General features: G+C 42.4%; 2 protein-coding genes across 5 annotated transcripts; both read right to left on the reverse strand.

Moving 5' to 3' along the window:
* Positions 1 to 16,279: 16,279 nt before the first annotated feature.
* On the reverse strand, positions 16,280 to 24,471 carry ZNF660 (zinc finger protein 660). Its single transcript, XM_044252853.1, has 4 exons — positions 24,417 to 24,471; positions 23,269 to 23,371; positions 21,721 to 21,815; positions 16,280 to 17,740 (listed from the first exon to the last, which is right to left on the reverse strand). The coding sequence occupies exon 4, from the start codon at positions 17,568 to 17,570 to the stop codon at positions 16,575 to 16,577; it is 996 nt and encodes a 331-aa protein (XP_044108788.1). The 5' UTR covers positions 17,571 to 17,740; positions 21,721 to 21,815; positions 23,269 to 23,371; positions 24,417 to 24,471; the 3' UTR covers positions 16,280 to 16,574.
* A 23,266-nt stretch (positions 24,472 to 47,737) lies between these two features.
* Positions 47,738 to 198,360, reverse strand: SLC41A3 (solute carrier family 41 member 3). Of its 4 annotated transcripts, none has more exons than XM_044252856.1 (12): positions 198,265 to 198,360; positions 197,634 to 197,693; positions 184,968 to 185,185; positions 161,977 to 162,084; positions 112,455 to 112,526; positions 79,872 to 80,016; positions 76,768 to 76,914; positions 66,747 to 66,891; positions 65,625 to 65,704; positions 62,463 to 62,597; positions 49,862 to 50,010; positions 47,738 to 48,624 (listed from the first exon to the last, which is right to left on the reverse strand). In XM_044252856.1, exons 3-12 carry the CDS (start codon positions 185,151 to 185,153, stop codon positions 48,415 to 48,417), a joined length of 1,377 nt encoding a protein of 458 aa, XP_044108791.1. In that variant the 5' UTR covers positions 185,154 to 185,185; positions 197,634 to 197,693; positions 198,265 to 198,360; the 3' UTR covers positions 47,738 to 48,414. The 4 variants fall into 4 exon arrangements, with proteins under 4 accessions (XP_044108791.1, XP_044108789.1, XP_044108792.1 ...); XM_044252854.1 differs by having other exon boundaries at positions 184,899 to 185,185; XM_044252857.1 differs by lacking the exon at positions 197,634 to 197,693 and having other exon boundaries at positions 184,899 to 185,185.
* Positions 198,361 to 235,768: the final 37,408 nt, after the last annotated feature.

The following is a 235,768-nucleotide window of genomic DNA, read 5'->3' on the forward strand; positions in this document are numbered from 1 at the left end:
GTTTCTTTATTGATTTTCTGCTTAGATGATCTCTCTATACTGAGAGTGGCCTGTTAAGATCTCTTACTATTAATATATTCGTATCAATATGAGTCTTTATTTTGATTAACAACTGTCTTAGGTAGTTGGCTGCTTCCATATTGGGGACATAAATATTTAAATTTGTTAGAACTTCATGGTGGATAGCCCCATTAAGAATGATGTAGTGCACATAGATAAACTCCAAATGGATAAAAGATCTCAGTGTGAGACAGGAATCCATCAGAATCCTAGAGGAGAACATAGGCAGTAATCTCTTCGATATCAGCCACAGCAACTTCTTTCAAGATATGTCTCCAAAGGCAAAGGAAACAAACGTGAAAATGAACTTTTGGGACTTAATCAAAATCAAAAGCTTCTGCACAGCAAAGGAAACAGTCAAGAAAACAAAGAGGCAACCCATGGAATGGGAGAAGATATTTGCAAATGACAGTACAGACAAAAGGCTGATATCCAGAATCTATCAAGAACTCATCAAACTCAACACACACAAAACAGAAAATCATATCAAAAAATAGGCAGAAGATATGAACAGACACCTCTCCAATGAAGACATACAAATGGCTATCAGACACATGAAAAAATGTTCATCATCACTAGCCATCAGGGAGATTCAAATTAAAACTACATTGAGATCCACATTACACCAGTTAGAATGGCCAAAATTAACTAGACAGGAAACAACATGTGTTGGAGGGAATGTGGAGAAAGGGGAACCCTCTTCCACTGTTGGTGGGAATGCAAGTTGGTGCAGCCTCTTTGGAGAATAGTGTGGAGATTTCTCAAGAAATTAAAAATAGAACTTCCCTATGACCCTGCAATTGCACTCCTGGGTATTTACCCCAAAGATACAGATGTCGTGAAAAGAAGGGCCATCTCTACCCCAATGTTTATAGCAGCAATGGCCATGGTCACCAAACTGTGGAAAGAACCAAGATGCCCTTCAACGGACAAATGGATAAGGAAGATGTGTTCCATATACACCATGGGGTATTATGCCTCCATCAGAAAGGATGAATACCCAACTTTTGTAGCAACATGGACGGGACTGGAAGAGATTATGCTGAGTGAAATGAGTCAAGCAGAGAGAGTCAATTATCATATGGTTTCACTTATTTGTGGAGCATACCAAATAGCATGGAGGACATGGGGAGATAGAGAGAAGGGAGTTGAGGGAAATTGGAAGGGGAGGTGAACCATGAGAGACTATGGACTCTGAAAAACAATCTGAGGGTTTTGAAGGGGCAGGGGGTGGGAGGTTGGGGTACCAAGTGGTGGGTAATGTAGAGGGCACGGATTGCATGGAGCACTGGGTGTGGTGCAAAAATAATGAATACTGTTATGCTGAAAATAAATAAAAAATAAATTTAAAAAAGAAGTATAAATTACTATAATCTTTTTAGAGAGTGATTTTGCAATATTATCAACATTTAAAGGATGTTAATTGCAGTGTTGTTTGTAACAGTGAAAAAGTGGAAATGATCTAAATGCCATCAACAGAGGGCTGGTTAAATAAGTAATAGTACTTCTGTACTATGGAGTAATATATTTCATCAGAAATGATGAAGTAAACATGTGCAGATATGAAAAAGTTACCACATTAAATCATGTGGAAAAAACACGCTTCAGAAGAATGAATCAGTAATATCCTGTGGTGAAAAAAAAGAATTTCATGCATTGAATATGTATGTTTGAGTAATGCATGGAACATATCTGAAAGGACACCAACCAAGTGAACAGTGGCTAATTCCAGATAAAGGGCCTGATGGGAGATGGGAGGGAGAGAAAAGGGAAGAGGTTTCTCACTTTATACTTAAAAGATTTCTGTACTATTTGATTATATTGTTCTGTTTTGCAAGTATTTATGACATGCTATTTTTAAAACGCTGTAAAAAAGAAATTCAAAATGAAACTAAAGTTTGTTAAAAAAAAAAAGAATGATGTAGTGTCCTTCTGTATCTCTGACTACAGTGCTTAGTTTAAAATCTAATTATTCTGACAAAAGAATAATTGCCCCAGATTTCTTTTGAGGTGCAATGGCATGAAAGATTCTTCTCCATCCCTTCACTTTCAGTCTGGATGTAGCCTTTGGTTCCAAATGGGTCTCTTTTAGACAACATATGGATGGGTCCTGTCATTTTATCCAATCTGCAACCCTGTGACATTTTATGGGAGCATATAGGCTGTTCACATTGAGAGTGATTATTAAAAGATACATTTTTATTGACATTGTGTTTTCTGTGGAGTTCCTGTTTGTATAGATTGTCCCTGTAATTTTCTATTCTATGTCACTCTTGGGTTCTTTCTTCTTTTATAGAACCCCTCTTAATATTCCTTGTAGTGCTGGCTTGGTGGTCACATACTCTTTTAAACCTTGCCAATCTTGGAAGCTCTTTATTTCTCCATCCATTTTGAATGTCAGTCTTGCTGGATAAAGTATTCTTGGCTACCTGTTATTCTCATTTAGTGCCCTGAATATGTCTTGTCAGCCCTTTCTGGCTTTCCAGGTTTCTGTGGACATTTATGACATTATTCTGATATGCTTTCCTCTGTACCTAAGGAATCTCTTCCCCCTAGCTGCTCTCAAAAGCTTTTGTTTAAAATTATGATTTGCCAGACTCACAATCAAGTGCCTCAAGGTCTTTTCCAGATTCATTGATATTGGGGGTTGTTCTTTATACCTCTAGGACACAAATGCTTGTTCCATTCCCTAGATTGGGAAAATTTTCATGTACAATTTGTTCAACTATATCCTCTAGTCTTCTTTCTCCACCCCCTCTGGGATCCCAATAATTCTGACATTGAAACTTTATTGGAGTCATTTATTTCCTTAATTCTGTTTTCATGGCTTCTAATGTTCCAGGCCTCTTCCTGATTCTTTTCCTATATCAGTTTTTCCTCTGGATCACTAATTCTATCTTCTGCCTCAGTTGCCCTACCTGTTAGGGTATTTAGATTAGATTAGATATCATTGATAGCATTTTTACCTTCTTCATGGGTGGCTTTCACTTCTGCCCTTAGAGATTCCATGTCATCACTAATGGTTTTCTCCAACCTAGCCATTGCCTGGATAATTTGTTTCCAATTTGTTAATTGAATTCCCTTTCCGACTTACTATTTACATCCATATCCAATAGCTCTGATGGAGAGTGCCCAGTCTCAATTTTTCCTCTGTTGGTTGTTCCTCCTCCTAGTCATTTTGGTAAGAGCTGGTTTAAGTGATGTACACCTGAATATACCAACCATGATCCAGGCAAGGTCCATCTTGGAACACTTCTGAGCAATCAGAAGTCACCACCAAAATGAAAGAAAGAAGAAAAAAAGAGATAAAGAGAGAGAGAGACGGGAAAAAAGAGAAGACCCAGCGAGAATAAGCCCCAAAGGTGAGATTTATATGGTATACAAACAGAAGCGGATAAACAAAAAGACAAACAAAAGTAAATGACAAGGGGGAAAAAAAAAGAACCCAGCCAAAACAAACCCCATGGATAAGATTTATATAATACCAGAACAAAATAAATACACAGAAATCCTGATAGAGGAAAAAGATGAGAGGGTGGTTTTAAGTCCTCGATGTGGGCAAGGAAGGTTATTTGATTCTTCCTCGGTGTATCTTGATTATCTTTGTTAAAGGACTCAACTTTACAGAGATGAAAGGAGATAAAAATTGACTCATATATAGGGGTAGTATTGATTAGGGAAAGAGGATTACCTTAAAGCTCATATCTATATGTGTATTAAAAAAAAAAGAAAAACACAGGTATATGTATGAAAAAAGTTCAAGTTAAAAGGTTATTATAGAATATATTGTATTAAACCTCTAGCTGTAATAGTAAGTAGGTTAAAAAATTAAAAAAAAAGAGTAGTGAGAACAAATTAGAAATAAATGTTGTACCTATGAAATATACAGGTTTTAGGGCAATACCGTGAGCTTAATATGTTGTTTTCCCTTGTTTTACAGTTATATGGGGATCCTGTAGTGGTGGTTCTCTCCTTCTTTTCACTGTCTTTCTGGAGGAGGAGACTGCTCCTTGTTTATCAATTATTCTTGCTTGGATTGAGTCCTCTTGCTGCTTCTCAAGTGGGGAGGGTGGTGCTGTGGAAACTGGTTTTTCAGGCTTTTGTTCTCTGGAGGTTTTTTCCCTTTGGTGGCTTCTGGTGGAAAGTGGAAAGCAAACTGCATCCAAACCTTTGTCTCAGAAAGAAGCCTCAGTCAGCTCCCCTCTGGGTGGCCCAGGACACACAAACTCCCTCTCTGCAAACTCCCGCTGAGCTGTGCAACCTCGCACAGGCAGAGCACATCCCCAGCCACTGTCTCAGGGGTAGCCTGAAGTGCCCACTTGTCTCTGCACCTCCGTGCCACTAAAACCACAAGCAATATTGGTCCAGGGAGCCTGCTTCTGGTGGCTGCCTTTGCCAGGACCACTGTTTGGGATACAGACCTCAGGTTGGCACCATGAATCATGGCTTGGCTGGTCCTAGAGACCATCGGCTAGCGCCCACACAGAGTTTTCTCAGGCGTGGGCATGGAGTGGGTCAGACCCCAGTCACACAGTGTGTGAAAGTTCTAGGGAGCCCAAGCTGGTGCCGTCACCAGAATCCCTCATGCGGGAGCAGGAGTGTGCCCAGCCAAGCCATGGCACAAGCTGCACAACCCCAGGGGCTCCACTGCACTCTCTCTGGCATGCTCTCTCTCACCAGCAGTGACCATCCTGAGAGTGTGGGCTTAGACCTGTGCCCATGAATGCCTGTTTCCACCAGTTGCCCCTTAAGATCGTTTGCTCTTTTTGAGTTTTTAACCAGACTCCAAAGTTAATGCTGGTCCCCAGTTGCAGGGCACTCTCTTATTGGGGTATTACTTTCCAAGGGGTGGCTTCTGGTGACTCCTTCCTCCTTCTGTTTATACTCCAATAACAGTCCAAACATTCCCACTCCACTTTACCTCTCCACTGGTGTCTTCTGACCCTGTATAGATCCAGAAGTGTATAATCCTCTATCTCAGGCAGATTTCATGGTTGTTCAGAGTGCTCTGGTAGTAATTAGCTCACTTTAAGGGACTGGTTGAAACAGGGTCTCCTACTTCTCCACCATCTTTCCCCTCCTTCTCTCGATGTCATTATGGTGGTTTCTAGGTATTTTGCCAAAGGATACAAAAATAGTGATTTGAAGGGGTACATGCAGCATAATGTTTGTATCAGCAGTGTCCACAATAACCAAAATATGGGAAGAGCCCAGATGCCCTTCAACAGATGAACAGATAAAGAAGAAGTGGTGTGCATGTGTGTGTATGTACGTATACATATACAGTGGAACTTAGTCATCAAAAAGAATGAAATATTGCCATTTGCAACAATATGGATTGAACTAAAGGGTATTATGCTAAGCAAAAGTAGTCAGTCAGAGAATGATAAATACCATATTGTTGCATTCATATGTGGAATTTAAGAAACAAAACAGATGAACACAGGGGAAGGGAAAGAAAAATAAAATAAGATGAAAACAGAGAGGGAGGCAAACCACAGAGGTTCTTACCTGTAGGAAACAAACTCAGGATTGCTGGAGGGGTGGTGGGTTGGGGGATGGGGTAATTGGCTGTTGAGCACTAAGGAGAGTATTTGATTTATTGGGTTTTATATGCAACTGATGGATCCCTATATTCTACCCTTGAAACTAATAATATAGTATATGTTAACCAAATTGAATTTAAACTAAAAAATGTTTAATGTCTCAACACACACAAAACAGACAATCATATCAAAAAATGGACAGAAGATATGAACAGGCACTTCTCCAATGAAGACATACAAATGGCTATCAGACACATGAAAAATGTGTTACTAGCCATCAGGGAGATTCAAATTAAAACCACATTGAGATACCACCTTACACCAGTTAGAATGTCCAAAATTAGCAAGACAGGAAACAACATATGCTGGAGAGGATGTGGAGAAAGGGGAACCCTCTTCCACTGTTGGTGGGAATGCAAGTTGGTGCAGCCACTTTGGAGAACAGTATGGAGATTCCTCAAGAAATTAAAAATAGAGCTTCCCTATGACCCTGCAATTGCACTACTGGGTATTTACCCCAAAGATACAGATGTAGTGAAAAGAAGGGCCACCTGTACCCCATTGATGTTTATAGCAGCAATGGCCACGGTCGTCAAACTGTGGAAAGAACCAAGATGCCCTTCAGTGGACGAATGGATAAGGAAGATGTGGTCCATATACACTATGGAGTATTATGCCTCCATCAGAAAGGATGAATACCCAACTTTTGTAGCAACATGGATGGGACTGGAAGAGATTATGCTGAGTGAAATAATTCAAGGATAGAGAGTCAATTATCATATGGTTTCACTTATTTGTGGAGCATAACTAATAGCATGGAGGACAAGGGGAGATGGAGAGAAGGGAGTTGAGGGAAATTGGAAGTGGAGGTGAACCATGAGAGACTATGGACTCTGAAAAACAATCTGAGGGTTTTGAAGGGGCTGGGGGTGGGAGGTTGGGGGAACCAGGTAGTGGGTATCAGAGATGGCATGGATTGCATGGAGCACTGGGTGTGGTGCAAACACAATGAATACCGTTACGCTGAAAAGAAATAAAAAAAGTTTAATGTCATTATTGGTATAGTTTGATTTATATTTGCCATTTTCCCTTTTATTTTTCATACATCTGTCTTGTTTTCTTGTCTTCCTTTACTTCTTTCATTTGCATTGAGTCACTATTCTAACATGTTAATTCCCTTAGCAATTTTTTGGTTGCATTTTTTACATTATTACTTAGTGGTTGTTCTTAATACTTATCTTGTTATGAGATTGTACTTCAGATTTATAGTAATTTCCAGTGAGATACAAACTCCTGTGTAGCTACTGCCTGCACAGTTTTATTCCCTTTCCCTGTTTTTTGTGGTATTATTAGAATTATTACTCTATGTGATTTTATGTCTTTTAAAGAACCCGAAAGACAATAAGTATGTCTTATCGACATACCCAAGGTGGGTGAGTACACTTTAAATGACAAATCCACTCTAAACACTGCAATCTCTCTAAGCCTTTAAATTATTTTCTATTAACTGAAGGAAAAAAAGGAGGTTGAACATTTCCGTTTCATTCATGGGGTTTAGGGGGTGTATCTTTTGGTTTGTTTCAGCCAGTCAACCAAATTGTTAGAACCCTTCCTAACTCCCAGAGTTTACCAATTCAAATGCTATTCTGGAAATAACCTGACACACCCAGAAGTATCATTATCTAGTACCTCTTAGCTCAGTCAAGTTCAATATAAAGTTAACCATCACAATAATTTATGTCTTTAATTGGCGTAAGATCTCTTCTAATTGATATCTCTTTCATTTTCGATATTGGTACTTTGTGTGTTCTCTTAATTAATCTTGCTGGAAGTTTATCAGTTTTATTTTCTCTAAAATTTTGGAAGTTAAAAAAAAAAGTACAGTGAGTTCCTGTGTATCTTTCATCCAGTTTCCCCCAAAGGTCACATCTTGCATAACTAGAGCACAATATCAATTCAACCAGGAGAGTGAATTGTACAATCTACAGAGCTTATTGAGATTTCACCAATTTTGTATATGCTAATTTGTGAATGTATAACTCTACACAATTTTATCTTTTTGTTATTAGCAATAACTTTGTTTTATTTTAATGATTGCTTTGCAATTTATAGTATGTATCTCTATTACTTTCAGGTGACATTATATCACTTTCTGTATACCAGTGCTTTTCTGGTATACAGTGGTATACCAGTGGTATACCAGGTATATGCTTAGTAGTAGTTCTAACCTGGCGGCAACACCTAGAGATACTTTTGAAACACCAGTGTCCAGTGGATAGAAGCCATGGGTGCTACTAAATGTCCTATAATGCAGAGGACAGCCAACACAACAGCCCAAATTTTAAGACAGGGGCATCTGGCTGGCTCAAAAGTATGCAGCTCTTCATTTCAGGGTGGTGAGTTTGAGCCCCACCTGGAAATTAGTTAAATAAACTTTTAAAAACATGCAAGACAAACGATGGGAAAAAATAATTTCTGCCTCACTTCATTTTTCTTCTTACTGAAGGACTTACTTTAACATTTTTTGTAGTGAAGGTTGGCTACTGATGAATTCTTTTAGCTTTTTTTTTTTTTTAAGATTTTATTTATTTATTTGAGACAGAGAGAGAGAGAGAAAGAGAGAGAGAGAGAGAGAAACACAAGTGGGGTGAGGGGCAAAGGGAGAAACACTCCCCACTGAGCAGGGAGCTAGATGCAGGGCTTGGTCCCAGGTCTCCAGGATCATGACCTGAACCCAAGGCAGACTCTTAACTGACTGAACCATGCAGGTGCCCCTCTTTTAGCTTTTTAATGCCTGAAGATGTGTCTTGGTTTGTGCTTGAATGACATATTGACTGCTCTAGAATTCCAGGATGGCAGGTTCTTCTTTCAGTGCTTTAATGATGCTGTTTCATTGTCTTCATGCTGGTACAGAGTACAAAGAGAAATCTGTTGCTATGCCTATCTTCTTTCTCTATGCATGTTTTTTCCTCTGGCTGTTTTTATAATTCTCTCTTCTTGACTGGTTTTGAGCAATTTGTGATGTACCTTAGAGCAGTTTTCTCCAGATTTATTCTAGGCTTACTGTTCTCCACTACTAAGGTAAGCCCCTTCTGAGTACTTTACCCAATGCACAAAGGAATTACATTTTTTTCAGTCTTGACCTGACTTGTGGGAAGATGATATTCCTGGACTTGCTTTTGTGCCTGGAGCTGTTCACTCAAATCCTTTGGAACGTTTTTCTCAACCGGCCTTACATGTTTCCTCATGTAATGTGCCCATCAGTACTCTGCTGAATATCCTGGGGGAGGAGGGGACCATTCACAGATACCCAGAAATTTCTGTGTAGTTCTCTCTCCTCCAGTTCTACCTTGTGAACACTTCCTGCCCCAGTCTCCTTGGATTCTCAGCGCTCTCTCTTCAACTTAAGAATTTCACCAGACTCCACTTGGTTCCTCCTCCCTATGCTACTGCCAGGAGGCTTTCTCAAGGCAATAAACTGGGACACATAAGGGCTCACTTCATTTATTTCTATCAGATCCTTGTTTTTTTGTTGCTGGTATCAATGTGTTAAAAATCCTTGTTTCATATATTTTGTCTGGGACTTTTGTTTGAGGCAGGGATCTAATTCTGGTCCCTCTAATTCTAATATGGCCAGAACAGGAAGTCTCTCCTTCAGTTTTATTCATGTCTAAGTATTTTCTCATCTTCATTAAGTTTTCTTCAACCCATGAATTATTTAGAAAAGTTGTGTTTAATTTCCAAATGTATGTGGTTTTTTTAGTTGATTCCTATTCTAACTGCATTATGATCAGTGTAGAGGACATTTTGTTGCACTGTCTGGATTTCCCTGGATTGTTCCCTTGCCTTCCACCCCCTAGAGGGGCAGGCTGAAAGCCCTCAACTGTCAGTCCTCTCCAGAAACTATCCTCAGCTGAAGAAGTCGACCTAATCCAAGATTGTGGTTCCCTTGAAGGTAGTGTGATGAAGCTTGTACTCAGTGATTGGCTGAGGAAGGGGTATAAGGGCCCAGACCTCACCTCTGGTCTACAGAATTCTGAAAGGCAGACTGGTCTGACCGAGTTTGAAGCAACTCAGATGACTTCTCCTGCTACTAATCTGGTGTTCTCCCTGCTCTATAGGTGGTTATCCCAAGAACACTCTCCAATAAATTTGCTGCATGTTATCCTTTGCCTATGCATACTTCCTAAAAAGCTCAACCTAAAAACAATTAGATAATTCAGTATTTTAAAAATTTGTTGAAGTTTTAAATAACTATTCCATGAATACTTGCAAGTGCACATATCTAATTTTGTATTACATTATTGGTTTAGTGTTTCTCAAATTTAAACCCGAAATTACCATGAGGATTGACTCATGACTACTAATTATTAGCAAGACTTTTATTTTCCACTTAAAGCCCATGACAAATCTCACAAGCTTCCTTGATGTGCTCCTTTGCTCCTGGTTGACTTTTTTCTAAAGCATGCTTTCACTGAGGATATAGCTTATAACATCTGGGCTTCTTACAGAAATCTCACTTCAAATTCTCCACCTTTACAAGCTCACAGATTCAAATCCTGCCCTTGCAGCAAATAAAATCTATGTTCCTTGGTGAGCAATATCACCAAACTACCTCACAGCACCCAAGATATCACCAATGACTTATCTTGCTGGCTTCCACCTCCTCTTTATTTTAGGCTCTGTGCATTTATTTTATCTTCTCAAAAGTCCTTTAAAAGGATGTTTAAATTTTACCCAGAATTTCTAGGTTATTTTGTAGCCAAAGGGCTTTAATTATCTAGTTTGCCATACTGTTTTATTATACCTTTTAAAGGCACGAATCTCTGCTCAGTTTTGTGATAAAACAAACACTGCAAATGTGACAGCATTTTATTTCATACTCTGTAAACTGGTTGCTGATTTGTCATGATTATACAAACTTCAGTATATATCTCAGTAATTTTGTAATTTATAGGTTCTTCTGAGGGAAAAATGGACAATTATCACAGTAGTCATGTAAAGAATCAAGGATCCCAATGAAAAATTTTCTTCAATTCCCACTGCAAAAGCATTGTTTTATATAGATTCCCAGACCCTGGTCCAGATTTGGTGGCCCTCAGAAGTTGATCTGTATGTGTGCTGTTACCTCTTGTGGTTCCCAGATTTGGAGTCCACTGGTCTTAGTTTCAGAGACACATTACAGCTTTTGCATGTCTACACAATCCCTGTGGTCAAAATGTGCCATGTGCATTTAAATGGTCAGTGGGAAGAGTGGGAACTAGTCAGGTCATTGTCTGCGTTGCCCAGAAAGGAGTCTGCTGTCTCCTTTATACCACTTACAAACCCACTTTCTGGAGCAGAAACAGACATCAGGGAACATGGCTGGTTTTATATAGCCATCTAAGGTCTACATAATAGTAAAGATTTGAAACACAGATGGGGCCAAAAAAAGGAGCCGGGACAATAACAGCCTGTACAAGTCCTTTAAGGAAATTACAAGACACTTTCTATTGGCTAGACAGCTCCTGTTTATGTAGTAGAAGTATGAAAATTACAAGCTGCATGTTGTGTTTAAATCAGAAATAAGCCAAATCAGTTCATTCCAAAAAACAGCTGCCTAAAGAAAAGCAAACTGAAGTGTTTCTTTCCACTATGAACAAAGGAAGCAACAAGAAAAAAAATTCAGTGGTATTTCTAACAATAATAACAGATTTATTGGAGATACTATAACTATGCCCTGCAAAAACAGCTTTATAACATCAGGTGATTAAAGACAGTCTAGTTTCTGAAAACAATCTAACAATGCAAGCATACTATTTTATTCACTTATATTAAATGGAATTATTTATATTTAATGGAAAAATTTAAAAAAGGAAGTCTGTCACTGAGGTTACAGAACTGAAATCAAATTTAGTCTTATGGAATTTAAAGCCCTTTTTGGTTTTGATTTTCTTCTCAGTTCCAAGTAAGAACTAATACAGTACATACCATCAATAAAAAGTATCTCTAAACCTAGGAAGACATTCTTCTTTCTATGCTTAATTCTTTGTCTTTCATATTTCTCTTTAATCAAGCTATATAAAATGAGATTTTATTTCACATTATCTCAACTAAAAGGAGGACATATATATCTCTATTCTACACAAGAGCAATTCTACATAACCAGGATGTCTATGGCTAAAAATATCACCTTTTTATATTCCTCCAGAATATTCAGGGTACTAAAGACATAAATGAGTTAAGTGTGAGTGCACAGGAATCCAGCAGATAACAAAAACAGTCCTGGGTAATACACAGTAATCCAGCAATGTATATTTCAAAAGAGCTGGGTTTTTGATGAGCTGGGTTGATGGAGAATAAAGAAAAAATAGCAGTAAAGACAGGAAAATGGGTTGAGGGAGACAAAAACTAACAAATGAGGTGCTGCAAAAGAAGCACTGCTATTAAGGAACAGCCAGGTTTCCATTAACACAGGATGCTGGAAAAAACACAAAGAGACCCTGAGTCCAGTGTGCATCTTGAAAGGCCTAAAAGTATGGTAAGAACTGCATAATTAAACTCTGACTGAAGTTAACAGCTGGTGGTTTTGAAAGACCCCTAGAGGAAGGTGGATAATCAGTTCAAATTATAGTGCAGAATATTCGTCTGAAAGGGCATGAGGACCACTTATCAGCATTTACTCTTGCAGCTCAAGACAGGTATCAGCCTAGAAAATGCGTGAGGGTTTATTATCTTACCTTGCCTGAGGCAAGATATGTGAAGATCTGTATTCAGATCGCTGGGTTTGAGATGACACAGTCTCCTTCCAAAAGTATTTACTCTTGAAGATCACAAAAATCTTCAAGATGAAAAAGAAAGCCTATTTGAAAGAATCTCAGATGCTATGAGACAGTGATAGGAAAGTATCACAGAATACCTGCTTGGCAACATAGCAAATATCAACTCTGCTTGGTGATAATAAATGTTCAAAAAATAAACTCTGATAGTTATATAAGAAGCCAACTGCCTGTTTTCTTAGTTTTGGCCACCAGTAGACATTAGTCATGGGGAGTTTCCACAGAGGTAATCAGCGGGTGAGGATGGCTGGCGAGACAAAATGCATGGGATACTAATTACAAACACCTCCCTTAATTTTAAAAGGACACAAGACAAGGGAAAAATGGTGGAAGGACACTTAGTACTACAGTAATGTAACCCACTGCCACATGTGGGTTATCCTACCCTCATGTTCACCCACTCTTGGGGAAGTGCCTACCAAACAGTTCTATCCCTGAATGCAGCAAACCTTGTTTTGAGTAACTATACAAAGAGGGACTAACCTCTAGACCTTGTTTTGAATAACCATGCAAAGAGGGATTATAACATCCCAAAACTGAATATAAGCCACTATCCTATCAAAATACGACAAAACCAAACCCTTTTCACACAATACCCTTTACAACCTTCTGCTTCTTTGTCTCCAATAACAGCAAGGAAGAAATATATAATTCTTAAAACTAAATTACAAGGTGCAGAGATAAGCCATAAATTGAACTCAGAGAAGACAGATAGCATCTTCCTTATGAAACCATGATCAAATGATTATCCAGATACAATTACCTTTCATTGAGGCGTCTACTCAGGAGAGTCCCAACTGATTTCCCACTCACATAGAGAACTGCTATGGTGGGCTGAGGCACTTTGGTATCATGAAGGAAGCATGGACTTAAAACTCAGATCTGAGTTCAAATCCTGGCTCCAAGCACTAACTACTGAGTCACCTAACCTCAATGAGACTCAATTTTCTTGTACAAATGTTAAAAGAATTGAATGGGATAAGAATAATCACCATGTGCATAAGACAAATGGCATTAGGCTTAAGAATTCACTGTATGTCTGTATAATGGTGCTGGGAAAACTGGACAGCTATATGTAGAAGAATGAAACTCGACCATTCTCTTACACCGTACACAAAGATCAACTCAAAATGGATAAAAGACCTCAACGTGAGACAGGAATCCATCAGAATCTTAGAGGAGAACATAGGCAGTAATCTCTTTGATATCAGCCACAGCAACTTCTTTCAAGACACATCTCCAAAGGCAAAGGAAACAAAAGTGAAAATAAACTTCTGGGACTTCATCAAAATCAAAAGCTTCTGCACAGCAAAGGAAACAGTCAAAAAAACAAAGAGGCAACCCACGGAATGGGAGAAGATATTTGCAAATGACAGTACAGACAAAAGGTTGATATCCAGGATCTATAATGAACTCCTCAAACTCAACACACACGAAACAGACAAACACATCAAAAAATGGGCAGAAGATATGAACAGACACTTCTCCAATCAAGACATACAAATGGCTATCAGACACATGAAAAAATGCTCATCATCATTAGCCCTCAGGGAGATTCAAATTAAAACCACATTGAGATATCACCTTACACCAGTTAGAATGGCCAAAATTAACAAGACAGGAAACAACATGTGTTGGAGAGGATGTGGAGAAAGGGGAACCCTCTTCCACTGTTGGTGGGAATGCAAGTTGGTGCAGCCTCTTTGGAGAACAGTGTGGAGATTCCTCAAGAAATTAAAAATAGAGCTTCCCTATGACCCTGCAATTGCACTCCTGGGTATTTACCCCAAAGATACAGATGTCGTGAAAAGAAGGGCCATCTGTACCCCAATGTTTATAGCAGCAATGGCCACAGTCGCCAAACTATGGAAAGAACCAAGATGCCCTTCAACGGATGAATGGATAAGGAAGATGTGGTCCATATACACTATGGAGTATTATGCCTCCATCAGAAAGGATGAATACCCAACTTTTGTAGCAACATGGATGGGACTGGAAGAGATTATGCTGAGTGAAATAAGTCAAGCAGAGAGAGTCAATTATCATACGGTTTCACTTATTTGTGGAGCATAACAAATAACATGGAGGACAAGGGGCGTTAGAGAGGAGTAGGGAATTTGGGTAAATTGGAAGGGGAGATGAACCATGAGAGACTATGGACTCTGAAAAACAGTCTGAGGGGTTTGAAGTGGCGGGGGGGTGGGCGGTTGGGGTACCAGGTGGTGGGTATGATAGAGGGCACGGCTTGCATGGAGCACTGGGTGTGGTGAAAAAATAATGAATACTGTTTTTCTGAAAATAAATAAATTGGAAAAAAAAAAGAGGTCAAGAAACACCATGGTAGGATAACAGTAAAAAAAAAAAAAAAGAATTCACTGTATATGAAGAAAGAAAGGTGACTGCATTTAAGAATGGGGAGATTCTAAGTGTTCCCCGTGGGATCTTGAGCTAAGGACTCAGAAGTTTAAAACGCTGAAAATCGGTTAAGGCCTTCTCAAAGGCCCAGACATAAAGGCAGAGGAAGCTAGTGAGCGCCTGTAGCACTGACTGCACAGCATCCCTCCCATCTCCCAAGAAACATTTCCTCAATGATAAAAGAGAGAAGGCAAATAGATCAGAAAGCCTTAGCTCCTTTCCTCACTTCCTGACTCTGAAAGAGTTGTGAAGAGTAGAGTTCCCAGTTATGGCCAACATCTTACAACCGGGAGACTGCAAAAAATGAAATCCAATATGCTGAAAATTATGCAATGAAGACTTAAGTTTGATGAATTGCTCAGTTGTCAAACCAAATTTGGGAATGCTTACCTCCAGACTTCCCCATACGTAAGCAATCAATGTTCTTAAGGTTTTAGCTACTAGTTCTTGATATTTTGCTCATTACACCTGAAAATGTCCTAAATGCTACCTTAGGTAAAACTTTTCCTGAATCACTCAGAGTTTAGAAACACTGCTCTGATGTCCCACAGTTGAGCTATTTTCATTTATTATGTGCCAGCCTTGTCACATAATACATGAATTATCTCATTAAATCCTCACAACCCTGTGGAGAAGGTAGTTATTCTCTTTTGCAGATAAGTCTAAGGCTCAGTGCAGTTAAGTGACTTGTCCATAATTGACAAGCTAGTGCGTGGCAGATCTGGGATCAGAACACATACTCTGATCCCAAAGTCCATAATTTAAGATACCAAATTATACATGAGAAGTCAGAGTCTTCCCCTCATTTTAGATTATGCTGAGTGCATCTTTACAGGCTATGTACCTGCAATTGTTTCAATTTCATAAGGGGTTATTTTTTCTGGTTTTGTAAATATATATCGAAAATATGAAGTCTCTATTACCTGCAGATCTCACAACCGTGGGAGAGGAGAATGTGGTAAATTTTTGTTGTTCTTTTAGTCTAAGAGTTTAAAAATGTCAGTTTATTTTAAAACAGCAAAAGACCAACAACTGATGTTTATTATTTAACAAACAGGAAACAGGCTCTTAAAGGAAGTGACTTGCTCATGCTTCCACCACTACCAAGTGCCACTATTAGGGTGGAATCCCATGAGTTTAGGGTCCATGTTCTACATGCCTTTCATAACACTGATGAGTGAAAATGAACATGTACTTATTGTATTTAAAAAATACTGTACTTCTTTCCTGAATATAAAAGTAGTATATTCTTGTAGAAAATCTAAAAAGCATAGAAAAGTATAAAGAAAATAGAAATCGCCCATAATCCTACCACCCAACAATAATCACTGTTAACGTTTTGGTTTGGTATTATTTCATTCATATTTTTCTCCTATAGGTACATGTTTTTTAAAAATTTGGATCAAAAAAAATTTGGATCAAATTTGTTTTCTCTTTATCTTCCATTTTATACAAATAATTTTCCTCATGGCATTATTCTTTAAAAATGTTTATAACGGCTATAAAACCATCATGTAGATAGACCACCATTCATTTAAACCCTATGCTACTGAAAATCTAGTTCTCTTCCTTCAGTTATATATGATGCCAGCATGAATATCCCTCTGATCATCTTTGTCTGCTTCTGGTTACTTTCCCTGTATGGAGTCACAGAAATTTAATTAAAGTCAAGAATAATGAAAAATTGTTTTTCCAAAAAGTAGCAATTAGGCCTACTACCAACAATATATGTTATTTATGATGTTTCTTTCTCCTCATTATGTTTTCTCTGGTGTTGAAGAAGCTGTGAGCTGTAACGATAGGCTTTCCCACACTCACTACATTTAAAGGGCTTTTCCTTAGTGTGCGTTCTCAAATGTAGAATAACTTGAGAAGTCTGCCTGAAGGTTTTTCCACATTCGTTACATTTATAAGGTTTCTCTCCAGTGTGAACTCTCTGATGATCAACAAGGTTTCGATTAGAAGTAAAAGCTTTCCCACATTCATTACATTTGTAAGGTTTCTCTCTACGGTGAAGTCTCTGATGTTCACTAAGGGTCTTCCTTAAAATGAAAGCTTTTCCACACTCATCACACTCATAAGGCTTCTCCCCTGTGTGAATTCTCTGATGGTCCATAATCTTTGTATTAGAAACACATGTTTTCCCACACTCCTTACATTTGTAAACTTTTTTTCCTTTGTGCATTCTTTGATGCTGAGTAAGGTTTGAACTACGGCTAAAGGCTTTCCCACACTCGATACAAGTGTAGGGCTTCTCCCCAGTGTGAACTCTATGATGTGAAATAAGACCTGAACTCCGACTAAAGGCTTTCCCACACTCCTTACATTCATAAGTTTTCTCCCCACTATGGATTCCCTGATGCCGAATGAGGTGAGACTTACCACTGAAAGATTTCCCACATTCACTGCATGTGTAGGGCTTCAGTCCAGTGTGGATTCTCCGATGAACAACAAGGTTGGAGCTATGACTGAAGGCTTTTCCACACTCCTTACATTTATAGGGTTTCTCTCCTGTGTGGATTCTCTCATGTACTGTAAGATTTGCACTCTGACTAAAGGCTTTCCCACACTCAGTACATACATACTGTTTCTTTTCAGCCTGAATTCTCATATTTGTTGCAGGATCCAAGCACTCATTACCATCTTTTTCATATTCATGCTCACTCACTTCTGTAAGTGTTTTATTGTCTTTAACTATCTTATGCCTGAAGCTTCTTGTCTTTCTCCTCATTTTCTCTTGCTTGAAGCATCACAATGGCCTGTTGAATCTTCTCTTCCTCTTCAGAAGAGCTTTCTAAATTTTTACTTCCCTGGAAACACCTCTGTGGAGTTCTCTTCAAAGTGTAAGATTCTCACATTTTAGGAGTGATTTTGGGATCAACACCTCCTCAGTTCCACCATCTAACAGAAGAAACAGAAATTGCACATGTCACCTATTCTCTATCCAAAGATCACAAGATGTGGTATACAGCAGAATTTCACACCACAGGGTCTCACTTATTCTCTATCCAAAGACCACAAGATGTAATACATCACAGGGTCTCACAAACAAGAGGAAATGTTCAAAGACAGGGGGAACTGATCAAAAATAAGATGAAAAAAAAAATGAGGGTAGAGCCAGATGCCGAAGTAAATAAAGGCTTATGGAAAGACAAGAGGGGAACCCAAAAAGTCCAGCATTAGGGTAAGCAATGAGTAATATAAAATCCACCCTGTTTCCTCCTGTCTCACATCTACTCCCAGGATTAGAGCCATCAAACTCCTCATCTGGTCCCTAGAAAAAATTAACTTAAAGATCCTTAGCTCAGTAGCTCTCCAAAACAGTTTGGCTTTTAGTTCTTGCTGACCTATTCCCCTAATACCAATGATATAATGGCTGGCACAAAATAGATGCTCAAGAATTGTTTCATAAACCAGCAACTGCAATTGTCTTAGGGTATGACTAAGATTTCACCTTTTGCTCCATATCCAGGTATGAGGCCCCTGTTTACATCTCTGTTCTTAAGCCCTGTCATAGTAAGGGGTAACATTGTTCTTCAAGTAACAGAGCCTACTGGAGCCTAATCATACAATAACCTACTTTCTAGGGACTACTCTGTAACTGGATCCAGCTACATATGCTCATTCATTCTGTCTGCTTCTCACCAAGCTATCCCTCTGATGAACTATCACCCAATCTACTATGCAAACGAGAAACGCTGAGTTGGGGAACAGGTCTAGCTAAAGCATGGCAGGGTGAGGTCATGCTCTGATAAGACTTTGCGTGATACAAAGTATCTAACTTTGACAAAAGGGTGAAAGTAGACAGAACAACCAAAAGGTGCTAATACACAAAACCGATGTCAGGAATGAGCAGGAACTTCTCAGTGAGTTTGACATAAAATATATAGGTAATATAGGTATGTAATATATGTCATATATATATATATAGCAAAATGAGAGTCCTCTATAACAGTAAATATATAAACTTACCCACTTGTTCATCCATCTATTCATTCATACCACAATTAATTATTTCTACTTTGGGGATATATAGGTAACTCTAGCATACCTCAAATCTTGAGGGGATTGGGGTCATAAAAGAAAACAGAAAAATGACTCCATGATACTAACACATAATTAATGTTCCTTTTACTATATTCCTCTTCAAACTTGTCCATACTTAGATTATATATGGTTGCAAGTATACAGTAGATATAATTTTGCTTCCTACCATATGTAATTTTCCACATTGCTATTTAATCATAAGACCATTTTATGACTATATAATACACTACCAATTGAAGTCATTATAATTTACCCACAATTTTGCTAGCATTTAACATTTTTGTTGCTCCCTGCTACTTAACCACTTCAATAATCCTATCATGATCACTTTACACAAAGTTTTCTTCCTACTGAAATATATTATTAGGATAAAAGTTCCACAAAAGAGTAACTGGGCCAGAGGGAATGAAATTGTTTTGCAGTGATGCCTACTGCTTTTCAAAAAAGTTTGACCAGTTTCCACTGTCTCACAGCTTTTCCAATAAGCTGAGTCACAATTTCTGGAGGACGAGCATATCTAAGGGTGAGTGCTCAAGACCAGCAAGAAAGGAAGAGAACTTCCAACTGAGGTTACAGTTCATATTTCAGGAATATAGGTGCCACTGATGCTATACAGGGACACAAATGTAAGAATCTGTGCTCAAAATATGAACAAGAGGCAAAGAAAACAGTGGGGAGGGGTGGATTCTTGCTAGATCCTGAAGTATACTCACAACTCATACTACCTCTCCTAATCAAAGAGGTGGAAACTCAGTGAGAAGACAGGGGCCCACAGAGCAGAGTGGAACAGTAAGTTAAGCCATTTCCAGAGTTTTCTGAGACAGTTGATGGTTCTTTCTTTTCCATTTGTAATCTTCTCTGAAACTCTTTTCTTTATACATGTCTTAAAGCAGTAATTATTGGGCATTCTACTCTGTACACATTTCTTGTTTGGATTTAGCAGAGAAAATAATAAAAATAATAAAAAGTATTATTACAGAAAAGTAGAAAATAATTATTTGTGGTATGAATGAACAGATGGATGAACAGGTGGGTAAGTTATGTATTTACTGTTACAGAGGTCTCTCATGTTGCTAGCAAATTATCTTCTGCTAACTTGTATTATATTTTAATGGTATTTCTTATAAAAAGTTGGGATATGACTTTAGAGGATCCACATAATTACTAGAACAAAATATTTTAGAGATTCAGAATGAGACAATGCCTTGAAGCCAGCCCCAGCATGTCTCATTTCTAGACATGACTGATCTAAATCTTCTCAGCTAACTACTATAGTAACTATTCTGTTGTTAAAAGCTGGTATAGAAAAGATAAGTCTCATGGCTTTCAGGAAAAAGGTGTTTATGGAAACTGTTAATAGCCAGGTATTTACATGGCTCTGTCACAAAGCAATAAAGACCATTAGTGAATGTAAAAAAATAAATAAATAAAATAAAGCATGGTTACATACTGAATGTTTCCCCTTTCCCCCACCAAAACACACATTGAAGCTCTAACCCCCAATGTGACTATATTTAAAGATGTGACCTTTAAGGATGTAATTAAGGTTAAATGAGATCATAAGGGCTTGGTCTGATAAATTAGTGTGTCCTTATAAAAAGACCTGAGAGACCTCACTTTTGCTTCCACTCCTGCCTCCTTTCCCCTAAACAAACTAAGGAAGGCCATATGAGCAAAGAACAAGAAGGTGGCCATCTATTAGCCAGGAAGAGTTCTTGCCAGAAACTGAATTAGGTGGTCACCTTGATCTTGGACTTACAGGCTCCAGAACTGTGAGAAAATGAATTTCCGTTGTTTACACTGCCAAGTCTGTGGAAGTTTGTTATAGCAAACTGAGCATACCAATACAAGCATGAAGTATCAAACCTACATTTAAGGAGCTTATAGTGAGGTTAATCATGAAAAATGAGGAGACCAAATTAAGATTTACAAAGTACCCAATCAAAAGGTAAATGGTATTAGGGAAGGGGGCAATTACTGGGGCCCAGAATACTTGGGGAAAGGTGTTTTAAGAAGGCAAACCTTTGGCTGAGTTCCAGATCATGAAGGAATGGTTTCCTCAAAAACAATCTTGTGAGGGAGGGGAAGGTTAAAAAAAAAGAAAAAAGGAAAAAAAAAAAAAAAAAAAAAAGGAAGCTTGCACACGGCCAGCGTACTCAGAAATAAGTGGGTGATTACACTATCACGTAGCTCCATGATGGTGGGAATTTTGTCCATTTTGTTTACCTTTGTCTTCCCAGCATCTAGCACAGTTCCAAGTACACAGTAGGCACCAAAAGAAAATTTTTTGAATGAACAGATGAAAGAATTAAGTTGCATGAAGCGATTGAGCCAGAACACTGAAATTATGGGGCACAGATGGGTATAATTCAATGGTCAATGGGTAACAAGTATTAACCATCCTCATTATCTTTCCCCACTCTATATTCTTTTTTCTACTCTGCTGTTCTCCGCTCTCACTTTCACTTGTCAAGAATACAGTTACCAGCATCATTCCAGCATCATTATTAATAGTGGTCCCCTTAACTCCTGAAAATATTCCAATCTGGACAATAGATTTCATATCATTATACCTAAAAGTGGAATTAGGAAAAGAACGCTTTAGGGTATCCTATTGTATATCGACTATACTTCAATTAAACTTGTCTTCTTTAAAAAAAAAAAAAAGATTTAGGAAGATTAGCCCAGATAGATTAGAGGTGAAAAAAAAAAAAATGGAGGAAGGGAAATTAGTTAAGAAGAAAACTTTAGGAATGCAGGATGGGGGACCATCAGAGGGTCTGCCACTCTCCAGGTGTCCGAAAACCTTGGGAGGTTGTATTCCTTCAACTCACCAGCATCACCTGCCTGTTTGGGTGTCTGTGAGCAGCAGTCACATGGCCCTTGGTTACTGATTAGCTGCAATACAGTGACGAATAAGAGGGAATACCTGAAAAATTCCAGACAGACAGATGAATGAAATATAAAAACTGAAATGAGAAAAAAAAGATTTAAAAAGAACTGGGAGAAAATTATCAGGGGACTCTTTGATCTCAGGTACATAAAACAAAGCCTGACATCATAATAAAAGCAGATGATCTTCTGATAAGTCTTGCTTCCCTCTTAGTTCCCCCAGAATCACCTTGGGCTTCCTTATGGCACATCCTTGTGCATTTTTCTTTTTCTCTTCCTGCTCTTCTAACCAAAATCTCTGTCTCAGTGAGCTAACAGATTTGCATAACTTCCTTTGTACCCTCTGTCTTATTCTCAAATTTGCATTCCTGACATATTCTTCTTCTTCTCATCTAAAGTGTTTTCCTACATCTTCATCTTTCTTAGTGACATTACCATTGTTGATATTCAGAATTGGATCTGATAACCTTGAATTTCTTTCTTTCAATCATCCTCTGTATCCACTCTAATACAAGTTTATGCTTTCCTGGAAATTTCTGGATTTCATCATTCCTTTTCCTATCATTTGTTCATTCATTTCCCATTCGTTTGTTCATTCATTCAGCAAACACTTATTGGACACCTAAAGAGTGGCAGACCCTCTAATGGTCACCCATCCTGCATTCCTAAAGTTGTCTCCCAACTCATTTCCCTTCTTCCATTCTTTTTTTTTTTTCACCTCTAATTCATCTGACCATAGAGAAATTTCTGTACTTAAAAAGAACACAGTAACAAATCTGTAATATAAACTAGGGCTGCCTTATACTAGAATTGGATATATGTCTCTGTCACTTCTCCTCACAAGTACACATTAAGCTCTAAGCCCCTGAGAGCAAGGCCCATGGTGTTCATGGATGGAATTCCATAAAGTACCTAGTGCAAAGAAGGTTCAGTAAATGTTGTGTGATTTGAAATCTTAAACAAGTTCAAGGTTCTAATTTTATCTGGGTGTAGGGGCGATAAGAACTGCACCCTTCACACATGACTACCACCATCCCTTCTCCACTTGTTCATCCCTTTCGTACTTCATATTATCTGAACACCATGACAGTATATATACAGTCCTGGCAATGCTGTCTCAACAGGGCCATCCAGGGGCTCCAATACTCAGCTGATTTAGTCTAAATACTCAGAGATTCTCAGAATGTCAGAGCTGGAAAGAATCACCCAGATCTCCCTGTCTTCTATCAAAATGTGATGGGGAAACAAACTTAGAAGAAAACTGCAACTCAAATTCAAGTCTCCTAACACCCAGATTTGAGTTCAACTATATTACCTTTCCTCCCATCCCTAAACTGTACTCCTCAAGGTCCAGAAGGCTCACTCCCACTCCTCTGGCTCTCTCGTCCTCAATAAATAGCCATGCAGAAATGCTCCCTTTCAGCCATGGTTCTTCTTCTAGTCAGCAGATTCCTGTCAAATTATAACTAATTTCACAGTATAGGTCTCACCTGGCCAGCAGAGCCTCAGTCCGAAGAATCTTCCCAGCACAAAAATCTTGCCTGATCTGTTCCTCGGGTTTGGTGAGGAAGTTCCTAAGGGGGTGTCCTATCGCTGTAAACAGAAGAGAGAAGATTGCGTTCTCTGAGATCAACTCCAAGCAGACACTCAGGGCAGTATCCCACCCCTGGGTAACTTCCTTTCCTATAGAACTATGAAAAGCTAGGATGATCATTCCCATTCTGAAGATAGGGAAATGCAGCTCCCAGAGATTGAATGACATGCCAAAGGTAGTATGGCTGGTAAGAGACAAATCTTCTGTATCTAAAGGTAATCCTCATTCCATCAAACTACAGCTGCTCCTTCTCACCTGTTCTGTTTGACATCTAAGTCTCCATATCCTTCTCTAACTGCAAAATGCATTCCACCTGCAATCCTGCTTTCCAGCCAAAGTTTGCAGCAGAGAGATGAGAAGGGAACTTTGAGTCAAGTGTCTTTAGAGAGGAAAAACTAAGTCTTTAAAGGAAGAATGAAAAGTGAATGTTTTCTTGTTTCTTTGTTTATTTTTAATGATTATCTAGTTCTTAGGATTACTAGCCCTCAAAATCTGTTTTGTGTTTTCAACCTCTCCAGATTTCCAGACCCGGCTTCTAGCCCTTCAAGCTTGTTCCATTTCTTGCCTACCAGAAAACACCTTTGTTTTGTACACACTGTCACCCCCAGGACCTAGCAGTCACTGGTAGGTGCTCAGTAAGTACTGAATGAATAAATGAGTAATCTCCTGCAAAACTCTGCTGCTCACTGGGAACACAACGGGGACTGGACTGGTATTCGATTCAAATTGGGGTTGTGCAGTCCGTGCAGCCTGGCTGGGCTCTAGACCGCTATTACCAGGGCGGCCTGCTGGCTAGGGGCGGGGACGGCAAATTGAATAACCACTGTCAGCCCTATCAGAGCGAGCTGCTACGCGGTGTGGGAGATGAGACCCCAGACAACGGGACAGAGCCGAACGAGGGGAGGGAGAGGCCCTCGACTACCCCTAGAGAGACCTCCTCCCCGTCGCCGCCGGGGCTGCGCTGAAGGAGGCTTGGGTCCCGGCCGGTGTCACCCACCCTCTCCCAGAACACTGGCCGAACCCGGACGCCAGAATACCACATACCTCTCGTCGAAAGCGCCAGACTAACATCTCGGAACACAGCGGAGACGGAACTGCGTCACTGACTCTCCACGTTAGTGACCCCCGGGCCCTTCTAGGCATCTGGAGGTTTCGGAATCTCTGTGCCCTGGAGGGGGGGAGCATCCCATCCCTCAGGAGTCTCTCAGCAACGCGGGAACCCTGGCCCCGCCTCCCGCAGAGTTTTTGCCCTATCATTGGCTGGGAGGATGAAAGGGCTCAGAGAGTTCAGCCAATTGACTCCAGAGGGCTCTCGAAGTGGTGGAGTGTGAGGAGGAGACCTGGTTAGGCCGGAAAGAGCAATCAATCAGCTTGGGGGACAGGCTGTCTTTCTCCATCTGAGAGGCTCCCTGAAGTCACATTCCTTGCTCTAGCAAAGTCGTCTTTCCTTCCACGTATGCCACGCCTTTCAGCCGCAAAGCCAGAATCAGTTCCTATTTACCGGTAGTATATAAAATGGCACTGTGGGGTGCCTAGTACGCCACTCGTTCAGGCACTGCTGATGAGGTAGTGAAGAAAATGAACTCGTAAGGCGAACTTTCAGGTCAGGGGATGCAATGATAAATAAATACATCTGGAGGAAGAGTGTTCCTAATAGAGGGAACATCAGGAGCAAAGTCCTTGAATCAGGAGGGAGGTGGAGGGCACATTTCACACCTTAAAGACCATAAGGGCTTTGGATGTGTCAGTAATAACACTGGAGGGTTATGGAACCGAAGAGTGACATGATGTTACTTTTTTCTTTTCTTGACACATATCTAAAGTTTATTAGCTATTCAACACAAAACTAGCCAAGAAACTTGTTCTACAAATTCTATGGATTTCTTGCTCATAGTCCCTGCTCATTCAGAAAAAAAAAAAAGCAAACTAAAACAAAACAAAAAAAAACGAAACAAAACAATTCTCACACACAGATGTTTCAATCGGTGACACAACATTTTAAAAATTTGCTCTGGCTGCTCTGTTGAGAACAGTCTGAAGGTGGGTGAGAGTAGAAGCAGGGAGATTAAGAGGTCATTGCAGTATTTCAGATGAGAAATGATGGTGGCTTGGATAGCTTAGAAATAATGGACATGATGAGAAACAGTTCTGCATATGCATTTGTTCCTAGAATAATGACATTATTAGATTAGGGACAGTGACCCTGACAGTAAAAGGAAAATACACATATCCACATTTCGACTCCCTCAAAACTTAACTATTGTTAAGTCTGTTGGCCAGAAGTCTTATAGGATAACATTGTCAATTCACACTTTTGTATGTTACATGTATAATGGCTCTCCAGCCAGGCTCTGACACTGAGGTCAACTCCATAAATAACACTGTGTTTGGAGACACTACTGCCTCTCAAGTCTCATGCCCATGGGCTGGCCATGTCAGCATCCACTGTCTTAAGCTGAGGGCCCAGCACCATGGCCTACCTCTAAGGGGGTGTTTTCCTGGGTCTCTACTCCTAGCAGTCCTACCGCTGTGGTGGACATAACAAGAAACAGCCTCACCAGTAGGATCCCTCATCTCTATCCCGGGCTTGTTAGACCAAAAACATCTGGGCCATTGACCATATTTTCCTTCATGGTTGGATCTGGTTCTTTGGGACCTAAGAGGCAAGTGCTCATCCTCAGCGAATAGCTCCCTTGAAATTGGTCAATGTCCATCTTCCTCTCAGGCTGGACCATGTGTGGGCCTTGTTTAGATAAGAAATGAAGACCTAGCCCTGACCTTTGTAATCCTGGAGCCAACTGAGTAACCACAGTAACTGCATTAACAGTAACAGCATTCCATCCCCATTTCCTCTCCTGCAATTTTTCCCAAAGGTGGGTGGTTTAAGGCTGTGGTTCAATCCCTGTGGTCACAGTCTTCAAAGGACAGTTGATGGAAATGCTCATGTCCCATTTGCCTCCAGACTTGGATGTGGCAGGACGCCTTCTGACTAAGTTTGTCCCCTCCCCTCTCCCTATTTTCTACCGAGAACCCATTTGTCTTCTCTAGAACTTATAATAAAAACTTGTACCTGTTCCCCGCATAATTCTCATGTGCCTATGCTCTGTAAACCAAGTGTGGAAAAGCACTGATTTGGATAATGGGTGACATGGGGGCTGGAGCTGTTTCATATTTCCTATGGACCAGTTAACAGGGTAGAGAGAGCATCAAAGCTTGATGGCTAGAAGGACTGACAACTGCATATGACAATGTTTGTGGGGTTTAAGGATACAGCCCAGGATAACAGAAGTCCCAGGGGAGGTATACACAGGAAGATTCATCCGTGCCTATTGGAACTGTTGCTGCTCAAATACCTTTCTGACTGGAGCAAACTGGACATTCCTACTGCACTCCATGCATTTCATCTTGTCTAACATAGTTATTTCTGTTTTAACTTTTTCTTTTATCATGTGAAGCAAATCGTGTACATATGTATCTTACACAAGGAACATGGGCTGGCTTTATAACTACTGATAACAAATCAGGATTTCATTCTATGATCTGACAAATCCCTGAGCAACTCCTGACAACCTATTTTTAAAAATCAGTGGAAGTAGCTCATTATATCTCCTCATTTTTCCAACAATAGGGTATGAAAGGGAGCTATTTGCAGAGGGAACAAGTTAAGGTTACTTGTTATTAGAAAGATTAACAGTCTTCCAGTTTGTGGTCTGATATATATAAAGCTTAGACATCATCACTTCTGTCATTGTAATAAGAGAAATGCTGAACAAGCTGAAAATAAACAATTCTTCAAAAATCAATCAAAGAACTGAGATCTCAAGGCAAACTGCCACCACAAAAACTGGAGAGACAGATGAATATAGAACACTCACAGCCTCAGAAGTATAAGAATCTGCACGAGCCAGGATCTGGGCTGCAAATGTTACCCAAGACTGAAAAATCTCTGGAGTTTCTGTGAGCATGGCTGGAAGGTGAAAGTCTCCAGGAGAGGGATAATTCTGGTGGGGGTTTCCACACATCAATGATTTACCTTCAGTAGCCCCACCACATTGTCACGATGAAGGTCAAGGAAAAGTCGTTCAACATCTGTGTGGAAGATTAGAGAAGCAACCATCTGGAACACACCCAGTACCCTCTGTTCTCCTGAACAGATCCTTCCCTCAAGGGAAACTATGTTAGCAGAGCAAGCACTTTGGGTTTGACCACAGCATAGCTGACCCGGGGAAAGGAAAATACCCAAATCTAGACCCCTTCAGGTTTCTATGCAGAGGAAGGGACCCAACACTAGATTCCTCTATTCTCTTAGCTAATGGGAACAAGAGTCTAAGAAGCACTTGTAAAGACCAAGTCTCAGGGACACACTTTCACTAAAACCCTAAGATCTAACCATACAACTACACAACACTTCCCCTACATTTCCACTATATTAATGTGGATCTGATATCAAAACATGATTTCAACTGAAAGAAGGTCAACTCTCAGCTTTTACTAGAAAACTTATTTTTTACTTTACTAGAAAAAGTATCCAGGGAAACCCAAACAGTAGAGACAAGCAACAAAAACCTCCCACAAAATACAAAGCACCTCAGAGGAATTTATGGCTTCAAATATTATGGCTCACCAAAAACACTGAGCATGGAGTAACTCCCAGAACATTAAAAAAACACACACAACTCACATTAAAGGAAGATTTACTTCAGTAGTTTTTGCTCAATGCATCATGTCCGGATTTCCATCAAACATTACAAAGCATGTTAAATGGCAAAAACAACACAGTTCAAAGAAACAGAGCCCACAGCAGAACCAGACTGGGATATGACTGAGATTGGGAAATTATAAAACTGGGAATTTTAAACAAACACACTTAATGTGCTAAAGCCTCCAACAGAAAAAGTGGACAGCATGCAAGATGTGATGGGCACTGTAAGCAGAGAGGTAGACTTGTGGGGAAGGATCAAAAGGTAATTGTAGAAGTAAAAATCATTGTAAACAGAATTGGGGAATGCTTTTATTGAGCTCCTGTGTGAAGTAAGTTCAGCGAGCTTGCAGACACAGCACCAGAACCTTCTCATACTAAATGATAACAGAAAAAATACTGTTGAAAATAGAATAGGCAGGAACTGTAGGACAATGACAAAAGGTGAAAGTACTAAGAGAAGAAAACACAAGGCAGAGAATTAGAAGAAATATTTGAAATACTACATACATTAATCTCAGCTACAAACATCTCAGAAAACACCAAGCAGGATGCATATCAAGTTATCAACCCCGTTGTTCTGACGAATGTCAGAACATTAAGACAATAAGAAAAACTTGAAGGCATGTTGGGGGGTTGGGAAAACTGCCCTGTGGTAAAACCGCTGTTAGAATAACATTTTTTTTCCTCTTCAGCCAGAGCAAAGAGAAGCAAAAACAGAGAAAAATGACATATTTCAAGCATTGAAAGAAAAACACTGTCAATTTGGAATTTTGTTTCCCTGAAAATCTCCTTCAAAAGTGAATTGTACATCAAAATCCTAGAGGAGAACACAGGCAGCAACCTCTTCTACTTGGCTGCAGCAACTTCTTGCTAGATACAGCTCCAAAAGCAAGGGGAACATAAGCAAAAATGAACTATTGGGACTTCATCAAGATAAAGTCAATTATCATATGGTTTCACTTATTTGTGGAGCATAACAAATAGCATGGAGGACAAGGGGCGTTAGAGAGGAGTAGGGAATTTGGGTAAATTGGAAGGGGAGATGAACCATGAGAGACTATGGACTCTGAAAAAGAATCTGAGGGGTTTGAAGTGGCGGGGGGGTGGGAGGTTGGGGTACCAGGTGGTGGGTATTATAGAGGGCACGGCTTGCATGGAGCACTGGGTGTGGTGAAAAAATAATAATACTGTTTTTCTGAAAATAAATAAATTGGAAAAAAAAAAGCTTTTGCACAGCAGAGGAAACAGTCAACAAAACTGAAAGTCAATCCATGGAATGGAAGAAGATACTTGCAAATGACAGCACAGATAAAGGGCTAGTATCCAGTATCCATAAGAACTGATCAGACTCAACACCCCAAAAAACCCCCCAAATAATACAGTCAATAAATGGGCAGACAGACACTTCCCCAAAGAAGACATACAAATTGCCACTAGACATGTGAGAAAATGCTCCATATCATTCAGCATTACAGAAATACAGATCAAAACCACAATGAGAGACCACCTCACACAGTCAGGATGGCTAAAATGAACAAGTCAGGAAAAAAACAGATGTTGTTGAGGATGTGGAGAAAGGGGGAGCCTTTTATACTGTTGGTGGGAATGCTACAACTCTAGACAACAGTATGGATGTTCCTCAAGAAATTAAAGGTAGAGCAACCCTATGACCCAGCAATTGAACTAGTAGATATTTACTCTAAAGTTACAAAGTGATTCACAAAGGCATCTGCACCCCAATGTTTATAGTAACAATGTCCACAATAGCCAAATTGTGGAAAGAGCTGAAATGTCTGTTGACAGAGGTATTGATACAAAAGATGTGGTATACAATGGAATATTACTCAGGCATCAGAAAGGATGAAATCTTGCCATTTACACTGGCATGGATGGAACTGGAGGGTATTATGCTGAGCAAAATAAGTCAATCAGAGAAAGATATTTTATCATATGGTTTCACTCATATGGAATGAATATAAGAAACAGCACAGAGGATCATAGGGGGAGGGAAAATGGAATGGGAAGAAATCAGAGAAGGAGACAAACGATTAGAGACTCTTAATTATGAGAGAGAAACAGGGTTCTGGAGGGGAGGTAGGTGGGGGATAGGATAACTGGGTGATGGGCATTAAGGAGGGCAAATGATGTAATGAACACTGGGTGTAATATGCAAGAGATGAATTATTGAACTATACATCTGAAACTAATGATGTACTATATGTTGGGTAATTAAATTCAAATTTTTAAAAAGTGAAGATTAGATAATTTTTAAGAAAAATAAAGACTCTTTTTGTTTCCTGTGGGCCTGCCTTCAAGACATGTTTAAATAACTTATTTTGACAAGGACAGAAACTTGGGTCTATTAAAAAAAAAAAGAACTTTAGAGAAGGAATAAATGAAGGTTAAACAAAATGTTTTTACATGTTTTTCTCTTAATTTTTGTATAGTTTCAGAGTTAGACCCATGTCATTGCAAATGGGAAGATTTCATTCTTTTTGATAGCTGAGTAATATTCATTCAATATTCAATACACACACACACACACACACACACACACACTCCTCACATCTTTTTTTTTAATTTATTTGTTTTTCTCAGCATAACAGTATTCATTGTTTTTGCACCACACCTGGTGCTCCATGCAATCTGTGCCCTCTCTAATACACACCACCTGGTACCCCAACCTCCTACCCCCGCCCCTTCAAAACCCTCAGATTGTTTTTCAGAGTCCATAGTCTCTCATGGTTCACCTCCCCTTCCAATTTCCCTCAGCTCCCTTCTCCTCTCCATCTCCCCTTGTCCTCCATGCATTTGTTATGTCCCACAAATAAGTGAAACCATATGATAATTGACTCTCTCTGCTTGATTTATTTCACTCAGCATAATCTCTTCCAGTCTCATCCATGTTGCTACAAAGGTTGGGTATTTATCCTTTCTGGTGGATGCATAATACTCCATAGTGATTATGGACCACATCTTCCTTATCCATTCATCCGTTGAAGGGCATTTTGGTTCTCTCCACAGTTTGTCGACTGTGGCGATTGCTGCTATAAACATTGGGGTACAGATGGCCCTTCTTTTCACGACATCTGTATCTTTGGGGTAAATACCCAGGATGCAATTGCAGGGTCATAGGGAAGTTCTATTTTTAACTTCTTGAGGAATCTCCACACTGTTCTCCAAAGAGGCTGCACCAACTTGCATTCCCACCAACAGTGGAAGAGGGCTCCCCTTTCTCCACATCCTCTCCAACACATGTTGTTTCCTGTCTTGCTAATTTTGACCATTCTAACTGGTGTAAGGTGGTATCTCAATGTGGTTTTAATTTGAATCTCCGTGATGGCTAGTGATGATGAACATTTTTTCATGTGTCTGGTAGCCATTTGTATGTCTTGATTGGAGAAGTGTCTGTTCATATCTTCTGGCCATTTTTAATATGATTGTTTTGTGTGTGTTGAGTTTCAGGAGTTCTTAATAGATCCTGGATATCAACCTTTTGTCTGTACTGTCATTTGCAAATATCTTCTCCCATTCCATGGGTTGCCTTTTGTTTTCTTGACTGTTTCCTTTGCTGTGCAGAAGCTTTTGATCTTGATGAAGTCCCAGAAGTTCATCTTCATTTTTGTTTCCTTTGTCTTTGGAGACATATCTTGAAAGAAGTTGCTGTGGCTGATATTGAAGAGGTTACTGCCTATATTCTCCTCTAGGGTTCTGATGGATTCCTTTCTCATGTTGAGGTCTTTTATCCATTTTGAGTTTATCTTTGCATACGCCATATCTTTATCCACTCATCTATTGATGGATATCTGGGCTCTTTCCATATTTTGGCTTTGTGGAAACATTTGGATATTTTGGACACTGCTGCCATAAACACTGGCGTGCATGTGTCCCTTTGAATCACTATGTTTGTGTCCTTTGGAAAAATACCTAATAACACTATTACTGAGTGATAGGACACCCCTTTTTTTAACTTTTTGAGGAATCTCCATACTTTTTTTCAGAGTGACTACACCAGTTTGCATCTTTTCTTATTTTTCATTGATGAAATATATTACTTTTGTTCAAAATAATAATTGCAAAAATCCAATGGTGACTATTAAGTCATGGGAAAGTGAAATGTATTCCATTATGGATGGAAGGCAAGAAATGGGGATCCTTTGTTTTAAGGTATCTGTATTAAATGTGGACAAATACAGTGTTACTTGAGAGTTAACTCGGTTACCTCTAAATTTACATACAAAACTTGAAGGAAGTCAATTAAAACAAGGTAATGTGGGAAAGCAGTAACCAGTATTCCTCAAAAGGAGAAAAAAGATGGAATTACATTGCATGCTTAATTAAAAGCAAAGAAGGCAAAAATAATTTTAAGAGTGAACGATAAGAAAGGAAAGAACAAGGATAATGGGTCATACGTGTAAAGTTTTGCAGGCGAGGTAAACACAACACCACGCGAGGTAGGCACAAGGCAAGATTTATTAAAGGCATCTCCAATGAAGTTTCAGGGCTCAGGAGAAGGGGAGCCAGGAAAGTCGTGCTGGGAGAAGGTGGGCACCCTCGGGCGAGGTTCCCTGACTCTGGAAAGCAGAGTCGGGGACCTTGCACTGGGAGGGAGTCAGCGGGGGTCTTTTATCCGGCCAAGGAAGGGCATGGGCTCACATCCATATATGGTAAGGTATTTGGTGATCGGAGGGTATGGGGTGGGGGCTCCAGATATTCCTGTTTCCTGCATAGGGATCAGGTTACCTATGGAGACAATACCTAGGCATACATTCTTTTGGCCAGGAGAGTCAAGGGTTAAGGAAGGGGGGAGGAGGGGGCTGGAAGATGGCCGCCCCAGCGGTCATTTCTGTTGTTCCTCCTGCATTCCCAATGCCGCCGACCCAACAATACGTAATTACAAATATGTTAGTCATCATGCCAAATACATCAATAATCACTTTATTTATTTAGTTTAAAGAGAGAGTGTGTGTGTGTACATAGGTGCATCTGAGAGAGGAGAGGGCCAGAGGAAGAGAATGTTCAAACAGACACCCCACTGAGCACTGCCACTGACTTGTGGCTGAATCTCATGACCCATGAGATCATTATCTGATCCGAAATCAAAAATAGTGTGCTCAAAACCCTGAGCCACCCAGGCACCCCAGTAATCATTTGAAATATGAACAATCTTTTTTTAGTCTCATTACAGCAATTAAAAGATGACCAGAATGAATTTTAAATACCTAAGAACCAGCTCTATGTTTTCTATTAAAATTATCAAAATACAATTAAGTTAAGAGGGGAGAAGACAAGATGGCAGAGAAGTAGGAGGCGCTGTTTCAACCCGTCCCCTAAAGTGAGCTGACTACCTACCAAAGAACTCTGATCACCCATGAAATCAGCCTGAGATTAGAATTTTACACTTCTGGATCTCTACAGGGGTAGACACACCAGTGGACAGGTAAAGTGGAGTGGAAACATCGGACTGATATTGGAAGATAAACAAAAGGGGGAGGGAGCCACCAGAGTGACCCATTGGAAAGTAATACCCAATACAAGAGTGCCCTGTGATTGGGGACCAGCATTAACTTGGAGTGTGCTTGAAAGCACTCAAAAAGAACAAAAGATCTTCAGGGGAAATTGGTGAAATTGGGTGGTTATGGACAGGGGCTTAATCCCACGGACCCAAGATGGCCACCTCCAGCAGGGAGCCAGAGAGTGAAGAGAAGCAGCCAGGTCTTCGTCCCTGAGCCACCAGCATGCCTGAGAGCATCTGGGTGGCAGTGCTCATGAGGGTGAGGGAGACTTCTGTGGACACCAGCTGGCAGAAACACAGCCTTCTGCACTCTGAATGTGCCCTGCAAGACTGAGACTGGGCTCTGAGACGCGCCCCACACACTCCCCTGAGAAAGGTCCATGCAGGCGCCAGCCAGAACTCTCTAGGACCTGGAGAGTCTGAGCACTCTCAGCCTGGGCCAGTGTGAAAATCCCAGTGTGCTATCTCTGCTAGGGACCTCTCTGGTGGTCTGGAGCTGCCCAGACAGATGCAGCTTGTATTTCTATAATTTCTCGTGGTTTGGGGTACAAGTGAGAGTTCCTGTGACCCTAGAGGCTATGACTGGGGATGTGGCAGAGGGGGAATTTAAATGCTCTGGAGCACCCAGAGGGGAAACAGACTAAGGCTTCTCTTTGAGATGGAGGTCTGGGTGCAGTTTGCTTTCCTCTAAATCTCCAAAGAACCACAAAAAGACACCAAGGCAAGAAAAAACAAACAAATAAACAAAAAAACCTCCAGAGAACAAAAGCCTGAAAAACCGATTTCCTCAGCCCAACCATTTAATGAGGCAGGAGGACTCAACTCTAGCAAGACTGCCTGGAAATATCTTCTCCCATTCCGTGGGTTGCCTCTTTGTTTTGTTGACTGTTTCCTTTGCTGTGCAGAAGCTTTTGATTTTGATGAAGTCCCAAAAGTTTATTTTCGATTTTGTTTCCTTTGCCTTTGGAGACATATCTTGAAAGAAGTTGCTGTGTGCTGTGGCAACTTCTTTCAAGATACCAAAAGAAGTTGCTGTGTGCTGTGGCAACTTCTTTCAAGATACCAAAAGAAGTTGCTGTGTGCTGTGGCAACTTCTTTCAAGATACGTCTCCAAAGGCAAAGGAAACAAAAGCGAAAATAAACTTCTGGGACTTCATCAAAATCAAAAGCTTCTGCACAGCAAAGGAAACAGTCAACAAAACAAAGAGGCAACCCACGGAATGGGAGAAGATATTTGCAAATGACAGTACAGACAAAAGGTTGATATCCAGGATCTATAATGAACTCCTCAAACTCAACACACACGAAACAGACAAACACATCAAAAAATGGGCAGAAGATATGAACAGACACTTCTCCAATCAAGACATACAAATGGCTATCAGACACATGAAAAAATGCTCATCATCATTAGCCCTCAGGGAGATTCAAATTAAAACCACATTGAGATATCACCTTACACCAGTTAGAATGGCCAAAATTAACAAGACAGGAAACAACATGTGTTGGAGAGGATGTGGAGAAAGGGGAACCCTCTTCCACTGTTGGTGGGAATGCAAGTTGGTGCAGCCTCTTTGGAGAACAGTGTGGAGATTCCTCAAGAAATTAAAAATAGAGCTTCCCTATGACCCTGCAATTGCACTCCTGGGTATTTACCCCAAAGACACAGATGTCGTGAAAAGAAGGGCCATCTGTACCCCAATGTTTATAGCAGCAATGGCCACAGTCGCCAAACTATGGAAAGAACCAAGATGTCCTTCAACGGATGAATGGATAAGGAAGATGTGGTCCATATACACTATGGAGTATTACGCCTCCATCAGAAAGGATGAATACCCAACTTTTGTAGCAACATGGACGGGACTGGAAGAGATTATGCTGAGTGAAATCAGTCAAGCAGAGAGAGTCAATTATCATATGGTTTCACTTATTTGTGGAGCATAACAAATAGCATGGAGGACAAGGGGCGTTAGAGAGGAGTAGGGAATTTGGGTAAATTGGAAGGGGAGGTGAACCATGAGAGACTATGGACTCTGAAAAACAGTCTGAGGGGTCTGAAGTGGCGGGAGGGTGGGAGGTTGGGGTACCAGGTGGTGGGTATTATAGAGGGCACGGCTTGCATGGAGCACTGGGTGTGGTGAAAAAATAATGAATACTGTTTTTCTGAAAATAAATAAATTGGGGAAAAAAAAAGACTGCCTGTAATACTACATGGCAGGTACCTCCCCCAGAGAGCCAGGCAAACAAACAAACAAACAAACATACATACACCAAGAGGACTACCACCACTACTTCATTGATACAACTTTTATTTTTTTTAATTAATTCTTACTATTCTGGTACTTTCATTTTTTTAATATACCTTTTAACCTATTTACCATCACAATGAGATGTTCAGTACATCAAATCCATAATAACCTTTTAACCTGAACTTTTTTGATACATATACCTGGGTTTTTTTTTTTTTGCCCTTCTATTTTTTAATTTTTCTTATTTTATTTTTTAAAATATTCATATAGAGATAAGCTTCAATGTAATGCCTTTCCCCAATTGCATGGAGCATTGGGTATGGTGAACAATAATGAATACTATTTTTCTGAAAATAAATAAATCAATTTAATTAAAAAAAAATAAGGACGAATACCCAACTTTTGTAGCAACATGGATGGGACTGGAAGAGATTATGCTGAGTGAAATAAGTCAGCAGAGAGAGTCATTTATCATATGGTTTCACTTATTTGTGGAGGATAACAAATAGCATGGAGGATATGGGGAGTTAGAGAGGAGAAGGGAGTTGGGGGAAATTGGAAGGGGAGGTGAACCATGATAGACTATGACTCTGAAAAACAATCTGAGGGTTTTGAAGGGGCGGGGGGTGGGAGGTTGGGGTACCAGGTGGTGGGTATTATAGAGGGCACGGATTGCATGGAGCACGGGTTGTGGTGCAAAAATAATGAATACTGCTATGTTGAAAATAAAGAAGAAATTTTAAAAAACCTTATGCTGAAAAGAAATAAAAACAACATCAACAAAAAAAGTCAATACTGCATAGATCAATCTACACTTTTAATGCCATTCCGATCAAAATTCCACTGGTATTCTTCAAAGAGCTTGAGCAAATAATCCTAAAATTTGTATGGAATCAGAAGAGACCCCGAATTGCTAAGGAAATGTTGAAAAACAAAAATAAAACTGGGGGCATCACGTTACCTGATTTCAAGCTTTACTACAAAGCTGTGATCACCAAGACAGCATGGTACTGGCATAAAAACAGACACATAGACCAGTGGAACAGAGTAGAGAGCCCAGATATGGACCCTCAACTCTATGGTCAAATAATCTTTGATAAAACAGGAAAAAATACACAGTGGGAAAAAGACAGTCTCTTCAATAAATGGTGCTGGGAAAACTGGACAGCTATATGTAGAAGAATGTAACTCGACCATTCTCTTACACTGTACACAAAGATCAACTCAAAATGGATCAAAGACCTCAGTGTGAGACAGGAATCCATCAGAATCTTAGAGGAGAACATAGGCAGTAATCTCTTTGATATCAGCCACAGCAACTTCTTTCATGATATGTCTCCAAAGGCAAAGGAAACAAAAACGAAAATAAACTTCTGGGACTTCATCAAAATCAAAAGCTTCTGCACAGCAAAGGAAACAGTCAAGAAAGCAAAGAGGCACCCACGGAATGGGAGAAGATATTTGCAAATGACAGTACAGACCAAAGGTTGATATCCAGGATCTATAATGAACTCCTCAAACTCAACACACACAAAACAGACAAGCATATCAAAAAATGGGCAGAAGATATGGACATACACTTCTCCAATAAAGATATACAAATGGCTATCAGGCACATGAAAATATGTTCATCATCACTAGCCCTCAGGGAGATTCAAATTAAAACCACATTGAGTATCACCTTACACCAATTAGAAAGGCCAAAATTAACAAGACAGGAAACAACATGTGTTGGAGGGGATGTGGAGAAACGGGAACCCTCTTCCACTGTTGGTGGGAATGCAAGTTGGTGCAGCCTCTTTGGAGAGCAGTGTGGAGATTCCTCAAGAAATTAAAAATAAAACATCCAGGCGCCTGGGTGGCTCAGTGGGTTAAGCCGCTGCCTTCGGCTCAGGTCATGATCTCAGGGTCCTGGGATCGAGTCTCACATTGGGCTCTCTGCTCAGCAGGGAGCCTGCATCCTCCTCTCTCACTCTGCCTGCCTCTCTGCCTACTTGTGATCTCTCTCTGTCAAATAAATAAATAAAATCTTAAAAAAAAATAGAACTTCCCTATGACACTGCAATTGCACTCCTGGGTATTTACCCCAAAGATACAGATGACGTGAAAAGAAGGGCCATCTGTAACCCAATGTTTATAGCAGCAATGGCCACAGTCGCCAAACTATGGAAAGAACCAAGATGTCCTTCAACGGATGAATGGATAAGGAAGATGTGGTTCATATACACTATGGAGTATTATGCCTCCATCAGAAAGGATGAATACCCAACTTTTGTAGCAACATGGACCTGACTGGAAGAGATTCTGCTGAGTGAAATCAGTCAAGCAGAGAGAGCCAATTATCATATGGTTTTACTTATTTGTGGAGCATAACAAAAAGCATGGAGAACATGGGGAGTTAGAGAGAAGGTGGTTGGGGTAAATTGGAAGGGGAGGTGAACCATGAGAGACTATGGACTCTGAAAAACAATCTGAGGGTTTGAAGTGGCGGGGGGGGGGTGGGAGGTCGGGGTACCAGGTGGTGGGTATTATAGAGGGCACAGATTGCATGGAGCACTGGGTGTGGTGAAAAAATAATGATACTGTTATGCTGAAAATAAATAAATGAAAAAAAATTTCAAAAGCTTCTGCACAGCAAAGGAAACAGTCAAGAAAACAAAGAGGCAACACACGGAATGTGAGAAGATATATGCAAATATACAGACAAAATTACAGAGAAAAGGTTGATATCCAGGATCTATAAAAATTCCTCAAACTTAACACACACAAAGCAGACAAGCATATAAAAAAATAGGCAGAAGATAAGAACAGAGATATCTCCAATGAAGACATACAAATGGCTATCAGACACATGAAAAATATTCATCATCACTAGTCATCAGGGAGATTCAAATTAGAACCACATTGAGATATCACCTTACACCAGTTAGAAAGGCCAAAATTAACAAGACAGGAACAACATGTTTGGAAGGGATGTGGAGAAAGGGGAACCCTCTTCCACTGTTGGTGGGAATGCAAGTTGGTGCAGCCACTTTGAGAACAGTGTGGAGATTCCTCAAGAAATCAAAACTTCCCTATGACCCTGCAATTGCATCCTGGGTATTTACCCCAAAGATACAGATGTCGTGAAAAGAAGGGACATCTGTACCCCAATGTTTATAGCAGCAATGGCCAGGGTCGCCAAAATACGTAAAGAACCAAGATGCCCTTCAACGGACGAATGGATAAGGAAGATGTGGTTCATATACACTATGGAGTATTACGCCTCCATCAGAAAGGATGAATACCCAACTTCTGTAGCAATATGGACGGGACTGGAAGAGATTATGCTGAGTGAAATATGTCAGGCAGAGAGAGTCAATTATCATATGGTTTCACTTATTTGTGGAACATAACAAATAGCATGGAGGACATGAGGAGTTAGAGAGGAGAAGGGAGTTGGGGGAAATTGGAAGGGGAGGTGAAGCATGATAGACAATGGACTCTGAAAAACAATCTGAGGGGTTTGGATTGGCGGGTGGTGGGAGGTTGGGGTACAAGGTGGTGGGTATTATAGAGGGCACGGCTTGCATGGAGCACTGGGTGTGGTGAAAAAATATTGAATACTGTTATGCTGAAAATAAATAAAAAATAAATTTAAAAAAGAGAAGAATATCTAACAATTATAAATATTTATACCCCCCAAATGATAGCAGCCAACTGCACAAGACAACTATTAATCAAGATAAAGAGTCATATTGAAATGAATACATTAATAGTAGGGATCTTTTTTTTTCCAATTTATTTATTTTCAGAAAAACAGTATTCATTATTTTTTCACCAAACCCAGTGCTCCATGCAAGCCGTGCCCTCTATAATACCCACCACCTGGTACCCCAAACTCCCACCCCCCCGCCACTTCAAACCCCTCAGACTGTTTTTCAGAGTCCATAGTCTCTCATGGTTCACCTCCCCTTCCAATTTACCCAAATTCCCTACTCTTCTCTAACGCCCCTTGTCCTCCATGCTATTTGTTATGCTCCACAAATAAGTGAAACCATATGATAATTGACTCTCTCTGCTTGACTGATTTCACTCAGCATAATCTCTTCCAGTCCCGTCCATGTTGCTACAAAAGTTGGGTATTCATCCTTTCTGATGGAGGCGTAATACTCCATAGTGTATATGGACCACATCTTCCTTATCCATTCATCCGTTGAAGGACATCTTGGTTCTTTCCATAGTTTGGCGACTGTGGCCATTGCTGCTATAAACATTGGGGTACAGATGGCCCTTCTTTTCACGACATCTGTATCTTTGGGGTAAATACCCAGGAGTGCAATTGCAGGGTCATAGGGAAGCTCTATTTTTAATTTCTTGAGAAATCTCCACACTGTTCTCCAAAGAGGCTGCACCAACTTGCATTCCCACCAACAGTGGAAGAGGGTTCCCCTTTCTCCACATCCCCTCCAACACATGTTGTTTCCTGTCTTGTTAATTTTGGCCATTCTAACTGGTGTAAGGTGATATCTTAAAGTGGTTTTAATTTGAATCTCCCTGAGGGCTAATGATGATGAGCATTTTTTCATGTGTCTGATAGCCATTTGTATGTCTTGATTGGAGAAGTGTCTGTTCATATCTTCAGCCCATTTTTTGATGTGTTTGTCTGTTTCGTGTGGGTTGAGTTTGAGGAGTTCATTATAGATCCTGGATATCAACCTTTTGTCTGTACTGTCATTTGCAAATATCTTCTCCCATTCCGTGGGTTGCCTCTTTGTTTTTTTGACTGTTTCCTTTGCTGTGCAGAAGCTTTTGATTTTGATGAAGTCCCAGAAGTTTATTTTCGCTTTTGTTTCCTTTGCCTTTGGAGACGTATCTTGAAAGAAATTGCTGTGGCTGATATCAAAGAGATTATGGCCTATGTTCTCCTCTAAGATTCTGATGGATTCCTGTCTCACGTTGAGGTCTTTTATCCATTTTGAGTTGATCTTTGTGTACGGTGTAAGAGAATGGTCGAGTTTCATTCTTCTACACATAGCTGTCCAGTTTTCCCAGCACCATTTATTGAAGAGACTGTCTTTTTTCCACTGTATATTTTTTCCTGTTTTGTCGAAGATTAACTGACCATAGAGTTGAGGGTCCATATCTGGGCACTGTACTCTGTTCCACTGGTCTATGTGTCTGTTTTTATGCCAGTACCATGCTGTCTTGGTGATCACAGCTCTGTAATAAAGCTTGAAATCAGGTAAGGTGATGCCGCCAGCTTTATTTTTGTTTTTCAACATTTCCTTAGTGATTCGGGGTCTCTTCTGATTCCATACAAATTTTAGGTTTATTTGCTCCAGCTCTTTGAAGAATACCAGTGGAATTTTGATCGGAATGGCATTAAAAATATAGATTGCTCTAGGCAGTATAGACATTTTAACAATGTTTATTCTTCCGATCCAAGAGCATGGAATGGTCTTCCATCTATTTGTGTCTTCTTCAATTTCTTTCATGAGTGTTCTGTAGTTCCTCAAGTACAGATCCTTTACCTCTTTGGTTAGGTTTATTCCCAGGTATCTTATGGTTCTTGGTGCTATAGTAAATGGAATCGATTCTCTAATTTCCCTTTCTGTATTTTCATTGTTAGTGTATAAGAAAGCCACTGATTTCTGCACATTGACTTTGTATCCTGCCACGTTGCTGAATTGCTGTATGAGTTCTAGTAGTTTGGGGGTGGAGTCTTTTGGGTTTTCCATATAAAGAATCATGTCTTCATTACCAATTTGGATACCTTTTATTTCTCTCTGTTGTCTGATTGCTGTTGCTAGGACTTCTAATACTATGTTGAACAAGAGTGGTGAAAGTGGGCATCCTTGTCTTGTTCCTGATCTCAATGGGAAGGCTGCAAGCTTTTTCCCATTGAGGATGATATTTGCTGTGGGTCTTTCATAGATAGATTTGATGAGGTTCAGGAATGTTCCCTCTATCCCTATACTTTGAAGCGTTTTAATCAGGAACGGATGCTGGATTTTGTCAAATGCTTTTTCTGCATCAATTGAGAGGACCATGTGGTTCTTCTCTCTTCTCATATGAATTTGTTGTATCACATTGATTGATTTGTGAATGTTGAACCATCCTTGTAGCCCAGGGATGAATCCCACCTGATCATGGTGCACAATCTTTTTAATGTGCTGTTGGATCCTGTTGGCTAGGATCTTGTTGAGAATCTTAGCATCCATATTCATCAGTGATATTGGTCTGAAATTCTCCTTTTTGGTAGGGTCCTTGCCTGGTTTGGGGATCAGGGTAATGCTGGCTTCATAGAAAGAGTTTGGAAGTTTTCCTTCTGCTCCAATTTTTTGAAACAGCTTCAGGAGAATAGGTGTTATTTCTTCTTGGAAGGTTTGGTAGAATTCCCCAGGGAATCCGTCAGGTCCTGGGCTCTTGTTTTTTGGGAGGTTTTTGATCACTGCTTCAATCTCGTTATTAGATATCGGTCTATTCAGGTTGTCGATTTCTTCCTGGTTCAATTTTGGTAGTTTATATTTTTCCAGGAATGCATCCATTTCATCTAGGTTGCTAAGCTTATTGGCATATAACTGTTCGTAATAACTTCTGATGATTGTTTCTACTTCCTTGGCGTTAGTTGTGATCTCTCCCTTTTCATTCATAATTTTATGAATTCGGGCTTTCTGTCTTTCGGATTAGTGTAGCCAGTGGCTTATCGATCTTATTGATTCTTTCAAAAAACCAGCTTCTAGTTTCATTGATACGTTCTACTGTATCTCTGGTTTCTCCCTCATTGATCTCAGCTCTAATCTTGATGATTTCCCTTCTTATGTGTGGAGTTGGTTTGATTTGTTGTTGATCCTCCAGTTCTTTAAGGTGTAGAGACAGCTGGCGTGTTCTGGATTTTTCAATTTTTTTGAGCAAGTCTTGGATGGCTATATATTTTCCCCTTAGGACCGCCTTTGCTGTATCCCATAGGTTTTGGACCGAAGTGTCTTCATTCTCATTGGTTTCCATGAATTGTTTCAGTTCTTCTTTGATCTCCTGGTTGATCTAGGCATTCTTAAGCAAGGAGGTCTTTAGCTTCCAGATGTTTGAGTTCCTTCGGAACTTTTCCTTGTGATTGAGCTCCAGTTTCAAAGCATTGTGATCTGAGAATATGCAGGGAATAATCTCAGTCTTTTGGTATCGGCTGAGTCCTGATTTGTGACCCAGTATGTGGTCTATTCTGGAGAAGGTTCCATGTGCACTTGAGAAGAATGAGTATTCTGCTGTTTTAGGGTGGAATGTTCTGTATATATCTATGAGGTCCATCTGGTCCAATGTGTCATTCAATGCTCTTGTTTCTTTATTGATTTTCTGCTTCGATGATCTGTCTAATTCTGAAAGAGGCGTGTTAAGATCACCTACGATTAGTGTATTCATATCAATATGACTCTTTATCTTGATTAACAGTTTTCTTAAGTAATTGGCTGCTCCCATATTGGGAGCATAGATATTTACAATTGTTAGATCATCTTGGTGGATAGTCCCTTTAAGGATTATGTAGTGTCCTTCTGTATCTCTGACTACAGTCTTTAGTTTGAAGTCTAATTTATCTGATATGAGAATCACTACCCCAGCCTTCTTTTGAGACCCATTGGCATGAAAGATACTTCTCCACCCCTTCACTTTCAGTCTGCGTGTATCTTTAGGTTCAAAATGGGTCTCATGTAGACAGCATATGGATGGGTCCTGTTGTTTTATCCAATCTGCAACCCTGTGCCATTTTATGGGTGCATTTAGGCCATTCACATTGAGAGTGATTATTGATAGATACGTTTTTATTGACATCGAGTTACCTTTGAAGTCTTTCTTTCTGTAGACTGTCTCTGTATTTCTGTTCAATGCTATTCTTGGGATTTTTCCTCTTTTATAGAACCCCCCTTAATATTTCCTGCAGTATCGGCTTGGTGGTTGTATAGTCTTTTAAGCCTTGCCGGTCTTGGAAACTCTTTATCTCTCCATCCATTTTGAGTGTCATTCTTGCTGGATAAAGTATTCTTGGCTGCATGTTCTTCTAATTTAGTGCCCTGAATATATCTTGCCAGCCTCTTCTGGCTTGCCAGGTCTCTGTGGACAGGTCTGACGTTATTCTGATGGGCTTCCCTCTGTAAGTAAGGAGCCTCTTTGCCCTGGCAGCTTTCAAGAGATTATACCTACAATTATAATTTCTCAATTTGACTATCAGGTGTCGTGATGTTTTTTTGGAGTGTATAATCTTGGGTGGAGACCGTTCAGCCTCTAGTACATGAACGCTGGTTTCATTCGCGAGATTCGGAAAGGTTTCATGAAGGACTTGTTCCACGACATCTTCTAGACTTCTTTCTTTCTCCTCCCCTTCAGGAATTCCAATAATTCTGACATTGGAACGCTTCATAGCATCATTTATTTCCCTAATTCTGCTTTCGTGGGATCTAAGCTGTTTGTTCCAGGCTTCCTCCTGATCCTTTCTATCTGTTTGTCTTCCAGATCACTAATTCTATCTTCTGTCTCAGTTACCCTAGCTTTGAGAGAGTTTAGATTGGATTGGAACTCATTGAGAGCATTGTGGACCTCCTCCCTGGTAGCTTTAAGCTCCGCCCTAACATTGTGAACATCCTGTCTGGTCGCTTTCAGTTCAGCCCTAATCAATTCTGTTTGGTCATCCATGGCTTTCTCCAACCTAGCTATTGCCTGGATAATTGTTAGCCTGAATTCTCTTTCCGACATATTGTCTATGTTGATAGCCGTTAGCTCTGTTGCAGAAGGTCCATCCTCTGTATTTTTCTTCTGTTGGGCATTCCTCCTCCTAGTCATTTTGGTGGGAGAAGACTGAACAGATGTAGCTGGATGTATCAACTCTGGTGCAGTCAAGGTGCACCCTGGAACACTTCCTGATCTCCGTCTCAGAGAGAAGCCTCAGTCTGGGTGCAGAAGCTGAATAAATTCCCCCTTGGACGCTGGCAGTGCATGTTCCAAGTTAAAGATCCTGGGGGCGCAGCATCTTTTGCTTGTTCCCAAAGCTAAGGCAGTGGCGGCTGTCTGGGAGCTCCTGACCGCCAGAGAGGTTCCAAGCAGCGATCGAACACTGAGATTTTGCCGCTGGCCCGGGCTGGGAGTGCCCGGCTTGCGCGCACCTCTTTTCAGAGGCGGCTGTGGGTCGGGCGCGCGTCTGGGGCACTGAGAACGGGGTGCTGGTCCGTAAGCCGCAGGCTGGGCTTTTGCGCGCCTCTGTCCGGGGAAGATTTTAGCGGGCGCGCGGCTTAGACTTTGAAACAATGGAGCAGGTCAAGAAGCGCCCCCGGGCCTTAGAAACCCAGGAGAGCTGGAGCAACGTGCGCGCGCATCTCAAGCTTTGTGGTAGGGCTAGCGCGCATTCTGCAGACCGGCACAGCTCCCATCCCCTCACAGGAGCCGGAACCCCTGCGCTCTGGGGCACGCTGGCGGCTTAGGGACCAGAAGCCGGTTTCTCCGCCGCACTCTCTCTGCCTCCGCGCCGGGGAGGCCGTCTGGGACCGGGGACTTAAGCCCCTGTCCCTAGCCGCCCCGATTCCCACAATTTCCCCCCGCAATCCTTTGCTCTTTTGGAGTGCTTTCAACCAGTCTCCAAGTTAATGCTGGTCCCCAGACGCAGGGCACTCTCGCTCGTATCGGGGTATTACTTTTGCACCGGTCGCCTCTGGTGGCTCCCTCCCCCTTTTGTTTATCTTCGGATATCAGTCTGCTGTTCCCATTCCGCTTTACCTGCTCACTGGCGTCTTCTGCCCCTGTAGAGATCCAGACGTGTATAATTCTGATCTCAGGCTGATTTCATGGGTGATCAGAGTTCTTTGGTAGGTAATCAGCTCACTTTGGGGTACCAGCTGAAAAGATGCCTCTTCCTAGTACCCCGCCATCTTGTCCCCCCCATGTTGCCTGATTTTAAGCTTTACTACAAAGTTGTGATCACCAAGACAGCATGGTACTGGCATAAGAACAGGCAGATAGACCAGTGGAACAGAGTAGAGAGCCCAGATATGGACCCTCAACTCTATGGTCAAATCATCTGTGACAAAGCAGGAAAAAATACAGAGTGGAAAAAAGACAGTCTCTTCAATAAATGGTGCTGGGAACCCACGGAATGGGAGAAGATATTCACAAACGACAGTACAGACAAAAGGCTGATATCCAGGATCTATAAAGAACTCCTCAAACTCAACACACACAAAACAGATAATCATGTCAAAAAATGGGCAGACGACATGAACAGACACTTCTCCAACGAAGACTTACAAATGGCTAACAGACACACGAAAAAATGTTCACCATCACTGGCAATCAGGGAGATTCAAATAAAAACCACATTGAGATACCACCTTACACCAGTTAGAATGGCAAAGATAGACAAGACAAGAATCAAATGTTCGAGAGGATGTGGAGAAAGGGTACCCTTTGGTCGGAATGCAAGTTTGTACAGCCACTTTGGAAAACAGTGTGGAGATTCCTTAAGAAATTGAAAACAGAGCTTCCATATGATCCAGCAATTGTACTACTGGACATTTACCCCAAAGATATAGATGTAGTGAAATGAAGGGCCATATGCACCCCAATGTTCATAGGAGCAATTATTGTCCATATTAAGCCAAACTGTGGAATAAGCCAAGATGTCCTTCAGTAAGACAAATGGATAAAGAAGATGTCATTAATATATACAATGGAATATTAGTCAGCCATCTGCAAGGATGAATACCCAACATTTGCATCACATGGATGGACTTGGAGGAGGTTATTATAAGTGAAACAAGTGAAACAGAGTAAGACAATTATCATATGGTTTCACTTACCTGTGGAACATAAAGAATAGCATGGAGGAACTTAGGAGAAAGAGGGGGAAATGAGGGTGGGGGAAATCAGAGGGGAAGATAAACCATTAGAGACTATGGATTCTGGGAACCAAACTGAGGGTTTTGGAGAGAAGGGAGTTGGAGGATGTGTGAGCCTGGATGATGGGTATTAAGGAGGGCACATATTGCATGGAGCAAAGGGTTTTATACACAAGCAATGAATCATGGAACACTACATCAAAAACTAATGATGTACTCTATGGTGACTAACATAACATAATAAAAAATTATAAAAAATTAAGTTGTTATAATGGGTTAATAAGAAACAAGACATAAAGGTGACTGGGAAGTTCAGTCAGTTTAGCATCTGACTCTTGATTTTGGCTCCCGTCATGATCTTGGGGTCATGGGATTGAGCCCTGTGTTAGGCTTCATGCTCAGCATGGTGTCTGCTTAAGATTCCTTCTTCCACTCCCCACACTTGTGTGTGTTCCCTAAATAAATAAATAAAATAAATTTCAAAGAGAAAAAAAAGAAACAGGAAGGAACATTTATTCTAAAAAGTGAGGGCATGGGGTCCCTGGGTGGCTCCATTGTTAAGCATCTGCCTTCAGCTCAGGTCATGGTCCCAAGGCCCCGAGATTGAGCCTGCAATGAGCTCCCTGCTCAGCGGGAAGCCTACTTCTCCCTTTCACACTTTCCCTGCTTGTGTTCCCTCTCTCACTGTGTCTCTGTCAATTAAATAAATAAAAAAATTTTTAAAAAAGTGACAGCATTATGGAGCAGTGGTTCTCAAACAGGAGAGTGTATCAGAACAATACATGGCTTATGAAACGTACACTGCTGAGTTCTACCCCAAGGCTGATTTGGCAGACCTAAGGGAAGGTGGGTTAACAACATGCATTTCTAACAAGTGGGTTAACAACGTGCATTTCTAACAAGTTTTGCTGTGATGTTGATGCTTCTGTGCTGGAGAGCAGAGTTTAAGAAACAGAAACTAGAGAAATACCAAAGGTCTTGTTACTTATAGACCCCAAGCTCACGGTGGTATGAACTATCTTTAAGGACACACAGGCCAAGTATAATATACTGTATGTTTTATTTCATACTTCCCTAATCATTAAACTCTAAACAGAAGTTTCACATAAACATAAAAAGAAGAAGAAGAGAAAAAAATACCAACAGGATTAAATACTGGTTGCAGATGAAGGATGTACAAGAAAGCACTGTCCTGGGAAGGACTGCATTTGCAGGCACACCAGCAGAATGGCCCACAACGCTTGGACATGGTGAAGACTGAACTTAAGCCACAGCTCAGTCCTGGGGCTTGGGCAGAGCAGGCATCTGCATGGGCACAGAACAGTGCCAGCATATCTCCCATGTGTACTGGACATGTCTCTTCTTTCAGCATCTTCAGGCCAGAGTCCCCTGCTCTCTACACACATCTGCACTCATTTGCACTCATCATGCACATGGGTGCACGCTTATGTCCAGGAACATGTAGTCATATTCATACACTAACAATGCTTCTGATTTCACTCCTCCCTCACCTTTATAGACTCAGGTTCCAACTCCAGAGTAAAGATGTGTGTTAGTGTCCTTTGCAGACTGACAAAGGGCCACAGCAGTGTCAGAGTGTCAACTATCTTCCAGAAGGTGTCAACTGTCTTCCAGAAGACCCAGGCAGGGAGAAACTGTATGCTGTACCCTGCTTGTGTGAAGGAAAGTTCTACTGAGCAACTGAGGCTGCCTGGGCTCATTACGGAGGTCCAGATGCTGGTTCTGAGAAACCATCCAGCCCTGCTTCACTTCTCAAAAACCAGTTGATAAGAAAGCAGAGTGTCAGAAGGCCAGTCCCTAGGAGGTCCCCCAACCCTGTGAGATAGGGGATGCAGTGGTTGTCTGGATCCAGGGCCTGGTGCCATGTCAGCCGAACCATCACTTCTGCTAGGTACAGCAGAATTGTCACCTGGCATAAGAGCAAGCAGACACAAAAAATTACAACTAAGTCAGAAAGCCAAGTCTCACTAAGAAACACCAGCAAATTTCAAAGGCAGATACCAAGGTGGACATGTCCACTCCAAGGAGTCCCCGTTCCCCAGCTTTTCTTGGGATCAATGCCCAGCTCTGAGCTCATGCAAAGGCAGGAAGTCTACCCTTACCCATACTTGCCTAGCCTCCTTCTCTGTGGTCAGGCCCTGCTCATGGCAAACTGAGGTGCTGGAAAGACCATCTTTGCTACAGCAGCTTGTTGTACTGTCTTTGGAAACTCAAGATATAAGTCTTATTGGGGCTTCAATTTGGATTTGCTGAAGGTCCTTGTATAGGCAGCTTTGGACAATAAGCCTTTCCTGAAAGTGCCACAGGGTAGTGAGCTCAGTCCTGGCCTTATTTCAGGGCTCCTCAGTCCCCGTCCCAGGCACACTCCAGCCCCTTCCTTGCTCCTGCTCAAAACAGGGTCTCAGAGTGTCCCAGCCCACATTCAGGGTCAGAGATATGCTACAATTGCAAATGCCCTAACTCAGGGAGATTTGAACACATCAGTACCTCGTTGTAGCACAGCCCTCCTAGAACTGCCCTTCAGTGCCCACAGTTCTCTCTGCCAACAACCTGGGCCCACAAGGGACATCAGCCAGCTATTCTGGGAAGACAGTCTGATGAGTACCACCCAGAGGCAGGCAACAGCTTAATCTCTTTCATCATGTCCTTATCATCATTCAGCCCTGACTGAAGTCCATGTGTGCCTTTTAGCAACACTCTAGCAGGGGGCTGGTCTCTGCCCACCCTTTCCGTGATAGATGGTGTGCATGGCCCAGTTCCCCAGCTGGACCCACTCATCAACCTGCTTCACAGAAACTTGCTGCCACTTCAGGACCATCCTCTGATCCTCTGCTGAGGAGTGTGCAGTGTTCTATACGTGGTATGGAGTGTGTCCTGTGGGGGGTGTACCCTATGAAGTGTGCAGTGTAGCATGTGCTGTGTGGAATGTGCAGGGGAAAGTGTGCAGTACAGATTGAGGAGTGGCCTCTCTGTCTGGATCCTGCCTTTGTGCTTGAACAAGTTGACTCTTGGAAGATGAGGGCTGTACCCAGCCATGTCCAGGAAACCCCAACCTTATCTCCCCCAGCATCATTCCCAGGACAGGGAGACAAATCTTGCTGGCTAACCAGTGAGTGCTGTTTTGATACTGCTATAATCATCCTTACCTGGATCAGGCTTGCTAGCAGATAGAACACCACAAAGATCTTACTGTTTGGAACCAAATGGCCTTCCACCAAGTAGATGATGTAGAAGAAAATCAGATGACCTGGAACCACCAGAAAGAGCAGGACTCGGGCTGATATGGAATTAACTTCTGGAAAAAAATAAAATCAAGGAGATTCTGTGACCTGATGGGTAGCAGAGGCCACCTTGGCATGTGGCAGTCTCCAGTGAGGCATCCACATTATTTATTTATTAGATGGGTGTTTGCTGAGCACCTACTATGTGGCAGGCATGTTCTTGTATATAGGGATATACTCCTGTCCCTTCCCTCATGGAACTGACATTTTAGGGAAGAGAAAAAAATAAACAAAACCAGAATTGAGTAGCAGAAACAAGAAAAGTAATTTCAAACTGACCAATGCTAGGATGAAAATAAGCCAGGATAATGTGGTAGAGAACAAAGTGTATATTAGTAGGATGAATACTAGAGACTTAGAAGTCCTCCAGAGAAGATGACATCTTGGCTGACATATGAATCCAGAGGAGAGGACTCTGGGCAGAGGCAGAGGAAAGAGAACATGCAAGGGGCTGAAAGTAGAAGAGAGCTCTGGAATGTGCATGAATGAAGGCTCAGCATGTGGAATTAGTAATCCAGGAGAGGCGGCACACTCATGGGGGGCCTCAGGCAGCCCCTTCTTCACGCTTTGCCTCAGGGATGCATTCAGCACATTCTTTTTTTTTTTTTTTGCATATATAGATATAATAGTTTATTTATTTTTTAAATTCATTTCTTTTTTTTCAATTTATTTATTTTCAGAAAAATATTATTAATTATTTTTTCACCACACCCAGTGCTCCATGCAGCACATTCTCATTTTGCTTCAGTACTCTAAAAATTTGAGATTCTGCAAAAAGTGTGACTTCCGTGTCCCAACCACTCACACTTTAAGAAACCGTACATGTGAATGCAACTGACTTTTCAAACAGAAACAGAGTTTCAATTAAAAGTTTCCATTCACCTCTGAGTTAATATAGTTCATAAACTAAGAAGAGGAGGAACAACCATACAGTTTAGAAGCTAAAAACGCTACCATAAAATAAGAGGTAGAGAGAGGGTGAGAGCACTCAAGAGCTCCAAAATCTATTATTCATGATGAAAAATTAAACATGGTATGAAAAGATTCTTTGAAAAAAAAAGTAGAAACAAAACAAATAATTGCTATTGGCAGCTGGCACTAAAATTCAAGAAAATCTGTAGAAACACTACATAATAACAATTCAGTGAAATATTCAGATGCCACTGCAGCTTCTAGGTGCCCTCCACCACCCAGATCCATATGTTGTAAGTCTAACCCTCAATGTGATGGCATTTGGAGATGACTAAGTCAGGAGGGTACAGCACTCATAAATGCCATTAACACTTATAATCTTATTAAAAATACCTCAAACAGAGATTATGCTGAGTGAAATAAGTCAAGCAGAGAGAGTCAATTATCATATGGTTTCACTTATTTGTGGAGCATAACAAATAGCATGGAGGACAAGGGGTGTTAGATAGGAGAAGGGAGTTGGGGGAAATTGGAAGGGGAGGTGAACCACGAGAGACTATGGACTCTGAAAAACAATCTGAGGGGTTTGAAGTGGCGGGGGGGAGGGAGGTTGGGGTACCAGGTGGTGGGTATTATAGAGGGCACGGATTGCATGGAGCACTGGGTGTGGTGAAAAAATAATGAATACTGTCTTTCTGAAAATAAATAAATTGAAAAAAAAAAAAAAACCTCAAACACTTCACCCCTTCTACTATGTGAAGACACAGTGAGAAGACAGCTGTCTATGATCTAGGACATAGGCCATCACCAGACAAATTTGCTAGTGCCTTGACCTTGGTTCCACAAACAACAACTATAAAAAATTAGTTTCTTGTGTTTATGACCCACCCATTCTATACTTCTTTTATAGAAGCCTGAACCAAGATAGGTATAGAAATAATAGAGAAATAGAAATAGATTTTCTATACTTCAATGACAAATCAGAAAATACAATGGGAATTTACCCTTCAAGACAAGATAGCTAGACATATTTCTTCCTATTCTTCTCACTACATACAACTAAAAAGGACCCTGGACATTACATATAAAACAAACATAAAATTTGAAAAGGTGGAGAGAAAATGTGGGCTGGCCAGGGAACTGGGCAACACAAAAGTCAGTTCCCTGAGTTATTGTTTTGGTGTTTTGTGAGAGTTTTGTCTCATATATACCAGACCAAATGCTGGAGAAGTCAGCAACCCAGATATGTCAATGGGTACAGACAAAAAAAAAAAAAAAAAAGACTCAACAAAAGCTTTCTCTGTCTAGCCAAAGGTCCAAAAGAGGGACAGCCTAGCAAAACACAGGACAACAACTTTTCTATTCCAGCCGAACATCACAGGAAAAACTACAGCCCAACTTCCATCAGCAAAGACCAAGTGGGGAGCCTGAACTTCTGACCAAATCTAGGTGGAATTTGGCACTCACCATTTCTGGTTGAGGTGGGATAGAGAAGGCTGAGCGGAGAGTAAGTGGTACTCTGCCCGTTGGTAATGAGCTCTCCACCCAACCATGTCTGTGAAGGTCATGTGGGCAGCAAAAATAAAGTATCCCTCTCTCTCAGCCAGGGATGTGTCAAAGGAATGTGGACTCCTCCCCAGCCCATCAACAAAGAAGTACTCCTCTTCCCCCAGAGTCTGAACAAAGATGATGGTGATGGTGGGGATGGGGGAGAAACCCGGGCTTCTAACCTCACCTGACAGTTAGGAAGTGATGTGTTCCCTTTCCTTCAGTAATGCAGTGTCAGAAAAGGTAGCTGAAAAAGACTTAAATGAGACCCAGAATTTCACAATATACACCCCGAATGCCTGGGATTCGATCAGAAATCTCTTCTTACAAAAGAAAAAAAGGGAAGGAGTTGGAGAAATAGGAGAAGCTGTTTCAACCTATCCCCTAAAGTGAGCTATCTACCAGAATACTCTGAACACCCAAGAAATCAGCCTGAGATGTAGGATTATACATTTCTAGATCTCTATAGGTGCAGAAGACACCAATGGATGGGTAAAATGGAGTGGAAAAAATTGGACTGATATTGGAAGATAAACAGAAGGGGGAGGGAGCCACCAGAAGTGACCCACAGGAAAGTAATACCCCAATACAAGAGTGCCCTGTGATTGGGGACCAGCATTAACCTGGAGTCTGGTTAAAAGCACTCAAAATGAGCAAGAGATCTTAAGGGGCAACTGGTGGAATTGGGTGGTCATGGGCACAAGCTTAAGCCCACAGACCCAGGAGGGCCAATACCTGTGACCTCCCATGCCAAAGAGAGAGCAGCAAAGCCTCCAGGTCATGGTTCCTGAGCCTCTGGCAAGCGTGAGAGTCTGGGTGGATGCCAGGCGGTGCTCTCTAGACTTTTGCACATTGCATGTGCATTGCACAACTGGGCCTGAGCCATGCTCTACATCCTCCCCTGAGAGAGGTCCCTGCAGGTGCTAGCTGGTGATCTCTAGGACCTGAGAGAGTCTGAACGCTCCCAGCTCTGGTGGGCATGAAAATATCAGAGTCCATCTCTGGTTGGGATCTCTCTGGCGGTCTGGGCCTGCCCAGACAGCAGCCCCCACAAAGGCAGTCACTGGAAGTGGGCTACATGGACTAATATCGCTCACTGTTTTAAGAGCACCAGGGCACGGACAAACAGGAGCTCCTGCGGCCCCTGAGATGGTGGCTGGGGGCATAATCTGCCCATGGGAGGTGGCAGAGGGGGAGTCTGTGTGTTCTGGACCTCCCAGAGGGGAACAGATTGAGGCTTCTCTCTGAGACAGAGGTCTGGGTGCAGCCTGCTTTCCTCTAAACCTCCCAAGACCTACCAAAAGCCACCAAGGAAAAACAAACAAACAAACAAAAACCAAAAAACCTCCAGAGAACAAAAGCCTGAAAAAACAGTTTCCTCAAAAACCAGCCTCTTCATAGTGGGCAGGAGGATTCAACCCAAGCAAGACTGCCTGAAAAAACCATGCAGCAGGCCCCTCCCCAGAAAGCCAGCCAAAAAGATGAGAGGACAGCCACCACAGTGTCCCCATAAAACTGTAAGGGGAGGTGAACCACGAGAGACTCTGGACTCTGAAAAACAGTCTGAGGGGTTTGAAGTGGCGGGGGGTGGGGTGGGAGGTTGGGGTACCAGGTGGTAGGTATTATGGAGGGCACGGCTTGCATGGAGCACTGGGTGTGGTGAAAAAATAATGAATACTGTTTTTCTGAAAATAAATAAATTAGAAAAAAAACTGTAAAACCCTAATATCAGGAACAAAGAAGATACTAAGCTCCCGGTATTTCCCTAAAAACCTGTATATTTCATAGATACTACTTTTATTTTTAATTCGTCCCCACTACTCTCATTCCTTTAATTTTTTTAATTGTTTTAACCCATTTGCCATCATGAGAGGCTCAATACAACAAATTCCATAATACCTTTTTTCCATTTAAAATGATTTTATTGTAAAATTAAATACTAAATTTTCTATCATGTATATCCAAGTAAAAACTTATACTCATTAATTTGAGTAGGATCATGTTTTGCTAAAAATCCTCTCATGCTGTCAGAAGGATGTGATGGCCATTTTAGGGGATCATAATCCAAGAAACAGTAGCACTCCAGAGATTTTTGTCTTTTTCCTTCAATTTGCTTATTTTATAAATGTAGTTTTCATCACCTTTTAATGTGGAGACCAGAGTGGTATTTGTTTCTTCTAGGATGTGAATATGATGTTAACAATTCTTTTTTTGTTTTCATTTTCATTGTTTTGGTCTGATATTCACATTTTTGGTTATTAAAGACACGAGGTAGTTGGGATTTCATCTGACCTGTTTAAATTGTTGATTTGACAGGAAAAAATTTCTTGCTCATTTTTAATGCTTTGTTGAGTAAGTCTCAGTTAAGTAAAAACTATGTAATGCCTCATCACAAATTATATGCAAAGCATGCCCAAGAAGAGTCAGTTCACTTCCATTCTTTCTAGTTTTTTTTTAAAGCAGATAATTCCTGTGAAGATTTTTCATTTTCATTTTCTTTTTCTGATCTGTGCTTTTATGTTATCTCTTCCTATCACATTAATGGCTTGTTGCATCCTAAAGAATTAAAAATAAATACCTTTTAACTTGAACTTTTTTGATACATACACCTGTGTTTTCTTTTCTATTTTTAAAAATATTCATATAGAGATAAGTTTCAAGGTCATCCCCTTTCCCCAATCAATGCTACCCCTAAATATAAACCAGCTTTAATCCCCCTTTATTTCAGTAAAATTGAATCCTTTAACTAATATATCAGGATACAGCTAGGAAGAATCAAAATAACCTTCCACCCCACACTGAGGATTTATAACCACCCTCCCATCTTTTTCTTCTGGCAGTGTTTCTGTGTATTTGTTTTTTACAAATTGTATACTTGGGGTTCATTTTGCATTCTATTTTTCTTGTCATTTACTTTTGTCAGTCTTTTTGTCTGTTTTTGTTTCTGCACCTTATAAATCTTATAATTTACACACCCATTCTGGCTGTGTCTTCTCTTTTTTTTCCCCTGCCTCTCTCTTTGTCTCTCTTTTTTTCTTTTTTCTCTCTTTTGGTGGGTACTCTCAATTGCTCAGAAGTATTCTAGGGTACACCTTGCCTGGATCATGATTGATACAGTCAGATACAAATCCTCTCACCCACCTCTCACCAAAAATCACTAGGAGGAGGAATGCCCAGCAGAGGAAAAATTCAGAGACAGTGCCCTCTCCATCAGAGCTATTGGATATGGACATAAACAGTATGCCAGAAAGGGAATTCAGGCTAACAATTATCCAGGCAATGGTTAGTTTGGAGAAAACCATTAATGACAAAATGGAATCAATTAGGGCAGAAGTGAAAGCCAGCAGGGAAGATGTTAACAATGCTATCAATGAGTTCCAGTCTAATCTAAATCCTCTAGCAGCTAATGTAACTGAGGCAGAAGATAGAATTAGTAATCTAGAGGACAAACTGATAAAGAAAAAGGATCAGGAGAAGGCCTGAACAAACAGCTTAAAAGCTATGAAAAAAAACTTAGGGAAATAAATAAGCCATGAAACATTCCAACGTCACAATTACTGGAATCCTTGAGGTGGAAGAAAAATAAAGAAGACTAGATGATATAGTTAAAAAAAAATTCTCCATGAAAATTTTCCCACTCTGGGGAATAGAACCAGCATTCATATCCTAGAGGTGGAAAGGTTTCCCCCCAAGATCACAGAATCTAGAAATACCTCGATACACCTGATTGTGAAAATGATGAATCATAATTTTAGACAGGAACTCTTGAGAGCAGCTAGGGGGAAGAGATTCCTTATGTAAAGAGGAAGGCCAATTAAAATAACATCAGACCTGTTCACAGAAACCTGGCAAGCCAAAAAGGGCTGTCAAGACATATTCAGGGCACTAAATGAAAACAACAACAACAACAACAAAACACAGGCAGCCAGGAACTTTATCCAGCAAGGCTGACATTCACAATGGATGGAGAGATAAAGAGCTTCCAAGACCAGCAAGGTTTAAAAGAGTATGTGACCACCAAGCCAGCACTACAAGAAATATTGAGGGGATTCTATAAAAGAAGAAAGAACCCAAGAGTGTCACAGAATAGAAATTGGTAGAGACAATCTATAGAAACAAGGACTTCACAGGCAACACGATGTTAATAAAAACGTATCTCTCAATAATCACACTCAGTGTGAGCACCCTAAATGATCCCATAAAACTGCACAGGATTGCAGATTGGATATGCTGACAGAACCCGTCCCTATGTTGTCTACAGGAGACCCATTTTGAACCTAAGGATACATCCAGACTGCAAATGAAGGGATGGAGAAGCATCTTTTATGCCAATAGGCCTCTTAAGAAGGCTGGGGTAGTGATTCTCATATCAGATAAATTAGATTTTAAACTAAAGGCTGTAGTCAGAGATAAAGAAGGACACTACATCATTCTTAAAGGATCTATCCATCAAGAAGATCTAACAATGGCAAATATTCATGCCCCCAATATGGTAGCAGCCAACTACATAAGACAACTGTTAAGATAAAGACTCATATTGATATGAACACATTAATAATAGGGGATTTTAACACACCACTCTGAGTAATATACAGATCATCAAAGCAGAAAACCAATAAAGAAACAAGAGCATGAATGACACATTGGACCAGATGGGCCTCATAAATATGTACAGAAAATTACACCCTAAAACAAGAGAATACTCATTCTTCTAGAGTACACATGGAACTATCTCCAGAAGAGACCACATACTGGGTCACAAATGAGGAATCAACCAACACCGAAAGACTGAGAGTATTCCCTGCATATTCTCAGATCACAATGCTTTGGAACTGGAACTCAACCACAAGAAAATGTTTGAAAGGAATTCAAATGCCTGGAAGCTAAAGAACACCTTGCTTAAGATTTCTTTGGATCAACAAGGAAATCAAAAAAGAACTTAAAAATTCATGGAAACCCATGAGAATGAAGACACTTCAGTCCAAAACCTAGGGGATACAGAAAAGGCAGTCCTAAGGGGGAAATACATAGACATCCAGGCCTCCCTCAAAAAAACTGAAAAATCAAGAATTACACCAGCTCTCTTTACACCTTAGAGAACTGGAGAATCAACAACAAATTAAGCCAACCCCACACACAAGAAGGGAAATAAGATTACAGTGGAGATCAATAAGATAGGAATTACAGATACAGTAGAACACATCAATGAAACCAGAAGGTGCTTTGTTGAAAGAATCAATAAGATCGATAAACCATTTGACAAACTAATCCAAAAGAAAAGAGAGAGGACCCAAATTAATAAAATTATGAATGAAAAGGGAGAGATCACAATTAACACCAAGGAAATAGAAATAATTATCAGAAATTATCATCAACAGTTATATGTCAATATGTTAACCAACCCAAGGGAAATGGATACATTCCTGGAAACATATAAACTTCCAAAAGTGACTCAGGAAGAAATTGACAACCTGAATAGACCAATATCTAGCAATAAGATTGAAGTAGTGATCAAGAACCTCCCAAAAAACAAGAGCCCAAGACCTGACGGATTCCCTGGGGAATTCTACCAAACTTTCAAAGAAGAAATAATACACACTCTCCTGAAACTGTTTCAAAAAATTGAAGCAGAAGAAAAACTTCCAGACTCTTTTTATGAAGCCAGCATTACCCTAATCACCAAACCAGGCAAAGACCCCACCAAAAAGGAAAATTTCAGACCAATATACCCGATGAACATGGATGCCAAGATTCTCAACCAGATCCTACCTAATAGGATCCAACAGTACATTAAAAAGATTACCCACTGTGACCAGGTGGAATTTATCCACGGGATGCACGGCTGGTTCAACATTCACAAATAAATGTGATAGAACAAATCAATAAAGGAAGAGAGAAGAACCACATGGTCCTCTCAATTGATGCAGAAAAAGCATTTGACAAAATCCAGCATCCATTCCTGATTAAAACGCTTCAAAGTCTAGGGATAGAGGGGACATTCTTCAACTTCATAAAAATCTATGTATGAAAAATCCACAGCAAATATTATCCTCAATGGGAAAAGCTGACAGCCTTCCTGTTGAGATCAGGAACAGGACAAGGTTGTCCAATCTCACCACTCTTGTTCAATATAGTATTAGCAGTCCTAGCAACGACAATCAGACAACAAAGAGAAATAAAAGGTATTCAAATTGGCAATGAAGAAGTCAAATTTTCTCTCTTCACAGATGACATGATACTTTATATGGAAAACCCAAAAGACTCCACCCCCAAAACTACTAGAACTCATATAGCAATTCAGTAATGTGGCAGGATACAAAATCAATGTACAGAAATCAGTTGCTTTCTAGTACACTAACAATTAAAATATAGAAAGGCAAATGAGAGAATTAATTCCACTTATTATAAAATCAAGAGCAATAAATACCTGGGAATCAACCTAACCAAAGTGGTAAAGGATCTGTACTCGAGGAACTACGGAATACTCATGAAAGAAATTGAAGAAGACACAAAAAGATGGAAGACCATTCCATGCTCTTGGATTGGAAGAATAAACATTGTTAAAATGTCTATACTGCCTAGAGCAATCTATACTTTTAATGCCATTCCGATCAAAATTCCATTGGTATTTTTCAAAGAGTTGGAACAAATAATCCTAAAACTTGCACAGAATCAGAAGAGACCCCGAATTCCTAAGGAAATGTTGAAAAAGAAAACTGGGGGCATCACATTACCTGATTTCAAGCTTTACTACAAAGTTGTGATCACCAAGACAGCATGGTACTGGCATAAAAACAGACACATAGACCAGCGGAACAGACTAGAGAGCCCATATATGTATACTCAACTCCATGGTCAAATCATCTTCAACAAAACAGGAAAAAATGTACAGGGGAAAAAAGACAGTCTCTTTAATAAATGGTGCTGGGAAAATTAGACAGCTATATGAAGAATGAAACTCAACCATTCTCTTACACCATACACAAAGATAAACTCAAAATGGACAAAAGACCTAATTGTGAGGCAGGAATCCATCAGAATCATGGAGGAGAACATAGGCAGTAACCTCCTCAACATCAGCCACATCAACTTCTTTCAAGATATGTCTCTACAGGTAAAGGAAACAAAAGCAAAATTGAACTTCTGGGACTCCATCAAGATCAAAACCTTGTTCACAGCAAAGGAAAGTCAACAAAACAAGGAAACAATCAATGGTATGGGAGAAGGTTTTCCCAAATGACAGTACAAAGGGCTGACATCCAAGATCTATAAAGAACTTCTCAAACTCAACATACACAAAACAGATCATCATGTCAAAAATGGGCAGAAGACATGAACAGACACTTCTCCAATGAAGACATATAAATGGCTAACAGACCCATGAAAAAATGTTCATTATTACTGGCCATCAGGGAGAGCAAATCAAAACCACATTGAGATACCAAATGACACCAGTTATAATGGCCAAAATTAACAAGACAGTAAACAACATGTGTTGGAGAGGATGAGGAGAAAGGGAAACCTTCTTACACTGTGCGTGGGAATACAGGTTGGTGCAGCTACTTTGGAAAACAGTGTGAAGATTCCTCAAGAAATTAAAAGTAGAGCTTCCTGGGGCACCTGGGTGGCTCAGTCAGTTAAAGCCTCTGCCTTCGGCTCAGGTCATGATCCCAGGGTCCTGGGATTGAGCCCCACGTCGGGCTCTCTGCTCTGCAGGGAGCCTGCTTCCTCCTCTCTCTCTCTGCCTGCCTCTCTGCCTACTTGTGATCTCTGTCTGTCAAATAAATAAATAAAATCTTAAAAAAAAATAGAGCTTCCCTATGACCCGAAATTGCACTCCTGGGTATTTACCCCAATGATACAGATGTCATGGAAAGTCGGGCCATCTGTACCCCAATGTTTATAGCAGCAATGGCCATAGTCCCCAAAGTGTGGAAAGAACCAATATGCCCCTCAACAGATGAATGGATAAAGAAGATATGGTCCCCATATACTATGGAGTATTATGCCTCCATCAGAAAGGATGAATACCCAACTTTTGTATCAACATGGACGGGACTGGAAGAGATTATGCTGAGTGAAATAAGTCAAGCAGAGAGAGTCAATTTTCAAATGGTTTCACTTACTTGTAGAGCATAAAGAAAAACAGGGAAGACATGGGGAGACAGACAAGGAGTGAGTTGGGGGACATGAGAGACTGTGGACTCTGGGAAACAAACAGGGTTTTGAAGTGGAGGAGAGTGGAGGTTTTGGTGAGCCTGGTGGTGGGTATTTTGGAAGGCACGTATTGCATGGAGCACTGGGTGTGGTACATAAACAATGAATTCTGGAACAATGAAAAGAAATTTTTAAAAAATAATTAATTAACTAATTTTAAAAATTCAACTTGATAAGACAACCAACAGACCCTACAAATGAGATGACACAGATGGTAGAACTATCTGAAAGCAATTTTAATGAATCCATTATAGAAATGCTTAAACTAGCAATTACAAATGTATTTGAAACAAATGAGAAAAATAGAAATTTCTTGTAAAAAAAGTCTCATAAAAGAAACAGAATATATAAAGAAGACCCATGTAGAAATTTAGAAATGAAAAAATACAATAACCAAAATCCCTGAAGAACTTAATGAATGGGATGAATAGCAGAGTGGAGAGGTCAGAGGAATGAATCTGTGAACTTGAAAAAAAAAGAAAAACCTATGGAAATTAGTGAATCTGAATAAGAGAGAATAAACTAGGCTTGGGGAAAAATTGAACAGAACCCCCAGGAGTGGGGGTTTGGGACTGTAACAGAAGATCTACCATTCATGTCATCAGAATAATCAGAAGGAAAGGTAGAAGACAGTGGGGCTGATGGTGTATTTGAAGAAATCATGGCTTAAAATTTCCCAAAATTGGCAAAAGATAAATCCATATACTCAAGGAGATGAGTAAACCCCAAACATGGAAAACCCAAAGAAATCCACACCCATGTGCATCACCACTCAAGAACTAAAAAGTGAAGAAAAAGTCTTGAAACAAACAGACAAATGTCACCTTATGTATATGATAAAAATAATTCAAATGACAGTAATATCTCATCAGAAACCAGGGAATTCAGAAGAAAGCAGCACCTTTTTCAAGTACTGAAAAGAAATATCAACCCTGAATTTTATATCTGGCAAAAATATCCTTCAGAAATGTGCCAAGAAACCTACCCTAAAAGAATGGGTGAAGGTAGTTCTTGAAACAGGAAGGAGATGATGAAAAGAAAATGCAGTGGCAGAAAAAATGCAAGTTTTAAAGGTAACAAAAAGATAAAAAGACATCCAATGGTTTCCAGTGGTTGTTGGAATAGAATCTAGTTTCCCTTCCTCAAGCTTCAAGGCCTTAGAGTGATCAACCCCTCTCTCTGGTCTCAGCTTCCTCCATCCTCTCACCTGCTCATTATGCTCAGGCCTCCCTGGCCTTTCAGTTCTTCAGACTTACCAAGCTCCTTCATGCTTCTGAGCCTTTGTTCATGCTGTCCCCCTGCCTCAAACAACTCTCTTGCTCCAGCTCAGCTCCTCCCCACCCACCCTCCCTTGCTCCCCTCATCATCCTCAGAGAGGAACTTTCCAAACCCAAATCTCAGTATCTCCTGAAATTCTTTCCACTGAACCCTGTGCTTTTTTATTTTAAAACATTCCACAATTTGTAGTTAAATTCTTTTTGGTGTGTTTATCTGCTCTTCTGGATTGTGTAAATCCATGTGGGCAAGAATCAGCTTTCTCTGACTCATCACTGCAACCTGACACCTAGTACCTGGAAAACCTTCAATAAATATCTGAATTAATGGATGGATCAACTAGTGGCAGGGGTAGGGAGTCAGGTCTCAGGGAGGAGGAGCTGGGAATGATGATGGTCTGGGCTGAGGTCAGCAGTGGTCTCAACATCTGTTGCTATAGAGCAGATTCCAATGATGGCAGTTTTTACTTGTGTAAAGAAATGGTCACATGGCCTCTTGAAGACATTAGACCCACCTGAGGTGCAGAAAGTGGAGCATGGGTTAGGCCAGGACTGTTTCATCCACAGGGGGAGGACACCAGGCGTGCTCCACATGTGCAGGTAGGTGGAGAGCCGGCTGGTCTGAATGGCCACCAAATTGCCACCAACACCTGGGAGGAGAAAAAGAACACCGGTCTCTAAGTTCTATCTCTTGTTTAAGTCTATGTCCTCCGGGAACTCTTCCTTGACTGATTCAGCACTGGATCTATCTTCTTCCCCTCCCACTTCACCACAGATCTTGTTCGGCCCCAAGCATGGGTAAATTGGACCCTGTGAGTGAGGTATCACCTTAGCAGCTATCTCTTATGGTGAAGGAAGTGTGACTGGCAAAGTAGGTTTTTAATACGTATTTGTTGGGTAGAGGGAGGGAATGTCAAAAAGGGAGGGAGGGAGGAAGGAAGGGTAGTGACAGAAAAGTCTATGAGAGGGTATCTTGATAAGCCATTTAAGGTCGTAGGATGTGACAGGAATCAGATTACAGACTGGAACATCTGAGAAAATGAAAGGGTTTTTTTCTCCTAAGGTGGGAAGGAGACAGAAGAGAAAGTGGGGGACAGCAACAAGGGAAAAGGAGCTATTATATGCAACAGGCCTGGGGCTTGCTGATTGAGACCCCAGTTTGCACAGGAAATGAACTGTGCCCAGCCCTGCCAGGACCATAGGGCCCAGGCAACAAAGGACATGCTGAGCTCCCTCTGCAGGGCCAGGATATGGGGCTGGCAGAGGATGGGGTCTACCCATGGCCACTTCCTTTGGAGGCTGGGCGGGCTGCCCCCATTCTATTTCCTCAGCCCCCTGGGGATTAACCCGTCACTGGGCTGGATGTGCCCAGTGATCTCCAGAGGGAAAAACTAACTACCCTGTATACAAAGAATGGTCTGTGGGCAGAAGACAGCTGAGATCTATTCTGCTAGACCCACACAATTGATTGATTGACTGATTGATTTTATTATGTTCAGGTAGCCCCCACATAGTACATCATTAGTTTTTCATGTAGTGCTTAATTATTCAATAGTTGTGTAGCACTGGGTGTTATGCACATGATTTTTTAAAAAAAGGAAAAAACTTAAAAAAAATCTAACTCAAATTAATTGCCAGCTTCTCCTAAGAAGTCTGTTGAGGCAACGCCAGACCTCCAGTCTTGCCAGCAACTGGCTGGTGCTGAGCAGGCCCTGCTCACTCCACATCAGGAACATGCTCTGTAGTGAGACTGTTCCATCCCACTCCTTACTACCCAGTTACTGTCACACCTGCTGAACTCATTCAAACTGCATTCATGGCCCCAGAGGCATCTGAGTTGGTGACATCCAAGGAAATATTTCCAAGTGTTAAACATTAGGACCTGACTTTACCACTGTAGTCCTCTAGGTGGCTGGCCCCTCATGAGAGAGGCCAGCCCTGCCCCAGTTGAGAGCAGACCTGCAGGGTGGCCCACTGACATGTAAGAACAATCACCTGGGTTCCCATGAAAGTAGGGGGAGGGGGCTCCCAAGGGCCTCTGAAGCCCCTTCCTTCCTTCCTTCCTTCCTTCCTTCCTTCCTTCCTTCCTTCCTTCCTTCCTCCTTCCTCTTAAAGATTTTATTTATGTATTTGACAGAGAGAGAGGGAGAGAGATTGACAGCATAATCTGGGGGAGTGGCAGGTAGAGGGAGAAGCAGGCTCCTTACTAGGCAGGGAGCCTGATGTGGACTCAATCCTGGAACTCCAGGTTCATTACCTGAGCTGAAGGCAGCTGCTTAACTGACTGAGCCATCCAGGTGCCCCTGAAGCCTGTTTCTACAGGCCCAGAACACCAGAGCCTGGGACCAAGTGAAGTGTGCAGTATGTTATCACATTTGGATCCTCTCCTGACTGGTCAGTCTCATTTACAGATCCTTATCAGAAGATGTACACAAACCAAACTTTGGTTAATAGAGGGGTCCTTTTATGCCCACAGGGTCTAAGCCTAAAAGGTTAATCAGTGAAGGGTCTGGTGAAAGACAATGGGGAGTGGAGGGGGTTCAGGCCAATGGAATAGCATAAGTCCTATCTCAGTGGCAGCTGATTCTCACCTCACCCAGAATGTAAATTCAATACTGTCACAGCCTTGCTTTTTAAGAAGACATAAATCCAGATTTTTATGTACAAATGTCTGAGTTTCAAATGTCATCAATGAATCTAAGTTTTTTTAAAATTAAATATATTTATTTTCAGCATAACAGTTTTCATTATTTTTTCACCACACCCAGTGCTCCATGAAATCCATGCCCTCTAGAATACCCACTACCTGGTACCCCAACCTCCCACCCCCTTGTCACTTCAAACCCCTCAGATTGTTTTTCAGAGTCCATAGTCTCTCATAATTTACCTCCCCTTCCAATTTCCCCCAACTCCCTTCTCCTATCTAACACCCCTTGTCCTCCATGCTATTTGGTATGCTCCACAAATAAGTGAAACCATATGATAAGTGACTCTCTCTGCTTGACTTATTTCACTCAGCATAATCTCTTCCAGTCTCGTTCATGTTGCTACAAAAGTTGGGTATTCATCCTTTCTGATGGAGGCATAATACTCCATAGTGTATATGGACCACATTTTCCTTATCCATTCATCCGTTGAAGGGCATCTTGGTTCTTTCCATAGTTTGGCGACCGTGGCCATTGCTGCTATAAACATTGGGGTACAGATGGCCCTTCTTTTCACTACATCTGTATCTTTGGGGTAAATACCCAGGAGTGCAATTGCAAGGTCATAGGGAAGTTCTAATTGAATCTAAGTTTTTAAAAAAACCAAACCATGAGAAGCCAACACCCCATTTCTAAAGGCCACATTTCATCTGCATGTTCCAATGAATCCTGGTTTAGACACTGTGTGCCTTCAACAGGTGGGATTTAGCTCTGGGGGAAGGCTCAAGACTCCGTGGTGACTGTGAGGAAAAGGGTGTGAGCTGGTGGAGCAGTGGACAGGACTTTCTCCCCAAGGGTCTCCTTCCACCTGAAACAAACCAGCCCAGAAGCCGCTGCCCAGTAGAAGAATGGCCAAGGCTGTGAGGGCCTGGAGCCAGATCTCTGAAGTCACTGTTGTCTAGATCCCACTGACCCAGCCCTGGGGGCCAGTGCAGCCCAGAGGCCCCGGGTTATGGTGCTGCCCATACCTACCACATATGATAGGAGTAAATATGGCCATGCCTTGGTACTGCTGTTTAGAAACAGTTTTGTTCAAGATGAGCCCTCCGAAACTGGGGAGAAAGTAGAGGCCAAATGGTTAGTTTAACTTTGCAGGTGACACCCGTGCCCCTGTGTACAGGTAGGTGTAGTTACCTGGCACACCTCTATACAAAATATCTCATCACCCGGCCCTCCCACTTTCCAGAAGACCCATCAGATAATGTCATCCTACTAAAAACAAATGTCAAACTCCTTTTCAAAGCCACTTAGCTGGCTGGGCTCTGCCATGTGGATTGCTCCTGAACTGTAACTGTAATGCTATTTTCCCAAGCAGAAAATGGAACTTGCATGAGTATCATCCCATGCTGCTTGTTCTTGGAGATTCCACAATAATACTTCACTCCCACCAGCCCCAATAGTTTAGCAAAGGCTGTCCTGCCCCCTTACAGCCCTGGAAAAGTTTGATCAGTTTGTTTAAGGAGACCAGGAGCTTCCTGGAAGCAAAGACACCTAGACCATAATGGCTTCTCCCTGAGATTCAAAGTTAGGAAAGCACCTCAGAAAAGACTGGGGTGGTCCCTGTCCAGGCCTGCTAACAGAAAGGGCTCTGGAGGATCTGGTTTCCAGAGTGGAAGACCTGAGACGAGCTAAGGGGCTTGGGGCCACTAGTCTCTCAGCCTTCCAGGTCCCACCAGCAGCTATGCTGTAGAAATGGTGTTCACAGAGCCAGGTACAGGGCTCCCTGCAGCATAAGGAGGGGTCCAGGCCAGTGAGAGCTCTGGCAGTATAGGAGGGGGAGACCCAGTGTCCTGCAATGCCATGAGGAGGCAGGGAACTGAGGCACTCCTGCACTCATTTTATGTTCCCAAGTTTGGCTCTTCCTGGCTCTCTGGTGCTCCTGCAATTGTAAATAGGGCTGCCTCTCAGAATAAGTAAGCCCTAAGGTTCCTGGTAAGAGGGAAAGAGATGAAGAAGAAAGGCATGACTCAACCAGCACCAGGACTTAGTAGGGGAGCCCACAGAAACCATGAGTGCCCCCTCACTCCAGAGGCACTGTGGGTCTTAGGTACTCTCCCTGTCTCAGAGGCCGGGGCAGCCCTCGCTCATGCTCACCTGCTAATGACCATCGCTAGGATGATTGGGAACCAACCGAACTTCAGGATCTTCATGATGGGTGGGCTCTGCCTGGCAACGAGGACCCACACGGGGATCAGGGCCATGAAGCCAATACACACCAGTGGTGTCAGATATCGATTGTCTGCGGGGAGAGAGACAGGATGCATGCCAAGGCACATGAGCATGGCCTCCTGGACCATGGCCTGGGTCCCAAAGATGAAAGGTGGGCTGAGCACTAAGGGCACTAGAAGACAATTCTGTCCCCAGCAGCTTAGGGTGGACCAACCTAAGATACCTCTCAGTAATTTGTACATCTAATGACGCAACTGGAAAAGCTCCTCTTTGTCCTCAATTCCTGACAGAGTCCCCTTCACTTCTCTTTTTCACTATTTTCCTGACATAAGAACGAACCCTCTTCCAGTTCCTCCCATCCCAACCTAATTATTAGTATTAATGGTGGCATTTACAGGATTGTGACCATGGGCCAGCACTGGCTCTCAGCACTTCCCAAGCACAAACTCACTTCATGTTCTCAATTATCCCTCAGATGGCATAGGAGAGACTACAGTGTGAAGAGACAGCCCACCAGGACTCAAGCCAGTATGCAGAAATCAGGGCTAAAGCCAGAGTTAATTAATGATGCCCATCCTGCTCCTGGCTGAGGCCAGTCCAAGGTGACCTCCTCAGCATCCATGCGTCTCCGGGCCCAGAACATGGTCAGCTTTGCAGCCACTCATGCCCCTGTGTCATTTTTTGTAAAGATTTTATTTATTTATTTGACAGGCAGAGATCACAAGTTGGCAGAGAGGCAAGCAGAGAGAGAGAGATGGGGCAGCAGGCTACCTGCTGAGCAGAGAGCCTGATGAAGGGCTCAATCCCAGGACCCTGAGATCATGACCTGAACCGAAAGCAGAGGCTCAACCCACTGAGCCCCCTAGGCACCCCAGTGTGTCATTTTCTTGAGCTGGTATGAGCCATGAATAGAGACCTGGGTCTGGGACACCTGACTGTACCTGGGACCAGTACAGGACTCAACACATATCATTGCCATTCCCACACACTCTCTTTCTTTTTATTTATTTATTTATTTATTTATTTATTTATTTTCCCAATTTATTAATTTTCAGAAAAACAGTATTCATTATTTTTTCACCACACCCAGTGCTCCATGCAAGCTGTGCCCTCTACAATACCCACCACCTGGTACCCCAACCTCCCACCCCCCCGCCACTTCAAACCCCTCAGACTGTTTTTCAGAGTCCATAGTCTCTCATGGTTCACCTCCCCTTCCTATTTACCCAAATTCCCTACTCCTCTCTAACGCCCCTTGTCCTCCATGCTATTGGTTATGCTCCACAAATGAGTGAAACCATATGATAAGTGACTCTCTCTGCTTGACTGATTTCACTCAGCATAATCTCTTCCAGTCCCGTCCATGTTGCTACAAAAGTTGGATATTCGTCCTTTCTGATGGAGGGATAATACTCCATAGTGTATATGGACCACATCTTCCTTATCCATTCATCCGTTGAAGGGCATCTTGGTTCTTTCCATAGTTTGGCGACTGTGGCCATTGCTGCTATAAACATTGGGGTACAGATGGCCCTTCTTTTCACGACATCTGTATCTTTGGGGTAAATACCCAGGAGTGCACACACGCTCTTTCTACTTATAGTCTGAATGTCACCTTCCAAATGCACACAGAATAAGACACAAGCTTTCTCTATAACAGTCAAATCTCAAAGGCTCTGGGAGGCAGCAGTCCACAGGAACATTACTTGCAGGATACTTTTGCATTCCAATTTTTCTAGAATGACTTGGAACCTGGCAGAGGTTCACCTCATATTTTCCCAACACCATGATGAATACATCCCTCTGCATATGGCTTGTCTTCCCAACTACACTGACAGGTGACACTGTCAACAGCTCACTCCTTATCAGTGAAGATTTGTCTGATATATCGCAGGCCCAGTGAAACCCCCCCCACCAGGCACACCCAAGGTATCTTCACAGTCTAATTCAAGAGATGTACAGCCTAACACTATTCAACAGCTTAGCAGGTAATGTGTTGAAACATGCACTATTTCAGTAGGGGTACAGCAGGGTGGAGAGGAAGGGTCTAGGGATACCTGTGACTTGCATTTGTTTTATAATTAAAACTCAATTAATCAACCCATACACAAATCTTGTTTTTTTTTCTTTTTCCAATTTATTTATTTTCAGTAAAACAGTATTCATTATTTTTTCACCACACCCAGTGCTCCATGCAAGCCGTGCCCTCTATAATACCCACCACCTGGTACCCCAACCTCCCACCCACCCCCGCCACTTCAAACCCCTCAGATTGTTTTTCAGAGTCCATAGTATCTCATGGTTCACTTCCCCTTCCAATTTACCCAAAAGCACATACCCTCCCCAATGTCCATAACCCTACCCCCTTCTCCCAACCCCCTCCCCCAGCAACCCACAGTTTGTTTCGTGAGATTAAGAGTCACTTATGGTTTGTCTCCCTCCCTATCCCATCTTGTTTCATGGATTCTTCTCCTACCCACTTAAGCCCCCATGTTGCATCACCACTTCCTCATATCAGGGAGATCATATGATAGTTGTCTTTCTCCGCTTGACTTATTTCGCTTAAGCATGATACGTTCTAGATCCATCCATGTTGTCGCAAATGGCAAGATTTCGTTTCTTTTGATGGCTGCATAGTATTCCATTGTGTATATATACCACCTCTTCTTTATCCATTCATCTGTTGATGGACATCTAGGTTCTTTCCATAGTTTGGCTATTGTGGACATTGCTGCTATAAACATTTGGGTGCACGTGCCCCTTTGGATAACTACGTTTGTATCTTTAGGGTAAATGCCCAGTAGTGCAATTGCTGGGTCATAGGGAAGTTCTATTTTCAACATTTTGAGGAACCTCCATGCTGTTTTCCAGAGTGGTTGCACCAGCTTGCATTCCCACCAACAGTGTAGGAGGGTTCCCCTTTCTCCGCATCCTCGCCAGCATCTGTCATTTCCTGACTTGTTGATTTTAGCCATTCTGACTGGTATGAGGTGATATCTCATTGTGGTTTTGATTTGTATTTCCCTGATGCCGAGTGATATGGAGCACTTTTTCATGTGTCTGTTGGCCATCTGGATGTCTTCTTTGCAGAAATATCTGTTCATGTCCTCTGCCCATTTCTTAATTGGATTATTTGTTCTTTGGGTGTTGAGTTTGTTAAGTTCTTTATAGATTTTGGACACTAGTCCTTTATCTGATATGTCGCTTGCAAATATCTTCTCCCATTCTGTCAGTTGTCTTTTGGTTTTGTTAACTGTTTCCTTTGCTGTGCAAAAGCTTTTGATCTTGATGAAATCCCAATAGTTCATTTTTGCCTTTGCTTCCCTTGCCTTTGGCGATGTTCCTAGGAAGATGTTGCTGCGGCTGAGGTCGAAGAGGTTGCTGCCTGTGTTCTCCTTAAGGATTTTGATGGATTCCTTTCTCACATTGATGTCCGTCATCCATTTTGAGTCTATTTTTGTGTGTGGTGTAAGGAAATGGTCCAATTTCATTTTTCTGCACGTGGCTGTCCAATTTTCCCAACACCATTTATTAAAGAGGCTGTCTTTTTTCCATTGGACATTCTTTCCTGCTTTGTCAAAGATTACTTGACCATAGAGTTGAGGGTCTATTTCTGGGCTCTCTATTCTGTTCCATTGATCTATGTGTCTGTTTTTGTGCCAGTATCATGCTGTCTTGATGATGACAGCTTTGTAATAGAGCTTGAAGTCTGGAATTGTGATGCCACCAACTTTGGCTTTGTTTTTCAATATCCCCTTGGCTATTCAAAGTCTTTTCTGGTTCCATATAAATTTTAGGATTATTTGTTCCATTTCTTTGAAAAAGATGGATGGTACTTTGATAGGAATTGCATTAAATGTGTAGATTGTTTTGGTAGCATAGACATTTTCACAATATTTATTCTTCCAATCCAGAAGCATGGAACATTTTTCCATTTCTTTGTGTCTTCCTCAATTTCTTTCATGAGTACTTTATAGTTTTCTGAGTATAGATTCTTAGCCTCTTTGGTTAGGTTTATTCCTAGGTATCTTATGGTTTGGGGTGCAATTGTAAATGGGATTGACTCTTTAATTTCTCTTTCTTCTGTCTTGTTGTTGGTGTAGAGAAATGCAACTGATTTCTGTGCATTGATCTTATATCCTGACACTTTACTGAATTCCTGTACAAGTTCTAGCAGTTTTGGAGTGGATTCTTTTGGGTTTTCCAGATAGAGTATCATATCATCTGTGAAGAGAGATAATTTGACTTCTTCTTTGCCGTATTGGATGCCTTTAATTTCCTTTTGTTGTCTGATTGCTGAGGCTAGGACTTCTAGTACTATGTTGAATAGCAGTGGTGATAATGGACATCCCTGCCGTGTTCCTAACCTTAGTGGAAAAGCTTTCAGTTTTTCTCCATTGAGAATGATATTTGTGGTGGGATTTTCATAAATGGCTTTGATGTTATTGAGGTATGTGCCCTCTATCCCTACACTTTGAAGAGTTTTGATCAGTAAGGGATGCTGTACTTTGTCAAATGCTTTTTCAGCATCTATTGAGAGTATCATATGGTTCTTGTTCTTTCTTTTATTGATGTGTTGTATCACATTGACTGATTTGCGGATGTTGAACCAACCTTGTAGCCCTGGGATAAATCCCACTTGGTCGTGGTGAATAATCCTTTTAATGTACGGTTGAATCCTATTGGCTAGTATTTTGGTGAGAATTTTCGCAACTGTGTTCATCAAGGATATTGGTCTGTAGTTCTCTTTTTTGATGGGATCCTTGTCTGGTTTTGGGATCAAGGTGATGCTGGCCTCATAAAATGAGTTTGGAAGTTTTCCTTCCATTTCTATTTTGTGGAACACTTTCAGGAGAATAGGAATTAGTTCTTCTTTCAGTGTTTGGTAGAATTCCCCCGGGAAGCCGTCTGGCCCTGGGCTTTTGTTTGTTTGGAGATTTTTAATGACTGTTTCAATCTCCTTACTGGTTATGGGTCTGTTCAGGCTTTCTATTTCTTCCTGGTTCAATTGTGGTAGTTTATATGTTTCTAGGCATACATCCATTTCTTCCAGATTGTCAGATTTGTTGGTATAGAGTTGCTCATAGTATGTTCTTATAATAGTTTTGTATTTCTTTGCTATTAATTATGATCTTTCCTCTTTCATTCATGATTTTATTTATTTGGGTCCCTTCTCTTTTCTTTTTATAAGTCTGGCCAGGGGTTTATCAATTTTATTAATTCTTTCAAAGAACCAGCTCCTAGTTTCATTGATTTGTTCTATTGTTTTTTTGGTTTCTATTTCATTGATATCTGCTCTGATCTTTATGATTTCTCTTTTCCTGCTGAGCTTAGGGTTTCTTTCTTGCTCTTTCTCCAGCTCCTTTAGGTGTAGGGTTAGGTTGTGTACCTGAGACCTTTCTTGTTTCTTGAGAAAAGCTTGTACCGCTATATATTTTCCTCTCAGGACTGCCTTTGTTGTGTCCCACAGATTTTGAACCGTTGTATTTTCATTATCATTTGTTTCCATGATTTTTTTCAATTCTTCTTTAATTTCCCGGTTGACCCATTCATTCTTTAGAAGGATGCTGTTTAGTCTCCATGTATTTGGGTTCTTTTCAAACTTCCTCTTGTGGTCGAGTTCTAGCTTCAGAACATTGTGGTCTGAAAATATGCAGGGAATGATCCCAATCTTTTGATACCGGTTGAGTCCTGATTTAGGACCGAGGATGTGAACTATTATGGAGAATGTTCCATGTGCACTAGAGAAGAATATGTATTCTGTTGCTTTGGGATGAAATGTTCTGAATATATCTGTGATGTCCATCTCATCCAGTGTATCATTTAAGGCCTTTATTTCCCTGTTGATCTTTTGCTTGGATCATCTGTCCATTTCAGTGAGGGGAGTGTTAAAGTCCCCTACTATTATTGTATTATTGTTGAAGTGTTTCTTTGATTTTGTTATTAATTGGCTTATATAGTTGGCTGCTCCCACGTTGGGGGCATAGATATTTAAAATTGTTAGATCTTGTTGTTGGACAGACCCTTTGAGTATGATATAGTGTCCTTCCTCATCTCTTATTATAGTCTTTGGCTTAAAATCTAATTGATCTGATATAAGGATTGCCACTCCTGCTTTTTTCTGATGTCCATTAGCATGGTAAATTCTTTTTCACCCCCTCACTTTAAATCTGGAGGTGTCTTCGGGCTTAAATGAGTTTGTTGGAGGCAACATATTGATGGGTTTTGTTTTTTTATCCATTCTGATACCCTGTGTCTTTTGATTGGGGCATTTAGCCCATTAACATTCAGGGTAACTATTGAGAGATATGATTTTAGTGCCATTGTATTGCCTGTAAGGTGACTGTTACTGTATATTGTCTCTGTTCCTTTCTGATCTACCACTTGTAGGCTCTCTCTTTGCTTAGAGGACCCCTTTCAGTATTTCCTGTAGAGCTGGTTTGGTGTTTGCAAATTCTTTCAGTTTTTGTTTGTCCTGGAAGCTTTTAATCTCTCCTTCTATTTTCAATGATAGCCTAGCTGGATATAGTATTCTTGGCTGCATGTTCTTCTTGTTTAGTGCTCTGAAAAGATCATGCCAGCTCTTTCTGGCCTGCCAGGTCTCTGTGGATAAGTCAGCTGCCAATCTAATACTTTTACCATTGTATGTTACAGACTCCTTTTCCCGGGCTGCTTTCAGGATTTTCTCTTTGTCACTAAAGCTTGTAAATTTTACTATTAGGTGACGGGGTGTGGGCCTATTCTTATTGATTTTGAGGGGCGTTCTCTGAACCTCCTGAATTTTGATGCTCGTTCCCTTTGCCATATTGGGGAAATTCTCCCCAGTAATTCTCTCCAGTATACCTTCTGCTCCCCTCTCTCTTTCTTCTTCTTCTGGAATCCCAATTACTCTAATGTTGTTTCGTCTTATGGTGTCACTTATCTCTCGAATTCTCCCCTCACAGTCCAGTAGCTATTTGTCTCTCTTTTGCTCAGCTTCTTTATTCTCTGTCATTTGGTCTTCTATATCGCTAATTCTTTCTTCTGCCTCATATATCCGAGCAGTGAGAGCCTCCATTTTTGATTGCACCTCATTAATAGCTTTTTTGATTTCAACTTGGTTAGATTTTAGTTCTTTTATTTCTCCAGAATGGGCTTTTATATCTCGGGAGAGGGTTTCTCTACTATCTTCCATGCCTTTTTCAAGCCTGGCTAGAACCTTGAGAATTGTCATTTTGAACTCTAGATCTGAAATATTACCAGTGTCTGTATTGATTAGGTCTCTAGCCTTCGGTACTGCCTCTTGTTCTTTTTTTTGTTGTGAATTTTTCCGCCTTGTCATTTTGTCCAGCTAAGAGTATATGAAGGAGCAAGTAAAATACTAAAAGGGTGGAAACAATCCCAGGAAAATATGCTTTAACCAAATCAGAAGCGATTCCAAATCGTGAGGGGGGATTTCTCCCCCCTCACGATTGGGTGAGGGATCTCCTCTGATTGGGATCTCCTCTGATTGGGATCTCCCAATCTCTTCTGATTGGGATCTCTTCTGATTTGGGGATAAAAAGAGGTTCAAAAAGAAAGAAAGAAAAAAAAGAATTAAAAAAGAGATTGAATTAAAAATTCAATCAAGAATTAAAAAAAGAGATTGAAGAGATTCGGTCTCTTCTGATTTGGGGATAAAAAGAGGTTCAAAAATAAAGAAAGAAAAAAAGAAAAAAAAGAATTAAAAAAGAAAACGAACAAAGAAAAGTATAAAAAAGAAAAAATATATATATTAGATAAACTAGTTTAAAAATGTTAAAAAAGAAAAGGGTAAAAGTTAAAAAAAATTTTAGCAGAAGAGAAAAAAAATTAAAAGAAAAAAATTAAATTAACTGCAAGACTAAAAAATCACAGGGAGAAAGCCATGAGTTCCGTGATTTGTTTTCTCCTCCTCTGGAATTCTGCTGCTCTCTCCTTGGTATTGAAACTGCACTCCTTGGTAGGTGAACTTGGTCTTGCCTGGATTTCTTGTTGATCTTCTGGGGGAGGGGCCTGTTGTAGTGATTCTCAAGTGTCTTTGCCCCAGGCGGAATTACACCGCCCTTACCAGGGGCCGGGTGAGTGATCTGCTCGGCTTTGCTTTCAGGAGCTTTTGTTCCCTGAGTGCTTTCCGTAGAGTTCCGGAGGACGGGAATACAAATGGCGGCCTCCTGGTCTCCGGCCAGGAGGAGCCAAGATCCGGGGCCCCGCTCCCCAGTGCGCCTCCAGCGAACAGCTCCTAGTAACTCCCATCTGCCTAACCTCCAGCCGTGCTCTGAGCTCACCGAGCCTGCGACCGGGTCAAGGCAACACCGAGCTGTGAGATTATTGTTGGCTCTGTCTCTGTAGCCGGCTTTCCCGTTCCAATTCCCGCAAGCTCTGCAACACTCAGACACCCCCGATCCTTCTGTGACCCTGCGGGACCTGAGGCCACGCTGACCCCGCGTGGGCTTCGCCCCGGTTTAGCCTCTGGAGCGATGTCCCTCAGCGGAACAGACTTTTAAGAGTCCTGATTTTGTGCTCCATTGCTCCGCCACTTGCCGGGAGCCGCCCCCCCCCCCCCCGGGGTCTATCTTCCCATCGATTTGGATTCACTTCTCCACCAGTCCTACCTTTCAGAAAGTGGTTGTTTTTCTGTTTCTAGAATTGCTGTTCTTCTTCTCTTCAATCTGCCGATGGATTTGCAGGTGTTTGCAATCTTTAGATAAGCTCTCTAGCTGATCTCCTGCTAGCTGAAGTAGTCTCAGCCTGCTACTTCTCCGCCATCTTGACTCCTCCCCCACAAATCTTGTTTTAAATTCAGTTTTGTTTAAAAGAAAATTAGGTCATCTTATTATTAGATCTTGATTGCCACTTATAATAAGGAACCTTGAAAATCTCCCAACCATTAAATATCAGTGGCAAGCATATCCCAGGGTGGCAAGGACCCAGGCCCAGAGCTGATAGGGAACGGTTCCCAGTGCCTGAACACTGTACATGGCAGGTACCTGGTCAGTATGCTTAAGATGCTGGCATGAAGAGGCTGAATGATCTCTCATGGGTTTGGGTTCATGTTCCCACAGGGCAATGCTAAGCTGGGGCTTCACTGCAGCTATGCTTTCCTCCAACTGAGTGACACTACATACCTCACTGCTCCCCACTGTCCTCTTCACCATCTGCTCCACTCACTGATGCCCCTCTGCCCCCCAGCACTCAGGGTAGTGACCATGCTCAGAATCCACACTTATAGATCCAAACAATTGTGGGTGGTCAGCTGAGGGGGAAAGTAACAACTGTAAGGCTTGGAGGGGAGTGGCCAGCTGTGGAAAGCTGGAAGGTGAGAACCATCTGGCAAGGGGGATGCTGCCCATCAACATGGCCCAGGACATGAAGAAACCTTGCTGCTCCCAGAGAAGACCTGGGGAGACCCCTGGTGGAGGGAGGTCCTCTGGCCATGAAGGCCTGTAATACAGGATATGTAAATGCCTCCCCTGGCGGTTGGCCAGGATACTGGGCCACCCTCTGAGGAGCCTGGGGCTTCTCCTGCCTCACACCAATAGAGAGAGCCTATGCTGTGTCTACTTCACTGCCCACAGTTATGGCATTCCTCTTTGGGAGTTGCTTCCCAGGTGGTCTGAATGTGTCCGTTGTGAACTGCCTTTCCATGGAGCTGTGTTAGCCTCCAGCCCTCCCTGGTCTCCTTGTGCACCCCTGTCCTAAGGGGGAGACTGACAATGTATCTATTGACCTGAGTAGTTGGGAGAGCTTCAGGTACCTGCTGGAGAACACCACAAAGTTGCTGAATGACCTCAGGCTTTGCCTCTGGAAAAGTAGGATTTCTCACCCCATGACAGACCCCATGGGTTCCCTTCTGTGTGAAGGGTGCCTGATCTGAATGGTGCAAGCTGGGTGTGAATGTCAGACCCAGCCTTGCTTGTGGGCCCCTCCTCCCTGGGGCACCCCTTACCTTTGTGTTTATAGAAGAAGCTGCTGACAAAAGCCAGAATGGACAATGTGATGAGATCTCCTAGGCTGGCAGCAATAGGCGTGGCAATGTTGTCTGGGTTGAGCCCGAGTTTCCGAGCACCAATCACTATACAGACCATCAGCATTCCTGTGGAGAGGAGACAGAGGACACTCAAAGCACAGGATGAGAAGGTTGCAGGGAGGCTGCTCAGTAACTCAGTTCTATTCACACAGACCTAGCCTGAAGCCAGGCTGCCCTGACACTCAGTTTCACTGCTGTGCTGGAGCCTGAGAAGGCTACAGATTTAGGGTGGGGGGTAGAACCTGTGACATGCAAGTGTGATATCAAGGAGCAGTCTGAAAGCTTTGCTGATACACTCAAATCCATAGGGAGAAAACATGGAGATGATTCCTGGGCTCCCAAACCACCTGGAGCTACAGACATGAAGCCCACAGCCCCTCACTTCAGGGAAGATGATTCCAAAACCACTCTGAACGATGGAGCCCCAGGGGCAGAGCACATCCTCTTGTGTCCATTGCAGTCCCTGGGGAAACAGGTGCTTTAGTGCAACTGGTCACGTGAGGGGTTTGTTAGTGGCAAAGCCTGGGAGGGGGAGTTGGGGAGATGGGGGTGCCAGGAGAGCCACAGGATGCAGTTAGGGTCACCCAGGGTGGGAGAAGGGGAGGGAGAGAAAGGGAAGCAGGTACAGACTGCACTATAGTACTGTCAGTGGGGCCACATCTCTGGGGAACAGGCCCGTCTCAGGAGCCCAGCAGGGCCACCACTGGGTGCAGGCAGCAGGTGGCCTCTGCCAGTGGGGCTGGGGGTGGAGTTTCAGGTGCTGCACTGGTGACCTCCCCCAGGCCTCCTCTCCATCCTGACCCCATATTCTGAGGCGACGGTCATAGGTCATCTTCTAGTCTTCAGCCACTGCCTAGGACTTAATCCAACAGCCTTGCATGTGGGTCTTTAAGAAGACACTTTATATCTTGGCTATTGGTGTTTTAACATTACACCCAGTATTCTGTAACTCTAAATAAAATTATTCTTATCACCTCCATGCCATACTAGCATAGCCATAACTGGCCATAGTTTGTGCCATTTCATGACCAGGTCACACCTACTTTCTCTCCTTTGAAGGTCACTTCTAAGTGAAGCTGAGTCTGCATAGCTGGCGGTATGGCAGCAATCCCCCAGGGACCACACAAGACACCACCGGTTTGAGAGCACTTACTAAAATCTACCACCATTACCCCCTGGCTCTACAGCCGAGTCATATGATGAGCCACCAGCAATGTTTCTGAACTTCTACACCTCTCTGGACAACCCAGCTATATCCATGCTGCTGAGCTCCACACCCTCTCTGAGTCTGTTTCCTTATCTATAAAATGGGGAGCTAGGAATGGCATTCTCTATATGGCCTCACAGAACAGAACTGGCCTTCTGGATCATCTGATTGTGTTGTTTTCAGAGGAGACTTCATGTCAAGGATCTCCAGGGCTCTAACTCTCCAGAGGGTGTGACATACTCATTCTGCTCTTCCCTTGGCCAGACTGGAACAGGTACCTGGACAGGAGCACACATCCTACCCAGGGAAGCACAGTTTGTGAATCTGCTCCTGGGTTTCTGCACTCTTACCCTCCCTCCTGATTATATGCACTAGCACAGGAAGGAAGGAAAACCAACAAATAGCCTTCCAGGTCATCTTACAGAATGCTGAGACCAAAGGGGTTTTCTGAGCAGTCAGATGGGGGACAGAAGTGTAAATGCAAATCCAATTCATAGTTTTCACTTATTCCTTCTATACTTGCAAATGGTTTGCAAGAGATACTCAGACATGCAGTCCAGAAGAGAGCCAGAATAAAGCCCATTCATTCAGCAAACATTTAGGAGCTGGTAATATGCCTATTTTAGGTAATGAAAATAACCATCAGGCTCTGTACTCACACAGTAAATGCTTGTCAGGCGGAGGACTGGACAATGCACAAACAAGTGAAGCAGCATGTGAAGTAAATAAACAGGACATGAAAAGAAAGCATGATTACAAACAGGGGGCAGGCCTAGAGAGCTGATCAGAGAGGGCTCACAAAAGAGACACCTGTCACTTTGCTGAAATTCTACCTGCTCATGGATGGGTGTCTCACTCTGCACCAGAACACCAACATCACAAAACAGCACAGTAACTCACCAGGGCATCCCAGCACGGCAACAGTGCCCAGAGCACAACAGATGCCCAGTGAGTAACAAATCATGAGTGAACAGGTGACATTCCACAGTAACAGCTGCTACTGACATGCATGAGCTCCCTGAAGACAGGGTATATCTAGCAGTGCTCATGTCTTCCTGCCTTCTACAGGCACGTAGGAAGCACCTGGTGTGTGGCAGGCAGTGTGGTGATAGGAATAGAATTGGAGAAGCGGGGTCCCTCTCTAAGGAGATGACATTTTAGCTAGGAGGTGAGACAGAAAATGAATGAAGAAAGTGGCTAATTACAGATTTTCACAAGTGCTCTATAAGGAAAACAGGTGCATGGTGCAGAGGAGCGTGGTGGCAGCTGGGGAGAAGGCGGGAGGGCAGAACCTGAGCAAAGGCCATCTGAAAAGACCTCTCTTCAGAGATTAATTGAAGTTAAAACCTGAGCCTTGCTCCCCACCATGATTGAAGAGCCCACCACAAGTCCAAATGTAAGCTGTGCTCAAGAAATGTTTAAAGACCGACTGAATGAGTAAGTGAATGAAGGGATGAAGGAATGAAGAGATGAGGGGATGGATGGATGGATGGATGGCTGGATGGAGAGATGAATGTGTCTACTGAGCAAAGGCCAGTTATTTAAACAGAGGGAAGAGAAGTGGAGTCAGAAGCTTGCTCTGGCACACACACCCTGCCTGGAAGAGGACGCATCCTCCCTGCCCATCTTCAAGGTGCATCGGTAACCCAACAGGCTGTCCCCCAGCCCCTGGAAGGTATGTGAGGCTCCATCATTAGTGCTTTCATTTTTCATATCTCAAGGAATTGAAACACAAAGAGGTGAGAGCAGAGCAATTAGGAATGGGAGCGGAGAGAGCCAGGAGGGGGCAGTCACTGGGATGGGGGGATTAGCTGACCTAGAGCAAAGGCGGCAAGGAAGGCAGTGATGATGCTGCTGGCACACAGCAACTCCACCTTTGCAAAGTCTAACTCCTCCTTAGATACAGCGCCCAGCAGCAGGGCAGCCACAGCAGCCAGGAGACCCACGACAGTAGCCTGCACCTGTCAGGGCAAAAATCAGAAATGTGAGGAAACATGCCTCTGACCACCATCACTCCTTTTACTCTGCCTCCTCTCTGACCATGAGAGGTCATTATGCCATTCACCTCCACCTCTCTTCCCTTACCCCAAAATCTGCCAATGGCCCCTCCAACCTGGGAAAAACAAAGACTAACACCTTTCTTTAATCCAATTCTTTGGAAAACTAGTTTTCCTGTTCTGCAACTAGTTCAATGTCACTTGCTTCAAGAAATCATCTTCTACTCAGGCTTTGTCCAAGGGCAACCATTCCCTTGCTTGGGGCTCCTCTCACAGCTCTAGGCAGAAGTGCTCTGTTGTCTCCAGCTACACAGACAACCAATCTCCCCTGCAATATGGAAACACTCCATGATCCACAGCTATACCTTGGAAGCCTCTATGCACACTTTCCATCTCTCTCCCTTCCTTCCTTCCTTGGCACTTGCTTGGCATGCTGGTGCCCCCTTTCTCTACATTCTCCCCCATCCAAGCTGTGGTTCCCATTTCATCTCAGTGGGGACACACCTCTGCTGCTCACTCAGGTTAGTACCATGAGGTTCCCTTGGTCTGAGTATCAATCCTGGCACCTGTTCTCAAGATAGTTGACTCTTCAATCCTATGCAGATGAAAACCTGTGTGTAACTTGAGACTTCCCCCAAAACTTTACTAATAGCCTACTGTTGACCAGAAGCCTTACCTATAAAGTAAAGTCAAGTAACACATATTCTGTATGTTATATGTACTACATATTGTATTCCTATAATAAAGTAAGCTAGAGAAAAGAAAATCATAAGGAATTATACATTTACGGTACTGTATTTATTGAAACATATCTGCATAGAAGCAGACATGCACAGTTCAAACCTGTGTTGTCCAAGGGTTAACTGTAACTCAAATGTCTTTTTTTTTAAATAAGTTATTCATTTTTTAAAAAAATACTTATTTATTTGAGAGAGGGCATGAGAATGGGAGAGAGAAAGAGCATGGGGGGGGGAGGTCAGAGAGAGAAGCAGGCTCCATACTGAGCAGGTAGCCCAACATGGGACTCAATCCCAGGACTCCAGGATCATGACCTGAGCTGAAGGCAGTTGCTTAACCAACTGAGCCACCCAGGTGCCCTAATTCAAATGTCTTAATGGAAACGTGTTGTATTATTAAGGAAGGCTGAATAAACAGAGAACTGTACCATTTACACAGATGACAAATGTTTCCCAAGTTAACCTATATAGTTCCAACCAAAGTCCCAGGAAGCTTTTTCATGGCACTTGACAACTCATCTTAAGTTTCACAAAGATGAGTAGATGTGCAAAAATAGCCTAGACAGTTTGAGAAAAAAGATCAAGAGGGAGTTTTGGCACATTCATCATCAATACATAGTTTTAAGGCTATAGTAATTAAAACATGGTGGTATTGGCAGAGAAACAGACAAACAGATCAGCAGGAGAGACTGGTATTCAGGAATAGTATCATGAATATATGAAAATTTAATATATAAAAATTTAATAATGATAAAGGTGGCATTTCAAATCAGTATGGAATGGGTAGATACTGAATAAACAAGGAAAGAGAAAGTGGGTATCTATCTGGGGGAAAATTATATTCCTATTTTATACCATATAGACACATACACATAGACACACCACTAAACATAAAACCTCAAGTGTGAAATAGAAGAAAATATAGAATAATTATGTTTCAGATTTTGGACTAGAGAGGGACTCCCTCTGAAGATAAAACATATAAAATCTATAAATTAAAAGAGATAACTGTATATAAATCCAATTATGAGTTCTATGTGATACCAGAAATTCAAAGATGAAGAGAGAGCTAGAGAAAATATCTCCAGCATTTACAACTAACAAAGCATTAATGATCAAAATAATGAAGTCCATATTATGAATCAATGGCAACTTTGAAGAACTCAACAGAAAAATGTACACAGAAAAGGAAATACAAATGGCTAAGAAACACACAAAACACACAGAAATGTGACCAACTTCCTGAATAATCAGGAAAACTTAAAGTAAATTCCCAATTTAATAGTAGGTATCTTATTTCTTCATAACTGACATTGATATTCCTCTACTAAAAGGTCAGTGCCATCTCAGTTTCTACTGGAGTCCCTCAGCAGGTGCTTAGCACACATTTGTGCTCATCCAATGAATGAATCAATGCATGGATGGGAGACATTATCCATAGAACTAGGTAAAATTAAAATTTAAAAGGTTGATAACATAAAATACTAACTGACAAATATATATGAAAATGGTTCTCTTAAATGTAGACATGGTAAAATTGGTACAGGAATTTGGGGGGAGGGGATCTGGTTACAATTTATCCATATACTTTATGATCTAGCATTTGCCCAGGAAAAATTTGCACATGTGAACAAAGAATAATGTAATAATGATAATGATGATTGGAGCTGATATTTACTGAGTGCTTACTATGTGCTATTCTCAGTGATTTCCATTTATTAAGTCACTCTTGAAAGTGTAAGTTACCGAATTATATGTACAGCACAATACTTCTAATGCTTAAAATACAGAAAGTTGGGTAACGATGGCAGAGGAGTAGCAGACAGAGATGATATCAGGTCACAGGAGTTCAGCTAGATAGTTATCAAACCATTCTGAATACCTACAAACCGAACAGGAGATTGAAGAGAAAAAGAGCAACAATTCTAGGGACAGAAAGGTAGGATGTGTGGAGAAGTGAATCTGATTGGAAGATAGACCGCTGGGGGAAAGGCCAGCTCCTGGCAAGTGGTGGAGCAATGGAGCATGAAATCCAAACTTTTAGAAGTTTGCTCCACTAAGGGACATTGCTTTAGAGGCTAAGCAGGGGTGGAGCCCTCACGGGGACAGTGTGGTCTCAGGTCCCATGGGGTCACAGAAAGACTAGAGGTGTCTGAATATAGCAGAGCTTGCAGGGATCAGAGCAGGGAAGCCAACTACAGACACAGAGCCGAGGAGTGCGCTTTCAGCTTGGGGTTACCTTAAACTGTGATCTGCGGCACAGTCAGACCACTGCTCTTTGAGCAGGGACCCACAAGTGGCAGATCCAGGGAGACCTAGATTCCTCCACTGGAAGAGCAGCATGGCAGGAATCTGCTAGGTTTGAGGACTCCAAACGGGGCTGAGCACAAAACATAGAAATGCTTGGTCACAGGCCAGGTGAGCATGGAGCTCGGCTGGAGACCAGAGAGACAGGAGGGATTGACTGTTTTTATCTGAGGGTGCACTGAGGAGTGCAAACCCGAGCTTTCAGCTCCCTGAGCCAGAGATTGGGAGGCCACCATTTTCATTCCTGTCCCCCAGAGCTCCATGGAAAGCATTCAGGAAACAAAAGCTCCCAAGAACAAACTCCAGCAGATTACTTAGCCTGCCCCCTGGCAAGGGTGGTGCAATTCCACCTGAGGCAAAGACATTTGAGAATCACTACAACAGGACTTGCCCACAGATAAGCTAGAACATCCAGCCAAGACCAAGCTCACTGATCAAGGAGAGCTGCGGAATTCCAGAGGAGGGGAAAGCAAAACATGGAATTCATGACTTTCTCCCCATGATTCCTTAGTCTTGAAAAGTTAATTAAACTTTTTAATTTTATACATTTCTTATTCTAATTTTTAAAATTTTCCCTCTTTCCTCTTTAAAGGCTTTTTAAAAAATTAGGGATTGAGGAGTCAAGATGGCGGAGAAGTAGCAGGCTGAGACTACCTCAGCTAGCAGGAGATCAGCTAGAGAGCTTATCTAAAGATTGCAAACACCTGCAAATCCATCGGCAGATCGAAGAGAAGAAGAACAGCAATTCTAGAAACAGAAAAACAACCACTTTCTGAAAGGTAGGACTGGCGGAGAAGTGAATCCAAAGCGACGGGAAGATAGACCCCGGGGGGAGGGGCCGGCTCCCGGCAAGCGGCGGAGCAACGGAGCACAAAATCAGGACTTTTAAAAGTCTGTTCTGCTGAGGGACATCCTCCAGAGGCTAAACCAGGGCGAAGCCCACACGGGGTCGGCGTGACCTCAGGTCCCGCGGGGTCACAGAAGAATCGGGGGTGTCTGAGTGTCGCAGAGCTTGCGGATATTGGAGCGGGAAAGCTGGCTGCAGAGACAGAGCCGACAGTAAGCTCGCAGCTCGGAGTTGCCTTGAACCGGTGGCAAGCTCGGTGAGCTCGGAGCGTGGCCGGAGGTTAGGCAGACGCGAGTTACTAGGAGCTGTTCGCTGAGGGCGCACAAGGGAACGAGGCCCCGGGCTCTCGGCTCCTCCTGGCCGGAGACCAGGAGGCCGCCATTTGTATTCCCGTCCTCCGGAACTCTACGGAAGGCGCTCAGGGAACAAAAGCTCCTGAAAGCAAAGCTGAGCAGATCACTCAGCCCGGCCCCTGGTAAGGGCGGTGCAATTCCGCCTGGGGCAAAGACACTTGAGAATCACTACAACAGGCCCCTCCCCCAGAAGATCAACAAGAAATCCAGGCAAGACCAAGTTCACCTACCAAGGAGTGCAGTTTCAATACCAAGGAGAGAGCAGCAGAATTCCAGAGGAGGAGAAAAAAAGCACGGAACTCATGGCTTTCTGCCTGTGATTTTTTAGTCTTGCAGTTAATTTAATTTTTTTCTTTTTCATTTTTTTCTCTTCTTCTGCTAAAATTTTTTATAACTTTTAACCTTTTCTTTTTTAACGTTTTTCAACTAATTATCTAATATATATATTTTTCTTTTTTATACTTTTGTTTATTCATTTTCTTTTTTTTAATTCTTTTTTTTCTTTCTTTCTTTTTGAACCTCTTTTTATCCCCAAATCAGAAGAGATCCTAATCTCTTCAATCTTTTTTTTCTTAATTCTTTTTTAAATTCTTGATTGAATTTTTAATTCAATCTCTTTTTTTTAATGCTTTTTTTCTTTTTTTCTTTCTTTCTTTTTGAACCCCTTTTTATCCCCAAATAAGAAGAGATCCCAATCAGAAGACATTGGGAGATCCCAATCAGAAGAGATTGGGAGATCCCAATCAAAGGAGATCCCAATCAGAGGAGATCCCTCATCCAATCGTGAGGGGGGTGAAATCCCCCCTCACGATTTGAGATCTCTTCTGATTTGGTTAAAGCATATTTTCCTGGGATTGTTGCCACCCTTTTAGTATTTTACTTGCTCCTTCATATACTCTTAGCTGGACAAAATGACAAGGCGGAAAAATTCACAACAAAAAAAAGAACAAGAGGCAGTACCGAAGGCTAGGGACCTAATCAATACAGACATTGGTAATATGTCAGATCTAGAGTTCAAAATGACAATTCTCAAGGTTCTAGCCGGGCTCGAAAAAGGCATGGAAGATATTAGAGAAACCCTCTCCAGAGATGTGAAAGCCCTTTCTGGAGAAATAAAAGAACTAAAATCTAAACAAGTTGAAATCAAAAAAGCTATTAATGAAGTTCAATCAAAAATGGAGGCTCTCACTGCTAGGATGAATGAGGCAGAAGAAAGAATTAGCGATACAGAAGACCAAATGACAGAGAATAAAGAAGCTGAGCAAAAGAGGGACAAACAGCTACTGGACCATGAAGGGAGAATTCGAGAGATAAGTGACACCATAAGACGAAGCAACATTAGAATAATTGGGATTCCAGAAGAAGAAGAAAGAGAGAGGGGAGCAGAAGGTATACTGGAGAGAATTATTGGGGAGAATTTCCCCAATATGGCAAAGGGAACGAGCATCAAAATTCAGGAGGTTCAGAGAACGCCCCTCAAAATCAATAAGAATAGGCCCACACCCCGTCACCTAATAGTAAAATTTACAAGCCTTAATGACAAAGAGAAAATCCTGAAAGCAGCCCGGGAAAAGAAGTCTGTAACATACAATGGTAAAAGTATTAGATTGGCAGCTGACTTATCCACAGAGACCTGGCAGGCCAGAAAGAGCTGGCATGACATTTTCAGAGCACTAAACGAGAAAAAACATGCAGCCAAGAATACTATATCCAGCTAGGTTATCATTGAAAATAGAAGGAGAGATTAAAAGCTTCCAGGACAAACAAAAACTGAAAGAATTTGCAAACACCAAACCAGCTCTACAGGAAATACTGAAAGGGGTCCTCTAAGCAAAGAGAGAGCCTACAAGTGGTAGGTCAGAAAGGAACAGAGACAATGTACACTAACAGTCACCTTACAGGCAATACAATGGCACTAAAATCATATCTCTCAATAGTTACCCTGAATGTTAATGGGCTAAATGCCCCAATCAAAAGAAACAGGGTATCAGAATGGATAAAAAAACAAAACCCATCTATATGTTGCCTCCAAGAAACTCATTTTAAACCAGAAGACACCTCCAGACTTAAAGTGAGGGGGTGGAAAAGAATTTACCATGCTAATGGACATCAGAAAAAAGCAGGAGTGGCAATCCTTATATCAGAACAATTAGATTTTAAGCCAAAGACTATAATAAGAGATGAGGAAGGACACTATATCATACTCAAAGGGTCTGTCCAACAACAAGATCTAACAATTTTAAATATCTATGCCCCCAACGTGGGAGCAGCCAACTATATAAGCCAATTAATAACAAAATCAAAGAAACACATCAACAATAATACAATAATAGTAGGGGACTTTAACACTCCCCTCACGGAAATGGACAGATGATCCAAGCAAAAGATCAACAGGGAAATAAAGGCCTTAAATGATACACTGGATGAGATGGACATCACAGATATATTCAGAACATTTCATCCCAAAGCAACAGAATACACATTCTTCTCTAGTGCACATGGAACATTCTCCAGAATAGATCACATCCTCGGTCCTAAATCAGGACTCAACCGGTATCAAAAGATTGGCATCATTCCCTGCATATTTTCAGACCACAATGCTCTGAAGCTAGAACTCAACCACAAGAGGAAGTTTGGAAAGAACCCAAATACATGGAGACTAAACAGCATCCTTCTAAAGAATGAATGGGTCAACCGGGAAATTAAAGAAGAATTGAAAAAAATCATGGAAACAAATGATAATGAAAATACAACGGTTCAAAATCTGTGGGACACAACAAAGGCAGTCCTGAGAGGAAAATATATAGCGGTACAAGCTTTTCTCAAGAAACAAGAAAGGTCTCAGGTACACAACCTAACCCTACACCTAAAGGAGCTGGAGAAAGAACAAGAAGGAAACCCTAAGCCCAGCAGGAGAAGAGAAATCATAAAGGTCAGAGCAGAAATCAATGAAATAGAAACCAAAAAAATAATAGAACAAATCAATGAAACTAGGAGCTGGTTCTTTGAAAGAATTAATAAAATTGATAAACCCCTGGCCAGACTTATCAAAAAGAAAAGAGAAAGGACCCAAATAAATAAAATCATGAATGAAAGAGGAGAGATCACAACTAACACCAAAGAAATACAAACTATTATAAGAACATACTATGAGCAACTCTACGTCAACAAATTTGAGAATCTGGAAGAAATGGATGCATTCCTAGAAACATATAAACTACCAAAATTGAACCAAGAAGAAATAGAAAGCCTGAACAGACCCATAACCAGTAAGGAGATTGAAACAGTCATTAAAAATCTCCAAACAAACAAAAGCCCAGGGCCAGATGGCTTCCCGGGGGAATTCTACCAAACATTTAAAGAAGAACTAATTCCTATTCTCCTGAAACTGTTCCAAAAAATAGAAATGGAAGGAAAACTCCCAAACTCATTTTATGAGGCCAGCATCACCTTGATCCCAAAACCAGACAAGAATCCCATTAAAAAAGAGAGCTATAGACCAATATCCTTGATGAACACAGATGCGAAAATTCTCACCAAAATACTAGCCAATAGGATTCAACCGTACATTCAAAGGATTATTCACCACGACCAAGTGGGATTTATCCCAGGGCTGCAAGGTTGGTTCAACATCCGCAAATCAGTCAATGTGATACAACACATCAATAAAAGAAAGAACAAGAACCATATGATACTCTCAATAGATGCTGAAAAAGCATTTGACAAAGTACAGCATCCCTTCCTGATCAAAACCCTTCAAAGTGTAGGGATAGAGGGCACATACCTCAATATCATCAAAGCCATCTATGAAAAACCCACTGCAAATATCATTCTCAATGGAGAAAAACTGAAAGCTTTTCTGCTAAGGTCAGGAACAGGGCAGGGATGTCCATTATCACCACTGCTATTCAACATAGTACTAGAAGTCCTAGCCTCAGCAATCAGACAACAAAACGAAATTAAAGGCATCCAAATCGGCCAAGAAGAAGTCAAATTATCACTCTTCGCAGATGATATGATACTCTATGTGGAAAACCCAAAAGACTCCACTCCAAAACTGCTAGAACTCATACAGGAATTCAGTAAAGTGTCAGGATATAAGATCAATGCATTTCTCTACACCAACAACAAGACAGAAGAAAGAGAAATTAAGGAGTCAATCCCATTTACAATTGCACCCCAAACCATAAGATACCTAGGAATAAACCTAACCAAAGAGGCTAAGAATCTATACTCAGAAAACTATAAAGTACTCATGAAAGAAATTGAGGAAGACACAAAGAAATGGAAAAATGTTCCATGCTTCTGGATTGGAAGAATAAATATTGTGAAAATGTCTATGCTACCTAAAGCAATCTACACATTTAATGCAATTCCTATCAAAGTACCATACATCTTTTTCAAAGAAATGGAACAAATAATTTTAAAATTTATATGGAACCAGAAAAGACCTCGAATAGCCAAAGGGATATTGAAAAACAAAGCCAAAGTTGGTGGCATCACAATTCCGGACTTCAAGCTTTATTACAAAGCTGTCATCATCAAGACAGCATGGTACTGGCACAAAAACAGACACATAGACCAATGGAACAGAATAGAGAGCCCAGAAATAGACCCTCAACTCTATGGTCAACTAATCTTCGACAAAGCAGGAAAGAATGTCCAATGGAAAAAAGACAGCCTCTTCAATAAATGGTGTTGGGAAAATTGGACAGCCACGTGCAGAAAAATGAAATTGGACCATTTCCTTACACCACACACAAAAATAGATTCAAAATGGATTAAGGACCTCAATGTGAGAAAGGAATCCATCAAAATCCTTGAGGAGAACACAGGCAGCAACCTCTTCGACCTCAGCCACAGCAACATCTTCCTAGGAACATCGCCAAAGGCAAGGGAAGCAAGGGCAAAAATGAACTTTTGGGATTTCATCAAAATCAAAAGCTTTTGCACAGCAAAGGAAACAGTTAACAAAACCAAAAGACAACTGACAGAATGGGAGAAGATATTTGTAAACGACATATCAGATAAAGGAATAGTGTCCAAAATCTATAACGAACTTAACAAACTCAACACCCAAAGAACAAATAATCCAATCAAGAAATGGGCAGAGGACATGAACAGACGTTTCTGCAAAGAAGACATCCAGATGGCCAACAGACACATGAAAAAGTGCTCCATATCACTCGGCATCAGGGAAATACAAATCAAAACCACAATGAGATATCACCTCACACCAGTCAGAATGGCTAAAATCAACAAGTCAGGAAATGACAGATGCTGGCGAGGATGCGGAGAAAGGGGAACCCTCCTACACTGTTGGTGGGAATGCAAGCTGGTGCAACCACTCTGGAAAACAGCATGGAGGTTCCTCAAAATGTTGAAAATAGAACTGCCCTATGACCCAGCAATTGCACTACTGGGCATTTACCCTAAAGATACAAACGTAGTGATCCAAAGGGGCACGTGCACCCGAATGTTTATAGCAGCAATGTCCACAATAGCCAAACTATGGAAAGAACCTAGATGTCCATCAACAGATGAATGGATCAAGAAGATGTGGTATATATACACAATGGAATACTATGCAGCCATCAAAAGAAACGAAATCTTGCCATTTGCGACAACATGGATGGAACTAGAGCGTATCATGCTTAGCGAAATAAGTCAAGCAGAGAAAGACAACTATCATATGATCTCCCTGATATGAGGGAGTGGTGATGCAACACCACTTAAGTGGGCTTAAGTGGGTAGGAGAAGAATCCATGAAACAAGATGGGATAGGGAGGGAGACAAACCATAAGTGACTCTTAATCTCACAAAACAAACTGTGGGTTGCTGGGGGGAGGGGGGTTGGGAGAAGGGGGGTAGGGTTATGGACATTGGGGAGGGTATGTGCTTTTGGGTAAACTGGAAGGGGAGATGAACCATGAGAGACTATGGACTCTGAAAAACAATCTGAGGGGTTTGAAGTGGCGGGGGGGTGGGAGGTTGGGGTACCTGGTGGTGGGTATTATAGAGGGCACAGCTTGCATGGAGCACTGGGTGTGGTGAAAAAATAATGAATACTGTTTTTCTGAAAATAAATAAATTGGAAAAAAATGTCATTAAAGGTGAATAACTTTTAAAAAAAAATAAAGGCTTTTTAAAAAATTAAATTTATTTATTTTCAGCATAACAGTATTCATTATTTTTTCACCACACCCAGTGCTCCATGCAATCCATGCCCTCTATAATACCCACCACCTGTACCTTAATGATACCTTTCTAAAAATATCTTAATGAAACCTTTCTAAAAATACCTTAAAACTTCATTATCATAGTCATTTCTTATCCTTTATTTTATCTAACTTTAATTTTTGTATACATATAGTTTTTTCATCTAAAAAATTTTGGGATACAACTTCTTCTAATAGATCAAAATATACCATAAATCTAGCACAGGGCTATGTTCTAGAATCCAGCCAGATCAACTTCTCTCCACTTTCATTTCCTTTCTTTTTCCAACCAAATTATCAATTCCTTTTTTAGAATTTTTTATAATTTTCATTTTACAGTCATATTCCAACCCTTCATTGTGTTAACCCTTTTAATTTTAACATTTTAATAAAATATATAATATATCCAAAAATATTTCTTTATTTTTAAATTTTTATTTATTTTTAAAATTTCATTTCACTGTTACAAAATTCATTGTTTATGCACCACACCCAGTGCTCCATGCAATATGTGCCCTCTATAATACCCACCACCAAGCTCCCCCAATCTCATACACCCACCCTGCAAAAACCCTCAGAATATTTTTCAGAGTCCACAGTCTCTCATGGTTCATCACTTCCTCCAATTTCCCCCAACTCCCTTCTCCTCTCCAGCTCCCCATGTCCTCCATGTTATTCCTTATGCTCCCCAAATAAGTGAAACCATATGGTAATTGACTCTCTATGCTTGACTTATTTCATTCAGCATAATCTCTTCCAGTCCCATCCATCTTGATACAGAAGTTGGGTATTCATCCTTTCCAATGGAGACATAATACTCCAAGGTATATATGGACCACACCTTTTTTATCCATTCATCATTAAGGGCCTCTTGGTTCTTTCCACAGTTTGGTGACTGTGGCCATTGCTGCATGAACATTGGGCTATAGATGGCCCTTCTTTTCACTACATCTGTATCTTCGAGGCAAATACCCAGTACTGCAATTGCAGGGTCATAGGGAAGCTCTATTTTTAATTTCTTGAGGAATCTCCACAATGTTTTCCAAAGTGGCTGCACCAACTTGCATTCCCACCAATAGTGTAAGAGGGTTCCCCTTTCTCCACATCCTCTCCAACACATGTTGTTTATGGTCTAGTTAATTTTGGCCATTATAACTGGTGTCAGGTGGTATCTCAGTGTGGTTTTGATTTGAATCTCCCTTATGGCTAGTGATGATGAACATTTTTTTTATATGTCTGATAGCCATTTCTATGTCTTTAGAGAAGTGTCTATTCATATCTTCTGCCCATTTTTTGACTCGATTCTCTGATTTTTGGGGTGCTGACTTTGAGAAGTTCTTTATAGATCCTGCATATCAGCCCTTTGTCTGTATTGTCATTTGCAAATATCTTCTCCCATTCCATGGGTTGCCTCGTTGTTTTGTTGACTGTTTCTTTTGCTGTGCAGAAGGTTTTTTTTTTTTTTTTGGATTGTCATACATGGCTTTTATTATGGTGATGTATATTCCTTCCATACCTAATGTCTTGAGAATTTTTTTTTTCCCAATTTATTTATTTTCAGAAAAACAGTATTCATTATTTTTTCACCACACCCAGTGCTCCATGCAAGCTGTGCCCTCTATAATACCCACCACCTGGTACCCCAACCTCCCACCCCCCCGCCACTTCAAACCCCTCAGACTGTTTTTCAGAGTCCATAGTCTCTCATGGTTCACCTCCCCTTCCAATTTACCCAAATTCCCTACTACTCTCTAACGCCCCTTGTCCTCCATGCTATTGGTTATGCTCCACAAATGAGTGAAACCATATGATAATTGACTCTCTCTGCTTGACTGATTTCACTCAGCATAATCTCTTCCAGTCCCGTCCATGTTGCTACAAAAGTTGGATATTCGTCCTTTCTGATGGAGGCATAATACTCCATAGTGTATATGGACCACATCTTCCTTATCCATTCATCCGTTGAAGGGCATCTTGGTTCTTTCCATAGTTTGGCGACTGTGGCCATTGCTGCTATAAACATTGGGGTACAGATGGCCCTTCTTTTCACGACATCTGTATCTTTGGGGTAAATACCCAGGAGTGCAATTGCAGGGTCGTAGGGAAGCTCTATTTTTAATTTCTTGAGGAATCTCCACACTGTTCTCCAAAGAGGCTGCACCAACTTGCATTCCCACCAACAGTGTAAGAGGGTTCCCCTTTCTCCACATCCTCTCCAACACATGTTGTTTCCTGTTTTGTTAATTTTGGCCATTCTAACTGGTGTAAGGTGATATCTCAATGTGGTTTTAATTTGAATCTCCCTGAGGGCTAATGATGATGAGCATTTTTTCATGTGTCTGATAGCCATTTGTATTTCTTGATTGGAGAAGTGTCTGTTCATATCTTCTGCCCATTTTTTGATGTGTTTGTCTGTTTCGTGTGGGTTGAGTTTGAGGAGTTCATTATAGATCCTGGATATCAACCTTTTGTCTGTACTGTCATTTGCAAATATCTTCTCCCATTCCGTGGGTTGCCTCTTTGTTTTTTTGACTGTTTCCTTTGCTGTGCAGAAGCTTTTGATTTTGATGAAGTCCCAGAAGTCTATTTTCGCTTTTGTTTCCTTTGCCTTTGGAGACGGTTTTGATCTTGATGGAGTCTGAAAAGTTCATTTCCCTTTTGTTTTCTTTGCCTTTGGAGAAATATCTTGAAAGAAGCTGCTGTGGCCAATGTCGAAGAGGTTACTGCCTATGTTCTCCTCTAGGATTCTGATGGAATCAGCCTCACATTGAGGTCGTTTATCCATTTCGAGTTTATCTTTGTGTATGGTGTAAGAGAATGGTCAAGTTTCATTCTTCTACACATAGCTGTCCAATTTTCCCAGCACTCTTTATTGAAGAGACTGGTTTTTTCCCACTGTACATTTTTTCCTGCTTTGTTGAAGATGATTTGACCATGGAGTTGAGTATGCATATTTGGGCTCTCTACTCTGTTCACTGGTCTATGTGTCTGTTTTTGTTCCTGTACCATGCTGTCTTGGTGACCACAGGTTTGTAGTAAAGCTTGAAATGAAGCAACGTGATGCTGCCAGTTTTCTTTCCCCTTTTCAACATTTCCTGAGCCAAATGGAGTCTCTTCTGATCCATACAAATTTTATGATTGTTTGCTCCAGCTCTGAAAAATGCTGGTGGAATTTTGATTGGAATGACACTGAAAGTATAGATAGCTCTAAGAAGTACAGATATTTTAACACTATTTATTCTTCTGATCCATGAGCATGAAATGCTCTTCCATCTTTTTGTGTCTTCTTCAATTTCTTTCATGAGTGTTCTATAGTTCATTGAGTACAGATCATTTACCTCTTTGGTTAGGTTGATTCCCAGGTGTCTTATGGTTCTTGGTGTTATAGATAATGGACTGATTCTCTCATTTGCCTTTCTATATTTTCATTGTTATGCACTAGAAAGCAACTAATTTCTGTACATTGATTTTCTATCCTGCCACATTACTGAATTGCTGTATGAGTTCTAGTAGTTTGGGGGTGGAGTCTTTTGGATTTACCATATCAAGTATCATGTCATCTGCGAAGAGAGAGAGTTTAAATTCTTCATTGCCAATCTGAATACCTTTTATTTCTCTTTGTTGTCTGATTGCTGTTGCTGGGGCTTCTAATACTATGTTGAACAAGAGTGGTGAGAGTGGGCATCCTTGTCCTGTTCCTGATCCCAAAGGGAAGGCTATCAGCTTTTCCCCATTGAAGATGTTATGTGCTGTGGGTTTTTCATAGATAGATTTTATGAAGTTGAGGAATGTTCCCTCTATCCCTATACTTTGAAATGTTTTAATCAGGAACGGATGCTGGATTTTGTCAAATGCTTTTTCTGCATCAATTAAGAGGACCATGTGGTTCTTCTCTCTTTTCTTATAGATCTGTTCTATCATATGGATTGATTTGTGAATGTTGAACCACCCTTGCAACCCACAGATAAATCCCACCTGGTCATGGTAGATAATCTTTTTACTGTACTGTTGGATCCTATTAGCAAGGATTTTGGTGAGAATCTTAGTATCCATACTCATCAGGGATATGGTCTGAAATTCTCCCTTTGGTGGGGTCTTTGTCTGGTTTGGGGATCAGGGTAATGCTGGTTTCATAATAACAGTCTGAAAGTTTGCCTTGTGCTTCAATTTTTTGAGACAGCTTCAGGAGAACAGGGATTATTTCTTCTTTGAAAATTTTTTAGAATCAGGTCCTGGGCTCTTGTTTTTTGGGAGGATTTTGATCACTGCTTCAATGTAGTTACTAGATATTGGTCTATTCAGGTTGTCAGTTTCTTCCTGGTTCAATTTTCAAAGTTTATAGTTTTCCAGTAATGCAACTATTTCATCTAGGTTGCTTAACTTATCGGTATATAACTGTTGATAACAATTTTTGATGATTGTTTCTCTTTCCTTGGTGTTAGTTGTGATCTCTCCCTTTTCATTCATAATTTTATTAATTTGGGCCTTCTCTCTTTTCTTTTGGATTAGTTTGGCCAATGGTTTTTCAATCTTATTGATTCTTTCAAAATCCAACTTCTCATTTCATTGATGCATTCTACTGTATCTCTAGTTTCTATCTCATTGATCTCTGCTCTTGATTATTTCCCTTCTTGTGTGGGGTTAGCTTAACTTGTTGTGGATTCTCCAGTTCTTTAAGGTGTAAGGAAAGCTAGTGCAAACTGGATTTTTTAAGTTTTTTGAGGGCAGCTGAGATGGCTATGTATTTCCCTCTTGGGACCGCCTTTGCTGTATCCCATAGGTATTGGACTGAAGCGTCTTCATTCTCATGGGTTTCCATGAATTGTTTAAGTTCTTCTTTGATCTCCTCGTTGATCTAGGCATTTCTAAGCAAGGTGTTCTTTAGCTTCCAGGTGTTTGAATTCCTTCCAAACCTTTCCTTGTGGTTGAGTTCCACTTTCAAAACACTGTGATCTGAGAATATGCAGGGAATAATCTCAGTCTTTTGGTATCAGTTGAGCCCTGATTTGTGACCCAGTATGCCATCTATTCTGGAGAAGGTTCCAAGTGCACTCAAGAAGAATGAGTATTCTGTTGTTTTAGGGTGGAATGTTCTCTATAATAATCTATGAGGTCCATCTGGTCTAATGTGTCATTCAATGATCTTGTTTCTTTATTGATTTTCTGTTTGGATGATCTGTCCATTACAGAGAGTGGCATGTTAAGATTCTCTATCAATATGAGTCTTTATTTTGATTAACAGTTGTCTTACATAGTTGGCTGCTCCCATATTGGGGGCATAAATGTTTACAACTGTTAGAACTTCTTGGTGGATAGACCCTTTATGAATGATGTAGTGTCCTTCTATATCTCTGATGGCTGTCTTTAGTTTAAAATCTAATTTATCTCATATGAGAATTGGTACTCCAGCCTTCTTTTGACGCCCATTGGCATGAGAGATGCTTCTCCATCCCTTAACTTTCAGTCTGGATGTATCCTTAGGTTCAAAATGTGTCTCTTGTAGACAACATATGGAATGGGTCCTGTTATTTTATCCAATCTGCCATCCTGTGTCATTTTATGGGTGCATTTAGGCCATTCACATTGAGAATGATTATTGAGAGATAGATTTTTATTGATATCGTGTTACTTGTGAAGTCTTTGTTTCTATAGATTGTCTCCATAAATTTCTGTTCAGTTATATTCTTGGGTTTCCCCCTCTTTTATAGGACCCCCCCTAATATGTCTTGCAGTGCTGGCTTGGTGGTCACATACTCTTTTAAACCTTGCTGGTCTTGGAAGCTCTTTATCTGTCCATCCATTGTGAATGTAAGTCTTGCTAGATAAAGTGTTCTTGGATGAATGTTCTTCTCATTTATTGCCCTGAATTCATCTTGCCATCCCTTTCTGACTTGCCAGGCTTCTGTGGAAAGGTTTGATGTTATTTGGATGGGCCTTCCTCTCTACATAAGGAATCTTTTCCCCTTAGATGCTTTCAAGAGCTCCTTTCTAAAAGTATGATTCATCAGTTTCACAATCAGGTGTCTCGAGGTCTTTCTAGATTCTATGATCTTGGGGGGGGGACCTTTCTGCCTCTAGGATATGAACACTGGTTCCATTCCCCAAAGTGGGAAAATTTTCACAGAGAATTTGTTCAACTATATCCTCTACTCTTCTTTCTTCCCCCCACCCCCAGAGATTCCAATAATTCTGACGTTGGAATATATCATGGGCATAATTTATTTCCCTAATTCTGTTTTCATGGGTTTTAAGCTGTTTGTTCAGACCTCCTCCTGATCCTTTTTCTCTATCAGTTTGTCCTCTATATCACTAATTTTATCTTCTGCCTCAAATACCTAGCTGTTAGAGAATTTAGATTAGATTGGAACTCATTGGGAGCACTGTTAACATCTTCCCTAGTGGCTTTAACTTCTGTCCTAATCGATTCCATTTTGTCATTAAATGCTTTCTCCAACTTAGCCATTGCCTGGATAATTGTTAGCATGAACTCCCTTTCTGGCATACTGTTTATGTCCATATCCAATAGCTCTAATGGGGAGGGCAGAGTCTCTGAATTTTTCCTCTGTTGTGTATTCTTCTTCCTAGTCATTTTGGTGAGAGATGGATGAATGGATATGTAGCTGACTGTATCAACCATGATGCAGGCAAGGTGCACCCTGGAACGCTTCTGAGAAATTGGGAGTCCCCAACAAAAAGAAAGAAAAAAGAAAAAAGAGAAGGGGGTGGAAAGAAGAAAAGAGAGAGAGGGGAAAAAAAAGAAATAAAAGAGAAGACCCAGTCTGAATGGGCCCCAAAAGTAAGATTTATAAAGTATACAAACAAAAACAGACCAACAAAAAATTTGGCAAAACTAAATGACAAGAAAAAAAAGAACCCAGCCAAAATGAACCCCAAGTATAAGTTTTATATACCACCAGAACAAAAACAAATACACAGAAACAATGACAGATAACAAGATGGAAGGGTGGTTATAAATTCTCAGTGTGTGTGTGTAGGGTTATTTTGACTCTTCCTGGGTGTATCTTTTTTTTTTAACTTATTTTTTTTTTTCAGTGTAACAGTATTCATTGTTTTTGCACCACACCCAGTGCTCCATGCAATCTGTGCCCTCCTAATACCCACGACCCGGTTCCCCCTACCTCCCACACCCACCCCCTTCAAAACCCTCAGATTGTTCTTCAGAGTCCATAGTCCCTCATGGTTCACCTCCCCTTCCAATTTCCCTCAACTCCCTTCTCCTCTCCATCTCCTCTTGTCCTCCATGCTATTTGTTATGCTCCACAAATAAGTGAAACTATATGATAATTGACTCTCTCTGCTTGACTTATTTCACTCAGCATAATCTCTTCCAGTCCCATCCATGTTGCTACAAAAGTTGGGTATTCATCCTTTCTGATGGAGGCATAATACTCCATAGTGTATATGGACCACATCTTCCTTATCCATTCGTCCGTTGGAGGGCATCTTGGTTCTTTCCACAGTTTGGTGACCGTGGCCATTGATGCTATAAGCATTGGGGTACAGATGGCCCTTCTTTTCACGACATCTGTATCTTTGGGGTAAATACCCAGGAGTGCAATTGCAGGGTCATAAGGAAGCTCTATTTTTAATTTCTTTCTTTTTTTTTTTTTTTAGTTTATGCATTTTCTTTTTTTTTTCAATTTATTTATTTTCAGAAAAACAGTATTCATTATTTTTTCACCACACCCAGTGCTCCATGCAAGCCGTGCCCTCTATAATACCCACCACCTGGTACCCCCAACCTCCCACCCACCCCCGCCACTTCAAACCCCTCAGATTGTTTTTCAGAGTCCATAGTCTCTCATGGTTCACCTCCCCTTCCAATTTCTTGAGGAATCTCCACATTGTTCTCCAAAGTGGATGCACCAATTTGCATTCCCACCAACAGTGTAGGAGGGTTCCCCATTCTCCACATCTCCTCCAATACATGTTGTTTCCTGTCTTGCTAATTTTGGCCATTCTAGCTGGTGTAAGGTGGTATCTCATTGTGGTTTTAATTTGAGTATCCCTGATGGATAGTGATGATGAACATTTTTCATGTGTCTGATAGCCATTTGTATGTCTTCATTGGAGAAGTGTCTGTTCATATCTTCTGTCCATTTTTTAATATGATTGTCTGTTTTGTGTGTGTTGAGTTTGAGGAGTTCTTTTTAGATCCTGGATATCAACCTTTTGTCTGTACTGTTATTTGTTTTGATATCTTTGTTAAAGGGCTCAACTTTTCTGAGATAAAGGGGGATTAAACTTTTTTTATATATAGGGATAGTATTGACTGGGGAATGAGGATTACCTCAAAGCTTATCTCTATATGAAAATTAAAAGGCATTAAAAAGCAAAAGAAAAACACAGGTATATGTAGGTATACGTATCAAAAAAGTTTACATTAAAAGGTTATTATGTCTGTGGAAAGAACCAAGATGCTCTCCAACGGACGAATGGATAAGGAAGATATGGTCCATATCCACTATGGAGTATTATGCCTCCATCAGAAAGGATGAATACCCAACTTTTATAGCAACATGGATGGGACTGGAAGAGATTATGCTGAGTGAAATAAGTCAAGCATAGAGAGTCAATTATCATATGGTTTCACTTATTTGTGGAGCATAACAAATATCATGGAGGACATGGGGTGATGGAGAGGGAAGGGAGTTGAGGGAAATTGGAAGGGGAGGTGAACCACGAGAGACCATGGACTCTGAAAAACAATCTGAGGGTTTTGAAGGGGTTGGGGGTGGGAGTTTGGTGGGCCAGGTGGTGGGTATTAAGTAGGGCACATATTGCATGGACTACTGGGTGTGGTGCAAAAACAATGAATACTGTTATGCTGAAAAGATATAAAAAATTAATTTATTTTGTAACTGGGGATATCAAAACTTTGTAATTTTTTTCCTTAAAAATAAAATACTAGTCACAGCTTAAACTGTAATAGTCAGAAGAAGCCTGTTTTTCATTTAACCCGAGAAAAATAATTTTACAATCATGTTTGAACAGTAATTCATGTCATGAAATAAGATAAACTTGCTTTAGGATTAAACTTCTTTAAAAAGTTAAAAAAAATAATTTTAAAAAGGTTATTATATAATTTGTTATACTGAATATCTTACTCTGATGGTAAATAGTTTAAAAATTATTAAAAAATTGAAAACAATGAGAATAGTGGGAACAAATTAAAAATAAAAGTTGTATCTATGAAGTAGTAGTAGTTTTCCTCTTGTTCTTTGTTTTTGTTTTGTTTATGGCTGGCTTTCTGGGGGAGCAGACTGCTGCATGGTTTTTCAGGCAGTCTTGCTAGAGTTGAGTCCTCCTGCCTCCTAACAAGGGCCTGGGCTATGAGGAAACCGATTTTTCAGGCTTTTGTTCTTTGGAGGTTTTTACTTTTTCTTTTTTCTTTTTCTTTTCCTTCTCCCCTTGGTGACTTTGGCAGTCTTTTGGAGGTTTAGAGGAAAGCAAACTGCATTCAGACCTCTGTCTCAGAGGGAAGCCTCAGTCCATTCCCCTCTGGGTGCTCCAGAGCACATAAATTCCCCCCCACCCGCCAGCAGATCACGTCCCTACTCACAGTCTCAGGGGTCTCAGGAGCTCCCTCTTGTACACCAATGTTACCAAAACCGTGAGAAGTACTAGTCCAGAGAGCTGGCTTCAAGTGCTGCCTTTGCTGTGGTTGTCTGGGCAGATTCAGACTGCCAGAAAGGTCCAAACCGGAGACAGCACACTGACATTTTCACACTGGCCCAGGTTGGGAGTGTTCAGAATCTCCCGGTTCTAGAGCACTGACAAAGCGCCTGCATGGATCTCTCTCAGGGGAGAGTGTGGAGCGTAACTCAGACCCTGGTAGTGCAGTGTCCATGCAGAGTGTAAAAGGCTATGGTTCTAGAGAGTGCTGGCTGGTGTCCACTCCAAAGTCTCTCATGTGCACCACCACCCAGATGCTGTCACAAGCGCAAGGGACTCAGTGACCAATGCCTGACTTCTTTGCCATACTCTCTCTGACCCAGCACCAGCGGTGGCCATCTTGGGTCCTTGGGCTTAAGCCCCAGTCATTAACTGCCTGATTCCACCAATTTTCCCTTAAAATCTGTGGCTCTCAAAAGCTTCTGCACAGCAAAGGAAACAGTTAAGAAAACAAAGAGGCAACCCATGGAATAGAAGATATTTGCAAATGACAGTACAGACAAAAGTTTGATATCCAGGATCTATAAAGAACTCCTCAAACTCAACACACACAAAACAGACAAGCATATCAAAAAATGGGCAGAAAATATGGAAAGACATTTCTCCAATAAAGACATACAAATGGCTATCAGACACATGAAAAAATGTTCATCATCACTAGCCATCAAGGAGACTCAAATTAAAACCACATTGAGATATCACCTTACACATTTAGAATGGCCAAAATTAGCAAGACAGGAAACATGTGTTGGAGAGGATGTGGAGAAAGGGGAACCCTCTTCCACTGTTGGTGGGAATGCAAGTTGGTGCAGCCTCTTTGGAGAATAGTGTGGAGATTCCTCAAGAAATTAAAAATAGAACTTCCCTATGACCCTGCAGTTGCACTCCTGGGTATTTACCCCAAAGATACAGATGTAGTGAAAAGAAGGGCCATCTGTACCCCAATGTTTATAGCAGCAATGGTCACGGTCACTGAACTGTGGAAAGAACCAAAATGCCCTTCAACGGACGAACGAATAAGGAAGAAGTGGTCCATTTACACTATGGAGTATTATGCCTCCATCAGAAAGGACGAATATAGCAACATGGACGGGACTGGAAGAGATTCTGCTGAGTGAAATCAGTCAAGCAGAGAGAGTCAATTATCATATGGTTTCACTTATTTGTGGAGCATAACAAAAATCATGGAGGACATGGGGAGTTAGAGAGAAGGGGGTTGGGGTAAATTGGAAGGGGAGGTGAATCATGAGAGACTATGGACTCTGAAAAACAATCCGAGGGTTTTGAAGTGGCGGAGGGGTGGGAAGTCGGGGTACCAGGTGGTGGGTATTATAGAGGGCACAGATTGCACGGAGTACTGGGTGTGGTGAAAAAATAATGATACTGTTATGCTGAAAATAAATAAATGAAAAAAAATATCTTTGGCTCTCTTTGTGTGCTTTTAACCAGACTCCAAGTTAATGCTGGTCCCCAATCACAGGGCACTCTTGTTTGGGGTATTATTTTTCAAAGGGTTGCTCCTGGTGGCTCCCTCCCCCTTTTGTTTATCTTCCGGTATCAGTCCAATGTTCCCACTCTGTTATACCTGTTCACTGGCATCTTCTGTCCCCGTAGAGATCCAGAAATGTGTAATTATAATCTCAGGGTTTATTTCATGGGTGATCAGAGTTCCTTGGTAGATAATCAGCTCACTTTAGAGGACTGGTTGAAATGGCACTTCCTACTTCGCTGTCATTTTGTCTCTGATCCATCACGTTTACCCTTATTTTGGGAGGTAGTATCTTCTAAGATACCAAAAGACACCCAAAGTCAAGTGGGTTGTTCTGTTCTATTCACCAGTCATATATATATGTATATATACACACATATATATACACATACATATATATACACACACATATATAGTATTATATATATATATAATATTATATATACACACATATATATATATTTATTTTAATTTTAATTAAAAATTTTTTTGGGGATCCTGGGTGGCTCAGTGGGTTAAAGCCTCTGCCTTTAGCTCAGGTCATGATCGCAGGGTTCTGGGATGGAGCCCTGCATCGGGCTTTCTGCTCAGCAGGGAGCCTGCTTCCCTTCCTCTCTCTGCCTGCCTCTCTGACTACTTGTGATATCTCTCTCTCTGTGTCAAATAAGTAAATTAAAAAAATTTTTTTTGTTTCTTTTTACCCCCTCTCTTCTCCCCCTGATTTGGGGTCTCTTCTGATTTGATTCCTGATTCTGATTCTGATTTTCTATGGTCTTTGCCACCCATTTAGTATTTCAATCTCTTATTCATATTTTCTTATCTGAATCAAATGACAAGGCAGAAAAACCCACCACAAAAGAAGAACAAGTGTCAGTACCAAAGGTTAGGGACCTAATCAATATGGAAATTGATAATATGTCAGAGATAGAGTTCAGAATGATGATTCTCAAGGTGCTTGCTCGGCTTGAAAAAGGCATGGAACATATTAGAGAAACCTTGTTTGGAGAAATAAAAGCCCTTTCTGGAGAAATAAAAGAACTAAAATCTAACCAAGCTGAAATCAAAAAAGCTATTAATGAGGTACAATAAAAAATGGAGGCTCTTACTGCTAGGATAAATGAGGCAGAAGAGAGAATTAGTGATATAGAAGAGCAAATGATGGAAAATAAAGAAGCTGAGCGAAACAGAGACAAACACCTACTGGACCACAAGGGGAGAATCTGAGAGAAAAGTGATACCATAAGACAAAACAGTATTAGAATAATTGGGATTCCAAATGAAGAAGAACGAGAGAGGGGGATAGAAGGTATATTGGAGTGAATTATTATAAAGAATTTCCATAATATGGCAAAGAGACCAAGCATCAAAATCCGGGAGGCACAGAGAATCCCACTGAAAATCAATAAAAATAGATCCCCATGCTGTCACTTAATAGTAAGACTTAAAAGATATAGTGACAAAGAGAAAATCCTGAAAGCAGCCTGGGACAAGAAGTCTGTAACATACAATGGTAAAAATATTAGCTTGGCAGCAGACTTGTCCACAGAGACCTGGCAGGCCAGAAAGACCTGGCATGATATATTCAGAGCACTAAATGTGAAAAACATACAGCCAAGAATACTATATCCAGCTAGGCTATCACTGAAGATAGAAGGAAATAAAAAGCTTCCAGGACAAACAAAAACTAAAAGATTCGTAAACACCAAGCCAGCTATACAGGAAATATTGAAAGGGGTCACCTAAGCAAAGAGAGAGCCTAAAAGTAGTAGAGCACAAAGGAAGAGAGACAACTTATGGTAATAGTCACCTTACAGGCAGTACAATGGAACTAAATTCGTATCTTTCAATAGTTACCCTGAATGTTTATGGGTAAATGCCCCAATCAAAAGACCCAGGGTATCAGAATGGATTAAAAAAAATAAAACTGGGGACATCACACTACCTGATTTCAAGCTTTACTACAAAGCTGTGATCACCAAGACAGCATGGTACTGGCATAATAACAGACACATAGACCAGTGGAACAGAGTAGAGAGCCCAGATATGGACCCTCAACTCTATGGTCAAATAATCTTCGACAAAACAGGAAAAAATATACAGTGGAAAAAAGACAGTCTCTTCAAGAAATCATGCTGGGAAAACTGGGCAGCTATATGTAGAAGAATGAAACTCGACCATTCTCTTACACCGAACACAAAGATAAACTCAAAATGGATAAAAGACCTCAATGTGTGATAGGAATCATCAGAATCCTAGAGGAGAACATAGGCAGTAATCTCTTCGATATCAGCCACAGCAACTTCTTTCAAGATATGTCTCCAAAGGCAAAGGAAACGAAGGCGAAGATGAACTTTTGTGACTTCATCAAAATCAAAAGCTTCTGCACAGTAAAGGAAACAGTCAAGAAAACAAAGAGGCAACCCACGGAATGGGAGAAGATATTTGCAAATGACAGTACAGACAAAAGGTTGATATCCAGAATCTATAATAACTCCTCAAACTCAACACACAGGAAAAAGACAAACACATCAAAAAATGGGCAGAAGATATGGACAGACACTTCTCCTATCAAGACATACAAATGGCTATCAGACACATGAAAAAATGTTCACCATCACTAGCCATCAGGGAGATTCAAATTAAAACTACATTGAGATATCACCTTACACAAGTTAGAATGGCCAAAATTAGCAAGACAGGAGACAACATGTGTTGGAGGGGATGTGGAGAAAGGGGAACCATCTTCCACTGTTGGTGGGAATGAAAGTTGGTGCAGCCTCTTTGGAGAACAGTGTGGAGATTCCTCAAGAAATTAAAAACAGAACTTCCCTATGACCCTGCAGTTGCACTCCTGGGTATTTACCCCAAAGACACAGATGTCGTGAAAAGAAGAGCCATCTGTACCCCAATGTTTATAGCAGCAATGGCCACGGTCCCCATACTGTGGAAAGAACCAAGATGCCCTTCAGCGGATGAATGGATAAGGAAGAAGTGGTCCATATACACTATGGAGTATTATGCCTCCATCAGAAAGGATGAATACCCAACTTTTGTAGCAACATGGACAGGACTGGAAGAGATTCTGCTGAGTGAAATAAGTCAAGCAGAGAGAGTCAATTATCATATGGTTTCACTTATTTGTGGAGCATAACAAAAAGCATGGAGGACATGGGGAGTTAGAGAGAAGGTGTTTGGGGTAAATTGGAAGGGGAGGTGAACCATGAGAGACTATGGACTCTGAAAAACAATCTGAGGGGTTTGACGTGGCGGGGTGGGTAGGAGGTCGGGGTACCAGGTGGTGGGTATTATAGAGGGCATGGATTGCATGGAGCACTGGGTGTGGTGAAAAAATAATGATACTGTTATGCTGTAAATAAATAAATTTTTTTTCAATTTATTTATTTTCAGAAAAACAGTATTCATTATTTTTTCACCACACCCAGTGCTCCATGCAAGCCGTGCCCTCTATAATACCCACCACCTGGTACCCCAACCTCCCACCCCCCCGCCACTTCAAACCCCTCAGATTGTTTTTCAGATTCCATAGTCTCTCATGGTTCACCTCCCCTTCCAATTTACCCAAATTCCCTACTCCTCTCTAACACCCCTTGTCCTCCATGCTATTTGTTATGCTCCGCAAATAAGTGAATAAATAAATTTTTAAAAAATTAAAAGAAAAAGAAAAGAATGGTCAAAATTAACAAGACAGGAAACAACATGTGTTGGAGGGAATGTGGAGAAAGGGGAACCCTCTTCCACTATTGGTGGGAATGCAAGCTGGTGCAGCCTCTTTGGAGAACAGTGTGGAGATTCCTCAAGAAATTAAAAATAGAACTTCCCTATGACACTGCAACTGCACTCCTAATTATTTACTCCAAAGATACAGATGTTGTGAAAAGAAAGGCTATCTGTATCCCAATGTTTATAGCATCAATGGCCACGATCGCCAAACTGTGGAAAGAACCAAGATGCCCTTCAACGGATGAATGGATAAGGAAGAAGTGGTCCATATACACTATGGAGTATTATGCTTCCATCAGAAAGGATGAATACCCAACTTTTGTAGTGACATGGACAGGACTGGAAGAGATTATGCTGAGTGAAATAAGTCAAGCAGAGAGAGTCAATTATCATATGGCTTCACTTATTTGTGGAGCATACCAAATAGCATGGAGGACATGGGGAGTTAGAGAGGAGAAGGCATTGGGGGAAACTGGAAGGGGAGGTGAACCATCAGAGCCTATGGACTCTAAAAAGCAATCTGAGGGGTTTGAATTGGTGGGTGGGTGGGAGGTTGGGGTACCAGGTGGTGGGTATGATAGAGGGCACGGATTGCATGGAGGTGTGGTGAAAATATAATGAATACTGTTATGCTAAAAATAAATAAAAAATAAATTAGGAAAAAGAAGAAAGAATGATACATTATATGGGAGAAAAAAAACAAAACTCATCAATATGCTGTCTATAAGAAACTTATTTTAGACCCAAAGACACCTCCAGATTAAAGTGAGGGGGTGGGAAACAATTTACCATGCTAATGGACATCAAAAGAAAGCTGGGGTGGCAATCCTTATATCAGATAAATTAGATTTTAAGCAAAAGACTGAAATAGGAGATGAGGAAGGACACTATATCATACTCAAAGGATCTGCCCAACAGGAAGATCGAACAATTTTAAATATCTATGCCCCTAACATGGAAGCAGCCAACTATATAAACCAATTAATAACAAAATCAAAGAAACACATTGATATAATACAATAATAGTAGGGACTTTAACATCCCCCCTTACTGAAATGGACAGATCATCCAAGCAAAGTATCAACAAGGAAATAAAGGCCTTGGATGACACACTGGACTAGATGGACATCACAGATATATGCAGAACATTCCATCCCAAAGCAACACAATACATATTCTTCCCAAGTGCATATGGAACAGTCTCCAGAATAGATCCTATCCTGTGTCACAAATCAGGTTTCAACAAGTACTGAAAGGCTGGGATCATTCCCTGCATATTTTCAGACCACAATGCTCTGAAGCTAAAACTCAATCACAAGAGGCAAGTTGGAAAGAACTCAAATACATGGAGGCTAAAGAGCATCCTACTAAAGAATGAATGGGTCAACCAGGAAATCAAAGAATTGAAAAAATTCATGGAAACAAATGGTAAGGAAAACACAACTGTTCAAAATCTGTGGGGCACAGCAAAGGCAGTGCTGAGAGGAAAATATATAGCCAAGAGGCCTTTTTCAAGAAATACGAAAGGTCTCAAGTACTCAACCTAACCCTACATCTAAAGGAGCTAGAGAAAGAACAGCAAAGAAAGCCTAAACTCAGCAGAAGAGAAATCATAAAGATCAGAGCAGAAATCAATGAAATAGAAACAAACAAACAAACAAACACAACAAAACAAAACAATACAAAAAACCCCAAACAGTAGCACAAATCAACAAAACTAAGAGCTGGTTCTTTGAAAGGATTAATAAGATTGATAAACCCTTGACCAGTCTTATCAAAAAGAAAAGAGAAATGGACCCCAATTAATAAAATCATGAATGAAAGAGGAATGATCACAACCAACACCAAAGAAATACAAACAAGTGTAAGAACATATTATGAGCAACTATGCACCAGCAAATTTGACAATCTGGAAGAAATGGATGCATTCCTAGAGACCTATAAACTATGAAAACTGAACCAGGAAGAAATGGAAAACCTGAACAGACCCATAACCAGTAAGGAGATTGAAGCAGTCATCATAAGTCTCCCAACAAACAAGAGCCCAGTGCCAGACGGCTTCCCAGGGAAATTCTACCAAACATTTAAAGAAGAGTTAATTCCTATTCTCCTGAAACTGTTCCAAAAAATAGAAATGGAAGGAAAACTTCCAAACTCATTTTATGAGGCCAACATTACCTTGATCCCCAAACCAGAAAAAGACCCCATCAAAAAAGAGAATTACAGACTAATATGCTTGATGAACACAGATGCCAAAATTCTCACCAAAATACTAGCCAATAGGATCCAACAGTACATTAAAAGGATTATTCACCACGACCAAGTGGAATTTATTCCAGGGCTGCAAGGTTGGTTCAACGTCCTCAAATCAATCAATGTGATACAATACATTAATAAAAGAAGGAACAAGAACCATATGATACTCTCAATAGATTCTGAAAAGGCATTTGACAAAGTACAGCATCCTTTCTTGATCAAAACTCTTCATAGTGTAGGGATAGAGGGTACACACCTCAATATCATCAAAGCCATCTATGAAAAACCAACCACAAATATCATTGTCAATCGAGAAAAACTGAGAACTTTTCCACTAAGGTCAGGAACATGGCAGGGATGTCCCTTATCACTATTGCTATTCAACATAGTACTAGAAGTCCTAGCATCGACAATCAGACAACAGAAAGAAATAAAAGGCACCCAAATTGGCAAAGAAGAAGTCAAACCATCACTTTTTGCAGATGATATGATACTTTATGTGAAAAACCCAAAAAGGACTCCACTCCAAATCTGTTAGAACTTGTATAGGAATTCAGTAAAGTGTCAGGATATAAAATCAATGCACAGAAATCAGTTGCATTTCTATACACCAACAAGACAGAAGAAAGAGAAATTAAGGAGTCAGTCCCATTTACAATTGCACCCAAAACCATAAGATACCTAGTAATAAACCTAACCAAAGAGGCAAAGAATGTGTACTCAGAAAACTCTAAAGTACTCATAAAAGAAATTGAGAAAGACACAAAGAAATGGAGAAATGTTCCATGCTCATAGATTGGAATAACAAATATTATGAAAATGTCTATGCTACTTAAAGCAATCCACACATTTAGTGCAATCCCTATCAAAATACCATCAGTTTTTTTTCAAAGAAATGGAACAAATAATCCTAAAATTTATATAGAACCAGAAAAGACCCCAAAGAGCCAGAGGAAAGTTGAAAAAGAAAGCAAAGGGAGTTGAGGGAAATTGGAAGGGGAGGTGAACCATGAGAGACTATGGACTCTGAAAAATAATCTGAGGGTTTTGAAGGGGCGGGGGGTGGGAGGTTGGGGGAACCAGGTGGTGGGTATTAAAGAGGGCATGGATTGCATGGAGCACTGGGTGTGGTGTAAAAACAATGAATACTGTTACGCTGAAAAGAAATAAATAAAAAAAAAAAAGCGAAAGTTCGTGGCATCACAATTCCAGACTTCAAGCTCTATTACAAAGCTGTCATCATCAAGACAGTATGTTACTGGCACAAAAACAGACACTTAGATCAATGGAACAGAATAGAGAGCCCAGAAATTGACCTTCAGTTTTATGGTCAACTAATCTTCGACAAAGCAGGAAAGAATGTCCAATGGACAAAAGACAGTCTCTTCAAAATGGTGTTGGGAAAATTGAACAGCCACATGCAGAAGAATGAAACTGGACCATTTCCTTACATCACACACAAAAATAGATGACAAATGGATGAAAGACCTCAATGTGAGACCAGAATCCATCAAAATCCTTGAGGAGGACACAGGCAGCAACCTCTTTGACCTCAGCCTCAGCAACTTCTTCCTAGAAACATTGCCAAAGGCAAGGGAAGCAAAGGGAGAAGTGAACCATTGGGACTTCAAGATCAAAAGCTTTTGCACAGCAAGGGAAACAGTCAATAAAACCAAAAGACAACTGACAGAATGGGAGAAGATATTTGCAAACGATGTATCAGTTAAAGGATGAGTATCCAAAAATCTATAAAGAACTTCCAAACTCAACACCCAAAGAACAAATGGTCCAATCAAGAAACGGGTAGAAGACATGAACAGACATTTCTGCAAAAAGACATCCAGATGGCCAACAGACACATGAAAAAGTGCTCCACATTATTCGGCATCATGGAATTACAAATCAAAGCCACAATGAGATACCACCTCACACCAGTCAGAATGGCTAAAATTAACATGTCAGGAAACGACAGATGCTGGCAAGGATGCGGTGAAAGGGGAACCCTCCTACACTTTTTTTGGGATTGCAAGCTGGTGCAACCACTCTGGAAAACAGTATGGAGGTTCCTCAAAAATCTGAAATAGAGCTACCCTACAACCCAGCAATCGCACTACTGGGTATTTACCCTAAAGATACAAATGTAGTGATCTGAAGGGGCATGTGCACCCAAATGTTTGTAGCAGCAATGTCCACAGTAGCCAAACTATGGAAAGAACCTAGATGTCCATCAACAGATGAATGGATAAAGAAGATGTGGGGTGTGTGTGTGTGTGTGTGTGTGTGTATATGTGTGTGTGTATGTATACAAACACACAAAGAATACTATGTACTAATCAAAAGAAATGAAATCCTGCCATTTACAATGAACTGCATGGTATTAGGGGTGTTATGCTGAGTGAAATAAGTCAATCAGAGAAAGACAATTATCATAGGATCTCTCTGGTATGAGGAATTTTGAGAGGCAGGGTGGAGAGTTTGGGGGGTAGGGAAGGAAAAGATGAAACAAGATGGGATTAGGAGGGAAACAAACCAGAAGAGACTCTTAATCTCACAAAACAAACTGAGGGTTGATTGGGGTGGGGAGTATGGAGAGGGTGGTTGGGTTATGGACATTGGGGAGGGTATGTGCTATGGTGAGTGCTGTGAAGTGTGTAAGCCTGACAATTCACAGACCTATACCACTGGGGCAAAAAATACATTTTATGTTAATAAAAAATATGTAAACAAAAAGATCCATAAAAAAACACAGAAAGTTGTATCATATATTTTCTATGGACACATACATATATATGGCAAATGCAGAAAGTCATTCAGAAGAACTGGTGCTATTATTTGATACTAAGTATTCAAATATTTTATAATAATTTTGGAAAAAATCTAGAATTTCAAGTTATTCATATCTTGTGAACTTGTGGGAACTTCTCTTAAGAAATTCATGTGAAAAAGAATAATTTCATTACAGTATAATTTATTGAATAGAAGCCTCCTGGCCCATGTGACCTGGTTCAAGCAGAGAAAGCAGACATTAAACACAGAATTGCAACCAGGGCAGCCCCCGCAATTTTTAACAAGGCCCCAGACAGTACCCGGTGTTGGGCTGGAGCTGAGTGGAGCTTCATTGCCAGAACAAGAAGAAGGGACATTCCATGGAGAGACAACTGCATATGCAAAGGCAGCAGGGATGGGGAACATGAGACTTCAGGAGGACAGGACCAGACCAGTAGTACCTCTGGGCTGGGCCCACACTTGGACAAGAAGAACCAAAAAAGGAGCTTCAGGAGGAGGACACCTGATCATCTTTAGGATTTATAAAAGGTAACTCAGGTGGCCATGCAGAGAAGAGCTGGAGAGGAAGAAGCCTGGGGCAGTTAGAACAGTGAAGAGGTCTGTAGTCAGTGAGGTCAGAGACCAAGAGGCCAAGGCAAGGAGGAGGAGAAGTAGGGTTGATTCAAGCATAGTTCAGCTGCAGACTCCTCAGGACTGGACATAAGGATAAGGAGCAAAGAGATGCTGAAGGTGACTTGGTTTCTAGCTTGATTAATGGGCACAGTGACCATGACTGGGAGATTACCACATGATGGCCAGGGGTCACAGCCGTCCACGATTGAAACCTCACAATGGCTCACCTTATAGATAAATTGAGGTGACCTGCCCAAGGGCCTCCAGCTGGCTGACCCCCAGAATGAGCTTTCAACCATCAAACTCTTCAGGGTTGGGGACTTCACAAGAGGTGAGTGTGAGGATATGAGGTGATGAGGCCAGATCTGGCTAAGCTGTTTCAGGGATGCTTCTGGGACAGGCAGATGAAGATACCCAGTGGAGAGCTAGAAACAGGGGCTCTGGAACAAGGTAAGAGGTAAAGTGCGTACCCTACTCATTGGATGAAAAGGGAGATACAGCTAAGAAAGTCTTGTGTGTCCTGCCCAAGGCCACCCAGTTGATAAATGATAGCTGTAATTCCAGGCCTGTCTGATCTCAAAGTTCAGGTTCTTTGGGTGGCCAGTGGCTACCCCAGAGATGCACAGAAGGTTCTGGATGAAGCCACTTCCTCTTTTAACTTGGCCCAATCTCTTCCCAGTCTCTCCCTGCCCTGGGCTTCCTGACTCTATAGTACTCTGAGACTCCTAGGATGAGAACTTAGCCCAATGAAGGTCTGCTAGAAGGAGGTACCAATTTGAATGAGTATAAAGCATTTAAGGGACAAAGGCATGGGGGGTGGGGTGTCCTGCAAAGGCTGACAAAGAAGAGGTGAAGCGGCAGGAGTGCAGCCATGAAGGACTATCAAGTAGGAAGAGTCCCAGATACTCCCGAGAGAACAAGTAGTATCACCTGTATGAGGCAATCAGAGGGTATACCAATTAGGATGTCAGTGACCTTGGCAAGCACAGCTGGAGTTAAGGTAGTGGGAAGAGAAAGCTGTTAGCTTTATACAGACTATGAGAAAGAGGAGTGAGCAAGTATAGGTGAATCTTTCAATAAGCTTATCTTGAAAAGAAGGGGTTGGGAGTGCTGGAGGGACCCTGGAGTCCCAGAAGAGGCATCTACTTTCAGGTGGATATGCTGGTGCCCTAGAGTTGAGCTGAGTCCCCAGTTGCCCTGGTGGGTCTGGTGGGTATACAGGTGGCCCATTCCCCAAGTTCTGTCTGGAGCGAAGAGAGACGGGCTTACTTAATATTCACCCTTCCTATGTGTAGCAGGCCTGGCTGCAGATTCAAAAGCAGGGAGGAGATTCATCAATGGGACAAAGGGCAGAGTTACCTGAATGAGGGCGAGGTTACTGCTGATAACTCTGTGCTGCTCTTGGGGGTCATCAATTTGTCCAGTGTTGGCCTAGGATGGAGAGAAAAGGACAAAAGGTAAGTCTGGGTGGTCATAAAGCCAGGCTAAGCTTTCCTGGAAAAGGCAGTGTCTTAGGAGAGAAATCAGCAAATTAATTTCATTGATGTTAGAACAAATTATTCTGCCCAGCTTTCAAAATTGACTGAGGGTGGGAAAGGTAAGGACTTATGTCCCTATGAGAGTAAGATGGGGTCATAGACCACCTCTCCCATGCTCAAGTATGCAAGCACATAGAGTTAAGTGTCACCAACAATTTCAGAGCCACCTGACTCAAGCTTATCCACAGGCACCATGGAAGGACTCTTCTGGGAGGCTGTATTGTGCCCTCAGCTAGGTCTTCAGCCACCTACAATTCCCTTCTCTCCCCTCCAGCAAGTTACATCTCAGATGACCACTAACCACCCAACATGACCTCTGTAAATCATCCTGTTTAAGAAATGCTTAAGTCCTTCACATAGGATAAAAAACAAGATCTGAAATACAAGTTTCTCCTTTAAAATGGTAGTCAGCTCCTAACTTCACAGCACTTGCCAGCAAAATTCAATGTGCAGATAAATGTATTTTCCTAGCTCCTTTGTTCTGAGTTCATTAAGTTTCTGAACTCCAAGGGGAAAAATGGAATTACTTTTCAGAGCAAATAAGGGAATTCTTTTGTTTTCAGCATTATGGACACCTCAGACACAGCATGGAGCCATCATGGCATCCCAGGTGACTCTTCTTTCATAAAGGTAGTCTAATACCCATCTTAGGGGTGCGCACAAGGACAAGCTACTAAGGTGGAGCAGAATACAGCCACAGAGCCTGCCATGGGCCAAACACGTGAGGCCAACAGGCTTGTCTCCCCTCTCGATCTCCCACTACACTAGACTCAATGGACCTGTTTGCTGTTTCCTAGCGATGAGCCAATTCAAACCCTGGTACTCACCAGGTAAGGGGTGCTATTGGCCCAAGACTCCTGAATTGAATCAGAAACGCATTCATTCCTCAAGATGTTATATTTCAAGCTGAGGCTGAACAGGAAAGGGAGTGATGCCAAGAGGTGCTGGAGGAGGAAAGGAGGCCTGGAGAGCTTGAAAACCTCATAGAGATGAGGGAGGAAGAGCACCACAGGGAAGGAAGATGTGAGAAGAGATGGGATGTGAATTAAATAGGATTTTGGAGAGTGTGTAAGCATTTATGTTTTATTTTATTAAATTAAAAAAGTTTTTTCTTATTTTTTAAATTTCTTTTCAGTGTACCAGAATTCATTGTTTATGCACCACAACCAGTGCTCCATGCAATACATGCCCTCCATAATACCCAACTCCAGGCCTACCCAAACTCCCACACCCTGCCCCTTCAACCCTCAGATTGTTTTTCAGAGTCCATTGTCTCTCATGGCTCATCTCCCCCTTCAATTTTTTTTAAAATGTATTTATTTGACAGAGATCACAAGCAGGCAGGCAGAGAGACAGAAAAAGGAGGAAGCTCCCTGCTCAGCAGGGAGCCCGATGTGGGACTCGATCCCAGGACCCTCAGATCATGACCTGAGCTGAAGATAGAGGCTTTAACCCACTGAGCCACCCAGGTGCCCCTCTCCCCCTCCAATTTTTCCCAACTCCCTTCTCCTCTCAATCTCCCAATGTTACTTCTTATGGTCCACAAATAAGTGAAACCATATGATAATTGACTCTCTCTGCTTGACTGATTTCACTCAGCATGATCTCTCCAGTCCCATCCGTGTTGATACAAAAGTTGGGTATTCACCCTTTCTAATGGAGGCATAATACTCCTTACTGTATATGGACCACATCTTCCTTATCCATTCATCTGCTGAAGGGCATCTTGGTTCTTTCAACAGTTTTGACGACCATGGCCATTGCTGTATGAACATTGGGGTACAGATGGCCCTTCCTTTCACTACATCTGTATCTTTGGGGTAAATACCTAGGAGTGCAATTGCAGGGTCATAGGGAAGCTCTATTTTTAATTTCTTGAGGAATCTCCACACTGTTTTCCAAAGTGTCTGCACCAACTTGCATTACCACCAACAGTGGAAGAGGGTTCCCCTTTCTCCACATCCTCTCCAACACATGTTGTTTACTGTCTTGTTAATTTTGGCCATTATAACTGGTGTCAGGAGGTATCTCAGTGTGGTTTTGATTTTAATCTCCCTGATGGCTAGTGATGATGAACATTTTTTTAATGTGTCTGATAGCCATTTGTATGTCTTCATTGGAGAAGTGTCTGTTCATGTCTTCAGCCCATTTTTTGACATGATTATCTGTTTTGTGTGTGTTGAGTTTGAGTTCTTGATAGATCCTGGATATCAGCCTTTTGACTGTACTGTCATTTGCAAATATCTTCTCCCATTCTGTGGGTTATCTCTTTGTTTTCTTGACTGTTTCCTTTGCTGTGCAGAAGATTTTGATCTTGATGAAGTCCCCAAAATTCATTTTTGCTTTTGTTTCTTTTGCCTTTGGAGACATATCTTGAAAGAAGTTGCTGTGGCTGATGTCGAAGAGGTTACTGCCTATGTTCTCCTCTAGGATTCTGATGGATTCCTGCCTAATGATGAGGTCTTTTATCCATTTCGAGTTTATCTTTGTGTATGGTGTAAGAGAATGGTTGAGTTTCATTATTCTACACACAGCTGTCCAATTTTCCCAGCACCATTTATTGAAGAGACTGTCTTTTTAAATTATATATCTTAAAACATTTTTAAAGTTTCTTTTCAGTGTACCAGAATTCATTGTTTATGCACCACACCCAGTGTTCCATGCAATAGGTCCCCTCCATAATACCCACCACCAGGCTTACCCAACTTCACACCCCCCACCCCTTCAAAATCCTGATTGTTTTTCAGAGTCCATAGTCTTTCATGATCCATCTCCCCCTCCAATTTCCCTCAACTCCCTTCTCCTATCCATCTCCCCGTGTCCTCTGTGTTATTTCTTATGCTCACAAATAAATGAAGCCATATGATAATTGAATCTCTCTGCTTGACTTATTTCACTCAGCATAATCCTTCCAGTCTGAGGCTTCTCTCTGAAAGGGAGGCCTGGGTGCAGTTTGCTTTCCTCTAAACCTCCAAAAACTGCCAAAAGCCACCAATGGGAGAGAAAAGAAGGAGACTGTCTTTTTCCCACTGTATAGTTTTTTCCTGCTTTGTCGAAGATGATTTGACCATAGAGTTGAGGGTCCATATCTGGGCTCTCTACTCTGTTCCAGTGGTCTATGTGTCTGTTTTTATGCTAGTGCCCTGCTATCTTGGTGATCACAGCTTTGTAGTAAAGCTTGAAATCAGGCAATGTGATGCCCCCAGTTTTGTTTTTCTTTTTCAACATTTCATCAGCAATTTGGGGTCTCCTCTGATTCCATCCAAATTTTAGAAATGTTTGATCCAGCTCTTTGAAAAATGCCAGTGGAATTTTGATGAGAAGGGCATTGAAAATACAGATTGCTCTAGGCAGTATAGACCTTTTAACAATGTTTATTCTTCCGATCCAAGAGCATGGAATGGTCTTCCATCTTTTTGTGTCTTCCTCAATTTCTTTCATGAGTGTTCTCTAGTTCCTCCAGTACAGATCCTTTACTTCTTTGGTTAGGTTGATTCCCAGGTATCTTATGGTTCTTGGTGCTATAGTAAATGGAATCAATTCTCTAATTTCCCTTTCTGTATTTTCATTGTTAGTGTATAAGAAAGCAACTGATTTCTGTACATTGTTTTTGTATCCTGCCACATTACTGAATTACTGAATGAGTTCTTGTAGTTTGGGGTGGAGTCTTTTGGGTTTTCCATATAAAGTATCATGTCATCTGCAAAAAGGTAGAATTTGACTTCTTCATTGCCAGTTTGAATACCTTTTATTTCTCTTTGTTGTCTGATTGCTGTTGCTAGGACATCTAATACTATGTTGAACAGGAATGGTGAGAGTGGGCATCCTTGTCATGTTTCTGATCTCAACGGGAAGGCTGTCAGCTTTATCCCATTGAGGATGATATTCGCTGTGGGTTTTTCATAGATTTCATAAAGTTGAGGAATGTTCCCTCTATCCCTAGACTTTGAAGCATTTTAATCAGGAATGGATGCTATATCTTGTCAAATGCTTTTCTACACCAACTGAGAGGACCATGTGGTTCTTCTCTCTTTTCTTATTGATTTGGTCTATCATACTGATTGATTTGCAAATGTTGAACCATCCTTGAAACCCAAGGATGAATCCCACTTGCTCATGGTGGATAATTTTTTTAATGTGCTGTGGATCCTATTTTCTAGGATCTTTGTGAGAATCTTATTATCCATATTCATCAGGGATATTGGTCTGAAATTCTCCTTTTTGGTGGGGTTGTTGCCTGGTTTGGGGATTAGGGCAATGCTGGCTTCATAAAGAGTCTGAAAGTTTGCATTCTAATTCAATTTTTTGAGATTAGCTTTAGGAGAACAGGGATTATTTCTTTGAAAGTTTGTTAGAATTCCCCAGGGAATCCATCAGGTCCTGGGCTCTTGTTTTTTGGGAGGTTGTTGGTATAAATTCAATCTCGTTACTAGATATCAGTCTATTCAGGTTGTCAATTTCTTCCTGGTTCAATTTTGGAAGTTTATAGTTTTCCAGAATATACCCATTTCATCTAGGTCACTTAATTTATTGGCATATGACTGTTGATAATAATTTATGATGATTGTTTCTATTTCCTTGGTGTTAGTTGTGATCTCTCTCTTTTCAATCATAATTTTATTAATTTGGGCCTTCTCTCTTTTCTTTTGGATTAGTGTGGCCAATGGTTTATTGATCTTATTGATTCTTTCAAAAAAACAGCTTCTCATTTCATTGATGTGTTCTACTGTACCTCTAGTTTCTATCTCATTGATCTCAGCTCTAATCTTGATTATTTCCCTTCTTGTGTGTCGGGTTGCCTTAATTTGTTATTGATTCTCCAGTTCTTTAAGGTATAAAGATAGCTGGTGTAGTCTGGATTTTTCAGGTTTTTTTAGGGCAGCGTGGATGGCTATGTACTTAGGACGGCTGTTGCTGTATCCCATAGGTTCTGGACTGAAGTGTCTTCATTCTCATGGGTTTCCATGAATTGTTTAAGTTCTTTGATTGCCTGGTTGATCCAGGCATTTCTAAGGAGTGTGTTCTTTAGCTTCCAATTGTTTGAATTCCTTCCAAACTTCTCCTTTTGAGTTCCACTTTTAAAGCATTGTGATCTGAGAATATGCAGGGAATAATCTCAGTCTTTTGGTATCAGTTGAGCCCTGATTTGTGACCCAGTATGTTGTCTATTCTGGAGAAGGTTCCATGTGCATTCAAGAAGAATGAGTATTTTGTTGTTTTATGGTGGAATGTTCTGTATATATCTATAAGGTCCATCTGGTTCAATGTGTCATTCAATGCTCTTGTTTCTTTATTGATTTTCTGCTTGGATAATCTGTCCATTACTGAGAGTGGAGTGTTAAGATATCCTATTATTAATGTATTCATATAAACATGAGTCTTTATTTTCATTAACAGTTGTCTTATATAGTTGGCTGCTCCCATATTGGGGGCATAAATATTTACAATTGTTAGATCTTCTTGGTGGATAATCCTTTAAGAATGATGTAGTGTCCTTCTTTATCTCTGACTACAGTCTTTAGTTTAAAATCTAATTTATCTGATATAAGAATCGCTACCCCAGCCTCCTTTTGACACCCATTGACATGAAAGATGCTTCTCTATCCCTTAACTTTCACTCTGGATGTATCATTAGGTTCAAAATGGGCCTCTTGTAGACAACATATGGATGGGTCCTTTTGTTTTATCCAATATACAACCCTGTGTCGTTTTGTGGGCACATTTAAGGCATTCACATTGAGAGTGATTATTGTGTTTTTATTGACATTGTGTTACCTGTGAAGGCTTTGTTTCTATAGACTGTCTCCATAAATTTCTGTTCAATGATACTCTTAGTTTTTTCCCACTTTTATAGAACCCCCCTTAGTATTTCCTGCAGTGTCATCTTGGTGTTCACATACTCTTAAACCTTGCCAGTCTTGGAGGCTCTTTTAACTCTCCATCCATTTTGAATGTCAGTCTTACTGGATAAAGTATTTTTCATTGCATGTTCTTCTCATTTTGTGCCCTGAATACATCTTTCCAGCCCTTTCTGGCTTGCCAGCTTTCTGTGGACAGGTATGATGTTATTCTAATGGGCCTTCCTCTGTACACAAGGAATTTCTTCACCCTAGCCGCTTTCAAGAGCTCCTATCTACAATTATGATTCATCATTTTCACCTTCTGGTATCTCGAGGTCTTTCTAGATGCTATGCACTTGGGGGTAGACCTTTCTGCCTCTAGTACATGAACGCTGGTTCCATTCCACAGAGTGGGAAAATTTTCATGGAAAATTTGTTCATTTATATTCCCTAGTCTTCTTTCTTTCTCCTCCCCCTCAGGGATTCCAATAATTCTGACGTTGGAACACTTCAAGGTGTCATTTATTTCCCTATTTCTGTTTTCATGGCTTCTAAGCTGTTTGTTCCAGGCTTCCTCCTGATCCTTTTCTCTATCTGTTTGTCCTTCAGATCATTCTGTCTTCTGCCTCAGTTACCCTAGCTTTTAGAGAATTTAGATTTGATTAGAACTCATTGAGAGCATTGTTAACATCATACCTGGTGGTTTCGCTTCTGCCTTAATCAATTCCATTTTGTCATTAATGGTTTTCTCCAACCTAGCTATTGTCTGGATAATTGTTCGCCTGAATTCCCTTTCAGACATACTGCCTATGTCCATATCCAATAGCTCTGATGGAGAGGGACCAGGCTCTGAACTTTCCTCTGCTGGGCATTCCTCCTCCTAGTCATTTTGGTGAGAGATGGCTGAATGGATGTGTAGCTGAATGTATCAACCATGGTGCAGGCAAGGTCCACTGTGGAATGCTGCCCACTGGCATCTTCTGCCCCCTTAGAGATCCAGTAGTGTATAATTCCAATCTCAGGCTGATTTCATGGGTGATCAGCGTTCTTTGGTAGGTAATCAGCTCACTTTAGGGGACAGGTTGAAACGGCACCTCCTACTTCTCCGCCATCTTGTCTCCTTTCTACACTTATTAACTTTAAATGTTTCAGCAAAGGAAACAGTCAAAAAAACAAAGAGGCAACCCACAGAATTGGAGAAGATATTTGCAAATGTCAGAAGAGACAAAAGGTTGATATCCAGGATCTATAATGAACTCCTCAAACTCAACCCACACGAAACAGACAAACACATCAAAAAATGGGCAGAAGATATGAACAGACACTTCTCCAATCAAGACATACAAATGGCTATCAGACACATTAAAAAATGCTCATCATCATTAGCCCTCAGGGAGATTCAAATTAAAACCACATTGAGATATCACCTTACACCAGTTAGAATGGCCAAAATTAACAAAACAGGAAACAACATGTGTTGGAGAGGATGTGGAGAAAGGGGAACCCTCTTCCACTGTTGGTGGGAACGCAAGTTGGTGCAGCCTCTTTGAAGAACAGTGTAGAGATTCCTCAAGAAATTAAAAATAGAGCTTCCCTATGACCCTGCAATTGCACTCCTGGGTATTTACCCCAAAGACACAGATGTCGTGAAAAGAAGGGCCATCTGTACCCCAATGTTTATAGCAGCAATGGCCACAGTCGCCAAACCATGGAAAGAACCAAGATGCCCTTCAACGGATGAATGAATAAGGAAGATGTGGTCCATATACACTATGGAGTATTATGCCTCCATCAGAAAGGATGAATACCCAACTTTTGTACCCAACTTTTGTAGCAACATGGACGGGACTGGAAGAGATTATGCTGAGTGAAATCAGTCAAGCAGAGAGAGTCAATTATCATATGGTTTCACTTATTTGTGGAGCATAACAAATAGCATGGAGGACAAGGGGCGTTAGAGAGGAGTAGGGAATTTGGGTAACTTGGAAGGGGAGGTGAACCATGAGAGACTATGGACTCTGAAAAACAGTCTGAGGGGTTTGAAGTGGCGGGGGGGGGGGGTGGGAGGTTGGGGTACCAGGTGGTGGGTATTATAGAGGGCATGGCTTGCATGGAGCACTGGGTGTGGTGAAAAAATAATGAATACTGTTTTTCTGAAAATAAATAAATTGGAAGAAAAACTTTAAATGTTTCTCTAATATAGAGTTGTCACTTCTCTGCATTTATTTATTGACTTAATCATTTACTTATATGGTATGATTAGACTCATGGGTATGTATTTTATTCTTGAGGTAGTAAAACTATTTTACTTATTTTGTTGCTAACATTATTCCAGCTGTGGGCACTGGAAGCTCATTCAGGTTGGTTTAAGCTTCTTTCTGAAATGCACCCACATGCCATTAAGTACTTTCTTACTTTCTGGCACTATCAGATACCTCAGGCACATCTTGTATTTACTATTTCCCACCCCCATTCTAGAATGAGTCATTTTCCCAAGATTGGCTCCTTTTACTGAAGAATGGTATCAGAAACCAAGATGTGGACAGAAGATGAGCTAGGTGATGCTAGGTACTGCTTCTAGTGAATGAAGCTAGGAAATGTATGTATGTATGCTAACCTATGTATCCACACATACCCATATTTATTGTTGTATTTATCTGCATATGTATTATAATGAACAGGAGTTCATACTGCAATCTTTGAGTCCAACCCAGGATCATGGGATTGACTATAGCACTGAAGAGATAGTTTTTAAAATGGACAAGAGTGTTGGAAAATAAGAGTAGTTAGGTTGGTAGGCCAAACCAAGGCCAAAAGTGAAAGCAGGAAAGGTCTACTGCACAAAGCAGAGGGAGCTTTGGGAGTGATAGGAGAAGGGAATCTGGGAAACCTGGAAGGGTATTTGGTTCAGAAAGTAGAGCAGCAGGGCACCTGGGTCACTCAGCTGTTTAACCATCTGACACGACCTCAACTTGGGTCTTGGTCTGAGAGTCATGAGTTCAGGCCCCATGATGGGCTCCACGCTGGTGTGGGGTAGAGTTGAAAAAGAAAAGAAAAGGGAAACAGGAACTTCAAGGAGGGTTGGCCTCTTCCCTGTATACCAACAATGAGAACCTGGCTACCTGGCTCTAAGCAGAACTAGTGAGTATGTTGGGGTTATAAACACAAGGAAGTGCCCAGAGAGTTTACTAAATGACTGACACAGAGCACCCAGATCCATAAGCCCAGTTACTGGCACATACTTCTAGGCAACCCATTTTGACCCTCCCCCCAATCATCAGAGGTCTTCTGCTCTAAGAACAGCATTCACAGAGTAAGAGGAGAGCTAAAATAAAACAACATTCAACCAACCAAGAATCACTGTTCACTAAAGGCAAACCAAAACCATGAAAGAGACCATCAAACTCAGCCAATGGAAGCACAAAAATATGAAGAAACTGAGTCAAAAGAGGAAACTGAATAAGCAAATTAAGAGATGTGAGAGAATGGTGCTTCCATAAGTAGGAAGACAACCTGAAATTCCAGAAAGCACAAAACTGAACTTTGAATTTAAAAGAGAATTTAAAACAAAAGCTCTTTGTTAGATAACCTCAACAGCATAGTGCACATAGAGAGAAATGAAAAGTGATTTAGTGATATGACACATCAAGCAGAAATATTCTCCCAGACTAGATAGAGATATGGAAAATGTGAAAAGACAGTTAAGGAACTCAGAAGGGACACTCAGAAGCTGCCCTGTGTAGCCAATAGTAGTTATATGGGGTGGCAGGAAGAATGAATGAATATCAAAATATTACAAATAGCAGCAGCAACAACAAAAAGATTTCCAAAGAGCTGAAGATAGACATATCTCTTTATATAGGAAAATCTAAGATACATGCAAGACAACAAGAAAAGTTCCATGCCAGAGACATCATGGTGAACACAGATAATGAAGAAAAATATCCCCAAAAGACATGGAAAGATAAATAGATTATCCAAAAGAAATTAGACTCTATAAGTAATAAGGATTCTAGGGGGCACCTAACTGTCTCAGTCAGAAGAGTAGTGACTCTTGACCTCAAGATTACTAAAAAATTTTTAAAATTTAAGGAAGTAATGGGGGGGGTGAGTAAATGGTTCAGTAAGTCAAGCATCCGCCTTCAACTCAGGTCATGATCACAGGGTTCTGTGATCAATCCCCACATTGGGCTCCCTGCTCAGCAGGGAGGCTGCTTTCCCCCTCTGCCTCTCCCTCTGTCTTGTGGCCTCTCTCTCTTTCTCAAATAGGTAAATAAAATCTTTAAAAAGTAATAAGGCTTCAGAGGTAATATGGAGGAGAAGCAGGAGATGCTGTTTCAACTGGTCCCCTGATGTTAGATGATTACCTACCAAATTACCCTGAACACACATGAAATCAGTCTGAGATGTAGGATTATACACTTCTGGATCTCTATGGGGGAAGAAGACACCAGGGGACAGGTAAAGCAGAGTGGGAACTGATAGTTCCCAAAAGGGGGAGGGAGCCAGCAGAAGCAACCCATTGGAAAGTAATACCCCAACATAAGAGTGCCCTGTGATTGGGAATGAGCATTAACCTGGAGTCTGGTTAAAAGCACTCAAAATGAGCAAAAGATATTAAGGAGAAATTGGAGGAATCAGGCATTTAGGGGCATGGGCATATGCCCACAAACCCAGGATGGCCATGGCTGGTGCCCTGCCAGAGAGAGTGGGGCTAAGCATCCAGGCCATGGTCCCTGAGCCACCAGCGCCCATGAGAGCATGTGGTGTGGACACCAGCCAGTGCTCTCTAGAACCACAGTCTTCTGCATTCTGCAAACATGCTGCACACCTGGGGTCTGAGTCCTGCTCCACACCCTCCCCTGAGATAGGTCCATGGGGGCACTAGCCAGTGCTCTCTAGGACTGGCAAGAGTCTGACATTCCCAGCCCGTGCGGTCGGGAAAGCCTCAGCGCGCTATCTCTGACTGGGATCTCTCCAGCAGTCTGAACCTGCTCAGACAGCTGCAGCAAAGGCAGCCATTGGAAACCAGCTCTCTGGACTAAGAAGGCTGCCAGTTTTAGAAGCACTGGGGTACAAGTGGGAGCTCCTCCATCCCCCTATGGCTGGGGATGGGCTCTGCTGGTGAGAGGTGGCAGAGGGAGAGTTTATGTGCTCTGGAACACCAAGAGGGGAACAGACTGAGGCTTCTCTCTGAGACAGAGGTCTGGGTGGAGCATGCTTTCCTTTAAACCTCTGAAGAACCACCAAAAGCCAAAAAGGGTAGGGAAAAAATAAAAATAATAAAAAATCTCCAGAGAATAAAACCCTGAAAAACCAGTTTCCTCAAGCACAGCCCCTTGACAGGGGGCAGGAGGACTCAACCCTAGCAAGACTGCCTGAAAAAACACAAGGCAGGACCCTACCCCAGAAAGCCAGCCAAAAAAAGGCGGGGGCAACCACAACAGGATCCCACCGAAATGTAAGACCCAAATATCAGGGGTAAAAGAAGATATTAAGCACCCAGTAGCCCTAAAACCTGTATACTTCATAAAAACAACTTTATTTTTTTTTCATTCACACTATTCTCATTCTTTTTAACTTTTTATTACTTTTTAACCTATTTATCATCACAATGAGAGGTTGAGTATGACAAATTCTGTAATAAACTTTTATTTTATTTTCTTTATTAAATTGATTTATTTTTTTTCATTTATTTATTTTAAGCATAACAGTATCATTATTTTTTCACCACATCCAGTGCTCCATGCAATCCGTGCCCTCTATAATACCCACCAACCGGTACCCAAACCTCCCACCCACCTGCCACTTCAAACCCCTCAGATGTTTTTCAGAGTCCCTAGTCTCTCCCGGTTCACCTCCCCTTCCAATTTCCCCCAACTCCTTTCTCCTCTCTAAATCCCCATGTCCTCCATGATATTTGGTATGCTCCACAAATAAGTGAAACCATATGATAATTGACTCTCTCTGCTTGACTTATTTCACTCAGCATAATCTCTTCCAGTCCCGTCCATGTTGCTACAAAAGTTGGGTATTCATCCTTTCTGATGGAGGCACAATACTCCATGGTGTATATGGACCACATCTTCCTTATCCATTCGTCTGTTGAAGGGCATCTTGGTTCTTTCCACAGTTTGGCGACCGTGGCCATTGCTGCTATAAACATTGGGGTACAGATGGCGCTTCTTTTCACGATATCTGTATCATTGGGGTAAATACCTAGGAGTGAAATTGTTGGGTCATAGGGAAGTTCTATTTTTAATTTCTTGAGGAATCTCCACACTGTTCTCCAAAGAGGCTGCACCAACTTGCATTCCCACCAACAGTGGAAGAGGGTTCCCCTTTCTCCACATCCCCTCCAACACATGTTGTTTCCTGTCTTGCTAATTTTGGCCATTCTAACTGGTATAAGGTGATATCTCAATGTGGTTTTAATTTCAATCTTCCTGAGGGCTAGTGATGATGAACATGTTTTCATGTGTCTAATGGCCATTTGTATGTCTTTATTGGAGAAGTGTCTGTTCATATCTTCTGCTCATTTTTTTGATATGATTGTCTGTTTGTGGTGTTGAGTTTAAGGAGTTCATTATAGATCCTGGATATCAACCTTTTGTCTCTTCTGTCATTTGCAAATATCTTCTCCCATTCTGTGGGTTGCCTCTTTGTTTTCTTGACTGTTTCCTTTGCTGTGCAGAAGATTTTGATTTTGATGAAGTCACAAAAGTTCATTTTTGCTTTTGTTTCCTTTGCCTTTGGAGACATATCTTGAAAGAAGTAGCTGTGGCTGATATCGAAGAGATTACTGCCAATGTTCTCCTCTAGGATTCTGATGGATTCCTGTCTCACACTGAGATCTTTTATCCATTTGGAGTTTATCTTTGTGTACGGTGTAAGAGAATGGTCGAGTTTCATTCTTCTACATATAGCTGTCCAGTTTTCCCAGCACCATTTCTTGAAGAGACTGTCTTTTTTCCACTGTATATTTTTTCCTGCTTTGTCGAAAATTATTTGACCATAGAGTTGAGGGTCCATATCTGGGCTCTCTACTCTGTCCCACTGGTCTTTGTGTCTGTTCTTATGCCATTACCATGCTGTATTGGTGATCACAGCTTTGTAATAAAGCTTGAAATAAGGTAACCTGATGCCCTCAGTTTTATTTTTGTTTTTCAACATTTCCTTAGCGATTCAGGGTATCTTCTGGTTCCATACAAATTTTAGGATTATTTGCTCCAGCTCTTTGAAGAATATCAGTGGAATTCTGATTGGAATGGCATTAAAAGTATAGATTGCTCTAGGCAGTAGAGACATTTTAACAATGTTTATTCTTCTGATCCAAGAGCATGGAATGGTCTTCCATCTTTTTGTGTCTTCTTCAATTTCTTTCATGAGTGTTCTGTAGTTCCTCAAGTACAGATCCTTTACCTCTTTGGTTAGGTTTATTCCCAGATATCTTATGGTTCTTGGTGCTATAGTAAATGGAATCGATTCTCTAATTTCCCTTTCTGGGAGCTGTTCACTGAGGGCGCACAGGGGAGCGGGGCCCCGGGCTCTTGGCTCCTCCAGGCCGGAGACCAGGAGGCCGCCATTTGTATTCCCGTCCTCCGGAACTCTACGGAAAGCGCTCAGGGAACAAAAGCTCCTGAAAGCAAAGCCGAGCAGATCACTCAGCCCGGCCCCTGGTAAGGGTGGTGTAATTCCGCCTGGGGCAAAGACACTTGAGAATCACTACAACAGGCCCCTCCCCCAGAAGATCAACAAGAAATCCAGGCAAGACCAAGTTCACCTACCAAGGAGTGCAGTTTCAATACCAAGGAGAGAGCAGCAGAATTCCAGAGGAGGAGAAAAAAACCACGGAACTCATGGCTTTCTGCCTGTGATTTTTTAGTCTTGCAGTTAATTTAATTTTTTTTTCATTTTTTTTCTCTTCTTCTGCTAAAATTTTTTATAACTTTTAACCTTTTCTTTTTTAACGTTTTTTAACTAGATTATCTAATATATATATTTTTTCTTTTTTATACTTTTGTTTATTCATTTTCTTTTTATAATTCTTTTTTTTTCTTTTCTTTCTTTCTTTCTTTTTTGAACCGCTTTTTATCCCCAAATCAGAAGAGATCCTAATCTCTTCAATCTTTTTTATCTTAATTCTTTTTTAAATTCTTGATTGAATTTTTAATTCAATCTCTTTTTTTTAATTCTTTTTTTGTTTTTTTTCTTTCTTTCTTTTTGAACCTCTCTTTATCCCCAAATCAGAAGAGATCCCAATCAGAAGAGATTGGGAGATCCCAATCAGAAGAGATTGGGAGATCCCAATCAAAGGAGATCCCAATCAGAGGAGATCCCTCACCCAATCGTGAGGGGGGAGAAATCCCCCCTCACGATTTGGGATCTCTTCTGATTTGGTTAAAGCATATTTTCCTGGGATTGTTGCCACCCTTTTAGTATTTTACTTGCTCCTTCATATACTCTTAGCTGGACAAAATGACAAGGCGGAAAAATTCACAACAAAAAAAAGAACAAGAGGCAGTACCGAAGGCTAGGGACCTAATCAATACAGACATTAGTAATATGTCAGATCTAGAGTTCAAAATGACAATTCTCAAGGTTATAGCCGGGCTTGAGAAAGGCATGGAAGATATTAGAGAAACCCTCTCCAGAGATATAAAAGCCCTTTCTGGAGAAATAAAAGAACTAAAATCTAACCAAGTTGAAATCAAAAAAGCTATTAATGAAGTTCAATCAAAAATGGAGGCTCTCACTGCTAGGATGAATGAGGCAGAAGAAAGAATTAGCGATACAGAAGACCAAATGACAGAGAATAAAGAAGCTGAGCAAAAGAGGGACAAACAGCTACTGGACCATGAGGGGAGAATTCGAGAGATAAGTGACACCATAAGACGAAACAACATTAGAATAATTGGGATTCCAGAAGAAGAAGAAAGAGAGAGGGGAGCAGAAGGCATACTGGAGAGAACTATTGGGGAGAATTTCCCCAATATGGCAAAGGGAACGAGCATCAAAATTCAGGAGGTTCAGAGAACGCCCCTCAAAATCAATAAGAATAGGCCCACACCCCATCACCTAATAGTAAAATTTACAAGCCTTAGTGACAAAGAGAAAATCCTGAAAGCAGCCCGGGAAAAGAAGTCTGTAACATACAATGGTAAAAGTATTAGATTGGCAGCTGACTTATCCACAGAGACCTGGCAGGCCAGAAAGAGCTGGCAAGACATTTTCAGAGCACTAAACGAGAAAAACATGCAGCCAAGAATACTATATCCAGCTAGGCTATCATTGAAAATAGAAGGAGAGATTAAAAGCTTCCAGGACAAACAAAAACTGAAAGAATTTGCAAACACCAAACCAGCTCTACAGGAAATACTGAAAGGGGTCCTCTAAGCAAAGAGAGAGCCTACAAGTGGTAGACCAGAAAGGAACAGAGACAATGTACACTAACAGTCACCTTACAGGCAATACAATGGCACTAAAATCATATCTCTCAATAGTTACCCTGAATGTTAATGGGCTAAATGCCCCAATCAAAAGAAACAGGGTATCAGAATGGATAAAAAAACAAAACCCATCTATATGTTGCCTCCAAGAAACTCATTTTAAACCAGAAGACACCTCCAGACTTAAAGTGAGGGGGTGGAAAAGAATTTACCATGCTAATGGACATCAGAAAAAAGCAGGAGTGGCAATCCTTATATCAGATCAATTAGATTTTAAGCCAAAGACTATAATAAGAGATGAGGAAGGACACTATATCATACTCAAAGGGTCTGTCCAACAACAAGATCTAACAATTTTAAATATCTATGCCCCCAACGTGGGCGCAGCAAACTATATAAACCAATAAATAACAAAATCAAAGAAACACATCAACAATAATACAATAATAGTAGGGGACTTTAACACTCCCCTCACTGAAATGGACAGATCATCCAAGCAAAAGATCAACAGGGAAATAAAGGCCTTAAATGATACACTGGATGAGATGGACATCACAGATATATTCAGAACATTTCATCCCAAAGCAACAGAATACACATTCTTCTCTAGTGCACATGGAACATTCTCCAGAATAGATCACATCCTCGGTCCTAAATCAGGACTCAACCAGTATCAAAAGATTGGGATCATTCCCTGCATATTTTCAGACCACAATGCTCTGAAGCTAGAACTCAACCACAAGAGGAAGTTTGGAAAGAACACAAATACATGGAGACTAAACAGCATCCTTCTAAAGAATGAATGGGTCAACCGGGAAATTAAAGAAGAATTGAAAAAAATCATGGAAACAAATGATAATGAAAATACAACGGTTCAAAATCTGTGGGACACAACAAAGGCAGTCCTGAGAGGAAAATATATAGCGGTACAAGCTTTTCTCAAGAAACAAGAAAGGTCTCAGGTACACAACCTAACCCTACACCTAAAGGAGCTGGAGAAAGAACAAGAAGGAAACCCTAAGCCCAGCAGGAGAAGAGAAATCATAAAGATCAGAGCAGAAATCAATGAAATAGAAGCCAAAAAAAATAATAGAACAAATCAATGAAACTAGGAGCTGGTTCTTTGAAAGAATTAATAAAATTGATAAACCCTTGGCCAGACTTATCAAAAAGAAAAGAGAAAGGACCCAAATAAATAAAATCATGAATGAAAGAGGAGAGATCACAACTAACACCAAAGAAATACAAACTAATATAAGAACATACTATAAGCAACTCTACGCCAACAAATTTGACAATCTGGAAGAAATGGATGCATTCCTAGAAACATATAAACTACCAAAATTGAACCAGGAAGAAATAGAAAGCCTGAACAGACCCATAACCAGTAAGGAGATTGAAACAGTCATTAAAAATCTCCAAACAAACAAAAGCCCAGGGCCAGATGGCTTCCCGGGGGAAATCTACCAAACATTTAAAGAAGAACTAATTCGTATTCTCCTGAAAATGTTCCAAAAAATAAAAATGGAAGGAAAACTTCCAAACTCATTTTATGAGGCCAGCATCACCTTGATCCCAAAACCAGACAAGGATCCCATCAAAAAAGAGATCTATAGACCAATATCCTTGATGAACACAGATGCGAAAATTCTCACCAAAATACTAGCCAATAGGATTCAACAGTACATTAAAAGGATTATTCACCACGACCAAGTGGGATTTATCCCAGGGCTGCAAGGTTGGTTCAACATCCGCAAATCAGTCAATGTGATACAACACATCAATAAAAGAAAGAACAAGAACCATATGATACTCTCAATAGATGCTGAAAAAGCATTTGACAAAGTACAGCATCCCTTCCTGATCAAAACCCTTCAAAGTGTAGGGATAGAGGGCACATACCTCAATATCATCAAAGCCATCTATGAAAAACCCACTGCAAATATCATTCTCAATGGAGAAAAACTGAAAGCTTTTCCACTAAGGTCAGGAACACGGCAGGGATGTCCATTATCACCACTGCTATTCAACATAGTACTAGAAGTCCTAGCCTCAGCAATCAGACAACAAAAGGAAATTAAAGGCATCCAAATTGGCAAAGAAGAAGTCAAATCATCACTCTTCGCAGATGATATGATACTCTATGTGGAAAACCCAAAAGACTCCACTCCAAAACTGCTAGAACTCATACAGGAATTCAGTAAAGTGTCAGGATATAAGATCAATGCATTTCTCTACACCAACAACAAGACAGAAGAAAGAGAAATTAAGGAGTCAATCCCATTTACAATTGCACCCCAAACCATAAGATACCTAGGAATAAACCTAACCAAAGAGGCTAAGAATCTATACTCAGAAAACTATAAAGTACTCATGAAAGAAATTGAGGAAGACACAAAGAAATGGAAAAATGTTCCATGCTTCTGGATTGGAAGAATAAATATTGTGAAAATGTCTATGCTACCTAAAGCAATCTACACATTTAATGCAATTCCTATCAAAGAACCATACATCTTTTTCAAAGAAATGGAACAAATAATTTTAAAATTTATATGGAACCAGAAAAGACCTCGAATAGTCAAGGGGATATTGAAAAACAAAGCCAAAGTTGGTGGCATCACAATTCCGGACTTCAAGCTTTATTACAAAGCTGTCATCATCAAGACAGCATGGTACTGGCACAAAAACAGACACATAGACCAATGGAACAGAATAGAGAGCCCAGAAATAGACCCTCACTCTATGGTCAACTAATCTTCGACAAAGCAGGAAAGAATGTGCAATGGAAAAAAGACAGCCTCTTCAATAAATGGTGTTGGGAAAATTGGACAGCCACATGCAGAAAAATGAAATTGGACCATTTCCTTACACCACACACAAAAATAGATTCAAAATGGATTAAGGACCTCAATGTGAGAAAGGAATCCATCAAAATCCTTGAGGAGAATACAGGCAGCAACCTCTTCGACCTCAGCCGCAGCAACATCTTCCTAGGAACATCGCCAAAGGCAAGGGGAGCAAAGGCAAAAATGAACTGTTGGGATTTCATCAAAATCAAAAGCTTTTGCACAGCAAAGGAAACAGTTAACAAAACCAAAAGACAACTGACAGAATGGGAGAAGATATTTGCAAACGACATATCAGATAAAGGACTAGTGTCCAAAATCTATAAAGAACTTAACAAACTCAACACCCAAAGAACAAATAATCCAATCAAGAAATGGGTAGAGGACATGAACAGACGTTTCTGCAAAGAAGACATCCAGATGGCCAACAGACACATGAAAAAGTGCTCCTTATCACTCGGCATCAGGGAAATACAAATCAAAACCACAATGAGATATCACCTCACACCAGTCAGAATGGCTAAAATCAACAAGTCAGGAAATGACAGATGCTGGCGAGGATGCGGAGAAAGGGGAACCCTCCTACACTGTTGGTGGGAATGCAAGCTGGTGCAACCACTCTGGAAAACAGCATGGAGGTTCCTCAAAATGTTGAAAATAGAACTGCCCTATGACCCGGCAATTGCACTACTGGGCATTTACCCTAAAGATACAAACGTAGTGATCCAGAGGGGCACGTGCACCCGAATGTTTATAGCAGCAATGTCCACAATAGCCAAAGTATGGAAAGAACCTAGATGTCCATCAACAGATGAATGGATAAAGAAGATGTGGTATATATACACAATGGAATATATGCAGCCATCAAAAGAAACGAAATCCTGCCATTTGCGACAACATGGATGGAACTAGAGCGTATGATGCTTAGCGAAATAAGTCAAGCGGAGAAAGACAACTATCATATGATCTCCCTGATATGAGGGAGTGATGATGCAACATGGGGGCTTAAGTGGGTAGGAGAAGAATCCATGAAACAAGATGGGATAGGGAGGGAGACAAACCCTAAGTGACTCTTAATCTCACGAAACGAACTGTGGGTTGCTGGGGGGAGGGGGTTTGGGAGAAGGGGGGTAGGGTTATGGACATTGGGGAGGGTATGTGCTTTTGGGTAAATTGGAAGGGGATATGAACCATGAGAGACTATGGACTCTGAAAAAGAATCTGAGGGGTTTGAAGTGGCGGGGGGGTGGGAGGTTGGGGTACCAGGTGGTGGGTATTATAGAGGGCACGGCTTGCAGGGAGCACTGGGTGTGGTGAAAAAATAATGAATACTGTTTTTCTGAAAATAAATAAATTGGAAAAAAAATGGAAAAAAAAATAAATTAAAAAAAAAAAAAAGATTTTCCACCATGATCACTTGGGATTCATCCCTGGGCTGCAAGGATGGTTCAACATTCACAAATCAATCAATGTGATACAACAAATTCATATGAGAAGAGAGAAGAACCACATGGTCCTCTCAATTGATGCAGAAAAAGCATTTGACAAAATCCAGCATCCGTTCCTGATTGAAATGCTTCAAAGTATAGGGATAGAGGGAACATTCCTGAACCTCATCAAATCTATCTATGAAAAACCCACAGCAAATATCATCCTCAATGGGAAAAAGCTTGCAGCCTTCCCATTGAGATCAGGAACAAGACAAGGATGCCCACTTTCACCACTCTTGTTCAACATAGTATTAGAAGTCCTAGCAACAGCAATCAGACAACAGAGAGAAATAAAAGGTATCCAAATTGGTAATGAAGAAGTCAAACTCTCTCTCTTCGCAGATGACATGATTCTTTATATGGAAAACCCAAAAGACTCCACCCCCAAACTACTAGAACTCATACAGCAATTCAGCAACGTGGCAGGATACAAAGTCAATGTGCAGAAATCAGTGGCTTTCTTATACACTAACAATGAAAATACAGAAAGGGAAATTAGAGAATCGATTCCATTTACTATATCACCAAGAACCAAAAGATACCTGGGAATAAACCTAACCAAAGAGGTAAAGGATCTGTACTTGAGGAACTACAGAACACTCATGAAAGAAATTGAAGAAGACACAAATAGATGGAAGACCATTCCATGCTCTTGGATCGGAAGAATAAACATTGTTAAAATGTCTATACTGCCTAGAGTGGACGGGACTGGAAGAGATTATGCTGAGTGAAATAAGTCAAGCATAGAGAGTCAATTATCATATGGTTTCACTTATTTGTGGAGCATAACAAAATGCATGGAGGACATGGGGAGTTAGAGAAGGGGGTTGGGGTAAATTGGAAGGGGAGGTGAATCATGAGCGACTATGGACTCTGAAAAACAATCTGAGCGGTTTGAAGTGGCGGGGAGGTGGGAGATTGGGGTACCACGTGGTGGGTATTATGAAGGGCACGGCTTGCATTGAGCACTGTCGGTGGTGAAAAAATAATGAATACTGTTTTTCTGAAAATAAATAAATAAATAAAAATAAAAAATAAAAAAAATAAAAATAGCTAAGCTGGAAAGTGAAAAAAAAAAAAGAATGATGTATTGTCCTTCTGTATCTCTGACTACAGTCTTTAGTTTAAAATCTAATTTATCTGATATGAGCATCACTACCGTGGCCTTCTTTTGAGGCCCACTGGCATAAAAGATGCTTCTCCATCCCTTCACTTTCGGTCTGGGTGTATCTTTAGGTTCAAAATGGGTCTCTTGTAGACAACATATGGATGAGTCCTGTCGTTGTATCCAATCTGCAACCCTGTGCCATTTTATGGGTGTATTTAGGCCATTTACATTGAGAGTGACTATTGATAGATACATTTTTATTGACATCGTGTTATCTTTCAAGTCTTTCTTTCTGTAGAATGTCTCTATATTTCTGTTCAATGCTATTCTTTGGATTTTTCCTCTTTTATAGAACCCCCCTTAATATTTCCTGCAGTGTCGGCTTGGTGGTTGCATAGTCTTTTAAGCCTTTAAAAGCCTTTTAAGCCAGTCTTGGAAACTATTTATCTCTCCATTTTGAATGTCAGTCTTGCTGGATAAAGTATTCTTGGCTGCATGTTCTTCTCATTTAGTGCCCTGAATATATCTTGTCAGCCTCTTCTGGCTTGCCAGGTCTCTGTGGACAGGTCTGACGTTATTCTGATGGGCTTCCCTCTGTACGTAAGGAACCTCTTTGCCCTGGCTGCTTTCAAGAGATTATACCTACAATTATAATTCCTCAATTTGACTATCAGGTGTCGTGATGTTTTTTTGGAATGTATAATCTTGGGTGGAGACCGTTCAGCCTCTAGTACATGAACGCTGGTTCCATTCGCGAGATTGGGAAAATTTTCATGAAGGACTTGTTCCACTATATCTTCTAGATCTTTCTTTCTCCTCCCCTCCAGGGATTCCAAAAATTCTGACATTGGAATGCTTCATGGCATCATTTATTTCCCTGATTCTGTTTTCATGGTTTCTAAGCTGTTTGTTCCAGGCTTCCTCCTGATCCTTTCTCTCTATTTGTTTGTCCTCCAGATCACTAATTCTATCTTCTGTCTCAGTTACCCTAGCTTTGAGAGAATTTAGATTAGATTGGAACTCATTGAGAGCATTGTGAACCTCCTCCCTGGTAGCTTTCAGCTCAGCCCTAACATTGTGAACATCCTGTCTGGTTGCTTTCAGTTCTGCCCTAATCAATCCCATTTGGTCATCCATGGCTTTCTCCAACCTAGCTATTGCCTGGATAATTGTTAGCCTGAATTCTCTTTCTGACATATTGTCTATGTTGATAGCTGTTAGCTCTGTTCCAGAAGATCCATCCTCTGTGTTTTTCTTCTGTTGGGCATTCCTCCTCCTAGTCATTTTGGTGAGAGATGACTGAACTGATGTAGCTGGATGTATTGATCATGGTGCAGTCAAGGTGCACCCTGGCACAATTCTGAGCAATCAGGATTCCCCACCCAAATGAGAGACAAAAGAAAAGAAAAAGAAAAAGAGAGCGAGAGAGGAAAGAAAGGGAATATGAAAGAGAAGGTTCAGCCCAAATGGGCCCCAATGTACGATTTATTAAATATATAAACAAAAACAACAAACAAAAAGACTGATAAAAGTATATGACATGAGAAAAAAATATATGTATATAAAGGAAGAACCTCATCAAAAAGAACCCCAAGTATAAGATTTATATACTATCTGGACAAACACAAAAACACAGAAACAGTGTTGGAAGATAAAGATGGGAGAGTGGTTATAAATTCTCAGTGTTGGTGAGGAAGGTTATTTTGATTCTTCCTGGATGTATCTTGATATCTTTGTTAAAGGACTCAACTTTCCTAAGATAAAGCGGGATTAAAAATTGGTTTACCTATAGGGGTAGTATTGATTGGTGAAAGGGGATTACTTTGAAGTTTAACTCTATATGAATATTAGAAAATAAAAATAAAAAGGAATAAACGACTAAACTAAACTAAAATTTAAAAAAAATTCAAAAAATAGAAATGTAAAAGAAAAACACAGGTGTATGTATCAAAAAGTTCAGGTTAGAAGGTTGTTATGGAATTTGATGTACTGGAAAGCTCACTGTGATGGTAAATAGGTTAAAAATTATCTATATAAAAAAAATGAACCAGAATAGTGGGAATGAGTAGAAAATAAAAGTGGAGATTCCTCAAGAAATTAAAAATAGAGATTCCCTATGACCCTGCAATTGCACTCCTGGGTATTTTCCCCAAAGACACAGATGTTGTGAAAAGAAAGGCCATCTGTACCCCAATGTTTATAGCAGCAATGGCCACGGTCGCCAAACTATGGAAAGAACCAAGATGTCCTTCAACGGATGAATGGATAAGGAACATGTGGTCCATATACACTATGGAGTATTATGCCTCCATCAGAAAGGATGAATACCCAACTTTTGTAGCAACATGGATGGGACTGGAAGAGATTATGCTGAGTGAAATAAGTCAAGCAGAGAGAGTCAATTATCATATGGTTTCACTTATTTGTGGAGCATACCAAATAGCATGGAGGACAACGGGTGTTAGAGAGGAGAAGGGAGTTGGGGTAAATTGGAAGGGGAGGTGAACCACGAGAGACTATGGACTCTGAAAAACAATCTGAGGGGTTTGAAGTGGCGGGGGGGTGGGAGGTTGGGGTACTGGGTGGTGGGTATTATAGAGGGCACAGATTGCATGGAGCACTGGGTGTGGTGAAAAAATAAGGAATACTGTTTTTCTGAAAATAAATAAATTGAAAAAAAAAAGAAACATAGCTTGAAAAAAAAAAAAAAGAAAAGAAAAGTTGTCCTATGAAGTAGTGGTGTTTGTTCTCTTGCAGTCTTTTTTTTTTTTTTCTTGGTTTGTTTTCTGGGGGAGGGGCCTGCCACGTGGGTTTTCAGTGAATGATATTCCCTGAGTTAAGTCCTCCTGCCCCCCTCAAGGGGGTGGCCTCTGAGGAAACTGGTTTTTTTCAGGCTTTTGTTCTCTGGTGGTTTTTATGGTTTTCACTTTTTTTTTCCTCTCACCTTGACCGCTTTTGATAGTTTTTGTAGTTTTAGAAGAAAACAAACTGCACCCTGACTTTCCTCTCAGAGAGAAGCCTCAGTCTGTCTGCAGAGCCCAGATGAGTTCCCCCTTTGCGGCTGGCAGAGCAGGTTCCAAGTCGTGGTCCCTGGGGATGCAGGATCTTTTGCTTGTACCCAAAACCACAGCAGCGGCGGCAGTTTGGGAGATTCAGACGGCCAAAGAGGTTCCAAGCAGCGATCGCACACTGATACTTTCCCACTGGCCTGAGCTGGGAATGCCTGGTCTTTCTGGGTCTAAGAGTGCCTGGCTTGCGCACACCTCTTTCAGGGGAGCTATAGGTCATGCGCGTCTCAGACACTGAGAATGGGGTGCAGGTCCGAAAGCACCAGGCTGGGCTTTTGCACATCTCTGTCAGGGGAGAGATTGGGACGCACATCTTAGGCTCTGAAACAATGGCATAGGTCAAAGAGCGCCGGCTGGGCCTTTGTAACTCTCTCAGGGGAGTTTGAGGGATGCGAGTGTGCGTATCTCAGGCTTTGTAGCAGGGCTCGCGCCTTCTGCCATCCCATCCCCTCACAGGAGCCAGAACCCATGCATTCTCGGGGGCACTGGCGGCTTAGGGACCAAGACCTGGTTTCTCCGCTGCACTCTCTCTGGCTCAGCGCCAGGGGAGGCTGTCCTGGGACCAGGACTTAAGCCCCTGTCCCTTGCCACCCTGATTCCCACAATTTCTCCCCCGTGATCCTTTGCTCTTTTTGAGTGCTTTCAACCAGTCTTCAAGTTAATGCTGGTCCCCAGGCGCAGGGCACTCTCGGACAGGTGTATTACTTTCCAACCGGTCGCCTATGGTGGCTCCCTCCCCCTTTTGTTTATCTACCGATATCAGTCCGCCATTCCCATTCCGCTTTACCTGCCTACTGACGTCTTCTGCCCCTGTAGAGATCCAGACATGTATAATTCTGATCTCAGGCTGATTTAATGGGTGATCAGAGTTCTTTGGTAGGTATCAGCTCACTTTAGGGTACAGGTTGAAAAGGCGCCTCCTCCTACTTCCCCGCCATCTTGTCCCCCCCCATAATAACCATAATAACCCCCCATAATAAGTTCAATAAACTGAACTTCTTTGATACATGTACCTCTGGGGCATTTTTTTTTGCTTTTCTATTTTTTTAATATTCATATAGAGACAAGCTTCAAGGCAATCCTCTTTCCCCAATCAATACTACCCATATATATACACCAGTTTTAATCTCCCTTTATCTCCAGAAAGTGACTCCTTCAACAAAGACATGAAGATACACCCAGGAAGAATCAAAATAACCTTCCTAACCCACACTGAGAATTTATAACCACCCTCCCATCTTTTTTTTTTTTTTTTTCTCTCAGTGTTTCTGTGTAATTGTTTTTATTCTGGTAGTATATAAATCTTATACTTGGGGTTCATTTTGGCTGGATTCTTTTTTTCTTCTCATTAATTTTGTGGCTCTTTTTGTTTGTAACTTTATAAATCTCATTTTGGGGGCCCATTAGGGCTGGGTCTAGTCTTTTTTTTTTCTCCCTATCTCCCTCTTTTTCTTTTTTCTCTATTTTTGGTGGGTCTACTGATTGCTCAGAAGCATTCCAGGATACAGCTAGCCTGGACCATGGCTGATACAGTCATCAACATATCCCCTCAGCCATCTCTCACCAAATGACTAGGAGGAAGAATACCCAACAGAAGAAAAATTCAGAGACTGTGCTCTCTCCATCAGAGCTACTGGATATGGACATAAACAGTATGCCAGAAAGGGAATTCAGGCTAACAATTATCCAGGAAATGGATAGGTTGGAGAAAACCAATAATGGCAAAATGGAATTGATTACGGCAGAAGTGAAAGCCAACAGGGATGATGTTAAAAATGCTCTCAATGTGTTCCAATCTAATTTAAATTCTCTAAAAGCTAGGGTAACTGAGGTAGAAGACAAAATTAGTGAACTACAAGACAAACTGATAAAGAAAAAGGATCAGGAGGAAGCCTGGAACAAACTGCTTAGAAGCCATGAAAACAGAAATAGGGAAATAAATAACACCACAAAACGTTCCCATTTCAGAATTACTGGAATACCTGGGGCGGGAGGGGAAGAAGACTAGAGGATATAGTTGAACAAATTCTCTGTGAAAATTTTCCCACTCTGGGGAATGGAATCAGCGTTCATGTACTAGAGACAGAAAGGTCTACCCCCAAGTTCATAGAATCTACAGAGACCTTGAGACACCTGACTGTGAAAATGATGAATCATAATTTTAGACATGAGCCCTTGAAAACAGCTAGAGGGAAAAGATTCCTTATGTACAGAGGAAGGCCCATTAGAATAACATCAGACCTGTCCACAGAAACCTGGCAAGCCAGAAGCGGTTGGCAAGATCAATTCAGGGCACTAAATGAGGAGAACATGCATCCAAGAATACTATATCCAGCAAGACTGACATTCAAAATGGATGGAGAGATAAAGAGCTTCCCAGACGAGCAAGGCTTCAAAGAGCATGTGACCACCAATCTGGCCTGCAAGAAATATTAATGGGGGGTTCTATAGAAGAGGAAAAAAACCAAGAATACCATTGAACAGAAATACATGGAGACAATCTATACAAACAAGGACTTCACAGGCAACACGGTGTTAATAAAAACATCTCTCTCAATAATCAGTCTCAACGAGAACTCCCTAAATGATCCCATAAAACCACACAGGGTTGCAGATTGGATACACTGACAGAACCCATCCATATGTTATCTACAAGAGACCCATTTTGAACCTAAGGATACATCCAGACTGCAAATGAGGGGGTGGAGAAACAACTTTCATGACAATGGGCCTCAAAAGAAGCCTGGGGTAGCGATTCTCATATCAGATAAAATCTAATAAGATTTTAAATTGAAGACTGTAGTCAGAGATACAGAAGGGCACTACATCATTCTTAAAGAGTCAACCCACCAAGAGGTTCTAACAATTTTAAATATTTATGCCCCAATATGGGAGCAGCCAACTACATAAGACAGCTGTTAATCAAAATGAAGACTCATATTGATATGAACATATTAATAGTAGGGGATCTTAACATGCCACTCTCAGTAATAGACAGATCATCCAAGCAGAAAACCAATAAAGAAACAAGAGCACTGAATGACACGTTGGACCAGATGGACCTCATAGATATATACAGACATTCCACCCCAAAACAACAGAATACTCATTCTTCTCGAGTGCACATGGAACCTTATCCAGAATAGACGACATACTGGGTCACAAATCAGGGCCCAAATGATACCAAAAGACTGAGATTATTCTCTGCATATTCTCATATCACAATGCTTTGAAACTGGAACTCAACCAAAAGGAAAAGTTTTGAAGGAACTCAAACACCTGGAAGCTAAAGACCACATTGTTTAAGAATGTTTGGAACAACAAGGAAATCATAGAAAAACTTAAACAATTCATGGAAACCCATAGAATGAAAGCACTTCAGTCAAAAACCTATGGGATAGAGCATTGGTGGTCCTGAGGGGGAAATACATAGCTATCCAAGCCACCCTCAAAAAAAACTGAAAAATCCAGAATACACTAGCTGTCTTTACACCTTAAAGAACTGGAGAATCAACAACAAATTAAGCCAACCACACACACAAGAAGGGAAACAATCAAGATTAGAGCAGAGATCAATGAGATAGAAACTAGAGATACAGTAGAATGCGTCAATGAAACAAGAAGCTGGTTTTTTGAAAGAATCAATAAATCGATAAACCATTGGCCAAATTAATCCAAAAGAAGAGAGAGAAGGCCCAAATTAATAAAATTATGAATGAAAAGGGAGAGATCACAACTAACACCAAGGAAATAGAAACAATCATCATAAATTATTATCAACAGTCATATGCCAATAAGTTAAGTAACCTAGATGAAATGGATGCATTCTGGGAAAACTATAAACCTCCAAAACTGAATCAGGAAGAAAGTGACAACCTGTATAGACCAATATCTAGTAATGAGATTGAAGGAATAATCAAAAACCTCCTCTAAAAAAGGGCCCAGGACCTGGCGGATTCCCTGGGGAATTCTACCAAACTTTCAAAGAAGAAAGAATACCTATTCTGCTGAAGGTGTTTCAAAAAACTGAAGCAGAAGGAAAACTTACAGACTCTTTTCATGAAGCCAGCATTACCCTGATCCCCAAACCAGGCAATTTACCCCACCAGAAAGGAGAATTTCAGACCAATATGCCTGATGAATATGGATGCTAAGATTCTCAACAAGATCCTAGCTAATAAAATCCAACAGTACATTAAAAAGTTTATCCACCATAATCAGGTGGGATTTATCCATGGGATGCAGGGCTCATTCAACATTCTTAAATGAATGTGATAGAACAAATCAATAAGGGAAGAGAAAAGAACCACATGGTCCTCTCAACTGATGCAGAAAAAGCTTTGACAAGATACAGCATCCATTCCTGATTAAAACTCTTCAAAGTATAGGGATAGAGGGAACATTCCTCAACTTCATAAAAGCTATCTATAAAAAGCTCACAGTGAAAATCATCCTCTATGGGGTAAAGCTGACAGTCTTCCCTTTGAGATCAGGAACATGACAAGGATGTCCACTCTCACCACTCCTGTTCAACATAGTATTAGAAGTCCTAGCAACAGCAATCAGACAACAAAGAGAAATAAAAATTATTCAAACTGGCAATGAAGAAGTCAAATTCTCCCTTTTCACAGATGACATGATACTTTATATGGAAAACCCAAAAGACTCCACCCCAAACTACAAGAACTCATTCAGTAATTCAGTAATGTGGCAAGATACAAAAACAATGTACAGAAATCAGTTGCTTTCTTATACACTAACAATGAAAATACAGAAGGGGTAATGAGAGAATTGATTCCATTTACTATAGCACCAAGAACCATAAGATACCTGGGAATCAACCTAACCAAAGAGGTAAAGGATCTGTACTGAGAACACTCATGAAAGAAATTGAAGAAATTGAAGAAGACACAAAAAGATGGAAGACCATTCCATGCTCTTGGATTGGAAGAATAAACATTGTTAAAATGTCTATATTGCCATGTTATTAAAACAATTTTTCTCTCTCTAAAATAACCCTCGTTTCCAGAGATAGCCAAATCAGGACTAACTTGTTTGAAAAACAAGTCCAGTTAACATGGCTTTATGGGTGTTAAGTTCTAGATTAGATTGTTATTAAATGTTTGTTTACCTAAGCTAGACAACTTAAGGTAAACTTCAGAGAAGTTGAATGATAACTTGTGTAGGCGATCTTGCCTTTGCCAGTCAATCAGCCCCAGATATAAGGGAGAAACTTCAGAAAATTGAGGAATTTGAGAAGAAGAATCTGACTTGAGTTAGTGGGAATAATAGAAATAGCCGCTGAGGACTATGGGTCTTGCTTGCAGGGGATGAGAGCTCTCTTACAGACTCTGCAGGAAAAAGGTAATTGGGTGTCAGCAATGAAAACACAGCTTTGTAAGAGCTACACCACTTACTTAGGCTTTGGTCTCCATGAGGGAGTTTCTTGGGACATTGGGCTACTGCAGGCTGTGGATACCGTGGTTGGTGGAGATGGCGCAACCTCTATGAACTGACTAAGGGAGGACTCACTATGGTAGAGTGGACTAAATTAGACTATAAAGGAGATTGGACTAAGACTAGAAGAACACACAAGTTTAAAGAGCTTATGGGCAAGCAGCTCTAGGTTTCTAACTTAGGGCGTATGGCTCAAGATAGGGTTGACAGATGTGTTCAATGTCAGGAGGTAAATGCGGAAAGAACTAGAATGGGAAGAGGGAAAAGAGAAAGAGGTTGCTATAGCAGAAATGACTGCTCAGTCTGTACTCCAGTCACTGCAGGCATTACAGTCTGTCTTAAAAGAGCCCATACAGGGATCCGGACTGCCCACGTTGGGACAGAATCAGAGGTGAAGCCACATCCTCGCCAACCCAGGGACTTAGTTTAAATGCACTACTGCCAAGTGGGAGGCTTGGAGCCTCGCTGGAAGGGACCGTTTATTGTCATCCTGACAACTCCCATGGCAATAAAAGTAGACGGTGTCAGGACCTGGATTCATGTGGGTCATGTCAAACGAGCCGAGGACAAGAACATCCCCCAGAGGTGGATGCCGCTGCCAATGGACCCTGCCAATCATGGACTAAAACTAAGACTTGAAAAACAATGAGTTCATTAAATTCATTGTTGACTCTTAAGATATAGGTGGGAAGTATAAGCAATTACGAATAAAAAAAAAAAAAGGAGGGTATAGAACTGGCTAAAAAGTCAAAGATTTGACTTGTCTCCAAAGAAAAGGGGGGAATGTGAGGACCAATTTAGAAATTGTCCCTGCTTCCCTTCCCCCAGGGGATTTACAGGTAACAAAGCCCAGATACAAAGGTGGGTCAGGCCAGGTGGAGACATCCGATCAGTGGGGGGCATGCATACTGTCTCCCTGGTTACCAAGGAGTATGGGCCCCACCCTTTGGGAGCCCTTTTGGCGCCAATCCCAGTCAAGTGTAATAGGCTGGTTCAAATGTCTACTAGGGTAAATTGTAACTCAATTGGTCAACTAGCATCACTGTGGAGTTTCCTGTGTGTGTTACAATCTCATTGGCCACCTGTGTGTGGCCAGGCCCGACCGCATGGCCTTTGCCCTTAAAAGCTAGCCTGTGAAACAGAGAAGGGTCGCCCTCTCTTGGAAGAGGTGTGGCCCCGAACATTTGGTTAGATTCTTGATGCTTGGTGCGAAATAAAGCTTTGCTTGACCTTAAAAAAAAAAAAAAAAAAAAAAAAGTCTATACCGCCTAGAGCAATCTGTATTTTCAATGCCCTTCTCATAAAAATTCCACCAGCATTTTTCAAAGAGCAGGATCAAACAATCCTAAAATTTGGATGGAATCAAAAGAGACCCAGAATTGCTAATGAGATGTTGAAAAAGAAAAACAAAACTGGAGGCTTCAGGTTGCCTTATTTCAAGCTTTACTACAAAGATGTGATCACCAAGACAGCATGGTACTGGCATAAAAACAGACACATAGACCAGTGGAAGAGAGTAGAGGGGGCTCAGATATGGACCCTCAACTCTATGGTCAAATCATCTTTGACAAAAGAGAAAAAATATACAGTGGAAAAAAGACAGTCTCGTCAATAAATGGTGCTGGGAAAATTGGACAGCTATGTTTATAAGAAAGAAACTTGACCATTCTCTTACACCATACACAAAGATAATCTCGAAATGGATAAAAGACCTCAATGTGAGGAAGCAATCCATCAGGATCCTAGATGACAATATAGGCAGTAAGCTCTTCGACATCGGCCACAGCAAGTTTTTTTTTTTCTTTTTCTTTTTTATTTATTTTCAGCATAACAGTATTCATTATTTTTGCACCACACCCAGTGCTCCATGCAATCCGTGCCCTCTATAATACCCACCACCTGGCACCCCAACCTCCCACCCCATGCCCCTTCAAAAACCTCAAAACCTGGAAGCTAAAGACCACCTTGATTAAGAATGCTTGGATCAGGGGCGCCTGGGTGGCTCAGTGGGTTAAGCCGCTGCCTTCGGCTCAGGTCATGATCTCAGGGTCCTGGAATCGAGTCCCGCATCGGGCTCTCTGCTTAGCAGGGAGCCTGCTTTCCTCTCTCTCTCTCTCTGCCTGCTTCTCTGTCTACTTGTGATCTCTGTCTGTCAAATAAATAAATAAAATCTTTAAAAAAAAAAAAAAGAATGCTTGGATCAACCAGGAGATCAAAGAAGAACTGAAACAGTTCATGGAAACCCATGAGAAAGAAGACACTTTGGTCCAAAACCTAAGAGATACAGCAAAGGCAGTTGTAAGGGTGAAATATATAGCCATCCAAGCCTCCCTCAAAAAAAAAAAAAATTGAAAAATTAAAAAACATGAGCTGACGTTACACAATGAAGAACTAGAAAATCAACAACAAATTAAGCCAACTCCACACACAAGAAGGGACATAATCAAGATTAGAGCAGAGATCAATGAAATAGAAACTAGAGATATAGTAGAACGCTACAATGGAACTGGAAGCTGATTTTTTTAAAGAATCAATAAGATTGATAAACCATTGGCCAAATCAATCCAAAAGAAAAGACAGAAGGCTCAATTTAATAAAATTATGAATGAAAAGGGAGAGATCAGCGCTAACACCAAGGAAATAGAAACAATCATCAGGAATTATTATCAACAGTTATATGCCAATAAGCAACCTAGATGAAAAGGATGCATTCCTGGAAAACTATAAACTTCAAAAACTGAACCAGGAAGAAACTGACAACCTGAATAGATCGATATCTAGTAATGAGATTGAAGCAGTGATCAAAAACCTCCCAAAAAACAAAAGAGCCCAACACCTCATAGATTCACTGGGGAATTCTACCAAACTTTCAAAGAAGAAATAATACTTATTCTCCTGAAGCTGTTTCAAAAATTGAAGCAGAAGGCAAACTTTCAGACTGTTTTTATGAAGCCAACATTACCTTTTCAGACTGTTTTTATGATGCCAACATTAGCTTGATCCCCAAACAAGGAAAAAACACCACCAAAAAGGAGAATTGCAGACCAGTATCACTGATGAATATGGATGCTAAGATTCTCAACAAGATTCTATCTAATAGGATACAACAGCACATTAAAAAGATTATCCACCATGACCAGGTGGGATTTATCCCTGGGTTACAAGGATGGTTCAACATTCACAAATCAATGTGACAGAACAAATCAATAAGAGAAGAGAGAAGAGCCACATAGTCCTCTCAATTGAAGCAGAAAAAGCATTTGACAAAACCCAGCATCTGTTCCTGATTATAATGCTTCAAAGTATAGGGATAGAGAAAACATTCCTCAACTTCATAAAAGCTATCTATGAAATAACCCACAGCAAATATAATCCTCAACAGGAAAAAGCTCACAGCCTTGCCATTGAGATCAGGAACACGAGAAGGATGGCCACTCTCACCATTGTTGTTCAACATAGTATTAGAAGTCCTAGCAACAGCAATCAGACAACAAAGAGAAATAAAAGTTATCCAAATTGGCAATGAAGAAGTCAAACTCTCTCTCTTCGCAGATGACATGATTCTTTATATGAAAACCCAAAAGACTCCACCCCCAAACTACTAGAACTCATACAGCAATTCAGCAATGTGGCAGGATACAAAGTCAATGTACAGAAATCAGTGGCTTTCTTATACACTAACAATGAAAATACAGAAAGGGAAATTATGAGAATCGATTCCATTTACTATAGCACCCAGATTTAAAAGATACCTGGGAATCAACCTAACCAAAGAGCTAAAGGATCTGTACTCCAGGACTACAGAACACTCATGAAAGAAATTGAAGAAGACACAAAAAGACTGAAAACCATTCCATGCTCTTGGGTTGGAAGAATAAATATTGTTAAAATGTCTATACCGCCTAGAGCAATCTATACTTTTAATGCCATTCCAATCAAAATTCCATCAGTATTTTTCAAAGAGTTGGAACAAATAATCCTAAAACCTGCACAGGATCAGAAGAGACCCCGAATTCCTAAGGAAATGTTGAAAAAGAAAACTGGGGGCATCACATTACCTGATTTCAAGCTTTACTACAAAGTTGTGATCACCAAGACAGCATGGTACTGGCATAAAAACAGACACAGTAGACGTTGTAGACCAGCGGAACAGAGTAGAGAGCCCAGATATGCACACTCAACTCTATGGTCAAATAATCTTTGACAAAGGAGGAAAAAAAATACAGGGGAGAAAAAACAGTCTCTTCAATTAATGGTGCTGGAAAAACTGGACAGCTATATGTAGAAAAATGAAACTCGACCATTCTCTTACACCATACACAAAGATAAACTCGAAATGGATAAAAGTCCTCAATGTGAGACAGGAATCCATCAGAATCCTAGAGGAGCACATAGGCAGTAACCTCTTCGATATCAGCCACAGCAACTTCTTTCAAGATATGCCTTTAAAGGCAAAGGAAACAAAAGCGAAGATCAACTTTTGGGACTTCATCAACATCAAAAGCTTCTGCACAGCAAAGGAAACAGTCGAAAAAACAAAGAGGCAACCCACAGAATGGGAGAAGGTATTTGCAAATGACAGTACAGACAAAGGCTGATATGCAGGATCTATTAAGAACTTCTCAAACTCAACACACACAAAACAGATAATCATGTCAAAAAATGGGCAAAAGACATGAACAGACACTTCTCCAATGAGGATATACAAATGGCTATCAGATACATGAAAAAAATGTTCATCATCACTAGCCATCAGGGAGATTCAAATTAAAACCACACTGAGATACCACCTTACACCAGTTAGAATGGCCAAAATTAACAAAACAGGAAACAACATGTGTTGGAGAGGATGTGGAGAAAGGGGAACCCTCTTCCACTATTGGTGGGAATGCAAGTTGGTGCAGCCTCTTTGGAGAACAGTGTGGAGATTCCTCAAGAAATTAAAAATAGAGCTTCCCTATGACCCTGCCATTGCACTCCTGGGTATTTACCCGAAAGATACAGATGTTGTGAAAAGAAGGGCCATCTGTACTCCACTGCTTATAGCAGCAATGACCACGGTCACCAAACTGTGGAGAGAATCAAGATGCCCTCAAACGGACGAATGAATAAGGAAGATGTGGTCCATATACACTATGGGGTATTATGCCTCCATCAGAAAGGATGAATACCCAACTTTTGTAGTAACATGGACAGGACTGGAAGAGATTCTGCTGAGTGAAATAAGTCAAGCAGAGAGAGTCAATTATCATATGGTTTCACTTAGTTGTGGAGCAAAACAAATAACATGGAGGACATAGGGAGATGGAGAGGAGAAGGGAGTTGAGGGAAATTGGAAGGGGAGGTGAACCATGAGAGACTAAGGACTCTGAAAAACAATCTGAGGGTTTTGAGGGGGCTGGGGGGTGGGAGGTTGGAGGAGCCATTTGTGGGTATTATGGACGGCATGTATTGCATGGAACACTGGGTGTGGTGCATAAACAATGAATTCTGTTAAGTTGGAAAGAAATTTTAAAAAAACACAATGAACTACTGATACATGCAACAAACCACATGAATGGAACTCAAGGACATTATCACTTAGAAACACTATGCTCTTCTCAAATGACAAAACTTTATGTTGGAAAACAGCCAAATATTTGCCAGGGATTAGGAAATAGGGATTAGGAATTAGGGATTAAGGAGGGGTAACCTGAGGGAGGTCTTCATGGAAAGGACCAATTCTTATTCCTGATTGTGGTGATGATCACAGGAATCTACATGTGATAAAATGACAGGGAACTCTGTATACAGCTTGTGCCAATGTCAATGTCCTAGTTTCATTAATGCACTAGAACTATGTAACATGCAAACACTGAGGGCAAGTGAGAGATGGGTACAAAGGTTGACTCTGTACTATCTTAGCAACTTCCTGTGAATTTATAATTACTTCAAAATAAGTAGAAAAAGAAGCTATGAGAGAACATCCTTGTACTGGTATCTCTGGGTAACTAACTGCTTCTTTAGGAAAACCCAGCAGAAACAGAATTTCTGATGTAAAGGGTCTACATATATTTGTGGTTTGATAAATTGCTCTTCTGAAAAACTACCAAATTATACTTGCTGACATCAGTGTTTGACAAGTCTCATCTCCACACAATTGCCAAAAGTGGACACTCACACTCATATTCATCTAAGCCCACTTGATATGCAATAAGATAGTACTGGTTAATGACTATCCACTAGTGACTAGTATGATTGAGACTTTTTTTCCTCTACTGTTTTATGGTCTTATTTATTTGTGAACATGGATTTATGATTCATGTCCTTTGTTCATTTTGAATTGACGGGTTTGTCTTCATATTGATACGTAACAGCTATATAGAGAGTTGAGGATACAGACCATTAAATTTTATATATTATAACTTTTTCCCTTGTTAGTTTTTCCCCATTTAAATTTATGCAAGGAGACTGTTATGTAGAATTGTATCCCTCCAAAAGATGTTGAGGTCCTAACACCAGTACCTTAGTATGTGATTTGATTTGGAAATAGGGTTGCAGTGATGTCATTAGTTTAGATGAGGTCATAGTGGAGTAAGACATGTACTGCATCCAGTAAGACTGGTGTCCTTGTGAAAAGGGAAAATTCGGACACAGAGAGGAATATAGGCAGAATGCCCTGGGACAAAGGAAGGGATTGGGGTGATGTGTCTGCAAGCTAAGGAATGCCAAAAGTCTCCAGAAGCTGGGAGAGAGGTCTGGGACAGATTTTCCCTCATGGCCCTCAGAAGGAACTAACCCTGCCACCTTGATCTGGAGTTGCAGCCCTCAAAACTGTGAGAAAATCCACCTCTGTTTTTTTTTTCCAATTTATTTATTTTCAGAAAAACAGTATTCATTATTTTTTCACCACACCCAGTGCTCCATGCAAGCCGTGCCCTCTATAATACCCCCACCTGGTACCCCAACCTCCCACCCCCCCACCACCTCTGTTTTTTAAGCCAAGCAGTTTGGGGTTCATTGTTATGGTGGCCCTAGAAAACTAAAACAAAATTATTACATTGTTTCCGATGGGTTTTGCATTTGTTCTGCTACTTAAAAAACACTACTGTTTTAAAATAATACCTAAAAAACATATTGTTTCCAATGGGTTTTGCATTTGTTCTGCTACTTAAAAAACACTATCACCAGATTCTGAAAATAACGGTGTGTCCTCCTGGTATCATGCTTCACTTTAAATTATTCAATCTCCTCAGGACACCTGGGTGGCTCAGTCAGTTAAGCGGCTGCCTTCAGCTCAGGTCATGATCCCAGTGTCCTGGAATCAAGTCCCACATCGGGCTCCTTGCTCTGCAGGGAGCCTGCTTCTCCTTCTGCCTCTGCCTGCCACTCTACCTGCCTATGTGCACTCTATCTGACAAATAAATAAAAAGAAAATCTTTTTAAAAATTATTCAATCTCAACATATATATTGATGAATGACGTAAGGAAAAATTAATTCAAAAGAATTAACCAATAATCTAAGCACCATTTATTAATAATTCATCCTTTCTCAGAGCACCTGGATGGCTCAATTGGTTAAGAGTCGGACTCTTGGTTTCCACTCGGGTCATGATCTCAGGGTCCTAGAATCGAGCCCTGTGTTGGGCTCCTTGCTCAGGGGGAGTTTGTTTCTCTCTCTAAAATAAATACATAAATCCTTTTTTGAAAAAATCAACCTTTTTCACTGGTTTAAAGTGCTAGTCTTCAATAAATTATATTTACATACATCTGAGCTTATTTCCGGATGTTCTGTTTTGTTGTAAAATACATTAACTAATACTGGTTACAAAATAGTTTAATTACTATAGTGCTATATTACAATTTAAAATGTGGAAATCGAATTTCACCATTACTATTAGTGTGCTTACTCTTTTTCTTATCAATATTTACGTGACTATTCTCACCCACTTACGCGTCCAGATCAACTTTAAAATAACATTGGCGGAGGGAGGAGTCAAGATGGTGGAGAAGTAGCAGGCTGAGACTACTTCAGCTAGCAGGAGATCAGCTAGAGAGCTTATCTAAAGATTGCAAACACCTGCAAATCCATCGGCAGGTCGAAGTGAAGAAGAACAGCAATTCTAAAAAAAAACAACCACTTTCTGAAAGGTAGGACTAGTGGAGAAGTGAATCCAAATCGATGGGAAGATAGACCCCGGGGGGAGGGGCCGGCTCCCGGCAGGCGGCGGAGCAACGGAGCACAAAATCAGGACTTTTAAGTCTGTTCCGCTGAGGGACATCGCTCCAGAGGCTAAACCGGGGCGAAGCCCATGCAGGGTCAGCGTGGCCTCAGGTCCCGCAGGGTCACAGAAGGATCGGGGGTGTATGAGTGTTGCAGAGCTTGCGGGTATTGGAACGGGAAAGCCGGCTACAGAGACAGAGCCGACAGTAAGCTCACAGCTCGGTGTTGCCTTGAACCGGTCGCAGGCTCGGTGAGCTTGGAGCGCGGCCGGAGGTTAGGCAGACGGGAGTTACTAGGAGCTGTTCACGGGGGGGGGCGCCCTGGGGAGCGGGGCCCTGGGCTCTCGGCTGCTCCGGGCCGGAGACCAGGAGGCCACCATTTGTATTCCCGTCCTCCGGAACTCTACGGAAAGCCCTCAGGGAACAAAAAGCTCCTGAAAGCAAACCCCAGCATTACTCAGCCTGGCCCCTGATAAGGGCGGTACAATTCCACCTGGGGCAAAGACACTTGAGAATCACTACACCACGCTCCTCCCCCAGAAGATCAACAAGAAATCCAGGCAAGACCAAGTTCACCTACCAAGGAGTATGGTTTCAATACCAAAGAGAGCAGCAGAATTCCAAAGGAGGAGAAAGCAAAGCATGAAACTCATGGCTTTCTCCCTGTGATTTTTCAGTCTTGAAGTTAATTTAATTTTTTTCTTTTTCTTGTTCGACTTTTGCTAAATTTTTAAATTTTTTAAAATTTTTATTAAATTTTTTAAAAATTTTTTTAACTTTTATCCTTTTCATTTTTAAAGTTTTTTAACTACTTTATCTAATATACATATTTTTTCTTTTTCATACATTTCTTTCTTCATTTTCTTTTTTTAATTCCTTTTTTTTCCTTTCTTTTTTTCTGAACCACTTTTTATCTCCTTTCTCTCCCCTCACGATTTGGGATATCTTCTGATTTGGTTAAAGCATATTTTCCTGGGGTTGTTGCCACCCTTTTAGTATTTTACTTGCTCCTTCATATACTTTTACCTGGACAAAATGACAAGGTGTAAAAATTCACCACAAAAAAAAAAGAACAAGAGGCAGTACTGAAGGCTAGGGACCTAATCAATACAGACATTGGTAATATGTGATATCTAGAATTCAGAATGACAATTCTCAAGGTTCTAGCCAGGCTTGAAAAAGGCATGGAAATACTGTTTTTCTGAAAATAAATAAATGGGAAAAAAAAAAAAGAAAAAGGCATGGAAGATATTAGAGAAACCCTCTCGGGAGATATAAAAGCCCTTTCTGGAGAAATAAAAAAACTAAAATCTAACCAAGTTGAAATCAAAAAAGCTATTAATGAGGTGCAATCAAAAATGGAGGCTCTCACTGCTAGGATAAATGAGGCAGAAAAAAGAATTAGCTATATAGAAGACCAAATGACAGAGAATAAAGAAGCTGAGCAAAAGAGGGACAAACAGCTACTGGACCATGAGGGGAGAATTCGAGAGATAAGTGACACCATAAGACGAAACAACATTAGAATAATTGGGATTCCATAAACCTAACCAAAGAGGCTAAGAATCTATACTCAGAAAACTATAAAGTACTCATGAAAGAAATTGAGGAAGACACAAAGAAATGGAAAAATGTTCCATGCTCCTGGATTGGAAGAATAAATATTGTGAAAATGTCTATGCTACCTAAAGCAATCTACACATTTAATGCAATTCCTATCAAAGTACCATCCATCTTTTTCAAAGAAATGGAACAAATAATCCTAAAATTTATATGGAACCAGAAAAGAACTCGAATAGCCAAAGGGATATTGAAAAACAAAGCCAAAGTTGGTGGCATCACAATTCCGGACTTCAAGCTCTATTACAAAGCTGTCATCATCAAGACAGCATGGTACTGGCACAAAAACAGACACATAGACCAATGGAACAGAATAGAGAGCCCAGAAATAGACCCTCACCTCTATGGTCAACTAATCTTCGACAAAGCAGGAAAGAATGTGCAATGGAAAAAAGACAGCCTCTTCAATAAATGGTGTTAGGAAAATTGGATACCCACATGCAGAAAAATGAAATTGGACAATTTCCTTACACCACACACGAAAACAGACTAAAAATGGATGAAGGACCTCAATGTGATAAAGGAATGCATCAAAATCCTTGAGGAGAACATAGGCAGCAACCTCTTCGGCCTCAGCCACAGCAACATCTTCCTAGGAATATCACCAAAGGCAAGGGAAGCAAGGGTAAAAATGAACTATTGGGATTTTATCAAGATCAAAAGCTTTTGCACAGCAAAGGAACCAGTTAACAAAACCAAAAGACAACTGACAGAATGGGAGAAGATATTTGCAAATGACAATCAGATAAAGTACGAGTGTCCAAAATCTATAAAGAACATAGCAAACTCAACACCCAAAGAACAAATAATCCAATCAAGAAATGGGCAGAGGTCACGAAAAGACATTTCTGCAAAGAAGACATCCAGATGGCCAACAGACACATGAAAAAGTTCTCCGTATCACTCGGCATCAGGGAAATACAAATCAAAACCACAATGAGATATCTCCTCACACCAGTCAGAATGGCTAAAATTAACAAATCAGGAAATGACAGATGCTGGCGAGGATGCGGAGAAAGGGGAACCCTCCTACACTGTTGGTGGGAATGCAAGCTGGTGCAACCACTCTGGAAAACAGCATGGAGGTTCCTCAAAATGTTGAAAATAGAACTGCCCTATGACCCAGCAATTGCACTACTGGGTATTTACTCTAAAGATACAAACGTAGTGATCCAAAGGGGCACGTGCACCCGAATGTTTATAGCAGCAATGTCCACAATAGCCAAACTATGGAAAGAACCTAGATGTCCATCAACAGATGAATGGATAAAGAAGATGTGGTATATATACACAATGGAATACTACGCAGCCATCAAAAGAAATGAAATCTTGCCATTTGCGACAACATGGATGGAACTAGAGCGTATCATGCTTAGCGAAATAAGTCAAGCAGAGAAAGACAACTATCATATGATCTCCATGATAAGAGGAAGTGGTGATGCAACATGGGGGCTTAAGTGGGTAGGAGAAGAATCCATGAAACAAGATGAGATAGGGAGGGAGACAAACCATAAGTGACTCTTAATCTCACAAAACAAACTGTGGGTTGCTGGGGGGAGGGGGGTTGGGAGAAGAGGGGTAGGGTTATGGACACTGGGGAGGGTATGTGCTTTGGTGAATGCTGTGAGGTGTGTAAACCTGGCGATTCACAGACCTGTACCCCTGGGGATAAAAATATATGTTTATAAAAAATACAAAATTAAAAAAAATAAATTAAAAAAAGAATAATTGGGATTCCAGAAGAAGAAGAAAGAGAGAGGAAAGCAGAAGGTATACTGGAGAGAATTATTGGGGGGAATTTCCCCAATATGGCAAATGGAACGAGCATCAAAATTCAGGAGGTTCAAAAACGCCCATAAAAATCAATAAGAATAGGCCCACACCCCATCACCTAATAGTAAAATTTACAAGTCTTAGTGACAAAGAGAAAATCCTTTCTCTTTGTATGTATGTCTGTAACATACAATGGTAAAAATATTAGATTGGCAGCTGTCTTATCCACAGAGAACTGGCAGGCCAGAAAGAGCTAGCATGATATTTTCAGAGCACTAAACAAGAAAAACATGCAGCCAAGAATACTATATCCAGCTAGGCTATCATTGAAAATAGAAGGAGCGATTAAAAGCTTCCAGGACAAACAAAAACTGAAAGAATTTGCAAACACCAAGCCAGCACTACAGGAAATATTGAAAGGGGTCCTCTAAACAAATAGAAAGCCTACAAGTGGTAGATCAGAAAGGAAAAGAGACAATATACAGTAACAGTCAACTTACAGGCAATACAAAGGCACTAAATTCATATCTCTCAATAGTTTCCCTGAATGTTAATGGGCTAAATGCCCCAATCAAAAGACACAGGGTATCAGAATGGATAAAAAAACAAAACCCATCTATATGTTGCCTCCAAGAAACTCATTTTAAGCCCGAAGACACCTCCAGACTTAAAGTGAGGGGGTGGAAAAGAATTTACCATGCTAATGGACATCAGAAGAAAGCAGGAGTGGCAATACTTATATCAGATCAATTAGATTTTAAGCCAAAGACTATAATAAGAGATGAGGAAGGACACTATATCATACTCAAAGAGTCTTTCCAACAAGAAGATCTAACAATTTTAAATATCTATGCCCCCAACGTGGGAGCAGCCAACTATATAAACCAATTAATAACAAAATCAAAGAAACACATCAACAATAATACAATAATAGTAGGGGACTTTAACACTCCCCTCACTGAAATGGACAGCTCATCCAAGCAAAAGATCAGCAAGGAAATAAGGGGTTTAAATGACACACTGGACCAGAAGGACATCACAGATATATTCAGAACATTTCATCCCAAAGCAACAGAACACACATTCTTCTCTAGTGCACATAGAACATTCTCCAGAATAGATCACATCCTCGGCCCTAAATCAGGACTCAACCGGTATCAAAAGATTGGGATCATTCCCTGCACATTTTCAGACCACAATGCTCTGAAGCTAGAACTCGACCACAAGAGGAAGTTTGGAAAGAACCCAAATACATGGAGACTAAACAGCATCCTTCTAAAGAATGAATGGGTCAACCGGGAAATTAAAGAAGAATGGAAAAAAATCATGGAAACAAACGATAATGAAAATACAACGGTTCAAAATCTGTGGGACACAACAAAGGCAGTCCTGAGAGGAAAATATATAGCGTACAAGCTTTTCTCAAGAAACAAGAAAGGTCTCAGGTACACAACCTAACCCTACACCTAAAGGAGCTGGAGAAAGAACAAGAAGGAAACCCTAAGCCCAGCAGGAGAAGAGAAATCATAAAGATCAGAGCAGAAATCAATGAAATAGAAGCCAAAAAAATAATAGAACAAATCAATGAAACTAGGAGCTGGTTCTTTGAAAGAATTAATAAAATTGATAAACCCCTGGCCAGACTTATCAAAAAGAAAAGAGAAAGGACCCAAATAAATAAAATCATGAATGAAAGAGGAGAGATCACAACTAACACCAAAGAAATACAAACTATTATAAGAACATACTATGAGCAACTCTACGCCAACAAATTTGACAATCTGGAAGAAATGGATGCATTCCTAGAAACATATAAACTACCAAAATTGAACCAGTAAGAAATGGAAGGCCTGAAAAGACCCATAACCAGTAAGGAGATTGAAACAGTCATTAAAAATCTCCAAACATACAAAAGCCCAGGGCCAGACAGCTTCCTGGGGGAATTCTACCAAACATTTAAAGAAGAACTAATTCCTATTCTCCTGAAAGTGTTCCACAAAATAGAAATGGAAGTTGGTGCAGCCTCTTTGGAGAACAGTGTGGAGATTCCTCAAGAAATTAAAAATAGAGCTTCCCTATGACCCTGCAATTGCACTCCTGGGTATTTACCCCAAAGATACAGATGTCGTGAAAAGAAGGGCCATCTGTACCCCAATGTTTATAGCAGCAATGGCCACAGTCGCCAAACTATGGAAAGAACCAAGATGCCCTTCAACGGATGAATGGATAAGGAAGATGTGGTCCATATACACTATGGAGTATTATGCCTCCATCAGAAAGGACGAATATCCAACTTTTGTAGCAACATGGACGGGACTGGAAGAGATTATGCTGAGTGAAATCAGTCAAGCAGAGAGAGTCAATTATCAGATGGTTTCACTCATTTGTGGAGCATAACCAATAGCATGGAGGACAAGGGGCGTTAGAGAGTAGTAGGGAATTTGGGTAAATTGGAAGGGGAGGTGAACCATGAGAGACTATGGACTCTGAAAAACAGTCTGAGGGGTCTGAAGTGGCGGGGGGGGTGGGAGGTTGGGGTACCAGGTGGTGGGTATTATAGAGGGCACAGCTTGCATGGAGCACTGGGTGTGGTGAAAAAATAATGAATACTGTTTTTCTGAAAATAAATAAATTGGGGAAAAAAAAAAAAAAAAAAAACTTCCAAACTCATTTTATGAGGCCAACATCACCTTGATCCCAAAACCAGACAAGGATCCCATCAAAAAAGAGAGCTATAGACCAATATCCTTGATGAACACAGATGCAAAAATTCTCACCAAAATACTAGCCAATAGGATTCAACAGTACATCAAAGGATTGTGTGGGATATATATATATACATATGTATATATATATATATATCACCAAGTGGGATATATCCCAGGGCTGCAAGGTTGGTTCAACATCCGCAAATCAGTCAATGTGATACAACACATCAATAAAAGAAAGAACAAGAACCATATGATACTCTCAATAGATGCTGAAAAAGCATTTGACAAAGTACAGCATCCCTTCCTGATCAAAACTCTTCAAAGTGTAGGAATAGAGGGCACATACCTCAATATCATCAAAGCCATCTATGAAAAACCCACCGCAAATATCATTCTCAATGGAGAAAAACTGAAAGCTTTTCTGCTAAGGTCAGGAACACGGCAGGGATGTCCATTATCACCACTGCTATTCAACATAGTACTAGAAGTCCTAGCCTCAGCAATCAGACAACAAAAGGAAATTAAAGGCATCCAAATCGGCAAAGAAGTCAAACTATCACTCTTTGCAGATGATATGATACTCTATGTGGAAAACCCAAAAGACTCCACTCCAAAACTGCTAGAACTTGTACAGGAATTCAGTAAAGTGTCAGGATATAAGATCAATGCACAGAAATCAGTTGCATTTCTCTACACCAACAAGACAGAAGAAAGAGAAATTAAGGAGTCAATCCCATTTACAATTGCACCCCAAACCATAAGATACCTAGGAATAAACCTAACCAAAGAGGCTAAGAATCTATACTCAGAAAACTATAAAGAACTCATGAAAGAAATTGAGGAAGACACAAAGAAATGGAAAAATGTTCCATGCTCCTGGATTGGAAGAATAAATATTGTGAAAATGTCTATGCTACCTAAAGCAATCTACACATTTAATGCAATTCCTATCAAAGTACCATCCATCTTTTTCAAAGAAATGGAACAAATAATCCTAAAATTTATATGGAACCAGAAAAGACCTCGAATAGTCAAAGGGATATTGAAAAACAAAGCCAAAGTTGGTGGCATCACAATTCCGGACTTCAAGCTCTATTACAAAGCTGTCATCATCAAGACAGCATGGTATTGGCACAAAAACAGACACATAGATCAATGGAACAGAATAGAGAGCCCAGAAATAGACCCTCACCTCTATGGTCAACTAATCTTCGACAAAGCAGGAAAGAATGTCCAATGGAAAAACGACAGCCTCTTTAATAAGTGGTGTTGGGAAAATTGGACAGTCACATGCAGAAAAATGAAATTGGACCATTTCCTTACACCACACACAAAAATAGACTCAAAATGGATGAAGGACCTCAATGTGAGAAAGTAATCCATCAAAATCCTTGAGGAGAACACAGGCAGCAACCTCTTCGACCTCGGCCGCAGCAACACTTCCTAGGAACATCGCCAAAAGCAAGGGAAGCAAAGGCAAAAATGAACTACTGGGATTTCATCAAGATCAAAAGCTTTTGCACAGCAAAGGAAACAGTTAACAAAATCAAAATCAACTGTTGACAAAACAGGAAAAAATATACAGTGGAAAAAAGACAGTCTCTTCAAGAAATGGTGCTGTGAAAACCGGACAGCTATATGTAGAAGAATGAAACTCGACCATTCTCTTACACCGTACACAAAGATCAACTCAAAATGGATAAAAGACCTCAACGTGAGACAGGAATCCATCAGAATCTTAGAGGAGAACATAGGCAGTAATCTCTTTGATATCAGCCACAGCAACTTCTTTCAAGATACGTCTGCAAAGGCAAAGGAAACAAAAGCGAAAATAAACTTCTGGGACTTCATCAAAATCAAAAGCTTCTGAACAGCAAAGGAAACAATCAAAAAAACAAAGAGGCAACCCACAGAATGGGAGAAGATATTTGCAAATGACAGTACAGACAAAAGGTTGATATCCAGGATCTATACTGAACTCCTCAAACTCAACCCACACGAAACAGACAAACACATCAAAAAATGGGCAGAAGATATGAACAGACACTTCTCCAATCAAGACATACAAATGGCTATCAGACACATGAAAACATGTTCATCATCACTAGCCCTCAGGGAGATTCAAATTAAAACCACATTGAGATATCACCTTATACCAGTTAGAATGGCCAAAATTAGCAAGACAGGAAACAACATGTGTTGGAGGGGATGTGGAGAAAGGGGAACCCTCTTCCACTGTTGGTGGGAATGCAAGTTGGTGCAGCCTATTTGGAGAACAGTGTGGAGATTCCTCAAGAAATTAAAAAATAGAGCTTCCCTATGACCCTGCCATTGCACTCCTGGGTATTTACCCCAAAGACAGAGATGTCGTGAAAAGAAGGGCCATCTGTACCCCAATGTTTATAGCAGCAATGGCCACAGTCGCCAAACTATGGAAAGAACCAAGATGCCCTTCAACGGATGAATGGATAAGGAAGATGTGGTCCATATACACTATGGAGTATTATGCCTCCATCAGAAAGGATGAATACCCAACTTTTGTAGCAACATGGACGGGACTGGAAGAGATTATGCTGAGTGAAATCAGTCAAGCAGAGAGAGTCAATTTTCATATGGTTTCACTTATTTGTGGAGCATAACAAATAGCATGAGGACAAGGGGCGTTAGAGAGGTGTAGGGAATTTGGGTAAATTGGAAGGGGAGGTGAACCACGAGAGACTATGGACTATGAAAAACAACTTGAGGGGTTTGAAGTGGTGGGGGGGTGGGAGGTTGGGGTACCAGGTGTGGGTATTATAGAGGGCACAGCTTGCATGGAGCACTGGGTGTGGTCAAAAAATAATGAATAATGTTTTTCTGAAAATAAATAAATTGAAAAATAAAAAAGTTAAAAAAAAAAGTCAACTGACAGAATGGGAGAAGATATTTGCAAACGACATATCAGATAAAGGACTAGTTCCAAAATCTATAACGAACTTAACAAACTCAACACCCAAAGAACAAATAATCCAATCAAGAAATGGGCAGAGGACATGAACAGACGTTTCTGCAAAGAAGACATCCAGATGGCCAACAGACACATGAAAAAGTGCTCCATATCACTCGGCATCAGGGAAATACAAATCAAAACCACAATGAGATATCACCTCACACCAGTCAGAATGGCTAAAATCAACAAGTCAGGAAATGACGGATGCTGGCGAGGATGCGGAGAAAGGGGAACCCTCCTACACTGTTGGTGGGAATGAAGCTGGTGCAACCACTCTGGAAAACAGCATGGAGGTTCCTCAAAATGTTGAAAATAGAACTGCCCTATGACCCAGCAATTGCACTACTGGGTATTTACCCTAAAGATACAAACGTAGTGATCCAAAGGGGCACGTGCACCCGAATGTTTATAGCAGCAATGTCCACAATAGCCAAACTATGGAAAGAACCTAGATGTCCATCAACAGATGAATGGATAAAGAAGATGTGGTATATATACACAATGGAATACTACGCAGCCATCAAAAGAAATGAAATCTTGCCATTTGCGACAACATGGATGGATCTAGAGCGTATCATGCTTAGTGAAATAAGTCAAGCGGAGAAAGACAACTATCATATGATCTCCCTGATATGAGGAAGTGGTGATGCAACATGGGGGCTTAAGTGGGTAGGAGAAGAATAAATGAAACAAGATGGGATAGGGAGGGAGACAAACCCTAAGTGACTCTTAATCTCACGAAACAAACTGTGGGTTGCTGGGGGGAGGGGGTTTGGGAGAAGGGGGGTAGGGTTATGGACATTGGGGAGGGTATGTGCTTTTGGGTAAATTGGAAGGGGAGGTGAACCATGAGAGACTATGGTCTCTGAAAAACAGTCTTAGGGGTTTGAAGTGGCGGGGGGGTGGGAGGTTGGGGAACCAGGTGGTGGGTATTACAGAGGGCACGGCTTGCATGGAGCACTGGGTGTGGTGAAAAAATAATGAATACTGTTTTTCTGAAAATAAATAAATTGGAGGAAAAAAAAAAAGAAAAAAAGAAAAGAAAATGAAACTTATCTATACAGACTAGAGCTGGATCAGGATTGCCGGGACGGAGTGGTGGGAGAGGCTGGGCTGAGTGCATGAGGAGACATCTCCTGAGGAGATGGAAATGTTTTAGATCTTGATTGGGGTGGTAGTTACACAGGGACACAGATCTGTCAAAAGTCACCAACCTGTATGTTTAAAATTTGTGAGTTTTTATTTTATTAATTTATACCTTAATACGGTGATTTAAACAAAAATACAGAATGGGTGTTGAGTGACTTCAAAAGTTCATTATCATCACATGTGATGATAATGATGGAATTCTCCTTGGACAGATGGCTGTAATGAATTCTACCACTAGTTTTGTTTTCCCTCTATGTTTTATGTATTTTAAACAAATTAGAATGAAGATTTGATCATTGCAGAGAATGTTTAATACGTAGTTAAACACTATGAAATAAAAATGCTAACACATGAAATGCCGCCAGAGCAGAGATGGCAAGCAACACTTTTTATCCTCTCAAACACTGTCCAATGACATCATATGTGCGCATGTCTGTATCATGTTATCTGCTGCTTAAAACATTTCAATGTCCTTATGGGTCTGTAAGTGATCCAGCCTTACCTGTTAATTCCCTGTTATTGCAGTAACAAATTATCACAAATTTTATGGCTTAAAACAACAGAAATACATTCTCCTATAGTTCTGGAGGCTGAGTCTGAAATCAGTCTTCTGAGGCAAAACTCAAAGTGCCTCTGGAAGCTCTAGGGAGGAATTCCTTTTTCCAGCAGATGGAAATTCACCTTTTCCAGTAGGTGGAGCCACATTTCCTGGCCCTTCCTCCATCTTCCAATCCCATAGCACAGCATCTTCTCTGCCTTGGCTTCCCTCACCTGGCATTTTCTTCTGAAACTATCCTGTCCCTCGTGCTGACACTGAGACCCACCTGGATAATCCAGGATCATCTCCCAGGTCCCTCACATAATCACATAATCACACCTGCAAAGACCCTGTCCACATAAGGAACCATGCACAGGCCTGACTGATTAGGTTGTGGCTCTTGAGGGGTCACTGTTGGGCTAACTGCCCTTCACCTCCGGCACCCCGTCCCCTTGCCTGCCCTACTCCAGCTACACTGCTCTTTCAGTCTCTTGGCCATACCACACCTCCTCTTGCAACAGGCCAGGTTCACATGCTGGTCACAGGAAGGGAGAGACCAGTCTGCATAACAGAAGGAGAATGTCGGTTCCCAGGACAGCCGGGAGGGCTAGGACAAGCAATAAGGCAAGGACCGTGCGAGCCACAGAGCCCTAAGAAGACCCCTCTGCTGATGGAACATTCAAGGAAAACATTCTAGAGAATAAAATTCTCCAAGGGAGGTGGGTGTCATATTGATTCAAATCCCCTCTTTCCTCTCCCAAACCCTCCAGCCAGGCTGTGCTGCTCATTACAGCTTGTACGTGAATGTGTGGAGCTGGGCTCCGGGGCCCAGAGCAGCACCTGACACTGGGGCTAGAAGAGAAACCAAGGGTACATGGGGCTGGGCCTGGCCCTTGCCGGCAGTCCAGCTGCACCGTGGAAAAAGAGGTCGGCAGCCTGAGAGGAGTGACCAGGTGGAGCATCGTGATGGAACAGAACCTCACGACACTCATTTTTCCAGAATTCAACCCACTGGCTAACAAGCTGTGAGGGGAGCCTGGGAGGTGCCCATGGATTCACCCCTTCAGGGGGCAGGTGGCCCAGATGCTCAGATATTGACTTACAGCTGTGGAGAGTCGTGATGCCAGCGTCATTTCCAGGTTCCCCTTCAGGCCCACCAGGGGCGGCACCAATGTCAATAGATCTTTAACCTCCACAAACACCGGCCAGTGCTGGTGGGGAAAGAACAGGAGATCAATTCAAGTACACATACTGGCACATCTTTTGAAATTTCTCAAAAGAAGGTGTGGCAAGTTACTTCTCATGAATAAGACTAAGTAGTTTCTTAAATGGCTTTAAATTAAATGCAGATTAAGGAAGCCATGAAAATTTCTGAATACTATTCAGCAAACATCACTTGTGGCCTCAAGATAGTCCCTTTCTTCCTCTGGCCTTCATCAGCTGGGAAAACTGGGGGCCAAGCTGGGGTCCAAGGTTGACTGGCTGGGTCCAGCCTACAAACATACTGTGTTTAATGTGGCCCATGTGTTTGCAGAAACAGGAACAAGTCACCAATTTCAAAGCTGGTACATTTGAATGAGAGAGCTGGAGAGACCAGCTAGGACCAAGGAGTGGCTCTGCTCTACCTCGGACACCGATTCTCAGGTGGCCCCAAGACACCAAGGCCAAGTGGCCCCAGAGCATCACGTATGGGCTCTGGAATTGTCAAAACAGACAGAATATGTCTCTATCCAAGTTCTATCAAGTGTAAAATATTAAAAATTAAAAAAGGGTCCCTGCGTCACTCAGTTAAGCATCTGCCTTTTTTTTTCCAATCACAAAGTATCTCTTTTATTTTTTTTATTATAATACTTTTTTTTCAATTTATTTATTTTCAGAAAAACAGTATTCATTATTTTTCACCACACCCAGTGCTCCATGCAATCCGTGCCCTCTATAATACCCACCACCTGGTACCCCAACCTCCCAATCCCCCCTCCCCGCCACTTCAAACCCCTCAGATTGTTTTTCAGAGTCCATAGTCTCTCATGATTCACCTCCCCCTCCAATTTACCCCAACTCCCTTCTCCTCTCTAACACCCCTTGTCCTCCATGCTATTTGTTATGCTCCACAAATAAGTAAAACCATATGATAATTGACTCTCTGCCTTTGACTCAGGTCATGATCCTGGGGTCCTAGGATCAAGTCCCACATCTGGCTCCCTACTCTGCGGGGAGCCTGCTTCTCTGTCCCTCCACACCTCATGCTAACACTCTCCCTCTTCTTTCTCAGTCACTCTTGCTCTATCTTGAATAAATAAATAAAATATTCAAAAATAAAAGAAAATAAAAAAGAATGAAAGGGCACATGAAGAAAATTGGAAGGGAAAAAACTTACTTGTGAAGTGAAAATTCCTACCTACTTATATGCAATTATATTGCCTGTGCCCCCTCCACCAATTTTCAATACCCATCTAGTACCACTGACTTAATTTAACTCTCTGGCCCCTGTAGATACCTGTGATCCCTACATTAAAGGTTCTTCTTAGTTTTATAATTCTAGATCTAAAAAACTCTTCTACCTTGTCAGCTAGGAGGCAGGAGGACTGGGGTCTGGTTCCTATTCCCTGAGACTGAAGATGTATGAATCCACTTACTAGGGGCCCAGAAGAGTCACCTAAAGCAGCCCAAGAGAACATCTCACAGGGCCTGAAGTGAAAGGGGTCAGGCCTCCTTCGGGTACTCAGATGGACAAAGAGCACCCATGGCTGATGGCTCCCTTTCTCCTTTCACCTTAACTGCAAAGCTGGGGCATTCAGAATCCATTCCCAGCTCAGATGGAGTGAGGAGTCTGCTCTCCCCTGAAAGTTCAGAAGAGGACTGTGTCCTCAGGCAAGGAGGTGCTCCCATGGTCTGTTGGCAGCCTCTGCAGCTCTCGGTCTTCCAGAAGCATCCAGCCTCGGTCCCCTGTGCAGCTGTCTTATCAGTACACCACATCCCATCCAAAGAAGTTAGTCTGCAATCCAGTTCCTGGAAGGACCCTCCTCCCTGGCCTCTGGTCTCCCCTGAGACTGACTTCCTATACTCCAAGCCTCCTTCTACCTCCCAGCAAGCTGTCTGCTCCCAAGCACTTTCTTTTTGGCTGACACACAAATCCGAGTACCCGCCGACTCAAGAGTAAAAATAAACCCCTTCTCTCAGCATATCCTGCCATAGAAGGCTCACCAACACCCACACAACTCCGTGGTACTCAGCATACAACTCAAGCAGTGCAAACCGGTCCCCTCACTGTCTGTCCGGCACCCTGACCATGGCCGTGTGCCACTCCTCACTCCTTGCAAATGCCTAGTCACTCACACACTGATCCCTTTGCTTGGAATGACTGCTGTCTCTCACATCATCCTAAAAGCTGTTAGAGTATCCTTTAAGGTCCAACTCCAGCTGTCCTGCTAACTATAGATTTTATGATCCCTATAGGAAGAATGAGTCATTCCCTCTTTCTTCATAGGAAAATGTCTGCTCACTAACTCCGCTCCTGGACACATGTTTGTGGGATGATCAGATGAGCACCTGCCTCATTTCACTGGGCTACAGACACTAGGAAGGCGAGGATAGGTCTGTTTCTGCTCACCACTGCACCTCCAGGGCCCAAGAGCAGCTGTACAGAATTCAACAAAACATGCAGAGTGAATAAATGAAGAATGAGACAAGGGAATGAATTCATTTAACCTACTCTGAGCACAGCTACATCCACTCTGCTTCACGTCTGATTCAGTGCAGAAAGACCATGTATACTCTAACAATGAAAACCACTGTCATTGGCCCTGGGTGCACTCCCATAAGGTCTGAAGGACACACATGACCTGATAATAGAGGCTTCCTCCACAAATAAACTGAGATTGAGGGCTTAATCTCAACTGTGGTATTTATTTTGTAAAAAAGAGAAATATTTATACTTTTCTTGTGTAACAAAAAGGTAATTAAAAAAAAAAAAAGAAAAAGAACTGATACTCTGGCCACTTAGTGGGCCTCAATCCCTGGGCCCAATGACAGACTGAACTCAGACCCCATAAACAGAGAACCCAGATCCCTGGCCCCAAATCTAGAGGAGATAAAACCAGCACCTGGCCAGTGCCCTTAGGACCAGCCCACTGTGCCAGGGACATCCCCAGGGCATACCTGCCAGGTGGTCATCCTTGCTGCAGGCTCATAAGCCCTGAGGCCCTGACATGCAGCAGCCTGGAAATAGCTGGATCCAGGTTACCCTCCTATGTTGCGGCACTACCCTGTGAAATGGTGCTGGCAAGGCTGCCTCCTGAACCACTGAGTGGCCATGAGCAGGGAGGTGCTGGTGCACATGTAGGAGCCACGGAAAGCTGAGTGCTCTTGAACTTCACTGTACCCGGGAGGCACTGCACATTTGCAAAGTGGAAAGAAGGAACAAGGCGTATCTTCTAGGGATATTTCCAGTTTTTCCCAGCTGCTAGATCTCCCAAAGCTGGAGGGCTCAAGGCCTGGATTTGCAGACCAGCCTTCCCCCTGCATGTTCTGGGCCTGCTTCCCAAGACACACCTTTCACTGCATGCTAGCCTCCCAGCTGGCACCTTAACACAGAGGTCCAGAAAGGTGTTCTGTCCTCTGGCTGGACTTCCCCCTGGAATGGACTTCTGCACCACCACTTCTGATAATCAGGCACAATCCCAAGCCTGTCTTCCCCCTACATGCCACTGAATCTTCTGGACTCTTCCAAGATCCCCCCCAACCCATTGATCAATATTCTGCCAGCCTGTGGCAACTAAGGGACATGCAATGTGGTGTAGGGCTGAAACACATGCTCCGTGAGAATTCATGGAAGGTCAAAAAGGAGAGACCCAGGACTGAGTCTTTCTCCACAGTATCCCCAGGAGGGTCTTAGGGAAGGCACAAGACACTACTGTAGCAGCTCGAGGGGTGAAGCTCTGAGGTGGGAGAGATAAGTATATAGGCTGTAAGCCCCCCAAGTGAATGCTTTCTAATGGTATTGGCCAGTACACAATGGGCTGTCCCGGACCCAGGAGGGCTGAATGTGCCCTCTGCTGAGCCATGCAAGTGGAGGCCAGCTAGGAGGCCTCATGAGCCTCATCCAGAGACTGGGAGACAGCCATCAGGAAGGAGATGTTGGGTCCAACTGAGAAAGACACACACTAGCTGGGATGTCCCCACAGGCTGCAAAACTAAATTTAAACTTAATATCACTGACTAAAAAGCATATCATCATATAGTATGATCCCATACATTCTTGATGGATACATACCAAAATACTGACAGAGATTATGGGCACCCTCTCTTCTTCACTTACATGTATTGTCTAAAATCAGACTAACTCTATAAAAATGTTTAGGCAGACAAAGCAAACCCTCAGTGATTCAAACAGCATTATCTGAGCCAATCCCAGGGCATAAACAGACCAGGAGAAGTGAGTGCTAGAGTGTGTGCTCACCCGAGGGCCTCCCACAAATGCTAGTACCCAAGAGAGACCACTACCTCCCTGTGCTTGCTCGGACCCCAGCTCAGGCTCTGGACAGAGATTCTGGGGGCTGGAGGGAACAGCCCCATTACCCTCGGGGCCATGACATGAAGCACACTTGGCCGCCCATCCTCACAATCCTGTGATATACGTGCATTCATTTGCCCTGTCTGTAGATGGGGAGGCTGATGCAGGGGAAGCTTAATGAATTCCCTCAAGTAGTGAGTGAATGGCAGAGGATCTGAGCTCTTCCAGGCCCTGCCTGATGAACCTGCATCCCCTGGAAGGAAAATGGTTTGAATTCCCCAGGCTAACATGTGTGGGATGATCCTGGAGGGAGTCATCAGTAGCTTCTATGGATCTCGGACCTGGAGTCCCTGGAGGAATCTCCAGCTGACACCACTGAGCCCGCGACTCCTGGGCATTGGACCAGGCTCAGGGCTGCAGCCCCACTCAGGGCCTCTGCTGTCCTCCACCCTGTCCTATCTGTGATGCCCAGAGAGCCTGATTCTCCTCTCCCTCCACCCAGGGCCCCACGTTAGCACTCATATGCCCAGTACGCACTTGGATGATGTTCATCACCAGGCCGGCTGTTAACATGCCCACGCCCGAGAGAAGAATGGGCACCACGATCTGGCAAATGATAGTGAAGACAGTCTCAGGCCAGACCCCGTGGGGGGAGCGGGTGAGCTCACAGCTGAAGCCGCGCAGCTTCTTGCCCTGGAAGCGAAACTCCAGATTCAGCTGGGTGACCACCATGGTCAAGCCGTGAACTACATGTGCAGGAGCAAGAAGTCCAGGTCTGTCCTCTGTCCTCCTTGCACACACCAGGATGCATTTCCTAAGAGGTCCACACAGGTAATGTTGCCAGTGTCCTCAGCTGTTGAAAGGCTCCCTTACAGCCCCTCGGCCGAGGGTGAGAGCAAGCAAGAAAGGCCAGTGTGACTCAGAGCCTTATTTGGGGCCTTGGCAAGCTCCTCCTGTCCGTCCACTCCCTGCAGATCAGGCTCTCCTCAGAGTGGCTGCTGTACCAGCCGGGACCTCCCTCAACTGGACTGTCACGAGGAAACTCACAGCCTCTCTCACTGACCTTGAGAGCATCCAGCCAATGCTGGCTGGGGCTAGATCCAGGGAGATAGAGCTGCAGGAGACCTGGCCTTGGTGAGGGCTACAAAGAATCCTGCCCGCCTCTGCACACACACCCCAGGCTGCTTCTACTTTCGGAAGACAAGAGCCTGGAGAAATCTCAGCATAAAGGACCCACTCCTACAGGCCCCTGAGGAGTTCACTCCTCAAGGTCAAGAGGGTTGCAAATACCCAAGAAAAAAGCCATGTCCTACATTCACCTTGACTTCAGAGTTGAAAGGCTCACAGCCATATGAAGAAGCTGTGTTCACAAAGGAAACACAGTACTGTTCTCTCTCAAGGGACCAGAAGGCTTATAAACATGCTTCAAAAGGGATCCTCACTCCCTGTACCCTGACTGTCCCAACCCAGAAAATTCATTGAGACATCACCTCTGAATGCCAGAGATTCTATTGTTGGGGGTGCCCTGTGCATTCCCCATGTACCAGGGGTGGAATGGCCAGCCTGAGGGCTAGCTGGAACAAAGGCCAAGGCCACAGTCAAAAGAAGCGCGAAGTCAGAAGTACACTCACCTACTGACCCGGGAAGACTTCACCTGGACCAGGCCCTTGATCTGGGCTTCAACTTCCGATCCTGTTCCTCTCAGGCAGTTTAGCTAGTCCTCTGTGTTGAATAGTCTATCCCATTCTCAGATCCCATCCCATTAGCCTGCAGTTCATGGTCCTCACCAATCTAGATCCTACTGACTTCCTCCAGCCCATCTACCTCCTCACCAACTCTAGCTAAAGTCCTCCGATAGCTATCTGACTCAAGCCCCAGATATTCCTCTCTCTGTATCTGTCCTCACACAGTTCATTTACTCATTCATTCAACAGGTATTTTTAAGCCTTTCCTTGGAGCCAGTGATAATGAGCTCTAACCTTCTCAGGCAGTCCTCCCTTTGATTTGTGAAAAGAAACCAAGCCAGTCTGGTTTCTGAGAGACTGAGTATCTGCTTCCCATCTCTTGAAATGCTCATGCTTGTAACCCAGACACCATACCGAAAGGAGCCCAAGTGGTCACATGGAGAGGCCCCCTATGGGTATTCCCACTGTAATTCCAGGTGACAGCCAGCAGCCACTGTCATGTCACATAGTGAGCTAGCCTGTGTTGCACACAACACGCAGCAAGCCACTGCAGCAGACACAGCAGCAGACCAGACATCCATTCTCACAAAGCCCTACCCAAATTGCAGATTCATGATCTAACTGAATGACTGGCTTAAAACAAGCCACTAAATTTGGGTGTGGTGTGCTGCATTTCAAATAGGTAACAGGGACATCTGGGGAGCCTCATCCCCACTCTGTTTTTCTCATCTCAGATAAACTAGTAATTACCAAGCTTCCCTGAGTTCACAGACTCCATGTAACTCCCATGTAACTCAATCAGTCCTCCATGACCATCCCTTCCAACCCCTCACCCAAGCCTCCTGCCTCAGTGAATGGTTCTGTCAGAAACCCAAAACCCACTCCGATTGCCCATCCCACAACCACCTCAGCCCTACATCCAATCTGCTCATCCCCATGTCTCTGCCATGCCCATCCCCTCCTCTCCAGCTCATGGACACCACCTTCAGCAGAGCCCTTAGTACCTCCTAACCCATCTGTCCACCAGAAATAATGCATGTTTTTCACATTCACATTTTATATTACATCTCCAAGTCACCCGCTTGCCCAAATATCCTTAAGAGCTGTCAGCTCATTACCTGAGAAAGTTGAGATTTTGCGGCCACACATTCAAGGTCCCTTGCAATCTGGGGTGGGGAGCATCCATTTGAGGCCTGTCTCTTTCTAGAATGTAGTCATACACTGCACAGCCTAGAAGGAACTTCCCGTGGACCCTCACGTGGGCCGTGCCTATGTTCACACTGCTCTTTCTGCAGGCTCACACTGTTCAGACTGAACTCCTGCCAAACCTCGGGGCCAGCTGACGTGCCTCCTCGTCTTTGAGGCCATCCCAGTTTCCTGGACAGAGCCTGACATCTTGCCCAGGATTCTCAAGCTCTTTTTCTGAACCCCTCTGAAAGCAAGCCCACACTTGCCAGGTGGCAACATGAAATGCACAGACATAGACTCTCCCATCCTGGAGTGCGTTACCTCAAGATGGAAGCTGGCTGACTCACTGCTGCAGTCTTCAGAGGAGGGGAAAGCATTCATTCATTTACTCCCCAAATTAGTACTGAGGGCCTAATATCTACCAGACTCATAGTCTTAAGTATCATGGTGCATCTATTAGCTGACAGACACATGCTTAGAGCCTTCCACTATGGCAGCCAATCCTAAAATTGGAAAATGTAATTATGACCTGTGACAAGTGCTCTGAAGGAAACCCAAGGAACGGGAGCAGAGATGGGGGCCAACCAACCACACACAGCACCAAGTCCTGCAAATGAATGAATAAACGAACGACTGAAAGAGCTTCACTCCCTTGTGTACCCATCTGTGCTTCTCAATGCCCTTTCGTGCTGAATCATTTCATGTTCAGTCCAACACCAGACTCACAAAGCATCTCTAGGATGTTCCCCAGGAAGTACAACCTTCTGTTTTTACAGATGAGAAATCAAAGGCCCAACAGGCACATGACAAAATGCTCCCCATCACTCCCCATCAGGGAAATACAAATCAAAACCACAATGAAATGCTACCTCACACTAGTCAGAATGACTAAAATTAGCAAGCCAGGAAGTGACAGGTGTTGCTGAGGATGCGAGAAAGGGGAACACTGTTACACTGATGATGGGAATGCAAGCTGGTGCAGCCACTCTGGAAAACAGCATGGAGGTTCCTCAAGAAGTTAAAAATAGAGCTAGCCTATGACCTGGCAATTGCACTACTGGGTATTTACCCCAAAGATACCAATGTAGTGAAAAGAAGGGCCATATACACCCCAATGTTCATAGCAGCAATGTCCACAATAGACAAACTGGAAAGAGCTGAGATGCCTTTCAACAGATGAATGGATAAAGATGATCTTGTTCGGGGGCGCCTGGGTGGCTCAGTGGGTTAAGCCGCTGCCTTCGGCTCAGGTCATGATCTCAGGGTCCTGGGATCGAGTCCCGCATCAGGCTCTCTGCTCGGCAGGGAGCCTGTTTCCTCCTCTCTCTCTCTCTCTCTGCCTGCCTCTCTGCCTGCTTGTGATCTCTATCTGTCAAGTAAATAAATAAAATCTTTAAAAAAAAAAAGAAGATCTTGTTCATATCTACAGTGGAATATAGCTCAGCCATCAGAAAGGATGAATACCTATCATTTACCTCAACAAGGATGAAACTGGAGGTATAACGCTAAGTGAAGTAAGTCAAGCAGAGAAAGACATAGGCTTTCATTCATATGTGGAACATATGAAATAGCGCAGAGGATCATAGACAAAGGGATGGAAACTGAATGGGAAGAAATCAGAGAGGTAGATAAACCATCAGAACTCTTGACTCTGGGAACAAATTGAGGATTGCTGGAGGGGAGGGGATGGAGGCATGGGGTAGTTGGGTGATGAGCATTAACGAGGGCATGTGTTGTGATAAGCACTGGGTTTTATAGGCAACAAGTGAATCACTGAACACTACATCAAAAACTAATACGTTGGCTAACTGAATTTAAATTTAAAAAAAAAAAAAGGAAATTGAAGGCCCTAGAGAGTTTGCTGAAGATCATCACATATGTCAGTACCAGAGGCAGGACTAAGACCCTGACTCCCAGTGCCGACTGCCTCCACCGGCCTCCCTGGGGTCCACTCCCTGCCCGTCTCCCATCTGCTGCTGCCTGCCATCTGTGGTTTGGATCCCTGTGTTCCAACAAGAGTCTGAACCAGAAGAAGGCAGAGAGAAATGGCATGTTTTTGAGAAAGGAGCTGTAGAAGTTAGCTGGTTTACAACAGAACAGCTCGGAGCTCGCCTGGTGTCTCTGGACACTGATCACACTGCTCCCATGCACCGAGCTGCAGGGACCCCCGACAAGTGGTCACTTTATTATGATTTCTTTATACTTTTAAATTTGGTCAAACATCATAATACAATGTATACTTATACACAGTGGGCCCTTGAACCACTCTCATCAGTACAGAAGATATGGGAATAGACAATCATTTGTATAATTTCACAAAGAGATTTCTGATTATGCAGTTCTTAATCATTATGAAAATGTTTCTCATTTCTGTTTAAAAAAGCAAATGAGAAATTAACATAAACACACATAGCAGTGAACACAAGCAGTGAAAATTCAGAAGGATATACATCAAGATGCTAAAAGTGACTGCTTCTGAATGGTAGAGTTAAAAGTGACAGTGAGAAGCCTGCTTCTCCCTCTCCCACTTCCCCTGCTTGTGTTCCCTCTCTCGCTGTGTCTCTGTCAAATAATAAATAATCTTTTTAAAAAGTGACTTTTATTGTATAATTTTCTGTATTCTATTGTGATCACTTGCTTTCATAATCATCAAAACATAAACTGTCACCAAAAATAAATAAAAGATGTCATTACACGAAACACTTTCCTGTGCTATTTGAGAACAAAATCTGTCAACCTGGTTTATTAGGTCACAATCCAGAAAATTAAGACTGTGATTTTAAAAATAGCTCAGTAGCACAGTAGAAAATCTCAAAGAGCTTGAGCTAGATTCTGGGGCTATGCTAGGCCGTGGGGTAGAATCCGGGTTAAACATCAGGTGATTTCTGGGTGACCCTGAACAAGTCCCTGCCCGTTTGGGCCTCTAACTTCTAATCATGAGGGATGGGACACCATCAATGGTTTTCAGTCTATTCTGCCATCAGAACGACCTGAAACCTGCAACTCAGACCCAGGCACGGATCAATGAATCAGGATCCCCAGGCCTGCAGCATGAATCCCTCACCCATTCCAATACCCTCAATTTTGAGGGTTGTGTCTTTGTAGCACAATTAGGAGCGCCTGCAGAGGGTGGGCAGAGGGTTTTGGAATGCACACCACCATTCTTAGCTTTCCTTTCTGTTTCTTCAGCTGGAACTGGTTATCTTCCCAGCAGCACACCTTCCAAATGGCCTCCTATTCTTTTCATGGTCACCTTGAGCCTGGGCTGGTTCTGAACCCAATGGTCATGCTTAAAAGACCTGAATTCTTCCCCATCTTGTTAAGGTCTCAGCGCTCAAGCCAACTACATTTCAGTAACAGGAGGGGTTCTCCTATATTTCCTGCTTCTGCTGAGGCTGGCAGAACCCACACACAGGTGAAAAGAGATCCAGAACATGCCCTCCCACCCGGGGCCAACTAATCTCAGGCGTGATCTCCCCAGGAAGCTCCCTTTTGTCACTCAGGCCTCACTCTAGCCTCTAGCCCTCAGGCCTCCTTTTGCCTTGCCCTCTGAGTCTGAGGCACAGCTGGCCTATTGTCTTCATACCCCTTTCTGCTGTCCAACACTGACTTATGCATCTGCTGTCTGTCCTTCCCTGCTTGGCTGTGATGTTGTGAGAGTGGGGCCTGGTTATTGGCTCCTCCGTAGCATGCAGGACAGTGCTGCTCTGTCTATTTCTCTCTCTCTCTCTCTCTCTCTCTCTCTCTCACACACACACACACACACACACACACGTGCGCATGGCATGAATGAGTGAACAAGTGAACAAATAATTAGAATCATAGAATCAAAAAGAAAAAAAGAAACCCCATCAGCCTTCTATAGGTTGAGTGCTGTAAGGCCTAAAATTAATGAAGATTTGCTGTCTTGACATCTGGTGAAACCAGGAGGGCCTCAAATGATCTAACTGCAACTTCTCTTCTCCACTCTGCTCCAACAGACAAGGTCCTCTAATCAAGCAACCCTCCTTATCAAGGGGACCCCTGCTTATTCCTGAGCAGGGGGTTTTAGTTCCTGCCAGCCCACACCTTCCCATGGGAACCAGGGGCACCTTCTTTTACTGTTACTACAAAGACGGCCTCCTGGAGCTCCTGGCAGTTCACTCTGCTCCCCAGTGCAACACGGTGTGTCTCTGGGTGGTAGGCAGTGTCCTCCTCCCCCAGGTAGTGAGTACGTGTGACTGATAAACTCAGGGATTTCCTTTGTTCAGTGTTGGGGTCATCATGTGTTTGGGCCATCTCCATAATGCTATGGTGGAACCCCTCCATCACCGCTGGAGTCAGAAGGAGGTGATTCCAACAGTTGGCATCAGGAGTAGGACAACCCAACCCTGGTCAGCTTTCAACAGCTGCTCTTTGCTAAGTATCTGCTGACATGACCAGGGCTGCCTGGGATGGAGCTGTGAACTGCTGGCCAGCTTGTGTGTTAGCCTGCTCTGTGTTCTACTCACTGTCTCTCCTGGGCACAGCCACCTCCTCCATCACCAAGTCAAGAATTACTGCCAACTGGCCATATCCCAGTAGGAGGTACCTTTGGTGGGGGGGGGCAGTCTGTATCTGGCAAGAGCTCTATGACACTCCTGCCACTTAGTCTGATTTATCAATTAAATAGCCAAAATAAGATCTCATGAACAACCCCCCCCATTTATGGAGCTAAAACAGTTAACACAGTCCAGTGTAAGCTAACACAGGGTCTTCAAGGATTGAAATTGATCATACAAGACCTACTTGGTGAAGGAGTGATTACCCCCACTGCTTCTTTCAGGTCTAATTTGGCCTGTTTTTAAACCTGGAAAGAATATAAGGTGCCTCAGAGTGCATGACCACAATCTTAATGCTCTGGTTCCATCCTCTGAGGCCCCCACCCAATGTTACTGAGATTACTGACCCCACCCAATCAGCAACCAGTAGATCTGGCTTGTGTTCTATTCAGTGCCTATTTCAACCACCTCTTAGGTGCAGCTGACCTTCAACTCTGAATGGACACAGTAGACTTTTCCAAGCTACTCACAGGGTGCCGTGCCAGCTCTGCCATGCACAATTTTTGCAGACAATGTCTTAACTGCTTGTGCCTTTCTCAAGGAGCACAGGTCTGACATCACATTATGATGTCTTCCTCCAGAGAGGCTCATGTGACACATTCATTAAGGACATCCAAATACTCAGAAAGGAGCTCACAAAGAGAAGATGGGCCATGGTTCCACAGGTAGGGCAAAGCCAGCCACCCTGGCAAATTCATGAAAATTATTTTGGTAAACCCAGAGCAACTCCATCCTTTACACTGTCAGAAAACAGCTACTGACCTCTCAGCACACACACTGGTAATACCAGCCCAAAATCTTTTAGCCCTTTTTGGATTCCAGAGGCAACACAGTGCTCATCTACACATTTTACTTATACCCATTTATGCTCTTTTGCAAAGAAGCCTACCTTGAATGGATACCTCCAACAAAAGGCCCTAGAATCTGCCCAAATTAAAGTCAACAGGCATGGGGTGCCTGGCTGGCTCAGTCGGTTAAGCATCTGCCTTCGGTTCAGGTCATGATCTTGGGGTCCTGGGATGGAGCCCTGCAACAGGCTCTCTGCTCAGCGGGGAATCCATTTCTCCCTCTTTCTCTGTGCTCTTTCTATCTTTCCCTAATAAATAAATAAAATCTTTAAAAAAATAAATAAAGTCAGGCATTCCCATCAGTGCCTTCAAATACCTCTTCACTAAAAAATCTTTAGCAACCTCCTCTTATGCTTCCTAGTCTCTGGACTATATATCCATATGGATACACAGTGCTCAAGGCCTTTAGATGAAAGAAAATACCTTCCTTGCCTACACTATACACCAACCAAAAGGCAACTGCTGGCCACACACTGGGCTATCCTGGAAAGAGAGGCTTTCACACACCCTGGCCTGTGACCCTCCATACCCAGCTGCCCATTGAGCCTTGGGAAACATAGTTATTGAGGCTTCCTCAATGCAGGATAGAGTCAAATCTGGTCCCCCTGACATGCGCCATCTCCAGGAAGAGGTCTCCCCTGCTGTTCCTTGCCAAATGCCACCCACGCCAGAGGAGGTCACCCCTCCCCTGGTCCCCTTGGCTGTGCAGGGAGCCCCCGCAACACCAGCTGAGTGAACAGCAATGTAGTCTGTATACTTTATGGGTGGTGTGACCACTGTACTACATGACAGAGCTCAGTGGAATGTTTATGTCTCTAATAAAGGACACAACCCACCCAACAGTCAGCAAAAGTGGCCAAACTTTAGAATGCCATTTAACACTGGATGCCCTGGCCAGCAAATGTCCCCATCTGCACCCCTCACCAACTCCAGAGGCACTGTCTGAGTTGTCCCTTTCAGGATAAGGAAGAACTTGGGGCACTCTTGCCTCAGAGACACCCCAAATACAAGTCAAAGTCAGTCACAGCTGTCTCCATAGGCAGTAAGGCCACAATCAAGGTGTCACTGGGACACCCCTTGTCCTCCTTGTTGTTCCAACTTACAGATCATGGCCAGGCCCTCCTGGATACACAGGATACACAATTCTTGCTCCACAGGAAGGGTTCAGTAAACTCCCACCTCCCCTGCAGACCCTGAGCAGCCAGTGGGATTGAAAGGCACACTGTTCTTCTCCAACAACTCCTATTTAAGCTACAAGGTATCAGATGATCCCCCAGTCAAGGGTGGGAGGTTGATTAACCTGGCACTGACTCTAGATCACTAATTCTATCTTCTGTCTCAGTTACCCTAGCTTTGAGAGAGTTTAGATTGGATTGGAACTCATTGAGAGCATTGTGGACCTCCTCCCTGGTAGCTTTAAGCTCCGCCCTAACATTGTGAACATCCTGTCTGGTCGCTTTCAGTTCGGCTCTAATCAATTCTGTTTGGTCATCCATGGCTTTCTCCAACCTAGCTATTGCCTGGATAATTGTTAGCCTGAATTCTCTTTCCGACATATTGTCTATGTTGATAGCCGTTAGCTCTGTTGCGGAAGGTCCATCCTCTGTATTTTTCTTCTGTTGGGCATTCCTCCTCCTAGTCATTTTGGTGGGAGAAGACTGAACAGATGTAGCTGGATGTATCAACTCTGGTGCAGTCAAGGTGCACCCTGGAACACTTCCTGATCTCCGTCTCAGAGAGAAGCCTCAGTCTGGGTGCAGAAGCTGAATAAATTCCCCCTTGGATGCTGGCAGTGCAGGTTCCAAGTTGCAGACCCTGGGGGCGCAGGATCTTTTGCTCGTCCCCAAAGCCAAGGCAGTGGCGGCTGTCTGGGAGCTCCTGACCGCCAGAGAGGTTCCAAGCAGCGATCGCACACTGAGATTTTGCCGCTGGCCCGGGCTGGGAGTGCCCGGCTTGCGCGCACCTCTTTTCAGAGGCGGCTGTGGGTCGGGCGCGCGTCTGGGGCACTGAGAACGGGGCGCTGGTCCGTAAGCCGCAGGCTGGGCTTTTGCGCGCCTCTGTCCGGGGAAGAGTTTCGCGGGCGCGATGCTTAGACTTTGAAACAATGGCCCGGGTCAAGAAGCGCCCCAGGGCCTTAGAAACCCAGGAGAGCTGGAGCGACGTGCACGCGCATCTCAAGCTTTGTGGTAGGGCTAGCGCGCGTTCTGCAGACCGGCGCAGCTCCCATCCCCTCACAGGAGCCGGAACCCCGCGCTCTGGGGCACGCTGGCGGCTTAGGGACCAGGAGCCGGTTTCTCCGCCGCACTCTCTCTGCCTCCGCGCCGGGGAGGCCGTCTGGGACCGGGGACTCAAGCCCCTGTCCCTAGCCACCCCGATTCCCACAGTTTGCCCCCGCGATCCTTTGCTCTTTTGGAGTGCTTTCAACCAGTCTCCGAGTTAATGCTGATCCCCAGACGCAGGGCACTCTCGCTCGTATCGGGGTATTACTTTTGCACCGGTCGCCTCTGGTGGCTCCCTCCCCCTTTTGTTTATCTTCCGATATCAGTCCGCTGTTCCCATTCCGCTTTACCTGCTCACTGGCGTCTTCTGCCCCTGTAGAGATCCAGACGTGTATAATTCTGATCTCAGGCTGATTTCATGGGTGATCAGAGTTCTTTGGTAGGTAATCAGCTCACTTTGGGGTACCAGCTGAAAAGACGCCTCTTCCTAGTACCCCGCCATCTTGTCCCCCTCCCCTGGCACTGACTCTAATCTGGATTCCTGCTCCTGGTGAGACATGCTCCCTGCACCCACAACACAGGCCCAGTAAAAGCATTGCCATTATTGGCTGCAATAGGGAGCCCCTATAAGTTCCCCATGGGGCCCTCTCCCTTCAGGTCAAGGGGCCACTTCACTTGCTTGGGAGGCACTTTGCCCACTCCCTAGAAGTCCCAGTCACCACCAGGATTTAAGCTGGTATCAAGCCATCACAGGGTCAATGTGGTGTGAGGCCTCAAACTAGCAGCACTATGTGCTGCTGTGACCTGGCACAAAGCGGGAGGGTCCAGAGTAGCCTAACCACAAGTCCCACCCTGCTGTTCTCACAGCCCTTCTTATCAAAGGGATGGTTCCTTCTTATCCTCGCATAGTGGGCTTTATCTACTTCCCTGCCAGGTCCCTGTGAACATGCCAGTCACGGCCTCCCGTAGAAGCCAGGGGCTCCCCCACCATTTTGATACCACCCAGGGCTTCCCACAGCCTCTACAGCTTTTCTCTGCTCCCAAGCACTCCCTCCTGAGAGCCCTGCACAGCACCCACTCCCTCTCTCAGACTAGGAGTACATGTGATTAATAACCTGCAGTATTTCTCAACAGTCCAGGGCTGGGTGCCACATGTTCAGCCACCCTGTAACCCTAGGATGGCAATCTTCCCTCACCAGGGGGAGGCAACAGGCTGGCCTCAGCCCCTGTGATACTCAATCCAGGCTTGAATCCCTTCACTCACAGAACTCTCCACCCTATTGCTTCTCCCCTCCCATTAGCCCCTTGCCCTCCTGGCTTTCTTGGCTAAGGCAGGATCCCTGCCAGACAGTCCCTCCTCTTTACCCCCACCCACTTCCACAGAGCCCAAGGTTCCTGACCACTCTGCAGACCACCAGTTTGAATTTATGCTATATGTAATGCAAAGAGATCAGACTCATCACAAAGAATGGGTTTTTCTCTTCTTCATATATTCCCAAACCCTGTAATATATGCTGGCCTGTGTGGGCACCCAGGGGGCTGGAGAGCTATATGAGAGCTTCTGTTTCTAAGGAAAAGACGAGCTTGGAGCCTTAAAAGAAAGAGTATTAGTCTACATAAAATATACATATAAAATATACACATTTACTACATAAAATATATACATGTACACATACACATATAAATATAAATTTTATTATATTATACACACACACACACGTGTGTGTGTGTGTGTGTGTGTGTGTGTATGCGGGGCCAAAAGTAAAAGCAAAGTCAAAAGAGAAATAGAAAAATAAGAACCATGAGAGACTATGGACTCTGAAAAACAGTCTGAGGGGTTTGAAGTGGCGGGGGGGGTGGGAGGTTGGGGTACCAGGTGGTGGGTATTATAGAGGGCACGGCTTGCATGGAGCACTGGGTGTGGTGAAAAAATAATGAATAATGTTTTTCTGAAAAGAAATAAATTGGAAAAAAAGAAAAATAAGAAACATGTTTGTAATCCATATCACAAAGAGCCAATTTCCCTACCTATAAAGAACCCTTAGGTATCAATAAGAAAAAGGATAACCACTCCATACAAATATGGGCAGAGAAGAGAAGCAAATATCCAAAGATATTCAACTTTACTTGTTAATGTAAAAAATGCGAATTACACCACAAGGGACCTCAACAATGGCCCCCAATACCTTCTGTACTGACTCTCGGTGTAATCCCCCCCCCACCCTTGAACATAGGCTGAACTCAGTGACTTGCTTCCATCCAAAAGAAGAAAAGTTCTTCTGTGGTGAGGTTACCAAAGGCAATGGTTCGTGTGACTTGCTAACAGACTGTTTCCTTCTTGCACCACATGCTTTGATGAAGCTGCCACGTGGGACACGTTCAGCAGGGAAAGTACTAAAGGCGGCCTGTGGGTGATAGGCAGTGAGGAACTGAGACCCTGCGTCCAACAATCTGCCAGGAGCTAAAACCCTCCCACAACCACGTGAGCACATTGGGAAGATGCCATGGCCATGGTCTAGAATCTCAACTGCTGCCTCCTGAGAGACCTGGCAGCAGGAAATCCACTAACCTGGATTCTTGGCCACAGCACCCATAAAGTAATACGTGAGTGCCATTTTAAGCTGCTAGATTTTACGATGTTGTGTTACATAGTAATAGAAACTAAGACAGTGTACAATGCAATGCAATTTTCCATCTATCGGATTGTGAAAGATCAAAGGATTTGATAATAAACCATGTTGCCAAGTGCTGGGAAACAGGGATTTTTCTTTTGGTGGTGAAGGAATATTGAACAATGTTCCATGTATACTCTGAAGAGTTTTAATCAGGAAAAGACTATTTTAATCAGGAAAAGATTAGTATTTTGTCAAATGCTTTTTCTGCATCAATTGAGAATATCATATGGTTCTTGCCTTTTATTAATGGGCTCTATCACAATGATTGATTTGTGGATTTTAAAACTTACACCCTAGGAATAAATACCACTTGGTTGTGGTGAATAATCCTTTTAATGTACTGTTGGATCCTATTGCTTAGTATTTTTTTGAGAATTTTTGCATCCATATTCATCAGGGATATTGGTCTGAAATTCTCCTTTTTGATGGGGTCTTTGCCTGGTCTGGGACTCACAGTAATGCTGGCCTCACAGACTGAGTTTGGAACTTTTCCTTCCATCTCTATTTTTTGGAACAGCTTCAATAGAATAGATATAATTTCTTCTTTAAATATTTGGTAGAATTCCCCTGGGAAGCCACCTGGCCCTGGACTCACGTTTTGGGAGGTTTTTGATTGAGGATATCTGCCCAAGTCATGGACAAATGCATGCCACTTTTGACCCAGAAACTTCTACTTACAACAATTTATCCTACTCATTTACTCAGGTGTCTAGGAAATGTCAAGATGATTCACTGCAGCTTTTGTTAGTAATACCATTTTAAGTCGTTGTTATGAGCGGAATCGTGTCCCCTCCCCCAAACTGAAGTTCTAAACCTTCCCCGCCCTTTCTTGCCACAACCCATACTTCAGAAGCAGCCCATACTTCAGAATATCACTGCATTTGGTGCCAAAAAATTGGGCCTTTAAAAAGGTATTAAATTAAAATGAGGCATAAGGGTGGGTCTTAATCTAATAAAACTGGTGTCCTTACAAGAAAAGGACAATTTGAATGCAGACATGCATAGAGGGATGACCATGTGAGGTCACAGGGAGAAGGTGGCCATCTGCACACTGAGAGGGGCCTTGAGAGAAATCAACCCTGAGGGCACCTTGATTTTGAACTTCCAGTCTCCAGAATTGTGTGAAAAAAGTCTCTGACATTTCAGCCACCTAGTCTGTGGTACTCTGTTATGGTAGCCCTAGCAAACTATTAAATTAAATTGAAAAGTACATCAGAAGAGAAATGGCTAAATAAATTCTGGTGTATTTGTATAATGGAACACTAAATAACCATTTAAAAAAGTAAACTCTTAATATACCTATAAATAATATTGTAAAAGGAATATATTTTGTAGCGAATATACTATACAGAGAATATTGTACATACTGTACAGAGAAAAAAGCAAGATCCTCAATAGTTTGCATATGCTAAAACTTGAAAAAAGAGAAAAATATACAGAAGCAGATGAACAGATATAGATACTTGTTCATCTTTAGGAGAAGACATAGCCAACTGGGCCCCACTGGTTCCCTCTGTGTAGACTGGGGAGCCTAGTCTCACACTGGTGAAACTTTTGAACCCTGAACCACATGGATATTTTACTTTTTCTACAAAAATAAAATTTAAAAAAAAAAAAAAAGGTGTAGCCTCTATTCTCAGGGAGTTCACATTCAAACCAAGGAGACACCAGATTAATGTACAAGATAAAAGGAAATGGCAAATATCCCATCGTCTGTAAAGGTGAATGCCAGAGGGGCCGGCGCCTCAGGAAAGGCTCCATGAAAGACTGCCTATATGAAACAGGGCAGGAAGGATATTGGGAGGCCTTTTTACCTGGGGTTGGTGGGAGGGCAGGCACAGGAAGGGGACAGTCTCAGTAAGGCTGGAGGCTACCATGCAGCTGAGACTAAAGCCAGCACCACAAAGCTGCAGGACTGGAGCCTCAGCCGCCCTGAGCCAGCGTGGCACCACTGCCCTTTTCCAGCCTTCCCCACAGATTCCAACTGTACGCAGGAACCCATCTTCCTCCCCCACAGTGCAGGGGACCTACACTTCTCACTTCAAGCAGACCAAACCAATCAAGGTCATTCCATTCCCTTTGCCAATTTTTGGTGCCAAAGTGGGGTGTGCCTCAAATCTGCCAATAAGAAGTTGGGGAATTCTGTTGGGAGCACCTAGGAATGGTTCCCTGTGCTTAAGAAGGAGGAACCAGAACACATAACCCATTCTTCTCCCTCTGAATGTGATGTGGCTGGCTGTAGGACAAAGCCAACTTTGGGTGCTGTCTGGCAGGAACTTGGAAAGGTCCTGTTTCCTTGGAGGCATCGTTGGCTGGTGATGATAACACTTCCCAAACCCAGAATTACCCTATCTTGGAAATTCCATTTTGGGACATGACATATTTCCTTCTGATTTAATCCATTCTAGGTGCGCTTTCTGATATTTGTGGCTGAAACCATCCTAACTGATTCAGCCAAGGGGAACAAACCAAGGATGCCTGGATACCAGTTTGTGGAGTCTGTATTTTATTCCACAGTTAACCAACGCGGATTTTAAAATTCAGATCTGCATCATGGAGGTCCCCCTGACATGGCAGCTGGTCCATGACCCTTTTATGGGTCTAATGAATACGTGAAAGAAACTCCAGAATGGATATTTCTGCCTAATCTTTATCCTCTTGAGTTGCAAATTTTATGTAAGTTCTTGGAAACTGGCCCAGAACTGCATGAGACAGATTATCAGTGACAACAGCAACAACAGCAGTTAACTTTCACTAGGTGCCTTCTAATGCTTGGCACTGTGACCAGCACTTCAGAGTCCTCTCAACAACCTTGTGGGGTCAACTCTAATTTACAGAAGAGCAAACAGGGAACAAAGAGCAACTTGTGTAAGCAACAAAGGTTGGACTCAAATCCAGTTAAGAGTAGCTCCAGAGTCTGGGCTCTTAAGCAGTTCAATTCACTATGATACTGCCTCTCCCTATGTAATTTATAAATTTATGTGTGTGTGTGTGTCTGTAGAACCAATGTGTATATGTACAGGAGCTGAGGTCTATGAACGGCTCTATAAATATGTATGTGTGAAGTGTGCATGCATTTGAGTGTATGGGATACACGCTCAGTGACAACACATTGGCAGGTACCCTCGATACAACAGACTCTGAATATCACTGGTATAGAGCATGGAATGTAGGGAGGAGGACCCAAAGTAATGAAGCCAGTGACGAGGCAGTGGCAGGAGGCAGGAGTGGGGTGGAGAGGAAATCTCTGGGTTATGGAAGCCAGGCATTGAGGTGCTCCAGAGGTTACGGCAATGCTAACCGACCATGGATTAAGGAAAGATGTAGGGCCAGAGGGTACCAGGTCACTGGGAGAAAGGAGAGAGCTGAGGGGTCTGGAGGTCAGAGAGAGACAAAACATGGGGAATGGGGCTGAATCCGACTGGATAGGGACTCCAGGGTAGGAGAAGCTCATCCTGGGGCCTGACAAGTTCTAGGTGGATCTTTGGAGTGGAGCTGGTCACTGGTGTTGTGATGTTGTGAAAAACTAGACAGCAGGGTATTGGAAGGGTCTTTGAGAACCCCAGACTGGGGCAGGGCCAGGCAGATCATGGCGTGAAGTAGGATGGGGTCATAAGAGGGAGTGGTGGGCACGTGGCAAACCAGAGAATACAGCCACCTGGAGGGAACAGCAACCACTGACTGCAGCCCTAAGAGAATATGGATCCAACATTGTTAAGAGTTGCCAGGTTTTCAAGAGAAAACAGAAATTCAGACTTTTACATGAAATCTGATTTTAGTGTTGGTTTAAAAATAATTTTAAACCACCAGCCTTACAGCTACATGGCAGAACTGGGACTTGAATGAGTGAGGGGCAGGGCCCATGTTCCCAGACACAGAGACCCCTCCACCACCACCACCCCTTCCCAGAGCCCCTGGAGTGCAGAGTGAGGCACAGGCTGGGAGCTGTCAGACAGGGCAGCCTGCTTCTCTCAGTCTGCCCCACTCGAGACAATCCTTGTTCTCTGCTGATAGGAGAGATCTGACCAGTCGTTACTTAGAATATTCTTTGGATTATGCTTTTTCAGGGAGGATAGACAAAGGGCTCTGACAGTAGCAGAACAGGCAAGGCATGGCACATTGGTAACTTTTTTGTCTGATGGGTGACTCCCAGCTCCCCACTATGTGGCATTCCAGTAGGGTTGCAAATCAAAGAACCCTGCCTCCCTCAAAGAGTTATTAATACTTGAGAGTCAGGCTAGCCAAGCAGAGAATGTCCTCCCTCAGGGAACAGTGACTGGACCAGGAGTGGACACCTGACATCAGAATCAATGTTCAGAGACTGATGTGGACATTGACAAAGAGGTCTCTCTTTTTTCTAATAACACATATACCAAGGATTAACTGCCAAGGGCCATCCTCACCTCTAGGTACAGAATTCTGCCTGAAAATAAAACATAGTTGAGTGACAGAGAAAAAGCCAGCATAATGATATCATTTAAGCACCTGGATCATGCTGAGGCTAAAATCTAACTCTGTAACTGTCCCTCAGAATAATATACTGCTTAAAATATAACTTTAACTAATGAGGAGTTGTATTGGTGATGCAAGCATGCTTAAAGAAGACCTTGAGAAAAACAGGTACTAGTAGCAGGCCTCTGGTGGAAGGGATGATACATGTCCTTGAAGCTGAGCAGCTGGGGATGCCAGGCTTGCTCAGGGTGGAACACTGCCTGCTTCCCTTTTTTGTTGTCTCCCCTGCCTCAGAGAAAGCCTGCTGTTAAGGTAATCCCTTTAAGTGCGCTTGCAAAACTACAAATCCTTGCTGCCAGACCAGACGCACCTTACTCCTCTTCTTGTTTACCTCCTTTACCCCTAAGACTTGTGACCATCATATATGTCTCACATTCCTTCTTGTTTACCTACTAGGCATATGGCTATTGTATAACCTTTCCTTCTCCTTTGTTGCTATCATGTATCTAATAAATGAGGGACTGAGGAGTTGTTTGGGAAGACAGCCCTTCCAGCTATCATCCCCTGCTCCTTCTCTCTTAGAGCTGACTTGTTTGTGCCTCATTCTTCTCCTGTGTGCTGTTAGAAAAGCGGCATGACCCTTTAGATATTCCAATTACAGGGGTTAATAAATTGTCTGTTTTAGGCTTAACCTGAGTTAAATTTAGTCTCCATCACCAGTAACTAAAAGAATCCTGTGAAATTTGTAGAAAAATGGTATTTGAGAAGAGAAGGCCCTGCCCCTTGTCCCTCAAGCTGGACTCAACTTTAGGGACAACATTCAACAATGCCACCAACAGCACTATTACCATTTAGTTCCCTCTTACCTGGAAATAGTTCAAAAGTACACCAGCCCCAGAGAGTCCCAGTCCAGCAAACACGAAGGGGACTATCACCTGAAGGCCAATGGATAAGGCAGTCTCCCTGCTGAGCTCAGCCCCCAGTGGTTTAGAGACTGCCCTTTGGCTCTCAGGCACACTCAGAGGTCCATCTTCTGAGGCTGCAGGGAGTCTTCCAGGACTGAGAGTGTGTGGCAGAACCAGTTCCTCTGGCCGACGCTGCCGGGTCTCTGTCCCATCCATGTGAGCAGAACTGAGCCCCTGGCAGCTGTAACCTGGAAGACACAAAGCAACAGGAACTGTTTGGTAGAGTTCCTGACCCCTCTGGGGCTGATGCCCGGTAAGCCCTCAAGCCCTTCTGTCCAGCAGCCCCTCACTCAGCGACTGCTCCACATGGTCTCCTGCAACCCCAATTTAAAGTTTTTTTTAATTTAATATGCATATGTTTGAGGGGAAAAAAATACATTATAAAAGATAGCACTAAGTATTTATGAATTAGAGTCAGCAAAACTGGTGATATAGGGAACTGAAAATTCTCTCCTCCATAAAAGAACAAGAAAGCTAGCAAAAACTGTCAAAATCCACTTTTTCAGAACTCTGGAAATTAATCAAAGGCTTGCAGCAATGCAAGGAGCATCTATTCAAGAAAAAAATGCTGAATCTTTAGCAAGAACAGCAACATGGGTATTCATGATGTTTTAACTGTGCCTTAGTCCCACCCCCTGCTCTCTGGTTCTGCAGCAGCCTTAAAAACCAACAGCCCAGAGAGAACAGAATGGGCTCAAGATCTTTCAAAGTCTCATTCTCAAAAAATTGTCCTCCTTTGACCTAGCAGGTGGTTTACTGGAAACTGCCACTTACAAACTATCTGTATTTCACTGGACTCATAATTTACTCAGTGTAAAAAGCCCCTTCCCTGGGAGACATTTCTTGAAAACAATTACAGGAACTCCACAGCTGCCTGAGGTAGCGGGTAATAGCTGGGGTAAATAATACACCAACCAAAAAGCCTAAAAGGAAAAGCTGCTGAGATGTCTGTGAAAATTCTGCAAAGTTTCTAAAACTTCCTGGGATCTAGAAGGCCACTCTTACTGAGCTGGGCATCTGCTCAGGAAATAGCTGAAAAGGCCTGAAGCTCTACCCTCCAGCTGCTCTAGAGGCTCTGCAGGAGCAGTAAGTGAGGGCTGAGGCAGAACTGTCCCCTCCCAGGCTCTGTGCTGAAGATGTGCCCCAACGTGCACACAGAGCCTCCAGGCAAAGACAGGGAGGTTCAGCAGTTCCACATAGGGCATTCAAGGAGATCTCTAGCCAAGCGTTACCTGACCACAAGCAGAGACTTCAGTGGCCCTGTACAACCCAGAATACAAACTAAAGAAGTCACTCATTAAAGTCACTAAGAAACCTTGAGCAGAGGGGAGAATCTAATTTCTAGAGTTGTCACATTATGAAATTTTTATAAAAGATTTTATTTATTTATTTGACACACATACACACACGAGAGAGAGAGCGCGCGCTCAAGTAGGGGGAGCAGCAGGCAGAGGAAGAGGGAGAAGTAGGCTCTCCACTGAGCAAAGAGGCCAATGTGGGGCTCAATCCGAGGACCCTGAGATCATGAAACCAACAGTTGGACATTTAACCAACTGAGCCAACCAGGCGCCCCATGTTATAGAATTTTAAATGTCCGGTTTTCAACAAAAAATAGGAGACATGCAAGAAAACATGATACTATGACCTATGCACAGGGAAGAAAGCAATTAATAAAAAAATATCCTGAGGAAGCCCAGACATTGGACTAACTAGACAAAAACTTTAAATTGGCTATTTTTAATATGTACAAAGAATTTAAGGAACCATGCCTGAAGAACCAAAGGAAGTATGAAAAGGAGGTCTAACCAAATAGAGAATATCAATAAAGAGATAAAAACGTTTTAAAAGAACCAAATAGAAATTCTGGAGTTGTAAAATTTAACAGCCAAACTGTAAAATTCCCTCAAGGAGCACAACAGCTGATCTGAGCAGGGAGAATAAGAAACCACTGAACAGAAAGATAAATCAGCATGGATTATCCAATCTGAAGAACAGAAAGAAACAGGATGAAGAAAAAAGAACAAATCCTCAGAGGCCTGTGGGACGTCATCAAGCAAACCAACATTTGCCTAACAGGAGTCTCAGGAAGGGATAAGGGAGAGTAAAGGGGTCCAAAAGAGTATCTGAAGACAGAAGGGGCCAAACCTTTCCAAACATGATCAGAAAAATTTCCATAGTCAAGAAACTCAACAAATTCCAAGTAGAATAAATTTAGAAATCCATGCCAAGACATACCATAATCAAACAGTCAAACACAGAGAATCTTTTTTTTTTCCAATTTATTTATTTTCAGAAAAACAGTATTCATTATTGTTTCACCACACCCAGTGCTCCATGCAAGCTGTGCCCTCTATAATACCCACCACCTGGTACCCCAACCTCCCACCCCCCACCCCGCCACTTCAAACCCCTCAGATTGTTTTTCAGAGAATCTTAAAAGCAGGGAGGAGTCTACTCTTCATGGGCCAGGACTCCTCAAGAAGATTAACAGCTTCCTTCTCATCAGAAATCATGGAGGCCAGAGGCAGCAGGATGACGTACTCAAAGTGCTTAAAGAATAAGACTGCCATCTTTTTGTGTCTTCTTCAATTTCTTTCATGAGTGTTCTATAGTTCCTCAAGTACAGCTCCTTTACCTCTTTAGTTAGGTTTATTCCAAGGTATCTTATGGTTCTTGGTGCTAGAGTAAATGGAATCGATTTCTTCCGATCCAAGACCATTCCATGCTCTTGGATCGGAAGAATAAACATTGTTAAAATGTCTATACTGCCTAGAGCAATCTATACTTTTAATGCCATTCCGATCAAAATTCCACCGGCATTCTTCAAAGAGCTGGAGCAAATAATCCTAAAATTTGTATGGACTCAGAAGAGACCCCGAATCGCTAAGGAAATGTTGAAAAACAAAAATAAAGCTGGCAGCATCACCTTACCTGATTTCAAGCTTTATTACAAAGCTGTGATCACCAAGACAGCATGGTACTGGCATAAAAACAGACACATAGACCAGTGGAACAGAGTAGAGAGCCCAGATATGGACCCTCAACTCTATGGTCAATTAATCTTCGACAAAACAGGAAAAAATATACAGTGGAAAAAAGACAGTCTCTTCAAGAAATGGTGCTGGGAAAACTGGACAGCTATATGTAGAAGAATGAAACTCGACCATTCTCTTACACCGTACACAAAGATCAACTCAAAATGGATAAAAGACCTCAACGTGAGACAGGAATCCATCAGAATCTTAGAGGAGAACATAGGCAGTAATCTCTTTGATATCAGCCACAGCAACTTCTTTCAAGATACGTCTCCAAAGGCAAAGGAAACAAAAGCGAAAATAAACTTCTGGGACTTCATCAAAATCAAAAGCTTCTGCACAGCAAAGGAAACAGTCAACAAAACAAAGAGGCAACCCACGGAATGGGAGAAGATATTTGCAAATGACAGTACAGACCAAAGGTTGATATCCAGGATCTATAATGAACTCCTCAAACTCAACCCACACGAAACAGACAAACACATCAAAAAATGGGCAGAAGATATGAACAGACACTTCTCCAATCAAGACATACAAATGGCTATCAGACACATGAAAAAATGCTCATCATCATTAGCCCTCAGGGAGATTCAAATTAAAACCACATTGAGATATCACCTTACACCAGTTAGAATGGCCAAAATTAACAACACAGGAAACAACATGTGTTGGAGAGCATGTGGAGAAAGGGGAACCCTCTTACACTGTTGGTGGGAATGCAAGTTGGTGCAGCCTATTTGGAGAACAGTGTGGAGATTCCTCAAGAAATTAAAAAATAGAGCTTCCCTATGACCCTGCCATTGCACTCCTGGGTATTTACCCCAAAGACACAGATGTCGTGAAAAGAAGGGCCATCTGTACCCCAATGTTTATAGCAGCAATGGCCACAGTCGCCAAACTATGGAAAGAACCAAGATGCCCTTCAACGGATGAATGGATAAGGAAGATGTGGTCCATATACACTATGGAGTATTATGCCTCCATCAGAAAGGATGAATACCCAACTTTTGTAGCAACATGGACGGGACTGGAAGAGATTATGCTGAGTGAAATAAGTCAAGCAGAGAGAGTCAATTATCATATGGTTTCACTTATTTGTGGAACATAACAAATAGCATGGAGGACAAGGGGCGTTAGAGAGGAGTAGGGAATTTGGGTAAATTGGAAGGGGAGGTGAACCATGAGAGACTATGGACTCTGAAAAACAGTCTGAGGGGTTTGAAGTGGCGGGGGGGGGTGGGAGGTTGGGGTACCAGGTGGTGGGTATTATAGAGGGCATGGCTTGCATGGAGCACTGGGTGTGGTGAAAGAATAATGAATACTGTTTTTCTGAAAATAAATAAATTGAAAAAAAAAAAAAAGAAATAGTATGGAGGTTCATCAAAAAGTTAAAAATAGAACTACCATATGATCTGGTAATTCTACTCTTGGGTATTCACCCAAAGAATACAGAAATACTAATTCAAAGGGATACATGCAGCCCTATGTTTATAACATTATTTACTTCAGCCAAGATGTGGAAACAGCCCAAGTGTTCATCGACTGATGAATGGGTAAAGAAGCAAGATACACACACACTGGGATATTATTTAACCATGGAAAGAATGAAATCTTGCCATCTACAATGACGTGCATGGAGCTACAAGGTACTATGCTGAGTGAAGTAAGTCAGAGAAAGACAAATACCATATGATTTCACTCATATGTGGAATTTAAGAAAAAAACACATAAATATAAGGGGAAGAAAAGATGGGGAAAGAGACAAACCAAGCAATAGAGTCTGAACTCTAAAGAACAGACTGAGGGTCACCAGAGGGGATGTAAGTAGGGCGTTGGGGAACACAGGTGATAGGGATTAAAGAGTACATGTATCATGATGATATAAAATAAAATAAATAATTTAAAAATTAAAAAAAATTTTTTTTTCACCTTTATTTATTTTTTTTCAATTTATTTATTTTCAGAAAAACAGTATTCATTATTTTTTCACCACACCCAGTGCTCCATGCAAGCCGTGCCCTCTATAATACCCACCACCTGGTACCCCGACCTCCCACCCCCCACCCCTTCAAAACCCTCAGATTCTTTTTCAGAGTCCATAGTCTCTCATCGTTCACCTCCCCTTCCAATTTCCCCCAACTCCCTTCTCCTCTCTATCTCCCCATGTCCTCCATGCTATTTCTTATGCTCCACAAATAAGTGAAACCATATGATAATTGACTCTCTCTGCGATTTTATTAGTAACTCTTTTTTCTCTCCTCTAATTCAAAGACAACTGCATAACTCAATAATGACAAATCACTACACATGGGTACACGGTAACTAAATATGTAATTTGTATGACAGTAGGAGCACAAAGTAGGAGAGCACAGAGCTATATATAGGAACAAAGTTTCATATACCAGTGAAATATATTCCACTGTATGAACAGACCACATTGTGTTTGCCTATTCATTAGGTGATGGACATTTGAACTTTTTAAAGATTTTATTGATTTATTTGACAGACAGAGATCACAAGTAGGCAGAGAGGCAGGCAGAGAGAGAAGGATGCAGGCTCCCCACTGAGCAGAGAACCCGACACAGGGCTTGATCCCAGGACCCTGGGATGATGATCTGAGCCGAAGGCAGAGGCTTTAACCCACTGAGCCACCCAGGCGCCCCTGAACGTTTTTTTTTACTTGTTGGCTATTACAAATAATACTGCTATGAACATATGTATGCAAGTCTTTGTATGAACATGTATTTCTGTTCTCCTGAATTATACATTTTGAAGGGGTGAATTTTATGGTACGTGATTTGGATGTCCATAAAAAATATTCATGAATTATTTATGGAATAAGGTCAAGAGGCAGACTACAGCTTCCCAAACTCTCTGAGCCCCTGTCCAGTAACAGCTTCTATTCCTTATCACAGATAACCACTGTCCAAACTGGAGAGAACCACTCCTCAGCTGACGTTTCATTTCTTCCTTAGTGTTACCAACTATGAGTGTCGTCCTAAACAGGAGTGCCTAGGAGCACAGTCCTAAACAATAGTGTCTGATTACTTGGCAATTTAGATCAGTAAAGTCATGCTCTCATTTATTCATGTCTGGTTTCATCAGCCCGACATTAGTGTACTCATGTTCAGCCAGGCTGTGGGACCAACTCACTGCTGTGTCCAATCTGACGATATGACCGCCACGATCCACCTATTCTGCTCCAAAATAAAAATCGCCTCATTGTTTTTTAATACAAAACTAATGTGTTCCTAAGAAATGCAATTTAGAAATCACAAAAAAGGTATAAATATGGAAATTTAAATCAACAATTTTACTGCCCCACCCAATAATTAACACTAAATCTAGTGTGTATCTTTCCAATGTACACAAACATACACACAAACTCATGCATGCTATTTTTTTTAGTCAAGGTTATAGACCCTGGCTTGTTTTATTTAATAAAATGTATATACTTGTCCATATATAATGGATGTAATTTTCATGGCTTCTCATGTCATCCTTGATAGTCCACCCAGGTGCTGGTAAAGCCTTTTCCACAGGATTTTATAGGCAGGAAGAGCGGACGGAAGAACTCAGCAGGGACAAGTCGATGTTTTAACCTGTAGCCACAAGCAGCCCAAGGCCACCATTATCAGGGGACAGGGCCCCAGCACTGTGTGCAGCAGGTTTCTTAAAGTCAGCAGAGACACTGGGCCTGTGAGGACAGTCTGAGTTAGCAGTGAGTAAACAGGGCGCAGGGGAGGCCTCACGTCTTCAGGGACACTTTAGAAGGTAGAAACCTTCCACACACACACACAAGCCTACAGAACTTGGGCCAAGGCAGGCTTTGCTCAGCTCAAAAAGGCAAGAACCCACAACAAACAAAAACAAACAAACAAACAATGGGAACAACTTACTGCAGCATGACTCCATCTTCCTAAAGGCTTTGTAGCAGCCCAGCAGTGGGATGGGAAAGGTCTGCTCCTCTTGCACAGCAGGTTACAAGGCCCACCCTGACTCGCCCATCCTGATCCCCTGCGGTCAAAAGGAGCCACCCTCACCTGGCTGGTCCAGACCCAGGTCATTCGTTAGGACTAAGACCCCTGTTCTACTTTCCCAGTGGCTTTCTTGCCCTAAACCCTCAAAGCCTGAACCCTTGAGGCAAACCAACCACTCTCTTTAAATCCATCACAGTCTGTACAGCAGTCCTGGTAAAGTGAGCCAGGCTTCCATGGAAGGCCTGGTGATAGCAGGGAAGCAGGTAACAGAGGAAGGAACAGCCCCAGTACGAGCATCACTGGGAGCCACATAAAAAACTGTCAATAGGGTCTCAGGTCCCCATTCTGCTCTGCTATGTGGCTCCCCTGGAAACCTAGGAAGGAAGGACAATTAGTAGAGCAGGGCAGGGTGGTCCCTGAGTCCCTGAAGTACCAGATCCATAATTTCTTAAAATAATAATAATAATAATAATAATAGACACAGCTCCCCATGACCAATGCAGTGGTCCTTCACATCTCTCTTAGCCTCACAAGTCTCAAGAAGGTCTATTACTGCCCCCATCACATAGCAGAGGAAACACAGAGTAAAGGACATGAGGAGCACCAGCTTCTCATCTGTGCCCCAGAGCCCACCTCAGCTCTTGCAAGGACCAGGGCTCACAAAGGTCTCCTCTCTCCTGCCTTTTCAGTTTCTCCCCTTTACCTCTCCAGGATCATCTGCTGACAATAGGACCTTGTTCTAGAATCTCCCTCAAGCCACCCTCTAGCTTGCACCCCATTTCCTCCTCCCCTCCAGAACACAATGAAAGAGACACATCCCCACTGTCTCTGTGGCCTTCCCCTGTGCTCAACAGCCATCCATCTCATCCCTGCATAAGTGGCCCTTGCCAAGGCCACCTGCACAATGCCAAACAATTCCCCCAAACCTCAGCATGGCATGAGACACTCTCAAGGATTTAAGACCTGCCCACCATGGCCTCCCCCACATCCTTACCCCTGCAGTGTGCCCCCAGCCCCTCCTACATGTGACTTTAGCTCTTGTTCCTTTCATCCCTCCTGATCAAGTCCAGACTGCCTGAAAGAGCTGCTGACACTCAAGAACGATGGCGTGCTCTCATTTCTGAAACTGGCTGGACTGGGGCTGCCCTCTTCCTGCTAAGTTTAGGGGAATTCTAACCAATACCTTCCTGCTAGAGCCCATAAAACACTCCACCCTCCTTCTCCAAGTTAGAATGCTCTTTGGGACCCTTCCAGTGTTCAGTACTCTAGAATAAAGGTTATGTTAATGGTTCTGGGGCTGACTCTGTTTCTCCTGAGGCTCCTTGAGACTCCCCTGTAGTGTGTGCCAGACATGAAGCCTTTGATTGCTAAAGCAGCCATGACAAAGACATCTGTGAACCCAGCTGTATGACACAGCTACTAGCAGACCACCCAAGAGCCAGGCTACGGAGCTGGGAGCACTCACGGAGCTCCCCCTTTAGCAGATCCTAGGTAACCTAGATCACTGACCGCCTGAGAGACCCCACTTCTCCTCCCTCATCCTGATTCTTGCTCTTGGGTTTTAAAGCATCTGATAAACAGTAAACCCATGAAACCCTAGTTATCCCACCCAAGGAAAGGCTGGCCCTATGTCCTCACCCCCTCCCTCTCTCTACCTGAGACCACACTGTGTGGCTGTGTGGGCCTGAGGCATGCAGTGTCCCCCCAGGATCTGTAAGAAAGCTTGTTCTTCACAATTCTCTGATGGGTTTTGCTGAGGCACTTCCTGTGACAGTAAGAACCACAAGGGCCAGTCCAGCCTCAACAGTACTCCCAGCTGGGGAACTGGTTCGGGGCTCATTAAGTAGTACAGGTCCACAGGCTTCCCTGGCCTTTACAGCACCACTGTGGAAAGGCTGACAGGGATGTCACAGCCTTCTCCTCCTGGCTTTGGGCTACCAGATTTAGCAGATCAAGTGAAACTTGATACTGAAAACGGATTCCTTATTTATCTGAAATTCTCTGTCCTTCTTAATGGCCCTTCCCAGGTTTCCATGCATGCTTCACTTCGACCTACTCCCCTGGTGTCCTACTGTCCCTTTTCAGTTTCCAAAAGACAACTGTTGCTTCCCCCACTAAAGGAACCCCTTTTCCTGCTGTGGCTTCTCCTCCTCACTGACCTCCGACACTCCAGACTCTCCTCACCTCTCTTGTGTCCACAGCCTGTGACTGAACCTCCCCCAGGCCTGTGCTTGAAGTAACAATGATGTGTTGCTGCTGCCCCCTCAACAGAGGTCTCCAGCTCAGCCCAGATCCAGATGTGGAAAGCCAACTTCCCACTCACTGGTCTGAGAGGTGCCTTAGGCACCCTAGGTCTAAGGCAGAGCTCTCAATGTCCCCATGCCTCCTCTCGATCTCATCTTTCCCATGAAAGGCACCACAGCCACCCAGTCAGTCAACACAGAAGGCACAGATATAAACAGAAAGGGCCTGGGGTTCAGGAGGCCTGGATGTAATCCTTTGGATTTTATACACGTCTATACTGTTCAGCCTTCCTTCTGATGAATGTACACTATTAAAAAAAACCACCTTTCTTTTTTAGTGCAGCCTTAGGTTCACAGAAAAATTGAGAGGGAGGTACAGAGAGTTCCCCCAACATCCTGCACAAGAGAGGAGCAGGGTACACTAAACCTACACTGACACACCACAATTGCCCCAAGTCCAGTTTATATTGGGGTTCAATCCTGTGCCGTACACTCAGTGGGTCTGGACAAATGTGTATGATATGTATCCACCATAATGCACTCATCAAGAGTAGTTTCACTGCCTCAGAAATCCTCTGTGCCTCATCCAGTCATCCTTCCTCCCCCCTCGGTGCATGAACAATTCATCATCCATTCAACAAATGACGTTTTGTTCCTTCCTTTTATACTAGGGATTTTTCTAGGCACCAAGAATACAGTGAAAAGCAAGACAGATAAAGGTCCTGCTCTCAGGAAATTTGCATTGTAGAGGCAGAGACATAAATAAACAAGAGAACAAACAAATGAGCAAGAGTAATTAAACACAGTGAACTGACAGGGACTACCCCAGGAAAGTGTAGAGTAAGGTAGGATGGAGGAACAAGAAAGGTCCTAGAAGAGAGGATGACACTTTACTAAGCTCTAACTGATTAAAAAAAAAATGCCAACTGCACAGGGGCACCTGGTTAGCTCAGTCAGAAAAGCATGTGACTCTTGTGAGTCTGAGCTATGTTGGGTATAGCAATTACTAAAAAATAAATAAAACTTCTTTAAAAATGCCAACTGTGCAAAGGTCTAGGGAAAGAGCCCTGCAAGCAGAGACAGCAGCAAGTACAAAGGCACTGGAGTAGGGCAAACTTGAGGATGGCAGGATAGCCTGTCCTGTAGGGCCTTAAAGGCAGAGCAAGGAGTTCTTGTTTCTTCCTCAGACTGGTTTTTCTGTTCCAAAAGACAACTCTCTTGCTTCTCCCCCTAAAAGGAATCAGGGCAGAGGAGTGTCCTCAGATGACTCCCATGAAGCCAAAGTTACACCTCAGCAATAAATGCACAGAACACTGAAAAAGGGTAAATCACTGTTGTTTTAAGTCCCTAGGTTTTCCCCTGCTTTGTTACGCTTCAAGGGTAACTGGTAACTCCCAGCTCTGTGACTGTTCAGTTAGTTCAACTGCCCTCCTCTGGGGCTGAGAGCACTGAGGGCTGAGCTCAGGACTTCCAGTGTGGAAGAGAAGTCTTAGACACCCAAGACATGACATACTGCAAGGACAGCTGAGTATACAGCATCGAAATACTCAAAGTCAATGTGAACACCAACCTTAAAAAAAGACGTACTTTCTGACTCTGACACTTCTAGAAGTAGTCCAAAGCAACAGGACTTTCCTTTAGTCTGGTGGGTGCCCTCTTGCACCTCTGACACTCAGATACTCATCTCTAATACTCAGAACCAGGACTCTTAGAGGACAATGACTTCCATAACTTGAGATTGGAGAAAAATCAAGATGGCTCTGGAACATGCTGCTGTTGCTAGAAAATAAGATGCTTTCAAAAGTGTCTGAGGGATGAAAATGACAAAGGAACAAAATGTAAACAGACCACCGCTGTCAATCAGTGGTAACTTCAGCATCTAATAATAATAAATACAGTATAATTACCACTTCACAAGTTGAATCTACAAAGGGCCACAAGTTCATTAGGAGATCAAAACAGGAAAGTTAAATACAAAATGTATAAAACCCATTAGGAATAAAATAAAACTGCAGATGACCCCCTCCTGGTGGTGAGATTCAGGCAGAACACAATGAGTTTCCAGATACACCAAGAAACCAGGTTGGCACCATGAGGCAAGTGCCAGCAGCTGAGCTAAACTGAAGGGTTCCCTGACTGCTGATAAAGAGACCACGTCTCAAGGTGCAAGGCAGAGCTACGGGTCCCCATGGAGCAGGTCTAAGAGAAACTTGCGTGAGGAAAGCACACTGAGGAATGTCCTCTAAAATCATCTAAGTGGGTCAGAGGCACAATGTGGTCAACACCCAGCAGGACTTCCTACCTGCTCTGTGCCCCCAACAGCATGAGGACACCATATCCCACCAGCAGAGACCTCACATCCCCATGGACGGTGGTCAGAGCCACTCAGTTTCCTGGAGAACATGGGAGTGTTTCAAGAGAAGGGGTTCAAATGTCATTTGGATCAACAGAAATGAGCACAGATGGACATACCAGGTCCTGAAGGACAGGCCTGCTGGTGAGGGAGACTCCTGTTGGAAGAGTGGGCTTTGGACACAGTAAACCCTCTCCTGTAGCCCACAGCGAGGGGCAAAGCTGGGGGGAGATGGCATGGACTCCAGGGCAGGGGTGCCCACCCGGCCTTTCCCCCAGAGGGCACAAGATGGAGGGAGTGCTGCAGGACAGCCCCCCACAACAAAGAACTCCCCAGACAAGATGTCAATGTGGAGCGAGAGCCCTGCAGGTCCAGAGTGCTTGGGAACCCGTTCTTCTGGTGCAGGCAACGACAGGGGCTGGGCCGGGATACCAGGGCCCAGGTGAACACTGGCTGCCAGGCACGTGAGTCTATAAAGTCACTGATCTTCCCGACGCCTCCCAGTGAGTCAGGGAGAAGCTGGCCTTGAATCCAAGCCATTTTGGGAACCCCAATGCACATCAGGTCTGAGACCTGGTCGCTAGCACTTCATACAAACTAGTGCTCACCCCAAGGCAGGAGGGATGGCCATTCCTAACTATTCAGTGGGCAGCTGAAATGCTGGAATCAATCAGCTCCACTCAGCTGCCCACTACCTGCCTGTGAGGTCAAAGTGCCTCTGGGCTTCACAGGAGACCAGGTTCAGTGGGAGCACCCTGGAGCCTGCCAGCAGGGTCTGAATCCCAGCTCTTCTCCTTCCTAAATGTGGGTCCTTGGAAAAGTTCAATTTCTGCACCTCCAGTGCCTCATCTGTTAAATGGGGACAATAGCACTGACTTCAAAGTTGTGAAGATTAAATAAAAACACATTTATTTCACAAGACACCTGGCCAGTCCCCATCACTAGTTCAAACCCCTCAAAGTTCTCATGTTTTAGACCTGTGGTTCTTAAACTATGGCTGCATTAGAATCACCTGGAGTACCCACCTGGGTAGTTTCTGATCAGTAGGTGCGGTAGAGGAGGCCAGTTAAGCCCAGACACTGGACCTGTGGGAGAGGAGGGTGCCTCAGAGATACCTGAAGAACAAGACTTGCCCACGCCTCACAGTCTGGATTCCCCATTTCCCACCAGCAAGGGCACTGAACCAGCCCCGGTTTGTCTCTCTCCATCCCATGTCCCTCATCTAGCGCTGCCCTTGCCCTGAGTCCTAACTTGGCTAACTGACTACGCGTCGCCTCTGCCCTAGGTCCCCTGGAACCACTTTTCCTTCCCTTTCCCCGTTTTACCTTACATTTGCATACCTCCTGGCCCGGCCTCCCATCTGACATCCCGGCTATCGGTTTACCTCTTCTTCTTCATTCCCCAAGCCCCGGGATTCCCATGTGTGACCCACCGGGCCCCGAGATGCCCTGGAACAGCTCTGGGTTTGCTCCCTCTGCGGCGCACCCCCATCCTGGGCCCCACCCCAGCGCTTCCCCTGGGCCGGGCCTCTCCAGTATGACACCCACACCCACCCAGACCCTCCCTCGGAATGCCCCGGTTTGGACCACACCCTCGGTTTACCCAGACTACGCGCACCCCGGCCCCAGCCCGCGTGAGGCGCAGGGTCACGCTTACCAGATCCCCTCCCGGGCTGCGGCGCACAAAAGTCAGGCAGGAGGTGGGCCGGCTGCGGGAAGGGCTTACGGAGGAAACTAGGAAGTGAGGCTCCTCTGGCCACCCCTCCCGGCAGGGGCCGGACCCGGAGACTGCGCGCGGGGGCGGGGCCGGGGAGGGGCGGCCCTGGAGGCGTGGCGGGGGGGGGGAACAGACGGACCAATCGCGTTGCCCTGCCCAGCCCGCGCCGGAGGGCAGAGCCGCGCAGAGCCAGCCCTCGGGGACTGGGGACCGTGGAGTTCGTGTTGAGGATTGGTGGCGTCGGAAGTCGTGTCCAGGCCCGGTTCACCCAGGTTATGACTGTGTAAACCGAGCGTTGCCCGAGCACGCCAGGACCCCTTCTCCTGTGTAGTAGTGAATCATCCAAGGCTTGGTTCACAAAAAAGGAAAACGAATCTCGGGCTGTAAAACGTCCCGGGAGGATACTGGGCTTAAGGAAGTACGAAGACGGGCCATTCCTAAGGCACAGATGCTTCGCGGGCAGCCAGTGCTGACTGGCTAGTCCCCAGGAATAGCGTTTTGTTCTCGTGGCTAACATCTTTGTTGTAGGAATGTGCACGCATACAAAAGTAGAACAGTGGAATTGTCCCACGCGTCCATGCACCAGCTTCCATCATAGTCTGCACTTTGCCTTTTTTTTTTTTCCGTCTATATCCCTCCCCACACACACATTCCCCTCCAGCCCCCACGTTGGAGCAATTTTAAAGCGTTCCGGCAGACATATTTCACCTTAAATACTTGAGTATCTTAGCTAATGTATAAATGTTTATTTTCTCAAACATTCCCATGATACCAGTATCACACCTAACAAAGTGAGCAATATCCAGCCTGGTTCTATTTTCCATGATAGACTCAGAAATGTCTTGACTGTAGGCCTCTTTTAACCAAGATCTAAAGAGGGATGAGGGATTTTGGAGGCAGAGAGCCTCAGGCAAAGTTCAACGTGAGTTCAACCAGAAAAGTGTCCAAAACAGGGATGGGAACGCAAGGGCGAGTGAAAGCTAGATATTTAACAAGATTTAGTACTACATGATATTATTTCAGCAAAAGACAACTCTGCAGATTACAGGTTCACAGACACACACTCATTCACACCCTGTTTTTCAGGCAATGTGCAGCCTTCCACATTTGGGTACTGCCTGCATACCTCCTTAGGCACCTAGGCTTCAGGGGCCAGCCATCCTCTGGCACCTTCTGCCCTCCCCACAGAAAGAGGGTTTATGTCCACTGGTAGCTAGTAATCCTGCCCTAAACTCTCCAGACCATGCGCCAACTCCCCAGGACCTGAGAATTCTGAATGACCCTAAGCCCACTTCTCGGATGTATACCTGGATCAGTGCCCCAGACAATGAACAGGTGGGGGGCATGACCACAGGAGTCCAAGAAGTTTACACTAGAACCCAGCCTCCCAAGTTGCAATGGAGGTACATTTGTCAAGGCTAGACAATAGAATAGATTGTATTTTACAGCCATAGTTTTTTTTTTTTTTAAAGATTTTATTTATTTATTTATATGTTTTTAAATATTTTGTTTATTTATTTGAGAGAGAGAGAGAGAAAGACAGAGGCAGAGAGAGAGGGAGAAACAGATTCCACACTGAGCAGTGAGCCCTATGCAGGACCCCAGGACCCTGAGATCATGACCTGAGCTGAAGGTAGATGCTTATCCAACTGAGCTATCCAGGCACCCCAGCCATGTTTTATTTGCATATGTAGTTAAACATATGGTCTGTGGGCCCCCATTTGTAACCTTGCCGTGGGTTCTGTAACTTTTTAGGGGAGATTATCTTGTTTCAATATATAGTTATGGGTATAAGAAACATTTTATTTCCTACCTAACTCTAATGCAAGAAAAATAAGCCAACAAAAGTGTAAGGATAGATGGTAACTCACAGTTGACCTCTAGTAAAGAAGCCATAGGGGAGAATACAGCACTCTTGAGAAGGGGGCAGCCCCAGCTAAGCTCCAAAGGACAATCTCCATGCTAGGACACAGGACCCATTCCTAAGGGCCTTGGTAAGTGGCGGGTGGTGGGCACCAGGTCCTGGCTCATGCCCCATTCTCTTCCTCTCACTTACAGCATTAATAAGTGCCCACCCAGAGTGCTGCCTTGGGAGTCCACAGGCCTGTCTGAATTTTAAGCGGTAAGTAGCTTTTGCAAAGAGCTACTATGCCAAAACTGTAGTCCTGGGATGGAAACTTAAGATATATAGAACTTACCCTTTACAAAATGACATTTGTAAATGATAAAGTTTTATACAATGTTGGGGATATTATGGACTAAATTATGTTGTTCAACCCCCAACCCCAACAAATTTGTGTATTAAAGCCCTAATCCCCACTGTGACTGTACTTGGCAATGGGGCCTATAGGGATGCAATGAAGGTTAAATGAGGCCTTATGGGCGGGACCCTGAGAAGATAGGACTGATGTCCCAACAACTGGGGGAAGAGACTCAAGAGATCCCCCTCCTGTGCGTGTGTGTGTCTGCCTGTCTTTCATCTCTCATCTTTCTCTCTGTGTGTTTCTGTCTTTCATCTCTCATCTTTCTCTGTGTGTGTCTGTCTTTCATCTCTCATCTTTCTCTCTCTCTCTCTTTCATCTCTTGCTTCCTGTCTCTCTGTGCTCACAGAGAAGAGGCCATGTGAAGCTCCAGCAAAATGGTGGCCATCTACAACCCAGGAAAAGAGGTCTCACCAGAAACTAATCCTGTTGGCTTTAGCTAGAGCTTCAAGCTTGAACTTCAAGCTGTGAAGAAAGACCTGTGAGAAATAAATTTCTTTTGTTCAAGGCACCTGGTCTTTAGTGCTTTGTTGTGAAAGGCCAAGCTGATGAATGAAGGAAATTAATAATTTCACAAGCTGAGTTTAGGAAAGATATGAACCTTATTTTTCTCATCTGTAAAGTGATGTTAATATTAGTGCCTACCTCAAAGGGTTGAGGATGACAGGAAGCCAAGAGGAAGAGGACATGGAGGAAGCCATATATGTAAAGTCCTCGGAACAGTGTTTCAGATGTAGTGAGGGCTCAACCCATGTTTCCAGCTACTGTGTTTATTGTTACTACTGAAATTCTGACAGGACAAATCCCAAGCAGGGGGCTGAATCCAGGCATGTGGATGGATCCCTGGAGGAGGTTTGGGACACAGGTTGGGCTTTACCCCACCCACAACTTTCCTCACATCTGTCCTTTCTGCCCCTTCTGCACAGAGTGGAGGGGTGCAGCCCCACCCCACAGACTGACCCCACCAAATTAGGGCCCTCATCCTCTTCCCACAACAAGCCCACCTGCTCCTGTGCTGCCACTTGGCCATTCCCTCAGAGATTTCAGCAGGCTTGGCCTCCTGCCCAGTCCTGTCCCTGCAGAGACTGCCCTCTGCAATGGCTCCCTTAGCCTCTTCTCAGGCTTGTCTTGTCCTCCCTTGGGAAATTCAAGTGCACACCCCTCAGCCTCCTTTCTCCCAACCCCCAGCACCTCTTAACTATGTCATTGTGCTATTTCAGGTTGGATATTTTTGCTTCTCAGACTGAATTCCCCAAGGGAGGAGACTCTGTCCTCTGAACATATCCACTAGTGCCTATCAGATGCTTGCTTTAAGTTGCTCCCTTCCAGCTCCCAGAAGTGATGACCTTGAGATGAGGATTCAAGTTCAAGTAGTTCATTTGACAGATCATCCCAGAAAGCATTGGTGGGAGAATCGAGGAGGTGAGGGAAGGAAAGGAGGGCAGCCAATAAAGTTTCATTACCAAGCAAGTTACCACTGTGGACATCTGGAACTCAGTCCTGCTTGGACCTCTGGGAACCTCAGACATATCTTGAAGGGTGTGCAAATCTTAATTTACCCCGAGTGTACGTGAGGGCTACTTCCAAAGCACAATTGTGCACTGGCCCTTCAGGCCTGATGAACTGTCAGATAAGGTGAGCCAGTGGCACCCACAGGTAGAGAAAGACTTCCTGGGCACCACTGCTGGCCCACATTAAGAAATCGGGAAGGTGTGCCTGGGACTGGAGGGGGAAACTGAGTGGGGCAGCAGCAGGGACATCTGCAGCACCAGAAAGACATTTGTTGATTGTAGAATAAGTGAAAAGTTACAGAGCTGGAGAGCAGAAGTCTGATTCCTGGCCACTTACTCTGGGTGAACATTATTGTCTGCATATCAGTGCCAACCCTCAGAGCAAGCCTGCGAGGGGAATGTCACCTGCCTTTTTTATGGCTGAGCAAAGTGGGGTCCCAAAGAGTTATTCCACTTGCTCAAGGTCACAGCTCTGAGAGACAGAGCTGGGATTCAAACTCTGTGCCAAAGAATTCTAAAGATGACCCTTCCATTCCATCGACCAGACTGCCTCTCTCAAACAAGCAAACAAGTGAATGAATGCATGAACAAATGAGTGCTTTATAAGGGAGATGCTCTGATTCATCTAGTGTCCTGGTTCAAAGATGACTGCTCCTTGAATTAGCTGCTCTTGGCTATTAAATTTAAGATCTCAAATTTACACAGGAAATAGTAAAATTCCAAGGAATGAAATATGGTCTGTAAAATTGTTGAAGATCAAGATCACTCAGGGCCTACCCCTCCCTGATCCCTGCCTGGCATGCTGAATAATTTGGGGCTGGTTTGGTACCCACCACTCCAGCCAGTCCGTGACTGGAGTGACCCAAAGGTGACTGAATAACCCAAAGGTCATTCCTGTGCTTCACTCACATGAGGTGAAGTGGGCCATTGGTTTTGTTTGTCCTGCCAAATCAGTGACCCCATCCCAGAGCTCTGCAGGGAACCAATAGAGACTCAGTGACAGCAGGAAGAACCACATGGGCCTCGAGGTGGGACAGGACTACAGCAGTTCCCTCTGTTCTGGGCCCAGATCACCACCCTCGCACCGAGAGCTGCCAGGAAGGAAGACAGCATCACTACTCAGAACCCTTCTGTAATTTGCAAAAGCATAAATGTGAACAAAATTATTCATGCTGTAATGGAAATAGTACCTTTCACTTCACTAGGATTTTTCAATACATGCTCACATCTGTGCTTTCATAGAATCATTGTGACAGACTTGGGGGCAGGCAGAACAGGCATTACCATTCCCACTTTCCAATGAGGAAACTGAGGCTTGCCCACCAGGGAGTGTCTGGACATGCAGGTCTTACAATGGAAGGCATGATCATGCCTCTGTTAGAAAACCACCCCACAGCAGACCTAGGAGTCTTCTCCACCCTGCAAATTACTTGACAGCAGATATAAAATTCATGCAAGGGGACTTACAGCACCTGGATAGGGGCATGGCATCAGGGTCGGCATCAGTGAAGCTGCTGGTTCTCCCTCCAAATAGGAATGCCAGAAGAAGCTAGGCCCACATCCAGGACCTTGCCAGCCTGAGATGCAGGACAGAACAGTCCCACAAATGTAGATAACACATTCAAAAGCTGCCACCTCATGTATTACAGACCCTTAGAAACAACACCCAGGCTTCTGGGAAGACACTTCAAGGCCCCAGGCCTCAGCAGGAGGACCTAAGATCACTGAGCCTGTCACTAAAAATAGTCCCACAAGTTCTGTTGACTTGCCTTTGAAGAGCAGCTGGCAAAGGGGACAGTCACTCACCAGACATGAGAGCCCGAGGAAAGCCTGTCTCCTCATCTCTAAGATGCAGACTGTTTCCTCCCAAAGGCCCAAGAGGCCTGGCCCTTTCCATGCCTGGAGGATAGCAGTATATTAAAAAAAAAATGAAGGAATGTTAAAACAGGCTTACAAAATTTGTGGTGCACTTTTCTTGTTATTATGTTCAATTAGCATAGAGTCCATCATTAGTTTTTTTGTTTTTTTGTTTTTTTATGGTATGGTATGGTGGATGGAGCTTTTAGTTTTTTTTTTCCAATTTATTTATTTTCATAAAAACAGTATTCATTATTTTTTCACCACACCCAGTGTTCCATGCAAGCCATGCCCTCTATAATACCCACCACTTGGTACCCCAACTTCCCACCTGCCCCGCCACTTCAAACCCCTCAGGTTGTTTTTCAGAGTCCATAGTCTCTCATGATTCACCTCCCCTTCCAATTTCCCCCAACTCCCTTCTCTTCTCTAACTCCCCATGTCCTCCATGCTATTTGTTATGCTCCACAAATAAGTGAAACCATATGATAATTGACTCTCTCTGCTTGATTTATTTCACTCAGCATAATCCATCATTAGTTTTTGATGAAGTGTTCAATGATTCATTAGTTGTATATAACACCCAGTGCTCATCACCACATGTACCACATGTACCCTCCTTAATACCCGGTACCCAGTTACCCCAACCCCCTACCTCCCTCCATTACATAACCCTCAGTTTGTTTCCCAGAGTCCAGAGTCTCTCATGGTTAATCTTCCTCTCTGATTCCTTCTCAATCAGTTTTCCCTTCCTTCCCCTGTGGTCCTTCAAGCTATTCTTTATGTTCCACATGAGGGAAACCATATGATCATTGTCTTTCTCTGCTTGACTTATTTCACTTAGCATAGTCCGCTCCAGTTCCATCCTTGTCGATGCAAATGGAAGGTATTCATCCTTTCTGATGGCTGAGTCATATTCTTTTGTAGATAGGAACCACAGGGTTTTTTTTTTATCCATTCTCCTGCTGAAGCACATCTCATCTCCTTCCACAGTTTGGTTATTGTGTACATTGCTGCTATGAACATTGGGGTGCAGGTGCACCTTTACACTACATCAAAATCAGAGGATTCAAGTTTCAGCTAACATCTTGTTTTTTTGTTTTGTTTGTTTGTTTTTGACAAATTAAATCTCTAACTTTATTTTTTAAATTTAATTTTATTTTTTTCAGTGTTCCAAGATTCATTGTTTATGCACCACACCCAGTGTTCCATGCAATACATGCCTTCCATAATACCCACCACCAGGCTCACCCAACCTCCCAACCTCCCTCCCTGCAAAACCCTCAGTTTGTTTCTCAGAGTCCACACTCTCTCATGGGTCATCTCCCCCTCTGCTTTCACCCATCTCACTTCTCCTCTCCAACTCCCAATGTCCTCCATGTTATTCCTTATGTTCCACAAGTAAGTGAAACCCCTATGATCATTGACTCTCTCTACTTGACTTATTTCACTCAGCATAATCTCCTCCAGTCACTTCCATGTTGCTACAAAAGTTGGGTATTCATTCTTTCTGATGGAGACATAAACATTCGGGTGTATGTGCCCCTTTGGATCACTACATTTGTATCTTTAGGGTAAACACCCAGTAGTGCAATTGCTGGGTTGTAGGGTAGCTCTACTTGCAACTTCTTGGGGAACCTCCATACTGTTTTCCAGAGTGGCTGCACCAGCTTGCATTTCCGCAACAGTATAGGAGGGTTCCCCTTTCTCTGCATCCTCACCAACATCCATCGTTTCCTGACTTGTTAGTTTTAGCCATACCTTACTGTGGTTTTGATTTGTATTTCCCTGATGCTGAGTGATGTGGAGTCCTTTTTCATGTGTCTGTTGGCCATTTGGCCATCTTCTTTGCAGAAATGTCTGTTCATATCTTCTGCCCATTTCTGGACTGGATTATTTGTTCTTTGGGTGTTGAGTTTGGTAAGTTCTTTATAGATTTTGGATACTAGCCCTTTATCTGATATGCCATTTGCAAATATCTTCTCCCATGCAGACAGAGGCATTTCAAAAATGCATGTGAAGACAGACATAAGCAGAGTACCAGAGACAACGCTAGGAAACAACCCTGTACAGAAACCAACTTTCCACGGACATCTTATTTCATGAAGCTAGAAACATTGTCAGAAGTATGTGTCCACAATAAGGAAAGTGCCCTCTACTCAACTCTGAGAAATAAGTGTGTGGAGAAGGTAACGCAACAAACTTTTTTTTCACGAAGATAGAAAGGATTTCCCGTGTACATGTGGAAGCCTGAGGACAACACCTTAGACTAAAAAATGAAACTGCAATGCCATCAGACAGATTCCTCCCACTTCCCAGACCAGAACCCTGACCCTAGCCCTGACTATGCCCTTTCCTGTGCCCAAAACCGAGTTCTGAGGGCACAATCAATTGGAGTCAACTGACAGATGTCAGATTCATCAGTCAGGAACACAGAAGAAAGCTGTGCCACTTACAACTCCAAGATGCTGCTTGAGAATGGGATTCTAGTAAAACACCTGAACTCTGGCAACATTTAAAACATCCCCCTGAGAACAAACCTCAAGCCTGAGCTTCACCCTAATACTAGCCCTCACCTCAGACCTCAAGTTAAGACTCTGCACTACCACTGAATTGGCCCCTAACATCTTCAGGATTCTAACCCTTATCCTGGGCCTGAATGTGACCCAGACCAAACCCAAACCCTGGTTGGGAGGGTCCAGTGGATTGTGGACACCTGGACAGTGCAAAGCCAGTCGGGCAAGAACAAAGAAGGAAACTGTGTGGATTGCAACTCCTGGGATATTGCTGGACACCATGATTCTAGAGAAATCCTAAACCTCAGGAACACAAGAAGCAATCCCCAAGGCCAAATGGGAAGCTAGATCCTCACCCTAATGCTAGACCTCAACTCAACCTTTAGGGCATGACTCAGCCTTGCCACCACTAAGTGTCTACCATCTCCTGGATTCTCACCCAAACCCTAGAAATGGCTCTGAGCCTACTGCCCCATGAGCTCTAACTCTGAGGAAAGATAGGATTTGGGACCAAAGACTGGTTCAGGACAAATCCAGCAAGAAAACAGGAGCCAGCCATGCAGCAGGCAACTGGTGCTGTGAAACAAAAAGCAGGATTCCAGGGAACAGGTGACACTCATGCCCAGTAAGTGCATAGACCCTGAGACCCCACCCGAATCCGCAGTTCACCCTAAAGCTCATTCAGGCCCCCAAGGCAAGTCTCCACACTGCCTTCAGATTGACTCCAACCCTCTACCAGACCATAGCCCTAACACTAGTCCTGCCTGTAGAACAAGCTACTGTGCCTGAACACTGGTTCTAAGAGCACAATGGATTTGGGTCACCTGGTGGATACCAGACTAATGGGGTCAGAAACACAGAAGGAAACAGTGTCATCACCAAGCCCCCGGATGTTGCTGGATGGGGAACATGATTTTAGCATAAAACCTGAAACAGCCACACTAACAGCATCGCCCTGAGGCCAAAGCCAAAGACCAAGCCTCACTCTAATGCTAACCCTCTCCTCAGCCCTTAGGATAAGACTCTGCATTGTCATTGAGCTTGACCCTAGCATCTTCAGGACTGTAATCCTAACCCTGGCCCCAGCTGTGGCCCTGACCAGACCTAAAGTGGAGTTGGCAGGGTCCAATGGATTGTGAACACCTGGGCAGTACCAGGCCAATCAGGCAAGAACAAATTTGAAACTCTGGAAATCTGGAACCCCTGGACTGTAGTTGGCCACCACAGTTGTAGTGAAAAGTCAAAACCTCAGGAACTCAGGGAGGCCAAATGGGAAGCTGGATACTCACGCTTCTGGTTTTTTGTTTTGTTTTGTTTCGTTCCACTAAGTTATGTATATTGTTCTTATTATTATGTTTAATTGAGAGCCAACATAGAGTTCACCTCTAGTTTTAGAAGTAGTATTCAACGATTCATTAGTTGTGTATAAAACTCAGAGCTCATCATGAAAGGTGGTCTCCTTAATAGCTGTCACCCAGTTACCCCATTTCCCCCACCCCCTCCCTTTTGTAACCTCTAGTTTGTATCCTGGAATCCAGAGTATCCTGTGGTTTTTCTCCCTCTCTGATTTCTTCCCATTCAGGTTTCCCTCCCTTCGCTTATGATCCTCTGCCCTACTTCTTATTTTCCACATGTGAGTGAAATAATAGAATTGTCTTTCTCTGACTGATTTACTTCACTCAGCATAATACCCTCCAGTTCCATCCTTGTCAATGTAAATGGTAAGTATTCATCCTTTCCGATGACTGAGAAATATTCCATTTTATATATGAACCACATCTTCTTTATCCATTCATCTGTTGAAAGACATCTTGGTTCTTTCCATATTTTGGCTAAAGTGGACATTGCCTGCTATGAACATTAGGGTGCAGGTGCCCCTTGGATCACTATGTTTCTATCTTTGGATAAATACCTAGAAGTGCAATTGCTGGAACATAGGGTAGCTCTATTTTTTAACTTCTTGGGGAACTTCCATATTGTTTTACAGAGTAATCCCTTATCTATAAATACTCCAAAAGGGTTGTATGTACCCACTTTCCCAGAACCTCCTCTCATTCTCCCTGGGCTTTTGCCCTGTGTCCTCCTCCAAAACAGTGCACTTCAAGGTTGCCAATAAACTCCTTGTTGACAAATTCAGGGGTCAGTCTTCAGTTTTCATCTTACACAGCATTTGACACCATTGATTAATGGCTCTCTCCACCTTAATGACCCTTTCTGAGCTTGGTGTCCAGGACATCTCTCACTCAGTTCTCCTCCTACCTATTGACCACTCCTTCTCATTCGCCTTTGCTGGTTCCTCCCCATTTCTCCAATCTCAAAACACTGGCAATGTCCTAGGGCATATCCTTAGTCTGCACCCCTTCTCTATCTATACCTAAGCCCTAACTGAGATAATCATGTCCTACTTAAGCACCTTCAATGGCAATGACACCCCAATCCACATCTTCAGCCAGGATCTCTCTCCCTAATTCCATCTGTGTAACCTATCTATTTGGCATCTCTAAGTGGATGCTTAATAGGCATTTCAAATTTTATACATCCAAAACAAGCCCACTCAACTTTCCTTGCCAACTTTCTTCTATGTCCTTTTAATCTCACTAAATTATACTTAAATTCTTCAGTTGTGTAAGCAAAACATCTGGACATTATTCTCAAGTCTTTTCTTTCTTTCACACCCCCATACCCAATCCATCAGCACCTATTATTAGTTCTCTTTCAAAAAGTGTCTAGAAAAATCAATCCCCATCACTTCCACCAATACTACCTCCTCCTCTCACCTAAATTAGAGAAGCAGCTTTCTAATGGTGTCCTTGCTTCTATGCATGTCCCTTATAGTCTAATTTCCACACTTAAACATTGATTCAGATACTACATTTCTTAAAGTTATATCTATCAGTAGGCTTTGGCTGTATAAAAAACCACCCCAAAACTACATGGCTGGAAACAACATTCATTTTATCCTGTGATTCCGTGGGCCAATAATTCAGACTGAGCTCGGTGGAATGGTCCACCTGCTGATCTCCTTTGGGACTTATGTGTATGCCTGCAGTCAGCTGCTGACCATATAGGTGGCTGTACCTCTGGGAACCAGCAATGCTGAACCACATGTCTTTTAACTTCCACCGGGCTGGCTCAAGCTTGTTCATAGTGTAGGGGTGGTTCCAAGCACAGAGGGAATGAAAGTTTCATGCATTGAGGCCAAAGCTTGGAGCTGGCACAACATCATGTCTGTCTCATCTTATCAGTCAAAGAAAGTCACAAGGCCAAGCAAATTCAAGAGATAGATAAATAAACTTCATTTCTTGATAGACACAGTGAGTGGCTTACCTCATTCCCATTCCCTTCAGATCTCTTATCAGAAAGATTTTTCTTGAGCACCCTATAAAATTAGTATGTCTCCCATTCCACTCTTGCACAAAGACAGCATTCCCAATTCCTTCAGTTTTATTTTTCTCCAAATACTTATCACTACATGATATAGACCAGACTTATTGTTGGTTTCCTGTTTTTTGCCAAACAGAATTTATGAAGCAGAAACTGCCTCTTGGAAAGTACTTGGCATAGAGTAGTTCCTCAATATGTGTTTGCAAAATAAAGAAATAGAAAAATGTCTGAACCAGCTATTGATTCAATATGATGATGATAATGGTAATAGAATCAGCTGGCATTGAGCACTGACATTGCACACAAACACGTGCTGAACACTTCAGTTTCATTGTCTTCCAACACTCTCAATTACCTTGGGAAGTAAGGACTGTGAAGATTTGACTTACAGATGTGAAGATTGGGCTCAGAGAGGTTATACATATATCCAAAGTCACAGAGTTATTAAGTGATATACTGAATATTTGAATACAGGTACACAAAAATGACCTTTCATTGTCAATGGAGGTGATTCTATTTTTCTTTAAACCATCCTTGTATTCCTAGGATGCACACAATTTGATCATAATGAATTGTTCTCTATCAACAGAGAAATTTAATTTATGAGCATATCATTGTCAATTCTAACTACCTTGCCATTTGTGTGTTTGTTCCATTCATTTGGTTTTATGTTGTCTTTGTCAAGTTTGGACACTAGCAACATGATAATTCTATAAACAAAATTAGAAAACATTCATCTTTTTCTATGCACTGGGACATAGATTTGAAAATTACCTATTTCCTAACAGTTAAAGAAAAAAAATCTTTCCTGGTCTGAGCCAAAGCCTTTGTTGGGGTTAGTGATTAATACTGCCCCCTGTTCCTCTGTTCCCCCACTTCTGGGCATGTGGAGTCAGAACTTCCTGCTCCCTTGGTTAGGTGGGTCTCTGTGGCTAGCCTGGGCCCATTGGTTAGGAGAAGAAGTGACATGTCATTTCCAGTGAAGAGCATTTAAGTGTTGACACAGACTCTCCAGGGTGTCTTTCCCTCTGCCATGCCGATGTTATTATCTTGGAACAAGGAGCCCCTTGACAATCTGTGATGGATGTTAGGGTCCGTGATCAAAGGAACGAGACTGATGCAAAGGAAAAGTCAAGCAAAGCCATTTATTTCACACCAAGCATCAGAAACCAAACCGACTGGTAGGGGCCGTCTCTTACGAAGAGGCTGTTAGGGTCTGTGATCAAAGGAACGAGAGGTGACAACGATGACCCCCGACAAGGCCGCTCCCAATGAGGCCACTCTGGACAAGGCCACTCCCCAGACGAGGCCGCTCCCCAGACGAGGCCGCTCCAGACAAGGCCGCTCGCCAACAAGGCCGCACACCAATAAGGCTGCTCCCTGGAATGACGCCATTCCAGTGAGGCCGCTTGCAGTGGGGCCCCAGCTTGGGGCGGCAAGGCCACTCGCAGCAGTACCGCAGCTCTGTTCCCAACAACTATCACTACGACGGCTATCCTAACAGCTCCCAACGACTATCACTCCAATGACTATCCTAATGGCTCCCAACAGCTACTCTAACAGCTATTCCAACGGCTATTCTAATGGCTATCTAACTCCTCTTACTACTACCCCCACCCAGCCTCACAGACTAACCTTTATAGAGGTGGTTGAGCCCGGCCCACACACAGGGGGCCAATGGGATTTCAACTCACCACAGTAAATATATGTGCACCCCACTGATTGGATGTCTCCATCAGGCCTGGCCCGCCCCTATATCTGGGTTTTACAAGTAAGTTCCTCTGGCTAACCAGGCCCCTACATTCCCCCCTTTTCTTTGGAAATTAGTAAAATCCTTGACTTTTCAGCCAGTTCTATGTTCTCCTGTTGTAAGGGGGTTATATTGAGCATGTAAGACTAACATTTTTATCGCTCTAATTTTCTTTGGTACAAAAGACATTAGGGTGTTTACAATACAGGGGCCAAAAAGTAACAGTAGTACATGATTGGCCGATGAGTTAGCCATTCAATGCTTTCCCAGGAAAAACCTTTTCCATTTTTCCTAATTCCATTCATCTAATTTCCCACCTATACTTTACATAAACAAGTAACAATAGGAGAAACAATAAACTCACAGTTTTTGTAGTCTTAGCTTTAGTCCATGGTCAGTGGGGTCCATTGGCTGCAGCTTCAATCTCTGGGGGGCATCCTTGTTCTTGGCTCATTTGACGTGACCTGTGTGAACCCAGGCCCTAATGCCTTCTACTTTTACTGCTGTGGGGATGGTCAGGATAACAGTAAATGGTCCTTTCCAGCGAGGCTCCAGGTTTCCCACTTGATAGCGCCATATCCAAACCAAGATGCTGGGTTGGTAAGATTGTAGTTCCACCTCCATCTGCTTCCCAGTGTGGGCAGTCCAGATGCCTGCGTGGACTTTTTTTAAGACAGACTCTAATGCCTGCAGTGACTGGAGGACAGACTGATCAGTCATTTCTGCTAAGGCAACCTCTTGTAGCCAAGGACACAGCGTGGAGGGGGGGGTCTCCCAAACATTATTTCAAATGGGGTCACCTTGTGACCTGGTGTACATCGTGCCCTAAGGAGGGCGAAGGGAAGGAGATCCACCCATCCACGCCAGTCTCCAGAATTAGCTTTGTCAAGGTCTCTTTAAGAGTCAGGTTCATTCTCTCTACTTGCCCAGAACTCTGGGGCTAGTAGGCACAATGTAGTTTCCAATTAGTGCCCATGGCCTTGGCCAATGCCTGGGAGACTGAACTCACAAATGCAGGGCAATTGTCTGATCCATTGCAAGAGGCAGCCCAAACCTAGGAATTATTTCTTCTAGTAGCTTTTTGGCTACCACTCCTGCTGTCTCATGTTTGGCAGAAAAAGCCTCTACCCAGCCTGAAAAGTTATCTACAAAAACTAACATATACTTGTGCCCATATTTTCCAGGTTTCATTTCTATAAAATCTATTTCCCAATAAATTCCTGGTTCCTTACCGCTTTCTCTTTTCCCTCTTCCCATTTTAGTTCTTCCCACATTAGCTGCCTGGCATTGAGCACATCTATCAACTACATCCTGAACCATATGCCCTAATTTAGAAACCTGAAATTGCTTGCCCATAAGCTCCTTGAGTTTGCGTGTCCCCAAATGAGTACCCTGATGTATCTGGTCTATTAACTTCTTACCTAGTCTTCGAGGAAGAATTATTTTTCCTGTTTTACTCTTAGCCTGGTCCCCTTCATAGTCCAATTTAACCCATTTTTGTAAATACTTTAAGTCTTCCTCTGAATAGTTCAGTTTTTCTGGTAGGGCTGGAGCTGGGAGTGTAACCAGTTCTTGCACTGTTTCTCGGGTTGCTTGCTTTGCGGCTTGATCTGCTAAGTGGTTTCCTTTTGAAATCAGATCAGTCCCCTTTTGGTGTCCTGAACAATGCATAACTGTCACCTCTTTTGGGTCCCAAATAGCCTGGAGGAGAGCCAATATTTCTCCTCTGTTTTTAATTCCTTTTCCTTCTGCTGTTAATAGGCCCCTTTCTTTATAAATAGCCCCATGTATATGGAGAGTAACAAAGGCATATCTGCTGTCCATATAGATGTTGGCAGTTTTACCTTTGGCCATCTGCAGTGTCTTAGTGAGTGCAATCAGTTCCGCTTTTTGTACCGAGGTTCTGTGTGGCAGGGCTGCTGTCCAGGATTCCTGCTCAGGGGAAACCACTGCAGCCCCTGCATACCTCTTTCCATTGACCATGTAGCTACTCCCATCTGTGAACAGAGTCATCTCAGCATCTGGGAGGGGACTGTCTCTGAGATCCAGCCTTATTCCTGTGACTTGGGTTAGGACCTCCCTACAGTCATGTGGGTGGTCAGCCAGCTCCTCTGGCAGCAGCTTGGCTGGATTTAGCACTGCCAGGGCCCAGAAGGTCACTCTTGGTTCATTGAGGAGGCAGGCCTGATACAGTCACTCAGGCGTTTGTCATCCATCAGTCTGGTGGAGTCTGGAGAAGGCCCTCGATAGCGTGTGTGGTGGTTATGATGAGGTTTTGAACCAAAGTCAATTTACTTGCATCCTTGACCAGAAGGGCCATTGTAGCAATTATGTGGAGGCAAGGGGGTAACCCAGCTGCTACTGGATCTAGTTTCTTGCTAAAATAGGCTACTGGCCTTTGCCAAGGCCCCAGAGTCCGAGTTAAAACTCCTTTGGCCACCCCTGCTTTTTCATCCACATACAAGTGGAAGGGCTTGGTAACATCTGGGATGGACAATGCTGGGGCACTCAGTAAGGCTGTTTGTAATTCCTGAAATGCTCCTTCGGCCTCAGCTGTCCATTCTATCATAGTGAGCCCTCCTTTTGCCAGTTCGTAGAGAGGTCAGACAATCTCCACAAACCAGGGTATCCAAAGCCTACAATAGCCCACCATCCCAAGAAACTCCCTCACTTGTTGGGACGTGGTGGGGCGGGGGCATCGGGTGATCACTTGTTTCCTGGACTCAGACAGTGAACGCACTCCCTCGTGGAGATCAAAGCCTAGATAAGTGGTGTGGGTCGGACAGAGCTGTGCTTTCCTTGCTGACACCCAATACCCTTTTTCCTGCAGTCTGTAAGAGAGCTCTTGTCCTCCAAAGCATGACTCATAGTCCTCAGCAGCTATCAGCAAGTCATCAACATACTATAACAGAGTGACTCCTGGGTGGGAGGTTCTGTACTCACGCAAATCCTTGTGTAGGGGCTCATCAAAAATGGTGGGCAAATTCTTGAATCCTTGGGGACGTCTTGTCCAGGTGAGCTTGCCTTGAAACCCTTTCTGTGGGTCGTACCACTCAAAAGCAAAAAGGGGCTGAGATTCCCTTGCTTAAAGATATGCTGAAAATGCATCCTTGAGATCTAAGATGGTATACACAGTTCTTTTGGGGCCCAGGAGGCAGAGTAGGGTATAGGGGTTAGGCACCATCGGGTGGATATCTTCAACCCCTTTAATTTCCCGCAAGTCCTGATCAGGTCGGTACTCCCCAGTCTCAGCCTTTTTGATGGGAAGCAAAGGTGTGTTCCATGGAGATTTGCAAGGAACTAGGCTCCTGTCTCCTCAGAGGCAGTTAATGTGTTTTCTTTTTTTTTTTTCCAATTTATTTATTTTCAGAAAAACAGTATTCATTATTTTTTCACCACACCCAGTGCTCCATGCAAGCCGTGCCCTCTATAATACCCACCACCTGGTACCCCAACCTCCCACCCCCCCGCCACTTCAAACCCCTCAGACTGTTTTTCAGAGTCCATAGTCTCTCATGGTTCACCTCCCCTTCCAATTTACCCAAATTCCCTACTCCTCTCTAACGCCCCTTGTCCTCCATGCTATTTGTTTTGCTCCACAAATAAGTGAAACCATATGATAATTCACTCTCTCTGCTTGACTTATTTCACTCAGCATAATCTCGTCCAGTCCCGTCCATGTTGCTACAAAAGTTGGGTATTCATCTTTTCTGATGGAGGCATAATACTCCATAGTGTATATGGACCACATCTTCCTTATCCATTCATCCGTTGAAGGGCATCTTGGATCTTTCCATAGTTTGGCGACTGTGGCCATTGCTGCTATAAACATTGGGGTACAGATGGCCCTTCTTTTCACGACATCTGTATCTTTGGGGTAAATACCCAGGAGTGCAATTGCAGGGTCGTAGGGAAGCTCTATTTTTAATTTCCTGAGGAATCTCCACAGTGGTCTCCAAAGAGGCTGCACCAACTTGCATTCCCACCAACAGTGTAAAGGGTTCCCCTTTCTCCACATCCTCTCCAACACATGTTGTTTCCTGTTTTGTTAATGTTGGCCATTCTAACTGGTGTAAGGTGATATCTCAATGTGGTTTTAATTTGAATCTCCCTGAGGGCTAATGATGATGAGCATTTTTTCATGTGTCTGATAGCCATTTGTATGTCTTGATTGGAGAAGTGTCTGTTCATATCTTCAGCCCATTTTTTGATGTGTTTGTCTGTTTCGTGTGGGTTGAGTTTGAGGAGTTCATTATAGATCCTGGATATCAACCTTTGGTCTGTACTGTCATTTGCAAATATCTTCTCCCATTCCGTGGGTTGCCTCTTTGTTTTTTTGACTGTTTCCTTTGCTGTGCAGAAGCTTTTGATTTTGATGAAGTCCCGGAAGTTTATTTTCGCTTTTGTTTCCTTTGCCTTTGGAGACGTATCTTGAAAGAAGTTGCTGTGGCTGATATCAAAGAGATTACTGCCTATGTTCTCCTCTAAGATTCTGATGGATTCCTGTCTCACGTTGAGGTCTTTAATCCATTTTCAGTTGATCTTTGTGTACGGTGTAAGAGAATGGTCGAGTTTCATTCTTCTACACATAGCTGTCCAGTTTCCCCAGCATCATTTATTGAAGAGACTGTCTTTTTTCCACTGTATATTTTTTCCTGTTTTGTCGAAGATTAATTGACCATAGAGTTGAGGGTCCATATCTGGGCACTCTACTCTGTTCCACTGGTCTATGTGTCTGTTTTTATGCCAGTACCATGCTGTCTTGGTGATCGCAGCTTTGTAATAAAACTTGAAATCAGGTAAGGTGATGCCGCCAGCTTTATTTTTGTTTTTCAACATTTCCTTAGCGATTCGGGGTCTCTTCTGATTCCATACAAATTTTAGGATTATTTGCTCCAGCTCTTTGAAGAATGCCGGTGGAATTTTGATCAGAATGGCATTAAATGTATAGATTGCTCTAGGCAGTATAGACATTTTAACAATGTTTATTTATCCGATCCAAGAGCATGGAATGGTCTTCCATCTTTTTGTGTCTTCTTCAATTTCTTTCATGAGTGTTCTGTAGTTCCTCAAGTACAGATCCTTTACCTCTTTAGTCAGGTTTATTCCCAGGTATCTTATGGTTCTTGGTGCTATAGTAAAAGAAATCGATTCTCTAATTTCCCTTTCTGTATTTTCATTGTTAGTGTATAAGAAAGCCACGGATTTCTGCACATTGACTTTGTATCCTGCCACGCTGCTGAATTGCTGTATGAGTTCTAGTAGTTTGGGGGTGGAGTCTTTTGGGTTTTCCATATAAAGAATCATGTCATCTGCAAAGAGAGAGAGTTTGACTTCTTCATTACCAATTTGGATACCTTTTATTTCTCTCTGTTGTCTGATTGCTGTTGCTAGGACTTCTAATACTATGTTGAACAAGAGTGGTGAAAGTGGGCATCCTTGTCTTGTTCCTGATCTCAATGGGAAGGCTGCAAGCTTTTTCCCATTGAGGATGATATTTGCTGTGGGTCTTTCATAGATAGATTTGATGAGGTTCAGGAATGTTCCCTCTATCCCTATACTTTGAAGCGTTTTAATCAGGAACGGATGTTGGATTTTGTCAAATGCTTTTTCTGCATCAATTGAGAGGACCATGTGGTTCTTCTCTCTTCTCATATTAATTTGTTGTATCACATTGATTGATTTGCGAATGTTGAACCATCCTTGTAGCCCAGGGATGAATCCCACCTGATCATGGTGCACAAACTTTTTAATGTGCTGTTGGATCCTGTTGGCTAGGATCTTGTTGAGAATCTTACCATCCATATTCATCAGTGATATTGGTCTGAAATTCTCCTTTTTGGTAGGGTCCTTGCCTGGTTTGGGGATCAGGGTAATGCTGGCTTCATAGAAAGAGTCTGGAAGTTTTCCTTCTGCTTCAATTTTTTGAAACAGCTTCAGGAGAATAGGTGTTATTTCTTCTTTGAAGGTTTGGTAGAATTCCCCAGGGAATCCGTCAGGTCCTGGGCTCTTGTTTTTTGGGAGGTTTTTGATCACTGATTCAATCTCGTTATTAGATATCGGTCTATTCAGGTTGTCGATTTCTCCCTGGTTCAATTTTGGTAGTTTATATTTTTCCAGGAATGCATCCATTTCATCTAGGTTGCTAAGCTTATTGGCATATCACTGTTCGTAATAACTTCTGATGATTGTTTCTACTTCCTTGGCGTTAGTTGTGATCTCTCCCTTTTCATTCATAATTTTATGAATTTGGGCTTTCTCTCTTTTCTTTCGGATTAGTGTAGCCAGTGGCTTATCGATCTTGTTGATTCTTTCAAAAAACCAGCTTCTAGTTTTATTGATACGTTCTACTGTATCTCTGGTTTCTCCCTCATTGATCTCAGCTCTAATCTTGATGATTTCCCTTCTTATGTGTGGAGTTGGTTTTATTTGTTGTTGATCCTCCACTTCTTTAAGGTGTAGAGACAGCTGGTGTGTCTGGATTTTTCAATTTTTTTGAGCGAGGCTTGGATGGCTATATATTTTCCCCTTAGGACCGCCTTTGCTGTATCCCATAAGTTTTGGACTGAAGTGTCTTCATTCTCATTGGTTTCCATGAATTGTTTCAGTTCTTCTTTGATCTCCTGGTTGATCCAAGCATTCTTAAGCAAGGTGGTCTTTAGCTTCCAGGTGTTTGAGTTCCTTCTGAACTTTTCCTTGTGATTGAGCTCCAGTTTCAAAGCATTGTGATCTGAGAATATGCAGGGAATAATCTCAGTCTTTTGGTATCGGTTGAGTCCTGATTTGTGACCCAGTATGTGGTCTATTCTGGAGAAGGTTCCGTGTGCACTTGAGAAGAATGAGTATTCTGTTGTTTTAGGGTGGAATGTTCTGTATATATCTATGATGTCCATCTGGTCCAATGTGTCATTCAATTCTCTTGTTTCTGTATTGATTTTCTGCTTCGATGATCTGTCTAATTCTGAAAGAGGCGTGTTAAGATCTCCTACGATTAGTGTATTCATATCAATATGACTCCTTATCTTGATTAACAGTTTTCTTAAGTAATTGGCTGCTCCCATATTGGGAGCATAGATATTTACAATTGTTAGATCACCTTGGTGGATAGTCCCTTTAAGGATTATGTAGTGTCCTTCTGTATCTCTGACTACAGTCTTTAATTTGAAGTCTAATTTGTCTGATATGAGAATCGCTACCCCAGCCTTCATTTGAGTCCCATTGGAATGAAAAGATGCTTCTCCACCCCTTCGCTTTCAGTCTGCATGTATCTTTAGGTTCAAAATGAGTCTCATGTAGACAGCATATGGATGGGTCCGGTCGTTTTATCCAATCTGCAACCCTGTGCCGTTTTATGCGTGCATTTAGGCCATTCACATTGAGAGTGATTATTGATAGATACGTTTTTATTGACATCGAGTTACCTTTGAAGTCTTTCTTTCTGTAGAATGTCTCTATATTTCTGTTCAATGCTATTCTTGGGATTTTTCCTCTTTTATAGAACCCCCCTTAATATTTCCTGCAGTATCGGCTTGGTGGTTGCATAGTCTTTTAAGCCTTGCCGGTCTTGGAAACTCTTTATCTCTCCATCCATTTTGAATGTCAGTCTTGCTGGATAAAGTATTCTTGGCTGCATGTTCTTCTCATTTGTGTCCCTGAATATATCTTGCCAGCCTCTTCAGGCTTGCCAGGTCTCTGTGGACAGGTCTGACGTTATTCTGATGGGCTTCCCTCTGTAAGTAAGGAGCCTCTTTGCCCTGGCGGCTTTCAAGAGATTATACCTACAATTATAATTCCTCAATTTGACTATCAGGTGTCGTGATGTTTTTTTGGAATGTATAATCTTGGGTGGTGACCGTTCAGCCTCTAGTACATGAGCGCTTGTTTCATTTGCGAGATTCGGAAAATTTTCATGAAGGACTTGTTCCACGATATGTTCTAGATTTCTTTCTTTCTCCTCCCCTTCAGGAATTCCAATAATTCTGACGTTGGAACACTTCATGGCATCATTTATTTCCCTGATTCTGCTTTCGTGGGATCTAATCTGTTTGTTCCAGGCTTCCTCCTGATCCTTTCTCTCTATCTGTTTGTCTTCCAGATCACTAATTCTATCTTCTGTCTCAGTTACCCTAGCTTTGAGAGAGTTTAGATTAGATTGGAACTCATTGAAAGCATTGTGGACCTCCTCCCTGGTAGCTTTAAGCTCCGCCCTAACATTGTGAGCATCCTGCCTGGTCGCTTTCAGTTCGGCCCTAATCAATTCTGTTTGGTCATCCATGGCTTTCTCCAACCTAGCTATTGCCTGGATAATTGTTAGCCTGAATTCTCTTTCCGACATATCGTCTATGTTGATAGCCGTTAGCCCTGTTGCAGAAGGTCCATCCTCTGTATTTTTCTTCTGTTGGGCATTCCTCCTCCTAGTCATTTTGGTGGGAGAAGACTGAACAGATGTAGCTGGATGTATCAACTCTGGTGCAGTCTAGGTGCACCCTGGAACACTTCCTGATCTCCGTCTCAGAGAGAAGCCTCAGTCTGGGTGCAGAAGCTGAATAAATTCCCCCTTGGACACTGCAGTGCAGGTTCCAAGTTGCAGACCCTGGGGGCGCAGGATCTTTTGCTCATCCCCAACGCCAAGGCAGTGGCGGCTGTCTGGGAGCTCCTGATTGCCAGAGTGGTTCAGAGTCCAGAGTGCTAGCCAGAGAGGTTCCAAGCAGCGATCGCACACTGAGATTTTGCCGCAGGCCCGGGCTGGGAGTGCCCGGCTTGCGCGCACCTCTTTTCAGAGGCGGCTGTGGGTTGGGCGCGCGTCTGTGGCACTGAGAACGGGGCACTGGTCCGTAAGCCCCAGGCTGGGCTTTTGCGCGCCTCTGTCCGGGGAAGAGTTTCACGCGCACCTGGCTTAGACTTTGAAACAATGGCGCAGGTCAAGAAGAACCCCGGGCCTTAGTAACCCAGGAGAGCTCGATGGACGTGGGCGCGCATCTCAAGCTTTGTGGTAGGGCTAGCGCGTGTTCTGCAGACCGGCGCAGCTCCCATCCCCTCACAGGAGCTGGAACCCACGCGCTCTGGGGCGCACTGGCGGCTTAGGGACCAGGAGCTGGTTTCTCCGCCGCACTCTCTCTGCCTCCCCGCTGGGGAGGATGTTTGGGACCGGGGACTTAAGCCCCTGTCCCTAGCCGCCCCGATTCCCACAATTTCCCCCCGCAATCCTTTGCTCTTTTGGAGTGCTTTCAACCAGTCTCCAAGTTAATGCTGGTCCCCAGACGCAGGGCACTCTCGCTCGTATTGGGGTATTACTTTCCCACTGGTCGCCTCTGGTGGCTCCCTCCCCCTTTTGTTTATCTTCTGATATCAGTCTGCCGTTCCCATTCCGCTTTACCTGCTCACTGGCGTCTTCTGCCCCTGTAGAGATCCAGACGTGTATAATTCTGATCTCAGGCTGATTTCATGTGTGATCGGAGTTCTTTGGTAGTTAATCAGCTCACTTTGGGGTACCAGCTGAAAAGACGCCTCTTCCTAGTACCCTGCCATCTTGTCCCCCCGGTTTATGTGTTTTCTGATCCCTTCCTTTGCTTCCCAGGGAAGGGGGTACTGCTGAACACGAACAGCCATAGCCGTCACCTTTAATTGTACCACCAACTGGAGGTTGTTCCTTGGACAAGCCAGGGGGCTTCCCTTCTGCCCAGACCTCGGGAAACTCAACCTGTAGGATTTGGAGAAGGCTTCCCCCCTTTGTCTCCTCTGATTTTGAGACTGGCTTGTAAAGGAGACATTCATCTACTGCTGCCATAAGCACCTGTACAGTGGGTTGTCTCAAGGTTACAGTCATGTCTCCTTCCAAGAACTGAATGCCAGCTCTTAATTTGTGAAGGAGATCTCTTCCCATCAAGTTATATGGGGCATTAGGGAGGACCAAAAATCGATGTTTAACTACTCCCGAGGCCAAATTTAAAGTCCTTTCTATTGTCCATTTATGTCTCTCTGTGCCATTTGCTCCTTGTACCCCAACTTCCTCTTCAGATAGTTTTCCCATAGGTTTAAGTAATGATGAAAATTGGGCTCCTGTGTCCACCAAAAAATCAACTGATTTCCCCTCCACTTCAGTTTTTACCTGAGGTTCAGGGAGGGGCTCTGAACCCTTCAGTCTCTGGTGGCCCCTTCAGTCTCTGGTGGCAAGCATTGCTTCCTTTTGGGGCACTCCCTGGCCCAGTGTCCTTTTTCCTTACAGTAAGTGCACTGATCTGAATCTAAGTCTTCCCGCCTGCCTTCTCTGTGCTTAGGCTTTTCCTTCCATTTACTATCCCCTACCCGTCTCCTCCCCGCCTCATGTAATGCCAAAACCTTAACCAGTTTTTTTTAACCTCTTTTTTTAACCTTAACCTGTTTTTCATCCTCGTGTGCATCCCTATTGTTAAACACCTTTTCTGTTATTCCCACTAACTCAGTCAGATTCTTCCCTTCAAATCCTTCAATTTTCTGAAGTTTCCTCCTTATATCTGGGGCTGACTGATGGACAAACGCAAGATTCATTGCCCTCTGATTTTTGGGTGCCTCAGGGTCAATCAGGCTATACATTTTATAAGCTTCAATTAGCCTTCCTAGGAATGCTCCTGAAGATTCATTCTTACCTTGAGTCACCGTACTAATTTTGGTTTAGTCCAAGTGCAACTTTTACTTCTCGAAATTCAGTTCCAGGATTTCAACATATTAAAGACCTGTATTTGTTCTGAAAGTCTCCCATATGAATTTCCTTTAAGGAAGAATTTATCTTACAAGAGAATTAAAACAATTACAAATGACAAAAAACTCAGAATAGATATGGTTAAATATCAAATGATGACACTTATCAAAACATCAAAACTTTAGAAAATGTACAGAACCTCTGGAGTAGTTACAGCATTTACCCAAGTGTAACCCAAGGTTTATCATTGATTTAGCAGTACTTCCTGAGTAACTTTGCACATCAGGGAAAAGCCTCATGAGTCAAAAAGATCTCATTTACAATTCTGGGTGGAAAAAGAAAACCATTTACATTTTTTCAGAAACATCTCAATCTCTAATGAAGACTAACTATTAACCAATTGTGAACTATTGCAATAGCAGTTAAGCACAAAACATGTTTACCAAGAGATTTCAAAAGCACAAACCTAGTTCCAGCAACCAGCGCCCTTGCACTACATCCCATTTGTCATCCAAGCAAAACTTCAAAGATTCAGGTTACCAAAGACTCAGAAAGCTACTTTAACAATTAGCCATTAAAACCCTGAGACAGGGCACCTGGGTGGCTCAGTGGGGTAAAGCCTCTGCCTTCGGTTCACGTCGTGATCCCGGGGTCCTGGGATCAAGCCACACATCGTGTTCTCTGCTCTGCAGCGAGCCTGCTTCCCTTCCTCTCTCTCTGCCTGCCTCTCTGCCTACTTGTGATCTCTGTCTGTTGAATAAATAATAAATAAAATCTTTAAAAAAAAACCCGGGGGGGTACAAGATGGCGGGGGAATAGGAAGAGGTGCCTTTTCAGCTGGTACCCCAAAGTGAGCTGATTAACTACCAAAGAACTCCGATCACACATGAAATCAGCCTGAGATCAGAATTATACACGTCTGGATCTCTACAGGGGCAGAAGACGCCAGTAGGCAGGTAAAGCGGAATGTGAACAGCGGACTGATATCGGAAGATAAACAAAAGGGGGAGGGAGCCACCAGAGGCGACCAGTGGGAAAGTAATACCCCAATACGAGCGAGAGTGCCCTGCGTCTGGGGACCAGCATTAACTTGGAGACTGGTTGAAAGCACTCCAAAAGAGCAAAGGATTGCGGGGGGGAAATTGTGGGAATCGGGGCGGCTAGGGACAGGGGCTTAAGTTCCCGGTCCCAGACGGCGTCCCCGGCGCTGAGGCAGAGAGAGTGCGGTGGAGAAACGGGCTCCTGGTCCCTAAGCCGCCAGCGCGCCCCAGAGCGCATGGGTTCTGGCTCCTGTGAGGGGATGGGAGCTGCGCCGGTCTGCAGAACGCGCGCTAGCCCTACCACAAAGCTCGAGATATGCGCGCACGTCCCTCAAGCTCCCCTGAGTTACTGAGGCCCGGCCGGCGCTCCTTGACCGCCGCCATTGTTTCAAAGCCTAAGCCGCGCGCGCACGAAACTCTTCCCCTGACAGAGGCGCGCAAAAGCCCAGCCTGGGGCTTACGGACCAGTGCCCCGTTCTCAGTGCCCCAGACGCGCACCCGACCCATAGCCGCCTCTGAAAAGAGGTGCACGCAAGCCGGGCACTCCCAGCCCGGGCCGGCGGCAAAATCTGTGTGCGACTGCTGCTTGGAACCTCTCTGGGGGTTGGGAGCTCCCAGACAGCTGCCACTGCCTTGGCTTTGGGTACAAGCAAAAGATCCTGCGCCCCCAGGGTCTGCAACTTGGAATCTGCACTGCCAGTGGCCCAGGGGGAATTTATTCAGCTTCTGCACCCAGACTGAGGCTTCTCTCTGAGAGGGAGATCAGGGTGCGGTTTGATTTCTTCTAATACTACAAAAACCATCAAAGGTGGTCAAGGTGAGAGGGAAAAAAGTGAACAAGCAAAAAAACCACCAGAGAACAAAAGCCTGAAAAAAACCAGTTTCCCAGGAGCCCACCCCCTTGAGGGGGGCGGGGGGACTCAACTCAGGAAACATCATTGACTGACAAACCACGTGGCAGGCCCCTCCCCCAGAAAACAAACCAAGAAAGAAAAAAAAAAAAGGACTACAAGAGAACCAACACTACTTCATAGGAAAACTTGTATTGTTCACTCGTTTCCACTATTCCGGTTCATATATTTTTTTTTTTTTACACATAGGTAATTTTTTTAACCTATTTACCATCACAGCGAGCTGTACAGTACATCAAATTCCATAATACCTTTCTAACCTGAACTTTTTGATACATACACCTATGTTTTTCTTTTGCATTTTTATTTTTTGAATTCCTTTTTTAAAAATTTTAGTTTAGTTTAGTCTAGTATATTCCTTTTTATTTTTATCCTCTAATATTCATATAGAGTTAACTTCAAAGTAATCCCCTTTCCCCAATCAATACTACAACTATAGTAAACCAATTTTTAATCCCCTTTATCTTAGGAAAGTTGAGTCCTTTAACAAAGATATCAAGATACATCCAGGAAGAATCAAAACAACCTTCCTCGCACACACTGAGAAATTATAAGAACTCTCCCATCTTCTTCCACCAGTGTTTCTGTGTTTTTTGTGTTTGTCCTGATAGCATATAAATTTTACACTTGTGGTTCTTTTTGACGAGGTTCTTTCTTTATTTGCATATATATATATTTTTTTTTCTTTCTCTTGCCATTAATTGTATCAGTCTTTTTATCTCTTTTTTTTTGTCTTCTTCATAAATCTTACCTTGGGGCCCATCTGGGCTGAACCTTCTCTTTCATCTTCCCTTTCTTTCCTCTCTCTCTCTCTTTTTTCTTTTTCTTTTTCTTCTTTTCCTTTCTTTTTCTTTTCTTTTGTCTCTCTTTTGGGTGGGGAATCCTGATTGCTCAGAAGTATTCCAGGGTGCACCTAGACTGCACCAGAGTTGATACATCCAGCTACATCTGTTCAGTCTTCTCCCACCAAAATGACGACGAGGAGGAATGCCCAACAGAAGAAAAATACAGAGGATGGACCTTCTGCAACAGAGCTAACAGCTATCAACATAGACAATATGTTGGAAAGAGAATTCAGGCTAACAATTATCCAGGCAATAGCTAGGTTGGAGAAAGCCATGGATGACCAAACAAAATTGATTAGGGCCGAACTGAAAGCGACCAGACAGGATGTTCAAAATGTTAGGGTGGAGCTTAAAGCTACCAGGGAGGAGGTCCACAATGCTCTCATTGAGTTCCAATCTAATCTAAACTCTCTCAAAGCTAGGGTAACTGAGACAGAAGATAGAATTAGTGATCTGGAAGACAAACAGATAGAGAGAAAGGATCAGGAGGAAGCCTGGAACAAACAGATTAGATCCCACGAAAGCAGAATCAGGGAAATAAATGATGCCATGAAGTGTTCCAACGTCAGAATTATTGGAATCCCTGAAGGGGAGGAGAAAGAAAGAAGTCGAGAAGATATCGTGGAACAAGTTCTTCATGAAAATTTTCCGAATCTCGCGAATGAAACTAGCGTTCATGTACTAGAGGCTGAACGGTCTCCACCCAAGATTATACACTCCAAAAAAACATCACGACACCTGATAGTCAAATTGAGGAATTATATTTGTAGGTAAAATCTCTTGAAAGCCGCCAGGGCAAAGAGTCTCCTTACTTACAGAGGGAAGCCCATCAGAATAACGTCAGACCTGTCCACAGAGACCTGGCAAGCCAGAAGAGGCTGGCAAGATATATTCAGGGAACTAAAGAATAAAATAAAGAACTAAAGAACATGCAGCCAAGAATACTTTATCCAGCAAGACTGACATTCAAAATGGATGGAGAGATAAAGAGTTTCCAAGACCGGCAAGGCTTAAAAGACTATGCAACCACCAAGCCGACACTGCAGGAAATATTAAGGGGGGTTCTATAAAAGAGGAAAAATCCCAAGAATAGCATTGAACAGAAATATAGAGACAGTCTACAGAAAGAAAGACTTCAAAGGTAACTCGATGTCAATAAAAACGTATCTATCAATAATCACTCTCAATGTGAATGGCCTAAATGCACCCATAAAATGGCACAGGGTTGCAGATTGGATAAAATGACAGAAACCATTTATATGCTGTCTACATGAGACCCATTTTGAACCTAAAGATACATGCAGACTGAAAGTGAAGGGGTGGAAAAGCATCTTTTCATTCCAATGGGACTCAAAAGAAGGCTGGGGTAGCGATTCTCATATCAGACAAACTAGACTTCAAACTAAAAACTGTAGTCAGAGATACAGAAGGACACTACATGATCCTTAAAGGGACTATCCACCAAGGTGATCTAACAATTGTAAATATCTATGCTCCCAATATGGGAGCAGCCAATTACTTAAGAAAACTGTTAATCAAGATAAGGAGTCATATTGATATGAATACACTAATCGTAAAAGATCTTAACACGCCTCTTTCAGAATTAGACAGATCATCGAAGCAGAAAATCAATACAGAAACAAGAGAATTGAATGACACATTGGACCAGATGGACATCATAGATATATACAGAACATTCCACCCTAAAACAACAGAATACTCATTCTTCTCAAGTGCACACGGAACCTTCTCCGGAATAGACCACATACTGGATCACAAATCAGGACTCAACCGATACCAAAAGACTGAGATTATTCCCTGCATATTCTCAGATCACAATGCTTTGAAACTGGAGCTCAATCACAAGGAAAAGTTCAGAAGGAACTCAAACACCTGGAAGCTAAAGACCACCTTGCTTAAGAATGCTTGGATCAACCAGGAGATCAAAGAAGAACTGAAACAATTCATGGAAACCAATGAGAATGAAGACACTTCAGTCCAAAACCTATGGGATACAGCAAAGGCGGTCCTAAGGGGAAAATATATTGCCATCCAAGCCTCGCTCAAAAAAATTGAAAAATCCAGAACACACCAGCTGTCTCTACACCTTAAAGAAGTGGAGGATCAACAACAAATAAAACCAACTCCACACATAAGAAGGGAAATCATCAAGATTAGAGCTGAGATCAATGAGGGAGAAACCAGAGATACAGTAGAACGTATCAATGAAACTAGAAGCTGGTTTTTTGAAAGAATCAATAAGATCGATGAGCCACTGGCTACACTAATCCAAAAGAAAAGAGAGAAATCCCAAATTCATAAAATTATGAATGAAAAGGGAGAGATCACACCTAACACCAAGGAAGTAGAAACAATCATCAGAGGTTATTATGAACAGTTATATGCCAATAAGCTTAGCAACCTAGATGAAATGGATGCATTCCTGGAAAAATATAAGCTACCAACATTGAACCAGGAAGAAATCGACAACCTGAATAGACCGATATCTAATAACGAGATTGAATCAGTGATCAAAAACCTCCCAAAAAACAAGAGCCCAGGACCTGACGGATTCCCTGGGGAATTCTACCAAACCTTCAAAGAAGAAATAACACCTATTCTCCTGAAGCTGTTTCAAAAAATTGAAGCAGAAGGAAAACTTCCAGACTCTTTCTATGAAGCCAGCATTACCCTGATCCCCAAACCAGGCAAGGACCCTACCAAAAAGGAGAATTTCAGACCAATATCACTGATGAATATGGATGGTAAGATTCTCAACAAGATCCTAGCCAACAGGATCCAACAGCACATTAAAAAGTTTGTGCACCATGATCAGGTGGGATTCATCCCTGGGCTACAAGGATGGTTCAACATTCGCAAATCAATCAATGTGATACAACAAATTAATATGAGAAGAGAGAAGAACCACATGGTCCTCTCAATTGATGCAGAAAAAGCATTTGACAAAATCCAACATCCGTTCCTGATTAAAACGCTTCAAAGTATAGGGATAGAGGGAACATTCCTGAACCTCATCAAATCTATCTATGAAAGACCCACAGCAAATATCATCCTCAATGGGAAAAAGCTTGCAGCCTTCCCATTGAGATCAGGAACAAGACAAGGATGCCCACTTTCACCACTCTTGTTCAACATAGTATTAGAAGTCCTAGCAACAGCAATCAGACAACAGAGAGAAATATAAGGTATCCAAATTGGTAATGAAGAAGTCAAACTCTCTCTCTTTGCAGATGACATGATTCTTTATATGGAAAACCCAAAAGACTCTACCCCCAAACTACTAGAACTCATACAGCAATTAAGCAACGTGGCAGGATACAAAGTCAATGTGCAGAAATCAGTGGCTTTCTTATACACTAACAATGAAAATACAGAAAGGGATATTAGAGAATCGATTCCATTTACTATAGCACCAAGAACCATAAGATACCTGGGAATAAACCTGACTAAAGAGGTAAAGGATCTGTACTTGAGGAACTACAGAACACTCATGAAAGAAGTTGAAGAAGACACAAAAAGATGGAAGACCATTCCATGCTCTTGGATGGGAAGAATAAACATTGTTAAAATGTCTATACTGCCTAGAGCAATCTATACGTTTAATGCCATTCCGATCAAAATTCCACCGGCATTCTTCAAAGAGCTGGAGCAAATAATCCTAAAATTTGTATGGAATCAGAAGAGACCCCGAATCACTAAGGAAATGTTGAAAAACAAAAATAAAGCTGGCGGCATCACCTTACCTGATTTCAAGCTTTATTACAAAGCTGTGATCACCAAGACAGCATGGTACTGGCATAAAAACAGACACATAGACCAGTGGAACAGAGTAGAGAGCCCAGATATGGACTCTCAACTCTATGGTCAATTAATCTTTGACAAAACAGGAAAAAATATACAGTGGAGAAAAGACGGTCCTTCAATAAATGGTGCTGGGAAAACTGGACAGCTATATGTAGAAGAATGAAACTCGACCATTCTCTTACACCGTACACAAAGATCAACTCAAAATGGATAAAAGACCTCAACGTGAGACAGGAATCCATCAGAATCTTAGAGGAGAACATAGGCAGTAATCTCTTTGATATCAGCCACAGCAACTTCTTTCAAGATACGTCTCCAAAGGCAAAGGAAACAAAAGCGAAAATAAACTTCTGGGACTTCATCAAAATCAAAAGCTTCTGCACAGCAAAGGAAACAGTCAAAAAAACAAAGAGGCAACCCACGGAATGGGAGAAGATATTTGCAAATGGCAGTACAGACAAAAGGTTGATATCCAGGATCTATAATGAACTCCTCAAACTCAACACACACGAAACAGGCAAACATATCAAAAAATAGGCAGAAGATATGAACAGACTCTTCTCCAATCAAGACATACAAATGGCTATCAGACACATGAAAAAATGCTCATCATCATTAGCCCTCAGGGAGATTCAAATTAAAACCACATTGAGATATCACCTTACACCAGTTACAATGGCCAAAATTAACAACACAGGAAACAACATGTGTTGGAGAGCATGTGGAGAAAGGGGAACCCTCTTCCACTGTTGGTGGGAATGCAAGTTGGTGCAGCCTCTTTGGAGAACAGTGTGGAGATTCCTCAAGAAATTAAAAATAGAGCTTCCCTACGACTCTGCAATTGCACTCCTGGGTATTTACCCCAAAGACACAGATGTCGTGAAAAGAACATTGTACCCCAATGTTTATAGCAGCAATGGCCACAGTCGCCAAACTATGGAAAGAACCAAGATGCCCTTCAATGGATGAATGGATAAGGAAGATGTGGTCCATATACACTATGGAGTATTATGCCTCCATCAGAAAGGATGAATACCCAACTTAGGTAGCAACATGGACGGGATTGGAAGAGATGATGCTGAGTGAAATAAGTCAAGCAGAGAGAGTCAATTATCATATGGTTTCACTTATTTGTGGAGCATAACCAATAGCATGGAGGACAAGGGGCGTTAGAGAGGAGTAGGGAATTTGGGTAAATTGGAAGGGGAGGTGAACCATGAGAGACTATGGACTCTGAAAAACAGTCTGAGGGGTTTGAAGTGGCGGGGGGGGTGGGAGGTTGGGGTACTAGGTGGTGGGTATTATAGAGGGCACGGCTTGCATGGAGCACTGGGTGTGGTGAAAAAATAATGAATAATGTTTTTCTGAAAATAAATAAATTGAAAAAATCTATATATATAGCACTGGAAAAAAAAAAAAACCAAAAACCCTGAGACAGACAATTAACCATTAGCTCAGTCACCTCTTTTCTAACAGATCTCACGTTCCACCTGGGCCCATTCCACTTTAGACACCATGCTTTCCAGCCAGTAAGGGTGAGGGGCTAGGCAATCCATGTTGGGCCACAGAAGGCAAGGAATTCCCCAAAACAAAGGGAGTTTCGGCAGCTGCTTGGGAATATTCCTTAAAGTCTCTGTGCTGAGTTAGACTAACCCCAGTTGGCTACAGTTATAGCCCTTAACACACGAAATGAGTGAGGGAGAAGCCCCACATCTATTATGAGGAACAGAGAGATGAAAGTCAGAGTCCCCTTACTCTCTGCTTGCCCCATTCCTTCAAGCACAACAAACAACACAACAGACAACAAAAAGACAAGACAAAAGGAGGAGTCAAGATGGCGGAGAAGTAGCAGGCTGAGACTACCTCAGCTAGCAGGAGATCAGCTAGAGAGCTTATCTAAAGATTGCAAACACCCGCAAATCCATCGGCAGATCGAGGAGAAGAAGAACAGCAATTCTAGAAACAGAAAAACAACCACATTCTGAAAGGTAGGACTGGCGGAGAAGTGAATCCAAAGCGACGGGAAGATAGACCCCGGGGGGAGGGGCCGGCTCCCGGCAAGCGGCGGAGCAACGGAGCACAAAATCAGGACTTTTAAAAGTCTGCTCTGCTGAGGGACATCGCTCCGGAGACTAAACCGGGGCGAAGCACACACGGGGTCGGCGTGACCTCAGGTCCCGTGGGGTCACAGAAGGATCGGGGGTGTCTGAGTGTCGCAGAGCTTGCGGATATTGGAACGGGAAAGCCGGCTGCAGAGACAGAGCCGACAGTAAGCTCGCAGCTCGGAGTTGCCTTGAACCGGTCGCAGGCTCGGTGAGCTCGGAGCGCGGCCGGAGGTTAGGCAGACGCGAGTTACTAGGAGCTGTTCGCTGAGGGCGCACAGGGGAGTGGGGCCCCGGGCTCTCGGCTCCTCCGGGCCGGAGACCAGGAGGCCGCCATTTGTATTCCCGTGCTCCGGGACTCTACGGAAAGCGCTCAGGGAACAAAAGCTCCTGAAAGCAAAGCCGAGCAGATCACTCAGCCCGGCCCCTGGTAAGGGCGGTGTAATTCCGCCTGGGGCAAAGACACTTGAGAATCACTACAACAGGCCCCTCCCTCAGAAGATCAACAAGAAATCCAGGCAAGACCAAGTTCACCTACCAAGGAGTGCAGTTTCAATAGCAAGGAGAGAGCAGCAGAATTCCAGAGGAGGAGAAAACAAACCACAGAACTCATGGCTTTCTGCCTGTGATTTTTTAGTCTTACAGTTAATTTAATTTTTTTCTTTTTCATTTTTTTTCACTTCTTCTGCTAAAAATTTTTATAACTTTTACCCTTTTCTTTTTTAACGTTTTTTAACTAGATTATCTAATATATATATTTTTTTCTTTTTTATACTTTTCTTTATTCATTTTCTTTTTTTTAATTCTTTTTTTTTCTTTTTTTTCTTTCTTTCTTTTTGAACCTCTTTTTATCCCCAAATCAGAAGAGATCCTAATCTCTTCAATCTTTTTTTTTCTTAATTCTTTTTTAAATTCTTGATTGAATTTTTAATTCAATCTCTTTTTTTTAATTCTTTTTTTTTCTTTCTTTTTTTTGAACCTCTTTTTATCCCCAAATCAGAGGAGATCCCAATCAGAAGAGATTGGGAGATCCCAATCAAAGGAGATCCCAATCAGAGGAGATCCCTCACCCAATCATGAGGGGGGAGAAATCCCCCCGCATAATTTGGGATCTCTTCTGATTTGGTTAAAGCATATTTTCCTGGGATTGTTGCCACCCTTTTAGTATTTTACTTGCTCCTTCATATACTCTTAGCTGGACAAAATGACAAGGCGGAAAAATTCACAACAAAAAAAAGAACAAGAGGCAGTACCGAAGGCTAGGGACCTAATCAATACAGACATTGGTAATATGTCAGATCTAGAGTTCAAAATGACAATTCTCAAGGTTATATCCGGGCTTGAAAAAGGCATGGAAGATATTAGAGAAACCCTCTCCAGAGATATAAAAGCCCTTTCTGGAGAAATAAAAGAACTAAAATCTAACCAAGTTGAAATCAAAAAAGCTATTAATGAAGTTCAATAAAAAATGGAGGCTCTCACTGCTAGGATAAATGAGGCAGAAGAAAGAATTAGCGATATAGAAGACCAAATGACAGAGAATAAAGAAAATGAGCAAAAGAGGGACAAATAGCTACTGGACCATGAGGGGAGAATTCGAGAGATAAGTGACACCATAAGACGAAACAACATTAGAATAATTGGGATTCCAGAAGAAGAAGAAAGAGAGAGGGGAGCAGAAGGTATACTGGAGAGAATTATTGGGGAGAATTTCCCCAATATGGCAAAGGGAACGAGTATCAAAATTCAGGAGGTTCAGAGAACGCCCCTCAAAATCAATGAGAATAGGCCCACACCCCGTCACCTAATAGTAAAATTTACAAGCCTTAGTGACAAAGAGAAAATCCTGAAAGCAGCCCGGGAAAAGAAGTCTGTAACATACAATGGTAAAAGTATTAGATTGGCAGCTGACTTATCCACAGAGACCTGGCAGGCCAGAAAGAGCTGGCATGACATTTTCAGAGCACTAAACGAGAAAAACATGCAGCCAAGAATACTATATCCAGCTAGGCTATCATTGAAAATAGAAGGAGAGATTAAAAGCTTCCAGGACAAACAAAAACTGAAAGAATTTGCAAACACCAAACCAGCTCTACAGGAAATACTGAAAGGGGTCCTCTAAGCAAAGAGAGAGCCTACAAGTGGTAGATCAGAAAGGAACAGAGACCATATACAGTAACAGTCACCTTACAGGCAATACAATGGCACTAAAATCATATCTCTCAATAGTTACCCTGAATGTTAATGGGCTAAATGCCCCAATCAAAAGACACAGGGTATCAGAATGGATAAAAAAACAAAACCCATCTATATGTTGCCTCCAAGAAACTCATTTTAAACCCGAAGACACCTCCAGACTTAAAGTGAGGGGGTGGAAAAGAATTTACCATGCTAATGGACATCAGAAAAAAGCAGGAGTGGCAATCCTTATATCAGATCAATTAGATTTTAAGCCAAAGACTATAATAAGAGGTGAGGAAGGACACTATATCATACTCAAAGGGTCTGTCCAACAAGAAGATCTAACAATTTTAAATATCTATGCCCCCAATGTGGGAGCAGCCAACTATATAAACCAATTAATAACAAAATCAAAGAAACACATCAACAATAATACAATAATAGTAGGGGACTTTAACACTCCCCTCACTGAAATGGACAGATCATCCAAGCAAAAGATCAACAGGGAAATAAAGGCCTTAAATGATACACTGGATGAGATGGACATCACAGATATATTCAGAACATTTCATCCCAAAGTAACAGAATACACATTCTTCTCTAGTGCACATGGAACATTCTCCAGAATAGATCACATCCTCGGTCCTAAATCAAGACTCAACCGGTATCAAAAGATTGGGATCATTCCCTGCATATTTTCAGACCACAATGCTCTGAAGCTAGAACTCAACCACAGGAGGAAGTTTGGAAAGAACACAAATACATGGAGACTAAACAGCATCCTTCTAAAGAATGAATGGGTCAACCGGGAAATTAAAGAAGAATTGAAGAAAAATCATGGAAACAAATGATAATGAAAATACAACGGATCAAAATCTGTGGGACACAACAAAGGCAGTCCTGAGAGGAAAATATATAGCGGTACAAGCTTTTCTCAAGAAACAAGAAAGGTCTCAGGTACACAACCTAACCCTACACCTAAAGGAGCTGGAGAAAGAACAAGAAAGAAACCCTAAGCCCAGCAGGAGAAGAGAAATCATAAAGATCAGAGCAGAAATCAATGAAATAGAAACCAAAAAAACAATAGAACAAATCAACCAAACTAGGAGCTGGTTCTTTGAAAGAATTAATAAAATTGATAAACCCTTGGCCAGACTTATCAAAAAGAAAAGAGAAAGGACCCAAATAAATAAAATCATGAATGAAAGAGGAGAGATCACAACTAACACCAAAGAAATACAAACTATTATAAGAACATACTATGAGCAACTCTACGCCAACAAATTTGACAATCTGGAAGAAATGGATGCATTCCTAGAAACATATAAACTACCAAAATTGAACCAGGAAGAAATAGAAAGCCTGAACAGACCCATAACCAGTAAGGAGATTGAAACAGTCATTAAAAATCTCCAAACAAACAAAAGCCCAGGGCCAGACGGCTTCCCGGGGGAATTCTACCAAACATTTAAAGAAGAACTAATTCCTATTCTCCTGAAACTGTTCCAAAAAATAGAAATGGAAGGAAAACTCCCAAACTCATTTTATGAGGCCAGCATCACCTTGATCCCCAAACCAGACAAGGATCCCATCAAAAAAGAGAGCTATAGACCAATATCCTTGATGAACACAGATGCAAAAATTCTCACCAAAGTACTAGCCAATAGGATTCAACAGTACATTAAAAGGATTATTCACCACGACCAAGTGGGATTTATCCCAGGGCTACAAGGTTGGTTCAACATCCGCAAATCAGTCAATGTGATACAACACATCAATAAAAGAAAGAACAAGAACCATATGATACTCTCAATAGATGCTGAAAAAGCATTTGACAAAGTACAGCATCCCTTCCTGATCAAAACCCTTCAAAGTGTAGGGATAGAGGGCACATACCTCAATATCATCAAAGCCATCTATGAAAAACCCACTGCAAATATCATTCTCAATGGAGAAAAACTGAAAGCTTTTCCACGAAGGTCAGGAACATGGCAGGGATGTCCATTATCACCACTGCTATTCAACATAGTACTAGAAGTCCTAGCCTCAGCAATCAGACAACAAAAGGAAATTAAAGGCATCCAAATCGGCAAAGAAGAAGTCAAATTATCATTCTTCGCAGATGATATGATACTCTATGTGGAAAACCCAAAAGACTCCACTCCAAAACTGCTAGAACTTATACAGGAATTCAGTAAAGTGTCAGGATATAAGATCAATGCACAGAAATCAGTTGCATTTCTTTACACCAACAACAAGACAGAAGAAAGAGAAATTAAGGAGTCAATCCCATTTACAATTGCACCCCAAACCATAAAATACCTAGGAATAAACCTAACCAAAGAGGCTAAGAATCTATACTCAGAAAACTATAAAGTACTCATGAAAGAAATTGAGGAACACACAAAGAAATGGAAAAATGTTCCATGCTCCTGGATTGGAAGAATAAATATTGTGAAAATGTCTATGCTACCTAAAGCAATCTACACATTTAATGCAATTCCTATCAAAGTACCATCCATCTTTTTCAAAGAAATGGAACAAATAATTTTAAAATTTATATGGAACCAGAAAAGACCTCGA

Source organism: Neovison vison, chromosome 6 (genome assembly GCF_020171115.1).
Source record: "Neovison vison isolate M4711 chromosome 6, ASM_NN_V1, whole genome shotgun sequence".
NCBI lineage: Eukaryota > Metazoa > Chordata > Mammalia > Carnivora > Mustelidae > Neogale > Neogale vison.

Excerpts from the sequence above, each read along its gene's own strand:
- ZNF660 (XM_044252853.1), bottom strand. The coding sequence starts at position 17,570 with ATGAGGAGAAAGACAAGAAGCTTCAGGCATAAGATAGTTAAAGACAAT.
- SLC41A3 (XM_044252857.1), bottom strand. The coding sequence starts at position 185,153 with ATGGATGGGACAGAGACCCGGCAGCGTCGGCCAGAGGAACTGGTTCTG. Across the intron at positions 76,915-79,871 it reads CCTTGCCGCCTTTGCTCTAG|GAATGCTGATGGTCTGTATA; the intron begins GTCAGCTAATCC and ends TCCTCTCCACAG. Across the intron at positions 50,011-62,462 it reads CTCCACTTTCTGCACCTCAG|AAGTTAATTCCATATCAGCC; the intron begins GTGGGTCTAATG and ends ATTTTTTTCCAG.